Here is a 274,230-nt window from a genome sequence, read left to right as displayed (position 1 = left end):
CCTTAGGAGGGAGGAACTATAGATATCATTTAGTCGACTTTCCTCATTTTTACAGATGTAAATACTATCATACAAGTAAACAATGGCAGAACTAGGATTTTAAAAGCACAGTTTTCCTGACTTTCACCCATCTTTTTCATTCCATTACAGCTAGGAAGGAACAGAGAAAAGTCCCAAACTCTTTCACAATTTTTGGAATAATTAGGTTAAACAAAGTTTTACCTAAGCCAGGAAAACCTATGAATAGGTTTTCAACGTATTCAAAAGCAAAAAGCTCAGTAATTAAATTAGAACCAAGATTTGTGGTATTATGAACTTCTTGCTTAGCTCCTTAATGGGTTAGCTCATAATCACAATTATGTCAGCTTCCTAAGGTGTAAAAGTTATACCCCAAACTAACCAGAAATTCATTTATGGCCCTGGTGTCTAGGCCTGCCTATTTAGAGAGGTAGGCCTTTGTTTTGGCAAGCTGAATGAAGGTTGAATTAGTTAGGAGAGATTTGATTGATTAGCATCAGTGGAAACTTGAGCTAGGGTAGTGGCAGTATGTAATGGTAATTGAAATGGGAAGGTCTTTCCCATTCATTAATAGGCCCATCTGACCTGCTTAAGTCACATGGAAGCCTAAATCACATGAGTTTGAGTCACATAGAACCTGTGGTGGGAGGAGTTTGCTGAATGGGTAGAGCAGAGCTGAGAGGAAATCAGTCACAGCAGTCAGAACTGAGGGAAAGAGAAAGCAGGCAACTGGCTAGTATGAGTAGGAGAGCTTGTTTGTGATTTGTTTAAGGGAGCTGATTGTAGGAAGGCCTTCGCACAGGGAAAGCTTGGGGATAGTGTTCTCCTCTGCATCATTATTGTGTATAGATTTCTTTGTTACTATGATGGATTTGGCTTCTGGTATTGGGATTAGACTTTCTAATGTTTGAATAAATGTTTTGATTCTGTCTTCCATATAGAGAGTCTGTTATATTTTGCAATTCAGAACTGTGCCAGCATATTCATAGCTTCTGTAAGTGCTGTGAATATTATGTTGGTGCTACACTGTGTGAGTGGAGAGATTTTGTGGTGATAGAAATGATGAATGATGCCACAGTTGTGAACCTGGGTGACTGAAAGGATGGTTGTACCTTCAGCAATAATAAGGAATTTCAGAAGGGGAATAGATTGGGGGAAGAGGTAATAAGTTCTGTTTTAGGCATGATGAGTTTGACATGCTTGTGGAACATCTGGATGAAGTTGTCCAATAGCAAGTTGATGATATGGGACTAGAGCTCAGGAGAAACTCCTACAGCTAGATACATAAATCTGGAAATCATCTGCATAGGGATCAGTAATTGAACTCATGGGAGCTGATAGCACCAAGTGCAAGAATATAGAAAGAAAAAGAGAACCTATCCCATGACAGAGCTTTCAGCTATATCCATTTAGTCAGTTTGACATGGCTGGAAGATGGAGCAAAGAAGACAGGATCAGTTGGATAGTAAGAATGGAGAGAGTAGTGCCACACAAACTAAGAGAAGAAAAACATTCAGGAGGAGAAGGTGGTCAGCAGGGTCAAGAAAGATGAAGATTGATGAAGTGATCATTAGATTTAGCAATTAATAGATCATTGGTAACTTTTGAGAGAGCAGTTTCAGTTACAGAAGCCATATTGTAGAGGGTTTAGATACAGGGGTGAGAAACTTGTGGCCTCAAGGCCTCTAAGTGGGGCCCTTTGACTAAATCCAAATTTCATAGAACAAATCCCCTTAAAAGGATTTATTCTGAATGATGGCTAGTGAGAATCATAAGATCTAAAGATACGGAGAGAGTTGAGCATGCTTATAGGCAGCAGAGACTAAGGATTAGAGAGAGAAAGAGGCTATAGTAGATGGGACAATCTTTTAATGAAGATAGGAAGGAATTATATCAAGGATAGGAAGGAAGAGTCAATAATGATTTTTGAGTAGAGTTGAATAATCATAACAGTTCATTAGGTTAACATACATTATCTCAGAAATCTATACCATCCCTTCCAAATATATATACATTACTGTTGTCTAATAGCTCTCCTTTCATTTTCCTTACCCTTCTCCCTCCTTTTAAACTGTCTAACCCCCAGAAAAATACTCTTTCCTGGGTTAACAATTCCCCTTTCAAAGGTCCTTTCCCTTTCAACAACCAAATGATTGATAAATTCTTCATATCCTTGGAACTGATTTTCTAACCATCAAGGTAGATGGATAACAAAGAAGACGCAGACACCACCATTTTTATATCCATAGGACACCATCACCAAAATGAAAGGACATAGGTCTCAAGGACCTAATTTTTTAAGGAAAAGTTATGCAACATCAATTCAGCCAGTATTAATGGGAAATGAGAAAACTAAGTGAGGTAGGATTGTTTGGGTATTCCCCCAACACATAGCCCTATTCTCCAGGAGATGGTAGAAACCTACAGCTCATTATGTTGCACAAAGGGGTCTTGACTCCCTGATGTAAAAACAAAAGGCCTTGAGTAAAATAAAATAATAAAACCTGTTCCTAATGTTATTTTTATTTCTTTTTTTTCCAAATCAAAAACTGATCAAGAAGAAAATCTAACAAGCAAGGAATTGTATACTATTTGTATCACCAAAAAAAAAAATTCTGGGAGTAACTTGAATGTCCTCCCTGTGTTTGCCTGAGTATGTGATATATGACTAATTGAATATTTTTGCACCCTAAGAAATGACAAATATGAATAGAAAGAAACGTGAGAAGCCATGAAACAATACACAATGAAGGAAGTATAGTCTAAATATACGCAGTAGAAACAACAAAATCTGGGGGGAAACCAGAAAAAGCTCAGAAGGGTCCATAGAAGCAAAAGATATTACATTTAAAAAATTAATGTACAAATTTAAAATTTGTTATAAATAATTTGAAGTTTATGAATAAAAACAAGCTTCTACACCATTGCAATTTATCTTCCAGTATTTAATACTTCAATAGATCAATGATCTCATTAATGTGGTCAATTCCTCTAACCAGTACAGATCACAACTCATCCATGCAATCTCGACCTGTACAGTTCTTATCCATATATTTTAATAAACCTACCAGAAAGAATGTAACTAATGGTGGGGAAACTTTCCTCCATTGTTTTCTTATTGTTGCTGTTGTGTTTGTCCTTCATTTTCAAAGAGGGCTATGACATCAGATAAATGATGACATGACTTGCAGTTGACTTTGATTTGAGTGAGGGAGAGCTGTGCAAGATCACCAGCCTCACTTTCTTTTCCAGAGCCATCTGGGTCCAGTGGCCTGATATTCATCAAGACAACTAGAGATGGGTCCAGGATGCAGTGGAAGACCCTGGCCCTTTTGAGTTAAGGCCTTTTCAGGTTCTCAGGTTTTGAGTAAAGTCTCCATTTTTACTGTATTTTGTTTTACTTATTTTCTGTGGCATAACTGCATCATTGAGATTTTTCAGTCTCTTATCCCTGACTCTCACTATGTGCCTGGCCAACCTCCTTTTCTGATTATACCATTGCTGTATAATATTTTTATCCATCTTCTTGCATTTCTCTAATCAATAGTGATTTAGAGCATTTTTTCACATGATTATAGATAGCTCTGATTTCTTTATCTGAAAACTGTCTATTCATATCCTTTGATCATTTATCAATTGGAGAATGACTTGTATTCTTATAAATTTGACTCAGTTCTCTATATGTGTGAGAAATGAGATCTTTATAAAAGATACTTGCTGTAAAAATTATTTCCCAACTTTCTGCTTTCCTTCTAATCTTGGTCTCATTGGTTTTGTTTGTGCAAAACCTTTTAAATTTAATATTAATCAAAATGATCCCTTTTAAATCTCAGAATGTTCTCTATCTCATTTGTTCAAAAATCTTTCCTTCTCCATAGATCAGAGAGGTAAACTATTCCTTTCTCTCCTAATTTGCTTATTTTATTACCCATTATGTACTCATCATGTACCCATTTTGACCTTATCTTGCTATGTGGTGTAAAATGTTGATCTATACCTAATTTCTACCGTACTGTTTTCTAGTTTTCCCAGCATTTTTTGTCAAATAGTGAGCTTTTATCCTAGAAGCTAGAGTCTTTGGGTTTATCAAACACTAGATTATATAGTTGAGTTTTTCAAAAGTAACACAACCTGATTATTTCTTCTTTTTTAATTTTAGGCTTACATGATCTATCTGTAATATCTGTTCTTAGATATAGGTAGTAGTGATGAATTAACTTCATTGACTACCCACCTAACTGTACGTCATGATGTGGACAACAGTCATCCTTTTTGTGTGTGTGTTTTTCTGTATAGATTGTTAGGGTGACCTCTTTCTACAATAACATACCACATTTTTCACAGCATCACAAATGAATGAAAAGTATAGAGAATATGAGGCCCCTGTTTACTTCATTATTTTAAAGAGCATTTGCTGATTGGGAAAAAAAAAATCTTTGCATGGTATAGCCCTGATGAGAGTCTGATATCCAAGATGCTTAAAGACCAAGATCCCCAGTGAATAAGTAGTCAAAGGATATCAACAAACAGTTTTTAAAAGAACAATTACAAACCATAGGAACTATAATAAATACTCTTCCAAATAACTAACAAGAGAAATGCAAATCAAAGAACTTTGTGGATTCACCTCACATCTAGACCTGCACAACTTGGTAGTAAGTAGGGGCCAAAATTAAAATAGGCTAAACTTCAGGTCACAGGTAGGTTTTTAGTGGTTCACTTTCCAAGTAAAGTTATAATTAATGATTAAACTATTTTGCAAATAAACCATATTTTAAAAAGAGAAATTGCAATATCAATGAATTACACTTATTAAGATTTTATCATGAAATCACATTAATGTTAAAAAATTGCTTTGCTAAGTAGTACAAATTTTAATACATTTTTCAGATTTTCTTACTGTTTACATTTAGTTAATGGGACGTATTATATATCTTGTCAGCAATCAGATTATCATACCCCAGAATCATATGTGAAATAGATTTCTTTAGAAATCTTAAAAAAAAAACAACACCTTAATAGCTGCCTCATTTTCTGAGTTATTTTCTTAAAAAACCATTGTTCCACACTGAAATTTTTCAACAATTTGAACGTCTTTATTTGTTTTTCATTAGTGTCTAATTTGCCTAAGTCAGGATGTTTTTATTCAAAATGGCAGCAAGATTGTATTCCTTCAGAACAGCTATTGTCCTGTAAATAAACAAGTATTTGTTTGTCCAGTCTGGATTAAACACTGTGTTCTGATTTGATCTTCTGTTTGTTTTTATCATTTATTTACAAAGTCACCTCCAAAACTTTAATGTTAAAACCAAAACAACTCCTCAACAACTGCTCACCTGCAAAGAAATACTGAACTGAGTGTCAGACCTTGGAAAGAGCACCTGACACTTATATAACTTGGAGAGTGGCTGCAGTGAGAGAGGAAGAAGCCCTCACATTATTGCTCTTCTCATAGCCAGTGTCAGTTGCGTTGGCACGTGGCTGCACTCACTTTGTCCCTGTTCAATGCCAGTAACGACCAAAAACACAGCGAAAAGACATGACTCACTTCTCTCAGACTAGAGACATACTGAGGGTGGTTAGTTGCTGTGGGTCGCTTGACAAACAAGAGAGAGTGCACAATGGCAATCCACCCACCAAGTGACATGACAGGCACAGTAATGACTACTGGAAGGCGCAGAGACAAAGCACTCATGACATCTTTGTTTTCTTTTATATCCTCTACATTTTTCACAAGCTGCCCAAAATCCTTTGGCAAGTCTCAAGTGGCCCACAGGCCATATGTTGTGCAGGTTTGGAGATGACAAAGGTGGCAAAAGGTGGGAATAATCGATACCGGAGAGGCTACAGGAAACAAGGCGTTAGCACTAACCAATGCTGTTAGTGGCTTGAGTTAATCTAAGCTTTCAACAAAACGACTTGAAACGATGAGTGCCTCTTGACTGAGGAATAGCTAAACCAGTTGTGCTACATAAATGGAATATCACTATCCTATGAGAAACAACAAATGTGAAGAATTCAGAGAAATATGGAAAAACATTTAGGATCATATATTTGATCTGCAAGTGTCCTCAGGTTGGTTGGTTAGGTTGTTCTTCTTTGTTCTCAAAGAGGACCAAAATGATATCACTATACTAGAGTCAAGTTTTATTATGTCTGATTGTAGCTGATCAGGTCAATAGAAGCTCAGAATGCTCTACCGCAGGTCTGGTACAAATAGTCCATGTGAACATTTGGGGTGGATACTCCAGATTTGCACATCCTGCATTTCATTTGAGCTGTCTCAATTCTGCTTTGCTCATAGAAAGCAGCACCTTCTCTGATATGAGCATGCCATGCTGAGCGGTCCTGTACCATAATCAATTCCAAAGTTCTTAAGAGAGATGAAAGTGTCCTTGTATTGCTTCTTCTGACTACCACATGAGCCCTTGCCCTGTGTGAGGTCTCCATAAAATAGTCTTTTTGGCAAGTGTACATTTTACATCTGAACAATGTGGCCAGCCCATCAGAGCTGACCTCTCTGAAACAAAGTTTGAATGCTTGGCAGGTTAGTTCAAGTAAGAACCTCAGTGTCTGGTACCTTATCCTACTTGATGATCTTCAGAATCTTCCTAAGACAATTCAAATGGAAGTGATTCAGTTTCCTGGCATGGCACTGGCATACTGTCCAGGTTTCACAAGCATACAACAATGAGGTCAATACAACACCTCTGTAAACCTTCAGTTTGGCAGCCAGTCTAATAGCTCTTCTCTCTCAAACTTTCATTGATAATGAGCTTGATGCACGCCTTGCCTGAGCTAACTCATGTTTGGGAGGGTCCGAAGGAAAGTTCTCAGGTAAAATCTAGCCAATCCCTTCATTTTACAGATGAGGAAATAGAAGTCCAGAAAAGTTAAAAGATTATTAGACATGCAGGAAGTAGCAGGGCTGAGATTCAAAGGTAGGTCTTCTAACTCCAAATGGACCTATCACACTGACTTTCATGAACAAATGTAGTTTGAGGCAAATAGTACCAGTAAAACAATATACACAATGATTACAGCAATGTAAAAGAGAAGAATAATAAAACCAAACTGAACCCTGTGATTATAATAATCAAGTTCCTCCTTAAAAAGAGGTGATATCCTCCTTTATCCATTGCATCATTCCATATTATGGATGTGGGATATTAGCTGTACCAGTGTAGTTTTTGTCTTACTTGTTTTGTTCAACTGTTTTCTCCCTTTTGAAAAAAATCTGCTGTAATCAACAAGCAATTATTGCCAAGGATGGCTTTTCTAGACACCTTGAACTGGATGTCCCATGGACAAAGTACACTCAAAATGGCCAGAACTAAACTTGTTATCTTTCCATATAAACCCTCTTAACTCCCACATTTCCTTATTGCTTTTAAATGGCACCACTGTACTCCCTTTTTCCCAGGTACACAATCTTCTCAGTTTCACACTTTCACTTTCCATATCCAGTCATTGTCAATGCCTACTAATTTCACCTTTGCAACATCTCTTGAATATATCCCCCTCTGACACTGCCCCCACTCTAGTATAGGCCCTCATTACCTCAAGCCTGGATTACTGAAATAGCTTGATGTTGGGTCTGCCTGCCTCTAGTCTCTCCCTATTCAGTCTCTCATCTTCCATTCAGACACAAAAGTGATTTTACTAAAGTGCGGGTCTAACCATCTACCTCAAACTCCAGTGGCTCCCTATTACCCCCAGGATCAAATATAAAATTCCCTGTTAGGCCTTCAAAGCCTTTAATAACCCTCACCCTCACCTTTCCAGTGGTCTTATATCTTTTTACCATATATTCTTCAAAGTCAAATGCCTATTCTTGATGAAGTTATGGTAACTCTTTGTAATTATTACTTCTTTTTCTAGATGTTCACAAACCATCTATTTAATAACACATTTTAGAATTTCCAAGTCGAGATCATTGGACCATAGTTTACAGGCTCTGATTTCTACTCTTTTGAAAATGGAGACATTTGCTCTTTTCTAGTCCTGCAGTATCTCTCTCATGCTCTATGAACTTCAAAAAAATTTTTTATTCACTTTACACTTAAATGCAAAACAAGAAAAAAATTTCCATTTATATAGCAGTAGATTCAATATAAAACAATAAATTTCCATTTCAAACTGTTTACTTTTTTTGGAAAACCTATGTCATAAATACTATACATTGTTTTCAAAGCTACACAGCATTTCTGTGTTTCTTTCTAAGTTTTCTTTTGTTCTCTGCTGTGCGTTTATTTTTTTCTCCCTCCCCCACCCCACCCTAGATAAGGCTACAATTAAACACAAATATATATATATGTATATATACATTCACATCTATATTTATATCCATACATATTTACATATAGACATATATACATACATGTAAGACCATACTGTGCATATTTCTGTTTGTCAGTTCTTTTTCTGGAGGAGGATGGCATCTTCTTTCATAGGTCTACATTTTACCATGTTTTTCTAAAATCAACCAGCTTGTCATTTCTTATATCATAGTACTATTCCATCACAATCTGTGTAGCCATTCCCCAATTGAAGGGTATCTATCACTTTAGCTAATCTGATCAATGTAAGATGATACCTCAAAATTGTTTTAATTTGTATTTCTCTAATCCACAATGATTTAAAGAATTTTTCTATAACTATATATGGTTTGATTTTTTTCTTTGAAAATAAGAACTTTCAGATATGGTCAACCAAGCAGTCACATCCACTAGTTCTTTCAATACTTAGAATATATTTCTTGCAATAACCAAAGACAACTAGGTCCTCTCTTCCATCTTTTATCAGTTCCCTCAGCCATTTTTATTGTCATTTCCAATGCAAAGAGTCATTCCCTTTGGTAGAGAATGTCAACCGTACCAGAACCAGCCTCTAAATTGTGGATGACTGGAACCAAACAAATAGAGCAGGCTAGAGACAGGAGAATCAGGATGCAAACAGTAGTTTAATTAATTTCAGAGTGAGGAAAATGGCATATGAAAAGAGAAGCATCCCCTCCTAAGAAGGAGGACTTAGCATGCTAGACTAAAGGAAGGCCTTATATATATATATATATATATATATATATATATATATATATATATATATATATACATACTGGGCTGGACCATGGCATAATCATTTTTAGGTCTTGAGTTACTGTTCCTGCAGTACTGTTCCCCGTGGGAACAATATTGCCTCAGGTCTTGGGGGTCATGCCCACCTTGCAGAGCACAGAACCAGAATTCTGTAGTTCTATGATGGGAATAGGAGTTCAGTACCTGTCAGTGACAAGGAACAGGGATTATGAATATGTGTTGAATGACCCTGGGAAACAGGGAGAGCTAAATTCCTCAGTGAACACCTGATGCTGGTCCAAGCAATATACTTTGACAGAAGGTGATATCATCCAGAGCGCAAAGGGTTATTATTATGTCAATCTCAGGGCACAGTCTGCTTGCTGGACCTTAGCTCTGGAGAATAGGATATCTCCAAAATATTTTGACAAGAACTTAAAAGAAAAACAGGAATTGAGCAGCTTCTTCCTTTGATCAGGTAACACATCCCATCTCTCCCAAACAGTGGTCCAGTCTCTTCTCCTCCAATATAATTTTTTAAAGAAATTCCTTTCCGTTGTCCTTAGCTTTCCTTGACAGTCTTCCCTTCCTTTCTCTTTCTGCACTCTTTCGGTGACCTCATCAGCTCCTTTAGGTTTAATTATTCCCGATCTCTCTGTCTACCCCTGGACATCTGTCTTGTACCCCCACCTCCCTATTATACATTTCTAGCTGGATGTCTTATAGGCCCTTGAAACTCAATATTTCCAAAACCCACTCCTTTGCATAATTTCCTTATTTCTGTCAATGGTAACAAGAATTTGCCACCCAGGAGTCATCTTTGATTTCTGACTTTCTGCTGTCCTACATCATCAGTTGCCATGTCCTGATGATTCTGCCTTCATATCTTTCACATTTGATCCTTTCTTTCCACTCACATGGTCTCTACCCTGGGTCAAGCCCTTATCACCTTTTGCTTAGACAAATGCAATAGCCTCTTAATTTCTCTTCTTACCTAAATGTCTTCCAGCATAGTGAAGAAGATAGAGTGTTTCACTATTAGTCAGGAAGACCTGAGTTCAAATCCTGCCTCAGACACTAGCTGAGCAACACTGGGGAAGTCACTTGATCTCTCCGTTTCCTTAACTGGAGGAGACTGAACTCAGTGACCTCTCAGGACCCACTCAGCACTATTAACTCCATAATCTCTTGACCCATCCTCTTATGCAGCTACCAGAGTGATCTCTCTAAGAGACAATTCTGATCTTGTCCCATTACATGACTCAATAAAGTCTTGTTACCTATAATAATAGAGACCTGTTACCTCTGGTCTCACATACACACTCCTCTGTTTGACATTTTAAAACCTTCAAAACCTAGCTCCAATCTACCTTTCCAAGGCTTATGAGATACTACCCACCTTCATACATGTTGTGGTCCAGTCAAAATAGTCCATCTCCAGTGTCAGTGTCTTTGCAGAAACTGTCCCTCATATCTGAAAGGCTCTCCTTCCTTACTGCTGCCTCTTAGAAACCCTAGTTTCTATTAATAGCTCAACTAAATATACCACTTCCTACCTGAGGCTTTTCACAATTTCCTCAGCTTCTTCTGACTCCCTCGCCTCTAAATAACCTTATGTTTTTTAAATTTTGCATGTAGTTACATGTCTGTATACCTCCCTGGATGAAATATAAGCCCCTTGAGGACAGGGAACGTTTCATTTTTTTCCTTGAGCAGACAGTTACCTATCGCTTCTACTATATTCTTCTTCCTCCCAATGTTACAGGATTATTTTTCACTTCAGAGCCTCTGTGGCTCTTTTTTATAATTCTTTGGGGGACAAGCAGTGAACTTTCCCCTCAGAGAATGAAGCTCCTTCCTCCTCAGGAGATCTCAGATTTGTTTTTTGAGCTCCAAGGATGTAGTTGACCTTTCCTTTCCTCCTCTATGTACATCAGTCAATCAAAACTATTTATTAAATACTTGCTCTGTCAAAAGCATGGAGGCACAAAGAAGGCTAAAAATAGCTCCTGCCCTCAGTTCACATTCTAATGGAGGAAATAAAATGTAAATAATTAGGTACAGACAAGACAGATTCAGAGTAGGGGGAAGTCATCTCAAAAGGGAAATCTCTAGCAGCTGCAGAGATCAGGAAAGACTCCTTGCCTAAGGTGGAATTTAAGGTGCGACTTGAATCCAGGGACACTAAGTGATAGAGATCAGAAAGGAGAGTGTTCCAGGTATGGAGGGCAGTAAGTACGATGCCATGGAAGTGAGTGATAGGGTGATGTGTTCAAGAAACAGCAAGTAGGCCAATGTAGCTGGATCATAGAGGCCATAGAAGGAAATAAGATTTATAAGACTGGAAAGAAAGGAAGTGTCCAAGTTATAAAGATCTTTAAATGCCAAATACAGAACTTTATATTTGAGGGAAGAGTGGAGAGAGGAATGATATGACTAAACTTTAGTCAAAATAGCTTTGGCAGCTGAATGAAGGATGTATTGGAGTGGGATGAGACTTGAAGTAATGAAACCAATTATGAAGCTATGACAATATCCTAGGTGGGAGGGGATGAAGACCTGTGCCAGGGTGGTGTCTACGTGACTGAAGTGAAGCAGATGTGTCATGAGGGTAGAAACATGATTCAGCAACAACAGATGATCTATGATGAGTGTTTGAGAGTGAAGAGTCCAGCATGACTCTGAGGGTACACATCAAAGCCACCTGCATGACACTAGAGCCCCGGGAAATAACAGAGAAGTTGATAAGATGGGAGAGTTTGTTGGAGAAAATGAGTTCTGTTTTGGACATGTTGCATTAGAGATGACTATAGGATATTCAGTTCGAGATGTTCAAAAGACAGTGATGCAAATTATGACTCAGGAGAGATACTTAGGATGAATATATAGATCTAGGAGTCATTCAATACAATTCAATAAACATTTATTAAGTACCTGCTTTGTGTCAGGCACTGTGCTTAGTGCTAGGGATACTAATGACTCCCTATTGCTTCTAAGACAAAATAGAAAGTTCTCTGTTATAGTACTTAAAGCTCTTCATTACCGAATTTCTTCCTACCCTTCCAGCAGGGTTCTTGCTCATTACTCCCTTCTGTAGATTCTTGTGATCCAGCTACTTCCTATTTGATGTTCTTCAGAAAATACTGTCTCTTGTTTCTATACCTGTGCCCTAGCTGCTTCTTCACCTCCTCCTCTTAGAAATGTTTTTCCTCCTCACCTCACCTCACCTCGTAGAAATCCTAGCTTCCTTCAAAGCTCAGCTCAAGTGGCATCTCCAAGAGGCTTTTCTTGGAGCTAATGTCTTACCTCAAATTGCTAGTATCTTACTCCCTGGGATTACTATCCATCACTCTGTACTCTTCACAGTTCTTAGGGCACAGCAAGTGTTTAGTAAATGCTTGTTGCTTGGTTATTTTGTTCACTATGTGCTAATTTCAATGGATTTAAAAAGGAAGAATAATGCTCAGAGTAGCTTCTCTTTGGTTACAACCTTCACCTATATCAAGTAAGTGGCATGTGGCGGTTTAACATTTAGATCAAACTGGATCAAGTAGGCACCATTAACCCGAACACTGAACATTTGCAGCTCTGGTTTATGCAGTTATCAGAAAGTAAACATATAAACAATATAAGTGGTGAGGGAGAAAAAAAATGGAAGCCTATGTTTGATTTCTGTAAATCTTATCTCCTTAGTATATTCTTTTCTAAGTAGCCAGTTAGTCCATCTGTTTGAAGAGTGGCTTTAATGAGGCTAGGTCATGGGGTTCAGTCCCCATATGGGTCAGTTGTCTTAGCTCCATTCTGTGGTTACAGACTGCACCTTTCACTCTGGCCAGCTGTTTTATAAATGCAAGTTATTAGTCACAAAAGAGATTCATGGCTGTGTCAGTTCAAGTCAAATACACCACTGAAAAAAAGAACTCAAAGCACATATCTTTTGTAGCTAATGAGGACATAAGTGTATCAACAAATTCATATTCCTGTTCTGAAAAGAGTCTTGTTTATTAACAACATAAAAAACCTAAATGTAGCTTGTTTTAAAATCTTCAACACACTATCTAATATTGTTAATAATGCTATCATAAATACAAACAAGGAAGTTTTGTTACTTGCATGTTAAATTTAATATATACTTTTTAAAAGCCTGTGTAACAAAAGTTCACAGTTTCATATTCAATCAACTTTCTCTGTTCTTTTTATTTTAAAATATTCATATTTGGTGATATTCAAGTCCATATGAAAAGAAAACATTAAAAAATAATGTTAACATAATCTGTCTAAACTCTTGGACCTGTCACAACACATTAGATATTGGCATTTTAAAAATGCCAATATCTAATATTTTAAACAGTAGTACTTTTTTTCTCCTGAAGCAGTTAAAAGTCATCAACTCTCACCAAGTCAAGGTTTATGACTTTCAAAGGTGTATGCTGTTTATCGCTGGAAAGATTTCTCCTTAATTTCCATCCTTCTACCTTTTAAAGGTCAGAGGATCATGTATTTAGAGATGGAAGGGGCCACAGAGACCACTGGAAGCAACAAAGTGGGCCAACGGATAGAGTGCTGGACTCTCAAGAAATCCTGAGTTCAGACTCAGTGTCAAGACACTTACTAGCTGTGTGGTGCTGAGCAAATCACATAACCTCTATCTACCTCAGTTTCTTCATCTGCAAAATAGGGATATAATAATAATAATAATAATAATAATATATAATAATAATAATAACATCCACATCCCAGGGTTGTTATGAGGATCAAATGAGATAATATTTGCAAAGTGCTTCACAAACCTTGAAGTGTAATATAAATGCTGAATATGATTATTCCACCTGTCTCATTTTCCAGATGAAAAAACTGAATCTCAGAGAATTTAAGTGAATTGTCTAAAGTTATCCAGCTAGTCAGTCACAGAGCTGGATTTAAACCCAAGTTCTCTATCCCCAAATCTAGCAATAAATATTGACTTGGAAAATTGTGGATTCTCTCTAGGCAATACAAGAGCTCAATAAATTGAGACAATTGATTCTGGTAAGAACATTTCACTTGATAAAATTGTATGCAGGTGCACAGAGATAAATTGCAGTTGATAACATCCTTCACCACATGTTAGCATACTCTATATCGGAGTGGGGAATCTGTGGCCTCACGGTCACTTTTGGCCCTCTAGGTCCTCAAGTGTGGCCCTTTGACTAAATCCAAACTTCACAAAACAAATCCCCTTAATAAAAGAATTTGTTCTATAAAACTTGGACTCATTCAAAAGGCCACACCCATGGACCTAGAAGGTCACATGTGACCTTGGGACACAGGTTCTCCACCCCTGTTCTATATTATCCAAAGTTAAATGGAACTGAGGATATTTTGAAAGATTGACTAATAAAGAACACTAAGAGATAGGGTTTTATTTCTGAGAGAAAAATTTGATGCTATTTTATACTCATAGAAATAATTTAATTTCAATTTAATGTGAGGCACTTGTTTCTGGTCTAGACATTTGCTAGGATATGGTATGATTCCTACATTTTAAACATTCACACATAAACTTTTGGTACCTTTGAGGTCTGAACAAAGACATATTTCAACTCTCAAAATATTTCACTTTTTTTTAGGGGGAGATGTGGGCTGAGTTAGCCTCACTTATTATAAGTGGACACCTGTCAACCTAGTATTTTAGGGACACCAGGAAAGTTGGCTCTTGCTCCCTTTACATCACTCTTATCTCCTCTATGACCTGTGATAAGTGCTTGAAATTCCATTTAGAACTTAAAGAGTTTTGAATATTTAAAAGTCCTTCATAAAAGTGACCGTCCTCAAATATGTGTGCTGAAAACAAACATACATTTAATGCCAATATTCTCTCTGTGATGCTATATGACTTTTAATCAAGTGCCACCACAATCTTGAATCAGAATTACTTATAAATAAAAAAATAAGGGAAAGACATATGGCATATATAAGTAGGCTATAGAATGACTGTCACATGAGGAGTGGTATGTAGAACCTATCATCAAGAACACATAAGGCTAGAAAATAAAATTGTTTACCAGTCATGTAGAAAGAATGTGCAGAATAGTTGGCTAGTTCAAGAGGTGTGTTGGAGCTAGCTCATACCACCAGCCTACAAGACTCAATTGTATTGATAAAAATCCTTTATAATTTTCTGTTTTTTAAAAACAGACCTGTGATTTTGTTGATATTGGGAATTACAAATGAGGAAATTCCTTCTGCCAATTCAGACCAACCCCTGCAAAGTACCATATAGTCTTAGGGAGTACATTTCTAATGAATTAAAAATATAATATTAATATTATTGCTGTTTTGAAAGTTATTTTTTTATTGCAAAGATTCTTAAATCATGCTAGCATTAAAATGAAGTGGGAAGAACCAAGAGAACATTATACCCAGTAACAACACTATTATATGATGAACTGTGAATGACTTAGCTATTCTCAGCAATATAATGATCCAAGACAATCCCAAAGGACTGACGATGAAACATGCTATCTGCCTCCAGAGAAAGAACTGATATTGTCTGAATACAGACTGAAGCATTTTATTTTTCATTTATTTTCTTTCATTCTTTTTTTTTTGTTTATCTTCTTGTACAAAATGACTCATCTAGAAATACATGATTGCATATGTATAACTTTTATACATTGCTTTTATTATAGGATTATAGGATTGCTTACCATTTCAGGGAAGAGGGAGAGAAAGGAGAGAGGAAGGGATAGAATTTGGAATTTAAAACTTTTAAAAAAGTGTTAAAATTGTTTTAACATGTAATTGGGGAAAAATAAAATATAAAAAGCAAGTTAAACCAATTCAAATATTTTTTAAGCCACAAAATATGTCTGAACTGTTTATTATGGGATTTTAGTGATAGTATAAATGTCAACGTGAGAGACTTATATCACCAAAACCTTTAGGTAACTAAGAAATAAAACATTATTATATACCTTAAAAATGCTAGCATTGAAGTTGTTGTTTGCTATTTTTTTCAAACACTAATTGAGACTGATATTCTTCTTTATAACAGATACTCTTATTTTTTCAGAAATTACTCCTGTAACAACTTGAAAAGGTACATATGGTGCTTTACTCATATTTCTTTGTCTGAGGGATTGCCTGTGAAACATAGTGATTGACTTTTCCTGACTCTGTGGCCAGTCATCTTTGAGTTATTTGTCACTAGTGGCCAATCAGGAGTAATTGCATTATATCAAGGTACATGTTGCTCAACAAAGAGATTTATTACACTTCAGAGATTACTACCTTCGTTGTAGTTGCAGTGTACCCAAATTTCATGAGACCACATTTTTTAGCTAGTGCTTCTAGTTCTGCATTTTATCCTTATGGCAGCTGAGCTCCTTTCAACTCCAATACACTTTTCCTGACTTAAGTAATTTTCATTTTTAAAAAAATCAGTCAATAACGTATTGAAATTTTCTCTTGCTGTTAGTATTTTTGCAAAGTAACAGATCTTCCCTAAGATCATTTTCAAAATATTACATATAATCAAATGAACATCTTTAACTACATTGTTGCTTCATCCTTTTACAATACAAAGTAGAAAGATTTTAGTTTCTTAATTAATTGATAAAGAAAGTTCTCAGATATATGAGCAATTAATTCTTCTGACCATATGATCGGCAAGTATAATTTTTTGAAACTTTTTACTATATGATTCAGAAAGCATCAGAAAGCTTCCTTGTGACTTTCATATCACTAGACAGACACCCAAAGTTTCTTACTGAATTCAAGCAATTCTTGTGATGTATTATTTTTGCTTTTTTTTTAAAGTTTTCTTTTAATTATTTAAAGTATCTAATTTGCTTTGGAAAAATTGCCTTGGCAACTTACTTTGTATATACACTTTTAAGATGTCATTTCAATTTATTGGATCTCATGCTTTCCACAGCTAAAGCATTTTTAGTAAGCAAGCACAACAGTTATTTACTTGCAAATGGTACTTGTGAATTTCAGTTATGAATAGATTAGATCTTATTTTCTAGTTTTGAGTTATATGACTGTTATGTTGCCATATTTCCGTTTCTATTATTATTTTATTTTTGCTTATTCTAGTTTCAGTGGCTGCAATGGATTTTTCAAACTTCCTATTTTTCAAACTTATCCATCACAAAAGAATGTTATTAGTCTTTTAGAAAATTAGATACAATAAAAAATTTCAGACCATGCAAATTAATTGATAGATTTTCAGACAGTTGTTTATAGCCATTCTTGAGTTATTTTAATTCTTTAAAAGTTGCTATTTCTTTTTGAAAATTAGCTTCTTACAGTATACTTTGGAAAATGAATGATGTGGGGAAATATAGCTGGCATTTTTGACTTCCACATAAAGACTAACTTCAAATTTATATACTTTGCACTCAAATGTATCATTTGGTGTGCTTATACAACTCATCTCATTTTTACATACTCTGACTGACAGTAATTTGGACAGATTACACACACAAGCTCAAATCTGAGCCCCTTTGGGCATACTATATTAAGTAATTGCTATGTGGCATTCACTTTGTATATAACAAATTTGCTATATTAGTCTCACTTTTATGGGCTTTGATTTGAACTTCATTTTCACTGAAAAAAGATGTGTTTACATAGGTGTTATACTTGAAAGTATCCAATAATTTTGACCATTACTTTGTGGGGAAGATGAGAGGGATTAGGGAATGAGGTGAAAAGAAGGGAGAAGTAGGGCCCTGAAGTTTGGAAATTCTTCACTAAGTAGCTAACATTTGAAGATAATTGACAATTAGTTGACCGTTAGCTAAACAGCAAGGTCTTCTTTTTGAAAGTGGAATGCAAGAGAGGGATCTCCTTTTACTTTTCCTTAGTGGCTCTTATCTGCTTTGATAAGTTTGAAATATGAATAGTCAAGTCTGTCTTTACAACGTCTAAGAAATAAATTTGTTTAGAGATGTAAGATTGTATTTCAACACTTCAGGGATATATGTTTTCATTGGTGTGGCTCCTCAGTTAATTGATATGGATTACAATCCTCCATACAACATTCTTGGGTTGCTGTGACTGGAAAAAAATACCAACTTGATGGCCAAGCTTCCAGGGATGAGCCTCAGCAAGCTTAATTATGTTGATCCTTTAAATGGGCACACAGTTCATCTCTGGGCCCACAAAGTTGGTCCAGTTTGGACCTTCAACTACCCAGAGTTCTGCATCTTGATAGATTTTAAGAGTAAAACATAATGTAGAAGATAAAGTTTGTAGTTTAAACATATTTATAGTTTAGTTTATCGGGTTCTTAGGAAACAATCATGTGAAGAGTTTAAATTCACTCTATTTTCTTATAGCTATAGTCAGATGTGTTCTATGTAGAAGAACATTATTTAAAAATAAGCAAATTATTTTTCTATTTATGATATAGAAAATTCTCTCAAGATGAATCAGGAACTTAAAACAGGGAATCAAGAAACCTGGAGTTTTGTCCTAAATCTTTCATCAACTTGTTGTACAACAATTATTTTCCACTCTTTAGGCTTCAGTTTTCTCATCTGTAGAATGATGGTGTTGGAAGAGATCAGGAACTCTTAGTCTGGGGTATGTGAAGTTGTTTTAAAAATATATTTTGATACCTATATTTTAATATAACTGGTTTCCTTTGTAATCTGTTGTTCTTTGTTCTATGCATTTGAAAACATTATTCTGCGCAGGGTTTTATGATATGGACTGCCAAAGAGAGTCCATGACACAAGAGCCTTGACGCTCCAAGGTCCTTTATAACTCACATTCTACAGTTAAATGGTTCACTTGGATGATCATTCTCTTTGGGAAAAAGCCAGTGATGATGAAAACTGCTACTAAATGATAATTTCTTCACCACGATCTTCATCTGATTTCTCTTCATGATGTGGAGATGAATCTGGTTTCTTGAGGGTTATGTCAATGGAGTAAAAACTCTTGACAGGTGCCATCAAATTGAATAGGCTTCAAATAAAAGCCCACTGATGAATAATAAGTATGTCATCTATATGTGTATCATCTGAGAACCAGCATAGCAAAGTATGGTGAGTTTCCTCACCAAGCTGGCAGTCACTGCAAGTCTGGAAGACCTTTGATTAAGTTGTAGCTAGGCTATAAGGTGCTTCAGTGAAAGGTGAACTCATACTGACTACATTACAGATCCACCATTAAGCATTAAACATTAAGGAGATAATTCTCCAGAGAAAATAAAAGGTTTTAAAAGATCATTTTTTCCATTACAGAATTTAAAAGGCAAATATGTCACATAACATTACACTAAAAATTCCAACTTTTTTCTTTTGTTCATAAAGTAACCCAGGAGATTACATTGTATCTATATGAAAATGTTACTGTTTTATGACACTACTAAACTATCCTTATCATTGTATCATGAAACAATTATGTTATTCTGTCTTTCCAAAAAGAATCAGTTTCAATTTAATGAAAATAACTAAAAGATTCCTGCCATGTGTTTTTGGCTTAATGTTATGTTTTTGTCCAAATAGCATATATGTACAGTGTTGGAAATAGAGAAAAGTCACTTCCAAAATTGCATCAGTCTGAAAACCACACAAATAGTTTAATGGTTACATAGTACATTCCCAGAATAAATAATTTCCATTCCCAAAATTATAATTTATTAAAATTAATAGTTAAAAATCACTTCTTTATCTTTTATGCAGCTCTGAGTAATAGGACTAGCCAGTTTCATGACTGAAGGACTTGCTTCTTAAAGAATTTTTAATATCTTTATGGAAATTTAGAAATTGGAATGTTCATAGAAATTATGTTGATAATTCAGGACCAAATCTTATTATGATGACTCAAATTAAATAATTTTAATGCATTATCTTTCAAGCAAAATTAGGGAATCTCTTAGTAGGTTTTTTATATAGATATACTGAAGAGTTTTCCCATCCAGTTGTACCAGTATTTCACTGGATTTCTGATTTTATCAATGTTGATATTCTCTCCAGTAGCGCAGATCACACAACTTTCCTGTATCTCTTAAACTTATACAGTAATTATCCATGTCCCTATGTGACTTTGAAGGTCATCTAACTTATCTGGTTATATATTTTGATAATCATAGTTCAGTTATCCTCACCTATAAAATGAAAAGAGTGAACTGGTTGATCTATAAGGTTCTTCTAGATTTAAATCTTATGATCTCATGATCTTTGAATGAATTCTCCATGGAGGATCTATGTAACATGGTTTAAGCCTTACTTGTCAGCTGTAGGTTTTTTGTTTTTGCTTTTTAACATTTTGTGAGTACCAATACAAGAGTGTTCATGGTTTTTTTCTTGCTCTTATATGTTTGTCAAACTTTCTTTTGTAATTTTATTTTTTCCTTGAATGGTATCTTTTGCAAAATTTCATGGGCACAAGTCTTTGTTATTCTATCAGCAAGTATTTATGAAGTACCTACTACATGCCAGGCACTGTGCTAGACAATGGGTATACAGATTGTTGTGTTTCTTCTTTCATTTTCAAAGAGGACCATGACATGAGGGAAATGATGACATGACTTGCAGTTGACTTTGATTTGAGTGAGGAAGGGCTATACAAGGTCATCAGACTCACTTTTTCTTCCTGAGTCATCTGGATACAGTGATCAGATATTTATCGGAATGACTGAAGATGGTCCAGGATGCAATGGGAGACCCTTGCCCTTTTAGACTAAAGTCTTTTCAGGTACTCACTTAAAGGGATGTAATGCCCAGTCAGGGAATAGGCCTTGCCTCTATGAATGAAACAACTCTACTCACAAGGAGTTTGGTAGGATGTTGGAGAGCAGTATCTAGTAGCATATATAAAGTCCTCATTGCCTATCCATATGTACCCAAGGGAACCAAGAGATCTTTTTCTTCTTCCATTCCAAAGAGAGGGGAGAACTGAAACCACTCAAGAAGTAAAAAACATGTGCATGTATTGAAGGGGTAGTTGAGAGTAGAGAATTCCCTGCTAATTTAACGAATAAAAATGAAATCATAACTTCAATGCTATGTCGAGGCAGGGAGATTGTTTGTAGCCCTCCTTGCCAGCCACAGGGGCCATTGTAGGCTGAGTAGTGGACAATTTCTTGGCACCATGAAGAAGAGACTCTTCTTTCCACCATGAGGGAGATATCCTGGAGAAACATCTAGGGCTGACCCCCTCCCACTCCTTAAACCCTTAAAAAAAATCAGTCAACAAGCATCACTTAAGGGTTTACTATATCTGTCAGGTAGTGTGCTAAGCATAGGAAATACACAGGAAAGCAAACATAGTCCCTAACCTCAAGGATCTCAAATTATTTTTTTTAATCCAATTTTCTTTTCTTTTTTTTAATCAATTTTGTTTTGGAGAGAGGAAGGCAAGGCAATCGATGTTAAGTGACTTGCCCAAGGTCACACAGCTAATAAACATCAAATGTCTGAGGCTGGATCTGAATTGTGGTTCTCCCCATTCCAGGACCACTGGAGTGCTCTATTCACTGTACCACCTAGCTGCCCCGCTCAATTTTATTTTCAGTTCTAAATTATCTCTCTGCCATGTCCCTTCTCCAATCCTGTGAGAAAGCAGATAAAATGAAGTACATTAAAAATATGTATAGTCATGCAAAACAAATTCCCTCATTAGCCACATTCAAGAAAGAAGGAAATGTAAGAAAAAAGGAAAAGAAAATATGCTTTGATTTGCACGGTGATACCATATTTCATCACGAATCCTTTAGAATTATGGTTGATTTTTTTGTTGATCAGTTTCTAGGTCTTACTAGGATTTAATGACTAGAGTTGATTGTCTTAGGTTATTGTGGTTATCTTATAAATTGTTCTCCTGATTTTGCTTACTTTATTCTCCATCAGCTCATATAAGTCTTCCCAGGTTTTCTGAACTTTCCCCTTCTTAATTAATTAATACAGTAGTATTAATAATTAATACAGTAGTATTTCATAACAGTCATATAACTTGTTCAGTCATTAACCAATTGATGGATGTACCCTCATTTTCCAATTCTTTATTACCACAGTAAGAACTATTATGTAAATATTTTTGTACAAATGAATCCTTTTCCTCTTTTTCTTTGGTTTCTTTAATTTCTTTGACCATAATAGTGGTGGTGTTTGCCTTTTTTCCGAAGAGGACCAATGACATCACAGCATGATGTCTTGACTGGAGCATGAATTGGGTTTAAGTGAGGCAGAGTTGCACAGTCGTTAGCCTCTCTCTTTCAAAGTCATAGAAGTCCAGTTGCAAGACAAAAGTCAGGATGACTGGTGATGGCTCAGGATGCTCAACATTTGACCAAGCTCTAAGCACTCCATAGTGCCTGCTTCAGCTGCTTTGCTGGCCATTGGAACAAATTGTTCTCATCAACCTGTTCTACCAGGGGAAGTCTTCACATGCTTGGGTAGACATCTCCCTAATTCACCTATATGTTTGAGGCCTGTCAGTTCCCCTCAACCTGATTTAACCTGTCTGCTGAGATGATTTTACTGGGATGTGACCACTGTTCATGGTGCAGCTTCTTGAAGCTATAGGTGAGAGTTGGGTAGAGGTAGATACTAAGTGTACCAAAAAGGTACCAAAAGCCTTGAAAAGGGCTCAGTAAGCCCTCACATCAGCAGACATGCTGGTCTTCTCTGAACACCTCATACATCCCTAGTAGTGGTATTGCTAAGTCAAAGGGTATGGAGAGTTTAATACATTTTGTGGTGTAGTTCCAAATTGCTTTTCAGAATGGTTGGACTAGTTCACAGCTCCACCAACAGTGCATAAAAGTACCTGTTTTCCCACTATCTTTCCAGCATTTGTCATTTTCATTGTTTTGGTTAAATTAGCCAATCTAATGGAATTTGCATTTTCTCTAATTATTAGGTGATTTAGATCACCTTTTCTTATGGCCATTGATAGCTTGAATTTCTTCCTCTGAAAACTGCCTGTTTTAATCTTTTGACAACTTATCAATTGAGAAATTAATCTTGACTCAGTCACCTGAATATCTGAGAAGTAAGAACTTCATCAGAGAAATTTTTCTCTAAAGATTTTTTCTTAATTTTCTGCTTTTCTTCTAATTTTAGCTGCATTGATTTTGTTTGTACAAAAACTTAAATTTTGTATGCTCAAAATTGCTCACTTTATCTCCTATGAACCATTCTATTTCTTTTTTGGTCATGAACTTTACTGTTATCCATTTGCGGATCTGCCAGGAGGTTTCTTCTATGCTCCTCTAATTTGCTTATGATGTCATGTCTAAATCATGTATTCATTTGGAGCCTACCTTGGTATTCAGTGTGGATGTTGGTCTATGCCTATTTTCTGCCAAACTGTATTCAAGTTTTCCCAGTAGTTTTTGTCAAATACTGAATTCTTGCCCCAAAAATTGTGATCTTTGGATTTATCAGACACTAGGTCAATGTGCTGATTTTCTTCTACATACTGTGTACCTACTCTATTATACTGACAAACTTCTCTATTTTTTATGCAGTACTAATTGTTTTGATAATTACAGATTTGTGGTGTGGTTTGGGATCAGGAACTGCTGAACTGCCTTCCCAAATTTTTTTCCATTTATTCCCTTAATATTCTTGATGTTTTGTTTCTCCTGATGAACTTTATTATCATTTTTTCCAGCTTTATAAAATAGTCCTTTGGTAGTCTAATTGATGTGGCACTGAATGAGTAAGTTAATTCAGGTAGTTTGTTATTTTTCTTATATTAATTCAACCTACGCATAAGCAGTTACAATTTCTCTATTTAGAGCTGCCTTTATTCATGTGAAGAGTGCTTTGTAATTGAGTTTATGTTTGTGTCTTGGCAGATAGACTCCCAAATATCTCTGTAGTTATTTTAAATGGAATTTCTCTCTCTATTTCTTCTTGTTGGATTTTGTTGGTAATATATAGAAATGTGGATGATTTGTTGGAGTTTATTTTATATTCTGTAACTTTGATGAAGTTGTTAATTGTTGCAATTAGTTCACTCTGTAGAGTCCTCTAAGTAAGACATCATGTCATCTGTAAAAAGTAATAGTTTTGTTTCCTCTTTGCTTATATTTGATCTTTGAAGTTCTTTTTCTTGTCCTATTGCTATAGCTAATACAATATTGAGTTGTAATGGTAATTATGGACATCCATACTTTACTCCTGATCCTATTGGAAAGGTTTCTACCTTAATCTCATTACATATAATCATGGCTTTTGGTTTTAGATAGCTCCCGCTTATCATTTTAAGAAGAGTTCCATTTCTTCCTATGATTTTGAGTGTTTTTAATAGGAATAGATGCATTTTCTCAAAAGCTTCTCTCCATCTATTGAAATTATAATATTCTGAATGATCTTTGTGATATATTGCTATAATCTCCTTGCTCACATTTTGTTTAAAATTTTTGCATTAATATTCTTTAGGAAAATTGGTATGTAGCTTTCTTTTCTGATTTGACTCTCCTTGGTTTAGTTATCAAGATCATATTTGTATCATCGAAGGAATTTGGTAGGGCTCCTTTTGTTTCAATTTTTTCAGATACTTTATGTAGTATTGGAATTAATTGTTCTTTAAATGTTTGATAGAATTTGCTTATAATCTGTCTGGTCCTGGGTTTATTTGCTTTCAGAGTTCATTTATGATTTGTTCAATTTTGCTTTCTACAATATTTTATTTAAGCATTTTGCTTCCTGTCTTGTTAATCTGGTCAGTTTATATTTTTTGTAAACTTCTATCCATTTTATTTATATTATTGGTTGTATTGGCATATAGTTGCATGAGAAAGTTGCTAATGCTTTTATTTCTTCTTCTTTAGTGGTGAAGCCACCTTTTTCCTTTCTGATACTGACAATTTGATTTTCTTCTTCTTAAAAATCAAACTGACTAATGGCTTAGGTATTTTATTGGTTTAAAAACACGGCTCCAAATTTTATTAGTTCAATGTGTTTTTTATTTTCAATTTTGTTCATCTCTCCTTTGATTTTCTGAATTTCAGTATTTAATGGAGGATATTTAATTTGTTGGATTTTTGTAGGTTTTTTAATTACATGCTTGATTCATTGATCTGTTCTTTCTTTTATTAATATAAGTATTTAGATATAAATTTTCTCCTAAGTACTGCTTTGGCTGCATACTACATATTTTAGTATATTATTACCTTTAATGAATTAATGATTCTCTTTGTTCTTTGACCTCTCCATTCTTTAGTATTAAGTAATTTGGTTTCTAATTGATATTTAATCTTTACTTCAAAGGCTTTTTATTTAATATAATTTTTATTGCATTGCAACTAGTAAAAGATGCATTTAATATTTCCACTTTTCTACATTTGTTTTAGGTTTTTATGCCCTAAAACTTGAGCACTTTTTGTGAACATGATAATACTCCTTTGTATTTCTATTCAGTATTCTCCATTGATCTATCTTTTCTAAAAATTGATTCATCTCTTTAATTTCCTTCTTGTGTACTTTACAGTTAGATTTATGTAGATCTGAGAGGGGTAAATTGATCTTATCTACTATTTATAGTTTTATTACCTATTTCTTCCTGTAGCACTTAATTTAAAAAAAGTTTAGATCCTATGCCATTTGGGGCAGATATGTCTAGTTTTGGCATTAATTTGATGTCTTTGTTACCTTTTAGCAAAATGTAGTTTCTCTGTGCATCTCTTTTAATTAGGCTTAACTTTTTCTAAGATCATGATCTCTATCCTAAAGCATGCACATGCACGCATGCGCGCGCACACACACACACACACACACACACATTCTGTTCCATCCTCTTATTTTTAACTCTCTCTATATTTTTCTTTTTCAACTATGTTTCTTGTAAATAACATATTGTTGGATTCTGGTTTCTAATCCAATTTATTCTTCTCTTCTGTTTTATGAGTGAGTTCATCCCATTCAATTCACAGTGATAATAGCCAATTGTGTATTTTCCTCCATCCTATCCTTTATACTTTTCCTTCTTTTTTTCCCCATCTTTTTAAGAGTCTCTTTTGCTTCTGACTACTACTTTCCTTGGGGTATACAAGTATTCAGGGTAGACTTTTTGAGGGATGTTTTCCATGTTTAGTGTCTGCCTGCCACCCAACTCTCACCTCTGGCTTCAAGAATCTGTAGCATGCACCAGAGTCACACCCTGGGAAACCATTTCAGTGTAAACCAGGATGATGGTAACCAAGCCTGTTAGGGGGATATCTATTCAAGCTGTGAAGACTTCCCCTGCCAGAATAGATAGATGAGAACAATTTGTTCCAAAGGCCATGAAGGCAGTAAAAGCAGGTACTGTAGAGCACTTAGAGCTTTGTTAGACATAGAAGATGCCAAGGTCATCCACTGCATCCTGAGCCACTGCCAGTTATCTTGACTTTCGTCTTGCCACTGGACTTCTATGACTCTGGAAGAGAGAATGAGGCTGACAGTTTTGTGCAACTGTGCCTCACTTAAATTCAGTTTATGCATGAGTCAAAAAACATTTACCTTTTTTATCTACCTCAAAGTCTGTGGAGACAGACAAATGATGAAGCATCAGATGTGCATACTTGGGACTGTAGTAACAACCTTGTAAACAGGTGACCCAGAACATAGGATCATCTTCTCATTGGTCTGAAGCAGCTGTGGAATTTGGTAACCCACTGGGCTGTCTGAGCAACCTTTTTTAAGGACTACATAGCTTGCCTCCTGGTGTGAGAAAGGAGCTAGAAAAGGTGTCCTAAAAATTGTCTCCTTCACCTAACTTAAGGTGAAGATCCTACTCTGTGGTCAAAACACAAAGAAAGTTACAAAAACTTTTGCAGCTGAAGTGGAAGAAGAGTTGGTGCACAACTTTTTGTTCAAGATGTGCAAATTTAGAAATATATCTGTTCCAAATATTCATATGGATTATTTATGCCCGATCTGTGGTAGAGCCTTCTGAATTTATATTGATATGATCAACCTACAGACAAAATTATACCTTGACCTCAACATAGTGATGTCATTTTGGTCCTCTTCGAGCATAAAGGAACACAAAAGCTACTTCCCTTAATCTATCTCCCTCTTACTCCTTTTACCTTTTCAATCTTTCCTTAATCCCTTTCCCTCCTACTTTCTTGCTGGGTGACATATATTTCTCTACTCAACTATGTATGTATGTGTATTCTTCCCTTCTTTAACCAGTCCAGATGAAAGTGAGGTTCTGTTGTCATTCATTCCTCCCTACTGTCAACTCCATTGTTTAAATTCTTCCTTACGTATCCCATATATGTGAGATAATTTTCTCTGTTCTTCCTTTTCCTTCTCTTCTCTCTTAATGCATTTCTTTTCCTTATCCTTCTGTTCCTTTTTGGAGATCATCCAAACATAATAGGATAACACCCAGGGCATCTGTCTAATGAGGCTCCTTGGGTCCAGGGGTCTGAGATCCCTAAGGATGATAAAATTCTTGTATCATTTCCTCATGTAAGAATGTAAACAGTTTTATCTTGTTTAGTCTCTATGGTTTCTCATTCATGTTTACCTTTTTATGTTTCTCTTGTATTCTGTGTATTTCCAATTTTGTACTCAGCTCTGATCTTTTCATCATGAATGCTTGGAAGTTTTCTATTCCATTAAAGATCTATTTCTCCTCTTTTGGATTATGCTCACTTTTGCTGGCAGATTATAAACCTAGACCTTTTGCCTTCTGGAATATTGTATTAGATCCTGAAGGCACCCAGAAAGAGAATTTACATACTAAAAAAGGCAAGAGAGATTTCTATACCACATTATCTGTATGTCTAATTTCCCAGTTGCATGTAAAAACAATCCTTAATATTTGTTTTTAAAATTCTGAGTTCCAACTTTTCTCCCTTCCTCCCCACTCATCCCCACTGAGAAGGAACACAGTTCAATATAGGTTATACATGTGTAGTCATGCAAAACACTTCCATAAGAGCCATGATGTGAAAGTTTAACTATATTTCTCTCCATCCTATCCTGCCCCCTATTTATTTTATTCTCTCTTTTGATCCTATCCCTCCTCAAAAGCATTTACTTTTAATTACCCCTCCTTTCATTTGCCCTCCCTTCTATAAACCCCCCAACCACAACTTATCCCCTTTTCCCCTCCTTTCCTGTGTTATAAGATAGATTTTCATACCAAATTGAGTGTGCACGTTATTCCCTCCTTAAGCCAAATCTGATGAGAGTAAGGTTCACTGTTTCTCTCTCACCTTACCCCTCCATTGAAAAAGCTTTTTCTTGTCTCTTTTATGTGAGATAATTTACCCCATTCTATTTCTCCCTTTCTCTTTCTAATATATTCCTCTCCCACCCCTTAATTTTATTGTTTTAGATATCATCCCTTCCAATTCAACTCACCCTGTGCCCTCTGTCTATATGTATATAAACCCTCCAACTACCCTAATACTGAGAAAAGTCTCAAGAGTGACAAATATGATCTTTCCATGTAGGAATATAAATGGTTCAACCTTAGTAAGTCCTTCATGATTCTCTTTCCTGTTTACCTTTTCATGTTTCTCTTGATTCTTGTGTTTGAAAGTCAAATTTTCTGTTCAGCACTGGTCTTTTCATCAAGAATGCTTGAATGAAAGTCCTCTATTTCACTGAATGACCATTTTTCTTCCTGAAGTATTATACTCAGTTTTGTTGGGTGGGTGATTCTTGGTTTTAATCCTAACTCCTTTGACTTCTGGAATATCATATTCCAAGCCCTTCAGTCCCTTAGTGTAGAAGTTGTAAAGTCCTGTGTTATGCTGATTGTGTTTCCAAAATACCTGAATTGTTTCTTTGTGGCTGCTTGCAATATTTTCTCCTTGACCTGGGACCTCTGGAGTTCAAAATTCCTAGGAGTTTTCTTTTTGTGATCTCTTTCAGGAGGCTATTGGTGGATTCTTTCCATTTCTATTTTACCCTCTGGTTCTAGAATTTTGGGGCAATTTTCCTTGATAATTTCTTGAAAGATGATGTCTAGACTCTTTTTATGATCATGCCTTTCAGGTAGTCCAATAATTTTAAATTGTCTCTCGTGGATCTGTTTTCCAGGTCTATTGTTTTTCCATTTAGATATTTCATGTTGTCTGCCATTTTTTCATTACTTTGATTTTGTTTTATAATTTCTTGGTTTTTCATAAAATCATTAGTTTCTCTAGGCACAGACCCATGCCTGACACCATATACAAGAATAATGTCCAAATAGGTACATGATCTAGGTATAACGATTGATACTATAAACAAATTAGTGGAGCAAGGAATAATGCATTTATCAGATTTATGGAGAAGGGAAGAATTTTTGACTAAACAAGAGATAGAAAGCATTATAAAGTGCAAAATGGATAATTTTGATTGCATTAAACTGAAAAGTTTTTGCACAACCAAACGCGATGCAACCAAGATTAGGAGGGAAGCAGAAAACTAGGAAAGAATTTTTGCAACTAGTATCTGTGATAAAGACCTCATTTCTAACATATATAGAGAACTGAGTCAAATTTACAAGAATACAAGTCATTCCCCAATTGATAAATGGTCAAAGGATATGAACAGGCAGTTTTCAGAGGAAGAAATTAAAACTATCTATAGTCATATGAAAAAATGCTCTAAATCACTATTGATTAGAAAGATGCAAATCAAAACAATTCTGGGATACCACATCACATCTATCAGATTGACTAACATGACAAAACAGGAAGATGATGAATGTTGGAAAAGATGTGAGAGAGTTGGAACACTAATTCACTGTTGGTGGAGCTGTGAGCTGATCCAACCATTATGGACAGCAATTTGGAACTATGTCCAAAGGGTTACAAAAATGTACATACCCTTTGACTCAGCAATATCGCTTCTAGGACTATATCCCCAAGATAACATAAAATGGGAAAGGGTACCCCTTGTACAGAAATATTTATAGCAGCTCTCTTTGTGGTGATCAAAAACTGGAAATCAAGGGGATGCCCATCAATTGGGGAATGGCTCAATAAATTGTGGCATATGGGTGTAATGGAATACTACTGTGCTATAAGAAATGATGAACAAGAAGACTTCAGAGAGGCCTGGAAAGACTTATGTGAACTGATGCTGAGTGAAAGGAGCAGAACCAGGAGAACTCTGTACACAGCAACAACCACAGTATGGGAGGATTTTTTCTTGTAGACTTAGTACTTTATTGCAATGCAAGGATGTACATAATTCCCAATGGTCTCTTAAGGCAAAATGCCTTCCACATCCAGGGAAAGAACTATGGAACTTGATTGCAGAATGAAGCAGATCATTTTCTTTTGTATTATGTTTTGGTTTGTTTTGTGATTTCTCCCATTCATTTAAATTCTACGCAACATAACTAAGGTAAAAATGTATTTAATAGGAATTTATGTGTAGAACCTATATAAAATTGTATACCCTCTTAGGGAGGGAGTGGGGAGGGAGGGGGAAGGTGGGGAGGGAGGGGGAAAAACCTAAGATATATGGAAGTGATTATAGAACACTGAAAACAAATAAAATAAATAATAATTATAATAATAAATAAAGTCATTATTTTCTGTCTTCTCCATTCTAATCTTTAAGGAATTATTTTCTTCAGTGAGTTTTGGGACCTCCTTTTCCATTTGGCAAATTCTGCTTTTTAAGGCATTCTTCTCCTCATTGGCTTTTTGGATATCTTTTGCCATTTGGTTTAGTCTATTTTTTTAAGGTGTTATTTTCTTCAACATTTTTTGGGTCCCCTTTAGCAAGCAAATGGCTTATTTTTCATTATTTTCTTGCATCACTCTCATTTTTCTTTCCAATTTTTGCTCTACTTCTCTTATTTGATTTTCAAAATCCTTTTTGAGCTCTTCCATGGCTTGGGACAGATTCATATTTTTCTTAGAGGTTTTGGATGTAGGAGCTTTGACTTTGTTGTCTTCTTCTATTAGTATACTTTGGTCTTTCTTGTCAGCAAAGTAAGATTCTATAGTTTGATTCTTTTTCTGGTATTTGCTCATTTCCCTAGCCATTTACTTGACTTTCAAGCTCTTTGTTAAGGAGCATTGCTTCCAGTGGTGGTGGGGAGGGTGTACTATCACCCGCTCGATTCCCCCACAATCTGTGGGCCTAGAATTCCGGAAACAGCCCTGCCACTGCTACGAGATTCTCCACCCCTTCTGCAACCCTGGAGCTGGGACCTGACTACTCTACTCTCTCACATAGATCTGACAGGCATTTTTTCCACTGACCTTCCAATTTGTCTTTGGTATTTTGGGGTTGTGAAGTCTGGAAACCACCATAGGTGCCAGAGATTCAGTCCCTCACTCCCAGGCCCACTCAGATCCCATCTCTGCCTGGACAGCCCACGCTAGACTATGCTCCACTCCCAGCTTGGCAAGATAGACACTTCCTGTCAACCTTCCAGGCTGTTTTGGGCTGGAGATTTGCTTCACTCTGTCATTCTGTGGGTTCTACAGCTGCAGAATTTAGAGTCATTTTTATAGGTATTTAGCTGAGTTTGGAGGTAGAGCTCTAGCAAATCTCAGCTTCTACTCTGCCATCTTGGCTCTGCCCCAGGAAAATAATTTTTTAAAAGGGAAAAAAAGTAGTAGGATATAAAAGTAGAAGGATGTGAGCTTATCTTCTGTAGCTTTACTGAAAGTATCATCTGTATAACATCAGTGGCAGTAGTAGATAGGAAAGATATGCACTTTATCCTGTTCCCATATGATTTTGATTTTTTCCTTTACTTCTTTGTATTTTGGAAGCTTTTTTTGTTCTACATAGCTAGTATTACATATGTATTTAAAATATTTCTTTATTATATTTAACATATAATTCTGAAATTTTTAAGAATCATTTTTGGAGGGGCAGAGCCAAGATGATGGAGCACAAAGATGTACATACTCTAGCTCTTTCCACACAGCTCATAAAATAGCTATAAAAAATGACTTTAAACTAATTCTTGAGTAGCAGAAGCCATAAAGCAACAGAGTGAAAGAGATTTGCAGCCCAAGGTAGCTTGGATGCCCTACAGGAGGGGTCTATTGCATGGAGTGTGGAGCGGAGCACAGCCCATGGAACCCATCCCAGCCCTGGCTGTGCAGTGCAGCAGGGACAGGACTGGAACATGCCTCTGGGGTGGAATCCTCAGCAGCAGCAACAGTTCTCAGATCCCTCTACACACAAACGCCAAAAACTCTTCAAAGATCAGTGAAAAGGTTTTTTTTCCTGGGTGAGAAGGGAGCAGGGTCCTCCCCTAGCCTTAGCTCCAGGCGGTGGCTGCAGTGGTAGCAGCAGCAGCAGCATCATCCATTTTTGGCCCTCAGACTAAAGCCCCTGTGGGAATTGAGCAGCTGATCTGAGTGGCAGCCCAGGGCTGAGGAAGAGTGCTGACTGCCATGGTGTAATTGGTGGAAGCTCTGGAAAGGGAATTCTACCTGAAGATCCAGGGCAGAAAAGCTTTGGTAGCTCCCAGACCAGAGCACAGAGCACAAGGTGATTGATTGAATCACCTTGGAGGAACTGAGAACTTACAGGTCCCCAGAGTATGCCCTCCTCTTGACAAAGGACTCAGGTCAAGTAACTGTCTGGAAAAAAGCCCAAGAAAGGGAAAAAAAAATAAGACTATAGAAGGTTACTTTCTTGGTGAACAGGTATTTTCTTCCATACTTTCAGATGAGGCCTCTTACCATCAGAGTCCTCTAAAATAAATATGCAATGGTCTCAGGCCATGGAAGAGCTCAAAAAGGATTTTGAAAATCAAGTAAGAGAGATGGAGGAAAAATTGGGAAGAGAAATGAAAGAGATGCAAGAAAACCATGAAAAGCAAGTCAACAGCTTGCTAATGGAGAGCCAAAAAAATGCTGAAGAAAATAACACCTTTAAAAATAGGCTAACTCAATTGGCAAAAGAGGTCCAAAAAGCCAATGAGGAGAAGAATGCTTTAAAAAGCAGAATTAGGTAAATGGATAAAGAGGTTCAAAAGCTCACTGAAGAAAACAGTTCTTTAAAAATTAGATTGGAGCAGATGGAAGCTAATGACTTTATGAGAAACCAAGAAATTACAAAACAAAACCAAAAGAATGAAAAAATAGAAGATAATGTGAAATATCTCACTGGAAAAATAAATGACCTGGAAAATAGATCCAGGAGAGACAATTTAAAAATTATGGGACTACCTGAAAGCCATGATCAAAAAAAGAACCTAGACATCATCTTTCATGAAATTATCAAGGAAAACTGCCTTGATATTCTAGAACCAGAGGGCAAAATAAATATTGAAAGAATCCACTGATCACCTCCTGAAAGAAACTCAAAAAAGAAACTCCTAGGAATATTGTGGCCAAACTGCTAAGAGTTCCCAGGTCAAGGAGAAAATATTGCAAGCAGCTAGAAAGAAACAATTAGATTATTGTGGGAATACAATCAGGATAACACAGCATCTGGCAGCTTCAACATTAAGGGATCAAAGGGCTAGGAATATGATATTCCAGAAGTCAAAGGAACTAGGATTAAAACCAAGAATCATCTACCCAGCAAAACGGAATATTATACTTCAGGAAAAAAAAATGATCATTCAATGATATAGGGGACTTTCAAGCATTCTTGATGAAAAGACCAGAACTGCATAGAAAATTTGATTTTCAAACACAGGAATCAAGAGCAGCATGAAAAGGTAAACAGGAAGGAGAAGTCATAAAGGACTTTCTAAAGTTGAACTATTTACATTCCTACATGGAAAGATAATATTTGTAACCATTGAGACTTTTCTCAGTATTTGGGTAGTTGGAGGGATTATACACACACACACACACACACACACACACACACACACACACACATACACACACTCACATATAGACAGAGAGCACAGGTTGATTTGAATAAGAAGGGGTGATATCTAAAAAATAAAATAAAATCAATGGGTAAGAGAGGAATGTATTCGGAGGAGAAAGGGAGAAATGGAATGGGGCAAATTGTCACTCATAATAGAGTCAAGGAAAAGCTTTTTCAACAGAGGAGAAAAGGGAGGAGGTTAGAAGGAAAAAGTGAAGCTTACTCTCTTCACATTTGGCTTAAGGAAGGAATAACATGCTCACTCAATTTGGTATGAAAATCTATCTTACACTACAGGAAAGTAGGGGAGAAAGGGACAAGTGGGGTGAGGGAGATGATAGAAGGGAGGGCAAATGGGAGAAGGGAATAATTAGAAGTAAACACTTGAAGAGAGGAACAAGGTCAAAAGAGAACAGAATAAATGGGGAGCAGGATAGGATGGAGGGAAATATAGTTAGTCTTATAAAACATGACTATTATGGAAGTCTTTTGCAAAACTACACATATGTAGCCTATATTGAATTGCTTGCCTTCTCAGTGGGGATGGATGGAGAGGGAGGAAGGGAGAGAAGTTAGAATTCAAAGTATTAGAAACGAATGTTGAGAATTGTTTTTACATGTAACTGGAAAATAAGAAATACAGGTAATGGGGTGTAGAAATCTATCTTGCCTTACAAGAAAAGAGAGAAGATGGGGATAAGGGAAGGGAGTGGTGTGATGGAAGGGAGGGCAGATTGAGGGAAGGGGTAATCAGAATGCAAGGTATTATGGGGCTGGGGGAGGGGAGCGAAGAGGAGAAAATTTAGAACTCAAATTTTTGTGGAAATGAATATGGAAAACTAAAAATAAAGGATTGTTAATTAATCAAAAAAATAAAATAAAAATTAGGGAAGCAAAATTAAAAAAATCATTTTTCTGTGATAATGATCCAGTTCTAGTACACTATTAGTTGAATTCTTTAGCATATCTTGAGTGAACTTGTAGATTGAGTATTTGTCATCTATCTGTTCATGAAAATAGTGAGCTTTTGATGTATAATTCTAGCTAACAGGTAAAGTTTTTCTGGGTATTTGTTAGGTACTAAATTTTTATAGCCTGCAGTGACACTTTATACAATTTCTCCCAATTTTTGGATCATCTATATTAGGGACCTTAAAACTTTTTTTGTAGTTTCTGTTATCAATGACCTGGGCCCAAATTATGATCATAAACCCCTCTGTTTCCACAAGCAAATCTGCATGATTCCATCATTTGCTTAATATTTATTTCCTGACATATCATTGGCTAAGTCACCCATGAAGAGCCTCTGATTCCATTCTTGGATCTTAATCATGCCATGGTCTCCATCCATATCACTATCACTGTTATATTTATTGTTATCTTTCAGCTACATAATCATTGGTGACATATAAGCCTTGAAAGGAGGTGATTGTAAGGAATATCCCTGCTGAAATGACAAAAATCCATGTCCTTGTTACATTTGTTTGAATAGGTTAGGTTGGAACTATTTCAGTTGCATGCCAAATCTTTTTCTCATATTTATCTTTGCTTCTGACTTGGTGTTAATTTTTATCTTTTCTCTGATAAGTCAATGATCAGACTCCACACAAACTGCTGACTTGGAAATGATTCTTATGTTGATAACCAGTAATTTCCTGTCTATCAAGATATGGTCGGTTTCATTTTGAGCATAGCCATTTGTAATCATCAAGCCTAGCATTCTCTGATGCTTCTTTTGGTGCTTTCGTAGAGCATTAATGATATACAGGTTTGAGGTTTCCAAGTAACTTTTTCACATTTGGTATCCATTTATTAAAATTCAGTTTAACAGAATAAAATGATCTGAAGGCCCATAAGGGGATGTTTTCTTTTTGTCTTATTGTGTCATAGATCTGTAAATGGAGGAGATTTTAGAGGCCATCTAATCAGGCCAATTCATTTCTATAGATGGAAGAATTTAGGCTTAGAGAAGTTAAGCAACTTGTCTAGTGTTACACAGTATAAGAGACAAGTTTGAACCTTGCTTTTTCTAACTCTAAACTCAACACTTTATCCACTTTGCTACACTGCCTTTGGGACTTTAAAATACATTTTAGTCAATTCCTTTATTGGACTCTCCAAAAACAATCCTTCCATTTCTCTGCCATTTCCTTTTGACTTTTGATTTCATTTACAGTGAGAGTGTAAATACTATTATAATATAGTGATACATCAATTCATGAGATGTTAGACTAGGATCTCAAGTTTCGAGTACCATAAATATATTCAATTCTTCCTCAATCAGTCTCTTTTCATTTATTTATTTATTTATTTATTGTGGGTTTTTTTTTAATTTCTTTTTTTTAAAATTTTTTTTTATTTAACTTTTAACATTCATTTTCACAAAATTTTGGGTTCTAAATTTTCTCCCCATTTGTCCCCCCCACCCCACCCCAAAACACTGAGCATTCTAATTGCTCCTATCACCAATCTACCCTCTCTTCTATCATCCCTCTCTTCCCTTGTCCCCATCTTCTCTTTTGTCCTGTAGGGCCAGATAACTTTCTATACCCCATTGCCTGTATTTCTTATTTCCTAGTTTTGTGCAAGACCAATACTCAACAGTTGTTCCTAAAACTTTGAGTTCCAACTTCTCTTCATCCCTCCCTCCCTACCCATTCCCTTTGGAAGGCAAGCAGTTCAATATAGGCCATATCTGTGTAGTTTTGCAAATGACTTCCATAATAGTAATGTTGTATAAGACTAACTATATTTCCCTCCATCCTATCCTGCCCCCCACTGCTTCTATTCTTTCTTTTGATCCTGTCCTTCCCCAAGAGTGTTGACTACAAATTGCTCCTTCCTCTCATTGCCCTCCCTTCCATCCTCCCCCCCACCCTGCTTATCCCCTTGTCCCCCACTTTCCTGTATTGTAAGATAGGTTTTCATACCAAAATGAGTGTGCATTTTATTCCTCCTTTAGTGGAATGTGATGAGAGTAAACTTCATGTTTTTCTCTCACCTCCCTTCTTTTTCCCTCCACTACAAGTCTTGTGCTTGCCTCTTTTATGAGAGATAATTTGCCCCATTCCATTTCTTCCTTTCTCCTCCCGATATATTTCTCTCTCACCTCTTAATTTCATTTTTTTAAGATATGATCCCATCCTATCCAATACACTCTGTGCTCTCTATCTGTGTGTGTGTGTGTGTGTGTGTGTGTAATCCCACCAACTACCCAGATACTGAAAAGTTTCAAGAGTTACAAATATTGTCTTTCCATGTAGGAATGTAAACAGTTCAACTTTAGTAAGTCCCTTATGACTTCTCTTTGCTCTTTACCTTTTCATGCCTCTCTTCATTCTTGTGTTTGAAAGTCAGATTTTCTTTTCAGCTCTGGTCTTTTCATCAAGAATGCTTGAAAGTCCTCTATTTCATTGAATGACCATTTTTTTCCCCTGAAGTATTATACTCAGTTTTGCTGGGTACGTGATTCTTGATTTTAGTCCCAGTTCCTTTGACCTGTAGAATATCACATTCCACGCCCTTCGATCCCTTAATGTAGAAGCTGCTAGATCTTGTGTTATCCTGATTGTATTTCCACAATACTTGAATTGTTTCTTTCTAGCTGCTTGCAATATTTTCTCCTTGACCTGGGAACTCTGGAACTTGGCCACAATATTCCTAGGAGTTTCTCTTTTTGGATCTCTTTCAGGAGGTGATCAGTGGATTCCTTGAATACTTATTTTGCCCTCTGGTTCTAGAATCTCAGGGCAGTTTTCCTTGATAATTTCATGAAAGATGATGTCTAGGCTCTTTTTTTAATCATGGCTTTCAGGTAGTCCCATAATTTTTAAATTGTCTCTCCTGGATCTATTTTCCAGGTCAGTTGTTTTTCCAATGAGATATTTCACATTATCTTCCATTTTTTCATTCTTTTGGTTTTGTTTTGTGATTTCTTGGTTTCTCACAAAGTCATTAGCCTCCATCTGTTCCATTCTAATTTTGGAAGAACTATTTTCTTCAGTGAGCTTTTTAACCTCCTTTTATGTTTGGCTAACTCTGCTTTTGAAAGCATTCTTCTCCTCATTGGCTTTTTGAACCTCTTTTGCCAATTGAGTTAGTCTATTTTTAAAGGTGTTATTTTCTTCAGCATTTTTTTGGGTCTCCTTTAGCAAGCTATTGACCTGCTTTTCATGCTTTTCTTGCATCTCTCTCATGTCTCTTCCCACTTTTTCCTCCACCTCTCTAACTTGATTTTCAAAATCCTTTTTGAGCTCTTCCATGGCCTGAGCCCATGGAATATTTATTTTGGATGTGTGGGATACAGAAGCCTTGGCTTCTGTGTCTTTCCCTGATGGTAAGCATTGTTCTTCCTCATCAGAAAGGAAGGGAGGAGATATCTGTTCACCAAGAAAGTAACCTTCTATGATCTTATTTTTTTTCCCTTTTCTGGGCATTTTCCCAGCCAGTGACTTGACTTCTGAGCTTCCTCTTCCCACCCACCTTGCCTCCTGATCCTCCCAGCCAGTGCTTGGGGTCTGAGATTCAAATGCTGCTTCCCAGCCTCAGGGCTTTCAGGGCGGGGCTGCTGTTCAGTGTGAGTTTCAGTTCAGGTGCTCAGGTGGGGGCAGGGCCACCACACTGAGCTCAGTTCCCTCAGGGGGTTTATGCAGAGACCTTCAACAATGGATCTGAGCTCCTGCCTGCTTTGGGAGCCCTTGTCTGCTGCTTCCTCTGCTGCTGCCTCCTGAGGGGGCCTGAGTTATGGAGACACCCCGCTCCCCTCCTGGCAAGCCAAAAAGACTCTCTCACTCACCTCTGGTGCCTGTGGGTGGAGGGACCTGCGTGGCTGCTGGAAATTCCATCCCTGAAGCCTGCTTGGATCCGCTCCTCTCTGTGCCGCGCAGCCAAGGCAGGACTGGACTCTGCTCCAAGCCCGGTGTGCTACAGACCTTTTGTGTCAGTTTTTCAGGTCTCTCTGGAACAGAAATCTCCCCTACTCTGTTGTTCTGTGGCTTCTGCTGTTCCAGAATTCGCTGGAAGTTCTTCTTTACAGGTAATTTATAGGCTGTGGTTTTGGAGCTAGCATATATGTATCTTTCTACTCCGCCATCTTGGCTCCTCCCCTGTAATCAGTCTCTTTTAATCAAAAATAATTATAGCGATTTTTTTTGTGATTAGTAATGAACTAGAAACAAAGTTGGAGAGCTGTCAGTTACTTGGGAAATAGCTAAACAAAGTATGGCATATGAGTGAAATAGAATATAATTGTTCTATAAGAAATGATGAAAAGAACAGTTTCAGAGAAACCTTTGAAGATTCAAAAGAACTGATACAGAGTGAAGTAAATTACCATTTTAAGACAGTATAAAAACTATGTGATTAGCACCCTGTGACTCCTTTTCTGTCATTCTGCCACTATCTTTATTAGAAGAAGGATATCACATAGGAATGAGGGTCATGTTTTATTTGTCTGTGCTTAATGGTGTTGCCATGGTTGAAGAATTAATCTCTCAATGGCCAACCTAATGGTAATGAGACTCTCTGTCTCATTAGTCCTCAGAAAGTACAATCCAGTTTTATACCCATACTCACAAAGTACTTTACATATATTATCTTGATCTCACACACAAATTTGCACATATATACATATATATGTAATTGCCCTTCATTTTCTTTTTACAGAAAGTTTTATTGGTACCTTTTATCTCACACAACAGTCATTTCCCCTTAGTCCTCCCCCCATTGATCTCTCCCTTATTAAAAAAAAGTTATTCCAAGCCAACCAACTCAATCACCATATTAGAGAGTGTGTCTTTCTTATTCAACATACCTATTTCTGTCATGGTAATGACCAAGAGGAGGAAGGTATGTTTCAGCATCTATTTCAGGGGTCAATATTTGACCTTTGTTTTTAAAAAATTAAAAAAAAAATTTACTGCTGTTAGTTCTAGGGTACATCAATAAGACACTTCTGTAATTTGTATAATGATCCCTAATGGGAAAAAATGTTTACAGAACATTTTCTCCTTATGAATAAATTATCATCTTTGGGAAATCATACATTTTAAACTATAATAAATTGCTTACCAAAAAAAAGAAATTATGTTTGCATCTTAAGCTTTATCATAAAATTGTCTTAAATAATGAAGTAATGAAAAATGGAGTAACATACCCTCTGTGTCATGTTCACATTTGCACAAAGTTACAGGTGTCCTGGTTGATTTAGACTGTGCAACTTTAGTCTTATCCTTTTTGATATTTCTTTTTTTCTTTTACTTTTTCTTTCTTTCTTTTGCTGTGGCACAACTCTGCTGCTTTATGACTTGCTACAAGCCTGCTTTTGTTCCTAGCAAATCATTTTATCCAATAGTTTTCTTCAAACCTCATTTATCCTGTTGTAACAATGTCAAGCTGTGAGTTTTAAACAGTCTCTCTCAGCAAATGATTATTGTTTCTATCTCGTCATTGCCATCTAGTCTTCCTTTCTAGAACTAAGTGCCAACATTGTTGGAACTCCATACCTATTGGTGGTTACCTAGGTAATTTCACAATGCTATTTTTTTTAGAATGTTAAAAGGTTGGCATTCTTAATACTAGATTCTTTTTTAAAAATACATTTGTCTCTGCATTTTTATAACAAAATATGTCTCCATGCTGATAATAATAATAATAATAGCATTTATATAATTCATTAAGGTTTGCAAAGCACTTTAAATGTTACTTTTTTATATGCAGTAGGTAATAGATTGCACAAATAATTCAGAAGATTGGCTAACCCAGAATATAAAATTATACATAAAATTATTATTTTTGATCCTTTATGATTTCTAGTTATATTTAATCCATTTCAACAAAAAGTTAAGTGTCAAAGTTTTACAAAAATTGATCGTGGGCTAGGGTATAAAGAACTTATAAATAAATGTAGAAAAGCAGAAACACTATGGACCATAACACAAATAGCAATCAGTAAAGGAAACATGAGCAAGAGTTATAAAGCTAAATGGAGACTAAAGGCCAATACCTTATATAATGAGTGATTCAAAGAACAAATCAGTGAAACATGGCATTATATTATTATATATAAAGTTGTAGTCTATAAAATTCTAGCATAGCAAAGATGTTGCCAATAGTAAGTCAACACACCAAATATGTAAGATGCAGATAAAACAGTCGTTAGAGGAAAATATATATCTTTTGAAATTTGTTAAAAGAGAAAACTGCTCTATATAAACTGCTTTAAGTTTGAGTCCATTCTACCCAGGGGCTAAGATGGCATAAGGCAGAGTATGTATGCCCTCAGGTATTGGGGAAGTATTTTTTTTTGTACTTGTATTCCTGCTATATCTCCTCAGTAAATTTCCATTTGTAAAAGCTAATTAATGTTAATTCATAAAATGATCCTGGAGTCACTAATCACTAGTCATTGATATTGAAGAGAATGTATCAGAAAGCTGGCTGCATTCCTCTCCATGCTGCATGGTTGCTTCTCTTCCCAGAATGCCCCAGAAACCTTTCTACCTTGAGGTTTACTCTTGTCCTGAACTTTATACATTGAAAGCGCCCTCCACCCTTGTGGTCCCTTTCTCTGATTGGCTGGTTCTTCCCTGAACCTCTCTTTTAAGGAAGATATCCAGAGTACTCATGTCTTCCTACCTCTCCAGGCCTCACTTCTTCTTCCTCCTGGACTTTCTCTATAATGTGCCCCCTTCTGGTATCTTCATCTCCATCCCCCACCCATCCCATTTCCAGCTTCTTTTTATGTATTATTTTCCCCTGTTAGAATACAAACTCCTTGAGGGCAGAAATTATACTTCTTTCTCCTTGTATTTAAGCACTTGGCACAATACCTGGAACATAATAAGTGCTTAACAAATGCTTGTTTACTTTATTGCCTAGGAAAAGTTTCATGTAGGTGTTGGCAACCGAGTCTCCTCTTAAAGTAAAACAGATTCTGAGAGGCAGAGGTTAGAAGACAGAGTATTCCATGTAGGAGACAGCTATTACAAAGGCACCGAGACAAGAGATGGTGTATTATGTATGAGTTTACGGTAAGCAGACCAGTAAGGCTAAACCATAGTGTGTGTGTGTGTGTGTGTGTGTGTGTGTGTGTGTGTGTGTGTGTGTGTGTGTGTGTGTGTGTGTGTGTGTGTGTTTGTGTGTGTGTGGGGGGGCAAGGGTCAATAATATAAGAAAACTGGAAAGGTAATATGGAGCCAAAAGAGGAATTTATGCCACACATTTTATTTGTTCCTAGAGGTAACAGGGAGCAAGACTGGAGGTAAGCAAACAGGTTAGAGCCATATAGGCAGATTTTATAGAGACAATCACTGAATACATGGAAGCTAATAATATCACGAAGCGAACTAATGTAGAGGGAGAAATGAAGAGAGCTTAGGACAGAAACCTGATAGCTATATTTGTTTTAGCTGGACATAGATCCAGTTAAAGAGACTGAGAATAAATGGTCAGATAGGACATGAGGAGGACAGCCAGTATAGAGAAGTGTACTGAAAACTTAGAAGAGGCTATCAAGGAGAGGAGTGTGATTGACAGTCAAAAGCTACAGAAACATCAAGAGTGATAAGAATTGAGAAAAAAAGGCCATTTGATTTGATAACTAAAAGATCACTGGTAAATGACAAAGGCTGGTGGAACTGTAGGCAAATAGGTATATTAATGCACTCTTTGTAAACTTGTGGACTAGTCCAACCATTCTGGAAAGCAACTGAAACTATGCCCAAAAAGCTATTAAATTCTTCATACTCTTTGACCCAGGAATTCTTCTACCAGGCCTTTACCCTCAAAAAGATCAAAGAAAGAGGGAAAGAACTCATATGTTCAAAAATATTTATAGCAACTCTTTTTGTAGTGGTAAAGAAATGTAAACTGAGTGGATGCCCATCGATTAGGGAATGACTGAACAATTTATGGAATGTGAATATGATGAAAAGGATAGTTTCAGAAAAACCTGGGAAGGCCTTGAATGAACTGCTGCAAAGTGAAGTGAGCAGAACCAGGAGAACAATTTTTATAATAACAATAATTTAAAAGACTTGGTAAGTGATCGTCACAATGACCAACCACAATTCCAAAGGACTCGTGGTGAAATATTCTCAGATAGAGAGCTGATGGACTCAGATTGAAGACTGACATACTTTTTTATCTCTTTGTTTTTGTTTCTTTTTTTTTAGATACAGCTAACATGGGAATTTATTTTGCATGATTGTACATATTTGTTACGGGTTTTGTTTTTCTTGCCTTCTCAATGGAAGGAAGAGGGAAGAGGAAGATAATTCAGAACTTAAAATAAAATTGAATTGTAAAAAAGAGAAATCATTAGTAAGTTTGGAAAGAACAGTTTTGATAGAATTATGAGATCAAAAACCAGATTGTAGAAAGTTAAGCTGAGGGTGAAAAGAAAGGAAGTAGAAGTATTGATTATAGATGGCCTTCTCAAGGAGTTAAGCCACAAAATGGAAGAGAGATATGGAACATTAGCTAGCTGGGATGGATGAAGCAAGTGAGAGTGTTTTTGAGGATCATGGGCGTTTTTGTAGGCAGTAGGGAGGCAGTCAATAGATAGGGAAAGAGTGAAGCTAAATGAGAGGGTAGGGATGACAGAGGGGTAGTCTGCTAGAGAAGACAGGATGGAATGGGATCACTTGCATGTGTAAGGTTTGTCTTGGGAGAAAAAGGGCCACCTCTTCATGTGTGACAGGTGAAGGTAGAAATGGAAGCAGAAGGTCTCTTATGGATGTGACATGAAGAGAAAGGGATAAGAGCAAGATTCTTGGTTGAGAGGATTGAGGGAAGCTTTGAAAGTAAGTTTAAGAAGGGATGAAAAGGTTTGGAAAAGCCACTCTAGTGAGTGAGATAGTTAGGGAGGTATAAAAGGATTTTCTTGCTGCATTGAGGGCCCAGCTGAGATTACATAGCATACATTTGTAGTAGATCTAGCCAGTAGTGTTTTGTGAATTTCTCCAGTTTTGTTTAGCAGCTTGTTAGTGGGAACAATGGTAGTTAATGGCGGGAATGATCCAGGGCTAAAAATTGACAGGGCAAGATCAGTGATAGAATAAGGGGACAAGGAAATTAAGAAAAGAGAACAGAGCAGTATTTAACTGATTCATCATGAAGTCAAGATTGGGAATGGAGGACAGTGTAGACAGTATGAGGCCTGGGAAAGAACTAAAGGGGTTGAATGATAAGAGGTTATAATGAGAATAAAGAAAATATTTTGAGGTTTTAAAGCAGAGGAAGAATTGGAAGGGCAATAAATTGTGATCAGGTAAAGTAATTTCAGAAGTCATGAACATGAAAGTGGTACATTTGTGGGTAATGGTATCCAGGGTATGACCACAGAAGTAGGGTGGAGGAGTAAGTCATGGAAAATGAGTAAGTTGAAGAATTGGGAAGTTTGGATGTTAGAGGTAATATCAATGAATATGTTTATGAATTTTGAAGTTCCTTAAGGGATTTGAAGGGACAGCTAGGTGGTGCAATGGATAAAGCACCAGGCCCAGAGTCAGGAAGACTCATGTTCCTGAGTTCAAATCTGGCCACATCTTTCTAGCTATGTGACACTGGGAAAGTCACTTAACCTTGTTTGCCTCAATTCCTCATCTATAAAATAAGCTGGAGAAGGAAATGGCAAACCACTCCAGTATCTTTGCCAAGAAAACTCCAAATGGGGGTCACAAAGAGTCAGAGACAACTAAAATTGAACAACTACAACAAAGGATTCCTAAGGGCAGTAGTTGGATAGAAGAGAAAAATTACAAACTCATTAAAAAAAGAAGGGAATTCCTGGAGTCATTAGACAAAAGCTACTAGAGTATTGATTTGAATGATAGATATGGAATGAGTGAACCTTAAAGGAGAAGTTGCTGAGTGAGTGTGGTAGAAAGTGAGGTTGGAAGTGTCTTCAACCAGTAATATAGGGGGAAATAGTGAAAGTGCTAACTCTGCTACAAATGGTGGCCAGGGAGGCCATGTCATCAGGAAGGAGAAAAGTGTCCATGGGAGTAGCAAGGAGGAGTGGGTAAGGAAAAGATTTATTATGAAACAAGTTTGTTATCTTTGGAGCAAGCATTCCTGAGAATGGGGTATAGGTTCAGTGGCTTGCAAGTGGGAAAATGGGAAGATTGGAGGGATAGGAATAAGAAAATAGGTAGGGGGACAGGGTATGTGGTTTGAATAATGACAACCAGGAGTGTAAATCACATAGGTGGGTAGGGTATGACTAGGTGGGAGTTTGTTAATTATTGACAAATGACTTCAGGTGGGTTATCAGCATCACTAGAGGGTTGGCCTCAGGATGGAGTTTCCAGGGTGTTAGGCAGTTAGGGGACCAGTTGGGGGAGCTTATAGAATGGAGTTTCTCTCCCTGCAGACAGACCAAGTCAGGAGACAGCAGAGAGATACAGATGCAATGGCACCTCTGTCCCATGAAGATAGGAAAAGACCAGCCTAGGAGACTGACACATGATGGTAAGAGCCAGTTTTCTTTGAGCACTAGAAGATGGAAAGAGATGTAAAGATGATGAGATATAGGAGGAAGGAGAGACTCCCCTTTCCCCTACCTATTCGGAAGGAAGATAATTCACTTTTGGAGCATCATTGCCCTGACCATATCAACCGTACTTTAATTTCTCTAATCAGCAGACTCCAGACTTGTACCTCTTTCTATCCAACCTCAAGCCTAGAGCACTCAAGAGATTAAGTGACTTGCCCAGGGTCTTAAGCCAATATGTGCCAAAGGTGGGATTTGAATCTAGGTCTTCCTGGCACTAAGATAGCTGGGTGGGACAATGTATAGAGCCCTGGGCCTGGAAGACCTGGTTAAGCTCTGGGCTCAGATACTTGTTAGTTATGTGATGCTAGGCAAATCATTTAAAATACTATCTGCTTCAGTTTCCTTAACTGTAAAAAGGCGGTATTAATAGCACCTAACCTCCAGGGTTGTTTTGAGGATCAAATGAGATAATAGTCATAAAGCATTCGGCACCAAGCCTGAAACATAGTATTATACAGTTATACTTAATAAATTTTTATTTCCTTCTTATGGTCAGCTTTTATTCACTATTTTATGCTGCCTCTTTACTATCTTGAAAAATCAAAATAATTACTATAGGGAAAAGAGGTTTCTCTAGTTCATTAAATAATCAATATTTAATAAACTAAAATAGAGACTTGATCCAATTAATTAATTAATGAGAAAGATATTACAATTTTATTAATAAGATATAAACTATACAAACCCACCTCTGAATCATTCTAGAGCTTGGGAGCTAATGAGAGAGACAAATAGTAAGCCAAATACGCAAGCAAGAGTGGTTAACCTATTCATTAAACATTCATTGCATTAACATGGAATAGTTACATCAGCCATTTTCCCAATGGATGAGCATCCACTTTGTTGCCAGTTGTTTGCTACAACAAAGATTACTTCTGTGAGTATGTTAACATAGGAGACCTTGTGCTTCTATTTTTTACATCCTTGGGGTACCAGCTACTGACTTAAAGGTTATGGACAGGTTCATGGGTTTTGGGTATTGGGCTCCATTTGTTTTCAGTATGGGTGGTTCACTTCAGAACTTCAACACCACCACAACCATCCCTCCCCAACTTTGACTATTTCCATATTTTTTTCAACTTCGTCTATTTGCATGGAATAAGGTAAAAACTTAGAGATGTTTTATTTTGCACTTTTCTTACAATTAGCAATACGGAACATGTGTTTTTGTGGTCATTGACAGCTTGTAAATTTTTTGAAAACCATTTGTTCATATCCTTAGAGTCATTCTTCACTCTTGACTCTCACCTTTTCAGAACCCCTTTATTGTCCTTAAAATCATTTAGGAAAAAAAACTTAAAAATCATTTAGGACCCCACAAAAGAATTTTGCTTATGTGGGGTATATATATGTATGTATGTATATGCATATTTATGTATGTATGTATGTGTATGTATGCATGCATGTATATATAAATATGTATATATGTCTACACAATACATATATAGCTATTTACCGTACTAGAACATATTAGAGAGATTAACTTATCTTCATATTATTATAAAAATAGTTTGGAACTCACAGAGCCCGCTGAAAAGGTCTTAGGAACCCCTAGTGACTCTCAGAACACACTTGGAGAAGCTCTGCTCTAACTTCTTTCTTCAAGCTTGTTATACATTATTTCCTCTCCCATACTTTATGTTTCAGGCAAACTGATCCACTTGTCATTCTTCATATACAACACTCTGAGTCCTACCTCCACCCTTCTGTACATCCATGTGATGTACTCACATCTTACTTCCATTTCTTGGAACCCCTCACAGCCTTCAAGGCTCAGCTCATGCTCTCTCCTTCAAGAGAAGATGCTTTCCTGATCCCATTCCCCACCCCTAATTAGTGACTCCCAAATTACTTTGTATTTCTTTTGTATACATCTCATGTTGACATATATGAATATATTGTATGCTCCCAATAGAATGTAAGTACTTAAGGACAGGGGCTTTCTAATTTTCATCTTTATATCCTCAGGGACTAGTACAGCTCTTGACATATAATAGATTCTTAATAAGTGCTTGATTATTAATAGCTAGCAAATGGCAGAGCCAGGGTCCTCTGACCTTAGATGTGTCAGTGTCCTTCCTGCTACATCATGGCTGCCTCTTTTCACATCAGAAACTGGAAGTTTGATTCGTCACATATAAAACTTTGAACCCTCCTCATGATCAAATGCCTCAAAGTGAACTATTTGGTTGGAAATGTTAATATATTAACTAAATGGATGAAATATTTTCAAATAATTTGTAAGTTTTAATTCTTTACTAGATACATAGATGAACAGTGAATTATTTTACAAATTAAAATATATGAAATATATTTTGACAATGGTCAGTAGATGATGTGATATGTTATTGATTTTTTTAGGCTATTTCAACTTACCAATTTTTGGCCTTAATATCCTAATTCATTGCCACTTGGCCCTAAATCAGGTAAGCTTTGTGAAGGAGCCTGCTACAAATGGCTATTATTCCAGTTCTTTTATTCTCTTCCCTTCTTATTTCTATTCCAGTAAGCATGAAGGGAAAACTGGTTTTCAATGTGGCACCTGAATGAGAATCTGAAAAAGAAAAAAATTTATGAAATTTTTAATAAATAAAATAATTTCAGAGTTTCACAAATGTTACCATGAAATAATAGCATGTATTATTGCCATGGAAGCTTTTCTACGTCCTATTGGCCTGAAATTATGATCTTGTATCTAGATACAAAAATGAATGGGATAATTTTGAGAAAGTAGTTTGAGTTCCCTAGAGAAAGATTTGTAATAAAAGCATGTTTGAGGGGATTAATATGGTGGTCAGTCAAATAACTATCCAGAATTCATCCAGATAATTTGGATATTATCATTCTTCCTTTGAGAAGATCAGGAAGTTCAAAATATAGATTGCTCAGAAATGGAATTCTATAGACAAAACTCATGATCTAGATGGTACATGTAGAACAGACCTTTTCTTTAGCAATACTCTTTTTTTGTTACCTTTACTCATTCATTCCATCAGTGTGGAGCCTCTGTTTAGCATGGTCAAAAATTGTTGACTACCACATATACTTGTAGATTGCCTATTCATCCAAACATCCCTTCTCATGGTTCTTGATCAGATGTCTAGGGATAAGTAAATAAGATGATAATTATGGAAGTTTACGTTGTATAACCTAATTCTAACTGGCAGCTCTTCAGAATTTTGCAGGTAGCTTTGGAAGCACAAATTTGGGGGAGAGGGGAACTTGGTAAAAAGAAAAAAATATGTTTCCCTTCCCTTGAAAAAAAATTATAAAATGTTTTTCAATCATCAAAAATCTACTTTCTTACCCTTCTACCTCAGCTCCATCCCTATTTGAGAACAAAAACAAAAAACATCCTATAAAAAATGTAACCCAGACATACCTGGTGTGTCCATTGTGTCTAACTTTGAGGCTTCTGTGTCCCTTACCACTTTAGAGGTGTCTCTTCTTTTGATTGGCTGCCTGTATCTTTAAAACTAGTGAGATAGAACTGATTGCTCTTTTTCTACTTCTCTCTTTTTTGGCCACTCTTATCTTCTGTATCTAGAGGGTGAAGATCACAGTTTACCCACAGCAGGGATGCAGTGAATGAATCTGTGGGAGAGGAAGTATTTCTTTGCCCAGCTCTCCTTCGGGCCTGAAGGGTTTGTTTCTATTTTGTATTGTTTGTCCTTCCCAGGTGTGGGAGGTAATTCCTACTGACTGGAAGTTTAAGCCATGGTGACCTTGCAGGTGGGGTGGTGTAGTCTGATAGTCCAGCATGGAAACCCTGAGAAGCCATGAGAAGATGGAGGTCTTGGACTTGGAACTGGGGCTGTTCTTTAGGAACTGAGCTAAGCTATGAACCCAATCCCCTTCCCTACCCAACACTAAGTTAGCATAGTGGAGGAAGGGAATTATGTATGCCATGTGTAAGGAGTAAGTTTGTATATTTATGTAAAGCGAATTTTAGTGTAAGGTGAATTTTAATGTGTGTAAAGTGAATTTTTGTTATTATTTCTCAGAGTTCAATTTCCCAGGATCCATAGCCAATAACAACAATTCCCAAGTACTAGATATGAGTTCCCACAGTTATGGTTCAAAACATCTCCAGCATGTTTGCACAGAGTTATATAATGGTAAATAATGTAAGCATCCACTGCAGCTGCACAGTAAGACACAGGGATGAGGTGATGTAAACTTGGGAGGCTATTGCTGGCGATGTGCCTTCTTTGTCTGTTGGTGTACAAAACATGTGGTCACTAGACAGTGAATGGGGAACCCTTAGGGTTGAATGCGCAAATGCCATGTGTGCCTCAGCTGGCCTCCGTTGAGGCTTGGGGGGAACCTTAGGGTTGAATGCACAAGTTGAAATGCTGTGCGTGCCTTGATCAGCCCCCATCAAGACTTGGGGGAAGTCTGTGCTTGCCTCAATTGGCCCCCATCGAGGCTTGAGGGGATTTAGGGGAAGCACAAGCTGTGCCTGTCTCGACTGACCCCACTGAGAGTAACCCCATCAAGACATAGGGTAGTTGCCCGGTCTTGAGAAGGGTGATTAAGGAATGCTGTAGGAGTTTGCCCTCCTATTATCAACAATCCTCTTCTGAAAAAACTAGACTAGAATAAAGTAAGATTATTAACCCCTTCTTAGTGTCTTTCCCTTCTGACCAAATCAAGAGTGAACCTGTGCTAGCAGCCCTCAAGTGTGCTGTGTTTATCTGTCTTACAGTATATTTGTGATGATACCTTTGAGTAAATATGTCCTTGTAAAAACTGTTCCAACTGTTAGTGGCTGAATGGAACTAGGGTGCAGGGGCCATGCCCCAGCAATTAAAGGAACTTTAGTGGATACTGGAGCCATTTGAAGAGAGCCTAGACACCCCCAAGTTCCCTTAAGTGTACCAGAGAACCATAGGGGATTAGTGAAATCTAACCCACACGGCCTTCAGGCATTGGGGGTCAGAATAGTCTGTGTTACAAACATGTGTACAGTCAAGCAAAACAAATTTCCGCATTAGCCATGTCCAAAAAAAAAGTCTCATTCTTCACTCTGAGTCAGTCCTTCACCTCTTTCTCAAGATGTGGGTAGCATATTTCATCATTAAGTGTTCTGGAATCACAGTTGGCCATTACGCTGATCAGAGTTACTAATTCTTTCCAAGTTGTTGTTTTTATTATATTGTTGTTTTTGTATAAATTATTCTCCTGGTTCTCTTCACTTGACATCGATTCATGTAAGTCTTCCCATGTTTCATTGAAACTGTCCCCTTCATTATTAGTATTCCATCACATTTATATACTATACCTTTAAATGTCTGAGTACCTCTTAGATTCCCATTCTTTACTACCTCAAAAAGAGCTATTGTAAATATTTTTGTACCTCCTTAGTTATAGTTTATTTTATTTAGGAATAATTCCTCCCTTAATCTACTCTCCCCTAATTTTCCTTCTGCCTTTCTCCCCTTTCCCTTCTAATTCTCTGTTGAGGAAAATGTATTTCTGTATCCAACTCTGTGTGAGTGTATTCTTCTTTCCTGTGACCATTTCAGATGAGAGATTCAAGTGTCATTTGCTCCATCCCAACCCCTCTTCCTTGTTTACATAGATGTCTATTTGCACGTTATTGATTATGTGAGATAATTTTCCCTAACCTTTTTTTCTCTTCTCCCCAGTATATTATTTTTCCCCTCTTTCATTGTTATCTTAAGATCAAGACATAACAAAACCACTTCCTTGTCTAATTAGACTCCCCCTGTCATCCGTGATGATAGAGTTCAAAAAGGTATACATGTATCCTCTTCCCACAATTGAATATAAACAGTTTATTCTTGTTTAGTACCTTATCATTATTGTTAACTCCTGCTTGCTTTTTTATGTTTCTCTTAACTCTTGAGTTTAAAGTTCAGTTTCTCTGCAGCTCTGGTGTTCTCATCAGGAATGCTTGGAAGTCCTCCATTTCATTAGAAGTTCAATTTTTTTCCTCTGTAGCATTATATTCATTTTGTTGGGTTAGTTATTCCTGGCTATAAGCCTATATCCTCTGCCTTCTGGGATGTAATATCCTAAGTTCTCCATACCTTTATGATGGTATCTGCTAACTCATGTGTGATTCTGACCATGGCTTCTTGGTATTTGAATTCTTTCTGGCTGCTTGGATTTTGGGTATGATATTTATGGAAGTTTTCATTTTGGAGTTTCTTTCATAAGTTGTCCAAGAGATTAATTCTATTTCCACTCTGCCTTCTGGTTTTAAGATATCCTAGGCAATTTTATTTTAAGATTTCTTAGAATATGATATGTAGGCTCTCTTTTTGGTTATGGCATTTAGATATTCAATGGAGTCCATCAATATTCTTAGTTCTCCGCTTCTCAATCTGTTTTCCAGTTCAGTTGTTTTTGCTATGAAATACCTTGTGTTTTGTTTTATTTTTAGTCCCTTAGCTTTGTTTTAATATTTCTTGTCATTTCACAGAGTCATTGACTTCTATTTGGTTCACTCTAATTTTCAGGGTATTTGTTGCTTGGACAAAGTTTTGTACCTGTAGTGTCAAGCTCTTATTTTCCTTCTAATTCTTTTATAGTTCTTTTACAATTTTCCTCTCTCATTTAATTTATTCAAAAAAAGTTTAACTCAAAAAAAAAACTTGCTTTATATCTTTTAGGAATCTTAGTTGAATTTGTGCCCAAGCTGTTTTTCTTTGAGGTTTTGCTTGTAGATATTTTAGAGTCATTCTCTTCTGGGTTTATGTCTTCAGTGTCCTGAATCATTATAATAGCTTTTACGGTTCAATTTTTTGTTTGGTTGTTTGTTTCCCTTTCTGCTTTTGGACTTTATGTTAGGGCTGGGCTCTCCACACTTCTGAGAAGGAATGTCTGGGCTGATCTGCTGCTTTCTTGGGCTATTGAGTATTATGTTATTCCAGAATTCAGGTTGGAAACCTTGAAGCTTTCAGTACTCTCAAAATGGTCTGAGACAGGGCAATATCTGATTGCTGCACCCTGCTCCTCCCAACTCAGTCTGAAGTCTGCAAATTCCTTACCTGAGTTTGGGTTTGTGCAATAGCCCTGTTGGCTTGCCCCATTTGGAGTTTTAGTGTACTGCTGTTGGACTCAGCCAGACAGAAAGTTTGTTGGTTCAGAGTGACAGAACTGTAAGCTTCTCTTTGATCTAGGATTACTGCCATGGTTATTCTTCTGAAACATTTGACTGAACTAGGTCTGTAACTGAGACTGTGCTCTCTTTCTGGCATTTGAGTCACAGAATTGCTGCTTGCTTTTGAACTTGCTAAGTCGACAGACTAGGACCCATGACCACACCTCACTCTGGAACATCACCTCTTGGTACATGTCCCCTACTCACTCTGCCAAGTATTTGTGAATTGGAAGTGGTTGACAGACTTGCAAACTGGCACCAATTCCTGAATCTTGCCTAAACCCCTTTGTACTGGAGCTGGGGCTTCTTCCCTGGGCATCTATTTATGTTTCCCAGGCAATTCCCTATAATTACCTATTAAGTACCTACTCAGTACTTACCTATTGAGATCTACACCAGGGAAGAATTTCAAATTCTGATGAAATAAAAAGTCCAATTCCTATGTTCCATAGCTGTTGGCCCAGGGACCTGGGGGTACCCTCTCTCATTAAGAGTGACCTAGCTCTGGGTTCAGTACAAACTTAGTTCATTTGTAGTTTTCTTTTCCTCTTTGGCTCATTACACATTTAATCTGGAGTACAACTCTTGGGACAAGAGTTTTAATTGATTAATTTAAATAACTCTTATCTTTGGTCTATGTCTAAGATCTCCTCAAACAGATTATCAGAGTGCTCAGTGTAAAGAGTATATCAGGTATAGGACAACTATTTTTTCCTCCATTGCAAAAGAAATACTTAAAATATAAAAAACTCATAGGCATGATGCTATAACTCATTATACATTACACTCTCCTGAGAGGCTGATAATTAAATCAGTAAAATATGAAACATTTTGTGGGACTGATGAACAAGCCTTTCACCTTTACCATGATTCTCTACTATCTGAGCAAGTCATTCATTTCTTCTGCTGAGCAAAGGTATAGTTTATATTCCTGTAAGTAGTCATCTTATCCTTTAAGAAACATTAGGAAGCATTTCTTCCTAAACAACTGGCACTCAAGCCCAAGTGTTGCTCACCTTTCTAACTCATAAGGAAATGACCAAGACTACACGCATCTCTGAATCTCTGTACTGTCACCTGTGCTTAGGACAAGAAACAAGAAGCAGAAGAGGAGTTTAAAATCTAGCTGCTAGCTCACTTAGATAAGCACATGCTATTGCTACAGACCATAACTGCCAGAAGGTAGAAAGCCCCTCTCTGCCCTTAAAGGAGATGAAATGGAAAGCTGTCCAAACCCAAGCCAGATATCCTGCAAAAGCAGAACTTGTCTCTACCTTTAAATTCCACTGAGTATATAGTTCTTGCATTTCAGCAACTATCCTACTTCACAGAACCTCAAATGGAGCTTTCCCACCACCCTCCAGGCAGAGGCAGGTGTCAATACATAGGGATCAACCAGAGACTAACCAGAGGCCTCTGATTGCATGTACCTTTTATCAAGATGCCAAAGCACAAACCTCACTAGAGCAGCGAGGCCTGAAAGCTCAGCCCTCTATGGGCAGTGCCCTAGCCAGAACACCTGTGCCACCAATAGCTGACAGGCATATCCCATAGGATGGTCATTTTCACCCCTTTATTCCATATGTTTACATGAAAGAAAGCTCTTGATTTCAGAGTAAAGATCACATCATGTAACTACATCTTAGGGAACTGTTTGTGGCACATAGGTAGATACTAAGTGACTTGCCCAAAGACACAACAAATAAAAAGTCAGAGGCAAGATCTATCCACTACACCAAGTTGAAAAAAATCCATTCATATCAAACTCATTTGCTAATTTGAGGCATCACAAATAGTTAACTACTGAGAAAATCAAACACTAAAAGAACTATTAATTGCAGCCTTTCTTGACAATACTAGTGAATCCCCATCCCCACCCTTGCCACATATTGCCATCCTTGTTATGTGTACATGACATGATGTGCCACTCAGCCTTTTTGGGGGTTACATCATTTAGGGGATAGTTTAGCCCATGAGTCAAAGACCAGGACTATGAAGCTCAGACAACTTGGTTCACCCCAGCTCCAACACCAACTATGCTTTTTAGTTCTTAAAGCCTCAGCACTGTCGTGAAAACCAGGAAGACTAAAATTTATAATTCCACATCTGGCTTTCAGTAGTGGTTTTGACCTCAACCTGTGATTAGTCTTTGGTAGGAATTAGAATGCAATCATTGTGTTGCTATCCTGTTCTGCTGAAATGTGTCTGTAAGTTCTATTTTGTGAAGTGATTATAAATAGGTTTCTCAGACACACACACTTGTGAGGAGAAACCACACCAAAAAACACATCCACCAGCTGGGCCTCTCCAGACAGATCAGAATCAAAACCTCTACTTGGTTGGCACCAAGTACACTGGGTGTTTTTGAAATGAGTCTTATTCCTGCTTGGCAATACACATATACTGGCTACACATAAAAAGGACATGTTATCCTTACTTGGCAATGTATACAAAAGAAGTGGGCTTCCTGGACAATAAAACCTCAACCTTCATTTAAGGCTCCTTTCTCAGTCTTCTACTGAATTAAGGAGAGTGATTGTTGCCTTTACAAATTGTGATAAACAGGGCATCTATAGTGAATATAAAGCTCCCATTTGGTATTAGGTGCAAAGTTAACAATTCATAAATGTGTGGGCCATTTCCTACTAGAAAGCTAATGAGATTCAGGGCTATGACAGTGGCTTTGCTTAAAACTGGATTCATGCACATTCATATTCCTCCGGGAAACAGAGAAGGAAAAAAGCAAGTTATCATTCTGTCACTTTGCCAAAAGCCTATACTGACCTTGGCAAGTGAGTACACTTCAAAACCCCATCCATGGGAAGGAAATTGTTGATAGTGTCTGAAACTGCTTCCAAGTGCACTCATAGCCAATTTATGCAGTTTCAATACGCTAGACCATGCTTTGAGTCTAGTGTGCCCTAGAAACACACGCACACACATATATGCATATACAGCTTTATACTTAAAAAAAAATATGTAGACAAAGAATGGTCACAGGATGTGAATAGTTTTATTTTCCTCCCTTATTATTATTGATAGCCTTTATTTTTTTTTAACATCATTTTAATTTACAAATATATCCCTCCTCCTTCAACTACTCCAAGAGCAGCTAGGTGGCATTGGGATAGGTTGTTGGGTCTGGAGTCAGGAAGACCTGAGTTCAGATTCTGCCTCAGACACCTGCTGTGTGGAAGGAGTGGGAGAGAAATAGGTTTAAGATGAAGGGAAGTTTGTTGTCTGTGGAACAGGCATTCCAGAAGGTACAGTGGAAAGGCTGAATGGAATTAGGACAAAACTTTGGGGTGAGAAGATTGAAAGGCATGGGAATGAGGAATCTGGTGATAGAGGATAAAGGAATGGGGTTTGGATTATGATCTATAAGACTTCCAAGTCACTGGGATGTGAAAGGTATGACCAGGATGAGAATATTCATCACTGAGTGGAGAACACTATTCCTGTATTCTCAAAGGACAGGTACAGCAGGAGATATGAGGCCTAAAGTTGAAGGGAGGATTACTCATCTTTGCTCTAGATGTTCTCTGCATCTGAGTGGGGAGACTGGGCTGGCAGCAGAAGTTAGAAAATGCCTTATGCTGATACAGATGGAAGTGGTTGCTTGGAGGCGGACAGAAGATACCCAGTCTGGTCTCTAGGAGTCTTTCCTTGGGGAACCTGCTGCACTCTGCAGGAAAGAGAAGGCTCAGGGTACTAGCACACTCACAGTCTGAAGTCTTTCTCACCTAAGCAGCAAATTATTGGTTGAAGAATCTGGGTATGTTTAGCCTGAGCAAGAGACTTAAATTGGGCGTGATAACTGTCCCCCCTTTCATCTACTAGCTCTTAACTAAAATCTGGCTTCCCCCAATTTTTTCCCCCCAATCTTTCCCTCTTTTCAATACTTGGATGTACCTTCATTCATCCTCCTCTGCTCACTGGTTGAGGCAGGGGAGTTGAAATGCTCCCTGCTCTTCATCACCATTTCCAAGTTCTCTCCGTTCCTCCACCATTCAGTAACTTCAGCTTCCTCATCTGTAAAATGAGTGAGTTAGACTGGAAAGCCTCTATCTGAAAGTATGTGCAGCTGTTTCCCTCTTCTGGAAAGACAGGATAGAATAAGGTACCTTTTCTCAACTTTTCTCCAAGGCAAAACTTGATCATTATGGTTACGCAGTGTTCAGTTTTTTCCATTTACATTGTTACAGTCTGGTTCTGCTTACTTCACTTTGTATCAGTTGATGTAATTCAGAAGTGGTCTCATGGAAACATGCTCGAAGTTCACTAACAAGAGAAATGGAAGTGAAAAGTCTGCAAGTTTTACATCATTCCATGCAAACTGGCAGAAATAATAAAAGGTAAGAATGAATCTATATTAGAGAGAGATAATTCCTTCCTCCCTCACAAAATTGCACACTTTGACAATGTTTCTATAACAGAGTTATTTGCTCAATTATTATTTTCAACAACAAAATATTTATTAAGCACCTATTTTATGTCTAGCACTATACTAGACACTAGGAATACTCATGTACCCACTAACTCAATCCATACACACTCACATAGAATAATAAACAAAGATTTGTGAAATTAAGAAGAATGTAGAGAATTCTAAAAACACCTCAAAATAACATTAAAAAAAGATCAAACAACTAGAATTTTTAAGTGACAGCCATGGGTCAGGCTCTATACAAGGCCCTGATGATGTAAAAATAAAAATGGAGAGTCCCTGCCCTCATGGAGGATATAGTTTACCAAGGGATACAACTTGTGCCTAGAGAAGTATATAGAGAATATATTTCAAAAAGTGAATACAGGATAATTTGGCAGAGGGCATCAGGAAAATCCCCATGTATAAGGAGTACTTGGGTTGGGTTTTGAAGGAAACTAGGGTTTTTAAGAGGTGGAGGAGGGGAGGAATTACAGACATGGAATGGGCACCAACCATTGCAAAGTTATGATCTCTCCCTGTCTACTCTTTCATTCCCAACTTTCTTCAAACAAATTCATGTTTCCCATATGCTGAAAAAACAAACAAACAAGCAAAAAACCTTACTTGATCCTTCCATCCCTGTTGACACTTGTCCTATCTTTTCTGGCTGTTGCACAAACAAGACCCCCCATCTCTTGGCTCTTGTCAATGTGGAAGGAGTTAGGTATAAAACACATGTGATCATAAAGACAAAAGGCATGAAGAAAATGAGCTTTTTCATTTTTTTGTAGCTCAGAACTTAACATACCAAATAAAATGAGCATGTCCACATACAATGTAGAAGAGAAAAAAAGATTGTAAATGAAACTGTGAATCTATAAAATACTACTTGCTTCTCTTTATAAATGTATATTTATACATTTAATATACATATAAATATACATTTACAAAGAGTAAGTTCGAGATAATGACTTGTGACATTATACTGCTCGTCTGTTTCCTTCTGACCTTTTTCGTTCCTTACTGTGCATTTAAAAAAATGTTTCAATCACCCTCTTTTCTTTCTTTTCTTGTTTTCTCCAACCATGTCACTTTTCCTCCTTTCCCTCCAATTTCTCCCCAATTAAAAGAAAAAAACACTTATAATAAGTGCACATAGGCATGCAAAAACAAATCCCCACATTGGTCATATCTTAAAACATTTGTTTCAGTCTTCATGTTGAGCCTATCATCTTTCTATCAAGAGGTGGGTAACATACTTCATTATCAACCCACTGGAACTGTGGTTGGTAACTGCACTGATCAGAGTTTTTAAATTTTTTAGTTATTTTTCTTTAAAATGTTCTTTATAAATTATTCTCCGAGTTCTGTTCACTTGACTCTGTCTTCCCAGATAGCTCTGCAACCACTGCTTTCATCACCTCTTACAGTATAATGATATTCTACTACATTTGTATACCATAGTTTGTTCAGTCATTCCCCAGCTGATGGATATGTCCTTGTTTTCCATTTCCTTGCTATACCAAAAGGATCACCTCTCTCTGGATACACACACACACACACACACACACACACACACACACACACACACACACATGCATAGACACACACACAGACACACACATATGCATATATATGCATACATATACACACATACATTTATATACATACACATATACATATATATCTACTTATAGGTCCTTTTTCCTCTTTTTTATCTCTTTGAGATATAGTCTTAATAGTGAAATTATTGTATCAGAGGGTATAAAATATAACATATATACATACATATATAAAGAGATGTATATATATGAACATATACATAATTTTCAAGGAAACAAAAATTTTCTTCTTTGTATAAAATTTGATTGGCATATATTCTTTCCCTTCTAAACCTTCCTCATTTTTAATCTCTCTAATTTTCCTTTTTTACAAAGCTAATTGCATTATATTCAGTCCAGTTAAACTTAGTGGACAAAATAGACTCTTTTTGCTGCCACTAAGGTTTAGGGGAGGAAAGCAGTTTGCTAAAAGTCATCATATTCCTGGATAAATCTCAGATACAGTTGGGTTAAATCATTTGTTTAAAGACACAGAAAGTCAGTGGCAATGTTGAAACAGAATACTCATCTTCTGGTTCTTTCTAGAGCTCTATCAGACCACATGATTCCTTTTTTTGCAAGGGGGGAGAAAGAGCGACAACTTTTGTTTCAATAGTTTATTTACTCTATGTATATAATGGACATATGAGTCTATGTTAAATCATTAAGATGCTAATGATTTTGTGTTGTTCAGTTATTTTCAGTCATGATCAGCTCTTCAGAATCCCCATCTGGAATTTTCTTGGAAAAAATACTGGAGTGGTTTGCTATTTCCTTCTCCAGCTAATGATATTAAATAATGTATATATTACAAAGGTTAGAAAGTCCCAGAATATGCTTGTTTTTAGCTATGTTGTCAAATGCTTTCAATGAGGATGAACATGGCATCAAGGTCAACTACTGTACTGATAGTTAAGTTCTTCAATTGGAAAAAGCTACAAGCCAAGACTGAAGTAGAGGGAGTCTTGGTGTGTGATTTTCTGTTTGCAGATGGCTGTGCATTCAATGCAGCCTCTGAAGTTGAGATGCAGCAAAGTTTGAATCAATTCTCTGATGTCTCTGCTAATTTTGGCCTAATAAGACCAAAAAAACACAGGTGCTCCATTAGCCACCACCACACCAACCATATGTGGAACCATTGGTTACAACAAATGGAGAAGTTTTGAATGCTGTGGATAAGTTCACTTACCTTGGTAGTGTACTTTCCAGAGATGTACATATTGACAATGAAGTTGATGCACACATTGTCAGAGCTAGCTCAGCGTTTGGGAGGCTCCAAAGAAATGTTTGGGAGAGAAGACATATTAGACTAACTACCAAACTGAATATCTGTGGAGTTGTTGGGCTGACCTCATTGTTGTATGCCTGTGAAACATGGAGTGTCTACCAGTGCCATGCCAGAAAACTGAATCACTTCCATTTGAACTGTCTTAGGAAGATTCTGAGGATCACCTGGCAGTATAAGGTACTAGACGCTGAGGTCTTTGCTTGAACTAAACTGCCAAGCATTCAAACTATACTTCAGAGAGTGCAACTCTGATGAGTTGGTCACATTGTTCAAATGCAAAATGTATGCTTGCCAAAAAGACAATTTTATGGAGAACTCACATGAGGCAGGCAATTACATTGTGGTCAGGAGAAACGATACGAGGACACTCTCAAGGTCTCTCTCACGAGCTTTGGATTTGACTGTACAACATGAGAGACACTGACACAGGACTGCTCAGCATGGCGTGCCCACATCAGAAAGGGTACTGTGCTTTATGAGCAAAGCAGAATTGAGACAGCACAAGGTAAAGTAAGATGTGAAAATCTGGAGCAACCACCCCAAATATTCACATGGACTATCTGTGCCCAACCTATGGTAGAGCATTCCGAGCTTATATTGGTCTGATCAGTTACAGTCAGACACACTGAAAGTTGACTTTATGATGGTGATGTCATTTTGGTCCTCTTTGAAGACGAAGGACAACAACCAACCAACCTACCCTTCTCTTTCTTCCTACATATTGTTATTGCTGCTTACTTTTTTATTCATCTTGAGTAGACATGTAGGACTATTTTTACTTGGCAATAGTCTGTCACTGACTGAAGTATTTTCAGGGTTCTAGAAATAGTTTTAATAGACTAGTTTGGATAAAAATAGACCTAATCACAAAATCTAAGAGTTAGAAGGAACTTCAGAGGCCACCCAGTCCATTGGTGATTGGGGGAGAGAGAGAGACAGACAGAAGTAGTGAACCATTAATTCCTTAAAGGACTTTGAAACAAAGAACTTGAACTAAAGTCTAATTGGATTAAAGTTATAATATACAAGGACTGACAGGAGTTCTGAAAGGTTTACTCTTTCCTTAACTTTTCTTCCTCCACCTGTATGATAACAGACACTATTATTCAGGATGTCCCAAAAGTCAGGGTACAGTAAAAACTAAGCTGCACTTTAACTTTTGGGATATCCCATAACTTCATGTTTCTTTTTTATCTCTCTTTTTCCTTTATCCTGATTTTGCTTCATATGCCATGGTAGCTCATGAAGGCTTACATTGTGTGCCTGTATGCTTAATTCATATTGAACAGTGGAAAATAGAGGAAGCCAAGAGTTAGCTAGAAATATACAGAATTTAGGGTGCCCAACAATCGGGGAAGGCCTGAACAAATTATGGTCTATGAATGTTATGGAATATTATAAGAAATTATGAATGAGATGGTTTAAGAGCTTGTACAAACTGGGAAAACTTGTACAAACTATTGCAAAGTGAAATGAACAGAACCGAAAGAGCAATTTTTGCTATGGTAACACCATTGTAAAAAATCACTTTGAAAAATTAAACTCTGGTCAAGTCAATGATCAATCATTACTCCAGAGAAGCAAAGAGGAAAAATGCTACCTACCTCTTTGACAGAGGTGATGGACTAAAAATGTAAAATGAGACACATTTTGGACGTGGTCCATGGGAATTTGCTTTGCTTGCTTATGCATATCTATTATGGGGATTTTGTTTTTCTTTTTTCTTTTCTAGTTGGGGAAGGACTGGGACAAAGGAAAAATAAGTACATGACTGTTGAAAAATAAAATTAGGAAGTTTTTTCTGACTCCAAACCTAAATCTGCCTTTCTAAGTAACTCCTGTCCTTTGTTCTTCATTCTCTCTGCTAGGGCTAAAATGAAGTTTAACTGTTCTTAAACAGGACAGACTTTCAAATACTTAAGGTCAGCTATCATGTCCTCTTGCACTCACCCCACCAGTCTTCTTCAAGCTAAATAGTCCCAGTTCCTTTAACTGATCTTCATACATCATAGAGTTAAAGACCTTCATTGTTCTTGTTGCTCTCCTCTGGATACAACACAGTTTGTTATTGCCCTTTTTAAAATGCGATTCCCCAAAGTGAATGCAATAATCCAGATGTGGGATAACCAGGTCAGAGTACAATAGGATTCTCACTTCCCTATTCCCGGAAGTTATATCTCTTTTAGTGTAGTCCTTCCTTTAGTGTAGTGTCTTCCCTTCCCCTTCTCCACCTTGACTCAAGGTGCACCTTATGAACTTTGGAAGGTCATAGGATTTCGAATGTCTTACTCTTATTCGAATCTATTATTTTCCCTGGGAGCCTCCCATTAGCATACTGCTCCCAACAATGCCCCTGGATTACTTAATTGATTGAGTAGGAGAGATGAAGCAATATCTGCGTTGGAAGCCAATAACAAAACAGGGGAATTTCATGAATACCCAATGAAGGGGAAAAAAGAACTCCCAGCATCCAAGAAGTGAGAGTTACCCCTTTGCCAAATGTGTTCTCTAAGCTTGTACTTAAGTCCAATTTTCCTAGACATAGGAAAGTGTGTCTTAGACTTTGGGTAGGGGCAAGAGGAATGCTTTGTACAGTGTTTTTACTCTGCAGCCATGATAAATACCTCTTTCTAAAAGCTAAAGTGTGGCTGAATAATAGATATGAATTGATAGTCATGGGGGAAATTCCGCACGTTGATAGGAGCACGCAAGCAATTGTATTACAAAAGGTACCCTCGAATACCTCAAAGTAACCTAGAACTCCAAGGGGAGGTGTAGTCGTCATAGTCTAGTGAGCAGTCTCCCAGTTACAAGTGGGTGTTAAAAAAGAAAATCTAAAGCATGAACTACTTTTATAAATCACTTTGCAAACTTTAATTCACTACATAAATAGGAACTATTGCTAATTATAAGCTGCTCATTCTCAGAGTATATTAATCAGTAAGTTGAGGCAAATAAATTCAACCCCCTCTCAGGAGATTATCCTCTTTGAAAAAGCCTCTACAACCAAAGCCAAGTAGAGGAATTTAGGGAATTTTTTTGGTTTTTCTTTGTATCCCCAGAGTTTAGCACAAAGTAAGTGCTTCATAAGTGCTGGTTGTTGGATAGATGGATTATTCATAACATTCAGAGAGAAAAAGGAGATCATTGCTTTAATTTTCCTTTTTCCCCTTACTGCAAGAATGTTTGTCCTCTCTGGGGCTCAGAGTTTGTAATTAATATTAAAAAGAGAGAAGGGAAAGCATCCAGTGTTCTTGAGGTTAGTTGGTGCCTTGTGAAAATCTAGATTATTTACTTAAGAGATTAGCTCCCAAATGAAATAACAGATAAAAATAAGAACAAGACATTTAGTATTTCAAAATGCTCTGGGCTTTAAAAAAAAAGTTCTTGAAAATAAAAGTCCATAAAGCCAAGACAAAAACCTTTATGGCATCAAACTTCTGTCTTTCTGTTTCTACTAGATGTTAAAAAAATACTGAAACATGACAAATTCCCAAAGTATGCTTTTCTAACCACCATGATGTTTGCAGGCAGACAGAGTTTATGTCAGTTCCTGGAAAAGAAAAGATTGAGAACAGCACATACAGAGTAAGGTTGATAGGTTGATTTGTCTTTTGTCTTTGACTCTTTTGTGAATATGGTCTAGCTATCTTGACAGTTCAAGACCAGAGATCAGAAGCTGTGGTTTAAATTTCTGCTTTTGTAAATTGTAGGAGGTAGTACTTAAACCAGTCCTTGAAGAGAATTAAGAGTTCCAAGAGGTTGAAGCTATGAGAAAATAAATACCAGGCTTGGGGAAGAGGTGGGAAATAAAATGTTGTGTACAGGGAACACTGAGTAAGACAGTTTGGCTAGAGTGTAAAATATATGAGGGAGATTAACGTGACATTAGTCTAGAAAGAGAATAGTTGGTGGTGGTAGTGGTGGTGGTGGTGAAGGTGGTTGTGATGGTAGTAGTAGTAGTAGTAGTAGTAGTAGTAGTAGTAGTAGTAGTAGTATGTACAATATGGGGCATCTAGGTAGCATAGTAGATCGAGTCCTGAGACTATTATCCTGAGTTCAAATCTGGCCTCAGACACTTACTAACTTTTACTAGTTGTGTAACCCTGAGCAAGGGTTTGCCATTTCTTTCTCCAGTTCATTTTACAGATGAGGAACTGAGGCAAACAGGGATAAGTGACATGCCCAGGGCTACACTGTGAGTGTCTGAGGCAGGATTCAAACTCAGGTTTTCCCATTTGCCTCAGTTTCCTCATTTGTAACAAAGCTGGGAGAAGGAAATGACAAACTTTTGCCAATATCTTTGCCAAGAAAATTCCAAACAGGGTCATGAAGAGTCAGACAAGACTGAAACAATTGAACGACAACAAAAATTTCATAGTATAGCTGCTTATTACAGATACAGATAAGCATAGATCTGATGAAGAGATTCCTCTGAAAATATATAAAAGTGGGGATAGATTTTGACAGTTTATACAGTTATTCAAGTCAGTTGTAGGAGCCTGATAATGTAGCACTTAATTTTTTTAAAGGCCAATCATCTTAGCAACATTGTCATAAAAAGCATATATAGTCTCCATTTTTCTCCATATAACTTTTTGGAGGATTCTTTGACCTCATAGAGAATGGTAGGTATGACCCTGTAGTTTAAGAAACAAAAAAGTAATTCATAGGAGCTAGGTTCCTAAAGCAGTATTTATTGAGGATCACCAGGGTCAGCCTGGAAGTTGAACCGGAGTAAAACAAAGCCAGTTATCAAGGTTCACTCCCTCCTCCCAAGCTACAGCTTTCCCTCCCCTAAGGGGAGTCTCAAAAGATTTAAGTGAAAAGATACAAACTGGCAACTTTCAAAAGACTTCAACTCTGACTAATTGAATGAAAGAATGATCTGTATCATTAAGAAAACAAAAGTAAATTAAAACACCTCTGAAGTTTTACTTTAGCCCATCAGATTGACAAAGATGTCAAAAAATGGTAAATGTTGGAGAGACCGTGAGAAGCAAGGCTTGGAGCTATGAATGGGTCCAGCCATGTTGAAAAGCAGTGTGAAAGAATACCATAAAAGTCATTCAACCATAGATGGCAAAGTGGATAGAGCACTAGACTTGTAGTCAGGAAAGCCTGAGTTTGAATCCTGCCTCAGACACTCAATCTGTAGCCCTGGGCAAGTCACTTGACCCTGTTTGCCTCAGTTCCTTATCTGTAAAATGAGCTGGACAAAGAAATGGCAAAGCACTCCAAGTTCTTTGCAAAGAAAACCCCATTGGAGCTCACAAAGAAACTGAACAGTGACCACAACACTGCCAGGGATTGTGCTATGAGATGAGGATACCAGAAAAAGGATACATTTTGCAATCAATGAGTTTATCGTTTCATAGGGGAAACAACATGCAAATATATACAAAGTAAGCTATGTAGAGGCAAATTCCTGATGTTCAGACAGAAGTTTGGCTCTCTGTCCTAATTCAAATCTTTGTATATCTCCAGCTAACTCCTGGGCTTTCAATGTCTGAGGAAAGATCAGGCATCAGGAAACATATAGGTAAAAGAAACAAGCAAAGTATATTCTATAGTATCTGTTACTGAACAAACACAGGGAGGGGAAGTTGGGAAGACAGAACATTTTTTTCTGGAAACTTCCCTCAGTCCTTGAAGAAGTAGATGTAATAGGCAGCCTCTGCCTTGGGTCCTTTGTATCTACAGAGGCATGATGACTTCCATTACAACTCTGTCCTCATTTCAGTTTTGAGATTTAAGTCGATACAAAATGTTTTGTTTCTTTATGGATGAATTATGGAAAGGAATGGGTATGAAAAGTATTTTGCAGAGCTATCAATGTCCAAATAATAAAACAGAAATATATAATAAAGTTATTTGAGTAGTGAAAAAAAAATCATCTAAATAGAATTTTAAAGGAAGTTAAGGATTCTGCCAGGTGGAGGTAAGGAAAACATTCTAGGCTTGGGAGACAGCTAGTGCAAATGTATGGAGATGGGAGATGAGGCATCACATGAGAAGCAGCAAGCAAGCCAATGTGGCTACACCCTACAGTATGTGAAGACTGGAAAGGGACCAGGTTGTAAAGAGCTTTAAATGCCAGACAGGAATTTATATTTGATCCTAGAGGGAGCTCTTGGCATTTGTTGGTTAGATCTAAACTTTAGGATAATCACTTTGCTAAATGCGTGAAAGATGGATTGGAGTAGGGAGAGAGTTGAGATGGGGAGATCATTAAAAGGATTATTTCAATAGTTCAGATGAGGGAGGATAAGGATGTGAACAAGGGTAGGGGCTATGATAGGAGGATATAACTGAGTGGTGTTGTGTAGATAAAAATGACAAGATTTGGCAACTGAATGAATATGGGGTGAATGAGAATAGGATTTAAGAATGATACTGAGGTTCTGAATGTAAGTTACTTGGAAGGATAATGGTGACACACTGCAGATGAAAAAGGGGTGGGGATAATGGATTGGGGAATAATGAGATCTGCTTTGTACTTGTTGAGTTTGAGATGCCTGTTGGACATCTAGTTCTAAATGTCCAATTGTCAGTTTATGGTGTAGTCGAAATTAGGGAAAAATATTGAGATTTGGAAATAATTAAAGAGAGGGTGTAGAGATAAAAGAGGACACCCATATGCTGATGAATGTTTCACAACTAACTCTCCAGAAAAATAAACTATACATGACATACTTTTAAGTTTCATCTGCATTATTACTATTTCCTCTATCACTCTTTTAAAGTCTAGACAATCAACAAAATAATAAACCAATCCCTAATGTATAGCTTTTGTAAATTTCTAAGGTGTAAATTGTCACACTGAAAATTAATGTTAGTATGAGTTCCAGCACACTACTGCTTGGGGGTCACCCCTAGATAGTGGGTATGATCTGGATAAAGATCTAACAAAGGAGACTTGGGAGTGATCAGACAGAAAGGACAAGAACCAAGAGAGAGCATTGTCATGAAAATCCAAAGAGGACGTAGGGTGGTTAATGTCAAAAGTTGCAGAGAGATCAAAAAGGATAAGGATGGAAGACACCCTTAGATTTGGCAATTACTGGTAATTTTGAAAAGGTCAATTTTGGTTGAATAGTAAAGACCCTGTCAGATATCTTTTGACCTAGCTATACTATTGCTGAGCATCTACCCTAAGGAGGCCAAATGAAAGAGAGGAAGATGCTATGTATGCAAAAATATTTATAGCAGTTCTTTTTATGGTAGCAAAGAACTGAAAACAAAGTATGCTAGCCAGCTAGACAGAAATGACTAATTTTGATAAAGTTTGACTAGTATGCTTTTTTTAAAAAAACCTGCTTTGTCATTCTAGTTTGGACAAAGCTCTTTTGCTATCAGTTTCAATGAAGAAGCTTTGTAGGGATCAGTTCATTAATTATAATGACAATAATCTATGAATAGGAGCATTTGGAGAATCTTAGATCATATGCTTTAGACCTAGAAATGGACTTGTTTTTGTCGTTGAATCATTTCAGCTGTGCCTGATTCTCCATGATCCCATTTGGGGTGTTCTTGGGAGAGACACTGGAGTGGTTTGCCATTTCCTGTTCTAACTCATTTTAAAGATAACAAAACTGAGGAAAACAGGGTGAAGTGACTTGTCCAGGGTCACACAGCTAGTAAGTGTCTGAAGCCAGATTTGAACTCAGATTTTCCTGACTCCAGGCATGGTGCTCTAAGAAAGGAATTTTCTTAAAAGAAAGATCATCTAGCCTAATTATCTCATTTTATAGTTAAGGAAGCATATTATTGTTACTCTGTATAATGTTCTCTTGATTCTGCCCATTTTGTTCTTCATTATTTCATGAAGTCTTTGCATATTTTTCTAAGATCATTGAGTTCATCATTTGTTATAGCACAGTTTTATATGTGCAAACTTCTTGACTGAGGTAAGCCTTCGAGTTTGTATTTTACTCTATGAAATAAGATGCTTTCCTAAAATAAATACAATTATAGCCTATTTGTTATTTTCTTATATATTCATCAATGATGTTATTAATATGTGCTTACACTATTCTCATCAAGAATTTATAGAGATCTTCTCTTTTACTTGTTTTTGGATAAGAATCCATGTACGATCTTTTCCATTCTCTTAAGAGTTTCTCCTTTTTGAGATATAGAAAGGTATCATTTCTCAGTGATTTCACTTTGTTTTTTCCTTTAGCATGGATTTTTTTTTCTGTTTGTATTAATTTGTTCAGGTCCTATTACTCTTTCCAGCGTCGTTATTTATTTTTAATATTCATTTTAAAAAATATTCAGTTCTAAGTTCTCTCTCCCTTATCCACTGAGAAGGCAAGCAATGTGATAACCCAATGCCATTATTTATCTAAGTGATCCATTATTATGTCTTCACTAGTACTTAAGAATAGATTGCTATAGAATACTAACAAACCTATTTCATTTCATTTGTGTTTGCTAGTTTCATCTACAGATGTTCCCAGAATAATCTGCTTCAGTTGGATCTCATACAAAGCTCTCTTTAGGCTCCTTTTCTCCTTAAGCAGCTTTTGTTTGTAATCTCTGAGGGGGACAGTCCACATTCTCATTTTTTCCTTCCCACCAGAAATGGGTGGAGTTGAAATCCTTACCGACTATGTCTCTCCTGAGGCTGCAAGGAGATAGTACTTTCTCCTCCAATCCCTCCTAAATCCCCTTCTGGTGAAGGGATTGTTTTTTCATCCTGTACCAGGGCTTGCTCCTATAGAGACACCATGACTCTAAGTCAGTTTATTCTTTTAATAGAAATACGAGCAAGCTCTGAGAAGCAGCTAGATGATTCAGTGGATAGAGTTCCAGACCTGGAGTCAGAAGGATCTAACTTCAAATCCAACCCCAGACATTCACTAGTAAGTACTTAACCCTGTTTGCCTCAGTTTCCTCATCTGTAAAATAAACTAGAGAAGGAAATGGCAAATCACTCCAGTGTCTTTGCCAAGGTAACTCCAAATGGAGTCATGAAAGTTAGACATTTACTGAGCAAAAAGTGAGCTATGAGTTCAAGTTATTCTTAGGAGAATTACATGATTATTCACAAAACTAAACTGTGACAACCCCTAGGGATTTCTTTTAATTTCATGTCAGAATTTTAGGGACCTAGCACAGATAGCTTGCCTTTTCTGAATTCTCATTCTTCTAAACCTCTCTGCAGTCTTTGACATTGTTGATAATCCTTTCCTTCTTGATATTCTTTTCTCTCTAGGTTTTTGAGGCACTACTTTCTCCTGATTCCCCTACCTTATCTGGATCATGCCTTTTAACCTTAGATGTCCCACAGATTCTATGCTGGGCCCTCTTCTCTACTGTTCTCTCTATACATCTTCATTTAGCAATCTCATCAGCTTCCATGAATTTAATTATCATCTCTAGATAGAAAATTCTCAGATTACCCATCCTGCTAGTCTTTCTGCTGACCTCCAGTCTTACATCCCCAAATTCTTTTCAGACATTTCAAAGTGAAGGTCCAGTAGACATTTTAAATTTAAAATATCCAAAACCAAACTCACTGTCTTTTCCCCTACCTTTCCCTCCCTCCAACCTGGTCCCTGCCTTCCCTATTGCTACAGATACCATCCTCACAGTTTCTGAGGCTCAGAACCTAGGAGTCATCCTCTATTCTCCCCATCATGCTCCTCATATCCAATCTGTGGCCAAGGCCTGTTAATTTCACTTTTGTAACATCTTTTAAATATACCTCCTTCTCTCTTCTGACACTGTCACCATTCAAGTGCAGACCCTTATCACCACATGAGTTAGCTTGATGCTTTAGCTTTAGCCTGTCACTCCCTACTCCAATTGTATGCCTGTGAAATACGGACAGTCTACCAGCGCCATGCCAGGAAACTGAATTGCTTCCATTTGAACTGTCTTAGGAAGATTCTGAGGATCACCTGGTAGGATAAGGTACCAGACACTGAGGTCCTTGCTTGAGCTGAATTGCCAAGCATTCAAACTTGCTTCAGGGAGTGCAACTCTGATGGGCTGGTCACATTGTTTGAATGCAAAATGTATACTTGCCAAAAAGACTATTTTTGGAGAACTCACGTAGGGCAGGCAAACCCATGGTAGTCAGAAGAAGCAATACAAGGACACTCTCAAGGTCTCTCTCAAGAACTTTGGATTTGACTGTGCAACAGGGGAGACACTGCCACAGGACTGCTCAGTGTGGCATGCCCACATCAGAAAGGGTACCATGCTCTATGCGCAAAGCAGAATTGAGTTGGCACAAGGTAAACATAGGATGTGCAAATTTGGAGTATCCACCCCCAAAATTCATAAGGATTATCTGTGCCCAACCTGTGGCAGAGCATTCTGAGCTTGTATTGGTCTGCTCAGCAACAATCAGATATACTGAAACTTCACTTTATCATGGTGATGTCATTTCGGTCCTCTTCAAAGATGAAGGACAACAACCAACCCTATTCCAATCCACCCTCCATTCAGGCACTAACCTGATTTTTCATAAAGCCCAGATCTGATCATGTCACTTCCTCCACTACTTGATAAATTCCAGTGGCTTCCTTTTGCTCCAAGAATCAAATATAAATACTCTCTTTGACATTCAAAGCCCTTTATAACCTAGTTCTCTCCTACTTTTCCAGTCTTCCCCCAACATTGTAGACTGCTTGTTCGTCTCTTGGCTCTGGCCATTTCCTTTGGCTGTCTCCTATGCCTGGAATGCTTCTCTTCCTCCACTTCAACTACTAAACTCCTTGGCTTCCTTTAAGTCCCAACTAAAATACTATCTTTTATAGCAAGTCTCTCTCAACTCTCTCCTTAATTCTAGTTTTATTGTTTAGTCATTTCAGTTGTATCTGACCTTTCATGTTCCCATCTGGGATTTTCTTGGCAGAGATATTGGACTGGTTTGCCATTTCTCCAGTTCATTTTATAGGTGAGGAAACTGAGGCAAAGGTTAAGTGACTTGCCCAGGTCACACAGCTTGAAAGAGTCTGAGGCCAGATTTGAACTCAGAAAGATGAGTCTTTCTGACTCTGGGCCTGGCACTCTAACTACAGTACCACCTAGTTCTACCTTAATTCTAGTCCCTTTCTTCTGTTAATTATTCTCTTTATAGCATGTTTGTATATATTTCTCTGCATGCTGTCTCCTTCATTAGGTTGTGAGCTCTTTAAGGACTATTACTGTCTTTTGCTTCTTTTTCTATCTCCAGTGCTCAGCACAGTGCCTGGTATAGGCAGGCATTTAACAAATGTTTATTGATTGATTGAGATATTCTGTGAAAAACAAAACCCTATCAGGGCAGTCCCCCCCATGCAGATACCATCTCAAGTAATGAATAATGATAGGTATAGACAGTGCATTTATTATGTTACTTACTAGTGCAAAGTATAAACTCATTAATAAAAGTGGAATCAGGCTTATAAGTTATTAGATACAGTAAGTGGTAGAACAAAAGATAATTTTTTTTGGTTTTCTAGTTTTGCCTAAATTGACTAGGGAGGAGAGAGAGGCAGTAATAAAGATGTCCCTCAACTTCTTAGCTTTGCATATGTGGGGAGAGGAAGGAGGGAGGAAATAGAAAGTATAAAAAATCAATAGATTCCAGAAGTAACTCAAGGCAGACACATTCAAACAAATCACAAACTCTTTTCAGGCAGATCACTCCTTAAACAATTAATGAACCATACAAGGGCCCAACTACTTAGGATTATAGTATATCCTATAGTGACTATAATATAGTCCATCTTGGGTAGCAGTGACCTTCACTGGCAATCAGCTCACACTGCTGGAATGCCCATGTGCAGTCTGTGTCGCTCTCCTCACAGCTTCACAGTCCCTGCCTCCCTTCTTTTATGTGGCTTCTGCCTTTCAGCATCCTTCAGTGTCTCCTTCCAGCTGAGAAGATTTCACTTCTCAACAGCCGCCACATAGGACTACATGTTGTTTTGCAATGTCATATTTCTTGTAAATTCCTAGTATCCTCTTCAGTGATGTTTTGAACATGAGCTTGTACCCTAAGCAGCTGTTGGCTTCAGTTACCATGTCTTTTGCTTTGTCTAGGAAATAATATTTACTGGTCAGGCAGTTTCTGCTGTTTTTTGGCAAGGGTAATGTTTTGCCTTGTTAATACTTCTCTAAGAAATGGTGATAGTCAAAGTCATTTTTTTTTGCTTTTGGACATTTCTCATTTTTTTGAGTACACAATTTACTTTGAAACAGATGAGATGAAAGCTACTATTCTATACAGTGTCTTCTTATCTTTTCTTATATTTTGGTGTTTATTTTTAAATCAATAAATATTTAAGAAAAGTCCATTCCCACTATTAGAAAAACAACTCTGAAGGCATGCTGTACTGTCATTTTCATATACAAAGGACAGCATTTTCCATGTTAACAGTGCTGAGTAGTATTATCACTGCAGTGATATTAATGCAGAAGATGAGAGTTTTCTGAAAACTATTTGCGGTTATCCCTCAGGTTATGAATGGGAGAGAGTACTCAAAAGAAGGTTGAAGGACTTTTTCAACTAGAGAATTTCTTCTCTTTTCAATCAGAATACTTGTTATTCAGTAAGAAATTTTAACTACCAGACAGTTTGAACAAAAACACCCTACAATTTAAATCATTTATTCAACGTACCCTCTAATGGTCATCTTTATGGAGGCTCTTACTGGTGTAACTGCAATTACTCTGACTCCCCATGCCTAAGGTCAAGTGGATTACATTTCACCCCTCTCTCACGGTTTTTCTGATACCATTTAGGGACATTGAAGACATCTAAGTTCTCTGCTAGAGTCAATAGCTTAACATCCAGATTAGTTTTTACAAAGGAATATTAACATCAAAAGAATAGCAAGAGTAATCATTAGAAGATTCCCTTAACACTTTGGACATAATTCCCCATTCATTTTACGGCCTCATATTCTAGGGAGCAGAAGGGGATTAGGTTTCCAGTTTAATTCACTTCCGATATGACATAGTCTTAAATTTCAAGTTCAGAGACCCTGTTGGGCTCAAATCCCAGGAACCCTAGCTCCTTAGGGCTTCACTGCTAGACTGGAAACAACACTTAGCCAGGGATCTTCTCTCCAAAGTTGCCATGATAAGCTCCCATTTCCAAGAGAATTCTACCACTAGCACCTAGAACTGAAAAAGACAAATTAAATAGACCAAAAGAAAGTCTCAAGTCTGTTTGGGGAGTGGTGGCGTCATAGGATAGAAGGAGAGAGAAGGGGAAAGTAGCTCTTCTCCTACTCAGTTGGTTCATGATACCATGTTGTGGGTGAACATGACTCTCCTCCTCTATGGATGTTTCAATAGAGAGAGTGTTAGAAGTTTTTTAAGCTAATAGAAAATCTACTGTTACATAGTAACCCAGTTTTTGATAAACCCAAAGATCTCAACTACTAGGGCAAGAACTCACTATTTGACAAAAACTGATGGAAAAAATGAAAAGAAATCTGGCAGAAGCTACACAGAGATCAGCATTCTCACCAGTGACAAGAAATAAGTCAAGATGAAGGAAGCTTTGTTGCAAATTTTTCTGATAAAGGTCTCACTTCTGAAATACATAGGGAACTGAGTCAAATTTAAAAGAATAAAAGTCAGTCTTTAACTGATATATGGTCAAAGGATATGATTTGACAGTTTTAAGAGGAAGAAATCAGAGCTATCAACAGCCATTGAAAAAATGCTTTAAACCACCAATAATTAGAGAAATGCAAATTAGAGCAATTCTGAGGTATGACCTATCAGATTAGCTAAAATGACAAGTAAAATGATAAAACAGGTACACTAAAGTATTATTGGTAGAGCAGTGAAGCAGTCCAACCCTTCTAAAAAGCAATTTGGAACTATTCATACCCTTTGACCCAGAAATACTGCTACTAAGCATATGCCCCAGAGATCAAGGAAAGAGGGGAAGGGCCTGTGTGTACTAATATCTATATCTTTATGGGCATAAATACAGATATAAATGTATGGGTGTGAGTGTGTGTGTGTGTGTGTGCGCGCATGTGTGTGTAATCTCAATCAGCAACTTTTATGGTAGCAAAGAATTAGAAACTGAAGCAACACCCATCAATCGGGGAATAACTGAACAAGTTATGGTATATGAATTCAATGGACTATTATTGTGTTATAAGAAATGATGAAGGGGATGGTTTCAGAAAAACCTAGGAAAACTTTATGGACAAATGGAGAATGAAGGGAGCAGAACCAGGAGAACAATTTATCCAGTAACAGCAGTATTATAAAGATAACTTTTTTTTATTATAAAGAAAACTTTGAAAGACTTAGTAACTCTAAGCAATGCAATGACTAGCTACAATTATATGACTCATGATGAAACATGCTATCCACCTCTAGAAAGAGAACTGATGGACTCAGAGTTCAGACTGAAGCATATTTTCTTTTCTTTCTTTTTTGATTTTTTAAAAAAACATGGCTAACGTGGATATTTGCTTTGTATGACCACATATATTTGTAATGGTTCCTATTTTTCTTGCCTTGTCAATGGGGTTGGGGTGGGAGAAGGTTAGGAAGAGTATTTGGAACTAAAATTTCTTTAAAATTGAGTTAAAAAAGTAATACTACCCACGTGGTAGGAGAATGAAGAATGTCTTCTCCCAAAAGCTGTTCTCTCCATCTTAGTGATCTGGGTATGGTCAAAGCTCAGCAAATTGGTAAAGATGACAAACAATGGGAATTATCAATGTTTGAGAAGTTGTAGAAAGGCAGGCATACCTCATGCACTGTTGATAGTTTTGTAATTTGGTCTAATCATTCTGGAAAACAGTTTGAATTATCCTACAAAACTAACTAAGTATCCATATCCTTTTACCCAAAGGAACCACTGATTGACATATACTCCAAGGAGGTAAGTGATTAAAAAAAAAAGAGAAGAGGAAGAAGGCTCCATATATATCATCATATTTATAGAAACACTTTTTGAAGTAGCAAAGAATGTAAACAAAATATTCATACACTGGAGGATGGCTAAGCAATTCATAGTATATGGGTATATGGAATATTACTTCTATGTAAAAAAAACAATGTGAAGACCATAGAGAAGCGTGAGAAGACATAAACTGATGCAAAGTAAAATGAAAACAGAAAAAAACTGTACAAAATGACCACAACAACGTGGAAAAATAATAACAAAACAACCGAAAATGAATGTTGTGAAATTATAATGACTGAGCTTAACCTCCAAGAGATACATGAGAAAGGAAACTATGAGTGTGGAAAACTGCATGGTTAGTTTTGGTGAACTATCTTCTCTCTGTCTCTGTCTGTCTCTTTAAAATAAGTGATTTTGGGTGGGGAAAGGAATAGGGAGAAGGACATGTAAAGAAATATTGGTGACACAAAGACAAAAAGAATTTAAAAAAATTTAAAGACTGAATGGGTCAAGGATACAACCTTCCCATCCCTGCAATAAGTGAAAGATGTTAGTTAAGAAATTTTACCCTTTCATCCAAGTTTTATATGAGCTAAAACATATACCTCTTAAACAAGGCCTTGGAGCTTCTGAATTCTCTAGACAAAGGATAATGCCAGGTCAGAGCAACCCTCCCCCAAATGCCCTTGACTTTGAAAGAATGATCTGAAAATGATAACATCAGAATGCTCTTCTGTTATGTGCAATGCCTACTCCCACCTGGGTATTTGACTCTCTTGTTAGCTTATGGTTGTATTAGCACTTCCATTATATTGGGGTCTCTGCAAGTTATTATTATTATGTTGTGGTGGTGGTGGTTGTGGTTTTTGTTATCATTTCTCCTCTTCAGTTTTCTACAATCCACTTGTGGTGGGAGCAATATCTGAACTCCTCCCCTCATGTGGTTTAGGTTACTTTTATCTTAAAAGGTTTTGAGAAATTTCCCCAGAGTTGATTGGCTCAGGGGACTAAGCACTCAGACTGCTCACTTCACTTTCTCATCACTTGAGTACAAAAACATCCAATAAGACTTGGAGGTACCAGGTCCTTGGAGATTCAGTTGGAGTACCACAATGAGTAATGCAGGTTATAGGAGTTTGGCTCAGTTGAATCCACTTGAAGTGTTCTCAATGCCTCTTCTTATTTACTATCTTTCTCCTTCTATGACTAAAACTACCAGGGTATTGGCTGAGAAAGGTTCAGCCCAGAACCCTTGGCTTAGTCTTGGAACATAATGAGATTCTTTAAGTGGGAGGCTGGGCTGTTCAGAGGAAGGGATCCTTGTGACTTCTGGCCATAACATTTGGACAGGCTGTAAGAGCAAGCAAGTTGGATCTTTTGTTGTTTTGTTTTAGTATAATCAAGAGGTATAATGCCTCTGTTTGTTCCAGGATCTATGGCATTTAGATTGTAAGGCCAAGGATCCTGGAAGGGTGGAGTGTGATGGTGATCAAATTAGGATCTTTTGCTGCTTTTGTTTTACTAAAAGTGCCTCCCTGATTGAAAAATGTGATTAAAGAATATCTTTCCCATCCATTGATGGGCCTGAGCATTGTGGGAAGCTTGATTAGGGAAGTTATTTTATAGGAGGATCTCTCGTACCTTTTGTTTTTTCTGTTGTGACACTGGGGCAGAGGGTTATGCCTTTTGGTTCTAAAAAGTGTATAAATACGCTGAGGGTGAGGTTTTACTTTGGGGCTTAGTTTTTGTAAGGTTTGAGTGCCAGATGAGAACTCTGGGAAACTGCTTTAAGGAGTGCCCCCCCAACTCCTTTTGAAAACCCAGATGTCAGTGCTTCTCTCTCTGGTAACTGTGGTCAGTTGGGTCCAACTGTCCGTTGAATTTAGGCAGAGGAAACCATGTCTGGTGATCTTTGATTTCTCTGTATTTTCTTTGAAGTTCAGGGTGCTAACCCCCTGATCTAGCTGAATGATATATGTGCTTGGTTAAAGGAACGACACATGTGCTTGATTAAAGTGATTGTTAACGCCTTAAAAGTTGCCTTTCCTTTTATGAGCACAGATCTAAGAAGCTATGATAACAGGCCCCCCTGTGTATTTTGGGGTGCTTACTCGTACAGAGGCCTATAGAAATGGTGGTCCCTTATTATGAGGCATCTCCACTCCTGAGACATTAGAGTAAATTTGCCTGCATTCATTTGTCAAGAAGAGAATACACTGTGTTATTAAAAACTGGACTTGGGAGAGATTATTGTATTTTAGGCCCTCCATCTTTGTTGGGCCTTCCACTTGGAAATTTAAGACTTCTCCAGATTTTCCTAAGTGATCTCCTCAGAACCCAATTTACCTTCAGTAGCAGCTTGTCAGTATTGAATCTGGGGAGGTAAAGAAAGATGTCTATAACTAGACAAGGGCAGACTCAGAAGAACTGCTCCACCCTTGCAGAGAATGGAACTCTTTCTGCTGTTAATGTTATTGCCCAACTACCTGGAGAGGTCTCTTGAAAAAAAGCATCTCCCAGCCTTAAGAGAAGGGAGGGAAAAGGAGCAAACATTGATTAACCTCCTACTAACCTGCAAATAAGCTCTTTTATCATCTCATTTGACCCTCATTTGAGTCACATTAGAGGGAGTTATATTTGTGTAAAATATTTAGCTTCGAATGACTTTTTGGAAATGACAATACAGCTGAACTAACAGTCCTCAGTCCTAAAATTATATATGGACATAGCTAGCTAGCATTAAAGGGTAGCATAAGGGACTCCAACTGTGAGACAATGCAAACCAAAGCTGAACCCTGGAATTTTAGGATTTTCTAACAACTGTGTGTAAGAAATTGAATTCTCTTTGTTTTTTGAACTTGGAATTTGAGACACCAACCACAATTTTGCCACAAGGATTTTGTTCTGAGTCTTTGGTGCTAGCCACTGGGGAAGTGCCTTAAAAGATGGTGCTAAATTCCTCCTAGGAGCCCAGAGACATTTATAAAATTAGGGATATGGCTGCTTGCAATATTTTCTCCTTGACCTGGGAACTCTGAAATTTGGCCACAATGTTCCTAGGAGTTTCGCTTTTTGGATCTCTTTCAGGCGGTGATTGGTGGGTTCCTTGAATACTTGTTTTGCCCTCTGGTTCTAGAATCTCAGGGCAGTTTTCTTTGATAATTTCATGAAAGATGGTGTCTAGGTTCTTTTTTTGATCATGGCTTTCAGGTAGTCCCATAATTTTTAAATTGTCTTTCCTGGATCTATTTTCCAGGTCAGTTGTTTTTCCAATGAGATATTTCACATTATCTTCCATTTTTTCATTCTTTTGGTTTTGCTTTGTGATTTCTTGGTTTCTCATAAAGTCATTAGCCTCCATCTGTTCTATTCTAATTTTGAATGAACTATTTTCTTCAGTGAGCTTTTGAATCTCCTTTTCCATCTGGCTAATTCTGCTTTTGAAAGCATTCTTCTCCTCATTGGCTTTTTGAACCTCTTTTGCCAATTGAGTTAGCCTATTTTTCAAGGTGTTATTTTCTTCAGCATTTTTTTGGGTCTCCTTTAGCAGGGTGTTTAATTGTTTTTCATGCTTTGCTTGCATATCTCTCATTTGTCTTCCCAGTTTTTCCTCCACCTCTCTAACTTGATTTTCAAAATCCTTTTTGAGCCTGAGCCCATTGAGTGGGCTGGGATACAGAAGCCTTGACTTCTGTGCCTTTCCCTGATGGTAAGCATTGTTCTTCCTCATCAGAAAGGAAGGGAGGAAATACCTGTTCACCAAGAAAGTAACCTTCTATGGTCTTATTTTTTTTCCCTTTTCTGGGCATTTTCTCAGCCAGTGACTTGACTTCTGAATATTCTCTTCACACCCACTTTGCCTCCAGATCCTCCCAGTCAGTGCTTGGGGTCTGAGATTCCAATGCTGCTTCCCAGCCTCAGGGCTTTGGGGGGGGGGCAGGGCTGCTATTCAGTGTGAGATTAAGTTCAGGTGCTCAGATGGGGGCAGGGCCACCACACTGGGCTCAGTTCTCTCAGGGGGTTTATGCAGAGACCTTCAACAATGGATCCAAGCTCCTGCCTGCTTGGGGAGACCTTGTCTGCTCCCGCCTCCGCTGCTGCCTCCTGAGGGGGCCTGAGTTATGGGAGCACCCCACTACCCTCTCGGCAAGCCAAGAGGACCCTCTCACCAACCTTTGGGGCCCCTGGGTGGAAGGACCCATGTGGCTGCTGGAGATTCCATCCCTGAAGCCTGCTCAGATCCGTTCCTCTCGGTGCCGCGCAGCCAATGCAGGGCTGGGCTCAGCTCCGGGTCTGCAGCATGAAGGTCCTTTTGCGAGAGGTTTACAGGCTCGCTGGAACAGAAATCTCTCCTCCTCCATTGTTCTGTGGCTTCTGCTGCTCCAGAATTTGTTGGGAGTTCTTTTTTACAGATATTTTATGGGCTGTGGGTTCAGAGCTAGCGTATGTGTGTCTTTCTACTTCGCCATCTTGGCTCCGCCCCCTAAAATTAGGGATATGAACAAATGTGCCAATTGCAACCCCGTTTAATTAGCTAAGGTCAGGCATCAATTTAAAAACTCTTGTTCCTGCACTGTGAACTGTAATTCTCTATTGAGAGGCTTGGACTCAGGTCCCAAGAAACATTTCCCCTATCTTAACATAAAGAGATACTGCTCATGTATTGGTGATAATAGAGCATATGTACTGACCTAGAGGAGTCTGAACACAGGAGGGCAGTGGCAGCTCAGACCCTCCTAGTTACCTTCTTTATAGATTCTGTAGAGTAAAATCAGGTCTGACATACAGAAGTGGCTGGGGAATGTATACATGCCCAGGTCCACCAACAACACTCTATTCCAATATAGAGCAGAAGACCTAGGGTCTTAGTAGTGGTAGTTGTACCAGAGGTGGGGAATCTGTGGTCACACGTGACCTTCTAGATCCTTGGGTTTGGCCTTTTGACTGAGTCTGTGTTTTACAGAACAAATCCTTTTACTAAGTGGATTTATTCCATGAAGTTTGGATTCAGTCAAAGGGTCTCACTTGAGGACCTATAGGGTCATATGTGGCCTCAAGGTGTGGGCTCCCCATCCCTGTAGACCCTGGAAGTGCAGGTTTCAGCTTCTGGCTGGAGGGTATCAGTAGTGAACAAAAGCAGGAAGAGATACGGGCCCTGCCAGTGCCAGGAACAGCCCAGTGGCAAAAGAATAGGCACTGGCATGAACAATAACAAAAGGCAGGCCCATTGCAACTCATCCATTATTGTAAAGTAAAACTAATTAACCATCCACGCTGCTGTCAGTAAAATACCTGGTGATTATGATACACACACATACACACACACACACACACACACACGCATCTCCTCCCCAGGGAGGGCTTAGGAAACAAAGGGGTGGCATTTATTATTGGGAGAGAGATTGACTTATGGCAACAAGGGAGAACTGAAAGTGTCTAAATTGCCCACACCGAAGTAGGACAAATCTTCAGAGGCCTTTTATGGGGCAAAGATTTTATATTTCATCTGGGTGACAGTATAGGGCTATTCTCTAGGATCTATGATGAGGATCAGTAATTCTAAAGGAAGTATCATTGATGTTCCTTCTGCTTCTGCTAAATAGACTCACTATAAACTGCAAAGATTTGGCACCACCCACTATATTTAATTAATCATTTAGCTTGATCCTTCTGGGAACTGTTACGTTGTTTTCTTTTTGTTACGTTTCTGTTTTAGTTTTTCTCTTTGTGCTACCTCTTATCAGGCTTCTTTATACCAGAGGTCAGCGTATACCAGTAACAGACCCTGAATCATTTAAGTGGTAGAAAGTCCACTGGAACACCTCAAGGACTTTACCTTTAAGAAATGGAGTATGGCAGGAGCAGTATATTAACCCACACCCCCATGCATTTTTGGCTATTTTTTTGCTTAAACATTAAGAAATTTCTCCAGATTTGGCTGGCTCAGGGAATAAGGATTCAGACTATTGACTTCTCATGAGTGCAAAGCACCAGCGTGAACCTGAGGGAGGCTGTTCTGTGAGGTTTGGCTGGTAGATCACCATGGGTAATCCAGGAAAGGGAGTCTTGCTTAGCTGGATCAACTTGAGGTGTCCTCAGTGATTATCCTTGTTGAAGATCCACCTATTATGACTAAGTTAGCCTCTATTTTGCTAACTCTTGACTGAGCTGTCTTTCACTTTGTTCCAATACTGAAGCTAAACTACTCAGAAAAGACTCTTCCTGGAAGACCACACAACACTACTGATATGTAGCAGTTAGTTTATTCCCAAAAAAGAGTGGGAGGATGGGGAACTTAGTTTCCCCTAACTTCTCTATAAATGTGAAGTTTTCAGTTCCCATATAAAGGAAAAAGGGTTTCTTTGAAACAGTCACACATTCTTCCTCTATTTGCCTGCTCTTAAAATTCTACTGAAGGCTTTGGACTCTGAAGGGTTAAAGAAATGTGGCTAAATTTACTAAATAATCATAGATTACTGTTACTTCTAATTCTTTAAGAGCGTTGCTTTCTTTTCAGAATGACTAGCAGGTGTCTCTGTGGAAGGCAAAGTTGTCTGCCCATTACTCATTCCTTTCCACTCCCTCTTCCCTTCTGAGAAGGAGCAGAGTTGATTCTCCCAAGACACAGCTATCTCTTCCCATATGACTGGTTTGAGGCATGACTTTTTCTTTGGTCATCAGCCTCTCTTCCCTGTATTGCTCCCTCTCCCTCTTTCATTGCAACAATTTGCTTACTTTTGACCTAGAAGCAATAGAATGACCCTCAGGTCCACTTCCATTTCTCTATTATTTTATTATATTTATATATGATATATATTACATATTATATATATGTATATATAATATTTATTAATCTAATTATGAAAGCTCAGAGCCCCCAGTTAGGAAAAGTCAGAGATTTATATCTCTAGCCTATTTAAATCCTAAGTATTTCTACCTAATTCCTCACTTCCTCCATTCCCTTTTACTTAGTATATAATAAGTACACAGACAAGCAGGATCCTCTCCTACTAACCTGCAAATAAGGTCTTTTATTATCTCTTTTGAGTCACATTAGAGGGAATTATGTTTGTGTAAAATATTTGGTTTTGAGTGGCTTTTTGGAAATGACAATACAGTCCTATAATTATGTATAGACATAGGATTAAGGAGTATTAAGCGTTAAAACTTAGCATTAAGAAGTAGCATCAGGGTCTCCAACTATGAGACAATGCACACCCAGGCATGGAATTTTAGGATTGTTTAACAGTTGTGCTGAAGAAACTGAGGTTTGTTTGTTTTCAGGAAGGGAGAGGGTCCTAGGGGATATATTTGGGGGCAGATATCTATTCTGCAGCTTCCCTCATAACAACCCTGTGATACTTACATACTATAGATATATAAATATTATTCTTCCAATAAAGCCTTTACATCAGGTATCTTTATCTCCTCTTTTTACAGAAGAGTTGGGTCCCTGAGCAAGGCTCCAACCCCTCTGCCCCTCAGGATTCTAGGATCTCAAGAGGTTATAGAGTTATCTTTTGAAAATTTAAAAATTTAAAGTACATTTTTATCTATATCATTAATATTTCATTAAACACTTTCCAATTACATTTAAAAAATTTTTTAACATTCATTTAAAATTTTTTTGAGTTCTAAATTCTCTCCTTCCTTCCTGCCCCTCCTCCACCCCTTAAGAAAGCAAGAAATATGCTATTGATTATCCATGTGAAATCATGCAAAACATATTTCTGTATTAACCATGTTGCAAAAGAAAATGCACATATACAACCAAGAAAATAGTTCTTTTTAAAAAGATATACTTTAATCAGCATTCAGAGTTCACCCGTTCTCTTTCTCTGGAGGTGGATAGTATTTTTCATTATGGATCCTTTGAAATTGTCTTTGGATGCTTGTCTTGATCAGAGTAGATGAGTTTTTCATAACTGGTCATTGTTAAAATATTGCTGTTACTATGTACAATATTCTCCTGGTTCTACTGACTTCATTGTGCATCAGTTTATATCAGACTTCCCAGGTTTTTCTGAAATCATCCTGGTTGTCTTTTCTTATAGCACAATAGTATTCCATTGTAATCATACTTGTTCAGCCATTCCCCAATTAATGGGTAACCCCTCAATGTCCAAGTCTTTGCCCCCCTAAAAGAGCTGTTATATTTTTGTACAAATAGGTCTTTTCTCATAGTTCCAAACTGTTCTTCAGAATGGTTGGAGCAGTTCACAACTTCATTAATAATTTGTTAGTGTTGGGGATATCTTTCTAAGGTCATTGGCTTAAGCCTCTTTTCAGGTGTGTTCTCCCCAATATCAATTACTAGTTACGGTTAACATCTCTCATATTATTGATAACCTTTGATAATTAGTGGCCAATTAATATTATTTAACTTTTATAAAGAGAAATTTACCAAGAAGATATAAGATGGACAAAAGTTACAAAGCTTTTCCACTGAGAACGTTAAGATTGATCCTCCATCATTTTATTATTGATCCTCTTTACAATTAATTGACTTTGTCCTGAAATGTTTAAGTCAAGGTTCTTTGTTTCTGAACTTGTTTCATGATTCAGCTAGCTTATAATGGGCTAAGTTTTAAAATCAAGCTCTCCTGTCCAGGTTGGGGAATGTTTGAGAAAGTAAGGGAGTTTGGGTCACCAAGCTTTCCTTCAAGGATGTCTGGTTTGCGGTACAGAACTCTGGGTCACTCTCTCACACCTGGACTCAAATAATAAGCACTTTTTAGTCTCATGAGAGAAGATGAGCTGGGTGTCCTGGTAGCTCCCATTACCAAATTTCCAACTAATCGTGTTGTCCCCTCTGTCTCAGCTCTGTAACCAATCATGCTGCTCTCAATCTCATGATGTAATCTACCCTGTTCTGTTCTTTGTTCTATACTCCCTAAAATCGATAAAAAAGGAATTTATCTACTCAGGGTCTTTGGCATAAATGGAACCATTGACTCATTTAGTGACATGCAGCATGCTCCTGCTAATAAATGTTATCTTACTTGGATATCTGCCTATTTGCCTATTTGTTAAAATTCAATTACAACACTCCTAAGAGGGGCATTTTCTCCTTTATACTACTTTGGTCCCTGGGGAAAGTGTTGTTTTTCCTTCATACTTGAAGAGGACCAATGACATCATGATGTTGGGGTCAAAATACAGTATGTTTGACTATAGCTGATCAACCCAATATGAGCTCAGAAGGCTCTACAATATGTTGGGCACAGACTATTTGAAAATTTGGGATGGACATGTCTCTTGATTTACACACCTCATATTTCCTTTGTGATACTTTGGTTCTGCTTTGCTTATAGATCATGGCACCTTTTTTGATATCAGCGTACATGCTGGGTAGTTTTGTGCCAGCATATCCCATGTCTCATAATTGATATTAAAGTTCTTCAGAGAGACCTTGAGAGCATCTTTCTCCTGAGCACCATGTGAGTGCTTGCCTTGTGTGAGTTCTCTGTAAAAGAATCTTTTAGGTAAACTCATGTTTAGCTGTGCTCTCTGTAGTAGAGTTTGACTGGTTGGCAGTTTAGCTTAAGAAAGTACCTCAATATCTGGCCAGTACTTTATCTTGCCAGGTAATCTTCAGAATCTTCCTAAGATAACTCAAATAAAAGTAGTTCAATTTTCTGTCATGGTGATGAGAGACTGTCCAAGTTTCAAAAGCATACAACAATGAAGTCAGCAAAATGCCTCTATACACCTCCAGTTGGGTATGCAGCATAATACCTCTTCTCTCCCACACTGTCACAATTTTTTTCGAAGATAATTCCTCTTATCATCAGTACATAGAATGTGCCCATGCTTATGGACCACACAAAATCCAGTACCTGAAAGATGTCTTATTGTGAGAGAACTCAGAGGTGCCAAATCTAAATAGTAGCCCTGAGAGAAACAAGGGAAGGCAAATGAAGGCCAGCTTATAGAAGTTGGAATTGGATTAATGTTTTTTTCTGGAGTAGTCACTGTAATGAAGAGTCCTGGGATGCTAGCATAAGTTACACAATCAGATCTAATCTAGTCAACAAGCTTATGGGCCTCCCCAGAGGAGTGAATGACAGGCTCATGACAGTGTGACTACCATTTGCAGGAAAGTGCTATGCCACCATCATCAGTGCATATGATGAACCTGATGAGGTCAAAGAAAAGTTTTATCAAGACCTAGAGACAGACCTCATCATCAATGTGCCAGAAGAGGACAAGCTTGTAATTCTGGGTGATTTTAATGCCAGAGTAGGCACAGATTATTACATATGGGAGGAAAGGAGTCAAAAACAGCATCTACAATGATCACTTACTACTGAAGACTTGTGCATCTCAGGACCTTCTCATCACCAGTGCTGCCTTACATTTACCTAAATGCAACAAAATGTCATAGATGTACCCTTGAAGCAAGCACTAGCATTTAATAGACTTTGTCATTATAAGGAGAAGAGATAGGCAAGATGTGAAAGTGATGAAGGTGATGTGTGGTGCTGAATGCTAGACCAGTCATAGGCTTATCTTGTTCAAGCTAAACATTTGCATTCAACAAAAGCAGAAGAATCAAGGGAGACTCAGCAGATTAGGCCATTGAGGAAAGAGTGGAAGGTACAAGCTAGGGTTGGGGTGAAGCAGACTTTACAAAGCATTTGTCACAACAAGTTCACTTAATGAGGCAAAGCTAATGGATCAGTTGCTATAACTCCCTCTTGGTTGCCTTAGATCCATTGTTTTGCTAGGTCAGGCAGGTCACTTGGGACTTGGCTCCTCACCGGGCTTAGCTGTCCACAAAATCTGGCATGGACCTACGCTGCTGAACCTGTAGTGGCTAGCTCTACAGGTTGCAGCTGAGTCCGATACTCCTTAAATGCCGAAAAGGACAAATGGAGAGAAGCGAAGAACAGAGATTTGTATTTCCAGGCTACTTATTTGTATTTTATAGGCTATTTGTATTTACAGGTCCTGGTGGAGAGATTAAGGCTTAAAATCTTTCTCCTTACTAAGAGTCCTATAGCATGTCTTCTTTACTTGAAACAGCCAGTCAAGAAAGAAGGAAAACCCTGACTGGTTAGTGCTTCTTAAATACATGCCCCGTTTCAGCTCAGTAACCAACCAAAAAGTCTGTTTCTTTATCACTTGGAGAGTACACCAGAAAAAGTCATAGCTGTGCATCCTCTGAACCCCGACATGGGGATTGCAACAGCTGAATATGCTGAACATTCTGATAAGGACTGGGCTTGACTAATCTCCTTGAGTTTTGCTGAAGAGAAAACTGCCTGAGTTCAGCTCTTTTTCTGCTACACCAGGCTACCTCTTTAAGTTTTAAGTTGAAGACGGTGAGTCCATTTTTAATTCTCTTGAATTTAAGTTTTAAAGGAACATCCAGGAAGTTCAAAATGAGAGATTGAATCTGATGTTCAAGTTATATAGGACTTCTTTTGCTTTTTCTGGCATTATGATGCTTGCACTGAGTGACCTTTTCATCTTATTTTCCACTAGATTTTCAGAATAAAGAAGTTTCTTGCCAAGAAACAGAAGCTAAATTATATTGTCCCTTAGTGGATTTGCATGAAAACTGGGGATAAGATCAGGTACTACTCAGATACCGGAGAAAAACCAAGTTGGGTTTATACAAATGTGATGACATTTATTTTATACTACGTCTAAACACCTTACTATGTCCCCCCGATAAGAAGTAAATGCTAGTACCCTCCCATTTGTAAAGCTGTTTGTTAAGGTACACACATAAAAAACTTGTTGAAGAAACCAACCTTGCCATTTTCTTTTCATACATTGTGTTGATAAGTTCAGTAATAAACAGGTGTGTGATATTAAGAAAAGATATGGTTGGTTGTTGTCCTTCGTCCTTGAAGAGGATCAAAATGACATCACCATTATAAAGTCAAGTTTCAGTGTGTCCGACTGTGACTGATCAGACCAATATGAACCTGGAATTCTCTACCATAGATTGGGCACACAGAGTCCACATGAACATTTGGGGTGGGTACTCCAAATTTGCACATCCTACAGTTTACTTTGTGCTGTTTCAATTCTGCTTTCTCATGGAACACAGCACCCTTTCTAATGTGGGCACACCATGCTGAGCAGTCCTATGCCAGTGTCTCCTATGTCACACAATCAATTCCAAAGTTCTTGAGAAAGACCTTGAGAGTGTCCTTGTATCGCTTCTTCAGGCCACCATGTGATTACCTACCCCATGTGAGTTCTCTATAAAATAGTCTTTTTGGCAAGTGTACATTTTGCATTTGAACAATGTGGCCAGTCCATCACAGTTGCACTCTCTGAAGCATAGTTTGAAAGCTTGGCAGTTTAGTTCAAGCAAAGACCTCAGTGTCTGGTACCTTATGCTGCCAGGTGATCCTCAGAATCTTCCTAAGACAGTTCATATGGAAGCAATTCAGTTTCCTGGCATGGCACTGGCAGACTGTCCATGTTTCACAGGCATACAACAATGAAGTCAGCACAACTGCTCTGCAGACCTTAAGTATGGTGTCAGTCTAATACCTCTTCTCTCCCCAACTTTTCTTCAGAGCCTCCCAAATACTGAGCTAGCTCTGGCAATGTGTGCATCAACCTCATTGTCAACGTGTACATCCCTGGAAAGTACCCTACCAAGGTAAGTTAACTTAACCACAGAGTTCAAAACTTCTCCATTTGTTGTAACCAATGGTTCCACATATGGATGGTGTGGTGGTGGCTGATGGAGCACCTGTGTTTTCTTGATGTTTATTATTAGGCCAAAATTAGCACAGGCACCAGAGAACTGATCTGTGCTTTGTTGCATCTCAGCTTCAGAGGCTCCATTGAGTGCGCAATTATCTGCAAACAGAAAATCATACACCCACACTCCCTCCACTTTGATCTTGGCTTGTTGCCTTTTCAAGTTGAAGAATTTACCATCATTGTGGTAGTTGACCTTGATGCCATGTTTATCCTCTTTGAAAGCATTCGACAACATGGCTGAAAACATCATGCTGAAAAGCATGGGAGCAAGCACACAGCCCTGTTTCACTCCATTGGTGACTGGGAAGGCACGAGAGCATTGTCCGCTATCCAGAACCCTAGCAAGCTTGCCATCATGAAATTGATGTACAATACTGACGAACTTCTCAGGGCAACTGAATTTTGACATAATTTTCCATAACCCCTCACAGCTAGCAGTGTCAAAGACCTTGGTCAGATCTACAAACGTTGTGTACAGACCTCTGTTCTGCTCCTGGCATTTCTGGAATTGTCAGGCAGCAAACACCACATCAACTGTTCCTTTGCCTTTTCTGAAGCCACACTGACTCTCAGGTAGATGAACATCTTCCAGGTGAAGGATCAGCCTATTAAGGAGGACTTTAGTAAGAATCTTACTAGAAGAGAAGATATGCTATAGAAATGTAGATTGAAAGAAAACTACAAAACAATAAAAAATGAATATTCCAAAATGTAAAAAAGAACAAGCTTGGTCCAAAGAAGTGCTAGAAGACACTTCTACCCAATCTTTTGAAGAGGTGAGGTGGGAAGGAAGGTCCATAGATGTGGATCATTGAATATGGAAGATTTTTTTGCTGTATTGATTGCTTTTGTTGAATTCCCCCCCTCATCCCCCCTACCCCACTTCTTACTTTCTTTTCTAAAAAAAAAAAAATTGTTATAAGAGATAGTTCAATAGAAAAGGTTATGGGGAGGGATAATGCGGAGAAATCTAGGTGGTATTTAAAGGAAAGATATCAATTAAAAATCTATTTTAAGAGACACATACGAAATTGACGCAGATACAACTATAAGGTATTCCTCAATAGACATGGTCAAAGAATATAAACAGTTTTCAAAAGAATAAATGTATACTATCAATAACCACATGAAGAAAAATGCTCCATAACACTCTGAGGTATTGTATCACACCTATATTGGTAAAAGTGATGACAGAGGATAACAAGCATTTGGAAAACAGGGAGTAAAGAAGGTGGGGGTCGGGGTAGGAAGTGGTCATTCCATGGCCACCAGCAGTGCAGCCAGTGTCTGCCACATCTGCAACTCCTTTTTTCAAGAACATGAGAGATGTAAATGAACAGGCTTGGAGAGGAGGCAAGCCAGTTTGTCTGAAATAGCAAGGCAGCCTGAGAAAGAGAGGGAGGGAGAAAGAGAGAGAGAGAGAGAGAGAGAGAGAGAGAGAGAGAGAGAGAGAGAGAGAGAGAGAGAGAGAGAGAGAGAAGCAGTATGAATTGAGAAAATCAAACCACCACTACCTTGACCACCATTTCTCCTCAGATGCTGATGAAGAGGGACAAGGACCCTGAACTCAAGAGCCTTGTGAATAGCAGTCCCCCCTCCCCAAACTACCAAACTTGCTGCCAACCCAGCCCCTAAAGCCACCACTGAAGGAAGAAATCTTTATGGAGAAGAGGCCAACCTTTCTCATCACCACTAGCAACAACTGATGACTGATGGTCAATTGTTAACAATAGCTATTGAAGATACAGAAAGGAAGTGATTGTCTTCAAAGTCTTTGGCACTGCCAAATCAACCAATTAGTCAATAAACACTTATTAAGCAACTATTATCCATTATGTGCCAAACCCTGGAAATATAAGGAAAGGTAAAAGAATCCCTGCTCTCAAAAAGTTCATGGTTAAATAGAAAAGCCAACATACAAACAAGTACGTACAAATGAGTTATCTATGGGATGGACACTGGCCTCGGGGATGTCCCTGATGACTGGGGTTTCCACGATGTTGCAGATGACAAACTTCTTGATGGCCTTGTCCTTGGGCATGCAGTGGGTGCAGTTGGTGCAGTGGATGAGCTGCGCGTGGCTGTGGTGCTTTTTGGCACACCAGTTGTTCCTCCTCTTCTTGGTCTTGTTGGAAGCTAAGAACTGAAAAAGGCTAGAACAGTCAATTTTGAAGGTGCTAGGGGATGAAAGACATGTTAGCACCTCATAGGTGGAGTTGCAAATTGGTACAATCATTCTAGATGATTGATCAATGTGGAATTCTTTAAGAAATCATGAAACTGTTCGTTTCTTTTTTCACCTAAGGAATCCCCAATACACAAATCCTGAGCAGGCCTAGGACTAAGGGAAAGGTTACACATATACCAAAATATTCATAGTATCACTTTTTTTTTTTTGTGGTAGTAAAGAATTGGAAACAAAGTGAGAGTTCATGGATTGGAGAAAGGCTGAATGATTTGTGTTATATAAATATAATTGCTTCACTTGCCTTACCTGGTCCACCATTTCTGGCAGATCCCAGCCATGTTTTACTCAATTCTGTATTCTTTTTGAAAACGTTGCCTCCTGAGGACTTTATCCCTTTCATCTCTGGAGATTCTGCTCTGGATTGACACTGTTTTGATGCTTCACTTGTTCTATTTCAAGTAGATCCTAGTCTTCCTTGTTTTCACACCCCTCCCTGTTCTGTCACTCCTTCTAGTAAGGGTGTACTGGTCTACTCCCCTGTAACCCTACTCATCATTCATATGACGTCAAACTAAAGATTCCTGCCTGGCCACCACTCTGTCTGTTTTCTCCTTCTATTAAAATTTAAGCTTCTTGAGGGCAGGAACTATTTTTCTTCTTATTTGTGTTTCTATGACATAGTATTTGCCCCACAAAAAGCACTTAATTAATGTTTCTTTCTTAATTAATTTATAAGAAACTACGAAGGCCTGTATGAACTAAGGAAAATAAGGAAAGTGGATCTAGGAAAACAATATATACAATAACTAGAATGACATGAAAGAAACAAAAAGGTAATTAATCTTGTATTAAATGTAATGAACAGTCATGGTCCCAGAAAACAGATGAGAAAACACAAAGGAGAATAGAGGTGAGGAATGTTATATCCATGTATATTGTCAGCCCCTCTCTGGGTTGCTAGGTTTAGCTTAACTTTTATTTTTTATAAGGGAGAGTTTTCCCAGTGGAGGTGGGGGGGGGGGGGGGGAGGCACGTGGAAATGACTGTGCTGTAGAAAACACATCAAACTTTGAAAAGAAAAAGAAAATGACACAGATTCTTAGGCAAGAGAGCGCAACTTTAACAGTGACTACCCTGGCCTCTGCTGCAGTTTCTGGTAAAGAAAGGGAATTAGATTTTCTGTTTAATTCAATTCCTATAGTATGGTCCTTCTAAGTTCAAATATGACATCAGACACTAGCTGCATGACCCTGGGCAAAATGCCCTGTTTGCCTTTGTTTCCTCATCTGTAAAATGAGCTGGAGAAGGAAATGGCAAGCTACTCTAGTATTTTTACCAAGAAAACCTCAAATGGATGCACAAAGAGTCAGACACTATTGAAAGGACCAAAAAAGTGGATTGGAAGAGAAATAACTCCTCACTATCCAGTAAAAGATCCAGTCTTTTCTACCGAACCCTCAGTATGTCAAAACCCTTTTGGTAGAGCCCCACATACCTTACATTGTCTTTTTGTTATTTGCTTTATTTTCAAGCCAGTCAATTTGACATAAGTGAGTTAGGATGGCTCATCTGGAATGATTTGGTTTTTAAATTTGATCTGAACTGCTTGCCCTGGGGTCACACATACATGGGGAAAGATAATGGTGGTGGTGGTGGTGACTACATGATGCCCAATCCACGCCAAGTGACAAGGTAACTTCCATGCTCATTTCCTCCTGCCTAACTTCTTCCCTCTTTTATATTGTTAACAGTAGAAGTTTGTGAGACTACCCAAGCAACATATAGGTAGAAGAGCAAGCAGTATTTCTTCAAGGGGATTTTTTTTTAACTGTAGTTAACAACTACAGTTAACTGCTTTGGAGAGTTCGGATACTGCGGACTGCAGGATTTTCTTTCTGAAACAGAGATACCCTCCCTTGTCTCCAAACACTCCAAGATGCCACTTGGCTTCTTTTTTGTACCTCCCACAGTGGAAAAGTCTTTCCTTGGATTCCAAAGAGGGTTTCAAAATCCGCTTCGGTGCTTACAGGGAAACGAGTTCCCAGTTATCTTGCTGCTGAGGGTTCGGGGTGGAGGTGACGGGGGAGAAGAAGGCGAGGTCAGTGGAACCAGGAGGTCGAATCTTCAGAAAAATGATCAGTTCCTGATTTTCCTCATGCTCATTTCAGAGATACACTACTACAAATAAATTACATCCATAGACACTCGGCTAGCCCGGACTGCATTGAGAACCCAGGGCGTCATTTCACTGGGGTTGAGTTAGGTTGTCGAGATTTGGGGCAGGGGGGACGAGGAGGCTAGGGGTTTGAACTGCAGCCTGGTTTTGAGTTAGGGTTATCGCTTGCAGCAGCGGAGGTGTCTGAGCTTAGGGTGCCGAGTGGACCCCAGAGGGCGTTCCTGGGAGACGCGCTGAGTTCTGGCTGCTTTCCGGGCTAGTGAGGCTCGTTAGAGTTTAGGGTCCGAGAGCTCGTAGACCCCAAGTCTTGACTGCAGACATGTGATCGTGCGCTGCGGCGGCTGTGGAGGCTGTGGTAGTGGTGGTGGCGGCGCTGGGGCTGGGGCTGGGGCTGCCCAGAATAGCAGCAGCTGGTTTCCGCTCCCTGGTTGGCTAAGAGAGAAAGACAGAGACAGAGACAGAGAGAAAGAGAGAGCGCGCGACCAGTGAAGAGGAGCCGGCGGCGGCGGCGGCGTTGGCTGTGCGGGACACCCGGGGGACTCCTCCCGGAGAATGCAAGCCCCCTGCCCTGCCCCAGCCCCAAGCAGATGATGGCGATACGGGAGCTGAAAGTGTGTCTTCTCGGGGTGAGTCCTGGAGCCAGCGGCCCTTGCCAGGGTAGACGAGCGAAGGGGACCGGCTTTTTCCAGCCGGGAGGGGGCGGCCGTGGCCTCGAGACCCCCGCCCCTATCCCAGAGAGGGTGGGGATGCTCCCGGAGGCATCCCATTAGCCCCCGTAAGCCGGGGGGCTTAGACTCCCTTCTGGTCTTTGTCACCCCCTCTTTCTCTCCCGCCCCAGCTGGGGTCCCGGGACTAAGAGGGCCCAGGGAGCTTTCTGGGCTTCTTGCCCGCCTCTTTTGGCTACCTTCCCTGGACCGGCTTCCTGTAACTGGGCTGCCCCGGGACTGGAGGGTCCCCTCGGGGAAGAGTGCCCCCGGAACCGCTGTCCATCTGCCACCGAGGGTCCCGGGGAGTCCCCTCCATTCCCTCATCCAAGCCTTGCTGGAGGGGCTTTCTCCATTGCCTTTGATAGTTTCCTTCCGGCTGAAAGTAAATTAGTTTTCAGAATAGCCTGAATTCCTTCTCGTCGCCGTGGAAATGATTTCGTTTGTTTATTTACTTTTTTTTAAAAAGCAGGTTAAGCTGTCCATAAGTGTTTTTAAACTCAGAGTACGGCAGTGGTTGGGAGGGTGGGTAAAGAAAGTATGCGGTGGGTCTGGAAGCCTTTTGTGTCGTGGATAAAGCAGCAGGCTAAGAAAGTCTTCGTTCCCTCTCCTCCCCCCCCCCCCCCATAAGTACTACTTCCCCTGTTTCTCAAATCTTCTTTCTTAGCATAAAGAAGAACTCTGTTTAAGCTGCCAGTGATGGAAAAACCAGTGGAATGGCTGGCCTGTGTCATTCACAAGGAGGGCCGCTCCGAAAGTTCCAACAGGACATTCTCCCGGAGTTTAGGATCTAGGGCTTTTCTATTTGATCTCATTCCACCTCGGAACCCATCCTTGCTCCCTACCTCAAAGCTGGTTCTTTAAAAAGAACAGTGTCCTGGCAACCCCCTCAACCTTCCCCCCCAACCCCCCCACCCCCAGCAAAGATGCAGCAGCTTTTGACATCTGTGGACTCCTGCTAGCTTGATCCAACTAATCTTGTCTCCAAGAAACTTGCCCCCCTCCACCAACTAAAGCAGCAGAAGGGAACACTCATTCTTGTTAGCCTCAAAGATATGTTAACTATGAGCTGTCAGTAGATTTCCAAGAAGCGAATAAGAGGAAATGATCTTTTAAGTCTCTATCCACTCTGTGACTTTTGTAGGGAGAAGATTGGGATAGACTTGTGTTTACAAAGCTGTAATGACGTCTGGACTGTTTTGAGGAGGGTTCTGGGACCTCTGACTGGATTGTATGGCTTTACTTAGCCTCTCTTCTCCTTTCATCTTTGCCATATCCTCAGTAACGACCCCCCTCAACCTCTGTCATTCAGTTGTGCAAAGTTATATGTTTCTAGGTTATTCTAGTCTCTCTGGTGGCTTTTATCAAAATTCACGTTGGTAGGTTCTTTTTTTTTTTGGCAAGGGATTCTAATATTGTCCAGACATAAATTCCAGGAATTTTATGTCTCCTTTTGAGGTATCATTTCGGTTTCAGAAAGACCATCAAGGACCTAGAAGGAATGTGGTACCTTAAGTAGTTGAAAGTTTTGGAAGCATACTTAGGTTGTGTGACTAGGGCTGGCCTTAGGGAAAGCTATGAAGTAGGTCAAGTATTCACCACTCGGTTTTGTGACTTCTCTTAGACACAGGATTTAGACTAAGGATTATAGAATTTTAGAGCAAGAAGATATCTTAGATGTAGTTTAATCTAACCCTTTCATTTTACAGAAAGGGAAACTGAGGTCTTGAGATAAAATGACTTGTCTGAAATCAAGTAAGTAGGGGCAGAGCCGAGATTTGAATCCAGGTCTTCTGATTTAAATTTAATGCTTTTTCCAATGCACTGGGTAACTGCCCTCTGAAGGAAAACTAGAATAAATCTGTTTTCCTCCTTCATATAAAAGCTATTCAAGTATTTTATGCCCATCATGATCCTACTTAGGATAAACATCTCCATGTATTCAATTGTTCCTTATGTGACATGATTTCCAAACCCCTTCTATCTTGTTGTTCAATTGTGTCTGACTCTTTATGATCCCATTTGAGGTTTTCTTGGCAAAGATACTTGTGTGGTTTGCCATTTCCTTCTCCAGCTCATTTTACAGATGAGGAAACTGAGGCAAACAGGATTAAGTGCCTTGCCCAGGGTCATACAGCTAGTAGGTGTCTGAGGCCAGATATGAACTCAGGAAGGTGAGTCTTCCTAACTCCAGGCCCTAACTCCACTATGCCACCTAGGTGCTCCATCTGCCCTTCATCACCCTCTTCTAGATACAGTCTGGTTCAAGGGCTCTTAATTTTGCTATGCAGACTCCCAAAGGGTGTGTGGATAGATTTGGGGGTGGGGTCAATGAACTTGGATAGAAGAAAACATCTTTATTTGCATTAGCCTTTAAACGGAACATAGCATTTCCTTCAATTATGAATTTTACAATTTCATTAATTCCAGGAATCTGTAAGTTTCACCAAACTGCCAAAGGGGGGGGGTCCATGACTCACAAAAAGTCAATAACTTCTCCTCTAGGTAGATAATGTTTCCTGCTGTACTAATAGAATTGTAGATCCTCTTGGGGTTAATAGCTTTTTATCTTGCAAAGGATCTCGTTTTCTACTGCTAATTAGAAGGCTTGGGTACTATTCTTCTCCTGTTGTGTGATATTGTTGCTTATCTATAAAATGGGGATAATAATACCTTACCTGAAGAGAGTTGGAGTAGGAAATCTTTTGAAATTCTTACCCATATTACAATCCATAATTCTATCACTTGCAAAGCTATGATTCTAAGATGATTTTTAGTTAATCTGAGAAATTAATTTGTGTAATGGGAGTTCTACTTTGATGTTTCATCAGCATGTGGAAATAATCCTTGGTTCTTGAAGGACATACCAGTGAAGTGTAAACTTTGGTGAGCTTTACTATACTAGAAAGACCCACTTCTAACACAATTGAGTTTGCTTTCCAAGGACAAGCTGAACTAAGGATAAAGAGGCTCATCGCCAGTATGCTGACCATTCATTCAGTGATGGATTCTTTGGTAATGGCAACCCAAGAAGCAAAAGAAAAGTGCAAATTGGCCCTCTGTCAATCCTCAGTGTCTTTCATCAGCTTCTGTAGTTGAAATGACAGGGTAATAGAGAGCAGATAGTACCATGGATCACATAGTTTATAGTTATTTTAAACCTTAACTTCATTGTTGATCCTTTAAATGTGAAGTCCCTGCAGTAAGATCTCAGCCAATAGACTACTGAAGAAACTGACTTGCAGCAATATTGATATTTTTTCCTACAAATGAAACTAGAAGATATAAGGAAATTGTAGCCAAATGTAAGGATGGCTCCCAGGCTCTCCATGTAGAGGCAAATAAAGAAATAGATTTTGTTGTGTTCTCAAAGTCATAAAGAAGGAGGGAGTTTGTTTTACTTGGCTATGCATATTTCTTATAAGAAATTGGCTTTTTCTTTTTTTCCTCCAATGTAGTGAGGACTGGGAGGGAGATAAAATAGATTTCTGTTAATTAAAAAAAAACATTTAAATAAGAGAAGTTGGGGGTATTACAGGTGTGGAATATTGCAAGCACTTTTAGATGAGGTCACTTGTTAGCTTTGCTCTGTTGTTTTACTTTATTACAAGAGAGCTATCTTTGGGGAGGGAAGTCCATAAAGTCCATAAAAAGCAAACACATCAATAAAACTTAAAGCTTAAAAAAAGATTTGCAAAGCATTTTGCAACAACCTCACAAGGTAGATATTACACATGTTTTTATTCCCATTTTTCAGATGAGGAAACGTGAGCTTAGAAAGGTTAAATGACTTGCCCATTGACACACTACTAAGTAAGTGGCAAAGGTAGAATATGAATCCAGGTCTTCCTGACCTCACATCCAACATGCTGTCTCTATATGTATCTCTATAAATTGTGTACAGAAAAAAATGTAGAAGAAATCATAAATAATGGAAAAGTCATGTGGCAAGAGAGTATGATAATGGTTGAATAGCCATTGTTGTACACTGGTACACACATAATGTTAGGAAACTTAAGAGGTAGTCCCCCTGAGTGGTGGGTAGAGCATACCTGTAGGATTTATGGATGGATTGCAATCTCTTTTACTGAGATTATCCACATTGATGAGATCATAAATCCATTGAAATAGTGAAGAATGGAAGGGAATTAAAGGAGATTCCCAGGTTTCATTCTCTTTTTCCAAGCAACATGTGTTTTATGGCCTTCTGTAGATAATGTCTTACCTTTGTTATCTAGTTTATTGGAGGGACTCTAGTGGAGGGAATTTCAGATTGGAGGTGAAGGGTGGTGTCCAAGAAATTTTTTCTAAGGTTGAGCCTTGTAACACCTCTCTAATCATCCCCCTTGGATGATTGCCCACTCTTCCTACTCTAGGTTGGGTTGACCTTACATGTTATTATACCTTTCTCCCTTATTTAGACTGAACACAAATATCATCACCACACTACTTATTTGTTGAACACCATACTATGGTCTTGTAGTCTTGAAGCCTCTTCAGGCACATAGTCTCAGGTTCAAAGGTTTAGAACTCAAAGGCCATTTAGCCAACTATTATTTTTTTATTTTTAAAGTACATTTTCTTAATGCTTTTTGTCTTTACATTGAACTCATTTCCTGTTACCTCTCCAGATAGAATCACTACTTGGGATTCAGTGACAGTGATAAAAGCAAACGAACAAAACACAAACTAACAATTAAGCAAAAGTATCCCAAAGGAAAACCTGTTACTTCTTCCTTTTCCTCTCTGTCCTGCCTCTCTGTCATGAGAAAGAAGGTATGTTTCATTATCTTTTCTCTGGAACTTCCAGTTTTTTTTTTCCATTATTCATAGTTCATTTTTCTTTTAAGTGATATTTTAGTTCGTATTATTGTAGGTAGTCATTGTGTATATTTTTGTTGGTTCTGCTTAGTTTTCTTTGTATCAATTAATATAAATCATCTGAGTTTTCTACGAATTTCTCATATTCTTCCTTGCTTATTATACAATAATGTTACAATGCATTCATTTACCATGATGATTTTTTTTCAGACATTTCCTGTTTAGTGGTCACTCACTTTGTTTATAGATCTTTGCTGTCACAAAGAGTGCTACCATAGATATTTTGTTATCTGCTGGAAATTTGTTTCTGTCTTTGGCTTAGCACAGCACTTGGCACATAGTATGCACTTAGTAAATGCTTGCTTATCAACTGATTTGACTTTCTCAGTGTATATGCTCAGAAATGAGATTCCTGGGCAACAAATGTGGACAGCATAATCACTTTTTTAGTGCCTTAAGGCTGACAAAATACTTCAAATTTTTTTTAAATTCTGAATTTTAGCACCAAAAAAAAGAGAACCATTTTCATATACATAGCCAGAAATACAAAGAGAATACTCTATTATTTATCTGTGAATCTCCATTTTATATCACTTGATACATACACACATGAATTCTACATATGATTTTCCAGAGTACAACCTGTCTGTGTTTCCTCCTGAAATTCCTTTTGTTCTTTTCTGTACATTTTAAAGATAGTTTTAGTGACCCTCTTTTTCCCTTGGCGTTAGTATTGCTAAATTTTTGCCAAATGTCTCCCCACTCCCAATTAACTGAGAAAATAAAGAAAAAAATTTGTTATAAAAAATGAACATAGTCAAGCAAAATGAATCTGTAATGTGATCATGTGCAGAAATACATGCTGCTTTCTGTACTTTGTGTCTTTTGCCTCTCTGTCAGGAGGGAAATAACATGATTCATCATAGGTCTTCTGGATGGTCACTACATTGATTGGATTTCTTGAGGCTTTCAAAATCATTTTTAAAAAAAATCAATATTGCTGTTCTTGTATAAATTTTCCTCCTGGTTCTGCTCCTTCACTGTCAGTTCATATAACCAAAGATTCTCTGAAATCATCTCTTCCATCATTTGTTAGCAGTGCAATAATGTTCAGTTACATTTATGTACCACACTTTGTTCAGCCATATCCCAATTGTCTAAAGTCTATCCAAAACACCCTTCTAAATCTGAATTCTCTCCTCTCCTCATCAGAAAGCTCATTTTGTTTGCTGATATTAATAATCTCTCTCATAACTTCTGCTTCCCCTGTGTCTACCTTTTCCCTGTTATTTGATGTTTTTCTACATCACCTTCTTTGTGTTCATTTATTCAGTTCTCCTTTGTCCATTTTAGATATGAATGAGCTTCATTTAATCCCCATTCCTTCTACACCTGTATACTTTTCTCACACTTTCCAATTATTAGAAAAAGTAAATTCTGTACCCTTCTTCCTCTAATAACAGTAGAATCCTCAATTTCCCCTCTTCAGATCCTCAAAACAAAATCATTTCTGCTCCAGAATCTCTTGTTTTTTTCTTATTTAATTCTCAGTATGCTTTGATAACATTAAGGTTCTCAAGGAGCCCATACAAAAGTGTTAGCCCTACAACAGCTCCTTTCAACTGCTCAAATAGATTTAGCTTTCTAGGATTTTTCTGGATCCTTATGTTTGTATTTCATAATTACTATTTCATCAGGGATACTTGAAAGCCCTCTATTCTATTAAAGATATATTTTTTCCATGTAGAATTATGCTTAACTTTGCAGGGTGAGTTATTTTGATTTTAAGTCTGTATCTTTTGCCTTTTGTAATCTCTTATTGTTTATATTAGAAGCTTCTAAGGCATGTGTGATACTGACTGTAGTCTCTAGGTACTTGAACTGATTCCATCTAGCTACTGGCAGTAATTTTTGTTTGACATGAACACTCTTGATTTTGGCTATGACATTCCTAGTGCTTTTCATTTTGGAGTTCCTTTTAGGAGATAATTGACAGACTCTACCTATCTTTATTTTGCGTTCTCGTTTTAACAGATCTAATCAGTTATCACTGATGATTTCCTAAAATATAATAATGTCCAGGCTTTTTAAAAAAAATCATGTTTCTTGGGAAGACCAGTGATTCTTAAATTATTTCTCCTCTACCTATTTTCTAAGTCATTTGTTTTTGAAATCAAATATCTTACATCTTCACCTATTTTCTCAATCTTTTGATTTTGTTCTAGTATATTTACTGTTTCATAGAGTCATGAGATATGATTTCTGTTTGGATTATTCTAGTTTTCTGGGATGTCATTTCTTGAGTGAAGTTTAAAGGTTACCATGTTCTCTTCTAAGCTCTTTATTTTCCTTCAATTCTTTCCTCAAGAACTTTTATTTCATTTTTTAGCTCTTGCTTCATTTTTTCTTGATATTCATATAGTTTTTATGGAAAGTATTTTTTCTTTGATTCTTTGTAATAGTTATGGAAGTCTCTGTTGGAGATCTTTAGGTCTACAATCTTTTTTCTTTACTATTAATTGGTGTTTTCTTTAATTTACTCATCTTTCCAGCTTTAGTTCCTGAATTGGGGCATTGTGCCAGAGCCATGCTTAATCTCCTACTGTGCTTTTGATGTTGATATTGGTGTTAGCTGGAGGACCATCCCTACTTGGTTTCACCCTCAGTCTTCTTGGTTCTTGGTACTAACCTCTATCCTAATAGTAGTCCCAGGTATGTCTTTGAGATTCAAATCACTACACCTTCAGGGTCCTCTCTGTATTCTCAGGACATAGTACTAGGGATTTCAGCATCCCTGGTCTTGGAGTGTCCTAGTTTAAGCCCTGCTACTTTAAGTTCTGGTCCTTACTGCTGGTTGCTGCCACTCTCTGGCACTTCCAAGGTCCCCAGTCCTAAAGTTTTCTGACCACCCTTGGGCTTTTTCAGGGGAGTCTCTTACTCTTGCTGCTATGCAACAAGGTAGCACAGTAGATGGAGTGCTAGACCTGGAATCAGAAAGACCTGTCTTCAAATCTATCCTCCATACTTAGGTGCACGACCATGAGCAAGTCATTTAGTGTGCATTGGTCTCAGTTACCTCATTTGCAAAATGAGGATTAATATTAGCACCTACCTCCTAGGGTTGATTGGAGGGTCAAATGAGATAGTATTTGTAAAGTGCTTAGCACAGTGCCTACATAAGTAGGTGCTATGTACAATGTTTATTCCTTTCCCCTTCTCTTGTTCATAGTTCCTGGCAAATAATAGGTACTTAATAAATGATTGCTTCCTTCTTTTTGTCTCAACACACAGAGCTTTGGAAGCTTCTTTTCTCTGGCTACCTTTGGTTGAACTGGAAGATCATCTTATACTGTTTGTTGGTAGAACTCATTTCCTATTACTTTAGGGCTTCTGGTTGACCTCTTCTGTCTGAAGTCACTTTAGGTTCTCATTGGGTTTCTTGATCATTATTCTGTCTGGTGCACACTTCAGGGTTTTGTTGGAGTAAGTATTTGGGAGCTGGATGGTCTACCTCTCATTCAGGTGACCATCTTCCATTTTAAATGCTTTCCTTGCATCATTCCAAATTGAAATTCAATACTCATTTTTTTTTCAGATAAAGAAAGAGAAACTCAGAGAAGTTAACTCGTTTAACTCAGAGAACTTGCCCAGGGTCACACTGGTAGTAAGGGTTCAAACCCATGTCCTTTGACTCCAAATCCAGTGCACTTTCCATGCTATCTTTGGTAACCTTACCTTCTACTTAGTCTGTGTGTCAATAACCTCTAACCTCTAACCTACATCTCTCTCGTGACTGGTATTTCTCAATATAACTATAAATAATTGTGGTATCCATTGGACTATTATCTCGAGTCTCATTTATACCTAAAATGAGATAAGCTTCCATGTTATTTCCTAAACACTCAGATACCCCAGTAGATCTAATGATGCTAAAAATGAGAAAAATAGAAAATGCCAAATTGATCTTGGGAATATCAGCTCATGAAACTCTACTAGAGAACTGGCAGAATCACAGTGTTGAAGTGGTTTAATGAAGATTTGGAGCTTTATGCTAGGCTAAAACTCAAGGTAGAGACACAAGAAATCCAAGCAGTTATCCTTAGCTACATATTTATAAGGGTGAAAATAGTAACAAGGGTGTGCTGGAACCAGCTATAACCAGTTAAATTATCAGTGTAAGCATTTATACCTCAGAAATCAGCAAACGTTATAAATCAAGACTTAATTTATTGCCTTGTTGATTCTCTAAACTTATGAAAGTGATATGGAAAATATTGATAATGCAGATTAAGCTTAAAAGTGTGTCTTGCATACATTTTTTTTTAGAAAGCTGTTTGTTAAACATTTACCTGCACATCTCTGCCTAGTAATATCTACCTAGAGGCCTTTATTTCTGGAATTGAGGACATATGTTGCTGCCTGAGGTAGTAACGAGGCATATTGGCACTCTTTGAGCTACCTTTATTTGTCTCACCTAACCTCGGGATACCCGACTACCTAGACCCTTGATTTTCTTGTGTTTTCAGGATTTTACAGTGAGTTGGATTGAGTTCCTGGTATTTCACAGGGATGACTAGAGTGGGATTGCTAGGGAACATTAATGGGCAATTAACTATCCTTGACTTGCTCAGTGGTCTTGGAAATCCAGGGACTCAAGAGCATTATTTGGGTTTACTTAAGTTACCTGTTGAAAAGATTAAACTTCAAATTTTCATCTCTGGAGTTTTCTTGAAAGTAAGTTAAATTGTGGCAGAAGGTTTGATGAACTTGTGAGAGTGCTGTTGACCCCATACTCAATATAAAGAAAATCAGAGGAGTCAGGAGTTAAAAAACAGAAATGTATCTTTAATATGGAACTGCCCAAGGATGAGCACACTGGGACACTGCAGCCATTGAAGTACAAGAGTCCCCATCTGTATAGGATTACAGAGTTGTATTTAAAGACTAAAGCCAAGGAGAACTGGGGGGCTACAAAGGGGCAGTTTGGGGAAGGGGAGTTTTTTGAATGGATGGAACAGGGAAGCGGGATATTGGTTCAGGTCACATCCCCAGGATCAGTTTTAGACTGGTTTGGGGTGGTCCAGGTGGTTCTAGGCACAGGGTTCAGTCAAAGGACAAACCCAGAGGTATTTGGGTAAGAGCAAGACTTTGGTCCATGGTTCTCTTTGGTGATAGGTCAGCTCAGGTCTTCCTCTGGAAATGGGAGTTCTTCCAGAGCTGTAGCGGAATCAAAGCCATTTTTACAGTACTTCCTGAGATGATCATCCAGAAGTGGATATGGTGAGCACAACTTAGATGAAGTGTCTTTGTCAGCATCCACAGTCACAGGGCTCTCATTTCTGCCTGTCACATATAGAAAGTACAGTTATCCCTTCTACATCACATCTTTCCCCATTGTGGTTTTGCTATATCATGGGTTGGCATAAGAAATGAAATGGGAGGGGCAGGTATGTGGTGCAGTGAATAGAGCACCAGTCCTGGAATCAGGAAGATCTGAGTTCAAATGTGGCCATAGACACATGACACTTACTAGCTATGTGACCTTGGGCAAGTCACTTAACCCCAACTGCCTCACCTCCCCCCTCCAAAAAATGAAATGGAAATTTTTGGGGAATTTTGCAGAAGTAGCAGATAACACAGAACCTATAGTCAAATACTCAACTCAAATTTTACAATAAGGTACTGTAAATATCCCATAAAAGGGAAAGTAAAGTTCAGACTTCTGCTCTGATGTAAAGGGAGGGCCAAAAAATTTTATTCAGATTTTCTGGGTCTCTGGGGTACCACAAACCTATCCCCAGAGATGTGGAAGGGATAACTGTAAAATGTTATTGCCTGGGGCAGTGTGGAACTGTAGTCATTGTTATTGGGGAGGCTGAAGCTGGTGGATCTCTTGAACTTGGAAGTACTCAAGGGTATCCAGCCTCACTATGGTAAGTACTTGGAAGGAGGAAGGCCACTAGGTTGCCCAAGGAGGGGCTAACAGGAAAAGGGTAGAAATGGAGCAGGTCAAAGCTCTTGTGTAATCAGTACTGGGATTGAGTCTGTGAGTGGTCATGACACTTCCATGCTTGGTGAGATAGGGAGACCCAGTTAAGGGAAAAAAGAAAGAAAAGAAAAGAAAGTAAAATGTCAAGCACATAGGTTGTTACTTTGTACTAGTACTAGGAAATAGTTTGGATTATAACCATAAAAATAATGAGTTAGGAAAAAGTAACACAGTGGATAGAGCATCAGACCTGGAGTCATGAAGATCTGAATTCACCAGGCCTCAGACCCTTACTAGCTGTGTGACTTTGGGCATGTCACTTAACTTTTGTTTGCCTCAGTTTCCTCATATGTAAAATGAGGATAATAATAGCACCTACCTTCCAAGATTGTTGTGAGAATCACAGCTATTGTTAGCCATTTTATTATTACTATCTTTTAAAAACCCTAAAAAGAGATTTAGGCAGCAGTCTTTCAAATCCCAAAGGTTTCCCAGTGTGCAGTTTTTAATACCCACTACCACATGACATGAAGAAGAAGGAGGTTTAAGGGATTTCCTTCTAGTCTGTTACTTCTTCTGTAGTATGTGAAGAGAGATATGTTTAAAAGCTCCTTCCGGTTGGAATCTTCAAGAGTTTTTTTATATTTGGCCTTTGAGTTGTCTTGACAACTAGTTATGTAGACATTTCTACAGCTTCCAGGCTAATAGGCCCAAATAGAGCAAAAGTTCTCCTCTTCTCCTCTTTTCTTCTCTTTATCAGTAGCTTGTAGAAACATAGCCTTTTGTGCTTTTATTAAAATTCTGTTTTGGCTCACAAAGGAGAAAGTCAGAATCTTGGTTTCTTTCCAGTACCTTTTCTGCATATATACATCTTGTGCTTCAGAAGCCAGCTGTTTTATTAGGACCCATTCAGGAACTCTTCAGCAATATTTGCTTCTGATTGATCACCTTTCCCTGGACTAAGTTGGATGTATTGTGGACCTCGTGGTTGAAAGTTGGTGACCTGTGGGGTGGAATGTTGGATGCCTCTGTCTTCCCTGGTTGGTAGAGTGAACAAACTCTCAACTATTGTCCCCGTTCTGCTGTGAAAATGGTAATGATTCTAATGGAAGAGAGGGATTTTGAGTTAGAAGATGGACACATGGTAGGTTCCCAATATGTGTATAATGGAGTGATGATGATGATGATGATGATATATATATATATTGTAGGACTAGACCTGTGATTTCACTGGTGTAGGACTGTGGGTAATACCTAAGGAGGGAGGAAACTCTCTCCTGTATGCAGATCAGGACTTGCTTTTTATGTTAAGTATATAGCAAATTTAATATGTTACTTTCAAAGCTTTGCTGCTTATCTGTATTTTCTTCTAAATTTCCCTTCAATTCTATGGATCAAAAAATTTGATGACTCTCCTTTCTTCTTTTATGACAATACTATTGCTAGCCCCTTCTTTTACCCTTAACTATTCCCAATCAAAAAAATTAAAACAATTATATATATATATGCATATAAACCTATTATATATGTATAGGTATACATATATTATGTCTGTGTGTATATAAGATACACACATATTACATCTCTCTCTCTTTCTCTCTCTCTCTCTCTATATATATGTATATGGTCATGGAAAACAAATACTTATGTTGGTCATATTCAAAAATTTCTGTCATTTGTGATAGGTACACTATCAGGAAAAAGGAGTAACGTGCTTCGTCACTGGTCCTCTTGAGTCATGGTTGGGCATTTCATTGAACAAATATTTAAAGTGTTTCAAAGTTGCTTTTCTTTTAAATGTTGCTATAATATAAATAGTTCTGGTTCTGCTCATATTATTGTTAATCAGTTCATATAAGTCTTCCGAAGTTTTCCCCAAACTTCCCTTTTCATCATTCCTTCCTTATGGAGCAACAATAGTCCATTACATTCATATTTTATAATTTGTTCAGCTTTTTTCAATTGTGAGATATTCTTTTAGAGCTGTTATTAATATTTTTATAAATATGGTTTTCCCCCTCCTTTTTCTATTAATTCTTTGGAGTGCATGATCAAAAGATACACAGTTTAGTTGCTTTTGGAGTACAATTTCAAATTACTTTCCATAATGGCTGAACCAGTTCATAGTTTCACTAACAGTGTACTATGTACTGTTTTTCCTCAGTCTATCCAAAAACTGACATTTTCTTAAAAAAATTTTTTTTGGAATATGGTGAATGTAAGCTAAAACATAATTTAAAAAATAATTTCTCCAGTAATGATTTGAGACATTTCTTTTCTAAAAAGAATTCTTTTTAAAAATATGACTGTTGATTAATTGAATTTCTTCCTTTGACAACTATCTATTCATGTCCTTTGATCACTTAACTATTGGGGAATAGCTTTTGCTCCTATCTGTTTGAATCAGTTCTTCAATATCTTGGACATGAGACCTTTATCAGAGAAACTATCACAAAGGTTGTTTTTTTCCCCAGGTTACCTGTTTCCCTTCTAATTTTAACTGCATTGATTTTGTTTATGGAAAAACTTTGATTTTATGTAATCAAAACTGTCCATTGATTTTCTGTATTACTTTTTTGGTCACTCATATTTCCCTAGCCATAATCATTCCTTGGACTTCTTTATGATGTGACTTTTTATGCTTAAGTTAAATGTATCCATTTGGGGCTCATCTGCTAAAATACTTTCCAGTTTTCTGAACTTTTGTCAAATAGTGAAACAGGAACACTAAAGACTATACTTAGCTTTAAGAGAGTAGTTTGGAAAGTCCCGTAACATTATTGCTTACCTATAACTTGTATCACTTTCCATTTCAGGATCCTTTGCTATTAAAACCCCAAATGGGGTCATAAAAAATCAGACACAATTAAAATAACTGAACAGCAATTATTAAGACAAAAATTTCAAGATAAGATCATAGACTCCAATCCTCTCGTTTTACTGAGGAAACCGAGGTATAGCGCGGTCTAATGATTTGCCTAAAGTCATAAAGATAAGTAGCAGTTCTAGTAATTGAATCCAGATTCTTGGACTCTCAACCCAGCACCCTTTCCACAATACCATGCTGCCTCCCTACAACAAAAGAATTTTATAGACTTGACTAACATTTAAATTTATTATTACTCCTAGTCACCACCCCTGATGAAAACTGGCAAGGTAAAAGGGGGAAAATCCAGGATATTAAAAAAATAGATTATTGTTTTTGCAAATCTAGTTTTCCCTATATCCATGCTCGTCCCCTCTCCCAGAGGGCCATTCCTTATAACATGGAATTTAAATAAAAGAGAGAAGTGAGAAAAAATTCAGCAAAACTGATCAACACATTAAAAACATCAGTCTTGTATGCAGAGCTTTGTATTTGCAGACTCTCACTTCCGCAAATGAGTGGAGAGGTATATTCTCATATTTCCTTAAGCTTGTTCTTTTCAGAAATCCAGTAGAACTTTACATTCTTAGAGAAGTATATAGTGGAAAAGAAAGGGTAAAAGAGACAGTATTATGCATACTATCCTCATTCTTTTCTTGTCCTTCCTTCCTTCTCGAAGAAGAACCAATGGCTTCATGAGGGCAATGTCTTGACTTGCAAGTGAATTGGATTTAAGGGAAGCACAGCTTTGTAAAGTCACAAGCCGCATTCTTTTCTCCAGTCATCCAAGTTCAGTGGCAAGATATAAATAATAATAACAATAATAATAGATAGCATTCATATAGTACCTACTATGTGCCAGGCTCTATGTTAAGCATTTTTACAAATATTATGTCATATGAGCCTCACAACAACCCTAGGAGGCAGATATTATTATTCCAATTTTATAAATGAGTAAACTGAAGCAGACAGGTTAAGTGACTTGCCCAAAGTCACATAACTAGTGTCTGAGGCTAGATTTCATGTCAAGTTTTCCTGACTCTAGGTCCATGCTCTATCCTCTGTATTATCTAATGAGTGCTGCTTTTGGAATTAGGAGACCCAAGCCCTTATTCTAGTCGACACTATATGACCTGCACAAGTCACTTGACCAATTTAAGCCTTAATTTTCTTAGCTATAAAATGAGTATTATAATCTTGACACTGTTGATTATTTTTTAACAAGCACTTATTTAGCACCAACTAAGTGCCATCCATTGTATGAGACCCAGGGATATAGATGAAAAAAAAAGAAAAAGAGTCTTTACCCTCAAGGAATTCATATTCTAAGGGGGAAGGGCAACTATACACACACATATATATATATAGGTATATACAAAACATATAAAACAGATAGAAGGTCTCTTCGCAGGGGAAGACACTAGCAGCTGGGAAACCAGGGAAGGTCTGATGCAGAATGTGCTACCTTGACCACTGAAGCCAACCAGGAATTCTAAAAAGGTGAAGTAAGGAGGGGTACATTTCAGGCTTATGGCACAGTCAGACAATCCTTCTTAGTCTTCCTCACTGAATCTTTGTTCAGGGCATGCCTACTAATCAAAAGTGTTACTTAAGACCTTGTGCTGGGGAGGACCTCTTCTTTTCTCCCTCTGTGGTGTAGCTGGAGCAGGATACTGTTTCCTTTGGTAATGTCTCATCAGTTCCCAGGGAATCACTTATCATCTCTATGAAGATGATTCTTAGATCTATTTATCCAGCTCTAACAACTCTCTTGAGGTCCACTCTCACATCTCCAACTCTCTACTGGTCATCTGGAATTAGATTTCCTGTAGATATCTTAACATGTCCAAAATGGAATGCCTTATCTTCCCCTCCCCAACCCAACCTTCCCCTTGTCCTAAGTTCCTGATTACTGTTTACATTTTCGCCATCCTCCTGGTCACCCAAGTTTGCAGCAGAAGTGTAATTCTAGATTTTTCACCCTTTTTTGCTCCCTGTCAATAACCAATAAATTATTTTTTGAATATATTTATATTCATTTCATTAAATATTCCCCAATTGCACGTAAAGTATTTTAACGATCATTTTTAAAAACTTACCTAACAATGTCTCCCTCTTTCCCACCCCTCCTCACTTCTTGAGAAGGCAAACAATTCAATAATGGCTATATGTGTAAAGTCATGAAAAAATATTTCCCTACTAGCCATCTTGCAAAAGAAAATACAAACAAAAACCACCAAGAAAAATAAAGTTTAAAAAGCATTCACCAGTTCTCTCTCTGGAGGTGGATAGCATTTTGATCAATTATTTGTTAAGCCCTGTTGCTTCTACCTTTGCAGTATCTCTTGTATATTGATCCTTCTCTCCTCTGACAGTGTCACCCCTCTCATCATCTCATGTCTGGACTATTGCAGGAGTCTTCTGATGGGTCTCCTGACTTGAATCTTTTCCCACTCTAGTTCATCCACCTGTAGTCCTTGCTACTAAAGAAGACTGAGATTGGTGGTGGATTGCTTGAATTTAGACATTCTGAGCTGCAGTAGGGCCAAAGCCTGTTGTACTAAGTACCCCACAAATCTGGTGAGTCCCTGGGAGTGGGGGGGGGGTTGACAGTAAGTGGCACAAGATTTCAAGGGAAGGAATTCATTCTGTTCTAGTGAATAGAAGGAATTTGAAATTGACCTTAAAAGATGGTTAGGGTTAAATAGGTAGATAAGAAAGGGAAGGATGTACATAGAAGTGTAAAGGTTGAGGAGGGTAGATAATGGGGGCAGTAAATAGACTATTTTGGCTGGCTCTTACATGTAGGAAGCAGTGAGAAATGAAGCTGGAGTGAAGGCTGTAGAGGGTCTTGAATACCAAGAGTTTATCCTTTATCCTATCAGGCATGATGTTTCTTATCCATTTATAGTAGAAGGCAAGACCTAGTAGAGATTTGTTCTGATATGCTCACGGTCATCATGACAGACAACATATATTTCCAGTATAGTTGACTGGGTTATGGCTGTAATTTCTAGCCTAGGAGTTGAAACATCATTTCTTTGGTGCTAATAGTAGTCCAAATAAAAGAGTGAATTGTAGACTAATACAATTTAATACTGCACCTCCTTTCTACAACCCATTGGCTGTAGACATTGTATAACTTTTTAGGATAATAGAATTTCATGCTAAGGTAACCTTACAGATTCTATGATACCAACATCTCATTTTGTATCTAATGAAACTTAAACCTAGGGAGGTGAAGCAATTTGCCCAAGATCACATACGTAGTAAATACAGAACAGGAATTCCAATGCACGTCCCCTGACTTCAGATCTAGTACTTTCATTCCGAAGGTGAGTCAGCCCCTGAGCACCAGCAGGTGGATTACAATGGTATGTTTAGAGGTGTATTTACCTTCTGCAGAAGATCAGCCTTTAATACCAAGATGGCAATTCTGTAGTCCTTCTAACATTTGGGGATTTTTTTTGAGGGGCATAGGGAAGGTAAAATTTGTTTGAACAGCAAAACCCAACCCCAAGGCACTGATTTGTATCAAGCTTAAAGTAGCTATATACAGCATATAAATCATGGCTCCATGGTTCCTGGCAGAGTTTCCCAGTGTGGCAGACCATTGCTGGTGAAGTACGAGAAACTGAGGTTCCACAGGCTACTGAGCAAGTGTCAGAGAACCCAGATTCTGGTTTGTATTGCATGATTTTTAAGAAATTGCAGCTTACATTAATTTAGTGCTTTGTTAATTACAGAGAGCTTTCATGCCTTGTTTTATCTGATCATATCAATCTTGTGAGGTAGGGAGTGGATAGATTTATTTTCCTCATCTTGGAGATGAGGAAACTAAGCCTCTAAGGGATGCAATCATTGACCCAAGAGTTCCAAGGCTAGCGTAGGATTGGGACTGTTTCTTAACTTATTTGGATAACAGTTTCCTCATCTGCCAAATGAGGAACCTTAGATGATCTCCAAGGTCTCTTCTAGTTCTAAATTCTGTGAATCAATGGACTAGAATCCTGATTTCATGATTCTAGGTCCAGTGCTGTTTCCCCCTCCATCATGGTCCCCTTTCCATAGACTTCATATAGTTAAATTATCATCTCAAGGTAGCCTATTCACTTTTCTTCCTGATATATATTCTATGTGGTCAGTTATAAAGCCTTACCTTGATTGAGGGGTGGCAGCTCTTATCATAACTGCTATCCAGGGAGCAGAGATTTTTCCTTTTCCCCTCACCCCACAAAAACAAACCAAAGCCAAAACCAAAATTATCAACTCATCCAACCTAATGGATCTTTGATATGGATAATTAATTTTGGAATGCTATAAAATCTTCTTATTTGGGACTAATTGGGAAGAAACTAGTTTGAATTGTAGAATGTTGCAGCATGGTGTAAAGTTTCAGCCACCTGGATTGAAATCTTATCTTTGTAATTTACTAACTATCAGAACTTGGGTAAAACCCTTATCCTATGTAGGCCTCTCTTTCTTATAAAATGAAGGTGTTGTGTTAGATCTCCAAGATACTTCTAGGAACAAATCTTTTGTATTATGAACATAATCATGATCAACATGCAAATATTGCAATAAAAAAGAGAATCAAATATGGTAATATAGGAACTTATAGACTTCTGTTATATGTGGGTTTTAAAAAAAATGTATACAAAATTGATATAGAAGGAGCATGATATATAAATGACAGAAAACTGGTCAACAAGCCAAAAAGACAACTCTTAAAGAGTATAAATTACAGTGAGGTTGAAAATCTTCATCGATGAAGGAAATTTTCTAGTCCAGGAATTCCCTCTATCAATGAAATCACAAGTTCTTTCCATTTTCCATTGGTATTAAACAGGGTGGCAACAAAATTGTTCTATTTGTGCTCCCTTAGAGGCAAGTAGATGGAGCAGTGGATTGAGAACTGGGCCTGCAGTCCCCATAATCTAAGTTTAAATTTGGCCTCAGACACTTACTAGCAGTGTGGCCCAGGACGAGTCACCTAACCTTGTTTGCCTCAGTTTCCTCCACTATAAAAGGTAGATAACAGCACTTACCTCTCAGGGTTGTGAGGATCATATGATATAGTAATCATCAGAAGCACTTAACACAGTTCCTGACACACAGTAGACCCTTTGTAAACAAATGTTTATTCCCTCTGTCTTTTCATTTTTTCCCCCAAATATTCAAAAAATGGCTTAACAATGTTTTCTTTTTCTTTTGTATTTTTTTTCACCTCTGCTAATTCACGGTACTCATCCCTTGTAACAACTAAGTATAGTTAAGCAAAACAAATCAGCCCATGTCACTATTTGTTAAATTGGGTAGCTAGGTGGCACAGTAGGCAGAGTGCCATGTCTGAAGTCAGGAAGACTCATTTTCTTGTGTTCAAATCTGACCTCAGACACTTATTAGTTGTGTGACCCTGGGCAAGTCACTTAAACCTGTTTACCTCAGTACTTCATGTGTAAATGAGCCCGAGAAGGGAGATGGCAAACCACTCCAGTGCCTTTTCCAAGAAAGCCCCACATGGTGTCAGGAAGTCAGATACGACTCAACAACATAATATTTCATTTTGCACCTATAACCTATTGCCTCTCTGCCTAGAGAGAGGAGCCATGCTTTATCATCAGTCTGTTGAAGTCATAATTGTTCACTGCATTGATTTGAGTTCTTAAACTTTTCAGAGCTTTCCCTCACCACAAAAGGAACTTTCTGGATCTAAATATTATAGTTTTGTTAGATTAATAGAATTTTATAAGTGTAAGGGACCTTTGTGGCTGTTCAGTCATTTCTCAGTCATGTCCTATGCTTCGTACTACATGCTAGCTCTACTTGAGGGCCAATCATGCATTGGGATTGTCCATGACTCCTGCTTTTTCAATTCCTTTTCTTTTGCTGCTTCTGACTTTCCAGACACTCTAGGGATCATTTATTTCTCTACCAGGTAAGGGAGAGAGGAGGAAGGGTAAAATGGAAAGCCAAAGAAGACAGTAACAGAAGATAGGATATCCATATGTCATCACTTTTGTTAATAATTAGAAATAGGGATTTTTGTTTCTGGATTTTATTCATCCGTGATTTTTTTGTCACTCCACCAGTTTTAGTAATTAACAACTGATTTAGAATCCATCCTTTTTTGGTGGAAATGTACCAACTGTGACCTGTGTTGTGATCTGGCAAATAGTAAGCTATCATGGATTGTTATGTGAGTTTGGTGATGAAAAGTCCCTCCCCAAAGTGTGCATATTACATGATAATAATAATTTTCCTGTAGATAAAGTTATAAGGTGCAGCTGTAAACATTTAATGTGTTAATGCTGGCCCTGAACAGTGGTGCCAGGGGTTCCATTAGCAGATACCTCTGAAAGGGAGAATCTAAGTGCCTTGAGCATAGGGACCATTTCTTTTTTGTCTTTTGCCTCTCAGGTTCTTGGCACAGTGCCTTGCCACACAGCATGCGTTTGTCACAGGGAGGTAGTGTGGTGTGGTGGAAAGAGTATTAGATCTGAAATCAGAGGATACAAGTTCAAATCTCAGCTTTGACACTATCCATGAGTTCTGGAGCAAAGTTACAACCTCTCAACATTTTAGTTTCCTCATCCACTAAATCAGTGATTAGTTAAATGAAAAAAAAATAGAGATATTTGATAAAAGTTAAAAAAAAAAAGAGCATAGTATTTGCCCAAAGGCAAGCTTTAAAAAATCTTGGAATGAGGGAGAACCCACTAGTGGAATTGGTCTAGGTAGAAAAAACAAGCCTTAGGCTAGAATAATAGAAGCACTGGGAGGAATCTGGGAAGCCATCAATTAGAGTTTGAGTCTTGAAGTTCCAGTCTAAAGCAAAGGTGACATTAGGTCCTCAAAACAAAAAAAGCAACTAGGTATACATGAGAGAAATAATGCTGGCTTTTGCAGGAGTCTGAAAAGACTAACAACTGAGATTGTAGGATTGTGCTGATTCATTTGAAATGTAGAACACTGTTGTTTAGTCATATCCTATTCTACATGACCCCATGGACTTTTTACTGGAGTGGTTTGCCATTTTCTTCTCCAAGTGTGGTCCCATATTACAGGCAAGAAACTGAGGCAGATAGGGGTTAATTGACTTTCCTAGGGTCACACAGCTAGTAAGTGTCTGCGAACGGATTCAAACTAAGATTTTCCTGACTCCAAGCCCAATGTTCTATCCACTACACTATTTAACTGCCCTGAAGATGTCTAATAGCAATCTACTAAGAAGATTATTGGGCTGATTGTTGGGCTAATTTTTGTCAAGGTTAGTCTGCCTTAATCAACATTATAATTGTCTACCAACATTTATTATAGCATTGTATCTTGACCCAGTTCATGATGCTTTCCACATGACAAATTCTGGGCAGGGAGCATTGTGTGGGAACAATCAAGTGATGTGAGAGTTAGGAATGGATACCTCAAGAAGTCATGAGGTGATAGAGATTGAACAGAGAAGAAGGTAAGGTTAGATGAACTCAGTGAAGGCTGGAGAGGGACTTCCCCAGTACCTAGGCTTTAAATTATGATAGGTTTATGAGTTTGCCTCAACTGCTGGAAAAACAAGCAAGTGATGAAAAACCACTTTTCCAACATCTACAGCATTTGTGTATTTTCCATGTTGTAAATCTTTCTTCATTTTTTCCACTTCTATGTGAATGTGATCACTCGCCTTGGATTCTATCCAGAAAATACTAAGTCAGTGGGAGTCTAAAAATGACAAATGAGCTGAGCTTCAGATACAACTAGTCTTCTTAAAAAGGCATTTTCCACTTTGGTAATTAAGAATATCTGATACATAGTGCTCACATGATAGAGTGGTTTGAAATATCCAAGGCATATGCCTGAACATTACAATGAACCAGGGAAACAAAAGAATGAAGCTTTGTGAGAAAATAGAAACGTTTCTCTTAGTGGTGGAACTAAGGTAGAAGCACCTGATAAGTTGAAAACTCCCTGCAAAAGTTACAAAACAAGATGTATTATTGGTGCATTATCTGATCTTTGAAAATTAACTTTATAACCAAGAAGTCTTGATTCAGTGCTTTTTTTCTGTGTCCGAGATACTATTAGAGACGATGTTATTTAAAGGTAGTGTATGGCATGATTCCTGTTCTCAAGGATCTTGAATCTATCAGGGAGATAAAATGAATCTGAAAGAGTTAAATGTAAGAATATATGACTGAATATGAGTGAAATATACAAGAAGTAACTACAAATGGTAAGAAAAAGGGTCTCTCTGTTGGGGGCTAAGGAGAGATCTGTGGTGGAGCTGAGATTTGAGTTAACCTTCATGGAATGGCTCAGAAAAGAAAGGAGAACAGGGAAGAGAATTAGAATTAGAAGAGAAATTAACTATAAAGGACATATGAAGAAAGAAGCTCTCTGTTTCCAGAGAAAGAATATGTTTGTGTCTAATGGTGTCTAATGTGTCTAATCGAGGGGGGGAGGGAGAAGACATTTACATGATTACTACTGTATATTTAAAAGAAATAGCAACTTGTACATAATAGATCTGCAGTTTCATGTGCAATCATCTTTTTGTTGTATTATGAAAACTCTTGCTTAAATCCATAAATTAAAAATAAAATAAATTTTAAAAAGAGAATAGGGCAGATGATGTTTTGAGTGGAGGAAGGTAAAGTAGCAATTACAAAAGTTTATTATGTAAGATTGTACTTTTAGGTCTACTACTTCCCTGTGCTTTACTCTCCATTTCTCCCTGTAAGGGTAGGAGGCAGTTAAGCACAGTGGGCTATGTCCAAGTCCTGGCTTTGGAGATTTGTTGTACTCCCTTTCAGGTTTGGTGATGCCAGGAGCAGGGAGATGACAGAAGGTGTAAAGGGAAAAATGTATCTTTTCTCCTGAACTCAGAATCTTTAGCAAGGTAGCTCTCAGTCTGGCTACCTTAGCTATTTAACCTTAAAGTGGAAGTTGGGGTGAGGCTGGAGCAAAAGGAGGGGAGGAGCTGGTGAGCTTGTTTGCCTGGTATTTCAGCCTCTGTAATGCTGTGCCCTGGCAAGCTTTTTTTTTTTTTTTTTGCTGGAGGGATGGGGAAAGCAGAGGGCAGGGCATTCTTGGCTGAAGGCTGAAATATGTTTGTGAAGCAGTAAGTATCCTCCCCAGCTCAAAGGGCAAAAATGAGTTATTTCTCCTTTTCTTTTTAACCTCTTAGAGGAGCTGGATGACTAGACAATGATAGAAAAGAATAAGCATTTTGGGTAATAACTTGAGAAAATAAATTACCTGAAAGCTTAAAATAATTAAAATAAACATCATTATATCTGGAAACCCTGGTTAATCATTTGAGAGAGTTTGTTCAAAAAAACATGAGGAACACTCTGTGTAACAAATTCTGAGTTGGGGATGGGAAAGACAGTTGGCCCAAATGCTCATTTTAAACAATGAGCCTGTCAGGCCAGAAAACGGTGGAATCAGGGATTTGGCTTGGGAATTTTCTTTCAGTCCTGGTTTTAGTGCTTTCTTGAACTGTTCCCAATCCCTTTCCATTATTACTTTTTTTCCCTCAGATATTTCAGGTGGAATTATTTAGTGACATAAAATAATTGCTTTCTGACACAACTGTCCTTACACAAAAGGTTTGGGAACGCAGTAACAGGCTATTTGTAAACTGTTTACTGTGTTTCCCAAATAACAGTTTCTTAGAAGAATTTTTAAATTAATACTTGGTTTTAAACTGGAAATATAAATCTCACTCACTTTGGCTGCTTTTCAGAACAAGTTTTAAAACTCTGTGGTCTGCATATATTTGAATCACACTTACTTCCCTTTAAAATGACAAATCTTCCTCCAGATGGTATGTAAATATTGTTGCTGCTTATTATGTTACAGCAGTCACTGGATGGAAGATTGGCATAGTGAGTCAAACCAACTCAACCAAACCAAAGCCTTGTTGACCAGAGAAAGCTCTTCTGGTCAGATAAAGGGTGTCAGGTCTTCATCCCTTCCTGGTCAGCAGTATAGCTGGAATAATTGAAGTCAGAGAACAATTCAGGGTCAACAAAGGCAAACTTAAGCCAATCAAAGATGCAGGTAGGTTACAAGGTTACTTAAAAGGTTGGCATGGGAAATATGGAGGTGAAGATGTAAAGTAAATGGAATGTAATAACAAAGTCACATGATTAAACCCAAGTTAGGAATACTGAAGGTGAACCTGAAGGAATTGGAGAAAGTATTATCTCCGACAAAGAGTTGATTATCCACATGATGGATTAACAGCAGAAGGAAAAGAGGAAAAAGGACTTTTTTACACCTGGTCTTGTCTAGGAGAATTTTCATCTTTTTCTAGACCCTGGTTTACAGGTTAACCTACCTACTACCTAGCAGGCTCCCAACAAAGGAAAAGAATTACAGGGTCTACTTCTTAATGAACCTCAAAGCGTCTTTTGTACCAGACTTTCCATCTGAAAGCATAGGTGAAGTCAGACTTAAAAATCATACAATTCAACAAACATTTTCCTAGTAAGAAAACAGTATTTCAGAAGGATTGATAAAACTGTAGATTCTTGGACCAAATGGATTCTGAGGTCTCTTCTAGCTCTAATTCTATGATATTTAGTTTTTTTAGTAGAGGTTCAACAGAAAATGATAAGAAATAATGGGGTAGGGGAATGGAGACCAGTTATAGCGGAGGAAATTAGGGAACCCTTCATGGTGAAATGGACCCAGAGCTGTGGCTTGTAGGAAGAGAAGAATTTGAACAGGTGAAGATGGCAACCAGAGGGAATAGTCAGAGGTCTATTAGGTTAATTTACAGTCTTGATGTAGACTTTATGTAACCAAATGGAAATATCAGCCAAGCGATTATCCTCTTTTAAAGGGGCAGAGGGAGGAAGAAGAACCCACAATATCACCTTGACTATCAATTTACTTAAGGCGAAAGTGAGCAAAACTTATCACTTGGACTGAAGGATGGTTTGCTAAGTCATTCTATGTTGTTTAGCACATCACCCTCTGAATATGGATTAACCATTATTATTTGAGAGCTGTTGCCATGCTTTTTCCTCATTCATTTAGCAGCTCCTTCTCTGGTTGCTGCTGACTCTAATTTGAGCACCATGAAAAATATGGGGATCAGAAGCATAGATTATGTCCCTTCAATTTCTTTGCATCTATTTCCATGTCTAATAATAGCTACATTTATGTAGCGTGGTGCTAAGTGCTCTACAGATATTGACATATAATCCTCACAACAACCTTGAGGAAGATTCTGTTATTATCTCCATTTTACACATGAGGAAGTTAAGTGACTTGCCTAAGCATGAGAAACAGCTAGTAAGTGTTTGAGGCAAGATTCCAACTCAGATCTTCCAGGCTCCAAGTCTAGCACCTTATCCACTGAACAGCCTAGGTCTCCTGGGCACATATGGCCCAGAAACATGGAAGCATTGGCAATGCTTGGTGTGTGGTCAGCTAGTTGCTGCCCTTCATTGGTTTCCAGGTTTGGGTTAAGATAGAAGGATCCAGGAATATTGAGGGTGAGATCCTTCAGTCAGTCCACAAGCATTTATGAAGCCAGGTCCTGTGCTAGAGCTGGGGATGCGGGAAAAGGGATGAACACTCCCTGTCCTTGTATTGGAATGGAGGAGACAACACACAAGCAATTATGTACATAGGAAGTATTACACAGACTAAACTAGGAGTAATCCCAGAGGCAAGGTACTAATGTTAAGTGGAACTGGAGCAAGCTTTTTGTAGAAGGTGGGATTTTTGCTGAGCCTTGAAGGAAGCCAAGAAATCCAGGAGGTGGAGAGAGAGACAAAAGAAAACTCTGTTCCATCAGACAATGAGGAAAGATAGGTGAAAGAAAGCTCTATTCCATTGAACAGTGCTGCTCCTCAGTTCTGCTATACACATTCTTTTCTGTGGATAAGTGAAAAATTGTTTTGGGCAGGGCTCTTTTTAAGAATATACGTCTTGCTTACATCTGCAGCCTGAAATATACAGCTGTTATGATGAATAAATGAATGAAAAAGCCCTATGCTAATAAGCACAAGAGATAAATAGGAAAGTCAGACAGTCACTGCTCTCAAGGAGCTCACCTTCTAAAAGGAAAAGAAACAAATCTAGAGGATTTCAACTTCAAGCCAGATGCAAAAGTTCCATGGTCCTCAGAGTGCAATAGCAACAGAGACGATAATGGTGATGTGTCTTTTTTGTGCAGGGGGAGTGTCATTTCCACTGATATAAGCAGTGGAATCATTTGACAGTGGCAAAGACTTTGGCGACCAGAAATTTCTTTGCTGGATATGCAGCTGATGCAGCTGTGACACCTGCAGAAGCAGGTGCCAGGCTACATGTTTCAGTAGATGTTCAATATCAATTTATGGATGGATAATTGATGAAAAAGGTCTCTCTTGACTACATGTCCTGTCATTTCCAGCTGCCTTCAACTGTCAATTCAAAATGTTTAAATCTTTCTTTGTCCAGTTTTAAGCTTTATGAGAATTTACAGTTACTGAGGACAACTAATGGGGCAGCTAGGTGGTACAGTGAGTAGAGTGCTGGATCTGGAGTCAGGAAGACTAATCTTTCTGAGTTCAAATCTGGCCTCCGACATTTAAGAGCTGTGTGATCCTGGACAAGTCACTTTAATCCTGTTTGCCTTGTTTTCCTCATCTGTAAGATGATATGCAGAAGGAAATTGGCAAACCACTGCAGAATATTTGTGAAGAAAAACCCAAATAGAGTCAGGAGGAGTCAGACTTGACTGCACAGCAACAAAGCAACTACTATAGTATTATTTATCTAACAGGTGCTCAGTTAATATTTCTTGATTGTGCCAATATCATATTTGATAGGCACTTATTCAATGTTAATTAATATTACTGTTTAATAATGATGATGATGGTTTTGAGAAGCATAGAAGTGATAATAAAGAAGTCCCATTTACTAAGTTTCTATATTTCTCTCCAAGTATAGTGGTGAATTTACCCTTAAAATGTCCACAGTTTTATTTCAGATAACTGTTGGCCATTTGTTTCTTTCATATGGAAAATTACTGATTTTTCTTGTAACTTCTGAAATGGTTTTGGTAACTGAATGCTTTAGAAAGTATTTACAAAGGGAAGTGTGAAGATCAATAGGAGCCACCATGGGTTCATTATGCCAGATTAACAGCATTTCCTTTTTTGACAGAGTTATTGGATCAGTAGAATGCTTCAGACATAGTATAGTTTTTGCAAAACATTTTAGAGAGTTTCTCATAATATCTTTGTGGACAAGATGGAGAACATTGGACTGGATAGCCATATAGTTAGGTGGATTTGAAATGCCTGAATGATCAGACATAAAAAGTGGTATTTGATGAAACAATGTCAAGTGGTGAAGATAGACAAAGCCATCACAAGGAATTTTTACATTTGACAAGAAGAGTGTCCTTAGTTTGGGAGGGGTGGGGCAGAAATAAATTCTGGTATACTGACTCTGAGAGGAAGGTAGGAAGAAAGCGTTTACCCTAGCAGGTCATCTGGTAGTCATTGCTGGGATTATCTCATCCCTGCCGTGCATTTATGTATTGAGTCACCTGAACTTTTGCTTATTTATTATATGTTTGTGTGTAGGTACGCATGTGTATATCATGCATAATGTACATATATTGTTCAGTCATCTATCTATCTATCTATCTATCTAATCTACTTTATGTATAGTGATAGGGGCTAGACTTGTGATTTCATTGTTATATGGAACTCTAAGAGGAAAGAACACCTCTATTGCTACAGTTTAGTATCTCCTTTGCAATTTATGGTCATAGAGAATTGTCTGAGACACTGAGAGGTGAAATACCTTGGCCAGGGTCACCCAGCCAGTATGTATTAGAGATGGGACTTGAATTCAAGTCTTCCAGACTCCAAGGACAGCTTTTTATACATTACGCCATACTGCTTCTCATGTTTAAGGTACGTGATATATGTGTATATATACATATGGATATAGATATTTTACATAAAAATTTAAAGAATTGATAGATGGACTTACATGCCCAAAATCTAAGCCAGTTAATTGGTTTTAAATAGCAAGCCAACGTGACACTCATTATTATGACTTTCAACTCATGATAGATTATGGGACATAACAAGGTCAAGAACATTAAAATTCAAACACAATCCTGTGAAAAGTGCAGTTCCATATGTCAATTTAATCATACAACTGCTTTTTGCCAGCATAACTGCTGACTCCATCTGTTTCAATTTAAGATTCACTCCAATCATCCCTTCATAATTGGTTTAAAAAAAACTCAAAACACTTTTTTCCTACAGGCAACACAGATGACAGTTTGTGACTTTTTTGAGGGGGGAGGGTTGGAAGGGCAGAGGAATAGGATGAATGGGTAAGACAGAAATTGTATTCTCAGCTCAATAGATATGGTGCAATGCTGATTTCTCCTTGGGAAACAATTTGCCATCTGACATTCATTTCAGTCTAAGGTAGGCAGTGCTGAAGAATGTTATAGTTCCTCATGACTTCCTAAGCAAGTCACCCTCTGGCTCTTCTATTCCACCAAAATGTAGTCAATGCAGGAAAGGTGTTTACTTTGTCATTCTGGTTATGAGACACTACCAGGTGTCACAGGAAATGAATCTTCTATCAGTAACAATTTGGCAGCAAAAAGTGGAGGCAAGAACAAGTTGTTCTATAGCTATTATGCAGTTTTAAGGGATGATCATTGTTTTCCCTGTGAGTGGTTGAAAATACTACATAACAAGTAAGGATCACTAAATAGGTCAGAGGAACCCAAGAGATCTGGCTTTCCTTTTTTTTTTCTGTGAAATTGAATGGTTATAAATAGTGTTTTGTCTTCCTGAACACTCTAAACAGCAAGACAGGATTACCAACAACTAGGTCTTGGCATGTAGCCAGTGCACCGGCATTTAAGTGATACTTGCTGCTAAGGCAACTTTACTGGGCTTTCCATATGTGAAGAATGGGTGACATCAGGACATCTAAACAGCTGCTTAGGATGGCTGCACATGGATTGGGGGCAAGAGAAACACAACAAAGCCTGAGTTCAAATGAGAGAGTGAAGCTTTGGACTGCTGGGGAAACTGGTAGATGAGCCAGCCTAGGGTGAAATCCCCAAATGTGGCAGTTCTTTCCAAATAAACACAATGAAGAGAATGGGAATTTGAAGAAATTTAGTAGCAACAGCAAGGCTCAGCAAATGGAACTCATGAATTTAAATTTTACTTGTTCAGAGTTTATGCTGATTCAGACAGGATCTAGGCTAAGACTGACCTCTGTATGATCCTTGAAAAAGGATTTGCTGTGCAAATGAATGGTGTAAGCAAGATTATGAAATGATTTTTTTCTCCTAAGTAGTGTTTTCAAGTCTTTTAGAAATAATCACTTTATATAAAAACTGTTGATGCTGCTTTGTTTGAGGTACTGGCTTGAAATGATTGACATGGTGGATAGAAACCTGGGCTTAGAGTCAGGGAGATCTGAGTTCAAATCTGCCTTCAAACACTTACTAGCTATGATAGTATATACTTCCCAGGGTTGTTGTGAGGATCAATGAGGTGATGTTTGTAAAGTACATTGCAGTACATTGGCCCATAGTTGTTTCTATGTAAATACTAGTTAAGTATTATCATTAATTTAGTCCAACATCCATTAGGCAACAATATTAGTATTGTTTGCTTGGCTATATGTACATGAAAGTAATAAAAGGTTATTTCTTTAAAAATATTTTATAATTCAAACTTTAGCCATGACTAATTTTTTGAGTATCCTTTTGAGTGTCAGATGGAAGGGACCTAAAATGTGGCCCTTTTCCTCAAGAAGCTTTCAATTTAATCAAAGAAACTAGACAATGACAGAAAAAGTTAAATTACAAACCAACGTAGTTAGAGTCATAACTAAGAATTATTTGTTCCTAAAGCAAAGGGTGTTGTGCCTATGTGAGGAAGGAGCTTACCTGGAGTGTAGCTGCCAATGGAAGGAAACATTCTCTAGGATACTGTGAGATTTCTGTGATACTGAAGAACTTTCTGCTTTTTGGGAGGTTAAGATATAAAAGATGTAGTAGCCTCAACTGCCAGAAAGAGGAAGCAAACCTCAGGAAAAAGTTGCTGACCCTGAGGATAAGATTGGGCAGAGAGGAATTCACCTGAGATGTGACCACTGAGTGGGAAGAATCTTCCTGGGGTGTGATTCCTTCATTGCCACTGTCCCCAAAAAGTTGATTAGCTTAGATGAACCCCTAAATTATGGGCAGAAACTAACCTAATCAAACTAGTTAGCATCCTCTAGAAGACTCTCAGACTGGCCTCTGCAGGCCTCTTCTGCTGTCCTTCCAGATGGATGGTATTCATTGTTATTCATATTCTCCATTCATTCATTAGAGGCAGCTAGGTGGCCCAGTAGATAGAGTGCCACGCCTGGAGTGAGGATGACTCAAAACCAGCCTCAGACATTGACTACATGTGTGATCCTGGGGCAGGTCATTTAATCTCTGTTTGCCTCAGTTTCCTCATCTGTAAAATGGGAATGCTAGTAGCATCTACTTCCCAGAGTTGTAAGGTTCAAGTGACATAATAATTATAAAACACTTAGCACAATGTCTGGCATGTTGTAGGTACTGTATAAATATTAGCTATCATCATTACAGGCATTCCTTAGAGATTTTGTGGGTTTGGGTCTAGACCACCACAATAAAGTACATATTGTAATAAAGCAGGTAAGATGAATATTTTAGTTTCCCAGTGCATATAAAAGTTATGTTTACATTATACTGTAATCTACTAACAGTATTATGTGTGAAAAAGATGTTCATACCTTAATTAAAAAGTACATTGTTGCTAAAAAAAATGCTGACCATCATCTGAGCCTTCAGTGAGTTATAATCTTTTTGATGGTGGAGGTTCCTAGCTCAGTGTTGATCAGGGTGGTGCTTGCTGAAGGTTGGGATAGCAGTGACAATTTCTTAAAATAAGACAACTATGTATCTTGCCTCATCTTTTGACCCTCTCACTTGAAGACTTAGAAGATATTGTGGAGTTATTAATTGACCTAATTTCAATATTGTTGCATCTCAGGAAAGAGGGAGTCTAAGGGGAGAGAGAGAGGGAGAGTAAGAGAGAGAGAGGGAGGGGGCAAGGGAGGAGGAGAAATGAGGCAACAGCCATCCAGTGGTGTAGTAATCATTTATTGATTCAGTTTACTGTCTTCCATGGGCATAGTTAAGGGCATCCCAAAATAACCACAACCACAATCAAAGATCACTAATCACAGATCACTGTAACACATATAACAATAATGAAAAAGCTTGAAATATTGGGAGAATTACCAAAGTGTGATACAGAGACATGATGTAAGCACGTTATTGGAAAATGCTGCTGATAGACTTGCTTGATGCTGGGTTGCAACAAACCTTCAATTTGTAAAAAACTCAATATCTGTGAAGCACAATGAAATGAGATGTGCCGGTATTTCAGCAAACATTTATCAGACTCCTGTGATGTGAAATGCATTGACATATATCCCACAGTACATTCTGCTTATTTCTTCCATGTGAAAAAACTATAGATTGGTGGACATGAAGCTTGGTGCTGCTGGGCTGTCAGTTCACCACCGTACGCTACACTACGTCCTCCTCTCTCCAGTCCTCATGCATGTATAGTGGGGCTTCTATATGGAGGACCATTTTAGGGTGTAGAAAGCCTTGCTGAAATGTCCTACTATTATTTTTAACCTTCTTTGTTCAACTTGAAGTTTATCTTCCTTTGAGATTGTGTTTCAAATTTCTTTTTACTTCTGTCTCTTCCTCATGCAATCTGAGGGACACAGAACATACTCCATATTTTTTTAATGGCAGCTGGGACAATGAGAATGATGCCTAAATTTACACAGGAGGGCTTTTCTCAGTTCACTGGTTAGTATGCCTTTTGAAAGCTAAGTAAGAGCCTTAGATTTCAGTCAGCACACAGAGTGAAATATCTTTAGGCTTAAAAGTTTTCTTTTTGTCATATTCAGATTAATATAAAGTGATTTCATCTTTCCTTTTAATAATCTCCTTCAATTATTTTTCTCTTTCATTCTATCAGCTCATGTAAATACATTTTATTTCTTCCTACATTTGTCACCTATATGCTTTCTCAGAATGTTAAAAGGACTTATATTTGATTCTGGAGGCAATAGGGAGCCACAGGGGTTTATTGAGTTCAGACAGGTGAAAATCATTTGGCAGCTCCTCTGTACCTGAAATACTCTCCCTCATCACTCCCTGGCTTTCTTCAAGCCTCAGCAAAAATTCCATCATCTGCAGACGGCCTTTACAGTTTCCATAGCCACTATAAACTTCCCCTTTAAAGTTTCCTTGCAACTGCTCTGTGTCTTGTATATACTCATTTATATTCATTCATGTTATCTCCTCCCTTAGAATATAAACACCTTGAGGACAGGAATTGCTTTTGGGTTTTTTTTCCTTTGTATCTCTCATTGAAAGTCTTCAAGAAGAGGCTGGATGTCTACTGGTATGTTATGATGTGGATTCCTTTCAGCTATAGGTTGGACTTTAGATTGTTCCTGAGGACCCTTTCATCTTTAAATTTTTTGGTTTTGTGACTTTCACAAGGTCACACAGTAAGGAAATACCACAGGCAAGAGCCACGTGTAGATCTTCTGAGTCTAAGACCGTTGGGGGATCCTCTTTTAGGGGAGATATCTTGTGATTATCTTTTGGGGCTGTAAATCACATCTTGGAGGCTGCTACCTTTGGGAACCATTGGGATCAATGGCCAATCATTATGGAAATGATTATTATTTGAAGAGAATGGTCAGTTCTATTCAAGTGTTCTCTGCCTAAATGGCTTATGCTTAATGCTCCTGGCTGATGAAAGACATTTTGTATAGCATCTCTTCAATGCTTGCCTATCCCAGGTATACCTTTACATTGATATTGTTAAGCACATTTCTTAGTAATTTACGTACTAGTGCCTAGGGACTTTTTTAAGTTCTTACTTTCTTTCAAATTGGGTGATTTCAGAGAGATGGTGCCTAATTTTCATTATTATTGTACAATGTCACAATCATTACAGTAAATTTCTCATCATTCCCCAAATGCAAAATATTTCCTTTGTTTTTCCAGGGTAGTTGGACAACCAGAAGACTAATATTGTTAGCAGCTTCTTTTGTATCACATTGTTCAAAGAATAGCAAGAAAGGGGCAGAAAGTAGGGATTCTTATAAATTTCTGTTTTCTGACATAGGGTGAGGAAGAAACTTTGAAAAAGCCAGACCTCCAGAAGTGCAATTTATTGCCTTGGAAGCTGGTGGATTCCTCCCACCATAGTTTTTCAAGCAAAAACTGAATGATCATTTGTTAAACATGTCATAATAGGGATTTCTTTTTCCAGTATGGGTTGGACTTGATGTTTGTTGAAGTGCTTTCCAACCCTAAAATTCTGTGAATTTATGAACTATTTAAGTTGTCTTGTGGTAGATCTTTCACTGAGAAAAAGACTAAGGAATAGATCTTGAAGTCAGAATCTTGGTAGGTAATATACATTGCAGTCTAACATTTTTCCCTTAGGGGGTTTTAGAATGATCTATAAATAATTAATATAGTGTGAAATTTCGCATTTCTAGATTCTGAACCATGGCAGGTGATTTCTCAAACCATGTATTCCTTCTGTAGACTGAATGCACTGAGAGGAGAAAGGGAGGGGAACTTAAAAGAATAGGGATAAAAAAGTATTCATCCACCTCACGGTTTTGATAGTCCTTTCTTAGGTCTACCTTGACTATTCTTCACCGTAGGAGGATGATCCAAATGGTATCCTTTCTCACACTGCTCTTGGTAATTGTAATAACCCCTTCCAACTGCCTTGAATGGTAGGAATAGCCACATTGAGGAGATCATATATCCATTGGAATATTGCTTTGTTGTATGCCTACATCAATAGAATCAGAGCATCCTAAAGTTAGAAGAGGTCTCAGAGTAGTATTCCCTTTTTGAAACCTTCCATGATAAGGAACTCACTCTATGAGGAGCCCGTTCTATATTGGGCCAGCTCAAATTCTTAGAAAAAAAGTTTTTGAGAAAGATTTTCTTTTTATTGAATTTACTTATGTTTCCCCAGGAGAGTGGGGGAAAAGAAGGGAAGAAACATTACCTACTATGTGTCAGGCACTGTACACTTTACAAATATTATCTCATTTGATTCTTACAACAACCCTGTGGGGTAGGTGCTATTATTATTCCCATTTTACAATTGAGGCAACTAAGGTAGGCAGTAGGCAGTAGCCTAGGATCATACATCTAGTAAGTATCTAGGACTGGATTTGAACTCGTCTTCCTTACTTCAAACCCTGCAGCTGTTACTCTTTGCTACTAACTCTACCCTTTGAGGCCATGAAAAATAAGTCAAATTTATTTTTGATATGATAACCTTCAAAAATTGAAGATACCTGTCATGAGTCTTCCTTTCTCTTAGTCCCTCACTCCACACATGCACACTTATACTTCTCCTGGTTAAACATTCACTGTTCTTTCAACTGACCATGGCATGACTATCCTGCCTCCTGCTTCTGTAAATTTCCAAGCTAAACAATAAGAAGAGCTTATCATAAGAGGAGACCTCTTATGAATGAGACACAGTAAGGATGTTTCATCTGTTCAGAGTTACCTCAATTTTGACACTATTTTTTCTATTAATGTATCACAGGACCATAAGACTGAAGTTTTGGCTGTCAGATTACACTGGTACCTCATTGCATTTGCAGTCCAGTAAAAACTTTCAGGTTTATTGCACGTGCTGTAGTATAGCCTCTCCTATATAATATTTTTGAAGTTGGTTTTTTGAACTCAGATGTAGGGCTTTGTATTTTATTCCTACTGAATTTCATCTAATTAGGCTGCTCTTTCCATGGGGTAGTAGATCTTCTGAACTTTGTTAATTATTTTTTTCCATGTGAACCATGTTTTTATTTTTTGGAATTTCAAAATTTTTGTTTTTCTGAATCTAACACCTAACATATATGAACATTTCCTTATAAAAGAAACGCAAAGAAGATGCATATGAAACTGCAAATCTCTATTGTGTACAGTGTGCCTTTAAAAAGTACAAAATAAATTCAGCATGTTAATTTTTTTTCTTTTTTGTTTTTTAAAGGTTTTCTTTTTTTTTTCTTTTACAAAAGGATATTTACTTCCCCCTTACCAGTCTCTGAAAGAAAAGGCTCAAAACCCATCTCAGTTCCTATGTAGCATGAGTCTTACCACATTCAAGTCTAGCTATAACATGACTTCTGGATAAGGCCTTGGCTAAGCTTCCACTGGGCTGGTTACCTGAGGGTCCCTTCCAAAGGTTACTCCTTGCTCCTTGGGGCATCGATGCTGCATTGACTGCACAGTCCAGCCTGAATTTTAAGGAAGGGTTTCCACATCAGCCATATTCAATCCTTTACTTGTCTATGAGCACTGTTCCTGACTCTCTGGGCTTCTTTTTCCACTACTTCAAGCTAATTTGATAATCATGTCATCTATGTCTTTATACAGTTTGGCACAACTAAGGTTTGAGAGGGTGCTTGAAACAATTTATTTTCTCAAGTATTTTAAGTGTTCTTCCTCCCTGAAAACTTTGCTTACAGTATCAGTTTTTACTTTGTAAAGAACAGTAAACTTCAAGTCAACTTTTGTCCAGAATGTCATAAACTCTATGAATTACTGTAAATTGCCCTAATACTACTGATGAGACTTTGAGTAAAGAAGACTTGGGTTTCATTTCTTCCTTTCTCATTCCAATATGAGTCAGTTAACTTTTCCCAACTTCAGTTTTCCTCATAGGAAAAAAGATTAGTTATAGAACTTGCACCATCTACTTTATTGAGTTCTGGGGAAATTGTGTTGGAAAGCATAAACTATTATGGACATGTGACCTTTTTGGAAATCATAATGCTGGAGAAGGCCTAATTCATCCTCTTAGTTCAAACCATTACTTTTACAGATGAGGAAACTGAAGTCCAGGCAGGTTCAAGGACTTGTCAAATGAGATATTTGTAAAGTACTCAGCATGGTGCTTGGCATATAGTAGACACTTAATAAATGTACCTTCCTTCTTCCCCCTTCCTTTTGTCCAAAGCCACATAGATAGCAAAGAGTAGAAGAGGGAATTCATTCAGCCCAGGTTGTGTAATAACTAATTTGGTGTTCTTTTCATTATACCAGTAGGGTCAAACTCAAATCATAATGAGTCACTAATTGAAGATCCCAGTGGTAGCATACTGACTTAATTTTAAAATGTAGTGTATCTGTGTTCTCTTGTGTTTTTGTTTATTTTGTCAAGTGTTTCCCAATTACATTTTAATCTGCTTTCAGATGGACTTAGGAGTATTGCGGTATACGATATCACACTCTCTATTTTACAAGTGTGATCACCCTGCTTTTTTTATCTTAAACCCATCAATGCAGCATAAATCACCTAGGTGCTTCATAAAATTCAGCTGAATTACGATTTCCCTTGTTAGAATCTTCTTTCTCGTACTTTTAATGGTATAAGGAAGAAAGATCGATAAGTTTGTTTCCTCTAGATGAATGGCCCTATTTTTATTTTGGCCCAGGTGTGTATTCTCTGTCCTCTACCTGAACCTTGTACTTTAATGTTTGCATTTATTTCCACAGCATAAAGCAATCAGGGCCTACCAGGAATCTAGTCTGGGGACAGTTTTACTTCTACCGTATATACTGTGATACTCTGTGAATTAAATGAAGAATAAAAATTTTTTTTGGACAATTTAACCCTAAGCCATTTTTGCTTAAATATCCAGATTATTGAAGTTGAAGTACTTTATTGAACTTTGTGAGTTTCAGTTCTTCACTTGACTTTCCAACTACATATATATACATACATGTATATGAATGTATATATTCACACACACATATATAGTCATATAATCTAAGAAGTAATGTTATTTTATGAATGCACTACAATTTTATTGTAGTTAAGACTCATATAATAACCAAAGTTTTGTTAGAAAGAATAAAGATGGTAGATTCAATGTCTCTATTACACGTCCCAATCACTTTAACATAGATTAAAATGTTCTTTTCCCTGTAAATTAATACCAATACACCAAAATGTCTTAACTAGATCAAAGTGTTTTAACTTCCTAGATCTCCAACTGAGGCATCAGTTGACAAATGATAATATAGTTAATGGGAAAGGGACCCTTTTTGGTACCCAAAGGAATTAGAAAGCCTCAGGTTATTGCTCGTCTCCTCACCTATTCACGTTGAGTCCAGAGGTAGATAGAAAGATCATGGCATAGATGAGTGGGTGTGGGAAGCTACTGGAGCTAGAAGTTTCTTTCCCTTTTCAGTTATTGGACTGTGAGAAAAACTGCTTACTCAGCCCACATGCAACACCAGCTTTGTGACTCATTCCCTGACGCATTTCAAGTTTGGGAAACAGCAGAGGAGGCTTTGGCAGTGGCTCTGACAGCAGCGCCAGCTGCTGGGGTAGCAGCAAATTTTGTTTTTCTTGTCCACCAGACTTCCTCTCACTCTCCTTGCTTGTGGTCACTTAAACTTTCCTCTCTCTTGCATTTTGAATCTTTTATGCCTACCTATTTTTAAATGTAATTCTGTGGATTAGGGTCTCCCATCGTGTCATTCAGAGCTCATGGTGAGTGCTGGCAGGTTCACTACTGAATTATTTTACATTTCTCCCAGGTAATTAGAGGTCAGCTTCACTCTCTATTTTATTATCTTCAGGTTCGTATAAATAAAGTTAAGTATTTAATACTGTTCCCTGTGTCTTGTTCATGAGCAACATCCCATGTCATTATATGGGCTGCTACTTTCACTTTTAATTTGGTCTTTTATAGAATTGTTGTTGTTTGTTTTTGCTTTGCTGTATTTCCCATGTAACAGCGTATTTCAGTGTCAGCTATTTACATGTAAGGGTGATGTATTAGGTTTAAATAACAGTCAGAAAGACTTAGCTTAGATATATAACGAGGAGCTTAGTTTAAACACATTTTTATTGATATTTTAGAATTTTGGGTCACATTCTTTTCCAAATATGTTCTTCAACCATCCCATAACCAGCGAGTCAGCCCTAATAAAAAAAATAAAAATAACAGGAAAGTAAAGTAGTTCAAGAAAACTAACCACGACATTAACTGAGTCTTGGAGGATGTGAAATAGTTCTCCATGGACCTCTGTTCCTCTAAAGAAGGGAACGAGGTACTTTTTCTTATCTCTTTTCCAGGGTCAAGCTTGGGCATTATGATTGCGTAGTATTCATTTTAGTTTTGTTAGTGTATTCTTAACGTTTATATTGTTGTAGACATTGTATATGTTGTTTTCCTGGTTCTGCTTACTTCATTCTGTATCAGTTCTTTTCATTTTTCTGTCTTCCCATATTCTCTGAATTCTTTGTGTTGGTCCTTTCTTATGGCACAGTAATATTCCACTGCATAGATATATCACAATGTATTGAACTGTTCCCCAGTCCATGGGCATCTGCTTTTGTTTCCAGTTCTTTGATAGGATGAACTTCATTTTAAAGTTTGGAAGACAGTAGGAGCTTCCCTTAAAGTCTTATTGAAGTGTCTCACTGGTTTTGTACTTGAATGGAGGCAGACAGTCTATCTCCCACATGTATCCCCTCCCCCAAAACCTCAGACTGATAACGATCAAGAAATCTAATGAGAAGCTACAATGACTTCATCCATTCCAGAACAAAAAGTCAGCCAGAAGCCCACATGCAATACAAAAAGGGCAAGAAAAAAATGACAGAAAAAATGACAGAATTCAGAGACAACTATAGCCAGTAAGCCTCTGTATCTCAGGAAAGCAAGAACAGAGAAGCTCAAGGTGACTGAAAATTTTCAGTGGACTTTAGAAAATTTAGTGTGGCCCTTGGAAAATCTGAGTGTGTCAGGAGACAGTCTTAGTGTGGCAACACTTAGACCAGGGCACTACAGACTCAGGGGCTCCAAAATATCTTGAACTCTGCCCTGAGATGTCATAGAGAGCTCTTATTATATAAGAGCTCTGCATACAGAAGGGCCTAGAACCTCCCAGTGCTATTAGCTTAGATATATCCTATGAGGTGGAAATCTGCACAGGAGAAGGTGAGGGAATAACCATTTATTAAGTGCCTACTATATATTAGGCACAGTGATAAGCACTTTACAAATGAGATAATAATCTTGTTTGATCTTTACAACAGTTGTTGGAGTAGGGTGCTATTATTACCCCCATTTTAGAAGTGAGGAGATGGACAGACAAAGCTGAAGTGATTTGCTCAGGTTTACACAGCCAGTAAATGTCTGAGGATGGATTTTAACTAAGTTCTTCCCGATTCCCAGCACTCTATCCACTGGGCACCAAACTGTCTCAAAGATTTTGCCACAGAAACTTAGGTGATCTAAATTGAGACTTAGTAGAGTCAACCATCTCCCTCTCTCCCCAATGAACAACAGAGGCAAAAGCCTAAGCCTAGCACAAAGACTCAATTCAGGTGAGATTGAAGATATGAGTAAACAAAAGAAGATATTGACTACTATAAAGATTTATTGTAGATCTAAAAATCTCCAAAAATCCAACCTTGAAGGAGATACTAACTCCATAACAGCTTCAGAGACTCAAAGGACAAAGTAGATTTTGCACAAGGACTACTTGACTTTCTGAAAGAAATGTTGCAAAAGATAAAATACTCTAGAGAATAGAATTAAAAGGATAAACAACTTAGGACAAAAAGTGGCAAAACTTAATCCAATTTATGAATTCTCTGAAAGTTAAAAATAGACCAAATAAACCAAAATCAGTGGCTCTATGAGACAACAAGAAATATTAGAACAAAATAAAAATATTGAAAAAATAGAAGAAAATGTAAAGTATCTCTAAGGTCCTACTGTTACACTTTGGATCTTATGATCTATGATCTAACAATCTTGAAAACATGTCAAGAAGCAATAACTTAAGAGTCATTGGACTCCCTGTAAACTATAATGAACAAAAAAAAAAACTCTGGACATTTTATTTTAAGAAATCATAAATGAAAGTTGCCAAGATATATTAGAACTAGAGGGAAAACCAAAAATATAAAGAATCTACTAGTTACTTTCTGAAAAAAAAAATTCTGTAAGGGAAAACTCCTGGGAATGTCATAGTCCAAATCCAGAGCATCTGGATTAAGGAAAAGACATTGGAAGCAACCAGAGTATTCAGTTGCCAAGGAGTCACAATCAGAATTACACAAGATATGGCAGAGTCTATTATAAATGAGAGGAGATCTTAGAATGTAATATTTCAAAAAAAAACCCCAAAAGATATAGACATATAACCATAAATTACTTATCCTGTCCAACTGAGTACAGCCCTATAGGGAAAAAACAGTATATCTTTCATGAAATAGAAACTTTCAAGAATTTCTAATGAAAAGATAAGAGCTGGGTAGATTCTTTGAAATGAAAACACAAGGATCAAGAGAAACCTAGAAAGGTCAATTTATTTGGGCAATTGAAAGGGATTGTATAGTGATACAGTTCTAAGGATTTCATTGAGGAGAAGAAACAAGTATCTCTTAAAATAATGTCTTAATGTCTTCAAAGGACATCGAAGAAGTTAAATAGGACAAACAGATTATCTGGGGGTGAGACTGGTGAACTGGTTCTATTCTTATAGTTTTACAAATGAAAGAAAATAGAGGATAAAAGAAAAACATTAGTACATCAAGGAGGAAGAATAGGGTGGAACTTATTTTTTGTAATTGGCATGCTCAAAAAGAGATATACAAATAGGGAAGAAAGAATGGAGAGTGGTTAGCATTTTTTCTTACTAAATAATTTTCTTTGCAATTTCTTATTAAAAACAATTTTGTGGCTTTAGCTGGCAAACCAACACATTCAGACAGAATAATTGTACCTTAGATTTTAATGAAAAGTTATATATTTGGAATTTATGTTCTGGTCATTATGAAAAAAGGGCAAAATAAAGAGCAGTGGAGATGCATTACAGACTTGTGCCTACTGGAAATCTGATTGGTCTAGGACTAGAATGACTTGACATGATGTCAAGTTCTCCAGGAAATAGTGATGCAATGGATAGAGCACTAGGCCTGGAGTCGCCTTAGCACTAGCAGTATGACCCTGGGCAAGTCGCTTAACTCTGCCTGAGTTTCCTTATAATGGGAATAAAAATGGTATTTACCTCTCAGGGTTGTTGTGAGAATCAAATAAGATAATAATTGTAAAGCCCTTATTACTATGTACCTGGCATGGTAAGTGCCATGTAAGTCTTAGCTATTATTGTTGTTATTACTTAGCTGCAGGTATTTGCCTCAGTTTCCTCATTTGTAAAATGGGGATGATAGTAGTTAAAAACTGCCTCAGGATTGTTGTCAGGATAAAATTTGTAAAGACTTTTGCAAACTGTAAGATAGTATATAAGTGCTAATTGTTTTTATTATGATTATTTCTATTATTATTGTTATTCCAGTCCTGCTCCAAAGATTTTTCCTTTGATCAGCAGTGGGACAGGATACTGCTGATGACAGTTCCACATTCTGGTTGACCTTGATGTTTCTGGCCTTTTGCCTGTATGTTTTACTATTGATCAATTTAATGCAAAATTGTTCTTATGCAGAAGCATCTTTCCTTGTGGTGCAAATTCAGGTTTGGCAAGTGCAGGAACTCTTAAGAATATCTTTGCTAAATATACTTTAATGTACTTCAGTCTCCTTTCCCTTTTTCTGCTGTCCAAATAGCAAAAAATACCAAATACACAAAAAAGACTCAGAGAATCTCAGGGTATATACAATGTAGCTCACAGACTTGTGGCAAGAAGCTTATATTATTTGCTACTGCCTTCACTATACCCACATGTACTCATGTATATGGGCAGCTAGGTGGCGCAGTAAATAGTGCTGGGCCTCAGGTCAGGAGGACCTGGATTCAAATGTGACCGTAGACATGAACTAGCTTTGTGACCCTGGACAAGTCACTTAATCCTGTTTACCTCAGTTTCTTCATCTGTAAAATGAGCTGCAGAAAGAAATGGTGAACCACTCCAGTATCTTTGCCAAGAACCCCCAAATGACATGGTCATGAAGAGTTGGACGTGATTGAAACAACCAAACAGCAACTCATGTTTATCATCCACTCTGGAAATTCCCTCCAACAAAGCAGTTTTGGAAACACCACTTTTATAATTTCTGATGGGTACCAGATTTATGAGTTGGAAATGAATGCATGGAATTGGCATTGAAGGTCATCAGGGGAGGAGTGTGATATAGTAGAAAACCCACTGGTAAAGTTTGAAACACCTGGATTTGAATTCTATAGACAATACTAGCTGTTGGTTAAGGGCAGATCATTTAATACAGTCTTCCATACCTCTTGAAATTCAACTTCCTTATCTGTAAAATGGAGATAATTAATAACTGTAGTACCTACCTCATAGGATTTTGTGAAGCTCAAATCAAATTATGTGTGTAAAGTGCTTTTATTCTTTAAAGTGATTTGAAATGTCAACAAGTCTTTTTTTTGATGTTGTATAAAGACTTCTTTATTTTTCCCACGTAAAAGTATTTTTTCTAATTATGTATAAAGATAGTTTTGAACATTCACTTTTATAAGATTTTGAGTTCCAAATTTTTTCTCCCTCCCTGCATCCCTCCCCTCTCCCCAAGATGGCAAGCAATCTGATATAGGTTATACATGTACAATCATATTAAATATATTTCCACATTCATCATGTTGTGAAAGAAGAATCAACACAAAAGGGTAAAAACAAGAGAAAGGAAAAACAACAAAAAAGTGAAAATGGTATATTTTTATCAATATTCAGACTTCATAGTTCTTTCTCTAGGTGTGGATAGCATTTTCCATCTTGAATCTTTTGGAATTATCATAGATCATTACATTGCGCAAAACAGCTAAGTCTGTCATAGCTGATATTTGTACAATGTTGTTGTTACTGTGTATAATGTTTTCCTGGTTTTGCTCACTTTACTCAGCATCAGTTCATGTAAGTATATTTCCAGGTTTTTTGAAATCATCATTCCTTATAGCACAATTGTATACCTCTGCATTCATATACCTCATCTTATTCAGCCATTCTCCTTTTGATGGATATCCCCTCAATTTCTAATTCTTTGCCACTGCAAGAAGAGCTGCTATAAATATTTTTTGTACATGTGAATCCTTTTCACTTTATTATGATCTCTTTGGGATGCAGACCTAGTAGTGGTATTGCTGGATCAAAGGATATGCATAGTTTTATAGCCCTTTGTTCATGGTTCCAAATTGCTCCCCAGAATGGTTAGATCAGGTCACAACTCCATCAATAATACATTAGTGTCCCAATTTTCCTACATCTTCTCTAACATCATTTTCCTTTTCTGTCATTTTAGCCAATCTGATAGGTGTGAGATAGTGCCTCAGTTGTTTTAATTTTCATTTCTCTAATTGATAGTGATTTAAAACATTTTTTTGTATCACTCAAATAGCTTTAATTTCTTCATCTGAAAACTACCTGTTCATGTTGTTTGACCATTTACCAATTGGGGAATGACTTGCAGTCTTATAAATTCGACTCAGTTCTCTATATATTTGAGAAATGAGGCCTTTGTCAGAAACACTGGCTATAAAAATTGTTTCCTGGCTTTCAGTTTTCCTTCTAATCTTGGTTTCATTGGTTTTGTTTGCAAAAACTTTCTAATTTAATGTAATCAAATCATCCATTTTGCATTTCGCAATGTTCTCTATCTCTTGTTTGGTCATAAATCTTCCCTTCTTCATAAATCTAACAGGTAAGCTATTCCTTGCTCTCCTAATTTGCTTATAGTACCACTCTTTAGGTCTAAATCATGTACCCATTTTGACCTTATCTTGGTATATGGTGTAAGATGTTGGTCTATATCTAGTTTCTGCCATACTATTATCTAGTTTTTCCAGCAGTTTCTGTCAAATAATTAGCTCTTCTCCCAGAAGCTAGAGTCTCTGAGTTTATCACACAGTAGATTACTATAGTCATTGACTACTGTGTTGTGTTTACCTAACCTATTCCATTGTTCCACTACTCTGTTTCTTAGCCAGTACCAAATAGTTTTGATGTCTGTAATATAGTTTTAGATCTGGTACAGCTAGGTCTTCCTTTGCATTTTTCTTCATTAATTCCCTTTATATTCTTGGCCTTAACTATTTTTATTATAGGGCAAAGTCATGGAAGAGCATAACTTCATGTGGGTGAAAAGTGGTGGATGAACAAACAGTTGAGTTGTGTTTCTTAATGAAGGTGGCTGTGGTTTACACATTTAAAGAAAGTCTATGCCATCTTCCTTGTACTCTGAGTTTGTACAAACCACTAAGTGAAGAAACAAGTTTCTTTATATGCATCTGACTAAATATTATCTTCAAACTTCTGCAACCCCAAAGCCTACTTTTTCTGCTTCTGGGGAACAGAGTACTGCTCCCCAGAGTCAAAGTACAATGAAGGGCAAGGATCCAAGTTGAAAGCAGAAGGATGATTTCACTCATGGAACAAATTATACTGTATATTAAAAAACACATAACGGCACAAAATCCATGAGCTTAATAGAGAGCCATTGTATTATTCAGAGGTTAGAGTGTAATGCTGAAGACATCTTCAGAAAACTTGAATATGAACAGAATCATTGTGGGCACTAATTTCTGTTACTTTTTTTTAAAAAAAATGAATTTATGGGATCTGACTTACATTGACCTTAACCCTTTGTGTAGATTAGATACACTTGAGTATCCCCCTGTTTTTGCTAAAGTTAGGCAGACTGTCCATGTCTGGGGAAGATCTTGACAGAAAAAGACCATAACTTTTTTTTTGTCTTTGTTTTTTGATCTGCTTTCCTAGTGAGAAGGGAAACCTTTATTTGTGAATATTGTGTTTTGTTCTGAGCATCCAGAAGATGGCAACCATGATGGTGAAGGACTCCGAGACCACATTACATGTGGATTGGTTGAAAGAATGAGAGCTGGTTAGTTTTCAGAAGAGAAGACTTGAGGTGGAAGGTATAGTAGGGAGGACATGATAGTGCTCTTCCTAGTATCTTAAAGGAAGCCATATGAAAATGGAACTGGATTTGACCCCAGAGGCCCAAGCCAGGAGCAGTAGATTGAAGTTATAAAGAAGCAAATTCAGGCTTGATGACAGGAAAAATTTCCTAACAGAGCTCTCCCAAAACGGCTGCTTTGGAAGGTAGTAAATTCCTCCTGATTGGAGAGCTTTAAGTAGAAGCCAGGATGACTGCTTGTCCAGTATGTTATACTAGGCATTCATTTTCTAAGTATAGTTTGGACTAGATGGCTGCTGAAGTCTGTTCCAGCTCTAAAATTCTGTAATGTTAAATTACGGATAATTTCTCTAATAGCAATAACATAGCATACTGTATTTTCACAAATGTAGGTATTTCCTTCTACAATGCAGATCCCAACTCATCCATGCCTCCCCATCTTATGTAACTTTTAATTTTTTCCAGTTTATTTTTTGTTTAAAATAGTATTTTATTTTCCTAATTGCATGTAAAGTCAATTCTAAACATTCACTTAAATAATTTTGAGCTCCAAATTTTCTCCTTCCCTTCCTTCCATCCCCCTTCCTTAAGACAAGCCATTTGATATAGGATACATATGTGTATATGTATATGTGTATATATAGTGTGTGTATATATGTATACACACATATATACAATCATGTAAGACATACTTCTCTTATGTGACACCTTTAGAAATGTGTTCAGAAGCTTTCTCATAAAGTTTCTATCTGCGTGATCCTGGGCAAGTCATTCAACCTGTCAGTCTGAGTTTCTTCATTTGTAAAATGTAAATAATAGCACCGACCTCAAATGAGATAATATTTGTTAAGTACTTAGCATACTGCCTGACACATAATAGATATTTAATAAAGGCTTGTTTTCTTCTCCCCTTGTTAGTTCTAGGGTCAATTTGTTGTTCGTTTGCAGTGTCTTTTTTGATCCAGCTCAGAAAAATGTCACCTTAACTCTCTTTTCTCTCAAGTTGTCTGACATATATATACCAAATTATACCATATTCCTTGAAAAATATACTATAGATAATCTTGTTTGACAGTCCTTTAATCGTTAATATCAAGCAAGGCATTAAACAGGATAATATATGTTCACAAAAGGGTTTGTTACTGTCATGGAGGAGATCCAGTGATGAGTTCAAATTGAAAAAAGGATTCCCTATATGTTGTAGTCCTTCAGACCCTTCTTTGTGGGGGGGTACCATTGTACTGGTACCATCAAGCCATGGAATATTGACAAGCCCCTTCGATGAGATCAATAACCCTTCAAAAGAGTTCCACTTAACCATCCACACAAGAAAAAAATAATAGCAGATAACAATTATGTAGTGCTTACTATATGCCAGGGAAAGTTAGGTGGTGTAGTGGATAGAGTGTTGAGCCTAGAGTCTTCCGGAGTTCAAGTTTGGCCTCAGTCACTTACTAGTTGTGTGACCCTGGGCAAGTTACTTAGTACTGTTTGCCTCAGTTTCCTCAGTGGTAAAATGGCAAATCACTCTAGTATCTTTGCCAAGGAAACCCTAAATAGGGTCACCAAGAGTGGGATATGACTGAAACAACTGAACAATCCCACCATGTGCTAAGCATTTTGCAATTATTCTATCCTTTGAGCCTTATAAAAGGAAGGTGCTGTTATTATTGCCATTTTGCAGATGAGGAAACTGAGGTAAACAGAGGTGAAGTGACTTGCCCAGGGTCATACATCTAGTAATTGTATGAGTTCAGATTTGAACTCAAGTTTTTCTCACTTCAGGATCAGTGCTTTATCTACTGCCCCACGGGTGAATGAACAGTGTCTACTATTCAAATTATGTCATGCTGTTAGAATGGTGTAAATGTTTTGGACAGGTGTTGCTGTTGAAGAAGAATATTCTCTTGTCTATATTTTGGACTCAGACTTTCCAGGAATAATTTTATTAGTTAAATTATTCTAATCCTATGCATCTTTGCCTAGAGAGAAATCCCTCATGCCTTTGAAAGTCTCTCATCCCAGCTATTCCCTATCACAATTTGTAGTATTCCCAAAGACAGTATTCCACGAGAAGACATAGCAGTTACAGAGCAGTTACAAAAGCTCAGTCAAGATGTTAATTCATTGAACACAACATGGTCACCTGACTTTCAGCCTACCCTCAGGAATAATTTTCCTAAAAGCATTGAATCCTTCTTTATCCACTCTCTCCAAGGATTCTTCCTTCAGTCTGATCAAAAGTGATTTCAAGAGATACTTCTATTAAGCAAATTAATTAGAAACTTCTTTTTCTTAGTCTGATCCTTTCTGTGATCACTTCAGGAGATCTCGCTGGGCTGCATAGGCCATCAGTGAGAATGATGTTTAAAGATGTCATTGATAGTAAAGAATACGTGGTTAAGGTTTCTCTTTCAGGTGGAGCCAAGGACTTTAGACTTAAGTGTTATCCTAATATTACTTTGTAATGGGTAGCCTAAAGAAGAAATGCTTTCACATTGCAAGTGGTATAGCATATTTACTTTAAATCAAAGATTCTTAACTTGGGATCCACAAATATAGTTTTTAACATTTTTTTAACTTTCAGTGTAATTGGTTTCCTTAAAAACATGATTCTGAGACGGGGTCTCTATTCTTGATCACACTGCCAGTGTTGTGTCACCAGAGATGCAAAAAAGGATTAAGAACTCCTGCACTCATTGAGCAGTTACTAGTAGGTAGAGTGTAGCTGTCCTATTGGTTGAGGGGGAAAGTAGGCCATTTTCTTCCTTTTTACAGAAATAAACTTGTTACTAAAGAAAGATTCTTTCATTTGTATTTTTGGTAATATCTTACAGTAAGTGTTGTTTCACACTGTTGATAGAAGATAGATTTATGCTAATACTAGATGTCTACTTGTTGAAGAGAAAATGCTGTGGAATAAAAATAGCCAGCATTAGTTTGCATAAAGTTGTATATTTGCATGATCACTAATTTAATAGTGAAATACCAACATCCAACTAGAACCCTTCTCCCTCCCCCTACTTCTTTTATCTTCTCTTTCCCTCAGCTCTTGTCTTTTTTCTATAGATAACCCTCTTATGTATCTAGGCTTAGGATGGTTTTCTCTTAGGATTCTGACCTTGAGTACTGAATTTGAGACTATAGTAGGGATGAGGAAAGTGTAGTGTCAAGTCAAGCCAATAAGCCAGGTGCTGTGCTAAGCATTGGAGATACAAAGAAAGGTCCGAAATCCCCCCAAACCAAAAATCCAAACTCCCAAACAGTACCTGTTCTCCAGGAGCTCACAGTCTAGTGGATAAGATAAAATGCAAACAACTTCGTATAAATTAACAAGATAGATAAACTGGAAATAAAGGAAGACAGGAGAAAGGCTCCACCATTGGTTCCAGGGGGTTGTAGAACATGGGTAGCAAGTAAATGGACTATAAGTCTCATTATCTGAGTTCTAGTTTTGCTTTAGCATTTGCTAGCTCTTTGACTTGGGGCAATTATTTTAATGTCTCTGAGCCTCAATGTCCACAGCCCTAAAATGGGGATAAAATGGGGATAGACCTATTCTGGCTACTTCACTGGGTTCTTTTGAAGATCAGATGAGATGATCCATGTTGAAAGGATTTTGATGTTAAGGGAGGGTAAAGAACTGCATTCCTTTGTTCAGTTTCTTCTGAGGTAAAATGATGATGATATTCTTATACAGTCTCATCATGATCAATCTGTTTTTTGAAAGCAGGCCAGATGGAAAGTTTTCACTGTGATCCTTTTTTACAAGGTAAAGACAAAGGTTAGTTAAAATAAAACTACAATATGTGGCAGTTTGTATTGACTTACTGTGTACATGTCATTTCTATCCGTAGAATTTATTTTCCTTAAGGAGAGAAAGTCTTATCTCTGTGCCCCTTGTACATAGTTGGCACTTAATAAATCTTTGTTGAGTGGCTGAATAAATGACATTTGATCAGAACAACTGATTTGGAAAACTAACATTGCTTGGGTGTGACTGAGTTCAAGGAAGCATTTAGATAATCTTTATCTTTTATCATTGGAGAAACAAACAAATCACATATCAAACAATTACTTTGTTGAATTTACACTTAGCTGTAAAATAAAGTTGTTCGCAGGCACTTGTAGCATTGTTTGCAGGCACTTGTAGCATTGTTTGCATGGCACACAGAATTTCTAGCTGCGTGGTAGATAGTATCCTTTTGTTTTTGGACAACCTTAACTAAAATGCCTAAGAACTTCCTATTAGAAATTAGTAGACTAACATGTTAGTCAAGATGATGTTCAGTGGCCACTTGGTCACTTTGTACCATTTGTCCTCTAGGGAAAATCCTGAAGAGATTGTTTTATTTGCTTGTTTTATTTCTAGCATCACAGTGTCACAGAAATAGTATGTGCTCTGTTCCGTAATAACAATATTAAGAAATAGAGGTGATGGTAACATAGTAGATGTGCTCTGGTGGGTCTCACCTCTCTTGAGTTTTTCTGTTTTCAGCAAAATGTGTGTATCTTAATAATTTTATTGATGTCTTTTGTATATTAGTTATTTCCCAATGTATTTCCTGTCCACCATGAACAAAGTCAAGTGACACAGCAAATATCTAATGGACAGCTCATATATCATAATCCCTGTTCCTCCCCCACCTCATCTCCCACTAGTTTTCCAGGAGGGACAAATATGTTTTTGCTTCTGTTATCAGGGATCAGAACTGGTCATTGAAATTTAACTGAATCAAATAGTAACTTACTGTTTTGATAAGTTTATTTTGTTTTAATATAGGATGGGCCTGCACCTTAAGATTAATGGCATGTTGTTTACTACTTAACATGTAGAATATGGCAGTGTGTTACAGTGGCATTGTCATTGGCTCTGGCATTAGAGAACATGGATTCAAATATTACCTGTGATACTACCTGTTTGACCTTGGATAAATTATTTAATCTTCCTGTCTTCAGTTTCCTCATTTGTAAAATAAAAGGATTGGACTAGATGGCTGCTGAAATTCTTTCCAGTTTTAGGTCTGTGACCCTAAGTGTCAAGGGAATATCTAAAAAAGACTTCACCCCACCCTCTTTTGATCTTCAGTTGACCTTGGATGGAATAGATGAGGGTGCTGCTCTCAGAGAATAGCAAGGTCTATTTCTGTGAATTGAATGCTTCCTTTCCATTGAACTAATGATTGAGAGAGGGGTATGAGAGTCTTTGGTCATATTGGCATTTCTCAGCTCTCCTCTGTTTCTTTTTCTCTTTCTCCTTCCCCTGAGCTCTCACAGTTTTTTGCATGCTTGCTTGGGTAAAGGTTTTATAATGAATCATCTTAATTTTTGCTCTGGAAACCTTAGGGGTGATGAGCAGCAGTTGTTATGATGGTTACCATATCATTCTCACCAACATCTACTCAGAGCTTACTTCTGAATGCGTTTTTGTACATATGTTGTTCTCTTTGTTTTTGTTAAAACAAATTAGTCATAGTCAGTGCCGGTACTCTTATTCCGTTGATCTGTCTTTTAATAAGTTTTTCCTTGTCAGAGAATTGAGCTCAGTAGAATAACCCTTGTGTCTTAGGTTCTTCCTGACTCAGAGGGACCTGATTAATTCTTGAACCATTCATATTTAAGAAAACACTTTCAGAAACAAGATGGGGGAGGAAGAGCCCTGATAGTGGTTCCCACTAAAGGTTCCTGGAATATTCAGGCAGAGGAGGAAAGGGGGAAGGAGAGAGAAGCCCCCTCTTTAAAATTTATTATTATTTATTTAGCATTAATTAAAAAGTTTTAGAGATCTGAATTCTCTCCCTCTCTTTTACACCTTGCCCCCCCATTTAGAAGGCAAGAATGTGATATCAATTATACATGTGAAATCATATAAAACATATTTCCATATTAGCCATGTTGCAAAAAAAAGCAAGAAAAATAAAATGAAAAAATTGTACTGCAGTCTGCATTCAGACTCCATCATCAGTTCTTTCTCTGGAGGTGGATAGAATTTTTCATCATGCATCCTTTGGAATCATCTCGGATCATTGTATTGATGAAAATAGCTAAGTTATTCACAATTGACTGTTGTTCAATATTGACATTATTACATACAGTTTTCTCCTGGTTTTACTCACTTCGCTTTGTTCATATAAGTCTTCCCAGGTTTTTCTGAAACCATCCTCCTCATTTTTTATAGCACAGTAGTATTCTATTACATCTATCTATTACGTCTATTACATAGTATTCTATTATAATCATGTACCACAACTTGCTCAGCCATTCTTCAACTGGTGGTCATCCCTTTGATTTCCAGTTCTTGGTCACCACAAAAAGAGCTGCCACAAACATGTCTTTCCTCTTTTTCTTTTATCTCTGTGAGATACACACTTAGAAAGAGTACTCACAGTTTTATATGTTTATGCTTTGGTATATGTTTATCTGGTCCAGATACACTTCATCTTGGAATGTTTGTTATCATTCTGCTGGTGGTAAGGTGGATAAACATTCAATTATTCATTCAACTGATCTGCTTGACATAGGAAAGATTAAGTGATTTCCTAAAGGTCACAGAGAGCAATATGAGTAAGATGTCAATTGAGTGGTTTGGTGTGTTAGGGGATTGGAATTTTAGATTTGGCTCTGTGGCCTTCTAGCTGAGACTTTGGAATGGAATAAGTATTTATTAAATCTCTAGTTTTATAGTTAGTATCAAGTTCCAGGCACTTTACAAATATTATTTCATCTGATTTATACAACCCTGTAAGGTAGGTGCTGCAATGATTTCCATTTTATAGTTGGGGAAGCTGAGGCAGGCAGAGGTTAAGTGACTTACCCAGGGTCACATAGCTTATAAATGTCTGAGGTAAAATTTGAATTCAGATCTTTCTGATTCCAGGTCCAGCACTCTGAACACTGTATCACCTAACTGGGTGCCTTTGAGCAACTTCATTTGCCTGAGACTTAGCTTCCTCATCTGTAAAGTGGGGATAATAATGACCTCAATGCCTGCTATGTTCAAAGCACTGTGCTGCTTATTGGAGATACAAAAATTCAAAAAAGAAACAATCCTTGCCCTCGGGAATCTTATATTCTATGGAGAAGAACAAGGTAGAGAGCAGACGTATTCAACATGTACTTGAGTAAATAAAAACTTTGTAATACTTTGCATGCGCATTGTGATTTCTAAATGGAGAGAGTATTGAATGAGATAATGCCTGTAGAGTGTTTGGCTTTAAGAGTGAGCTATGAAACCTGGAATTAACAGCCTGTGTTTATATATTCGTTCTTATCTCACTGAGTCAGTCTGTATCTGAACTAATGTGGTGATGATATCTTAATGACAGAAAGCTGTAACTGAAACATCAAAAGGCTTTTAATAAAATGACATGATGCTAAAGTAATGACTTCTCAAAGGAACTTAGCATTTGTGAAATAAGATCCAGGAAGCAAATTCTAATATTCTCTTCCTTGTGCTGTGTTATGATCTTGGGTGCTTTGTGCTGTCTTTGAACTTTCATTCTTTTGTGGGAATCATTGTTTTTAATTCCCAGTTCCTTATCAGTGCTCCAACTATTAAAGAAGTTTTCTTCAATTAAAACAATGTGTTTGAAACAGTTTTATTTTTCAGAGGCTAAGTCCGGAATGCCCTTTGTGGATTTAAAGGGCACGTTGTACTTCATGATCTTGGGTGTTGTCTTTGTGTCTCCCTCTTTACCTTAACAATTAAATTCCACGCTGACCATCAATTTCAAGATTATTCACTCCAAGGCTAGAATTAAATGTAGTCAAGGATTAAGCTTGGGATTCATTTTTCCTTAAATAGTATAAGAGAGGTATCTCCAGGAATTTTATAGGCATTCCCTTGATTTTCCTAGTGTTTTGAGGAAAAAAGGAATGAGCATATTTTAAGTTCATTTTACAGACAATTTCTGCATCATTCATGAGCACCAAGCTTGGTAGAGGATGGAATATGTATAAGGGTCTGGTGCCCAGTAGCTCCATTTTTTAAATACAGTAAGCAAATTTTTCATTCAGGGCGTTCAGTATCCTGTGTCTTAACAGTTTGAGTGGCCTGCCCTAGTTGCCTAACAAATTAGTTTGCATATATATATGTTTCATGTGAAGAAATAAAGATTCCGGAGGGACATTGTTTCCTCTGACAGGAAGTGTTTCTTAAGTAAAAAACTGTGCACATTTTTAGACAGGGGATAGCCCCTTCCGAAAGTCATTAAATAAACTAAAAAGTCTGCTTAACCACAGAGAGTTTGTGCTTTGGGGCAACTTGTTCTCTGAAAGATGTCAAGGACCTATAATAAGAAAAGACGAGAAGTTCTGGAACTTTCCTTCCTCTTTTGAAAAAATCTTTTTTTTTTTTTAAATCCCCTCATCCTTTGGTTCCTGAACGGAAATGAAAGGGGAGGAGTAGAGGTGAATGACACAAAGACAGTGTGCATCCAGGGTCCTAAAAGACAAAGAAGCTTCTTTTCTTGGGAGTCACTGGTGCAAAGGGCACAGATGATCTAGCATTTACAGTCTCAATTCATTAATTCATTCAGCTTTCTGTAGGTCACTGTTGCACTTTTATCTACTCACTTAAGAAATTCAATTTGACAATTCTGTGCTGCTGACTCTTCTTTTGTCATTGGCTAGGATTTAGGTTAGCTTGAAACTTTGTGAGTTAGAAACTTTGTGACTGTAAATCTTCTCAAGAATCTGCTCATCTTTAGGGAAAGACTGGCACACTAATTCATCATGGGTAGACCTGTGTATTGGTCCAATTATTTTGGAAAACAATTTTGAATTAATTTTAAAAATTGACTAGGGGTAGCTAGGTGGCACTGCAGTGGACAGAGCACCAGCCCTGGAATCAGGAGGACCTGAGTTCAAATCCAGCCTCAGATATTTGACATTTACTACCTATATGACCCTGGGCAAGTCACTTCACCTTAATTGCCTTGCAAAAAAAGAGAAAGAAATAGATTAAAAATATCCATTTCTATGGAGCAGAGAGTCCTCTGCTAGGCATAAACCCTAAGGAGGTCAATGATAATATATATGAAAATATTTATAGGAGCATTTTTTTTTTTTTGTGATGGCAAAGAACTGGAAACAAAGTTGATATCTGTTGTTTGGGCATGGATACACAAATTGGGATACATGCATGTAATAGTATATTACTGTGCTTTATGAAATGATGAATATGACGAATGCAAAGAAACATGCAAAGATATATAAATGGATGAAATGTGAAATAAGCATCACCAGGAAAATGAATTTTTTAAAACAAAATGGCCTTTACAAATATTACATCATACAATCCTCATAATTTCTCTACAAGGTAGGTACTATTATTATCCCCATTTTACATATGAGGAAACTGAGGCAGGTAGTTTAGTGATTTGCACAGGGTCACATAGCTTATAAGTATTTGAGGCTGGATTTAAACTGAGGTCTTCCTAACTCTAAGTCCTGGGCTCTAACAATAGAAACAACAGCAAACAGTTGAAACTGAATGCTGTGAAATTATAATTGACTCCAAAGAAGAAATATGAGAAGACTCTTCTCTCTTGGGGGACCATGAGTATGGAATATTGTGTATAACATCAAACATTTTTGATATATTGGTTAGTTTTACTGAACTTGTGTTTTCTATTTTTAAATTCTTTATTATAAGAGAGAGCTCTCAGGAAGGAACTAGGGGTAGAGAAAGAATTAGAAATATTGAGCATGTAAAAACAAAATCTATCAATAAAAATTTATTTTAAAATAAAGAATTTCATTACCCAAGAATATATACATTCCCCCCCTCCCAAAGCCTTCATTGGAGGGAAGTATAGTTTATATTTAGATGGCATGACACCCCCACTTTTGAGTGGGAAAATATGCTGGCATACAGAATGAGAGTGGGTCAGGGCATGCCTTTTTAAAGGCAGAATGGTGCAACCAGGGTTGGGGGAGGAACTCTAATAGGCAGTCTAGCATTAGCCTGCTCATTGCCTCTTGCTGTTTGCCTTGTGAATAGTCAGGCAAAACTACCTCATTTTGGAGGAACCCAGTAGTTTATTTCTAGTGATAAAGAGACAGGGTTATACAGAAGCACATGGATCTGATCTCAGGGAGGGGAGAACATGAGCACTAATTAGAGGAATTGCAAGTCAATCAACATCAAAAAATTTCACATGATATTGACAATTTATTGAGAATAAAAACATCCTTGTAAAAACTTTTAGCATTCAATTTAATGTGAATATTTCCACCAGAGGCAGGGTACTGTGGTGGATGGGGAGACTTGGGCTGGAAGCTAGGAAGACCTGGGTTTACTTCTGTCCTCTGACACACATACTGGCTGGGTTTCTCTAGCCAGATTTCTTAATCTCTTAGGGTTCTAAGCAACTTTATAAATTTATAAATTTTGGAGAAGATATGAACCTACTTTGTGAGGGGAAACCCTTTTACCTGGGAGTTCCCTATTTCACTGAAATCACAGGTCCAGTTCCTAACCCCGTTCATAGCAGAGCTAGTTTCAAGATAACATGTTCTGAAGACTTTAATTAAGAATTTAACTTTTCATACATAAATGTCCTATCTCCCAGATAATTTGTAAGCTGCTTGAGGTCAGGGACTTGAAACTCCTAGATGTGTCTCTTTGAACCTCTCACAAAGCCTAGCACACGAGTAAGCACATTCCAAGTGGATTTGTTGAATGAACTAATGAAGGAATAAAACTTGGTTAAAGACAAAAGAAAGTACATATTCTTGATAATTTGTAATCTAGAATGAATAAAAGAATGAATGAATAAAAGGATAAAAAAATTATTAAGCATTTACTCTATGCAAGCACTGTGCTAAGCAATGGGGGTAGCAATATATTCAAACAAGACAGTCCCTACCATCAAAAAGCTTGCATTCTGACAAGAGGAAGAGGACACATAAGGGGGATGGTGGCCAGGAAAGAGTGTTTTGGATGAGGGAATCAGAGGAAATTGGAGCCATTGGGCAAATATTGACATGTTCTTCCCAGTAATGGTAGTGTTGATTTGATTACTTTTCTCAGAGCTAGAGTTGGAAATTCTAGAGTAGAAGGAGGGGAGTTGCATTGGCTTGGAGATGGTTAGGAAGAGTCATGAAGGACCCAAAGCTGGACGAGATAAGATGAATGAATGCTCACCAGGTTGAGCTCAGCATCAGTAGCAAGATCAGGGCTCTGAGTTCTGGTTCACTATGGGGAAAGCCAACAGGGGCCTCGCTAAAACTCTTGCTTCATCTATACCCCTGAAAGAAAATTTTTTTTAATTTCAAATTTTTTAAATTAAAAAAAATGTTTTTTACTTGTTTTTCAAAAGCCTTTCAATTGTTTCATGCTTTTGAGATCACTGATATTTATATAGCTATAGACCATATCATAAATAATAGTTCACATATCTCTAAATAGTACATATTTTTGTCTGACCCTCCAATTTAATCAGCATAGGGAGTTTCTAGTGAGGAAACTCTACCAATACAAATAGCGACTGTTATATTATATTGACAAATATATTATATTATATTGACAAATAGCAATTTAGGGTATTTAGAGAGTTGCCTAAGTCATTGGAAATTTAAGTCACTTGCTTAGTATCACATAGGTAGTAGGAGTCAGAAGGAGGATTTGAATTTTGGTCCTCCTGACTGAAGCTGGCTCTCTCAGACTCCCTCTTGCTCTCCTCTAGATAGATGTATACATCTATGAATGAAAAAGTGCTTAGTAAGTACTTACTCTGTGCAAAGCACTGTCCTAAATGCTGAGGATTCAAATAGTAGACATAATCTCTTAAATAATAAAGGGATACAACATGCACAGGAGGTTTCATCTGCAAGACAGATGGAAAGGCTCAGTAGGTCCTTAGGTCCTTTAGAGAGGTAAAGTAGGTGTAATGCATTACTTCTGCTGTTATTTTCACTGAGAGGGGAAGGGAGAGAAGGACTCTTCTGTTCCTAAGGCTCTTGGACTCAAGGATGGAAGACTCTCTCCATCTAGGTCTGAGGAGAGGTGGTATTTGAAAACAGGTGGTGGTTTGACTTGTCTGGCACATGCACTTCCTGTCTCTCCTTCAGGATGCCCTGCTGCTTTAGGTAGGCTGGCTTGTAGCAGTTGGTGGGATGGCTGACCCCTTCTCTATGGGAGTATGTACATATATGTACAATACACACATATATGCACACATACGTAAAATATAAATTCATGCATGTATGTAATAAACTCAAAATATAAAAAATACCATTATCCATTGGTGGTTAGGTCCTAGGTTAGCCTACAGTTCTTCATACCTAATGTATGATGTAGTAAAGGCATAAAGCTGTTATGCCTTATCACATATGATGGTGACCCTGGGTTTCTGAAGGCATTGTGAGTGGAGCTGAAACTTTGTCAGGAGTGACTGGAAAGTCACACTGTCATTCAGAGACCTCAGCCAAGCTAAATTAAGAGGCTTATTATCAGGTTGGCTAAGGGAAGGTCAACCGTAAAACTTCCTGAAGACTGCTCACTTAGGTATAGGAAAACTTCAATTTGGTTAGGCAGAAGTGCAAAGTCAAAGTCTTGGTAAATAGTATTATACAGATAGTACCAAGGAACCCAACCCATTATGTATATTAATGTTTCAAAAAATGTATTCAGAGTTACAACCTGGAATGACAAAAATACAACTTTTCTCTTGCTGTAATGGGGCTCACTTTTTCTCTCCACCTTTCTTCCCAAATTCCAGGAAGTGGGACAGGGGTTCTCCTAGTTCTAGGCCGTAGATAGGGACTGGGAAGGTGGAGAAGAAGTGGGTGTTCAGGACCGGATGATAGCAGGAAGTGAGAGGCGAGAACTGTAACTGAGAGGGGGAGTGGATGGGAGGTGCACTGAGAGGCCTCTTGCTGGTGAAAGATGCATTGCAGTTTTGGGTTGACTGCCCAGTCAGCCCCTTTATTTGTTTCCCTGGACCTCAGGGATTGACTTGTCTGCTTCCCTTCCCATTGCTACCATCTGTTGTTTTCGACCAGGGTTTCTCCTCTCCTTGGCCGTTGTTGGAAATGTAACTTAACCGCAGACAGGCACACAGCCCATTGTGGAGCAGCGTGCAGTCTCACAGTGTTTTTCCTTGTCCTTTGTCCCCAGGCAAGAAAGCACACAGCAATTTGTAGGTATTTTTTAAAATAGTTTTTCTTTGGTTTGTTTTTCTCTCTAGTGATTGTGAGTAGACAATTTTTAAAGACTTCTTTCTGTGGCAGCCTGCTTTCCTCCTCCTCCACAGTTTTTCCCTCCTTCAGCCCTATAGGGAAAGTTTCATCTGGGCCCTAATAGCATGAACTAATGTTTCAGTTACATTGCAAAGGAAAAGCAAAGATTGTGTACTGAGTTTTCACTTCCTGGAAGGGGCTGAGGGCTGTGAGGTTAGGCAGAAAAAGCCTGAGACTGCTGGTGAGGAGAAGGGATAAACTGAAGGAGGGGTGGAGAGGGATGGGAATGGTTCTTCCTGGGAGTTTACCTTCCTCTGCTCTAGTCTCCTCTCCTCCCTTGCCACCCTAATCCTGCTACCTGAGACTACACCCTGGACCAGCCCTGAAACAGCTGAGAAGTGGGGCAGGGTGGGGCTAGCAGTTTCAGGAGTCAAGAACTCCAGGGAGAAGTGATAGCTGGTAGGAGGGAAAGTCCGCAGGCCTGGGAGGAAGGGTGGGTTGCAGCATATGTAGTCTGGGGACAGTTTGTACCATAGTTTCATTCCATCGCAGAGGAAAGCATGTTAAGAAGGAAAGTGACTGATTAGATCTAGATTCTTAAAGGAGTTTCACTGGCAGTGTTAGGAAAATGATCCAGTTTTCCAGATTCCCAGTCCAAAGTGCTATTCAGGATTTAATTATATGACAGGAACCTTACTACTTCTGACCTCACTCAGTCTTGTGTGTACGACTGAGGCTCCCTAGTGGTGGTTTTGTTATAAACTCAGTCAAGGAAGAGGAACAAATGACTGAGAATTCCGCGGAGGCATCCCTTCTCCCTTCAGAAAAAAAGTTGGCTGGAATGGGGCCTTTTCATCTTAGGTTTCTGTCAGTAGCATCCCTTTGATGCTCTGCAGTGGGGGAAGGGAAAGGATGTGTGAATTGTGCAATTTCCTACCCTATCTTGGAGCGTGATATACCTCCCATGCCATGCTGCCCCACCTTGTGGTGTTTAGGGTCTGGATCTAAATCTTCTTACTGTCATGGATTCCTCTGGCAGCCTTAGGACTCGTTCTCAGATTAATGTTTTTAAACGCACAAAACAAAATACATAAGATTACAAAAGAAACCAATTATGATCACTTATTAAGATATTTAAGGAAACAAATTCATGGACCCCAGGTTTAAGGACTCCTAGTATAGAAGCATGTAATGGTGCTGGGATCACCCTGCAACTGTCTCCCCAAATGATCCTTATCCTGGGGCTATTTCTCTTGTGACAGTGTCCCTGAATGAAAAACCAAATACTCATCTGCACAAGCAGTAGCATACAGGAAGAAGGGCAGTAGATTTGAAATTGGATGACCCCTAATTTCCAATTGAAGATCTGCCAGTAATCACGATAAACTTTTATTAAGCGCCTACTATATACCAGGCAGCATGGTAAGCACTGGGTTTACATAAAAGGGCAAAGACAGTTCCTGCCCTCAAACAGCTTATAGGCTAATGGGAGAAACAAAATGCAAACAAATATACGCAAAGCAAGCTATATGCAAGATAAGTGGGGAGATAGTTAACCGAGTAAAGCCTCAACTTACAAATATGATTGAAAAAGAAGGACAAGACCAGAAATGTCAGTCATTCTTCCACAAATTACAGCGTCTTTAAAGCTGAAATCAGAACTGGATTCTCAGATCTCTTGAGAGTTGGGTCACTTTGGTGCCAGCACTAGTGATATTTCTATTGTACATATGCTTTTCACCTAAACTTTCTAGCTGTGACACATTTTGGTGCTTTGGAATAAAATTCTCATTGACTCTGTATTCCTTGTCCCCTGGCATCTGATAAAACAGTGTCTCATTCAGTGCCATGGATAGAATGAGAGGTGGATCTAATGATCTTCAGTAGCTCATATTTTGTGGGCAGCTTCTGTATGTGTTCTCTGATATTTAAGAACTTAAGGAAATAAAGAGGGTGCTCATAGTATTTCAGGTTTCCAATTTATGTTAAAGATTAAGATAGTAAAACAGTTTGATGTAAGTCCCAGAAAGCTTTGGGACTATATCTCCTCTACAGAATTTTTTATGAGTCTATATTTTAGGATTTCTAAACAGTTATTTTTTAGCCCCAGGAGTATCTCTTTTCACATCTGGGGTCCTCAGAAATGCTACCCTAGGTTTAAGGTGGGTTAGGGGGAAAAGTGAGAAAGTTAGGGGAGATAGCCCAAGTAGTTAGGAGGCCATGGCAGTAGTTCAGCTGTGAGTCAAGTATTTTAGTAATTTTTTTCAAATTGGTGCTGCTTTGAGATTTAAGGAATTCCTTTGGGATGAAGTAACTAGGCAGTGACCTAGAAAGACAAAAGTTGGTGTAGACAGAGGTGGCCCTAATAGGTGCTATAAAAAGATTCAGGCTCAGCATTACTTAGCCACAGTGTGTCCTGGTTCTGTTTATTCATCCATTAGGCTGATGCCTTTTTGTAACTTAGAATTTAAAAAAATTTTTTTATTGCTATCTGCTGTTTTTATATCACCTACATTTTACAATTTATCTTTTCTCCTGCCCTTCCCAAACTAACCCTCATAATAAAGAATAAAATGTTCTGCAAAACTAACCAATATATCAAAAAAAGTTTAATCTTATTATTGTGGTTAGTTGTCAATCAATAAACATTTATTAAGCTCCTACTACGTGCCAGGCTCTGTGCTAAATGCTGAGAGTAAGAAGAAAGGTTAAAAAGCTTGTCCCTGCTGTCAAGGAACTCACAGTCTATTACTGGGTGAGATGTAAAAGCTGGTGTCCATTTCTGGAAAAAAGAAAGGGAGGAGAGGTCTTCTCATATTTCTTCTTTGGGGCCAAGCTTGGTTATTTTAATTTCCCTATGTTCAATTTCAGTTGTTTTGCGGTTCTTTTCACTTACATTTTTGTAGTTTTATATGTATTGTTTTCCTGGTTCTACTTATTTTACGTTGTTTCTGTTTATATAAGTCTTTCTATGCCTCTCTTAATTCATCATGTTTATTTTTTATGGCAATGGTTTTTTTTTTGTTTGTTTTTACTAAATTATATAATCAGTGGATTTCAGGACAAAAATCAAAAGCCAGTCACCAATTATTACCTTATTTCAATCAGTGACTCCCTGATTTGCATATTAAATTAGAGCAACCATAATTTAGGGTGACTGGGATGCAACACTGGCATGCAGAAAAACCCTAGGTTTTTGTCCCCACATTGTAATGTAATCTATTACATTAATGTATGATAATTTGTTTAGCTATTCTCCGTCAGCAGACATTTATTTTGTTTCTATTTCTTTACCACCACAAAAAGTGATGCTATAAGTATTTGGGGGTATTTGGGTCTTTCTTTTTATCACTGATCTCCTTAGGGTTTATGACCTAGCAGTGGGTATCTGGATTAAAGGGTATGGACATTTTAGTCATTTTAAAAAAAATAATTCAAAATTGCTCTCTAGAATAGTTGGACCAGTTCACAATTCCACCCACAGCACATTAATGTACCTGTGTTTCCAAAGTCTGTACATTGGTTATTCCCATCTCTTGTCATCTTTGTGAATTTGCTGGGTGAGAGGTGAAACCTCAGGTAGTTTTAATTTATGTTTTTCTTAGCAATTTAGAGCACTTCTTCATATGGTTGTTAATAGTTTGCATTTCTTTTGAGGAGTGTTTGTTCATATCTTTTGACCACTTATCTTTTGGGGAATGGCACTGTCTTATATTTTTGTTAGTTGTTTACTTTTTGTGACTTTTTAACCACAAAAAACCAACCTGAAGCATTGTTGGCTCCCTTTAGTGTTATTTTACCTGCATAAAACTTCCCAGCATGTCATTAAATTTTTGACTTAGGATTCTATGGCTACCAATTTATATTTTCTGAATAAATGCAAAGAGAAAGAAAAAATGGGAAAGTGAAGTCTTTCAAACCTGAGTACTTGAGTAGTCACAAATTAGTTTTACCAGTGAAGAATGGTAATTTACACTGGGCATAACTGACTATTAGCTGTGTAAACAAAGAAGGAAAAATTTATTACCCCATAAATGATTTTTTTTGTTGTTTTTACTAAATTATATAATCGGTGGATTTCAGAACCAAAATCAAAAGCCACTCACCAATTATAACCTTATTTCAGTCAGTGGCTTCCTGATTTGCATATTTAAATTAGAGCAACCATAATTTAGGGTGATTAGGATGCAACACTGGGCACACAGAAAAGCCCTAGGTTTTTGTCCCTGCTCTGCTTCTTAATGGCTCTGTAATCCTGGGCAAGTCAGTCCCCCTGTTCATGCCTCAGTTCTCTGATCTGTAAAATGAGAGATTTTAGGTTACATTATTTCTAAGGTCCTTTCCAGCTTGGATAATTTGTGAAGCGCAGATACTGTGATTCATTTTCGACAGTGCTACAAAAAGATGTGTAGCCTAAAAATGCATATTTATAACCCTTTTGCACACTGAAAGATTTACATTGGGTTTTCACTATATTTGGAGAGAAATTTAATCTGCCATAGAATCCAATTTGTGCACAAGTTCAGGCGGACAGAGCTGACAGAAATGGTTATTCAGAACCCCTAACTGGGAGTCAGCAGACTTGATTTCTAGTTCCGATTCTGCCATTGTGTGATCTCAGGTTCCTTAGAGGTAAAAGATAGAAGAAGAGTAGCTAGATGATCTCTAAGGTTCATTTCAGTCCTACCAGTGTGTCTAGACCAGTGATTACACTAGTGTGGGGGAACTCCCAGTTAACTCTCTGAAGTCAAGAAGATCTAAACTCAAATCCTTCCTCTGATGCTTACTAGCTGTGTGACCCTAGACAAGCCACTTATTTGCCCTCTGTCGCAGTTTCCTCAACTGATAATAATAGCACCTACTTCCAGGGTCATTATGTGGATCAAAATGAAAGAAAGTTTGTTAAAGCCTTTATAAACCCTAAAATGTTATACAAAACACACACACACACACACACACACACACACACAGAGCTTTATACAAATGCTATTACCCATGCAGGGAAGAAATTTTCTTCAACTTATGGCCTGAGAAAGATGCCTGGCAAGTCTCCTAATTCCCATTTTAGAGGTTCAGTTCTGTTAGGCTGAGCTTGGCATAAATTGAATTCTCTGCTAAATTTCTACTCAAATACAGCGAAAATCCAATGTAAATCTTTCAGTGTGCAAAAAGAATAAATCTGCATTTTTAAGACTTCCCATCTTCACATAACATTGTCTAAAATGCACCATAACATCATAGTTTGAGTGGTTTGCCCAAGGTCACACAGCCAGTGTGTGTCAGGGCCTGGACTTACTCCTAAGGTCTTCTTGACTCCCAGACCCATTCTGAATCCACTCCTTAAGCCTGCCTCTTAGTGTTCTGTGTTTATATGAAATCAGGAAGGGAGGAGGGGAGAAGTTCTTAAATAAGTTGGTGAGATCATCAAAGATGGAGTGGGTTTCAGTGAAGAATGATGATCGGTACACTCCTTTCCTATTGTTTCTGTTTTTTATATACACACTTCCACCTACTAGATTCTGTGACTCTTCTTGCTTTAATCTTTCCTGTTTTCTGCAGATTAGACTCATGAATGAGTCACCTAGGAGTTTTCCTATGTGTCTCAGATGACACTGCAGTGAGAGATGGGGCCGGTTAAGACATCCTAGAAGTAAGAGATTTGAAAACTGATGGGGATGAGGAGGTGCACCCAAACCCACAGTCCAGCATATCTTGTGTAGGGCCTTCCCCTGGTGGCCAGGAGAGGGACAACAGTTCCTTTAGGTAAACTGAGGCTAGTGGTGGAGTCAGTGAGTTTCCTGTATTTCTTGATGGTTTCTCAAAGCAGCTAGCCAAGGTGAGGGGTGGGGGAGGAGATTTGATGCAGATCTGTTGCAGAATCTTTTCCTTCTCTGGAACATTTTCAAATAAATATCAAAACTCAAGGACTGAAAGTTCCCATTTTAGTTAACTTTTTTTTGTTGTGAAAAATATGAGAGAGACAAATAGTAAGTTAAGTTGTGAAAAAAGGAAGCAAGCAAGCTTTGGCTTATTTGAACTGGCAGTTAACTTGTTAAATCCAAATTTAGGCAGGCAGAGCTACTCTAGATATTCATAACACCTACAGTTTGAATTTGGGGGATGGAGAGTAAAAGAAGGGAAAAGGCAGAAGGTCTTAATTGACTTTCCCCCTCCCTCCTTTAACATATACTTACTCTGCTTCTTTCTACCCCTCCAACCCATGTTAACTGATATTCTGTGGTTTGACCTTGCAGAGTCTAGCATATAGCCTTTGGGATTTGATGTGTTGCTTTCAGCTAAGCCCTTGAGTAAAGCAAATTGATCTGACTTGCCTCCAAGGCAGCGCTTTTCTATATTATGGATAAAGCTGTTAAGACAGTATCTTAGTCAAAAGGTATAGACATATATTAAAAATTCAGACAGTATTTATTCCAACACTCTAATTTTATAGATGACAAAACTGAGTCTCAGAGAATGGATTGCTCAGCCACTCATTTGTGGAGATGGAATTCAAACTATATTTTACACAGACTTTGCATTAGGGGAGATCCTTTTAGCTGCAGCTACCCAGCTTCTTCTGAGCTCGCTGTGGGCGTCTTTTTCTTTTAAGGGCATTTAATTTCTTTACCCACCATGTCATTGATAAATATGTTTCTTCAGCTAGGTGATAAGGCAGATGGAACCCTGGACTTGGAATCTGGAAGACTTGAATTTGAATCCTGCCTCAGGTTGTTGTGTAGTCAGTTTACCTGTAAAGTAAGGATGATAATATTAACACCTATCTTATAGGGTTATTGTGAGCATCAAATCAGACACAGTGCTTTGTAAACCTTAAAGATTGATGTAAATGCTGGCTATTTTCATTATTCAATGGTAACTGGGAATAGTCATTCAATTTCTCTAGATGCCTCTTCAAAATGGTACTGGGGCTAAAATATCTCCGTTTCTTAATTTTGATAACTCTGCAAAGTCTGTTTTGTCTATAATGCAACATGAGCTTGTGGGAAAAAAATACACCTAAATTTCAGTTTGTTTTTTGATGTCATGCTTAGGAAGGGAGAAATTTAAAATTTAAAATTTTGATAACCTGGTAATAGATTTGTATTAACCCAGTGATGCTTAGGATTTTGCCTTTTGTCTTATTGGTCAGTAGGGTATCAAAGGAAGGTGATAGCTCATGGAAGAAGAAGCTCCGACCTATCTTTGTCTCTTCTGCATGATATACCAAGTTCTCAGGCTACTGCACCATCTACGTAAAGTGATATAAACAGGAGCATAGATGGTGATCAAGAGATGGGGTGGGGCAGGGCAGAGGGAGGAATCAAAAAGCTGGAGAGAAGAGACAAGGCAAGTTACATCCATGAGGAGCAGCTTCAGGACCAGGAGCTAGGCTGGGGGGACTCAGACAGTTAGTTGAACAGGATTTATTGAGTACCTTCTGTGTGAAAAGCACCATGGTAAGCTCTATAGGGGGATACAGCATTATGGATGGGTTAGTATAAAGTGTAAATATGAGCCTGAGCTGGTGCGCCTGCTCCCCCAAGAAGTTCACAGAGTGATTCAGAGGATAAAACATTATGCCTCTTAAAAGGTAGCTAATAATATTAGGCCACACAAAAATAATATCTACCAACTTATCATTAGAGCAGTAGAGACACTGAATTCTACAGGAGTCTATTGGTTTGAAAAGGAAGGAAATTATTACAGTTTTGGGTAGAGTTTAAGTTGGACTCTGAGGGATGTACAGAATTTAGCTAAGCAGAGAAAAAGGCAGAGGGCAAGGGGAAAGATGGGAATAAAGCCAGTGGATTTCATTCGCCTTCTGGGCCAGAAGGGACTATTAGATGTAATGAATGTAGTCCAAAACCATTCCTAAATGCTCAAGAAAAATAGGTGACTCAGTTAACTTGGACTCTTGCTTCCTATTTTGGGGGGATGGGGAATGACTTCATTCCCAAAATGAACAAAACCCAGGTGAAGCTATTAACCATTTTGGATTGCCAATGAGAATGATCATTCTACTTATCAGAGACAGCATTATGAATGAATTAATATAAAGTATAAATATCATAGAAAAGGGGTCAAGCATGTGGATGGGTTGCTGACTATTTTTCTTCAGTTTAGTAATGGAGATTCTGAGTCATGGCTTGAACCAGAGTACTTTTTACCCTCTTCTCTTGTCCTTTCCTCCATGTTCACTATTTCAGCGACTGAAGGACAAAAAGAAAGGAGTTATAGCTTTCCTTGGCACATCTCTTTTTAAAGAATGACCTCTGAATTTTTCCTTTGTAATTAGTTCATTTATTAACTAGTTCTTTCATCAGTTGTTATTAGGCATCTGCCACAATGCTAAAAGGTGAAATTATAATAATATATAGCACTTATATAGTGCTTTAGGTTTGCAAATACACACACACATATATGTATGTGTATAATTTTCTTTTTATCCTCACAACTATATTATAATGTAGGTGCTATTATTATCCCCATTTTATAGAGGGGCAATTGAGGCTGAGATATATCAAGTGACTTACCTGAGATTATATGGCTAAGGAACTCAGTTCTTTCTGGTTCTAAGTCCAGAACTCTATTCACTGCACCATCCAGCTGCTTAATACAAAGATAAATTAGATAGGAGCCTGCATTTGATGGGTTGAGGAGACATGTACACAAGTAACTATGAAACAAATGAGAATATGGTAAATGCCTAAGAAAAGAGAAAAAAGAGAGAAATGATGACCAGCTGGGGAAATCAGGGAACATACCTTAGAGGATGGTAAAATTTGAGGTTGGCCTCAGATAGGTAAGGTTTAGATAGGCAGAAGTGAGAGCAGAGGACATTTCATTTGTTGATTCATACAAACAGATAGTTGTCTAGTTCCTACTGTGCTTTCTGGGGTTTACCAAGGTGAATAGCATAGTCTTTATTGTCAGGGAACTTATGATCCATAAGAAGGGATGACATATATAGATAATTGCAATGAAAGAAAGAATGTAATACACCTATAAGAAAAAAGAATGATATGAGGATAGATGAAAGATTTCAGGTGGTGAAGTTTAGGGGATGAGGGTAGGCATTCCTATTTGAGAAATTAGATCTGAAACCTAGTCTTTCATTCAGACTGTGTAACCATCAAAAGGATTTCACTTCAGTCTTGTTATGAAATTAAAAAAAGAAAATTAAAACTGAGGACCAGCAAGGCTTTCATGAGCAAAGTACCATTTTATATATTTTTGTTTCATTAATATTTCTCAATTACATGTAAAAAATTTTAACATTAATTTTTAAAAATTTGAGTTTCAAATTCTCTCTCTCCCGTCACACTCCCATTGTTGAGAAGGCAAGCAATTTGATATCAATTTTGCATGTAAAGTTATGCAAAACATTTGCATATTAGCCATCTTGTGAATGAAAACAGAAAAAACAAAGAAACCAAAAAAAATTATGCTTCAGTCTGCATTCAGAATTCATCACTTCTCTCTCTGGAGAGATTTTTCATCACAAGTCCTTTGTAATTATCTTAGATCATTATCTTGATCACAGTAGCGAAGTCTTTCACAGTTAAACATCCTTACAATATTGCCGTTACTGTGTACAATGTTCTTCTGGTTCTACTGACTTCATTTCGTATTGGTTCATATAAGTCTTTCCAGGTTTTTCTGAAACTATCCTGCTCTTCATATCTTTTGACTTCCTGATACATCTATATATCATTCCTAAGTAGCAGCATCCTAGGGCTCTAATGGATCCTTTGATTAGCTAACAACAAATGGGGAACACAATTAGGGAAGGAAGATCTAGGAAGGGAGTGGAAATAGTTGAGTAGATCTAGGGAAAAGTAGCTTCTTCATCTAGCTCATCTTCATCCGGTAAATGTGAACCCAGGGAAGTAAGGATTTGTACAGTCATCGTTGAGGAGGTTGTCCTGGTGACAACTTGCCCCTCCTCCCTTCATTCTCTTTTTTACCCTCTCCATGGGTTTTTGTATTTAAAAACCCTACCTTCCCTGCTGCTAGCTTATCCTGGAACTTCTTTCAGCACCTGGGGTCTCCTAACAACAACACCCTTGTTACCCAGCAGCTGCCTACCATCCCTGTGGCTGGCTCATTCTGACATATTCCTCCACAAGACCTTTTCTTCTACCCCTTTCTTCTACTGGTCAGTTCCCACAGAAGCTTTTATTCTGTGGAAGAGCCCAGGCTGATCTACTTTCATTGTCCTCCTGGACTTGTTCCTGACTGTCTGGACTTCAAAACCAAGCACTGACCCTAATTAATGAGATACTTTCCTCCTCTTCTCTCTGCCTCCCTTCCATCTTTTAAGCCCTCTTTTGTATGATGTCTTCTCCCATTGGAATGTAAACTCCTTAGGGGTGGGAATTAACTTTCTTTTTTACTTACATTTGTATCCCTAGCATTTAACTATACTTGGCATATAGTAATTGTTCAATAAATTCTCCTTTTTTTCTTTCCTTCTTTCCTTTCCCAAACTTGAGCTGAACCAAACAAAATTATCCACCCATAAAATAGTAATTAAACCAAAAACTACCTTTTTTCTTTGGAAGGAGAGATGATAACTAGTTGAGTTCTCAAAGTTCCCAAGAGGTTTCAATCACTTTTTAGCCTTTGAGCTTCCCAGCCCTAATTTAAAAAAAAATCAAAATAGGACAGTTTCACAACTGAGATATAGTTTGAATTTTTAAAAACTTATCAGATGTTTTTTTTTTTTTAAATCCTTTTTGTACGGGGAAAATCTATCTTTTGTGGAATTTTGAGGCAGGTTGAGACCCAGCATCACCTTGCAGCCTTTTAGCCTATATTGAATGATAATTGTTCTTTACCTTCTTACATTTGAGGTCTCCATTGAACTTGAGGGCCAGGTCAAAAGTCCTCCTTGCTCTCTTGGAAGAAGAAACATGATCACGTGGAAAGAACTCTGGATTTAGAATTAAATGGCTTGGGTTTGAAACCTAGTTCCCTTTCTTACTAGCAATGTGACACCTGGTGAGCCACTTATATTTTCTAAGCCTTAATTTCCTTACTGTAAAATCAGGGAAGTGGACATGATGATCTTGAGGTTGTCTTGTAGCTTTAAATCCCGTGATTCCTCTAACTGGCCCTGTTGCCAGCAGGCACATTTTTGCCATTGCTGGTAGCTAGGGGTGGATGGGCCAAGGCTGATGGAAACTAATGCGCATGGTGTTCAGGGTGACATTAGATCGCTGGTGTCACGACTGATTTGGAACCAGCCATGGGAGGCAAGGGCCAGTTTCACAGAGATGAGGTAACATGATTCCTTTGACCTGAACAAAGTCAGTTTCCAGTTTCTATGGACTGGCTTAGAAGAAACTATAGCAAGGATATATGCGCCCACAAACGACTTTAAAAACAGCCACCAAGGAGAGGAAAAAAGAACTGAGCTGTGGTAAAGGAATATTGTACAGTGATATTAGCTGGAATCTGGCCTGACCGAGCTCAGAAATAGCAACAGCATTGATCTGGGACCTTCCAAGCTGTTTGTAAAAACTGTTGTCACCCCCTCTGAGCTCTGTGCATTGATTTTGCACACTGCAGATAAACAGCTTTTTTTTTTAATGGAGTTTTATTAATGGTTCCTGAGCTAGAGGGAAGCTCAAATCCTGATATGGATTTGAAGATTTGTGTTTAATAAGAACCAGGTAGGGAGGATACCTGGGAAAGCCAATCTCTGTAATTCTTCTACAAGTATAATTTTAGAAAATAGTCAGGTCCTCCCAGACTTCCTTATAAGGCTAAAGGCAATATCACTTCTATTCCTTTGTAAGCCCTATATATCCCTTTATATTCCTCTTAGATGAAAAACCTACAGTATATCCATTATGTATCAAGTTGAAAACTTTTGGTTGTGACTTCCCTGGGCCCACAAAAGGGAGCTGCCCTGGAGTAAGCCTGTCCTCTCTTTTGCTTTCCTTATTTCTCCTAATGAATAGCTGGTGTTAACCAGGGGTCAACACAACCACCTTCTATGGTCAGCCCCTACTGTACTCCTCTGTTCCTGTTTCCTCTGTTTAGACCATCTAGATCTACCTTTCTCCCAGAGAAGAGCTAATGGTTAATGTGAAATAATCATCCCTTCCCTTGTTTTACTCCCCACTGGTCTTGGCTTGTTGGCATCAAACTCCCCCTCTCCCTAATACATTGACAGTAAACAGTAATAACAGTTTGCATTCATATAGCGCTTCAAGTTTTCCCCAGTTCTTTCTTTTACAATAAATCTTTGAGGTAGGTAGCTTAAGTATTGTTATCTGCTTTTTGCAAATGAGGAAAAGGAGGCTTGGCATGGTCATAGGGTCATAATTCTAGAGAGGGAAGGAGCCTCAGAAGCCATCTAATCCAGCCCCCTCCTTTACAGATGAGGAAACTGAGGATCAGGAAAGTTCAGTGATTTGCCCACAATCACACAGCTAGTCATTACAGGAGCAGAAATTTGAACACAGGTCCTCTAACCAAACCTGTGTTGTTCTTTCCATAGTGCCATAGTAAGTGGCTTTCTCAGGGTTACATGGTAATGTCAAATCTAAGATTAAAATCCAGGTCTGTTTTTTCCTCTAGCATTTTATCCGTTAACCAGTCAATCAAGAAACATTTTATTAAGCACTGTGCTTAGTACTAGGGATACACAGAAAAAGGCAAAAGACAGCACCTGCCCTCAAGGCACTCACATACTATTAGGGTAGATAACATTCAAACAACTATGTGCAAACAAGCTATATACAGGATAAATGAGAGATAATCAGCTGAGGGAAGGTTTTGGAATGAAAGAGGATTATGAAATTCCACCTGAAGAAGGTGAAATTTTAGTAGGGACTTGAAGGAAGTAAGGAAAATCCAGAGGTAGAGATGAGGAGGGAGATAATTCTAGGCATCATGGGGACAGCCAGTGAAAATGCCCTAAATTGGGGAAATGGAGTGTCTTGTATAGGGAACAGTAAGAAAGTCAGGCTTATTGGTTCACAGAGTACATGGGGAGATATGCCACATTTCCTCTATTTTAAAACAAAATAAAGTCTAATTGTGATGTGTGATTAAATGGGACTACAGTATTGACTATTTAGGGTGGTTAATATCTTGGCCCTTTTTTATTTATCCAGTTGCTGGAGACAGTGCTGCAAGTATTTGGAAATTATGTGAACAAAGTAAACACTTTTCACTGGAGTTATTCAAGCTAAAGCTAACTGATCACTGTTGGGTATGCTCTAGAAATGACTTTTTAATTTTTTTAGCTATGGGGTGATCTAGGTAGCACCTGAAGTCTCTTCCAATTTTGTATGGACACTGGCTACCAAGGATTATCCCACAGAAAGATGCATGGAGAGAATTCTTGTAATATTTTCCCTTCCTTCCTTCCTTCCTTCCTTCCTTCCTTCCTTCCTTCCTTCCTTCCTTCCTTCCTTCCTTCCTTCCTTCCTTCTTTTCATCAGTCGAGGTTAAGTGACTTGCCTAGGGTCACACAGCTAGTAAGTGTCTGAGGCTGGATTTGAACTCAGGTCTTCCTCACTCCAGACCCAGTGCTCTATCCATTTCACCACTTAGCTGCTCCTGAATTTCTTGTAATCTTTAGTTTTGAAGTGATTGCCCAGTAGAGTAAAAAATAGGGAAAACTTATCTGACATGAAAATTTGTAATTAAACAGGACTGAGCTGTAATGGGGCAATCATTAGATGCTAAAGAAAAGAATGTTAGAAATGCAGAAATTTAAACTGGTATGCTCCAGATCTGAAAGTGATTCTTGTATAAATAGCCAGCTTGAGATCATTTTCATTTTGGGAAACCCTCAGTTCAAATCCTGCCTCAGAGGATAACTAGCTGTGTAACTCTGGGCAAGTCACTTAACTTCTCTGTCTCCATTTCCTCCACTTAAAAATTGCTAAAAAAACAAGCTCCTCCCCACCATATGTGACCCAGGCTTCCAGATGATTTAAGCAGATCATATGGACCTTTTAATTAATGAGAAAGATCTTTCCATTTAAATTACAATTGCAATACCCTCTCTCTGAGAAGATCATAGTGGCCAAATTTCTGATCCTTTCCATCTACATTCTAGGATTGTTGTGAAGATAATATTTGGAAAGCACTTAGCAGAGTCACTGCTATTAGGTACTTAATCAATTCCTGTTTCCTTCCTAATCCCCTCTAAAAGCACATTTGCTATGACCATCTGAATTGAAAACTTTCTAGCCCTTGCTTCGGTTCATCAGTGTTTTGACTTTATCTGTGCTCTCGTTAATTTCTAGGATACTGGGGTTGGAAAGTCAAGCATCGTTTGCCGATTTGTGCAGGACCACTTTGATCACAACATCAGTCCTACAATTGGGTAAGTGCTTTAGGATATTATTCTCCTTCTTCTAGAATCAGGACTAGAAGGGCTTTGATGACCTTGATGACTCGTCTTATTCATTTCCTTGATTCCCCCACACTATCATTGCCCTTTAAATCATTGTGCATTTATTTTATAAATATCCTGTATTTACTCATCTGTGAACGTTTTGTATCCTCCTAGGAGAATGTAAGCTTCTTGGAGGACAGGGACTCTCTCATGTTCCTCAGGCACACAGGTTCTTAAAAATGCTTACTTGGTTGCTTATTTGTTCTTACCTGGCCATGAGTTGTAAAATGAGGGAATGAATGAAAATGTACTTATTAAGTACTTTTATTTATTAAGTTCTTATTAAATGCATCTATTAATGTGCCAAGCATTGTGCTGAATTCTGGTACTATACATGTGAGCAAGGACGCCAGTTTCTTCCCTTACATTTTAATAAGGGAAGATGAAAGATAGAGAGGTATGGTGACCAGGGAAGTCCCAGGGAAGTCATATGACAACTGATTGACATGTCCTTGCCAGAAATGCTAGTATTGATTTGATTATGTTCTTAGAGTTGGAAGAAATATGAGGGAGAGAAGGGTGCACGCAAATGGCATAAAAATGAATAGGAAATAGCATGATGGGACTGAGCTATGTGAAATGAATGTTGATTAACCAGAAGCCAAAGATCCTGGGTGGGGGGTGGGTTAAGGAGGAAGGGGTTGCTTGAGTTTTAGATTGGAAGTAGAGGTTGGAATGCAAGAAAGTGAAACCTGCAAGAGGACTGGGAAGAGAATGAACCAGATGAGAATCAATTCCATCTTCAGGTTTCATCGCCCCATATATCCTTCTGTCTAGTCTGTGTCCCTCATGTGCTAGTTTAAGGCCATTTTCTTATTTAGAGATGGATGACTCCATACAGCACACCCTTGTTTTTTCCAGGCAGAACTTGATACCCAGAAAAACAAACAAACAAAAAAACCAACAAACTACCTCCTTAACAAGTCCTGTACTAAGAGCAGACGTGGGTAAACTTATCCATGCATGCCTCAGATTTCTTTGGATATCCTGTGGAGCAGACTGACTCAACCACTTCCTCTCCCTTTCTGGACTAATCCTATGCCAGCAATTCTTCTCTCCTTATATTTGGGTGTGTTCATATACGGAAGGGTGGTGGTGGGTTTATTTTAACTTCCAAGTTACTACTGTTCTTTGAATTCAGTGATCTTATTTTCTTTCCTATATGGTCCTCTGCAGATGTGCCTCCAATATGCTTTCTTTTCAGCATGTTCTTAGGCAAGTAAAATAGGTCATTTTATACAGATATGCATAACATGTACGTATAATACACATAATACATACATAACATACATGCATATTCTATGCACACAATGCATGTATGTGCATACACAAGATAAAGGAAAAAAAGAAATACAGCAGTGGATTTGTACATAATAAGTGCTTTATAAATTCTGTTGAATTGGTTGTTCAGTCATTTCCAACTCTTTGTAACCCCATTTGATATTTTCTTGGCAAAGATACTAGAGTGGTTTGCTATTTCCTTTTGCAACTCATTTTACAGATGAGGAAATTGAGGCAAATAAAGTTAGGTGACTTGCCCAGGGTCGCACAGCTAATAAGCATCTGAGGCCGAGATTTGAACTCAGGAAGAGGAGTGTTCCTGACTCGAGGCCCAGCACTCTACCTACTGTGCCACCTCACTGTTCTTGATGAATTCACTTGACTTGAATTTCCTCCCTGATTTGTGTAATGGGAACTTTGTTTCCACATTGCTGTCTAATTGATAGTTTCATGTATAATTACGTAGTTTACTGCTTTGAATTCCATTGTGGTGCTCTTATAATAGTTTTGCTTTGGGTAGAGACCATATGAACTTCATTATTATCATGATTTTTAAAATTGCTTTGTTTTTAATATTATTTTTCTTTCCTCCATTTCTTCTCTGTCCCCTTCCTCTCCCCTGGCCATTGCCATATTTAGATTACTCTTATATGGGCACAAAAGCCATTTTAGTGACAAGTGTGGCTATTAATTAACTCTTTCAGGACCCTTAAGGTATAATTGCTTTTTTTTTTCACTATCCCTTTAGGTGCTTCTCACTGTGCCTTTCCTCCTCCATGTTTTCTGGACATGTTTAAATCATCTGGTGAACTACACAGCATGACCACAAACCTGCAATTTTCCTGCCTTTTAAAAGACTTCTTGTCAACTGTAGTCTCTTTGCGTGTTGCTCTCACAATTTCTAATCACACAGCCCTGGTCTGTGACACTCTGAGGGTTGCTCCTGACTACACTTCATTCTGGACTCCTTTTTTGCCTCCATCTCACCCCTCTTTGTTTTTATTCACTTCTTTTGCTAGGTCTGTCTATGATCCTGTTGTCCTCCCTCTTTGCTGGAAATCTGGGTGAACCTGAGTTTTTTGGAAGTGCATAGATTATTCCAAAGCTTCACTTTAGCCAGTGCAGGAAGAATTCCCATTACAACAAACCCTATCTTCTTTATTCTTTTTTAGGGGATGTGGGATTTCATTGATATGAGGGTTCCCAGTATAGAAACTTCTTCAGTTGACATAGTTCAATAACTCCTCTGTACATTTTAGTCTTTTAGAGTTGCCTGGGGGCACTGAAAAATGATTAAATGTCTTATTCCTAGTCACAGAGCCAGTGTGTCAAAGGCAGGACTCTTCCCCAGATCTTCCTGTTTCCAGTACTGGCCCTTCCTGCTACTCATTATGCCATACTGCTCCTCAGTCTCATGTTTTATCATTTCAATGCTTCTAGGTCTCAGTTTCCTCTCCTTTGAAATGAGGGGTTTGGAAGTGCCTTTTTAGTTCTAAAGCCTATTGTGCCTAGTTACCTGTCCCCCATAATTTGTTGTGGCTGCCATGCAGTTGTATGACTGTAATTATATCTTTCTTTCTTTCTTTTCTTATTCCTGATATTATATACTGTAGACCACAAAAATACTTTTTAAAGAGTTTATTAATAAGGGAAAGGAATACATACAAATTCAGAAAATTTGTCAGCAAAAAATAATTGGAAGAAGAAAGCTTCCCAGTCCTAGACTTCTTCCTTCCTTCCTTCCTTCCTTCCTTCCTTCCTTCCTTCCTTCCTTCCTTCCTTCCTTCCTTCCTTCCTTCCTTCCTTCCTTCCTTCCTTCCCCCCTTCTTTCTTTTTTGTAATGTAATATGCATGAATTTTTATTGAATTAGAATAACTTTGGAGGGAAAACAATATTAGATGCCTTTTAGCTTTAGATTCTATTTAGAATTTTGTTTACAATACTGAATAAAGGCTAGTGTTATCAGTATGTTTTGTAAGACTGGGGAAAAAAATCTTATCTGAAAGCTGTTATGCTACAAGAAGCTTCCAACTTGTTTTATTTACTTTAGCAGAGTAATTGAAAACACCTGAAATTATAATTAACTTTCTAGAATCCAAGAGATAATGTTCCAGGTTGCAGATTCTTACTTTTCCTTCTAGGCACTCATTACTTTGTTATTTTAACATAAGAAGGCAAGAGGAGATAAAATTCAATTTTGCTTTCTATGAACTCTGACAGAAAGAGGTTGAAATTAAAGCTTAGTTAAAATGAGATTTCTGACCAATCAGACTTTCTAAACTAATTTTAACTAAAATTTCTCCCACTTAGCTTGCCCCTCATTACACTCTTGACAGAGAATTTTCCCCAAGTCATTCTGTTTCCTTTTTGTCATCAAATTAGATGGTTTCTTCAGAGGAAAGGGAATAAGCTTTTATATAGCACCTCCTATGTTCCAGGCATTATGCTAAGCGCTTTACAAATACTGTCGCATTTGAACTTCACAATAATTCTGGGAAGTTGATTCTTTCATTATCCCCATTTTACATTTGAGCAAACTGAGGCAAAGAAAGGTTAATTAACTTGCTCAGGGTCACACAGCTAGTAAGTGCGGCTGAATTTGAATTCAATTCTTCAGGACTCCATGCCTATCTGCTTTCTTCATTCTCAAAATACCCCATGCCAAATTTGGATTGGCATATCTTTATTAGCTACTTCTATATTTCTAGGTTCCTTCTGAACCAATCAGGAAAACTCTTTATTTGCCTGACAGATTTTTGCCCATTCCACACACATTTTTGGCTAATCACTGGCTACCTCACAAAGACAGATTAGATAGATAGACAAGCCCTCAATAAGGAAATTCTGCTAAAGCGGACCTGCTGTTATCTCAAAAATTGTATTTACTGAAGCTTTTCCAACAATCTACAGAGATGAGCTCATCTCTCCTGGGCACAAATGATTCATGAAATGGTAGAAAGTCAGGGAGAAGAATGGGAGCCTTGATAATAGAAACCAGATTGTATGGTGGTATGGCTTTTATCATTTGTACTTTGAAGTCAGTATGATGATAAGCTCTTCTACGGATCTTGGATACATTTCTTCCTGGGTTGTTCAGCTACCTGTGGTTCAGGGCTTTAGATAAGCCTTTGTTTAAAGGATTGAAAGAAGCATTTAATTGCAGTGGAGCAGAAAGGGTCCTGGACATCACTATGTACCAGGCATTGTGCTTATATAGGCATTATAGGGATCCAAAGATAACATGAAATAGTTCTCTGCCCTCAAGGACCTTATATTCGAACTGTCAGTGGAGATTTAGATTGATTCTTGCCTCTGACATTTATTAGCTGTGTGACAGTGGACAATTGACTTAACATCTCTGAACTTTCATTTGTAAAATGTGGGTGCAAATATACAAAATAGACATATAAGGCTCAAGTATGATGATATATACATATATATGTAAAAGATTTACCAAGATTTAGTAAGATTTACCAAGTATTTTATATATACACACACACACACACACACACACACACACACACACACACACACATATATATATATATATATATATATATATATATATATATATATATATATATATATATATACATATATAAAATACTTGGTAAATCTTGAAGCCTTTTACTCTGCAGTGATTGTTATGATCTCTCCATTCTCCCTTCTCCCTTTTCTTTCAAGAGGGGGCACTTTTTATCTGCACAGAGTTTTTCAACAAATTCAATTCAGGAAATATTTATTGAGTACTTAGGTATAATGTTCCCTTTGGGTCCTGAAGGAAATGCAAAGTAAATACATTCCTGTCTCTGCTGTAGAAAACATAAAATGCTTTGAGAGTCACTTTGGGCTCTAGGCAGAATAGAAGAGGGAGACTGCAAACAGAGAAAGCTTCATGGAGAAAATAGCCCTTGAGAGGTAAGACTGGAAGGATACCAGAAATTTTTGTAAAGGAGATGATTGTTTGTATCATTTCTCAAAATTCACAGTGTGCAGTACTCAGTCTTAGTGCTTAAACCAAATGAATGGCCACGTATATTGGTGTGTATTAATTAGTTGTTTATACTCATTTGAGGATAGAAGTGATATTTTAAAATTCTTCTTTTCCCTACCCTTGAAGAATCAGATTGATATTCCTCTCTGCCCTCCCCCCAGCATACATGCATACATACACACTCATATATACGTACAAGGTCTTTTTAACATTTATACTCTTGGACTCTTCTTGGATTTATTTATTATTAAATAAATAATAAGTATTTATTTAATACTTATGAGAGAAGTTAGATAGGGCAGTGGATAGAACACTGAGCCTGGCGTCTGGAAGACTTGAGTTCAGATTTGACCTCAGATACTTGCTAGCTGTGTGATCCTGGGCAAGCTACTTAGCCCTGTTTGCCTCAGTTTTCTCATGTGTAAAATGAGCTGGAGAAAGAAATGGCAAACCCTGTTCAGTGTGATCACAAAGAGTCAGACATGACTGAAAACAACCAAGCAAAATCATGAGTAGCACACAGTAGTAGACACTTGGTCACTTTCACCTCTGCTGTTAAAACTCATTTGTTCAGTTGTTACTAGTTGGTGCTAGTGGCATAAAGTTCATGGTTAAATTTCTGTTTAGATTTGCTTCATTCCGTGGTTGTGGTTTATATACCTTAGTTCATCCATTTTTTTCTTTTTTGGTACAGACTGCTATTAGATATTATTGTTATGGTTTACAAAATGCTTTTATTTACCTAAATAAAAACAGTAGCCAACATTTAAATATCTTCAAAGTTTTTGAAGAACTTTAATATATTATCTCATGTGATCCTTACAACAACCCTGTGAGGCTGGTACTATTATTACCCCGCTTTGCAGATGAGAAAACTTCGGCTGAGAGAGGTCATACTTTGCCGTGTGACCCTCAGCAAAGTGATTTGCTGAAGGTCATACAATAAGAAAGTGTCTGAGAAAGGATTTAAGATATTCTGACTGTAAGTTATGGGCAGCTAGATGGCAAAGTGCATAGAGTGATGGGAGTCAGGAGGCCCCATCTTCCAGAATTCAAATGCAGCCTCAGATACTTACTAGCTATGTGACCCTGGGCAAATCATTTAACTCTTTTTGCCTCAGTTTCCTCATCTGTAAAATGAGCTGGAGAAGGAAATGGCAAAAACCACTCCAGTACCTTTGCCAGGAAAACCCGAAATTGGATCATGAAGATTTGGACATGACTGAAAAACTCAACTGCAAAGTCTGAATGCTTTACTTCCTAATATAACCTAACTGTCAAATTTTAAATCTTTTAAAGAAGACTTTGTCTCTTTCCTGTTGCTTCTGGCTAGTATTTTTGTTTTGTTTTCCAGTGCTAGTATCATAAAAGAAAGATGTAAGGAATAACCTCAAAGCATAAAATCCAGGACTTTTTGCAAATTGTCATCAGCTGTCCTAGGAAACAGACCATCCTACAGGCTAGCAAGTCTTGTTCCATCACTCAAAGGGTTAATGCTACATCTTCAACTAATTGAAAGGAAAAAATCTTAGCTGTGTTAATGAAGCAGATTGCTTTGACATTTTTGCGTATATGTGTGTACATATCTCTCTCACTTGTAGCAAGGAGGACCTGTCACTTGCCTGCCAGATTTTGGCTTCTGCAGAAAATGGAATCATGATGAGCTGTAATGCAAATACTAAATTCCCAGTCCTCCCACTCATCTTCCCACTCCTTTCACAAACACTTTGGAATGAACTTCAACCAGGAGAAAGAAGCCCAAGAACATTTAAGATAAAACTCAGGCTATGCTCCAAATGACCTTTAGTTCATAGTACTTATTACAAATGTGGTTATAACCTTTGTGTGTCAGAGGTGCTTATATGATGTGAAGGACCCAGGTAAACCCTGAGAAATTTCTTACTTCTGTGGCTTATTCTACTGCTGTATGCATTTTACATTCCAGTCAGACTATTTGATTCAATTAAACAAGCATATAGTAAGTGCCTACTATGTGTCAGGCTACTAAATGATAGAGATTGTTGTGGTTTGTCCTTTGTTTTCAAAGAGGACCATGACATCAGGGAGATGGTGCCATGACTTGCAAGTGACGTGGATTTAAGTGAGGAAGAGCTGTGCAGAGTCACCAGCCTCACTGTCTCCTGGGTCTCCTGGGTCCAGTGGCAAAATATACATCAAGATGACTGGAGATTGATTTTTTTGGCTGCGGATAAAAAAAAGGCAAAAGGCAGTTCTTGCCCTCAAGGATCTTACAGTTGAATAGAGGAGACAACTTGCAACAAATACATACAAAGCAAGATGTAGATGGAATAAATAGGAAATGATTAAAGGAGAGAAAACACTGGAGTTAAGACTACCAACTATTTCTTAAATCATATGTGTTTTTCCTGTTTCTAATCACTTGTGCTGGCTGCTGCTCTCTGGGGAATGTCTTCCTTGAAGGCTCAATTCAGGTGCTCCCTCATCCTGAGGTTTTCCCAGATCTCCCCAGCTTGAAGTCTTCTCTTCTTCCTCCAGTTTTCCTAGAGCACTTTGTCTGGATCTCCTTTGTGCCTATTTCATCTTACTTGTATTTTATTGATTTGGATTTATGTCATGACTCCTCTCACTCCCTCCACCCCCATGTAATTTCCTTGAAGGCAGGAGCCATGTCATTTTTTATATTTGCATCCCTAGACCTTTTCATATAGTAAGCACTTCACAAATGTTTATTGAATTGATTGGATTTCACAAATGGTGGTCGATATGCACCTCACAAATTAGCCATAGTTTTATCATGGGACTAAACCATGGTGTAAAATCTAGTGCTGTTTTACCTGAAAAGCAAAGCTGATGCATTTAGAATCATAAAATTTTATACCTGAATAAACTGAAGTCCAGAAAGGCATGGTTAAGTTTACACAACAAATTAATTGTAGGGCTAGAAGCCAGGCCTCCTGACTCTCAATATGATGCTCTTTCTACTAATTACTTATGTTTACTAAGCACTTTAAGGTTCAAAAAGAGCAATCCTCACAACAATGTGAATCAATTGGTACAGATATTATTATTCCCATTTTATAGGAAGCTGAAGCTCAGTGGGGTTGCATATGACTTGCCTGTGGTCACACAAGTAATCCATATCATAGTGGGGCTTTGAGCCAAGAGCTTTGGTTCCAAATCAGAATTCTTTCCTGTACAGCAAAGGCCCCCTCGGTTCTTATATTCCTCTTGTTCATGGAGCATTTCTAGTGTAGGCAGGATTCTAACATTTTCTCTTCCCTAAATGCCACTGGAGGAATACTTAGCTCCATGAATGATTGGATAAATCCCAAACAGTTCCATTCCCTAAAATAGAAAGAGTTAAGGGAGGAAAAAGCCCTGTGGAGTTTGGATCACCCCAATATGGTTGACCACAGAGTGATTTAGGGAAGTTCAGAGTGGAAGGGATAATTCAGTAAAGGGGACAAACCATTGATTTTGCCAAGCCCCTAAACACATGGGAAGTACTCACATGGGCAGGGAAGATATAACTCTAATGTTGGGATGAAGAGGATATCAGATTGAGTAGAACTCTGACAAAATATGATATTGCTGATCACAGATCCAGTCAGAGATATCAGGAACAAATTATCTTTGTGACCCCTAGACGTGCTTCTGTTTAAGGCCAGAGATGGGCAGAACTATGTAGAAACTCTGAGGGCCACCTCATTTGGCATCCAAAGCTGGGGTGCTTAGAGGCCAAGAAAAAGGATAACTGTAGAAGATCTCCAAATAACTATAGGATTGACCTCTGACTGGAACTCTGCCATCATCCACCTTCTGGAGAAGACATCACAATCCATCCATTAACATCTACAGGAAGAAGAGTGCTGAAAGATAGAGGGAAGCAGCCATGGCATTCAGCACCCAGGAATCATTTACAAATCAGAGATTAATTTATTGTTTTGTTGATTGTCTAGACTTCAAAAAGTGATTGAGAAAATGTTGATAATGCAAATTAAACCTCAGAGTATGTTGTTTGTACATCTGATTGTTAAATATTTACCAGTACACCTCTGATCAAAGGCCAAGCAACACATGCAGGAGGAGGAGAAGGACCCAACCCTGTTGGGGAGCTGCAGGCAGAGTTGATGGACAGAGAAAATATAAAGTCCAGTGTAGACAAGAACCACAAAGGGGATGCAGCTCAGGCTCCTAAAAGATGCAGAAAAAGACAGGTCTTGAGGAGCCACATCAGAAGCATCAAATAGGCCTCTGGGTAAGCATTCCCCACAGACAGGCAGCATTACTAATAATATTTGCATTATTCATCAGTCAACAAATATTAAGTGCTTACTATGTTCCAGATACTGTGCCAAGCACTGGAGAGTACGAAGAAAGTAAACAACAGTCCCTGTGCTCACAATCAAATGATGGGGACAACACAAACTATCTATAAACAAGTTATAATTAGAATAAACTGGAGATAATCTCAGAGGGAAGGCATTTATCTTAAGGGAAACCAGTTTTGTTTTCATGGATCTGTAAATAAACTCATTTGTTCTTTCAGTATTGTGATCCACATACAGAGAACTGGTGATAACACCAATTCAATTCAATAAACATTAATAAATAATTCATAGTAATTCATAAATAAACAACTGCTAGGCACGAGGCACTATGTTAAGTGCTATCACATAGTGAAGTTCCTCAGATTATCTAAACTTAATCTAATGATAAAACTATGACTTTTGAATAGGCTATTTGTGGGGTGTGTATTAACCGTCACTTGTAAAATTCATTCAAATTCAATAAAAATTTACTAAGTGCCTACTCTATACAAGGCCCTCAATATATAAAGAGTAAAAATGGCACACTTCCTGCCTTCAGAGAATTTACATTCTTCTAGGGGGATATGACATAAACTCGGGTAAGATGATATGCCAGTAAGGTGAGATGGGGGCAAAGGAGAAATCCAGACAAAATACTCTTAAGAAAATTCGAAGAGGGAAAGAAGACTTTCAGCTGGGAAGATCAAGGAAGGCCCCAGAGATGAGGTGATGAGCCTTCAAGGGAGCAGAAGACATTTCCCACAGTGGGGCAGCCTGCCTGAAAGTTCAGAGACAGGAAACAGCATGTCTGATTTGATGCATAGCTAATAGTCCACTTTGGCTGGAATGTGAAGTACACAGAGGGGAGTAATGTAGGTGGGAACCAGATGATGAAGGGCCTTAAATGTCACGCCCTTTCTTAGTAGCAGTAGAGTCACTGACGGTTTTTAAGCAGGGAAATGACCTGCTTTGACGTTAAGAAGATAATTTTGGCAGCAGTGGGAGGATAGATTGGAGATGGGAGTCCCTGTGATACACTTTCCCAGCTGCAGCTTTGTATTTGTGTGTTTTTTAAATTAGATGGTCATTATTTAAATTTTCCTGGACAAAAAATAACAGAGGGAAACTTATAAAAACAGAGGACATTGCAGCTGAAGCTATTAGTTTAATAATAATAGCTCACATTTCTATATCATTTTAAGTGCCTGTCTGATCAGTTGTCCAGAGTTCCCTTTGTAGAACACAGCTCTGTTTTTTTGGGAAAGTCTTTAGATATGTGTGTGTATGTGTGTGTGTGTGTGTGTGTGTAAGTGTGCACGCATGCGTGCGTGCCTGTGTGTGTACATCAAATCACTCATTAAAAGCTGATGAATGTTCTCAGCATTTATAAGGTACCATGTAATCATGCCCAGTGAAACTCACAAGCTGGAAAGGTGGGGGTACACTTCCACTTCATTTGTCAATTACAGTGAAACAATAATTTTCTGCATTGTTCATGATGTTTCTGTTTCCTTATGAGCTATTCATTGCTTACTGAGAAGTTTATTGTTTAGTTGCTTTCGGTCATGTCTGACTCTTTGTGACCCCATTCAGGATTTTCTTGGCAAAGACAGTGAAGGGATTTGCCACTTCCTTTTCTAGTTCATTTTACAGATGAGAAAACTGAAGCAAACAGGGTTTAGTGACTTGCCTGGGGTTACACAGCTAATAAGTGTCTGAGACTAGATTTGAACTCATGAAAATCAGTCTTCCTGACTCCAGACCCAGCACTCTGTCCACTTCACCATTTAGCTGCCCCATTATTAAGTATGTTCAAGACCAGAAGTATGTATGTAGATTTTTCTTTTTCTTTCTTTTATTTTTTTATATGAATTGTTTATATAAAATAAATTTTATTATATATAATTATATAAATCATTAACAATTTTATTTATTTTTTATTTTGATTGGAGGATGGAAGAGAAAGTCACTCTTACTATAGGGAAGCTTAAGGAGGTGGTAAAGCAAGGAAATAGAAGGTGAAGAAGGATATCTCATTGCCAGGGCACACCATTCAGAGCCATGAGCAGGGGCTGAGCAAGGTTGGATGCGCAGAATAGATATGAGTCATGAGGGATGAGCCCAAACTGGAGTATGCCAGCAAGGTTTAAGAGTCCAGAAAAGCAGGTCAGAGTTGGAATTTAGAGGTGCAGAGGTCCCATATAAAACAACAGCAGGGTATACAGGCAGATTAGTAGGATTCCAATTTAAACAATATATGAAGAAACACACAGGCAATGGAATTTTAATTAGGAGACTTGGAAACAGCATCTCAAAATCTTGAATGGGCAGGTAAGTTCATAGAACAGAACTACTTAGGCATGCTATTGAGGCTAGGACTGAAACTATCATTCTTTTACCCTATTTTTTGTTTGAAATAATTTTGAAATACATGTTATTGATTTCATTTTTTAATACCTACATTTCTTAGCATATCCTCCCCCTTTCCCCACCCAAGAACCATCTCTTGTAACAAAGAAGAAAAAATGCAGCAAAACTAACCAACACATTGAAAAAGTCAGACATTATATTCAGTATTCCACATTCCTAGCCTCCTTACCTCTTCAAAGAAGATGAGGAAATGCCTCCTCATTTCTGTCCTGGTTTTAAACAGCCTTCTTGGTGCTAGGCAGCTCCTGACATGAGGTGGGGTTCTTTGGGCATTGATCATCGGACCAAAGGGGTAGGGCCTCTGGTGTATACTTGAAATTCTAATATTTAATCAATATGATACAAGTAGGAATTGAGAGAGAGGCAAGGAGAGAATGTATTGGCCATTGAGAAGACACACCTTGTAAAAAGGATGTGGAGGGAATTCTTAATTTCTTTTTTTTCCAAGTTATTTATTTATTTTAGTTTTCAACATTCATTCCCACAGGATTTTTAGTTTCAAATTTTCTCCCCATCTCTCCCCTCCCCCACCCCAAGACACCGTGCATTCTGATTAACCCTCCCTCAATCCACCCTCCCTCCTATCACACCCCTCCCTTCCCTTATCCCCATCTTCTCTCTTTTCTTGTAGGGCAAGACAGATTTCTACACCCCATTCCCTGTATTTCTTATTTCCCAGTTACATGTAAAAACAATTCTCCACATTCATTCCTAAAACTTTGAGTTCCAACTTCTCTCCCTTCCTCCCTCCCCACCCAAGCAATTCAATATAGGCTATATATGTGTAGTTTGCTAAAGACTTCCATAATAGTCATGTTGTGACTGTTGTATATATATTTCCCTCCATCCTATCCTGCCCCCCCATTTATTCTATTCTCTCTTTTGACCTTATCCCTCCCCAAAAGCGTTTACTTCTAATTACCCTCCTCCTCTCATTTGCCCTCCCTTCTATCATCCCCCCCACCCCACTTATCCCCTTCTCCCCTACTTTCCTGTAGTGTAAGATAGATTTTCATACCAAATTGAGTGTGCATGTTATTCCCTCCTTAAGCCAAATGTGATGAGAGTAAGCTTTGCTTTTTCCCTCTTATCACCCTCTTTTCCCCTCCACTGAAAAAGTTTTTTCTTGCCTTTTTTATGAGAGATAATTTGCCCCATTCCATTTCTCCCTTTCTCCTCCTTTTATTTATTTAGATATCATCCCTTCCTATTCAACACCCTGTGCCCTCTGTCTATATATATACATATATATGCATATATATGTGTGTGTGTATAATCCCTCTAACTACCCAAATACTGAGAAAAGTTTCAAGAATTACAAATATTATCTTTCCATGGAGGAATGTAAACAGTTCAGTTTTAGTAAGTCCCTTATGATTTCTCTTTCCTATTTACTTTTTCATGCTTCTCTTGATTCCTGTGTTTGAAAGTCAAATTTTCTATTCAGCTCTGGCCTTTTCATCAAGAATGCTATTTCATCGAATGACCATTTTTTCTCCCGTGAAGTATTATTCTCACTTTTGCTGGAAAGGTGATTCTTAGTTTTAGTCCTAGTTCCTCTGACTTCTGAAATATCATATTCCAAGCCCTTTGATCTCTTAATGTAGAAGCTGCCAGATCTTGTGTTATCCTGGTTGTATTTCCACAATACTCGAATTATTTCTTTTTGGCTGCTTGCAATATTTTCCCCTTGACTTGGGCACTCTGGAATTTGGCTATGATATTCCTAGAAGTTTTTCTTTTCAGATCTCTTTCAGGAAGCAATTGGTGAATTCTTTCAATAGTTATTTTACCCTCTGGTTCCAGAGTATCGGGGCAGTTTTCCTTGATAATTCCATGAAAGATGATGTCTAGGCTCTTTTTTTTTTTTATCATGGCTTTCAGGTAGTCTCATAATTTTTAAATTGTCTCTCCTGGATCTATTTTCCAGGTCAGTTGTTTTTCCAATGAGATATTTCACATTGTCTTCTATCTTTTCAGTCTTTTGGTTTTGTTTTGTAGTTTTTTGGTTTCTCATAAGGTCATTAGCTTCCATCTGCTCCATTCTAATTTTTAAAGAACTGTTTTCTTCAGTAAGCTTTTGAACCTCTTTATCCATTTGGCTAATTCTGCTCTTTAAAGCATTCTTCTCCTCATTGGCTTTTTGGGCCTTTTTTGCTATTTGAGTTAATCTATTTTTAAAGGTGTTAATTTCTTCAGCATTTTTTGGGTCTCCTTCAGCAAGATGTTGACTTGCTTTTCATGTTTTTCTTGCATCGCTCTCATTTCTCTTTACAATTTTTTCCTCCACTTCTCTTACTTGATTTTGAAAATCCTTTTTGAGCTCTTCCATGGACTGAGACCATTGCATATTTATTTTGGAAGTTTTGGATGCAGAAGCCTTGACTTTTAGGTCTTCCTCTGATGGTAAGCATTGTTCCTCCTCATCTGAAAGGATGGAAGAAAATACCTGCTCACCATGAAAGTAACCTTCTATTGTCTTATTCTTTTTCCTTTTTTTGGGCATTTTCCCAGCCAGTTACATGACTTTTGAGTTCTTTGTCAAGGGGAGGGTATACTCTAGGGACCTGTAAGTTCTCAGTTCCTCCAAGGTGGCACAATCAAGGGAGAGGAGTTTATTTCTCTCCTGTCCTCTGCTCTGGTCTGTGAACAGGATTCCCTCTCCAGAGCCTCCTGAATTCTTCATTTCTTTTGAAATCTTTCAGTGCTTTAGGGAATTTTCCCCAAATTCATCACCTTGCTATGAATCTCCCCAACTTATCTAGCCCATGGATGGGATGATAGATACAGAGTCTTTCCCTGGACCTGTACTCAGAGATCTCAGCTTGACTAAGACTTCAACAGCATCTTCAATAAAAGAGAACTAGTGTTCCCTTGGCCTTGTCTTCAAGAACCCAGGGTCACACATCAGAGGAGAAACTTAGGATAGGGAAGTCTTTCATATGAAACAGGAAAGAGTTGGTGGTCATGTATGGATGACCACCGTACATGGGGTCATGGAAAAAATGAGGAAGAGGGAAAACCCTCAGTGGCATGTCATCATTTCTAAGGGATCCTACATGTTTATTATTGTGCATGAAATAGAAATATTTGTTATAACATTTGTTATATCCACAATTCACTGGGTACAGAAGTATTATCCAAAGGCTGGAGAAGAGAGATAATGGAATTTTTGCAGGTGCTATTAGCTTTGAATTTATTCACAACTCAGCACATTAAGTATGCCATTTTGCCATTTCTACATGTTGCTATGATAGTGCTGGAATGATATCAACACATCAACCTACTTGGTGAACCAAACTAAAATGCTAGATTTTTTTCCTTTTTAAAAAATCCATGGTTTATTCTTTTTCAAGAACTGAAAAATGTTATGCACACAACATCAGAACTGGTGGAAAGATAATCCATCAAGGTGTATAAAAATTCTTTGCTAGATTTTTTTTTTAACAGGCCATTACATTAGTGTGAAAGGCCCAAGATTTTTTTCAGAGTGATACATGACCCCAACTGTCCTTTTTTTCTTCTCAGGGGTTTGCTTAAGAAACCAGAATCCTGCTGAGGAGTAGAGTGAGCTTGTTTGAAGCATAGTGATTTACAAGACTAACCTAGTGTTGATTCTTAATTACAGTGCCTCTTTCATGACTAAAACTGTGCCTTGTGGAAATGAACTTCATAAGTTCCTCATCTGGGATACAGCTGGTCAGGAACGTGTAAGTACCAGTTCCTATAAGTTTCTTAGTCATTGTTTTTGTTTTTCAAAGACATTTTTAGAGAATAATGTCACGCAAGGAGCTTGTCTCATCATCAGTGGGGGAAAAATTCTAAGAATAAAAAACACCATATGCTATGTGTATCTCTCTGTGTATTTACTATTGAGACATAATTATACTTGCTAGAGGTGGAGAGCAATAACCTGGATAAATAAAACACATACAGACAGATATAATCCATCTTTTAGATAAGGTGAAAATCTTAGCTTTACCTCCACAAAGTGGATCTTATACTACAGAGATAGATACCGTGTGTTGTCATAAAACAAGTACTAGATTTGAAGTCATAAGTCCTGTCTTGTCTGCCACATAAAAATGCTACTTTGGCCAAATCTATTAACTTCTCTGAGCCTTAGTTTATATAAAATGGGGGAAATAATCACTAATTTTTTTCACAAGCCTATTTAGAAGATCAAATGATATATTATATGTGAAACTCTTTGTAATTATGAAATGCATTATAAGTGAGTGATGTAGTCAGTAACCATTTATTTGATGCCTACTCCTACACTAGGGACCAAAAAAGAGACCAAAGACAATCCCCATCCTCAAGAAACTTACAATGGAATAAATGTAAAGAGTTGTTTTCTTTTTAGTACTCAAGGATCTGTGAGTTTGACCTGCTGGTCACTCTTCCACTGATATAGATCCCTGGTCCTTTACAGCTGAGTAGCTGGTCCTTAAGAGTTACTGATGTGATGATGTCTTTCCAAATTTAGATCAGTCCTTGACAGTGGAGATACAGTCCTTTACTAGATCCATATTCAAATACCTTCTAGGTTGTTAGAACCTGTTTGAGCTTATAGCTTCACTGACATAATCTTTGAGAAACCAGTGTCACCTTCACACCCAGACACTCCATTAGTGGAGTGGTTTTCATTATAATAGGAAAAGTGACCTTCCTTCCTTTGTCTTGTTCACATCATGTTGGAAGTGCTAAAATTAGCAATGATAAAGGGATCAGAGTACAAGAAAGGAGAGAGAAGGTAAATTCATAAATTGGACCACCAGTAATTGAATAATTATGTTAATTTGTGTAATTTTAATTTTGGGTAAGATCTATTTTGGACTAAATTTCCTTAGTTTTGTATGTAAGAATATTTTTAAAAAGATATTCTCCTTTTGTTAAAAATAATTAGATTTGCTTTCCATCCTACAAAATGCTAATCATATCACTGTGGAAAAAGAGGAGGAGTCAATAAATCCCAGTATAACCCAGCAAATCTTGGTTCTTATCTTCATTAGCTATGTGATCCTTTAATCTTCCTCATCTTTGAAATGGGGATGATGCTTTCACTGCATGCCTCAAAGGGCTATTTTGAGGAAAGTGTGTTTTAAACCTTAGAAGTGCTATGTTAATGTGGATTATTTCTTTCTGCTAAATTTTTATTGTTATGCATAATTAATGTCAATTTCCTGAAACTCTGGGCACACACATAACCACTTTCTGGGACTACTTTATTTTTTCCTTTTCTTCTGGTTATGCTTTTTTGGGGGAAGAGGGGACAACAAGGTCTTCCTATCTCATGCAGACTGGAAGGGTAATGCTACTCCTAGTTCTGAGCCCAATAATGATCGTCATTGAAGCTCTAATCTGACCTGTTTCCAACCTGGTCCAGTTTACTTCTTAGGCAGTTCACCATATTGGTGACAGACATATTATAGACACCTAATTGGCTTTAACTCTACTGTAACTCAAAATTACCTCAATCAGTCTACCAGTCCTTATTAAGGAGCAAGTATTGCAAGTGTGCTTCATCACATCTGGTCAAATTTATTGTTATTATCTTAAAATACATATTTATTATGAACTTTAACCAATAACAGTGCCAATTGAACTTAAATAATGTTATGGATTTTAAAAACCAAACTGATTTTATTTTAAAAATTAACAAGCATAACCCACATAAAATGATTGGCATTTCTATATATTACTAACAAAGCCCAATAGCAAGAAATAGAAAGAGAAACTCTATTTAAAGTTACTGTAGACATTATAAAACATTTGGGAGTCTACCTGCCAAAACAAACCCAGGAACTATATGAACACAACTACAAAACACTTTTCTCATAAATAAAGTCAGATCTAAATAACTGGAAAAACATCAGTTGCTTGTGGGTAGGCCAAACTAATATACTAAAAATGACAGTTCTACCTAAATTAATTCACTTATTCAGTGCCATGCCAATCAAACTACGAAAAATAATTTTCTAGAGCTAGAAAAAAATAATAACAAAATTCATCTGGAAGAACAAAAGGTTCAGAATTTCAAGGGAATTAATGAAAAGAAATGCTAGGGAAGGTGGCTTAGCCAAACCAGATCTTAAATTGTATCATAAAGCAGCAATTATCAAAACTAATTTGTACTGGCTAACAAATAGAGGAGTAGATCAGCAGAATAGATTAGGTACACAAGACACAGTAGTCAATGATTATAGCAATCAACTGTTTGATAAACCCAAGGACCCCAGCTTCTGGGATAAGAACTCACTATTCAACAAAAATTGTTGGAAAAACTGGGAAATAGTATGGCAGAAATTGGGCATCTGACACCATATGCCAAAATAAAGTCCAAATGGGTACATAATCTAGGTATATAAAGGCTGATACTATAAACAAATCAGGGGAGCAAGGAATAATTCATCTGTCAGATTTATGGAGAATGGAGGAATTTTTGACCAAACAAGAGATAAAAGACATTATGAAATGCAAAATGGATAATTTTAATTACATTAAATTGAAGAGGTTTTGCACAAACAAAGCCAGTGCAACCAAGATTAGGTGGGAAGCAGAAAATTGAGAAAGAATTTTTACAGCTAGCATCTCTGAAAGGTCTCATTTCTAAAATATAGAGAAAACTGAGTCAAATTTACAAGAATAGAAGCCATTTCCCAATTGATAAATGGTGAAAAGATATGGATAAGCAATTTCCAGAGGAAGAAATTAATGACAAAGATAATGACTATCTATAGTCATATGAAAAAATGCTCTAAATCACTTTTAATTAGAGAGATGCAAATCAAAACAGCTCTTAAGTACCACATCATACCTATAAGATTGGCTAACATGACAAAACAGGAAAATGATAAAAGTTGGAGAAGATGTGGGAGAGTTGGGATACTAATTCATTGTTGGTGGAGCTGTGAGCTGATCCAGCCATTCTGGAGAGCATTTTGGAACTGTGCCCAAAGGGCCACAAAAATGTGCATACCCTTTGACCCAGCAGTACCACTTCTAGGGTTGTATCCCAAAGAGATAATAAAAATGGAAAAAGGGCCTACATGTACAAAAATATTTATAGCAGTTCTTTTTGTGGTAGCCGCAACCTGGAAATTGAGGGAATGCCCATCAATTGGGGAATGGCTTAACAAGTTGTGGTATATGAATGTAATGGAATACTATTGTGCTATAAGGAATGACAAATAGGTGGACTTCAGAAAAACCTGGGAAGACTTATATGAACTGATGTTGAGTGAAATGAACAGAACCAGGAGAACATTGTACACAGTAATGGTCACAGTGTACAGTGACTGATTTTGATAGACTTAGCCCTTCTCAGCAATGCAAAGACCTAAAACAACTCATGATCGAAAATGCCATCCACATCTAGAGAAAGAACTATGGAGTCTGAATGCAGAGCAAAACAGACTATTTTATTTTATTTTTTTGTTCTGTTTTGTTTTCTTTCTCATGGTTTCTCCCATTCATTATAATTTTTCTATGCAACATGACTGATATGAAAATTTTTTTTAACAGATTGCATGCCTTCTTGGAGAAAGAGGGGGAGAAAATTTAAAAGTTATGGAAGTAAATGTTGAAAACTAAAACTAAATTAACTAACAAAAAAAATTAACAAGTACTTTTCTCCCCTTCCAATTCTACTCCCTATTGAACAAGTGCTACAATAACAATAGTAAAGAAAACCTTTATGACAAATATGAGTAGGCCAGAAAAACAAATGACCACATATCCAAAAATATGTCTCCACATTTTAAGTCCATCCCCTCTCTTACAGTAGGTGGGGGTAGCATGCCTCAGTATCAGGTCTTTGGAATCATGATTTTTCATTGTAGTGGTCAGAGTTCTGAAGTCTTTCAAAGTTGTTTTTCTTTAAAAAATAGCTTGTTCCTAGTTCTCACTTCACTCTGCATCAGTTAATAGAGATCTTCCTTATTTATTCTGAAGCTGTTCATTTAATCATTTCTTGTAGTTCAGTAAGATCTCATTACAATCATGTTGTCTAGTCATTTTCCAGTAAGTGGGTACCCCTCCTGTTTTCTAGTTTTTGATTTTTGGTGCTATGAAAAGAGCTGCTATAAATATTTTTTTACATATAAGTTCATCTTCTGTTTTCTTTGATTTCTTTGGTGTATAGGTCTTCTAGTGGTATAGCTTGGTACAGATAGGTTAGTGACTTTTGGGATGTAGTTCCAAGCAATTGCACACATGTATATAGCACTTTCCATTTTACAAAATATTTCCCTCACAATAACCCCATGAGATATTTAGGTTAAGTATTATTATCACCCCCCATTTTACTAGATGAGAAAACCAAGGCTCAGAAAGTCTATTATTATTATTTTTGATCAAAGTCACAAAGCTGATAAATTTCAAAGCTAAAATTTGAATCGAAATCTTCTGATTCCAAATATTGGACAAATATTTCAGAGTACAGGTGTCTGCCTTGCAAGGGGAAAATAATGTTGATTTGACTTTTCAACAAAGTGAAATCTCTGTTTGAACTCGACTGCTGGGTCTTTCATGTCTGTTTGTTTCATGACAGCTTTTGGAAGAGTTGGTTTATTTTGATGAAATTTGTCACTAAGCTGACAAAAATTGGTACCATGTTATAGATTTTTATTTGAATTCATCACCTTGAAGCAAAACAGCAACGAATCAAAGTTTCCAAATGAGCTGTATTTGCAACGATTTTTAATGGACTTCAATGAAAATAGGTGTGGAGATGCCACAGAGTCATATGATTACATTGATCAAGGCTTTGTAATTTTTTCCTTAAACTCAGTCAGCTGCAAATGTTGAAAAGGTGTGACTATAAAATAAAGGTAGTTATATATTGTTTACTTAAGGAAATCAGTCTTATGCTTTATAATCACACTATGTATTTTTGGTGGGAGAGTATTCTGATGTAATCAGTTGTGGAATATTAAATTTTTAAAATTAAATGCTATGTGAGAAGCATTTAGTCAGCTTTATGATTCCTCTGATCTACTTAATTCCTCTACAGCAATGATTTAATTATCATTAAGCTTGGCAGAGGGTTTGCCTTGTTTTAGTTTGAAGTCTCTCCAGCAATGAAAATTCCTCAATCTTTTTGGCAGCTTGTTGACTGACTTAATTGTGCTTGTAATGAAGTGGCCTACTGCTTAATCTAAAAATAAATTTCCTGCCGCAGCCCATGTCCATCACTGTTCATTCTCATTAATTAATGAAAGATCCCAGTTCTTTTTAGCATCCCTTTATGTCTGTAAATATTTGTCATTCCTTTTCATGACTCTGGATTGTACTTAGCCACTACGATTTGTGCTAACTTCTTTAAACCACTAAAAAAAATTGTATGGACCTAGACTTCCATCTTCTTCTTCCGTAAATAAAGAATGATAATTCTCGACGCAATTCATTGCACATAGAATGTCATTAATAACATTGAACGATTCATCCAGTCATAGCATTAGAGTTGGAAGGGACGTTAGAAATCTAGTGCAACCCCATCATGTTACAGATCAGAGTATCACACAGCCCAAGGTCACACAGCCCAGTTAATGAAAGAGCTAGAATTTGAACCCAGATCTCCTGACTCCAAAATCAATATGTTCTTTATGCTTCTTTCCCCTCCTCCTTGAACTGTATAAGCTCTGGCTTTTTCACTGGAAATGCTAAAACCAGACTGAACTATGTCAGTAATGTTTAAAACAGCCAGATCCACCCTAAGCATTACTAGTATGGCTCCAGTTCTACTTTCCAGCCTTGATTTGAAATGAACAGATGTATTTTCCACACAGGACAGTTGATGACAGCCTTTTAATATCCAGAATAAAAGACATTTGGCCATTCTGAAATTCCCTGAAGCTGTCTGCTTCACATTTCATCATGCTTGCTGTTGTACCATTTAAATGCTTTTGGAATTAAAACAGGTTGGCTCCTGCTATCAGAAGCATCCCATTATGCTTTTCTAGGAAGTCTGTAGCACCACACTCAGAATATCCAGCAGGAAATGTGATGTCAATGTAATGATAAAAATGACAACTGATAGGAAAACCAGGGGTGAAACAATTTTTTGTATATAGTCTCTTAGTATCATCTTTTACTTTTAATGAGGTACTATTTGACAATGAAAAAAATATTTTAAAAGGACAATCTGATGATATTGAACAGAATGGAACTGTTTGGGTAGAAATCCAAGAATTATCTTTGTTTAAAAAAAAGGTTTCGTGTGTGTGTGTGTGTGTGTGTGTGTGTGTGTGTATTAAAAAATCCTAACTATAGATTGGGAGGGTTCTAGTTTCATTTTTTCTGTTTTGGCTGTTATTGGGGAATTTTCAAAATTGTATTCATCAGAGTAAATTGATATGTATTTTAAAAGTACAAATTCATTTCTATAAGTAATAAAAAAGATATTTTTTCCTGGTTACTTTAGAGATGGCCTACTTCTCTTCACCCTTCTTTGTTGCCAACTGCAGATCTAGGCAGTCATCAGATATAAGTCTAAGCGATAAGAGGCAGTTAACAGCAACAGCTACAACAAAACTGACAAATTAAGTCTGGTGCAAGGAAGGCCCTTTTTTTTCTGGTTCCCTTGTATTAATCATTTCAAACATCTATGGAGCAAGATGAATATGGCATTACAGGTGTTACTATTTTCTTTTATTTTTTTTATTTTTTTATTATTAATGTTCTACAATCACTACCATAAAACTTGGATTTTTACCCCCTCACACACCTACCCCCCCACCCTCCTCCCTCCCCAAGACGGCACACAATTCTATATAGGATCTGCACATACTTTCCTATTGAATACGTTTTCACTATAGTCATGCTGTGTAGATGAACTAAAAGAAATGGAAGAAATCATGTAACAAATCAAAACATAATACACACACACAAATGATCTGCTACATTCTGCGAATGAATTCTATATTTCTTTCTCTTAGTGTGGAAGGCATTTTGCCTTAGAAAACTATTGGGAATTTTTTTTTTTTAAGTTCTTGTGTTCTTACAAAGTTCCAAGTCTACCAGGAAAAAACTCTTGCACACTGTGGTCGTTGCTGTGCACAAAGTTCTCCTGGTTCTGCTCCTTTCACTCAGCATCAGGTCATATAAGTCCTTCCAGGCCTCTCTGAAGTCTTCCTGTTCATCATTTCTTATGGCGCAATAGTATTCCGTTACATTCATATACCATAATTTATTCAGCCATTCCCCAATTGATGGGCATCGCCTTGATTTCCAGTTTTTGGCCACCACAATGAGTGCTGCAATAAATATTTTTGTACATGTGGGATCCTTTCCCATTTTTATGATTTCTTGGGGATACGGTCCTAGAAGCAATATTGCTAGGTCAAAGAGTATGCACATTTTTGTAGCCCTTTGGGCATAGTTCCAAACCACTCTCCAGAATGGTTGGATGAACTCACAGCTCCACCAACAATGAATTAGTGTTCCAACTCTCCCACATCCTCTCCAACATTTATCATTTTCCTGTTCTGTCATCTTTGTCAATCTGATAGGTGTGATGTGGTACCTCAGAGTTGTTTTGATTTGCATCTCTCTAATCAAAAGTGATTAGAGCATTTTTTTATATGACTATAGATAGCTTTAATTCCTTCTTCTGAAAATTGCCTGTTCATATCCTTTGACCATTTATCAGTTGGGGATTGTCTTGTATGGTTGTACATTTGACTCAGTTTTCTATATATTCTAGAAATGAGGCCTTTATCCCCGAGATAAGCTGTAAAAATTCTTTCCCAGTTTACTACATCCCTCCAAATTTTGGTTGCATGGGGTTTGGTTGTGCAAAAACTTTTAAGTTTAATGTAATCAAAATTATCCATCTTGCATTTCATAATGCTTTCTATCTCTTCTTTAGTCAAAAATTCTTGCCTTCTCCATAAATCTGATAAATACACTATTCCTTGCTCCTCCAGTTTGTCCATGGTATCAATCTTTATACCTAGATCATGTACCCATTTGGACTTTATTCTTGTGCATGGTGTCAGGCATTGGTCTAGTTTCCACCACACTGTTATCCAGTCTTCCCAGCAATTTATTTTCTTTTTTAATTTAAATATTTAATTTGGTCATTTTATCATTTTTTTCTTTTCTTGTGCCTCTTCTCTCCCTTAAATACTCATGCTCTGAATTTGAGAGAGATTGATTTTGAGAGATTTTTGACTTACCTTTTTATATATATATACATGGTCAGCTTAGTATTAGCTTCAGTTGTGATTGATTCCTTTCTGTTTCTCATACCTTAGCGGGCCAGCTTTTTTCCAGCTTATATTTTGGTTTCTACATCTCTCCAAATACTTAATCTTCCTTTATTCTTACTGTAACCCATGAAATTTTATCCAATACAAATTCCTAGGTACGCAGGGTCAGTTAGAGGAGCCACCCTTCATACAGGGGGCGGTTGTCTTTGCAAAACTTTTCAATTTGCTTTCAGTTTTCCTTAAGGGATAAGATGCATCCTGCCAGTGGGTTGGAGACTGGATCAAGTGCTAAGTGGTTGTGGTTGTGGAGTTCTGTCTATACCTACTCTGGCAGAAATAGTCTTCCTTTCCCCCTTCCTCAGTCATCCTAGAACCTTAAATCTTTGGTTTTTTGGCCATTTTTTTCCTAATAAACACTGGGAAGGTTGATACTGAAATCTACTTTTAACCTTCCTGGATAATCCATCCTGGAGCTTTCTGAGCTGCGGTTGGCAATTGCATTAACTATAGCTGTCGTCAGCACTTATTTCTTATTCACTATCAGCATGGAGAACACTAAAGCACTTACCTCCTTAACCTCTAGATTGTGTGGCGCCAGTTAGTTGTCTTTCATCTCCTTGAGATTTATTGGTGGCTGGGAAGTGTAGCCTTGACCTCAGGGTTGTGCCCCATCCATCCTTCCTCCCTACCCCTCCTCAAGCTTTCTTCCAATTTAGAAAACACTTTTATTTAAAGTTCTGAGTTCCAAATTCTATCCCTCCCTCCCTCCCCCCCTCTCTGAGACAGCAAGCAATCAGATATAGATTATACATGTACAATTATGTAAAACATTTCCATATTAGTAATTTTGTATAAGAAGACTCAAATAAAGGAAAAAAATAAAAGAAAAGAAATTGAAAAATACCATGCTTCAGTCTGTACTCGGGTCAATATCAGTTTTTTCTCTGGAGGCAGATAGTATGTTTCATCATTAGTCCTTTGGGATTGTCTTGGATCACTGTACGCTGAGAATAGCTAAGTCATTCACAATCCTTCGTCGAACAATATTGCTGTTACTGTGTACATGTTCTTCTGGTTCTGCTCACTTGTACATCAGTTCATGTAAATGTTTCCAGGTTTTTCTGAAATCATCCTGCTTGTCATTTCTTAGAGCATAATAATATCCCATTACAATCATATACCAAAGCTCTTTTAGCCATTCCCCTGTTAATTTTAAGTCTTTAAATGCTGAAATCTTGCCCCTTCAGCTGTCCTTTTTCAGTGAATTCATAAAAAACCATAAACAGGGAGTATTTGTATTTCAAGTTTTGGTGTTTGCAAGTCACCAGAGTGAGCAGTTTGTAAGCAGAAGAAATGATCTAACCATAATTAGATTAAAATGGATAGATTTGTGACTTTTGGCACTTTCTCTTAAGCTAAAATATTTCCAGAGAATGATAATGATATAATTTAATAATATATATTTTATATATTTATATATGAATATAATGTGTTAACTATATACATAATATAATATAATTTAATAATATATTTCATATATTAATATATTAATTATATAAACAATATAATTAATAATAAATATAATTTAATATAGTATAATTAAAATGATATAATTCTCAAATGATTATTTCAGCAATGTTTTCCTTCTTCATGTAGGTGTTGGTTGACTAAATAAATATTAATCAAGTATAAAAATAGGATTATAGTCTAAGTTCTTGGGGTAGTCCCCTGTTTTTCCTTTCTCAAGTTTCTCCCTACTCCAGTCCATCTTCTGTGTCATTACCCTGCTCCCTATTATCTCTAGTATCAAATATAACTTCCTTTGTCATTTAAAGCCCTTCACAATCTGACCATAGCCTACTTTTCCATCTTTATTGTGTGCTACTTCCTTCCCACATTCTACAATCCAATCGAACTGGCTTTCTTGCTGTTTCTCATATGTAGTGTTAGCTACATACTAATCTCCTCTTCTTAAAATACACTCTTTCATTGACTTAGAATTCTCAGCTTTCTTCCAGACCAGCAGAGGCACCACCTTTTACATGAATGCTTTTCCATTTTCCCCAGTTGCTAGTGCATTTCCTTCTCCCTCCAAATTACCTCATAACCATCTTCAGTATAACTATGTGCATATTATCCTCCAGGGTAAGAATGAGCAGAGACTTTTTCCCCTTTTCTCTTTGAATCCCCAACACTTAGTGTGATGTCCAGAATGTAATGAATGCTTAATAATTTCTTATTGATTGATTGATAATGTGATAACATTAGGGTAACTGAAAAGAAAAAAAAAACATTCAAATGTCATCAAACTCAGATTAATTTCAGTGATCTATCTTGATCCCACACAGAAAAGAGGAGAAAACCTATCTTCCTTTTCTAAACTGAAAAGTGGGGGATGAAGGAGGGTAGAGTCTGGGTATGGAATGGTACATATACCATTGAACAGGGTTGCTTTGTTGGTTGACTTTTACTTCAGTCTTTCTTGGTTTCAATGAATGATGTATAATGAAAATGAATTGATTTTCTGGTTTAAAAAAGGGCAGAAATAAAAATAATGCATTGGAATGGGACAGTAATTCCTCACTCTTTCCTTTACCTATTTTAGCCCTCCAAAAAATTACCCCAATATCTCCCCTCCCTCCCCGACTCAATTGGAAATCTCAAGATTTCTTTTAAAATCCCTGAAATAGTTTCTGTAGCTAATCCACTTTGAGCTGCAAAATTTGTGTCTTATGAACCTTGAATACCTAATGTTTTTTGATAAATCTGCCTGTCGACTGTTTTAGGACTTATTTTGAGAACAGAAGCCAATTTTTAGGAGTCCCCAAAGGTTAGATTCCTTGAAGGGATTGTGTGCTATGGAAGTCCCATTTGGCAAAATGGTGTCTGGTGTGGTGCTGTGACTGAATAGGCTTTTTCAAAACCAGAGTAAGCCAGAAGTTTTTGTTCTAAGTGAACATGTCTGGAGTGGAGGTCAGGTCCTGGAAGCATCAAAAGAAGTTCAGAAGTAAAGCAGGGCTGACCTTTTTGTTTTTCTTTCTTCTGAATAATGGGAGTGTGGTCTGTGGTCCAGTTCTTTACTCTTCACAGACACCATCCAATGTCAGGGGAAATTTGGAGTTAATCAGGTACATGAGGGCCTCTTATACAGAGTGCGTTAGAAAACATAGAATCTATCATTAGACTCCTAAATGAATTAATTTTTTCTTTCTCCTTGGCCTGTTCTGAAAATACTGACTAGCAAGTAGAACAGAGTTTGCTGATTTCACTTAAAACAAACCAAACACAAGCGTGCTGCTATTGCTACTTCTAGGTTTCTGCCAGAAAGGAACTACTCCACCCATCTCTGCCCTATTGCATAGGCCTACCAGTCTCAAGATGAATAACACAAGAACAGTTTTGATAAGAATTTCAAAGCCTGCCCTTGAAAGGGGTAAAATCCATGTGGTGCAGTGAGTGGGAGTATAGAGGGAAATTCATTAATTTGGGTTTTTTTCCCTTTTATGAAAGATAACAAGTTATGGGACAGTAGGGAAGGATGGAGCCAGTAAGGTACTGAGAATCTGAAAAGAAAATTTTTTAAAATGCTTAAAAGTAGGTATAGAATATGCAACAAGATCTGTATTAGGGGTGAGTGATAGGGATGAGAGTGGGAAATGTTAACTTTTTTTAAAAATCAAACTAATAACTTGATAAACCAGACAACTAGATGGTGAAGTGGGTAGAGTGCTGGGCTTGTGTTCAGGAATGCCTGAGTTCAAAGCTGATCTCAGATACTAATTAGCTGTGTGATATTGGGAAAGTCATTTAACCTCTGCCTCAGTTTCCTCAATTGTAAAATGGGGATAATAATAGTACTTACCACCCATGGTTGTTGTAAGGATGAAATGAGATAATAGCTATAATGTGCTTAGTACAGTGCTTGGTATATAATAATAGTTGCTTAATAAATATGAGCTAGTATTATTAATAGGAAATTGATGAAGCACTTTAAACTATTAATTACTATTGGTACTAGTATCATTATTACAGTTAATAGTATTATTGGTACTACTACTAACAGTAAATTCATTGGCATCATCATTTTTGGGGAACTGTCTTAGGATTAGGCCTCTTTGTTGCATAGGTAACCCAATTCCTTTGTATACTGCCCAAGATAGACATTTTTTATGCTGAATCTGCTCTGTAGCTGAATAATTTCCTACATATAGATGTTTTCATCCCCTAATGAAACATTTATGATAGAAGAAGATAGAAGAAATTATGTTAGAGGAGAGAAACTGTTTCTCAAGAGCCAAAGAAGTGAATGTGGGGTAAATCCTAGGATGGGTGTGTGGGAGGAAGAAGGGGAAGGTATTTTGCTGTGTGATGATGGCTAGTATTTTGCTAGCTGCAGAATTTAGTGATTGGGTGGAAGGAGGACAGTGATGGAGTGGAAAGAAATGGACATGCTCTCTATATTGCAGTGAATGTCAGAAATCCTAAGGGAAACTCTTAATGAAATAGAAGGAGACAGAGTAGAGGTAGTAGTGATAATGGACAGGGAGACAGATGAGGAATAGGAGAGAAACTGATCAGAGTTCTTTACAAAACTATGTTTGGTGCATTGTCGTGTTTAGTAACTGATCTCAGCCTTCTGGTCCTTCTGCATTACCTCCCTGTCAAACCAGCCCACTTTTAATCTTTCTCTTTCCAGAGGATGGTGAACTGCTCTTGCTTATCTCTTGTTTGTTCCTAGTGCTCCATCTGCCCTGATTCAGGGCTCTCCAGCACTGCTTGCCTATACCCATGTCCTGGGGAAGAATATTGGAGGGGAGGCTCTTGGTAAAACTTCTTCACAACTGGGCTAATGACATTTTATTAGTGTGTTTTGTCCAGGCTTCCATAAGCAGCTTCTAATTACAAGGCTCTGCCTGTGTTCCTTGCACTGCTGCCAGATTTCCATTTTGCCACCTTGGAGAATGCTGTGACCAAGTTGACAGACAACAGCAGAAGCCTGAGAGCAGCTTTCAAGATCAAAGAATTTGTGTGGCTTGTTTTCGTCTTCCATTATGACACTGGAGAATAGAATTTTTCAGATTTTTGAGGGAAATGAGGGCAGTCAGTTCTGTAGAACAAGCTAAATTGTAGATGGAAGGGCAGAGTCTCAGTGAAGGTCTGTTCTGGGGTTTGGGAATCTTACTCAAATTGCAATTTAAAGTGAACAGACTTGCTTTAGCCCACCAAGATTCTGTTCTTTGGGTGTTTAAGCTTAATAACTAGAGAGAGCCAAAGGAAGGCTGAAACAGGCTTAACTGTTGGAAATTATTCCTTTCCTATTTTATGAGCATTCTGTTTGCAGGGGCACACTTTTCTGATGGCTAGGGTCCAGTTCCTGTCTTGTCCTGGTGAGTATTTTAGTCTCATACTTGGTTGACGTCAGGATGTATTCAGATGTTGAACCCTGCCAATTTTGAAGGTATAGAAGCTAGAGATAGTCCCTTGAAGTTTTTACATATACTAGAAGTTTATTGACATTTGCCTCATGAATGATATAGGTGTGTATTTTTCTACCCACTCTCTGATAGAGTGTAAGCTTCTTGAGTGGGCAAAGTTTCCTTTTTGTATTCCCATTGACATGCAGGGATGGTAAGTGCTTAGTAAATTCTTATTAATTGATTGTAACACAAATGTCTACTAGTACATTTAACATAATATTGCTTACCTGACATACCTAATTTTTAAAATAGTTACTAGACATATTTCATTTCTTTTTGATAGGGTGATTGGGCCAGGATAGTGCTATAAATATAATTTATCTGGATTCAAGAAAGCATTTGAGAAAGTCTCATGTTATTTTTCTGGACAAGAAAGATAAATGTGGGTTAAACAACAGGACAGGTGTATGAATTCATTATTAGTTCAACAGCAGTACCCAAAGAGTAGCCATTACTGGTCTACTACTAAGTGGGAAAGAGGACTCTAATGAGGAACTCTAGAGAGCTAAGGTTTTCCCATGGCAATTTAACATTTTTATCAGTCACCTGGAAAAAAATTAGAGGATGGCATCTTTATCAAATTTACAGATGTTACAAAGTTGAAAGGGACATCTGACATAACAGATGATGGAGTTAGGTTCTAACAAGGTCCTCATAGGTGATATTGACTTATAGTAAAATGAAATGATAGGTTTTCTCTCACTGGAGGATTTTGGCAAAGGTTGAATGACTACTTTCTGGGAATGTCATGGGAGGGATTTTTGTTCAGGTATCACTTGGAATAGTTGGCTTCTGAAGTACTTTCTCTATCTGAGATTTAGATGCATTTTCATATTAGGCATCTTGTTTATGTCCTTCTGTAACTTCTCGACATGGAGACCAATCAACATATTGGGTTACTCTCTGTCTCTTGATGTCCTATGGGTATGGAAGCAGTATGTTGGTTGTTTGTATGTTATCCTTTACTTCTGCTGTCTGAGAAGCACACTTCCATTCTGGTCATGTCTCTTTGGTGGTATCTTTTATATTACTTTTTGCATGCAATTTTGCATTGGTAGTAAGGTACCATACATTTTTAGCATGATGTTTTCATCCATGTTGTCAAATGCTTTCAAAGAGGATGAACATGGCATCAAGGTCAACCACTGTACTGATGGCAAGTTCTTCAGTTTGAAAAGGCTACAAGCCAAGACCAAAGTGGAGGGAGTGTTGGGGCATCATTTTCTGTTTGCAGATGATTGTACAATCAATGGAGCCTCTGAAGCTGAGATGCAACAATGTATGGATCAATTCTCTACTGCCTGTGCTAATTAACAACAAAAAAACAGGTGTTCCATCAGTCACCACCAGACCATCTATACATGGAACCATCGGTTACAACAAATGGAGAAGTTTTGAATGCTGTGGATAAGTTCACTTACTTTGGTAGTGTACTTTCCAGGGATGTACATATTGACAATGAGGTTAATGCACACATTGCCAGAGCTAGCTTAGTATTTGGGAGGCTCTGAAGAAAAGTTTGGGAGAGAAGAGGTATTAGATTGACTACCAAACTTAAGTTCTACGGAGCTGTTGTGCTGACTTCATTGCTGCTTGCCTGTGAAACATGGACAGTCTACCAGCACCATGCCAGGAAACTGAATCACTTCCATTTGAACTATCTTAGGAAGATTCTGAAGATCACCTGGCAGTATAAGGTACCAGACATTGAGGTCCTTGCTTGAACTAAACTGCCAAGCATTCAAACTATGCTTCTGATGGACTGACCACATTGTTCAAATGCAAAATGTATGCTTGCCAAAAAAGACTATTTTATGGAGAACTCACACGGGGCAGGTGAACACATGGTGGTCAGAAGAAGTGATACAAGGACACTCTCAAGGTCTCTCTCAAGAACTTTGGAATTGTGTGACATGGGAGACACTGGCGTAGGATCCCACAGCATAGCATGCCCACATCAGAAAAAGTATTGTGCTCTATGAGCAAAGCAGAATTGAAATAGCACAAATTAAACTGTAGGATGTGCAAATTTGGAGTATCCACTCCAAATGTTCACACATGTGAGCATGTGCCCAATCTGTGGTAGAGCATTCTGAGCTCGCATTGGTCTGATCAGTCACAGTTGGACACATGGAAACTTGAGTTTATCATGGTGATGTCATTTTGGTCCTCTTTGAGAACAAAGGACAACAACCAATTTAGACCCTAAAGCATAGATCCAACTATGTCACATCCCCCTCAGTAAACTCCAGTGGGTCCCTGTCACTTCTGAGATCAAATACAAAATGTGATGTTTGGCATTCAAAACCCTTCATAACCTAGCCCTGTCCTATCTTTCTAGTCTTTTTATACCTTACTCTCCCTCATGTACCCTTTGATCTAGTGACACTGTCCTCCTTAATATTCATTCCATGAACAAAACACTCCATTGAGGTCATTTTCTCTGGCTGTCCCCAGTGCCTACAATACTGTCTCTCCTTAACTTCCCTTGGCTTCTTTTAAGTATGACTGAAATCCCATCTTTTATGGGAAGCCTTTCCCAACCCCTCTTCATTCTAGTGCCTCTCTTTTGTTATGTTTTCCTATTTCTACAGCTCGCTGTGTAGATATTTGTTTGATGTTCCCTCCCCCGTTAGGTTGTAAGCTCCTTGAGGGCTTGCTTCTTCTTATATTCCCCAGTGTTTTGCACAGTGCCTGGCACATAGTAGGTGCCACAGTGTCTATTAATTGATTCGTTGACCCACCATACATATCTTCATTGTTTTTTTGGGTGATGTATGTATGTATGTATGTACACACATATACAAACACACATACACTTGCATATGTGTATGTATATATGTTTTCTGTATATGAGTTCTCTATTATATACATATTTCCAAGTTCTTTTATATATATATTATATATATATATATATGTTCTCTATATATGCATGTAGAATAACTAGAAGAATACTGGAGCTGAAAGGGTGGGGCTTTTGTGTTTCAGGCAGAAGTTTGTGATGATTGAAAATACTGCAGACATTGCAGTCTACCGTTGCAACCCAAATGCAGTCAAGCCTGTTATTTTCCTCCTTTTTAATTCTGAGACAATTTGAGTCTATCTACTATGTCTATCTCAGGTTTTCATGCAAGCGCATCTCTTATACTGGTAATTGCCATTGTTTATCTACTTTTTTTTTGCTGTGTGAATAACTATTTTGAGTGTATTACCAAGTGCCTATCAATGACTTCTAACTGCCTTGATGTTCTTTAGGTACCTTAAACACAACATGTCCAATATGTAACATCTTTCATGCTAAGTGTACCTTTTCTTCATATTTCTCTCTTTTGATTAAAGGCACACCTTCTCCAGGGAACCTTGATTACTGCCTCTCCCCACAGTTGTTAGTGGATTTTCCCTCCTCATATTTTGTTCTTGTGTTTATGTGTCTGTGTACTAATTGTATTCCTCTTTCTTTGAAGGCAGGGGCTGTTTCATCTTTTTTTGTTGTGTCTCTAGCACAGCAACACGCATATTGTAGGTACCTACTAAATGTTGGCTGAATTGAATCAAATACAGGTTCTTGCATTTCATGGCTATGAAGGAATACTACCCATATGCCTTATTACTTAGGTTCCCACAAAATACGGGGAAAATGGGAGCCCATTCTTTGGCTCCTAGCCTATATTTTCTATTTTTAGGGCACATCATATTTCCTTTATCCTTCAGTTATTTTTTAGTCCCTCAGTTCAGTAGTCCTTGATAACATTTTTAACTTAATTATAATGATTGTTTTGGAAGAAGTTTGATGTAAATGTGGAAAATGAGAAAAGGAGCTAACATAAATATTGATGTAACAGTGTAGGAGAGAGTATGATAGATTTTTTGTCACTTAGGATTATGTTATTTTTTTCAAATATGAAGAACTATGATCATGTCTGGTAGAAAAAGAAAATGACCTAGGCTGTGTGTACATGGATTTTAAACTTTTAGATAATTGTGATTTATATGCCAACTCAGAGAAGCAACAAGGTAGAATGCAGTTCAGTGTCTCCATGATTTCTGAGCAATCAGTAGCCTCAATTTCTTCATTTGTAAAGTGACAGGAGTGAATCAAAAATGTCCCTTTCAGTTTTAATTTTCTATGATTATAACCAAATTTTTAAAAAATTAGCATTTTAGAGATGGCGTGAGATTCTATTGGGAGCACTGAACTTGGAGCCTGAAGACATGATTTTGAGTTCCAGCTCTGACAATTACTGTTCTTTTAACTGTGAGCACATCATAATCATTCTTAGATTCAGTTTTTCTCATCTGTAAAAATGGAGATAATAAATGTGTGTGTGTGTGTGTGTGTGTGTGTGTGTGTGTGTGTATGAAGGGATAGTTTATGTGTGTGTGTATAATTAGAGAAAGTGTCTGTATTTATATTTTATCATTTATTTCTTTGAGAGGAGGGCAGAAGTTTGGATGTAACTTCAGGAAACAAAGATTATCAGCTCTATCCTGCCCCTCCAGTATTGCTAATTGAAGTCCCAAAATAATATTTATGGCTTTGGTGTTCTCTCATCCTGGGGCAAGTTGGGAGTTAAAAGGAATTTACTCATCTCATCAATCAAGTTTGTGGGGTGAGGTTCTTATTAAGGAAGAAGTGTAGTATTCAAAAAGTCAGACTAGAATTCAAAGACTCTGCTATGCTGACTAGGTATGACTGTAGGGCTGACTCACAAAAGAGACAAAATTGTTCTGAGGCTTGCTCATAGAAAAGTTGACTCACAATACTACCCTCTGAGGAATAAACCATGTACTAGATACAATTCAGTAGGGAAGCAGCAGATGGCAATAACATTTCAGTGGTGAGGCAGCCTAATAGCAAATTCATCAAGAAAGAGCAGATGGCAATGAACTCTCAGTGGAGAAGCAGCAGATGGCAGCTCAGTAGAGAAAGCAACACAGTAGATGACATCATTAATTATGTGAGGAAGCAGCAAGGGGCAGAGAGGTGTTTCATCTGGAATGCAGCCCTAGAAGTATGAGTTGTCTGGGTTATGAATATCCTCATTCTCACCAGTAATATGAAGTCTGTGGGAGGCAGAATCTCTGATTGTATTCCCTTTCTTATTTCTCTTGCTATTCTGTGCCCTCTAGTTTGGTTTAATTAAAAAAAAAAACCCATTGGGATTTGTAAGATGTGGCTTTGCTTAGATACTGATGCAGAGAGACCTGGAACCTGAATGTAGTATTCAGGAGGCCTCTATATAGAGGGGGTACCTAGACTAAATTATTTGTATTATACCTTCTAAAAGAGTAAAAGGAAGAAGGAGGGGAAAAAAGGTCAGGTTGCCTCTGAATCAAGGAGACTTTTTAATAAAATTTTTAGACTCTCTGTATCTGGAATCCAGAGACAGCCAAACAAATGATCCTGGAAGGTAGTTTGTACTGAATTTTAATATACCTTTGTGCAATCTAGATATCATGGTTTTTGTTCAGAGTTAGATTTCTGCAGTTTTGTGCCTAGAGAGTGGGTCCAAATAAAACTTGCAAAGCATTTGCTGAATGGTACTGAAAGAACCCTAAGACATAAAACTTTCCATTCACACCCTGCCAGCTGAGAATGTTGAGAATGTCAAGAATTTTCTTTTTTACCACTTCCCCTTTCTCATAAACCCAATAGTAGCCTGGCCTTGTTTTGATTTCCTGCTCTTGCCTCTTTTTCATAGTCTAGGGTTTGAGGGTTGTTGCAAGGTTTCTGATGAAGTTCACAGGACAGGAGGCAACCCTGAGAGTGGACCATAGGGACCTGTCCAAGCCAAGAAAACTTAGAAGGCAAGGTTTCAGTCTCAGTGTAAGTGGGTCTCCAGGGACAGACTATTCTCTGAAAAGTGAAACACATAGCTAAGTTCCAAAGCACATTGCCAGAAAATTCTAGCTTGATTCTTTCTCATTTGTAAAGGTCCAGCCCAGCTGGAGCCAGATGTTCATTCTAAGCTATCATTTATTTTCCACCACTGCTCATTATTAACATGGAATGTCAATATGTGGAATTTTGCTCTCCTAGAATTTATGACACCACAAATTTGCATTTAAGGAATTTCTCTTGAGGCTCTTTGGGTGGTCTGAATGGCTTATGCTTGGGGCAATGTGGGGTCTTGGCTCCCCCTGACCCCCAACACATGTAAACTCTCCCTGGAGTTGTTGTGTTCGTTCTTCATTTTCAAAGGGGACCATGACATCAGAAAAATGATGATATGTCTTGAATTTGTTTTGAGTGAGGGAGGGCTGTGCAAGGTCATCAGCCTCACTTTCTCCTCCTGAGCCATCTGGATCCAGTGACCAGATATTTATCAGAATGACTGGAGACAGCGTAGGATGCAATGGGAGACTTTGGCCTTTTAGGCTAGTTAAGGCCTTTTCAGGTACTCACCTAAAGTGAGGTAATGCCCATTCAGTGAACAGACCTCTTTTAAAAGTAGTCAGGGGATGGCCCCTTTAAATAGAAATGAAAAAATAAATAAATAAATCAAGCTGGGAGGGACAGGAACCTCACCTCAGGATTGTTGAAAAACCCTAACTGTTGAGAAACTGTTAGTTACTATTGACATTCACTCTAAGCCAAGAGGGTCCCCAAAACAGCCATTGAGTGGAGCTTGGGAAGGGACCCATTGTTGTTCAGTCTATGGGCTTCAGAGTGCACTGGGTCTAAGGATTTAGGGAAGAGAAAGAAGGAAGGGAGAGAGGGAGGAAGGGAGGGAGGGAGGAAGGAAGGAAATATAGCCAATAAACCTCAAGTTAACTGGGCAGCTTCTGGCCATCAACATTTACCTTCTTTTGGAGAGGAGAAGGAAGGGGACAGGGAGTGGTTGAGAGAGAAGATGAGCTGAGTATATCTCCCTGGAGTGAAGCTTGGGCTAATATAGGATGCCATTGCACCATCATTTATTTGGAGCTTACTTTATGCCCTGCATGGTGCTAGACTCTGTCAGTCAGTCAACAAACATTTATGTAGGCCCTACTATGTGCCAGCCACAGTGCTGAGCACTGGGGATACAAAAAAGAGTCAAAAGAGAGTCCTGCTCTGGGGAAAAAAAGAGCAAAAGAACAAAAGTTCCTGCCTTCTAGGAGTTTTCATCATTTTGCTGGATGTAGAACAGGAGTTATTAATGGATTGTCAAAGAGTTTGAGGATGGATTTCAGGGAGTCCATGACCTTCCATGGGAAAAACATATTACATATTTGTTTTCCCTAAACTGAACTGAAATTTAGCACTTCCTTCGATTATGAATTAAAAAACCCCCCAAAACAAACAAAAAAAACCCCATTACTTTGAGAAAGAATCCATGGGTTTTACCAGACTGCTGCCAAAGGGGTCCAGGACAGAAAAAAAAGTTAAGAACCTCTGATTTGGAGAATGGAAGGAGAAAGTGGGAGTTCTGTAATAGATAATAACTAGCTAGAGAAGGGAGAATATAGGACTGGGGTAAAAGCAAATTCCCACCGTCATTAGGCCAGAGCTTCTCTTTTGTGTGAAAGGCTTTCTGTGATTACAGAACAAGTCATGGAATTATAGACCTGAAAGCTTGGGAAATCATATAGTCCAGCCACCAAAACCTACAGCTGAGGAAGCTGAGAGGAAATCTAGAGAGGATGCAGAGACAGCTGGTGATGGGACTGGGACAAGAATCCAGATTTTCTGACGTATTTTAGGGCTCATTTCATCTACAACCCACCATCCCATCCCGCTGTGGTAGGTCAGAGACCTGGAACAAATGAGCCAGGTGCCAAGGAGGGACACATTGGGACAAGTTAGAAGAGAGGGAAGGACAAAATCTTAGTACCCCTACTCTAATTTATTGGCTATGGGAATGAATATTTTTTTTCCTTTTAAGTGTTAATAATAAAGCAGTTAGAAACAGCATTTAATACTCATAAATTTGCTTCAGATAACTTTAAAATGACTTAGCCCTTATTTGAATACTAGGATATCTATAATTGTAAGGTCATAGACTGAGTCAGAAGGGACATTTTTAGACTGTGCTTTAAATAAATTTTTATTTTATTTTTTCAGTTACCACAAATTTATTTTCTCTCCCTCCCCCTTTGACCTCCTAAATGAAAAAGAAAAATCTCTTGTGACAGATATGCATAATCAAGCAAAATAAATTCATACATTGGCCATCTCAAAAATATACATCTAAATCTGCACCCTGAGTCTTTCATCTCTCTTGTCTAGACAATGATTTTCAAACCCTCATTCCATTTCTAAGACATTGTGATTGGAAGGGAGTGAGTAATGATAAACAGGCAGGTCATTTATTCATTTTTAGAAAGAACACTAAGGAAGAAACCCAAAATATTTGTTTAGGGAAAAAGGTTAGCATTTCAAGATTCCCTGTGGGGTTGTTTCTGAATGATTAGAAGGCGTCTGAAAATTATCTGGACGCGCAGTTTACTAGGCCTTTGGGCTGTTCTGTTGTATAGCTGGGGAAGAAAAGCTGCCAATTGGCATCTCTTGTTTTACTCCTGAGATAGTCGCCCTTCCAAGGACAGGTTTTTTACATGCTCATGATTCTGTTTTACCTCCAAATGGTTTTTTAATTTGATTGCTCTCACTCCTCTCTTTTCCCTAAATACATTAAATCATTTTGTATATTTACAGTACTTGTGGACTTTACTTAATATTTGTGTTAGATGAGAAATGATTTTGTTTTCCAGCCTGCACTAAAACTATCCTTTGGTCACAGCTGTGGGTTTTAGTGGTGGAACTCTTTAACTTTTCACTCTTTATTAAATAGTACAAGTCCCCAGCAAAGAAAAATTTTTTTGAGGAGGCTCCCCAGCAGATTTATTTAAAAATTATTCCATTTCCAGGAATAAGCTGAAGAACAATGCATTATAAACAGAGCATTCTTCAATAATTCACAAGACAGGTCCACCAATGGCCATTTAAGGGTCAGTTTGTGGCTTAACCATTGGAAATGAGCTCTCTCTTTAAAAAAAAATCTATCCTTTGCTGTTCTTTCCATTTGAGCTTCAATCATGGTAGCTTCCTGAAAAGTCTACTTTGTACAGTCTCTTGTGCTTTGGGTGCCCGGACAGAATATTGCTATGAATGGCTGCTTTTAAAAAATAGACCTTGTTTGTGACATTAGCTTAGCCAGGTTGTTTCATGTGAATCTTCTGTATTGAGTTTAATGAGAAGTGGGTTGCATAAAAATGAAATTTCATTTTCCCACTTAAAAAACAACTCTTCTAATTTTGCTTTTACATCACTAAACACTAATTATCATTATTATTATTTTTAACACTTTCTGACATTTGCATTTACTGTATATAGACTTTGTATCTTCTTACCTGTTTGTTATTCTTTCCCTTTTCCTCTCCACCCCTCCACTAGAATATCAATTCCTTGAAGGCAGAGGCTATATAAGTATTTCAGCACTTTATATTTTTACTTTCTCTGGGATGAACTCAGTCTGATTCTCCCTCTATCCATGAGGGGAATAAGCTGGCCCAAGACAGATACCCAGGGATACTGGTTCAGTGGATAGAAGGCTGGCCCTGGAGTCAGGAAAACTGACTTCCAATATGACTTCACCTACTTCACTTACTAGTGGTGTGCCATGCAGAATCCAATGAGATAATTATAAAGTGCTTAGCAGAGTGCCTGGTATACAGCAGGCATTATATAAATGCTAGCTATTCTCATGACTATTATCCTCACTCATTCAACAAATTCATGTTTATTGAGCACCTAACATGTTCCCTGAAGTGCAGGGGACTGAGAACAGACAAAGGACAAAGCATAAGTGTGCTAAACAAATTAATCCCTCTGCCAGGTCATAGCCCTTAAGATACTTCAAGAAAACTATCATGTCATAGGATTGTAGGATTATTGATTTTGATCTGGAAGGGACCTCTGAGGTCACTGAGTCTAAACCCCTACCCCTCATTTTACAGATGAGGAAATTGAGTCTGATAGAAGTGAAGGGACTTGCTTAGGCTTACATAGTGATCTAGATACTCTAAAGGGTATATTTCATGAAACTATAAGAATGGAACAAGCAAACTTTAAAAACTGATTGTCTATAGCAGACCACATCTTTGTAGTTGTGTCATGGACTGAAAAGAGCTGAGAACATGAGATTTTACTGGATACTAGCAAAATAGAAACTTGTATGTTCTCCTCCAACAAGGGATCTCTCATACATGATAATACCTCATGGATGTGCAATATTCTTTGACAAATGTAATCACAGCGATCATTCTATGATCATCTCATTATTAACTTCAAGCAAAGCATAAAACATAAAGTATTCACCACAGTCAGGAAAGATGTCTTGGGCAGGGTCCAAATGGAAGAGGGAGTCCTTCTAGAAGGTGAATTAGATCCTCCAGGTCCTTCATTGCCTGTGTATGATTTTGCGCTGGTTACATAAAGTCACCCATCCCAATGTTACAGAACCTGGTCCTCAGTGAAATCCAAGTGCTCAGAAGAGATTAGCTTAATAATCCATGTAGAAAAAATGCATCACAAAGACCCTTAGATAGACTGTGCCATGCAGCTGGATAGCTGATTCACTGAGTACATATAATGTACTCAGTACATACATTCATCTAGGATAGGTAACACTGATGGACAAAGAGTGAGACTCAGAATAAAATGGGAGAAAAGAGTAGGGTGGTTCACATTTGAAAAATTGTGCAGATCTTTTAATGATCCCAAGTGACTCCCCAGTGCAAAGACCCATCTTTTCAACATAGATGTTCTCTTGTTAATGCTCTATCATTGTGAATCTTGGAGTAACACAAAAGCTAAGTGATTAAAGTTGCAGATAACCCAGAGAGAAAGGGAGATTCACATGATGAATGAAAATTTGGAATGCACACATGTGATGAGTTGTGCTTGCAAAATGTTGTAAGGGATTTTCTTTTTCAGGAAAAGTATGATTTAGAGAAATTGGTCATGTGGAATGAGAAAGGCATGACAGGCAGTGCCCCACTGGTATGCTTCAGTGTCAAAAAGACCAAGAGGAAGGTCTTCAGTACATTGGTGGGTTGATCCTGAAACTGGACTGAGACCTCCCAGTGTTTTCTGTGATTTCACAGAGAAGTGACTGGATCAGGTCAGAGATATCTCAGGTTGATCTTCTTTGGTCAGATTATATTGGAATATTATAATCAGTTTTAGGTAATACCTTTTAAGGAATGCATTGATAAGATAGAAAGTGTCCTGAGAGAGAGCAGTGAGGATGATGAAGGGGCTACGTACAATTCATGCTGTATGAGGGTCAGTTGAGGAAATGGGGATGAAGAGAAGACATAAAAGTGTACATAATAGCTATTTTCAAATGTTTGATTAATTGTCTTATGGAGGCAATAGATGTATTCTTCTTGGTTCCACGGGGCAAGGCTAAGAGCAATGAGTGGCAATTGCAAAAAGTTAATTCAAAGTTAAGGAAATTAGATCTGATTTCTATAAAACTTCTTAATTATTGGAGGTAGGCAAAAGTGGAACAGAGTGCCTCAAGGGCTAACAATTCTCCTTACTTGTCCTATAGGTCACAGAGAGATTCTTTTTCAGATACAGGCTGATTTCTGACTGCTCAGATTTCTGTAATTCTGTGACACCAGTCATGATCTAATCTGTTCTGGTCTGGTCTTTGGAATGCACCCCGTGACATTTTCTCATGGTATTTGATTATTCTGAGCTTGCATACTATGGCCTCTTGTTCTAAGAAACAGATGATTGGAAAAAGTCAAGCAATTATCATTTATTAATGCTTCCTCTATGATTAAACTTAAATGACTCTTAATTTTTCAAGGAGTGTAGTGTATGATGGATACAACATGACTTTTGGGACCTTGAAAAGAAAAATATATTTTTTTGAGCTGCTGCCTTCATCTTCCTTTTGAAACCAAGGATAGAAAATACATTTTAATTTGAACCATCAGGAAACATATTTTACAAAATCGTAAGAACTTTTCTTCAGTGTATAGTATCTTTCACACTGATTGACTAGGATGACTTCAAGTAGAGTGAATTCTTTAAATATTACAGCACTAATTATTCCCCAGAGCTTATTTCAGTATTTTGTCTGCAGATCATCAAACATGCAAACAAATCAAATTAGAATGCACAAACAGGTGTGTGTTGTTAAACTCTAGAACATTATTCTTTTCTCTGCAAATAAGAAAAACTGTGATAGACCTTGAATCTCTCCCAGAACTGTAGACAAATATCAGTAATTGGAATGATGGAGTTTCTGGCTTATGAAATAGTGATTAATAAAATTGAGGCGCACTTTTTCTCTCTCTCTCCCCTCTTCTCTCCCTTCTCTCTGTCTCCCTTTTTCTTTCTCTTATTCTCTTTCTCCACAATATGTGATATTAATGTACTTAATATATCACTATAATATATTATTTTAATATCATATATATGTATATAATAGGATCTTTCTTTCCATGAGGAAGTCAGACAACTAAGAGAAATTATTCATTTCAACGACTAACTCTCTTTGCAATGTGTCTGCTATGTAACTTGGACAAATTACGTAACCTTTCTGTTTCTTATTCTGTAACACCAGCAATGTGATTTTTGACCTTTCTGGAGCCTGTGGGGAGTAGAAGAAGGAAGTGATTTTTAAATGTTTACTGTTTTATAGAGCTTTGTACCCTTGCTTCAGGAACATGTGCTCTTGAATCAGCAGCTTGGTTGATTCCTTTCATAAACTTTCTTCTGCTGACTGGTGGCACTACACTTTGGCCCCAGACTGACTTTGGGTTGTTGGCTTTTTATCTAATTCCTCTTTTGCTTTTGACAACTCCCCCCACCCTTCCTCCCATGAGCCCCTCAGAGCTTTTGTGGAAGTAGCTGCTCTGAATTGGGCTGAAAAAAGTTGTCAAAATAGAGGCTACATTTAGGGAATTATAACCTGTAAATAATACTTCTAGTCTGTCTAGGGCATTGCAACTATACCATGGGAAATTTCAGAACTTGTGGGCAGGAAGGCTATCACTGTTGTCTACTTGTAATCCTCTTGCCTGACACATAGTAGGTACTTAATAAATGCTTGTAAATTGGTTTATTCCCATGGAGCATAGTGACCTCCTACTGATATGTAGGAATTTTTTTCTAGGAGGAAATTTTAAGATTCTTGCTTCTTCATATTTTCAGTTTTTATGGTTATTTTGAGGAATGGAAAATGGTATCCACCTCCAGAGAAAGAACTGATAGAGTCTGAATGCCTATCAAAGTATACTTTTAAAAAAACTTTCTTCTTCTTTTTTTTGTCTGTATTTTCTTTTGCAATATGACTAATATGGATATACTATGCATGTATAATCTATATGTAATTGCGTGCTCCCTTTCAGGGACTGGAGAAAGGAGGCAGGGATGGAGGTAATTTGGAATTCAAAATTTTCAAAAACAAAAGTTGAAAATTATTTTTATATGCAATTTGAAAGAAATATTTAAAATTTTCACATTAAAAAAGAAAGGTATTCATATATTGTTTACTAAAGGAGGGTGATTTGAACCAGTGTTCTGACAGCCACTCTGTTAAACATTGTAGGATTTTAAGATCATGTTTTATCTCTTGTAGCCACAAAACAAAAGTAAACTACCATTTCTCTCTGTATAGATTCAATGGTCACTCCTATTTTTTTTAAAAAAAATTTTATTGATGTCTTTTGCCTTAATATTACAATCATTTCCACATTGGTGCTGCTAGGTGGAGCAGTAGATAAAGTCTGGGTCTGGAGGCAGGGAGATCTGAGTATAAATCCCACTTCAGACTTTATTACTTGTGTGACCATGGACAAGTCACTTAATGTCTGCTTCAGTTTCCTTAGCTGTAAAATGGGTATCATAATAGCACCTACCTCCCAGGGATGTTGTGAGGATTAAATGAAATAAAATTTGTAAAGTGCTTTGCAAACCTTAAATCGCTGTATAAATGCTGGTTTTTATCATCATCATCATCATCAAAAAGAACCGCCTCTTTTTCCAGGTTGATCACTGCTGTCTTTAAATAGCCACTGTAAGATATGTAACGCTAACAGATTTGCAAATGAAATACCTTTTCTGGACCCAATCATGTTTTTTTAAATGAGGCTAAGGAATCTCAACAACCTCCAGAGAAATTTTGTTTCATTCAGAGCTACAGAATTGGCCCATATTGTGCTTGAAAATGCATTTTTATGAATTTATAACTGATCTCTTTGCTTTCCAAGCTGGATTCAACAGTCTTTCTAGAACTGGGACTTTGTATACAAATCTGCCAAGTAAAAAAATGACCGTTTGTATTAGGCGTAGTTGTTCCCCTCTTTCTTTTAATATTTAAGTGAATTTCTTCTTGCTTCATAGATATTTGGTATTTAAAACTGCAGGGAAAGAAAATAGATTTGGAGGTCTTCTCTAGTAAAAGTAGAATGAATTTCCCCAGTTGAAGAGTTCTAGTAATCCAAAAGAAATAAGAGGAAGGTGACAGTCATTTAATCAATAGATAGATATGTTGAATATTCATCAGGTTCATAGCTCACTACTAAATCCTCAGGATGATGTCCTTATAATAAAAATCTCTGGGCCTCTATGCTTCCTTGCTCTGCCCTGCCCTGCTCTCCCCTCCCTTCCTTTTCCCTTTTCCTTCCTTTTTCTCTTTTTTCCCTACCTTCTTTTCTCCCTCCCTCTATCTTTTCTTTCCTTCCTTCTTTCCTTCCTAATAAGAATCTTTATCACCAGTGATATTCTTTTTGTTAAGTCTTTTAAACGAAGTACTTTCTATTCTATGTTTTTTTAGGGTTCTTAAGATAGTCCAGTGTTGTGCAGAGTCAGACTGGCCTAGGAGTGTTTTTAAGGTCTCTAATTTCTGCATTCTCAGTAGTTCTTCAGCAAAGGTCTGGTGATCCTTGGCATTCTTCTGCCACTTTATCCTAGACACTTTATCTTTTTCCTTGCTATAATATAATTCTCTTGTCAGTGATACAGGAAAGTAAAGTAGATGGAAAAAGAGCAATAAAAAAAGAAAAATCTTTCAGAAAAACAGGATTTAACATGAAATTGAAGTTTAGCAGTCACCAAAGAGGAGACCACAGGGTTTTGTAGGTATATGCAGAACACTGGGAAATATTCAGTGAAGAGAATTTTTAAATTATTTAATATAACTCTTGGGGAAATACCAGTGGAAACTACTGTTTCAGAGAGATTTGACTAGAATCTTGCCTTTTGTCTGAAACTACATTAAATGTATTATTTAGTTTAATTTTATTCATTCTTCTTTAAACAGTTCCATTCATTGGCTCCCATGTACTATCGGGGATCTGCGGCAGCTGTTATAGTATATGATATCACTAAACAGGTAAGATTGGCCAAACTGAGAAATAAGGTTGTATTTTCCCTAACTTAGTATGGTAGGAAGGGGACTCACTCCCTACTTGGGTTTCTCCAATGTACAGCAGCGTAGTTTATTAGTACACAGCCTTGCATCGGCAGGAAGTAATGATCCTCAGGAGTCCAAGTGGGCTTTTCCATATTGCTTTTATTTCCCAAAGGTCTCAGTCAGGTAGATACATATCCTATCCGGAAATAAATGAGCAAACCAAACCTCATAGACAGCGGCTGCTTATTAACTTTAAGAAAATATTTTACTTTGAACATTTATTTGTAGATAGAACTTTGACTGTCTTCTTGACCAAATTCTTACTTTTGAAGGCAGAAAAGAATTTGTTTTGCAAAGGTTTGCACATGGTTATAAAATTCCTGTTTTCTGTCAATATTCCTATGGACAGTTCTACAGGAAATTTATGATCTTTAAACCCAGAGATAATATTTGTGTGTATATACACACATATGTGTATGTATATAAATTTATATGTATATAAATAGGACAAAGTGAGGTTATAGGATGTGCATTAATGGATCCTTGTGGCAATTTGCTGACATTTTGTTTCTCTCCTACAAATTGAATTATTTTCTTCTAGTTTGGAAAAGCTGACTCAGAACACTAAGGCATTAGTTTAATGAACCATCACTGCTACCATTTATGAATTTGTGCCACTTTTTGCTTCTGTGTTCTGTGTTTTTTGGCTCAAGGACTGGGAGGGGGCTGTGTGAGTGAAGGACAAAAAAGGAAGACAGACTTTAGAGCACATAAGCTGTTCTTCCTATTCAAGCAAACATGAAAGCAGCCCTCCATCCCAAGCAAGATACCATCAGCCCTGTTATCTGTATTTTTACAGTGTAAAGGATACAACTTTCAAGAAATATTAAATTACAGAGAAAAGTGTTAGTAGAAAACCTTTTCACTTTTATCAGAGGTTTAATTTTATTCTGTGAATGAGTTTCATATTTTAAAAGCATTATTGAAGGTTTTGTTTTTTATATCATGCTCATTTTTCAATTGCCTCCTCCCCTCCTTGACCTTAACATAAAACCCTGTCTTATCATAACAACAAAATCCCAGTAACACAAAACTAGCCAATACAGTAACCATTTTTAATAACATTTTTTGCCATAGTCCCCTACTTTTCTGTTGAGAAGAGGGAAGTGTGTTGAATGTTTTGGATTTTGTGAAAGAATGAATTATATTTTCAATGATTGTTTTATATTTATACAATATGGAGAAGTAGCGCTAGACACATTATTCAAGAGAACCACATGAAAACTCTTTCTTCATCAAACTGTGGTGTACTTGTAATGGCAAGAGAATGTTGGGTTTTAAAAAGATCCCAAGAAAGGTTCTGAATAATTTGCTTGTACTTTTAATTTAGGATTCTTTTAATACCTTGAAGAAATGGGTAAAAGAATTAAAAGAACATGGTCCAGAAAACATTGTAATGGCCATCGCTGGAAACAAATGTGATCTCTCGGATATTAGGTAATGTATGTGCATATGTTTACTTATATGAGTGCAATTATGAATTATCCCATTAACACATACCAATTGAGAAGTTTGTGCCAGTTTTGTTACTTCTTAATCTAATCACTTATTTGACTGATGTCTGATCTTTTCATTCTGGAACTTTAGTCCAACCTATTTATTTTAGAGATGAGGAGACTGTCTATAGACATCAAGTGACTTGTCTAAGGCCACATGGCTACTTTACACGAGGAGCTAAGTTTCCAGACTCTTAGTTCAGTGGTCTTTCTTCTATTAATCTATCTTGAATAAACAACTATCAATTTGAGAATGAGTTTATCAGTGGAAAAATCACATCTGCTAAATATTGGTTGACATGAGCTATGACATATAACAGTGACTCGGTTATCTGAGAGTCAGATTTAGAACATCTTCAGATTTCCCAAAACAGCCAGGTTCTTTGCAGTAAGACCCTGATCCAAAATATAATTGTGTAATTAGAAGGAAGGGACAAAGTCTTTGAAGGATGAAAAAATATTTCTATGGACATTTTATTCATTCTGTGTATATATGTATATATATACGTATATATGTATGCTTATTCCCTTCCCTTATGGGTTGTCAAGTCTGCTGATCCTACCTCGATAATGTACCCCAAATCTGTTCTTCCTCCTCTTCCTCCTCCTCCTCCTCCTCCTCCTTCTCCTCCTCTTCCTCCTCCTCCTCCTCCTCCTCCTCCTCCTCCTCCTTCTTCTTCTTCTTCTTCTTCTTCTTCTTCTTCTTCTTCTTCTTCTTCTTCTTCTTCTACTTCTTCTTTTCTCTCTCTCTCTCTCTCTCTCTCTCTCTCTCTCTCTCTCTCTCATCACATAGCCCCCACCCTAGTTCAGGTCTTCATCATCTCTTGTTTCAACAATAACCACTAAGGAGCCACTAAGGACAGTTTACTCCCCTGCCTAAGAAACCCTACTGGCTCCTTTTTGCATTGAGGATAACATGTAAATGCCTTTTTTTGACTTTTAAAGGTCTGTATGGTCTGTTTCCAGCCTACTTTTCCAGGTTTATTACATATTACTCTCCTTCACAAACTGTTTATTTCAGCCAAGTTGGGCCATGGTTTATTCCACATGAGATGACAGTATATCTTTTCTCCATACCTTTGTATAGACTGTCTGAAATATGCTCCTTTCTCTTCTCCACATCTTAGAATCCTTTGTTTCTTTCAAACTCAGCTCAAGCGCCATTTCATATGGGAAGACTATAACCTCGGTTACTAGTGCGTTCTCATGAGAAATTATTTTGTATATTTTGTATATGAATTATTCTTACCCCTTCTGCCTTCCATAGAATGTAAATTTCTTGAGATCATACACTATTTTATTATTTTTTCTTTGTATCTCCAGTATCTAGCAAAGTGCCTGGTCGAAAGTAAGAACTTAGTAAATGATTGCTGAATTTGAAATTCAGTGAAGTGATAAGGTTTATCAGCGGTCAGCAGCACTGCTATATGTCTCCCTGACTTTCATCTGCTCATCCAGCCTTTTAAAGGCTCAGACTAATTGATGGTAGACAGTCTATTCCTTGAGGGTGTCAGGGTCAGCATCAGACCTTAGGCTTGATTTTTTTTCCATTTTCTTCAGAGTCAGAGAAGCAGAAAAGGCTTTCCAACTTTGTTATGTAAATGAGGTTGGGGAAAACCTAACCTAGAGTCACATATGTGGAGGCAAAACAATCAAATGAGGAATATAAATTGTGACAGGTGGAGGTATCCAATAAAGAAACATAGGGGATGTATGTGCATGTATACATATGTGTGTGTTCACATACATACATAAAGCAAAAGAAGAACTCAAGTTATTCTTTTTGTTAAACTTGAATAGTAACACAGGCATTTGCCTCATGTTTAGGGGCGAAATACAGCAAACTTTGTGTGGCAGGTATGTTGTAATATAAACAAACCTAATATATGGAAAAATCCAGATTTCTATCTAGGATAGTTAGAAGGGTCTCTTTGCTTTATAAAAAAGGTTTGAGATGCATTGTAGTATAGTGGAAAGAGCATGACACTTGGAGGCAAACACCCCAAATTCAAGTATCTGTTCTGCTTTTTACTACCTTTGTGACCTTGGCCAAGTCACTACCTCTCTCTGGGCTTAAGTTTTCTAATCTATTACAATGAGAGGGTTGAGCAAATTAATCTCTTCAGGCCCCTTCCAGCATTAAATCTAAGATTCATGATAAGATTTTTTTAAATAGCAAGATCTTAATATATTTAAAATATTTCAATTTATACAAAACTATGTAATCTTGAGTTTTGTGGGGTTTTTTGCATTTGATATGTCCCTCAGAATTGTACGTATGGACAACATATATCTAACCCTTGACCCTCCAACACCCTAAGGAGATGGTAGCTCTTAAACTTCTCTGTCAGTGCCTCACTGGCCACCTGTAATTTCATTGTAATGGGGGTTCTCTCCCCTGACTCAGGTTATAGACCTTTTGTAAGTTAGTAGATGAAATCTGAGAGCTAATGAGGCTGGAACAATTCATCATCTTGAGGCTAGTTCAGTGATAAACTTTTTAAATTTAACCTTTGGGGGGAAAAACATACAGTCTATAAGTTGATCCAGCAATTAGTAAATTGACTAATTAGGATCATGTTTACATATCTATGATCTATTATAATCACCCTTGAATTGTGATGTCCACAATTTATCGTTATTGACATATACATAATAGTAATATTAACCATAATAATAGCTGCATTTATATTGTATTTTAAGGTTTGTAGAATGCTTTACAAATATTATTCTAATTTGATCCTGATGACAACCCTGAGAAGTAGGCCCTATTGTTATCATTATATGAGGACTAGGAAACTGAGACAGAAAGAGATTAAATTACTTGCCCAAGGTCACACAACCACCAAATTCTTGAACTTTCTTTCCTAACAACAACTCCAGCACTCTATCTCCTCTGGCACCTAACTATACATATATTTCATTGTGTTGCATAAGAGAACAACTGTGTCAGAAGTAACCTAGGGTATAGTTATTTCCTCATTAAATTTGTGAAGTTTTGAATCCTCTTAACTCTTTCTCTAAGTAATTAGTTGATTTGTCTGCTAAATGGTTTGAATTCAACTAATGTCATTTGTGAAGTATAATAAAATGTCTATTTTGTATTTCCCCTTCTCGATGTAAGCTCCATGAACTTTTCATTTCCATGTCTTTTTCTTTTCATGAAAGATGATGTCTAGGATCTTTTTTTGATCATGGCTTTCAGGTAGGCCCATAATTTTTAAATTGTCTCTCCTGGATCTATTTTCCAGGTCAGTTGTTTTTCCAGTGAGATATTTCACATTATCTTCCATTATTTCATTCTTTTGGTTTTGTTTGTGATTTCTTGGTTTCTCATAAAGTCATTGGCCTCCATCTGTTCCATTCTAATTTTGAAAGAACTATTTTCTTCAGTGAGCTTTTGAACCTCCTTTTCCATTTGGCTAATTCTGCTTTTGAAAGCATTCTTCTCCTCATTGGCTTTTTGAACCTCTTTTGCCAATTGAGTTAGCCTATTTTTCAAGGTGTTATTTTCTTCAGCATTTTTTTGGGTCTCCTTTAGCAGGGTGTTTACTTGGTTTTCATGATTTGCTTGCATGTCTCTCATTTCTCTTCCCAGTTTTTCCTCCACCTGTCTAACTTGATTTTCAAAATCCTTTTTGAGCTCTTCCATGGCCTTAGCCCATTGGGTAGGCTGGGATACAGAAACCTTGACTTCTGTGTCTTTCCCTGATGGTAAGCATTGCTCTTCCTCATCAGAAAGGAAGGGAGGAAATACCTGTTCACCAAGAAAGTAACCTATAGTCTTATTTTTTTTCCCTTTTCTGGGCATTTTCCCAGCCAGTGACTTGACTTCTGAATATTCTCTTCACACCCACTTTGCCTCCAGATCCTCCCAGCCAGAGCTTGGGGTCTGAGATTCAAATGCTGCTTCCCAGCCTCAGGGCTTTTAGGGCGGGGTTGCTATTCAGTGTGAGATTAAGTTCAGGGGCTCAGGTGGGGGCAGAGCCACCTCACAGGGCTCAGTTCCCTCAGGGGGTTTATGCAGAGACCTTCAGCAATGGATCTGGGCTCCTGCCTGCTTGGGAAGCTCCTGTCTGCTCCTGCCTCCTGAGGGGGCCTGAGTTATGGGGGCACCCCACTCCCCTCTCAGCAAGCCGAGAAGACCCTCTCACTAATCTTTGGGGCCGTGGGTGGAGGAACCCGCGTGGCTGCTGGAGATTACGTCCCTGAAGCCTGCTCAGATCTGCTCCTCTCGGCGCCCCGCGGCCAAGGCAGGGTTGGGCTCGGCTCTGGGTCCACAGCACGATGGACCTTTGGTGTCTGTTTTCAGGGCTCTCTGGAACAGAAATCTCATCTGCTCTGTTGTTCTGTGGCTTCTGCTGCTCCAGAATTTGTTGGTAGTTCTTTTTTACAGATATTTTATGGGCTGTGGGTTCGGAGCTAGAGTATGTGTGTCTTTCTACTCTCCATGTCTTTTTCTTATCTTCATAGATTTTCTAGTCCTTAGTTCTATGCATAGCATGTGCTTAATAAATTAAATTAATTCATTAATATTAATATTATTGTATAAGGCCATATAGAGAAAATAAGGATAATTTAGACATAGTCATATCCTCAAACAGCTTCCAGTATGGTAAGGGAGATAACACTTGGACACAGATAGATATATTGGAAGGTAAGTTATAATCAGTACTGCAACACAGATGTAAATAAAAATGCTTTGACAGTATAAAAAAGGGAGAAATAGAGTTTTGTTAAGGGGATTAATGAAACTTCATAGACGAGATAGCATTTGAAGTATGTGTAGGATTTCCACAGGTGGAGATAAAGGTTGGGGAAGACATTTAGGGAGAGGTAAAGACAGAGTCAGGGAAAGTATAAAGGACAATTTTTGAGAAAGGTGATCCTAAGCTATCAAATAATCATTCTTCAAAATAGAATAAGACCCTTTTTAATTGTTGAGTTGTCATTCCCAGAATCCCAAGGATAGTAACTCTCTTGAGATTATATTTAAATCATATACTCATAATTTTGCCTTTACAGATGAGGTTAGTACATATACCAGAATTATCCCTTTTCTTTTTCCATCACTCCATAGGAGAATGTGTTCTATTTTGATATTTAATTTTTTTTACTGATATGGTCCTGGATAGAGTTCTGGGGAATTTTTTATTACACAAAACTGTCAACTATGACCCTCCTGGATTCCAATATGACTTAGGCCATTACTGGATATGCCAACTGTCCCCCTTGTTGCTCAGAGATTCATGAAAATGTGTGACATGACACAGAGAGATTTCTACCTACATAGTGTTGATTGATCAGGAGCAGGAATTAACATCAACATCCTTCTCTGCAGGAAGGGAGAATGGATTACAGACTCACCTGACCATGTAATAATGCATTTTAAAACTAAGTTTTCCTTTCACCTATGGCATAGTGCTGCCCAATTTAACCAGCCCAACAAGCATATGTAAAATGCCTACTATGTGTAATGTTCCAAGCTAGGCACTGGGGAATAGAATGGCAAAAAGAAAAAAAACAATCCTTGCCCCCTAGAAGTTTAAATTTTACTTGGGCTATGCCAGATATAAATGAACTGCTAGATATGTGAGTATTTGAGGCTAGAAAGAGCACTGCCATGTATTTATTTGGCATTGTTGTTATTTCTGCCACCAGCACTATTTGAGGTGATCTCTTTGATTGGACAAAATGAATTCTTCTTGTTCTGCATGGCATACTTGTCTAGTTAAATCAAGCATTCCAAGTGAAGTAAAACTCCAACCTGTAACTCAATATTAGAGTTAGGCCTAGATCATCTCTTAAGACTTGAGACATGATGTATATTGTCAAAATGTGTGCACTGGCTTATCCCTGAAGAGGAGCTTATGGGAGCTTCGATAGAAGTTTGAGGATGCCTTTATCCAGTGTCATAGGCTAACTGCCTCACTAAATATATATGTAATAAAGAAGCAAATAATGAATTAGCATCGCCTCTATTCCCTTGGTTATTTTGGCTCTCAGGAATGTTGGAATCCAATTCCATAAATACCACCCAGTGCTTCAGATTTTGATAATCCATATATGATTAAACTAAAATTAAATAAACACTGAAGAATGGGTCTCTCACACACGCTTTGCACCATTGGACAAATTGATCTGTTTCTTTGGGATTTCAAAAACCTCGTGTCGAATTGTGAAGTGTTGGTTTTTAATAACAAGTAGAGATACCATGTAATAGTTTATATAGCCTTGGGTCTTAGCCAGATCTTAGCCAGATTTAGGTTTCATTCAGAGTACTGCTATGAAAATCAGCCTACCACTGCAGTGATGGGGCTTAAGTTAAAGAAGTGGGTGGCAGTAGAGATGCCCCTATAAAAGAGCTAATATAATTCTTATGCTGGCAGCTCATAGAAGATAGTGTCTATATACAAAGGCTAGGCAGGTCAGAGACATTTTGTTACTCAAAATAATGAAGACTGGTTTAGGAAAAGGAGCGAAGGTACTAATGTGAATGAGTATGGTATGTGCGTGAGATATTAAGGAGATTAGTCTGTCTAAAGGTTTGTGTGGAGAAGTATAAAATAATACAGTTAGGTTTGGGAAAAGTAGTTGAAAGACAGGTGGAAGAATTTGGACTTCAGTAGGTTAGGGAGCCATTTTAAATTCTTGAGCCAGAAAGTGAAAAATAGAAGTGGTAAGTAGAAGAGATCAGAGAGAGGAGAGACTAGAGGCAGCAACTCTGGATTAAAAAATCAACAATTAACAAATATTTATTGTGATTTAGGTTGTACTACAGTGACCTGACAAGTCAGAAGGAGAGCATAGAGACATTACACAACAAATCTTTTGTAATTTATGTTCACTACATCCCTGTGAAGTAGGTAGAGGTAGAGATTATCTCCATCGTCCAGAAAAGAGGCAGCTAGTTGGCACAATGGATAGGAGCCAGAAAGACCTGAGTTCAAATCCAGCCTCAGACACTTCCAAAACTATATGACCCTGGGAAAGTCATTTAATCTCAGTCTGCCTCAGTTTCATCAACTGTAAAATGAGGATAATAAGAGTATCCACCTTCCAGGGTTATTTTGAGGATCTAAGAATAATAGCTAATATTTATGTAACATCTACTCTGTGCCAGCTATGGTACTAAGTGCTTTAAAAATATCTCACCATAATATTTGTAAAGCATATCATGAACCTTAAAGCATTATATAAAGGATAGCTAAAATAAAATAAAAAACCAACTCTAGATTATGCCACTTTGGAACCCAGATGTTAAAATTTTCCTGTGCAGTTTGGACATGGGAACTAGAGGAAGGGGAAAAGGAGAATTATCAGGATTTGGGAATTTATAATCCAAACATTGTTTTGAATCCAGTAACTCCGTTGCCTCTAGGACAAAATGTAAGTTCCCGTCTGGTACCAAAGCCCTTTACAATCTAGCTTCTGCCTACCTATTCAGACTTATTGGGAGTTATTCCCCTTAAGTGCAGTCTGCATTCTAGCCAGACTGTTTGATTGGCTTTTCTTCAGGCACAAGGTACCATCCTACCATACCTACCATCATATCCTGTGCCTGGAATGCACCTGGTCTTCCTTTTTGATGCCTCTTAGAATCCCTTGTTCTCTTCCAAGCCCAGTTCAAGTTCTTCCTAAAGGAAGCTTCCTCTGATCCCTTGAGCAGCTAGTAGTCATCAGAAATTACTGTATATTTACTTATTATTTTTAACTTTAATTAATTTAGACTTTCCTGTTTGTTTTTACTTGCTATATTTTGTGTTTTCTCATATGTAAAAATGCTGTCCTCTTAGTCGTTTCATTTCATTTTTTCCTTTGTATTCTCAGAACAGAGCGCAGTTCCTGGCACATTAGAGATACCTAATAAATTCTTGTTGCTTAATTCTTGCTACAGATGAAGACTAAAGTTAGGATTGTTAGGTACCTCATTAAGTCTGTAATTTCTAGTCAGACTTTGAGAAGTGCAATGGAGCCTATTCAGTAGTAAATTTTTCTGCACTGATTATGAATATCGTGTATCCAACATTCAAACCAATCTCGGAAGGGATCATTAGGAACGTTAATACTTTTTGGTGTCCTACAAACTTTTAGAATTGGAGATAAGTATGTTCTTCCTTTGTTGCCAAAGAAGACCATGCCATCAGAGAAATGATGACATGACTTGCACTTGACTTTGTTTTGAGTGAGTGAGGGCTCTGCAGGTCACCAGCCTCACTTTCTCCTCCTGAGCCATCAGGATCCAGTGACCAGATATTCATCAGGATGAGTGGAGATGACCCAGGATGAGGCAATTGGGTTAAGAGACTTGCCTAAGGTCACACAGCTAGTGAGTGTCAAGAGTCTGAGGTGAGATTTGAACTCAGGTCCTCCTGACTCCTGCACTGGTGCTCTATCCACTGCACCAGCTAGCTGTCCTAGTATTGGAGATGCAGGATGGTAAAAGACCAAGATGGATCCAGATCAAATGTCTATAAACCCTCAAGTATAACAAACAAATGCTAAGACTGTTAAAATCAGCAAAATTATTATTGAAATATCAAATTATTGAGGAATCAGAATCAAATACTGACATTTTTCTAAGGTCCTTTCTTAAGAGTATCACAGACTCCATCCATGGAATGAACTCTAGACACCACTCATACCATGCACTCCCTCTTTACCTCTGTTGCATATAATATCTAGTTTCATCAAAGCTCAATTAAAATGCCACTCCTTACATCCTTTTCTATTGCTTCCCTTCTAAAAAGTATCTTTATTTATTTGGTATGTATTTTGCATACACTAATATGTGTATTTGTTATCTCCCCCAATAGAATATGAACTCCTTGAAGGCAAGGACTGTTTAATTTTTGTATTCTCTCCTAGAACAATGCTGGACCACTAATAGATGCTTATTGCTTTATTGATAGATACTAATTTTTGCTGACATGTCTTGCATGGACAGGCAGTTTACATGAGGTCATTTGGCGACACTTGGTAGCATGTTGGACTACAAGGAGATTATCTTTTGTTGATAGTGAAGCCAGGAGACTGAAGTTGGATAACCACACATTCTGTTGGTTAATCATGAAAGCAGAGGGAGCAAAAAGGAAGGCTGAGGTCCCTTAAGAGGACTGAATCTCTTCCTCAACCAGGTCTCACAGATGGCAGATCATTAGTGTCATAGGCTTTCAGTTTTAGAAGGCACTTGAGAGATCATCTGGCCCAAAACTTCTTACTGAGGAGACTGAAGAAACCCATAGAGGTTAAATGATTTGCACAGGGTCACACAGAGAGTTAAGTAGCCAAGGCAGCATTTGAACTCAGGTGAGGCCAACCCCTATCTAATCCTTTGGCAGCCAAAATGTGACTTTCAAAAGTGTCAGTTAACATATTATTACTGAGGATCAGCTTTAGATACAGGAAGTTTTGCCAGAAGAGAAAGTATTCATTTTCTTTTTAATCTGTATGCTGCTCTGAGTTTTCCTGGAGTTTTTGTTACAAATTCCAGGGATCGTTTTCAAGCACTGCATTTTTCCAGATGTTTGGACTCCCAGCTGAGAGTCTAACTGTCAGAGATTGGGCTGAAATAGGGAGAGGAGCCATAAGAAAGCTCTATGAGGGATGAGCCCCAACGAGTGAGGGAGAAAAGGTCCAGCTGTCAATTCCTGAAATCTGGACCTGAGCCATTCTTCCTAAGCTACCCTCCCTCCCACTTTCCTAGGTGATTCCTTCACTTTCCTTAATAAAAAATAATTTAAGGGGCAGCTATGTGGTGCAGTGAATAGAGCACTGAGAGGATCTGAGTTCAAATGTGGCCTCAGATACTTGACACTTAATAGCTGTGTGACCTTGGGCAAGTCATGTAACCTCAATTACCCTGCCTTCCCCGCTCCAAAAAATAATTTAAAAAACCTTTTTATTGATGACTTTTGTCTTTACAGTCATCTGGCCTTCCCCTTCCCAGATCAAACCCTTACTTGTGACAAAGAAAAACAATTTAACCAAAACATCTGGTACAAAAACTTCATCTGACAATGCATACAATCTTTTGCCCTAGTAATCCCCCACCCCTCTGCTGCGAGGAATGGGGCATATTTAGTTGTCTCTTCTTTACAGGACCTTCTTTGGTTATCTTCATTTTCTGCCCAGAGATAAGGTATGAATCCTATTATTAAAAGCAATGCTGAGAGACCTTGTGCCTTAAGAACTTTTCTTTATGTCAATTCCTTGGGGGAAGGGATTGTTTTGCCCTTCATATTCCCAAGCCTAGTGTAATGCTTTATTCCTCATAGATACTTAATTACTATTTGTTGAATTGAAGAAAAAAAATAAAAATATTTTCTTTTCTGGGAACTAGGGTCTGTTTTCAAACCTGGAGTGTTTTTCCATGAGAAAACCCTCAGTTTAAGTGTATAGTGTGAACTTGACACTGCCTGCTTAAACTTGACACTGGGGCTTTGGCTGCAGGTAAATAGGAGCTCTGGATCCACATGATTAAGCAGGCAGGGTCTCATGGGAACAGCTTCTCACTCCCATGATAGGGATGTTGAGTGGATTAGCTACAGGGTTCTATATATAGGCTAAGTATGATTGGGTCTTTTGGTATAAATGTGGTAATTATTTACTAGCTAAAAAAGTTCTTTCTGGTCTTTATTCTTCCTTACAGGTAAATTGCATCTAGCATCAGTAAAAGTTTATTTTTAAACATACACGTTACTGCTTCAAAACTCTCTTTAAAGAGTTGCTTCATCTGTGTTACACAAAGATCTTGGATATTTAGAGAAAATAGAAGAGGTAATGGGAGCATAACAAACTCTAATTATTCACTTCAGTGGCTGTCCTTGGTATCGGGGAAGGCTACAAGAATCTGCTTCATCACACACAACAGCCTTCACACGTATCCCACAGCTTGCCTCTGCAGGATTTTGATGGAATGTTATGAATATTTCCCATCATTTTTGGCCCAGTTACTTTAAACACATGGGATGATAGTGACAAAAACTATTCCACCAGACATTTAACTATCATGTACTGCTCACTGTTGCCATGCTACAGCATTGCCAGCTTACTTGCCATTTTAAACTTGACCTTGGATAGGGACCATGACAGTGGGAAGAGAGTAAAGAGGGAGGAAAACTTTTTCTTTTTTTTTTGAATGGTAAATGTCAGCTTCCCAGAGTTTGGCCAATTTTGAAATTTCTGTATGTTATTTATTTATCAGGGATTTTTAGAAACATAATATGCTTAATACAATGCATGTGTGAAAAAGTATCTTCCTTTGTTTTGGGGTGATGGGGGAGGAATCCAAAAGACCACATTGGCTTTGTTGCTGTAAAAATGCCCCCTGACATATGTTTATTTCATCCTGCCCTAGACGTAGCAGACCTTTCTGAGGTGTTATTTCATACGCGTAAAATTATAAAGCAGTCACAGGGAGGTTCTAGGTGACATGCCGGTTTCATTATCAGAATCATTCTATGATTCTAAGTGTAGTGATATTCAGTTCCCCACTTTTTAACCTGAATCTTAAGAAAAGTATGACCTGTGTTGCTAATTAGGGGAGCCTCGGAGGACATCTTGAATAGTTCTGTTTTAATGGTTAAGCTGGGAAAGGACTTGGAATGTAACCTCCTTCTGAAAAGGGTACCTTAATCGTCAGAACTCCCATTCTCATATACAACTTACAGGATTATAGGATTTAATATTAACTCACATGTATACGGTGTTTTAAAGTGTACAAAGCACTTTACATACACTATCTCATTAGTTCCTGAAAACAATCCTGTTAGGAAAGTACTGCAGATGTTTTTGTCTTTATTTTAGCACTTGAAGGTGCCTTAGAGATAATCTAATACAAATGACAGCTAATATTTATATAGCACTTTAAAACTTGCAAAACACTTATACATTGTATCATTTAATCCTTCTAAATCTCTGAGTTAAGTGCCATTATTTTCCTCATTTTACCAATGAGGAAACTGAGGTAAGAGAAGTTAAATGACTTGCCTATGGTCACATAATTAATAAGTGTAAGAGTCAGGATGGAAGCCTAGTATTTGCCACTACACCATGTTGACTTTCTAGTATGACTCCTACTTTTTGCAGATGAGGAAACTGAGTCCTAGAGAGGGGAAGTAACATGCCTAAAATCTCATGGAGAGTGAGTAATAAAGCCTGGATTTGAATAAAGGTCATAGGATCAATTACAGATTTACACCTGGAAGGGGCCTTAGAAAATGGGCTCATCATATGGCAAGGGTAAAGAATGACAGGTGGACAACCAAAGTGCCTCGCTCATCCCTTCACAATGACAAGAGAAAGTGAAGAAGGCTTACAACAAGTTCAGTGGACTCCCTATAATGGACCTAGAGTTGGATGTGGGTAACAATCAATCAATAAGCATTTTCCAGGTTTTATTGTTGGAATAATTCTATGATTGTAAGCTCCCCACTTTTTATGCTGAATCTTAAGAACAGTATGGCTGTGTTACTAATTAGGGAAGTCTCAGAAGATGTCTAGAGTAGTTCTGTTTTTTAGCACCTACGATGTACTGAGTACTGTGCCAAGTGTGGGAATACAAGGAAATATAAAAACATGGTCTCTACTTTCAAGGAGCTCACATTCTGATAGGGCAGACAATATGCAAACAACTATGCACAAATAAGATATGTACAGAGTAGATGGAAGGTAATCTCAGAGGGAGTCACTCCCACTTGATGGGACCAGGAAACGCCTCCTACATAGGATAAGATTTGAATTGAGTCTTGAGTTGCAGAAGATGGACAGGCATAGATGAGCTGCAATCCACATTATTAGAAGAAAGACTCAGTTGAAGAGATCCCAGATCCATTTGAGTATCTGAATATCATAACTGAATGAGTCAGGGTCATTGATCTGAATGACAACACTTAAACTGTGAGTCTTTTATGTAATCCAGGATCATCATAACATCTAGTGCTAGAAGATTCTAAAGACCAGCCAACTCTCATTTTAGAGAAGAGGAAGCTGAAACTGAAAGAGTTTATTTGATTTAACTAAAGACATGTTGAGTTCTCTTGAATAACAGAGAAATGGAGCCATTATTCAAACCCAGATTTCCTGACTTTAAATTTTATGTTCTTTTTACTCTACCACAAATGCTTTGGAGGTAGAAAAATTCCTTGCCTTAGAGCAGGAATTCTTGACCTGTTGTCTGTGAACTTGGGTTTTAAAAATATGTATCTTTTGTATCTTTATTTCTATGTAATTGATTCCTTTTGTATTCTGTATTTTAATTTAAGCCTTTAAAGATGTTATTCTGAGGAGGGGTCCATGTTGCTCACACAAGATTAAGAACTACCTCTCTAGAGTTATTTTTTTTTTGTTTCCAGCTGCTTGCTAGATATTACCATCTAAATGTGTCACCAGCATCTCAAACTCACTATGACCAAAACTGAACCTGCCATCTTACCTTCAACACTTGACCCTGCCCCTAATATTGCTCTTTTTATCCAGGGCATGATCATCCTCCTTGGGACCAATTCTCATATTCTCAAAGTCATCTTTTGACTTTTCCCTTTCTTTTATTTCCCATATCCAATTCAGCTTTGGCTATTTTTTAATCCATGCCTTCCTTTCCATTTTTGCTATACTAGGTCTACTTTTGTCTTTCATAACATCTTGCCTTAAATATTGCCTTAATGACTGGTCTTAATGCCTCCAACCTATTCCCTCTCTAATGTATGCTTCCTTCACATCACTGCTGGTATAATCTTTCTAACATTTTGGATCATGTCAATCTTCTGCTCAAAAAACTTTATTGACCCTCTATTAACTACAAAATAAAGAGACAACTAAGTGGTGCAATGGATAGAGAGCTGGGCCTGGAGTCGGGAAGACCTGAGTCAAAATCTGACCTTAGACTTTTACTTAGCTGTATGATCCTGAGAAAGCCACGTAACCATTCTCTACCTCAGTTTTCTTAACTGTAATATTAAGCATAAACTCCTAATCTTGATATCTGAAACTTTTTGTAATCTGGCTTCAACTGATTTTTCTAGTCTTTTATCATATTAGCCTTTTCACACTCTCCATGTTCCATCCTCTCTTGGCTATTCTCTGACTCTTGTTCTTTTCCTTTTCTGTGCTGATTCTACACCTTTGCTCATGCCTGTCTGCCCCCATTTCTTTATAACTTTCCCTTCCATAGCCTTCATCAGGGCCATCTGTTGGAATCTCCTTTTCTTCAAGGTCTCACTCAGCTGTCACCTCCTCTGTGAACCCATCCCAGATCGCAACCCATTTCCAGTTGAAAGTTACCCCTTCCATCTTAAATTCCTTAGGCCTTTACTTAGGACTCCCTAAATATAAGGTAAGGTCTTTGAGAGCAGGGACTGTTTCCTTTTTTTCTTTGTATCACCAGTGTCTAGAAAAAGCGTAATAGATGGTCGGTGATTCATTGTATTCTGTTCTGGGTGCCACATGTTAGGAAGGGCATTGTCAAACAAAAGCTCACCCAGAAGAGTTCGACCAGACAGCTCTTTTCATATGTTTCCTCCCTTGAATTTCCCATCATTAGTTGTCATTCAGATATGTCTGATTCTTGGTGACTCTGCAAACCACTGCAGTGTCTTTTCCAGGAAAACCCCCAATGAGGTCACAAAGAGTTGGACACAAGTGAAAATGACTGAACAACAACAATAAGAAGAAACATTTCCTACAAACATATTCTTTATATAAACATGTGCTTTAGTTTGTTTAGGAATGCTGTCCTCCAGAGGAAGTTAAGAAATAGCTGTAATTCTGTATATTTATCTTTTCCCTCCAATCAACCAATAAGCACTTTAAGTGTCTGCTACGTGCTAGGCAAAGTGGTAGGAACTGGATTCTACTAGAATCTTCTGGAGAGCAGGGACCAGGTCATTGATTTCCACTTTGAACATCTCAGCATTTGCCATTGTACTATCTACACCTATACTTGCTAAACAGAGAGGCCGCTTCTACCACACCGAGATTAGATGGGACGAGAGTGGTTTTCCTAAATACTAAATTCTTTACAAATTGTTTCTATATGTGTTTTACCTCTTTTCCAGGGAGGTTCCCATGAAGGATGCTAAGGAATATGCTGAATCCATAGGTGCGGTTGTAGTTGAAACCAGTGCGAAATGTGCTATTAACATTGAGGAACTCTTTCAAGGAATCAGTAAGTAAATCAACTTGTTTTTTTCTCCTCTATGTGTGTGTGTATGTGCGTGTGTGTGTTGTGTGTGCGTGTATTTTCACATCTATCTTAGATTAGATCATTAGCCATCAAATGGAACCTGTGCCCTGGTGGATAAAGAGCTCAAGCTGTAGCCTTATGATCTTTAAGATTACTCCAGCTCTAAAACTGCTATTCTGTATTCTCACCCATTGATCTATATAAATAAACAATGCAAAGAAGAAAGAAAGGGAAAAAAGGAAGGAAGGAAAGAAGGAAGGAAGGAAGGAAGGAGAAAAGAAAGAAGAAAAAAGTCAATGGGATCTTAGGTTGCCTTAATGGTCACATTTCCAGATGAAGGCAATGGTAATCCCTCCATCCTTGGTTCTGGTCGTACCATGTCTGGAGTATTATGTTGGGTTCTGGCATTGCCACACTGGAGTAGCCTTGAGGTTAGTGACCAGGATGGTGAGGGGACTTGAGACCCCACAATATGAAGATTAATTTAGGGAACTGGGGATATTTAGCTTGGAGAGGAGAACACTTGGTAAGCATATCATAGCTGTCAGTAAGGATGAGTAGAAGGAGAATGGTAGATTTAGCACAGTGTATAGAGTGCTGGACCTGGAGTCAGGAAGACTCATCTTTACAAATTGAAATCTGGCCTCAGATACTTACTAGCTGAGTAGTCCTGGGTCAGAACTTAACCTGTTTGCCTCAGTTTCCTCATCTGTAAAATGAGCTGAAAAAGGAAATGGCAAACCACTCCAGTATCTTTGCCAAGAAAACCCCAAGTGGGGTCACAGAGAGTCAGACATGATTAAAATGACTGAATAACAAGAAGATTTAGATTAAGTATGAGGATAAACCTTCTAATAACTGGAGCTGAGCATGGAATGGAGTTTCCCAAGAAGGTTTCCATTCCTGAAGATCTTTAACATTCAGCTTAAATGAACGTGTATCAGGGATATTGTAGAGAGAATTCTAGTTCAGGCTGAATGAAATGACCTCTGAGGTCTCTCTCAGTTCAGTGACTCTTTGATCCTTTCACTTCATCATAGAAGAGGGAAGTTGTGAGTAAGTGGAAAGCAAATTGAATTTGGAGTTCGGAGAGATTTGCATTTTACTTCTAGTTCTGGCAGCCACGTAACCTCTCTCAGCCTCTACCTACTTCATTATCTATAAAATGGGGATAATAATGCTTACAATAACAGCTAGCATTTACGTAGTGCTTTAAGGTTTGCAAAGCACTTTAAAAACATTATTTCACTTCATCTTGAAATTGTCTGTTAATAGTCATTTATTAAATATCTGCTATGTAAGCACTGGGGATGCAAAGAAAGACAAAAGATATGCCTGCCCTTGAGGAGCTCACCATCTAATGGGGAAACAAAAGGCAAACACATATGTACAGACAAGTTGTATACATAATGAATAAGAAATAAATAACAGAAGGAAGGTGATAGAATCAAGAGATATTGGGAAAGGCTTTCTGTAAATGGTGGGATTTTAGTTCAGACTGATAGATAGTCAGTGAAATCAGGAGGTAGAGAGATGAGGAGGGAGAGCATTCTAGGCTTGGGAGATAGTCAGAAAAAGTACCTGGAGCAGAAAGCTGGGAGTGTCCTGTTCATGGCTGTTCATTAGATTAAAGAGTACGTGGGGAGGAGAGGATGAGATGTAGAAAGACTGGGGAGGTGGGGCAGTCAGCTAAAATACTCCCCAGGGTTGTGAGGAAAGTTTGTGAATCTTAAAGGACTAAGTAAATCTCATTATTATCCCAAGATGTCACAAAAAATACTAAAATCGAAGAAAATCCTCAAATACAATAATTTTAATTTGCCTGAATTACTTTTTTAAATCATCTCAAATTTTAAAGCTTATTTTATATGCCATACAGAACTTTCTGTATTTAGGGATCTCAGAGGCCATTTTTTTGGTAGCACTTAATAGGGAGGCTAAGAGTCAGATGCCAAGAATCCAGTCATGATAAGATAAATAAACAAAGCAAAAATGCCTAAAACCTCTAGTAACTACTATTACCTGATTGAACAATGACAGAAAATCCTGTCTCTTCCCCAAAACAAACTGAAAACTAGGTGGAAAATAAAAGACGCATCACTACTGAGCAGCTAATTAAAAATCTTCAATTTCCTTCTCCATCTCCTGCCTAGTATCTTGTTAACCTTATAGTTGCTTTTTAATATTTCTGTTTCACTATAAATGGCATTTGTCAGAGGGTAAAGTTCTGGGATGGACAGCCTCTTAAGTATGTTCACTGGTAGCAAGCGAGCTCTCCTGAAATACCTAGTTACCATCTTGACCATCTCTGCCCATAAAGGTTCTCTATTCTGGTGGAAGGTACTTTTTGAACAATAGCCTTGGGAGCTTCTCCAAGGAGTTCTTTACACACGTATGTGTATATATGTGCATATGTACATATATGTATGCATGTAGGTATATTTATTTGTAGTTAATATATACATGTGTGTATCTATAAAATATGTTTGTGTATATGCATATGCACGTATACATACACACATATTTTAAATATTTCCCAATTTAAAAAGTTTTAAACATTAATTTAAAAAAATTGAGTTCCAAATTCTCTCCCTTCCTCTGCCCCTCCCCTACCTCTTGAGAAGGTAAGTAATATAACAGAGATTATATACAAAGTCATGTAAAATATATTTCAGTATTAGCCATGTTGCAAAAGAAAACACACACGTACACAAATGAGAAAAATAAGGAAAGTAAAAAAAAAAAAAGTAGATAACATTTTTCTTCATGAGTTCTAAAGAAACCTCATTCAGTTATAATTGACTTACCCAAGGTTACTGGTGAAAGTAGAAGTGGCTGGGTGAGTCTTGGACTGAAGACAATTGGGTATCCTCCTCAGGGGAAGGCTTAAAGCTTAGTGAGCAGTTGTTTTTAAATTGACTGGAACCTGACAACCCCAGAAGGGAAACTTTTTGGTTTGATATTTGCGGCTGAGATCATTGTTGGCCACCCCCAGAAAGGCACAGGGGGAGATTGGGTTTCCATTGAACTAGTTTTTTCTTCATTACTTTAGACACAAAGATCAGGACCCACAAAAGGGAGTCTTTTGTTTGCTTGCTTTGGCCTTAACAAGAACTTGCTGGAGTTACAGAACCGTGACCTAGAATATGCTATACAGAGAATTAAAAAGGAATGTTGCTAAGACCTCTCTATCCCCTTGTGTTCTTTAGTTCCTTGCAGTCAATTCCATCTTCCCTTCAACTCTAGCTGCTCAAAGCCAACATAGTATGAATAATTCTGCAAAAGGATTCCTTTCCTGTTCTCACTTCATACTCTCCATAGTACAGGAATTTTGCAGGGCTTGTTGACTTTGGCTGTTGAATTCCAGGATGATGAATTATTGGAAAAATCCCTAATCTCCACATCACTGTTTCCTTTCTAATAAAGGACTATGGATTTGATGTCTGGGTTTGAAGAATTAATTAAGGTCTTCTTCAGCTGTATAATTGCAGCTTGTTTTAGTTATCAAGCAATTGTAAGTTGAATTATAAGTTACAGTAACTCTCCTGCTCCCTAGAGGACTAATTTATATTCTTGGTAGGTGGGACATAGACCACATGGGCAGATACTGAATGATTTCATTCATTCTAGGCAGTTTTATGCAGGTGACTAGTAGCTGCCTAATGCAATGATCAGATGATATAATTAATGTAAAGAACTAAAAGTTTAAATTTTACCAGATAATTTTTGTGGTTGTTGTCATTACCAGCAAATTATTGTAATGGCTTTGTATACATTAAATGCTATAAATATATTTAAATGTTTTTAATGACATTCCTCCTTTAGTTCTGAGAGACCTCCTAAGACAGGGAGCACCTATCATTAAAATAAATAATTAAATAAGGACCTCAAAAGAGAGGAATACTGTTTCTCCTAGCCCATGTACTATGAATTTATTGGAAAACATTAAGTGGTTTCACTGTGCCAGGCCATACAGATTCAAAAGTGAGACCATTTCTGGGTCTGAATGAGTTTACATTCTACTAGAGTATTAGTTTGCATTTATGCAGCAATTTAAGGCTTGCAAAATGCTTTGCATAGATTAATCTTATTTAATCCTCACAACAGCCCTCTGTGGGAGGCACTATTATTATCCCCATTTTATAGATGATGAAACTGAGAATCAGATTTCATCTTAACTCCACCCAGCCCTTCCACTGTGCGCTCTGGAATGCCTGTTTGATAGAGGACAAACTTTCCTTCATCTTAAAACTCTTCCTCTCCCATTCTTTCTGTCTACTAATTCTTACTTTAACCTGGCTTTCCTCTGATGGCGCAGCCTCCCTTTCCCGTACTGGCTGCCCCTTCACTCATTCTCCTCTACTCACTGGTCAAGGCAGGAAAATTGGAATACTCCTTGTTCCCTTTTGTCACTTCCAGGTTCTCCACCTTCCTCCTTCACTTTGCCACCTCTCTCCGTTTGAGGTTCATGTTATTTGTATCTTTCATCCAATCAGAATCCTGGTAGCTGTTGTGTACAGATTTCCTTCCTCAATGAATTTAATACTTGGGTTACAATTTTTCTCTCTTTCCCAACTCCTGCCCTTATACTAAGAGACTTCAATATACATATTGTTTCTCCCTCAAATAGCCTAACTTCTCAGTTCCTTTACCTTCCATGAGTCCCTCCACCCCATCACAGAATTGCCATCACCCATAAATGTATCACCTTCAAGTTCAAGAATTCCAAAATCTCCTTATTGTACCATAATCTATTGGCTTTTCACCACTCCCTCTGCCTTCCCTTGCATAATCCTACTTTTCATCCTCACTATTATCTCCAGTCCCTTGACGTCTCAGTTCTTTCCCAGGCCATCTCCCCCTGAACTAGCTACTCTCTCTTCTTTTCATCTTGACTACTTGGTCAACCAATTCAACTCTACATTGGCCTTCTCTCTTGAATCCCTAGAGTCCTGACTATACCCAACCAACCTTCAGCCTCAGATTACTCCCAGCATTTGTCGCCTTCATGCCTACACATTGCTGCTGAACAAAGGTGGAGAAATCACCCAACCATTCTGGCCGGGTCCACTACAAATTTATGTTATATAACCTCAGCTGGGCCTTCACTGCTGCTCGGCACTGCTACTGTACATCCCCTATCAACTTGCTATGCCATTCCCCACAATAGCTCTTCCAAACCTCTATCCCTTCTCACACTTCCCAAGGCTTCCCCTCACTGCATTCTTCAGCTGAGAATCTTACTGTATTTTATAGGAAAAAATTGAGTCCATTCACCATCAATGCCCTCTTCTCCTCTCTTCCCCATCTCCTCTCAGTCAGATGCTTTCTATTACTTTCTCCTCCTTCACCCCTGTTTCATACGATGAAGTCACCTTACTCCTTACCCAAGTTAACCCCTCTGCTTGTTTAGATGATCTCATCTCCTCCAACAGATTGCCCTCTCTGTCATCCCTATTTTTTCACTTATCTTTAATCTCTCCCTCTCTAGTGGCTCATTTTCTCCTACCTATAACATGCCCATGTCTCCCCTATCCCCTATGGCAAAATTCACTTGATCCTTCTGTCCCTGCTCTCATTCTATATCTCTTTTGTCCTTCATAGCTAAACTCAAAAAGGTGGTCTGCAATAGGTGCCTCTACTTTCTCTCCTCTCTTACTTCTTAAACCTTTGCAATCTGGCTTCTGACTTTATCATTTCCCAAAGTTACCAGTGGTCTCTTCATTGTGAAATCCTGTGGCCTTTTCTCAATTCTCATCTCCTTGACTTCTCTGTAGCCTTTGACACTGTTGCCCACTGTCTTCTCTGTGATACTCTTTTCTCTCTGAGTTTTCAGGACACTACTTCCTCCTTTTATCAGACCGCTCCTTGGTCTGCTTTGTTAGATTCTCCTCCATGTCACACCCTCTAACCTTAGGTGCCCCCCAGGGTTCTGGGGCCTTTTCTCTTCTCCTTCTCTACTTCTTTATTTATTGATTTCATCAGCTCTCATGGATTTAATTACCATCCTTATGTTGATGAGGCAGCTAGGTGGCACAGTGGATAGAGTGCTTGGGCCTACAGCAGGGAAGACCTGAGTTCAGATACTTACTAACCTTGTGACCCTGGGCAAGTCACTTAATCTGCTTGCCAGTGGAGAAGGAAATGGCAAACTACTTTGGCAAAAATGTTTGCCAAGAAAACTTCAGATGGGGTCACGTAGAGTCAAATACAACTGAACAACAAAATTCTGATGATTCTCAAATCTACCTTTCTTGCCCCAGTGTCATTGCTGGCCTGTAATTTTTCATCTCCAGCTGCCTCTCAGACATCTCATACCCGATATCTAGTGGCCATCTTAAACTCAGTATGTCCTAAATAGAACCCATTATCTTTCCCCCTAGACCCTCCCTGCCATCCCTATCTTCCCTATCACTGTAAAATACAACACTATTCTCAAACTCACAACCTAGGAGTCATCCTGGGTTCCTTACCATCTTTTACCCCTCCATATCCATTCTGTTGCCAAGGCTTGTTGATTTCACCTCTCCAGTCTCTCCAGAATATGCCCCCTTCTCTCCTATGACACTGCCAGCCCTCTAGTGCAGGCCCTTATCACCTCACACCTGCAATCGTTGCCACAGCCTGCTGGAGGGTCTGCTTGACTCACTCTAATCCATCCTCCATTCAGCCACTAAAGTGATTTTCCTAAAATGCAGTTGATTATGTAACACCTCCCCACCAAGTAAATTCCAGTGGCTTCCTATTGCCTCTAGGATCAAATAAAACATGCTTTGTTTGACATTCAAAGCCCTTCATAACCTAGTCCCTTCCTACCTTTGTGGTCCGTTTTCTTCCCAACACATGTTCTTTGATCCAGTGACACTGGCCTCCTTGCTGTTCCACAAACAAGATGCTCCATTTCTTGGCTCTGGGCATTTCTGTATTTGTCACTTATGCCTGGAACACTGTCCCTACTCTCCTCTAACTAGAAACTTTCCTGGATTATTTTAAGCCCAACTAAAATCTCACCTTCTACTCCTTAATTCCATTTCTTTCCTTCTTTTAATCCCCTCTACCATTTTGTGTGTGGGGGCATATATATATATATATATATATATATATATATATATATAATGTATTTGTTTGCATATTGTCTATCCATTAGATTTAAAGCACCCAGAGGACTTTGGCTGTAGTTGTTGAAGGGCTTCCAGTTTCTCTTGACACTATTTGGGGTTTTCTTTGCAAAGATCCTGCAGTGAATCCTATTTCTTTCTCCAGCTCATTTTACAGATGAGGAAATGGAGGCAAACAGGGTTAAGTGACTTGCCCAGGGGCATATAGCTAGCAAGTATCTGAGGCCAGTTTGGAACTCGGGTCTTCCTGAATCCAGACCCAGAATGCTGTGCCACCTAGCTGCCCCAATTCTGAACACAGAATAGAGACTTTTTTTGCCCCTTTTTGTATCCGCAGCACTTAGCCCAGTGTCTGATACATAGTAGGTACTTAATAAATATATATTGAATGAACAAATGAAAGGTTAAGTAACTTGCCTAGTATCAGAGGCAGAATTCTAGCCCACATCTTCCTGCCTCCAAGTATAGTGCTTTATTCACTATACCACAGTGCTTAAATTATTTCTTATTTGCTTACTTTAGCATAATCTAGACAACCAACTTTGAAAGTTTATTATTGCATTCATTTATTCGTCCAGAACATATTAAGTGCCCACTATGTGCCTAGCTCTGGGATAGGTGTTGGGGAGTTTTAGTAAGACAGAGTCTCTGCCTGGTGATGCTTACATTCCAGTAGGAAGGTGGATATGCCACATATATAAGTAACTATATTTGAAAATATTATATGACAAATGCATTACAAAGGTGCAGAACCAAGTGCTGTGTTAAGGTGATGCTTGTTAGCAATCAGTAAAAGCTTCACAAAGGAGGTGATATTTGAGTTGGGCTTCAGGAATCCAGCAGGCCTGCTGTCAGGCTAAATAACACCAGAAGACAAGTATTAAGTCTGTCGGGGCTGGGCTTCTGCAGGACAAAGTGAATGAACTAATAAAATCTTTAAACCTTGTTTTCCCTTAGATATCTATGTATTTCAAGAAAACATGTACTTTTGCCTATCTTGCCTGAGTAATTATACCTTTTCTGAATGGATAGTAGATGCATGATTTTGCCCATCTTCTGTCTCAATTAAGCAACATTTTTTTATTTATCCCACTTTGTCTTACATTTGTCATATGAATATTAAAATATATCTTTGAGCTATGTATCCTTTAATGTAATTTCTATCTATACACACACCTCTCTCTTCCTTCCCTCATCTGAATCTCCACAGAATGAACCCTGACTTTCCAGGTACTTTAAACTAAAGTTACAGGTATCTCTAAGTTCACAGTCACCAGCATTTTCAAGTACTTTCCTACTTGCATTACATATGTTCCATGCTTGGTCTTAAAATAGAACTAGACACTGCTGACACCTGTGTTCCCAGAAGCAGTGTCCCAAAGAGAAAAATGCTTGAAATAAAAGGTACAAAAAACCCCCAACATTTAAGAATGAGTGGAAAAGAAAAAAAAAACCTAACATCTTCTGAAAGTGTGCTGTGTTAAAAATAAAGTCATATTGATTGAGATGAAGAAACACATGTCTCTCTGTTGCATTTCAGAAGTATTTGTAAACCAGAAATGAGGCCACTGTCTGTTCTAACTATGAGCTAATCTATTTGCTAACTGAAAACGGCTCACCAGCATATATTTTTAAAAAGTCTCAGGCTACAAGTACATAACAACGACTTGAAAAACTGCTTGGTTATTCTAGTGTCAGATTCCAGTAAAGGTACTTAATACTCTACGTGTTCAACTTACGTGGTCTATTATTGTCCTTGGAATCTGTGGACCTGATTGGGCTCTGACTGCTAAGGCTGCCAGGCATTCTGGAATAGAGGTTTTTCTCCAAGACAGATTTCAAAATCACTTCTTTTTTCTCATCATTTTTCTCCCAGTGCATATAATTTGTTTTCTCCTTTGTATTCTTAATCCTGGGTTGGTTTTTTTTTGTTTGCTTGGGCTCTTGACATTAACCTTGGCAAGCCCTGGAAAGATTTTCTGCCCTTGATTTGGGTGTTAAGGAATGTATGTATTTATCCCTTTAGATTAAAAAAGAAACAGATCTTTGGTTTAAAAATCAACCGTTAACTGAATATTTTTCCTTTTTGGTCTGGTAGATGAAAATGTGGGCTGCTGATGACATGTGGCTGTGAGTCATGGAATACCACAGTTTCTGATGAATGAGAATTGAGGGTTCCCTGAAGGACATTAGGGATGCATGATCAGTGGGAGCACACTGCAATATTCCACTAATAGAAAGAATTGCATAAAAGAAGCAGTTTAAGAGATAGCATCAAGGAGTTCTAGGGCCAGGAAAGGAGGTAGATTAATCATATAATAGGGAGGGGGTAAGTGATGAAAAGCCTTTGTGCTCCATTGGTTTCCATAATGTCAAGAGACTCGGAGGACAGCCCCCAGCTCTTTGAATGGATCTACTGTGAGGATTTATGGGAAGGCACCAACAACTTGTAGAGGGTGAGAAATTGTGGTTGGGCTCTGACCAGATAAGAGAGTACCCACGTGGATAGAATCACAGATCTAGTGACATAGTGAACCATACGAGAAGACAAATAACGTCCTATTTCATTTTTGCTAGCCTGTTACAGAAAGTCTTTGAAATTCCTTGAAAGGAATTTAAATTTCCTTAAAATTGCTTCTCTTTCCCAACCTATCACCTGCTTGCATAAAGGGGTTTGGTTGCAGTGTTTATATAGTAGAAGGTGCCATTCTTATTCCCAATTTTCTGGTTTTGCTCCTGCTTTTCCTCTAGCCAGGAGTGCCCATCCCTTCCTTCTCAGATACAAGACTCCCATCTACGCTTCAGGACCCAGGTCAAACCTCAACTCTGACTTTCTGTCTGCCTTCCCTTGCTACTCTGACCCACAGTAATCTCTCCCTGCTTAAACCTATCCTACATTTTATCTGCATCTATTATTGGGATACTTAATTGTCATTGCTTAATGTTGCTGTCTAATAGTTTCCTATGAATGTGATGTTTAAGGTTTGAAGAACTAATTAAGATCCTCTTGAGTTATATAAGCCTGCAGTTTGTTTTAGTTATTTTCTAAGCAACTGGGAGTTCAACTTGTTGCAGTTGTTTCCTGTGTCTGTCTTGTCTCCCAGAGAAATTTTAGACTCCCTGATTCAGAAACTTGTCATACACTTCTCTTGTAATTCCCATAACCCTGAGCTGCCTCCTAGGTGATTGACATAGTAGTTGCTCAACAAACGCTTGCCTTTACAGAAATATTCAAAAAGATCTAATAAGTGGGAGGTACGGAGTGAAAAAGGTAGCCATCATTGGGGTTCAGACATTCACATAATTAGGGCGCAGTGTGGCCAATATAACAAGGAACCTGCTGGTGCCCTATTTCCCTGCTAATTACTAAGCTTGTTCCCAATAACAGGCCAGCAAAAGAAAAATCTCTCCCTGACTCATGTGAAGTCGTAAGGTTCCTAGGCGATCCCTAGGCTTGGGAAATGTTGGCTCAGGACAGACTAAAATGGGAATTTATAAGAAACATAAATAAATCTTGCATTAAATATTCTATTGGGTCCCTGTGTTCATGGTGGCAACATGGTATGGTGAAATGAGTGCTGCTCTTAGAGTCACAGCACTTGGATTTGGGTCTTGGATTTTCTATTTTTAAGCTTTGTAACTTTAGGCAAGATGCTCAACTTCTGAAAACCTTGATTTCATAATTTACACAATGTTGCGAATGGTGATATGTGTGCTAGATATCTCACATAGATATTGTGAGGATGAAATGAGACGATTATAGTGAAAATTGTCTCCAAAAACTGTAAGTCCCTATACAAGTTTTTTTATTTAGCTCTATACAAGCATGTTTTTATTCTCATCAATTTAGGAAACATTAAGCACCTACTATGACATTGGGTTAGTTGCTAGGAATTAAAAAAAAATGTACATACACAGGCCCTATGTTGAGGGATCTTAGAATCTAAGAAGAGGCAATAAAACATGTAACCAAGAATGTTAGAAGGCAGAATGAGATCAGTGCAGAAAAGTGACAAAAGCAAGACGTCAGTCAGCTAGCAAACATTTATGAAGTGCTTGTTATGTGTCAAGCATTGTGCTAAGTGCCGAGGCTACAATGAAGGGCAAAAACATTGTCACTCACTTTAAGGTGCTTGCATTTTAATGGGAGGGGTGATCTGTCAATAACTAGGTACATGCAAGATATCTATACCTGTACGTTCATAGACAGAAAGAGGAAGCCATTGGCAGCTGGAAGGACTGGGAAATGCTTCTTGTATACATATATATATGCACACACACGTATGGAGAGAGAGAGAGACAGAGAAAGAGAGAGAGAGGGAAAGAGAGGGAGAGGGGGAGGGAGAGAGAGAGAGAGAGACAGAGAGAGAGACAGAGAGAGACAGAGAGACAGAGAGACAGAGAGAGACAGAGAGAGACAGAGAGACAGAGTGAGAGAGGTGGCATTGAGCTGAGTATTGGAGGAATCCACAGAAACCAAGAGAGAGAGATGAGGGGGTGGGGTTTTAAAGACATAGGCAGAGATATGTCAGAGGAGGTACAGGTATGTCACATCCAGGTGTGCTGGATCATAAGAATACGTGGAGGGGAGTAAGGTGTAAGAAACTTAGAATGGTAGGAGGAGATCAGGTTATTAAGAAGACTTCATAGTTGATTCTAGACGTACCAGGGAGCCACTGGAGTTCCATGAGCAGGGAGGTGATAACATTAGATTTAGAAAAAAGCATTTTAGTGGCTGATTGGAGAATGACTTGGAGTGGGGAGACAATTGACGTGGGAAGACATTCCAGTTAGAAGGCTGTTCCAGCAGCCTAGGCAAGAGGTAATGAGAGCCTGAACTAGGATTGTGTCTGAGTGAGTGGAACGAAGGAGATGTGTATAAGAGGTGTTGTAAAGGTGAAAGTAAGTCAATTACTCAACAAGCCTTTATTAAGCACCTCATTAGTGCCAGGCACTGTCCTAAAGTGCTGGGGATATAAAGAAATGTAAAAAAAAAATAATGCCTGCTCTCAAGGCACTCACAGTCTGGTAGGGGAGACAACAGGAAAACAGCTGTTTAAATAAGAGAGATACAGGATAAATGGAAGAGAATCTAAGAGGGAAAGAACCAAGACTGAGGAGTGGGAAAGGAATCTTACATAAAATGGGATTTAGTTGAGGAAGGAAGCCAGATAAACCAGGAAATGGAGATGAGAGAAATAATCCTGGAAGGGGACCGACAGTGCAGATGCCTGGAGTGCCTTCTTCAAGATACTGCAAGGAGCTCAGTGCCACTGAGTCTTAGAATATGTGTGTGTGTGATGGGGGTCGGGGCTGGGGGGGAGGGTATACAAGAATGGGGGTAGGGAAGGAGAGGTTTGCAATAAAGTATAAGAATGGAAAAGCAGAAAAATCTGAAAATACTGGCTTGAACTGGTACAAATTGAAGCAAACAGAACCAGGAGAACATTGTGCATAATATTGTATGATGAACTGTGAATGACTTAGCTATTCTCAGCCACACAACAGTCCCAAAGGACGAATGATGAAGCGTACTATGTGCTTCCAGAGAAGGAACTGTTATTGCTTTAATACAGACTGAAGCATGCTATTTTTTACTTTCTTTCATTCTTTTTCTTTTACTTGAGGCTTGTCGTACAAAATGACTAATATAGAAATGTTTTGTATGATTGCGCATGTGTAACCTGTATCTAATTGCTTACCATCTCAGGGAGGAGGGAAGAGGAGTGAAGGGGGGGATAGAATTTGGAACTCAAACCTTAAAAAAAAACCCAAATGTTAAAAATTGTTTTAACATGTAATTGGGGGGAAAATAAAATATATTAAATAAGAAAACTGAAAAGGTAGGAAGAAACCAGGTTAAGAAAAAACTTAAAAGCCAAACAAAGGAATTCATATTTGGTCCTGGAAATAAGGAGCATCTAGAGTTTATTGAATATGGGGCAACATGGTTGGACATGAGCTTAAAAAATATCAATTTGATAGTTAAATGGAAGATGGACTTGAGTGGGGAGAGATTTAACACAAGGAGACCAACCAGCAGGTTGTTGCAATAATCAGGTCTGAGACGATGGGGGCCTGTACCAGTGTTAGAGGAGAGAAAAGGGATGAATATGAAGGGTAGAAAGGAACAACATGGATTTGATATGTCAGGAGAGTGAAGGTAAATCGTTGTGAATGACACAGGTTATAAGCCTGAATGACTGGGAAGATGTCACCAGAAGAGGATATCAGAGAAAGCTTTGGAGATTTAACCAACCCGAATGTGGTTTTGAAGGAGGGGAGGGATTGCAAGAGATAGGTGGGTGGTGGGATCTCAGTTTTAAGAGCAGGGGCTAAAGTGAGCAAAGCCATGGCCACAGATGAGAATGGGGAATATGTGATAAGGTAAACCACAGACCATGAAAGGTATTGTGAGAGAATGGCATTATTGTAGCAGAATGTGTGATGAAAAAAACGATTTGATGTCCAGTGGCGCCAGCATGATAAACCAATGTGCTTTGTTGTCAGTTAGTGCCATGGAGAAATTGCCAATTTAGACAGGTCAAATTTAAACAATTTCTGAGGACGTGCAGGTGTAGAGAAGGGTGTTGTGGAGGCAGCATTGATGCAGGCTTGTCAAGCAATTGAGTATGGATATTAAGATAGAGAGAAAAGAACAAGGCCATGGTTTTGAACCTGAGTGACTGGCAAGAAGGTGGTGCTCTCAACAGAAATAGAGAAGACATTTATATCCATCTGCATAAATATCCTTTCTCACCTCAAAGAAAGCCCTTATACACCTATTAAGATAAAGGGGAATTTTCTTTAAGCAAGGGAGGGAATTACAAAACAATGACCATGTCTGATGTTGATTTGGTGATTCAAGGCCCACAAAGTTTGTCCATGCTCTGTCAGATAATTGGCTCTCATACTATATAATGAAGAGGTGAAGGCAGCAGATGCAAAACTGTCAACCCTCCAAAGACATTATCCTTTTAAATTTCCAAACCTCTATCCTAATGTGGATTGGACTAGGTGCTGCACTTGATACCCAGACAGCTGGTCCACTCCTTTCCATTCGGCTTGGCTTTTACTCCTTAGCAGCACACTGCAAGTCTAGCATTCATAGCTCAGTCCCTATTAACACACACAAATCTCACAGCAAAACACAATAAATTTGGAAAGTGGGACCAGCTTGCAAATGTTTAAACTACAATTATGATTCAAATTTATGTTGTAGTTACATCTAGAATGTCTCTAAATACCTCAGCTGCATTCTTACCTTGGAATATTCTTCTACCTGATCAGCCCCCTTCTCCCAGACATTTATTCTGAGGCTTCCATATGGAGAGGGCCATCCTTCATTCACCTAGGTGGTGCAGTAGATAATGCACTGGCCCAGGAAGGCCTGAGTTCAAATCCGGCCTGAGACACTTACTAACTGGGCAAGTCACTGTTTGCCTCAATTTCCTTATCTGTAACATGAGCTGGAGAAGGAAATATCAAACCACTCCAGTATCTTTGCCAAGAAAACCCCAAATGTGGTCATGAAGAGTTGTATACAATTGAAATGACTGAACAACAATGAACAACAATCCTTCATTCCCCTCCTAGTTTTGCTTCTGACTCTGAACTTCAACATTATTTCCTTCTTCCCCTCCCTGTGTGCTTTTTTCTTCCTTCTTGCTTTTTAGCTCTCTTCTTGTGTCCCATTAGAATATAAATTCCCTGAGATTAGGGTCTGTCTTTCTTTTTGCTTGCTAAGTGGCTCAGTGGGTAAAGACTGGGCCTAGAGTAAGAAGACCTAAGTTCAAATGGGACCTCAGTTACTTATTAGCTGTGTGACCCTGGGCAAGTCATTTGTATTGGTATAAATTTTCTCAACTGTAAAGTAAGGATTATATTAGCACCCACCTTCCAGAGTTGTTGTGATATGTGAGATAATATTTGTAAAAAGTGCTTAGCACAATGCCGGGCACGTGGTAGGTTCTTTATAAATTCATTCCCCCTCCAAGACCCCCTTACCAGTTTACTGTAATGCTTAATATATTGTAAGTTTAATGAAAACCTGAAGATTGTGCCATAAAGGTTACAACTCCATTCACCAATAGGCTCTATCAATTAATTTTTTTCATCCGATTTTACATATGTGTGTATATGTATATGTATATAATTCCTACCTCCTCCCAATTACATGTTAAAACAATTTTTAACATTTGTGGGTTTTTTTTAAGTTTTGTGTTCCAAATTCTATCCTCCCTTCCTTCCCCCCTCTCTGATATGGTAAGCAATCAGACATAGGTTTTACATATACAATTATGTAAAACATTTCCATATTAGTCATTTTCTACAAGAAGACTTGAATAAAAGAAAAAGAAAAAAGTGAAAAATTAGCATGCTTCAGTGAGCAACTGATATTAAATACAAAAACTACTTTCCCAACTGGTTCACTCTTTATCTTATCTCCTAGCAAATATTGTATGGGACGTTGACATGTGCTACTTTTGCTTCACCCTAAAGAAAAGCTAAGCTCTAGCCCAGGGGTGAGGAGCCTGTGGCCTCGAGGACACAGGAAATATCAACCAACATCTTTAGCAGATCCCTGTCCCTTATCCTAAAGGCAGAGGAGCCAGACCACTGGGACTCCTCCCAGTTTGGACTCCAGCAATTTCAGGAATGAAGGAGAAAAGTCAGGTTTTCACTTTGACTCTTGGCATTTATGATCCTTGGATATCTAAGACTGACAGCAACAACCAAACTAATCCATAATCTTTAAAACTACATTGTTTTCTTATTAGACCATTTTTAGGAATGTCAATTCAGTGAATTGTTCATCATCTGATCAGGCGATCTCAACTCCACTTTTCTTTTAAAGAGAAAGAGCACCACCTTGTCCTCTTGACCACTTTTTCTTTCCATGTTTTCCATGACTTTATGCTCTTTTGGTTACCTTACCAGCTGCTAAACTGTTTCTTCCCAGTCTCCTTTGCTAGATCATCATCCCTCTCTGACTCAGTCTATGGGTATCCTCCCAACCCCACCTAAGTTTTATCCTGGGTTCTTTTCTGTGTCTTCACATTCTCCTTTGGTAATCTCAGTAATCTTTTTAGTTCTGTGTGGGATCAATTGTCTTCTCAAAGCTGATGAAACCTGATTCTAGGGGGTCAGCCCTAATCCATTTCCTGAACAGTTAGATTGTTTGCTAGATATCTATCTCTGGGTGTCCCACTAATCCCCATCTCAAACTCACATGTTCAAAGTGAAACTCACACACTGATCCTTGTTTCAAACTTCCCCATGTCTATTGAGATACCACCCTGTCAATAAGCTCTTGTGGCTCCTTATGAAGTCCACTGTTTGGTTTTTTAAAAAATAATTTTTATTGATATTGATATATTTTGTTTTTACATCACCTAAATGTCCCTCTATATTCTTCCTCCCTTTTCTACTCTCCACTCCCAGAGAGCTATCTCAGAAATAACAGAGAATATCTATTTGGTTTATAAAACCCTTTACAACTTGGACGTTTCTCACCTTTCCAGTCTTTATAATCCCCCTCTATGTACTTCTTGCACAAGACACTCCATTTCTTGACTTTGTACCTTTTCACTGGCCATCCCCCATGCCTTCTTCATCCACCTCTGGCTCATGGCCTCTCTGACTTCCTTCAAGACTCAGCCAATGGGTCACTCCCACTGTTAGCGCCTTCCCTCTGAGATTACTTTTCACCTACTCTCTATATATCTTGTATGTACTTCCCCCGCTGCATATTAACTTCTGTATTAAACTTAAGCTTCTTGAGAGTAGGGATCATATTTCTTTGTGCTTTTCTACATATTTCTAGGACTTAGCACAGTCCCTGGGCTCATAGTAAGTGCTTAGTAAATGCTTGTTGACTGACACTGCCGGTCACTGCGTGTTCACAGCCTTGGAGACATCCTTAATTCTTCCTTTCCCTTCACTCCTCACATTTATTTAGTTACTAAATTTTGTTGATTTCATCTCTTGAACACATTTAAGTTTGTTTCTTTCTCTCTACTCATTCAATCTCTTCCCCAGTTCAGATTTTTCTCATCTTTCTCCTGGATTAGTGCAACAGTGTCCTGGTTGGTCTTGCTGCATCCAGTCTCTCCCCTCTCCAATTCAGCTTCGAAACAACTGCCAAATTAACATTCCTAAAATGAAGATCTGATCCTGTCATTCTCCTCCTCACAAATCTTTGTAGCTTGCCGTTGCTTCTAGTACAAAATACCAACTACTCAGCCTGTTATTTAAAGCTCCCTATAATGTAACTCTCACCCACCTTTCCAATCACTCTGATTTCACACACATTCCATTCTAGTCCAGCTGACCTGCCCTCTGTTCCCCATGCATAACATGCCTTCTCACTTCCATGTCTTTGCTCTGGCTATCTCTCAGGGACAGTTCAACTATTTCACCTCTCAAGGTTCAGAGTACCCTGAAGGGTTTGTGGTTATCTTTTCCACTCCAACCAGTGACTCAAGCTCCTCACTAACTATCCCCCATCTTCTAACTCCTATCATTGTTATAGTTCTGTAACTAGTGCCTCAGTTCCATTTTACCATTTAACTCCTACCAAGGGTTTACTTCAAAGATGTAACAAGAACAAACATATACACATTTTCCTTAGTATTTCTGGTGCATACTCTTTACCTGTACCACTTTGGTCTCTGGGGAAATAGGCATAGTGCTTAGCTCATTGCATACTTAGCATTGGTCCCATCAAATTCATGTTCAAAAGTGGCATCACTGCTGAATGAGTCCTCATTTCAGGTTTTGCTGTCATACTTCCAGAAGTTCTCTATTGAAGTTTGCTCCTTGTTCCTCTGGACATAAGTAATGGGTTGGTTAAAATACCCAGCCTGGATTCAGACTCCTAAATTCCTGACACTCACTCTCTTATGGTTAGAGACTCTACTTTCTGCACCTAGAATAGAAAAGAATAAATGAAAAAACAGGAATATAGGTCCATTTCTTATGGGCTGTATGGCCAAAGGGGTTCAAGAACGGGTCCCGTAATGCCTCTGCATGTGTCTTCCTGGATACCATTAAAGCTCTCAGATGTTAATTGAGCAAAGAAGTTGCTAAAGCTGATTAAAGTCTTTTGGAAGACACCAACAGTTATGACTATGAAGTCAATCAAAAAAAGCCCCTCTTAACCATGAGATTAATCAACTGGAACCAGTTAAGGCATAGCCATACATGTTCCACAATCTTTCCAAGGCACTTCTTTATGTGTTACCTTAATTCTTCCAGAAGTCATTTCCTCAATGCCCTCCACATGGAGAGATTGCATCAGGCAAACAAATTGATGGAGTCTGTGCATGCAATAGACCTTCATTACATCTCTAATTAATCAAATGGCCCTGTCATCCAAGAGAATCTGCCTACAGGGAAGTTGGGACAGAGGGTTCTAGAAAGGGGAACAAGAACTGAAGTTCCAAAAAGAAGACAGAGATTTGTAAATGGGGATCTCTCATAGTATTATTCAGGACACTGTGCCTATTAATACCAAGGGCCTAATTTGCATGCCTAGAATGTCATGTTATTCGTGCTGTCACAGTTATGGAGGTAGGGAGATGATCTAGGAGAAAAGAAGGCAGCAGCTGTTACCAAGAGCCACAACTAGGGCACTAACCTTTATTGCACTCTGAGGTATCTGTAAGCATTATGCAAATTCAGGGAAATCCTGAACATCTAGGCTGGTTTAGGGGATTGGTTGGTTGTATTGCAGTGGCAGAACAGTATAGATTGAAAGGAGGGAGAGCAAAGAAAGCAGGTAAGACATCTATGTGGCTGGTTGGTGCAGAGCTTTGGTTAAGAAGGACAGTATTAAGCGAGAAATTCCAGGAAGGCAAATGGAATGTTGAAGGACTTCCAAATCATGCTCTTTAAGGATCATTTAAAGGAAATAAATAATGTTTAAATAAGAGAAAGCATGGTAGGGTGGGGTTATAGTTGGCATTAATTATGTGAAAGGCTAACTTATTGAAGAGGGGTTTACCTTGTACTACATGCTTCAAAAGAGCACAATCAGGAATGATAAGTTTAAGCTACAAGAAAAGTGATTTCTTCTTGGTGTAACAAAAATCTTTCTAACAGTTAGTGGCATCTAAACCTGTATGTTTAGAAGGCTTCAGGCAGAGACTGGATGGGCATTTACTGGAACTACAGTAAAGGGAATTCTTGGCCAGGTAAGGGTTGAACTCCATGGTCTTTGATGTCCCTTCCAAATCACAAGATTCTGAAATTTTGGCTTTCTGGGTGGTTTCCCCAGTTTTTGTGTATGTATTTTCCTGTGTTGTCTATGTGTCTTCTGAAATTTTGTCCATTAGACAGTGCTGCAAACTGCCTGAGGTCTTAGGCATAGAGATCACTGAGGGCTGGGTTATGCTGAGTCTTTGTCACAAGATAGTGATAGTTATGTCCTTGAGGATACCATCTGAGCCTTTCCCTATCCTCTCAACTGCTCTTGGATCACAAATCACTGCTTCCTAACATTAGGGATACTTTTGATCAAGCAATAAGTCCAGCATCTGCGTAGGCAGTGAAGTTTGGGCTGGACAGCTAAGATCTACCTATTTCCATTTCCCCAATAACCCTCAGAAACTTTAAAAAGCAAATACAACTATAAAGGATGCTCTCTGAATCATATATAGGGGGAATATGTGCAAATTGAATAAGGAGGAAGCCTAATGATAGAAAAATCTGAGTATCCTTGTGTGGGAACTATTTAGAATTTTGAATTACTTGGTAGGTGCCCTTAGGGAGTCCTCTCTTCCTTTTCCTCCAATTCTCTCTTCTTCTCCCCTCCTCTCTTTGCCCCTCATCCTGTCCCTACCTCCTCTCCTCTCCTCTAGACCTGATTGAACTTTGATAGACATTACTTTGACAGATGTTACCTAGCCAGTACTACAGTTCTTGTACATTTCAATTCAGTTAAGTTCAAGAGGCATTTATTAAGCACCTGTTATGTGCAAAAACAAAATCAGATTACTTCTCTTTTTTTATCCCCAGTGATCAGCAGAATCAAAATGAATTACAAGCAATCATCAAGAGTATTAATGATTCTGTGCAGTCAGTGAAATGAATTGCAACTTGGCAAAGATGAATTGTATGTCTCCTTTAGTCATTATATTCGATATGCAGTGCTTTAAGTTTGTCCATAGTGAATACTAGAAGTCAACCATCTAAGCTGTATTGACCATGGTGGAAGCCATCTTTCTGACTGTGCTTAGTCACTATGTATGGGTATGTGGATAGGCTATGTAAGGGAAGAGAAGAGAGGGCAGAGAAATTGAGGGGGAGAGGAACGAATAAGAGAGAAGAGTAAGAGAGATGGTGCTTGAAATAGGCACTTGATGGCAGTGAAAGTAAGGAAGCCCCAGAGGGAGAGATCCATTTATATTTCTCTTTAAAGAGAGAAAGAAAAGCCTTAGTAGCTTGTATAGAGTGACAAATCCACTTTATAAAGCTTGCGCAGTATTGGAATTCTTGTTTCTATCAAGTCCTAGTCTTCAGTGTTAATGTGAGACCAAATAATAATCCTGATTCTTATATGACAAAACCTCCTTTGGCTGGAGACAGGACTACATAACACACAGTTTATTTGATTCTCTAATGAAATAAAAATTCCTCTAAGTGTGCATTTCTGTAGAGATCCTTATTAGGCTACATCGTTCCTAAATGCCAGCCTCACGCATGCAGGTATTGAGTTCCCACTCATTGCTGGTTTAATTTTAGTTCTGTTGTCATGTCTTCTTTGCTGGCCGTATCAAACTTCACCCAGGAATCCTCACTCTTATAATGTCCATTCTCTTCAGAGGAAATGAACTCATATGTAAAAATAGCAGGAGCAAGAATAATCTCCTAATTGCCATGTAGAAAAATGTCAAAGCTGATTCACCATTAGATTGTTTTGAAGGTCTGGGGCCTGTCCTTTTAGTGGGATTGGTTGATTTAATCTCCTGAGAATACTTCAGTTTCTCCACTGCTGACTTCTTGCATTTATCAAGGGAGCAATAGTGACCTGTGTTGGGGAAGTTTACAGTATAAATGAGGCCACTTATTTATTGTTTCCAGTGTCTTCCTGACTTCCAGATTTTCTTTATTTCTGGAGCAGTGTTCTTCCTTTACTCTGCATGGACTATGAGCTTAGGTGGTCAGGCCTGTTTTCAAAAGTAAAATATTGCTCAGTACTAGAAGAGTTGGTTGATTTAATAAACACAACAGACCTATCAAATCAGAGAAGAGAAATGGGATCTAGAAAACCAACACTGGTCTTTAAAATAAATAGATAGGTAGAGCTGACTACTGAAAAGTGTCAATACTACAAAAACTTCCTCAGAAACAATGGGGAATGATCAGTGAAATAAAGAAAGTGAAGAAGGAATGGGTAATATGACAAAGGAAATATATGAACTTTGTAAATGGGAGACCTGCCTCCCAAATTCAATGGAAGTGAAGAATACGAATGGAAAAATGAAGATAAGGCAAAGCACAAAAAGGAAATGTTTCTATTCCACCACATATGGCAAAAATCTAGCTACAAATAAAAATGCTGCTTAGTTTTTATTCAGTATCATCATAGTCTAGCCACCCTGGTCATACTTGTGCTGAAATTCTACGAGCTTAGATCTTGTTTATGTGCATTAAATTTCTGAAGAAACCCTTAAAGGCTTGAGTTTTTTTCAAGCCTGTTCTTAACTTCCCAGAAACCTGAACTTGTAAAATCTTTTAACTTTTCCCAGACAGATTCTTACCCAATCCAAATCTCATTTTTAAAAGTACCCTCGGGCTTTTTCACAAGTATGTCTTGTTATTAAGGTGGAGTACTTAAAAGGCATTTTTATAAGAATAGAAGCATACAGATGATGTTCTGAACCTCTTCAGACTTCCTTAGCCTGCCCTTCCCATGTGTAAACAATATTGATTTAATGCTGTTCTATGGTGATTAGTTGAATGAGTATATCCGAATCAATCAATCAACAAGCATTCATTAAGCACTTAATGTATGTGAGGCACTTAGAAAAGTGGTGATTAACATCAGCTTGAACAGAGTTCATTTTCCTAATGGCTATCACTGGACATGATTCTTGATCTTGTCCAATCCAACATTTTGTCAGTTGTTAAGGGAGGACAAAGAAGGCATGATTATTAAATAGTGGATGGCACAAAGCTGGGAGGGATAGTTAGGAATCAATATTCAGAAAGGGACGAGATGACTCTAACAAGGATAAATGTAAAGTCTTGTGCTTAAAAAATCCATACAAGTACAGGATGGAGGAAACATTGGCTTAATAGCAGTTGCTGTGGAAAACAACAACAACCCACAGAGGTTTGAGATGTCTTCAGGCAGCTGGCTCAGTATGAGTCAGCAGTATCACATGTCTGATCAAAAAACTAATGCCATCTTAAGCTGTGTTAATAGAATTATAATGTCTGGGAAGCAAAGGTGAAAATCCTACTATACTCTGTGAAAGTTAAATTATGGGGTTCTGTGTTTAATTCTGGGCAACACATTTTAAGAGCAAAATTGGCAAATGAAATTATTCAGTGGCCAGAATAGCTAGAAGTCTTGGAAACAGGTCATATATAAGGATTGCTTGAAGGAACTGAGGATGTTTGTCCCAAAGAGAAAAAGCTTTAGGGACGACTTGGTAACTATCTTTAAATGTCTGAAAATTTATTATTTAGATTAGGTATACAAGACTAAGAAGCAGAAGAATATAATAACATAGTAGTTTATAAATCCAAGGACATCAAATACAGGAATAAGGACTTACCATCTGACAAAAATTGCTGTGAAAATTAGAAATCAATTTGGGAAAATTTAAGCTGAGACTAACATTTTACACCATATGTGATAATAGTTTCAAGTTGATATATATCCATATTTTAAAAGATCATATTTACAGGAGAAAGGGAGATACATTTCATGACCAAAGGACAGAGAAGGTCACAAAATATAAAATAAACAATTTTGATTCCATACAATTGAAAGGTTTAATGTGGTTACAGTTGGAAGGAAAGGGATTAACAAGGGGAAAATGCATCAAATGTTTCTGTTTAAAGCCTGAAATCTAAGATACAGAGAGTCCCAAAAGACTTAGTGCCTAGGGATACCCTGTATCCATATAAGGAATTGATACAAACATATAAGAACAAGAACCATTCCCTAACTGATATGGTCACAGCATATGTCCATACAATTTTCAGAAGAAAAAATGAAAGTGATCGACGACCATATGAAAATTATCCAAAAAATCCTGGAAAGATTTATGTGAAGTGATCAGAATCAGGAGAACAGAGTAGCAGCAATATTGTATGATGATCAACTGCAAATGATTTAGCTTTACTCAGCAATACAATGAGCCAAGCCAGTTCTGAAGGATTTATGATGAAAAATGCTGTCTACCTCCAGAGAAAGAACTAATAGAATATGAATGCAGATCAAAGCATACTTTTTATTCTTATCTATCTATCTATATATCTACTTGCTTTATGTTTTCTTTTTCAATGTAGCTAATATGGAAATATGTTTTGCTTGACTGCACATGTATAATCTATATCACATGGCTTGCCTTTTCAAGGAAGAGGAGTAGAGGGGCAGAGAAAGAGGGAGACAATTTGGAACTCAACATTTTTAAAAAAAAAAGAATGTTAAAAATGTTACTACATGTAATTGGGCAAGGATAAAATATAAATTAAAAATCCTCCATCACTAATAATAAGAGAAATGCAAATTTAAACAATTCTTTTCTACCTTATAATCATCAGATTGATAAAAATGACCAAAAAAATGAAAATAACAATTGATATAAGTGGTAGAACTATTATCCAAATCAATTTGGAATGATTGGGTGGGGGAAGTTCCAAAAACTGAGCTGAGAATATCAATTATATTGAACTAAGGTGTGTGAAGTCATGCTTTGTGTTACATAGAGTAGGTATTCATCTCCCACCACCCAAAGCAACATGTTTAGAGCAGTGTGTACACATTAGTGTAAAGTGGTTCTAAAAGGACCTGAAGGTTGAGTGTGAAGAATGTTCTATATTTTTCTTTAAAAAATCAAACACAAAAACTACCAACAACAAACTTCTTTTTTTTTTCTATTTGTATGCTTTAAGATGTTTTAGGGGGAAAAAATCCCAAAAATCTGTTCACATTTCTATTTCTAGACCTAGATCCTGTTCAACTTCAAATCCTGCTTCTTAACTTGTATGGGCATTCACTAGGACATGGGAGCCTACCTAATGCAGGCATCTTGCCATCAACCTGCCCTCCCTTTCCACCTCTTGCTTTGGCTCTGGGAATAATATTTAAATCAATACTACCATTATTATTGGAAAGGTCATGATAATCTAGTGCTTTGTAGGTTCACTCACAATCCCTCAGCAGGGATTCATAGCCTTTATGTGTCGTGGAACCTTTGAGAGTTTGGTGAAGCCAATGCACCCCTTCTCAGAATGACATTTTTAAATTAATAAAATATAGCATACAGGATTACAAAGAAAACCAATTACACTGAAATAGTTATTAAAACATTTTTAAAAAGTTCACATACGTTAAGTTAAGAAGTCCTAGCCTAGACCAAGTGTTGCTTACTTGGGCATCACTTTTTTTTTTTTTATAAGTGATGTATTCCCCTATTAAGATGTAATATCTTAAGGGCAGGTACCATCTTACTTTTTTTTTTTTATTTGTGTCTTTAGACTCTAGTATCTGATAAATGCTTATGCTTTTTAAGAAACCAGATTCTGAAAATGTTAGAAATCTATAGAGGTTACAAAGGAAGGGTTAGTGAATATATTTAACCAATATTGTAAAGACATCATTTTCCTTTCCTTGTTCTCTTTCTGCTCATCTATAAGAAGAATAAGTAGAAAAAGCTGAAGGGGCATTTTAAAACCAAGACACATGAAACAGAAAGCTAATTTTCTTTCCTTGTGAAAAAGGGCAGAGAGGACTCTGACAAATAAAAGGATTGCTCAGAGAGATAAGTGGGCATATTAAAGAGGCAAATTTATGCATTAATTTGTTCGACAAATATTGAGTGCCCACTATGTGCAAGCCACTGTGCAGAATACAGAATTACGTAAGACCTGGTCTCTGTCCTCAAGGGGCATCCTTACTGATGAATTAAATGCATACTTGTGCCCTGGGAAGACAATTCTAAGAGAAAATTCAAATGAAGTTTTCTGCTTAGGTCTGATATTGTTCAAAATTCAAGTTTTGGAAGGAAGCTGCCCAATTGTAGGTATTTTTTTTTTAATATTGCACTAAATGGTAGGTAATGTTGTTTATCTTTAGTGATTAGTTCTTATTTGTGTTTTTTAACTAAAGATCTTATTTTTAATAGGAAAAGTATAATTGACAACGTGATTTTGGGCCTCAGTTTCCTCATTGATAAAATAAACATGCTGAGCTGAGTAATTACCAAGATTTAAAGCTGAGTCGTTTGCTGTTGCCTATGCCCTTTGTTGTTTTCCATGCCTAGGAAGGGTTTAGCTGGCTGGTCCATGAAGTCATAAGCTAGGCACCATTATTCACTTGGGGGTAGCTGCAGCCATTGTGATTAAGGATAACAAATCTAAAGTACAGAAGGATAGGCTGATTACAGGGCTGGAGCAAAGATATAGCCTCCCCAAAATGATAAGGAATTGGAAAGTTAATAGTGTTTTTATTATATGATTTTTTAAAATGAAAATCATATAGGACAGTACAGTTAACTCAGTTATTTGAGGGCTGATTATTTAGTTTATTGATTTCTTAAGTTAGGACCCTAGGTAAAAATGGTTATGTAGTTGCTTAGTTTTGATACAAGGTTCTATCCTATATCCTTGTCAAGTTTCCCTTTTTCTTTTTCTTCATTCTACCTCCTACTTCCTTCCCATCTTTATTTTAGGATCAAGGTAGTATAAAAATAATTATGTATGTTCTCAATCAATCAGTAAACATTTATTAAATTCCTACTATATGTCAGACTCTATGTCAAGCATTGCGGAAACTAAAGAAAGCAAAAGACAGTCCCTGCCCTCGAGGAGCTTACAACCTAATAGGGGAAACAACGTGCAAATTAAAATGTGTGTGTGTGTGTGTACACACACATTATACATACATACATACACACACATATAGACTGTTATGTGTTAGACCACAAGAATGAATATTTACATATTCAACAAGGGAAAAGAGAATTTGCAAAATCAGAAATAGTAACAGCTCACATTTATGAAGTATTCTACCATCTACAGAGAGCTTTCCTGTGAGACAAATAGTATAGCTATTGAAATTTCCATTTTAGAGACAAAACCTGAAGCTCAGAGATTGGGTGACTTACCTAGGGTCACAGGACTATTAAATGACTGAGCCAAGACTTAAACCACCAACGTTCTTACCACTATACTATATTGCTTGATGCCACGATAAAGTAACAGTGAAAACTACCAAGTGCCAGACTGGGTTATACTTAAATTTCAGTGATTATACTCTCCTCAGGTTACTTGGACTTAGCTTGTCCCCATGATCTCTCTACCCTGACTCTCTCCTGGTTCCCCCAAAAGAACAGTTTTTCATCCCAGGATACCCCATGCTGAATAGGATTATATCCACAGAGGTTATCCAGGTTATGCACACTCACTCATCCATTCAATAATCCCAGCTTCATTACAAGAAAGTCTCCTGATTGCTTGGTCAGGGAATTGTAAATTTAGAATTGGATGGATAGTGGGGTTTGAGGACCCAATGTTCGCATTCCTTCCCTTCTTCCCTTGCTAACTTCCACCTCAGCTTTTTTTTTTAATGGGACATATTGTTTCAACAGGGTAGTTCCTAAATTAATTTCTCCTACCATTTCAGATTAGCAGTTCTCTTCAATCTAGAGTCTTAGAAAGTTGCCCAGGGCCACTTGGTCAATATGCGTCCTCTGTCTTACTGAAGAAAAAAATAAGAAATACAAATAAGTATGATATTGGTCTCACCATCTAAAAAAATCAGAATAATACAACTGGACACTTTATCCATTCCCAGACTTTTAAAAAAGACCATCCAGTTTCTTATTCTCCCTTCCATTTTAAAAATTTCCCCATATATATTTTCCATTTTTTGTTTTCTTTCTTTTCTGGAGATTCTTTCTTTTTTCTTGAGTTCTCTCCTACCTCCACATTTGTGCTTGGTGGTCTTTTGATTCTCTGTGCCTCCTGCTACTGCCATCAAGGTGTTGGTAACTGAGTAGGAAGGTTAGTCTTTAAATATATTGATAGCTTTTGTATTCACATGGTCTTTATTTCTAAATATGTCAGCCTGTCCACATAGCCAACAATCTATTATGACAGAGAATAAACAAGAAAACAATTCAGTGAAATTAACCAAATATATTAACTTAATGTATGCAATATGCCTTGCCCATAGTCCCCCATCTTTTCAAAGAAGGAAGGAATGGAGGTACATTTTCTCATTTCTTCTCAGGGAAGCAAACTTGGTCATTTTTATTACACAGAATTTGGTTTATCAGTTTATGTTCTTTCTATTTTTTTAAACTACTGACAGAGATATTCCTTAAGAGGAATTTGGCTTATTTTATTTAGCCCCAGAACACTAAGTTAGGAGCAGTGAGAGAAAGTTGAAAAGAGGCAGATGTAGGCTTGATGAAAGAGAAAACTTCCTTACTACTAGAGCTGTTAAAAAAACTAAGGAGTGGGGTGGGGTGGTGGGATAGGCTGCCTCAGGCTGGAATTGGTTAACCCATAGGAGATCTCTTCAAGGAAAGGTTGAATGACCACTGCCTCAAGCATGTTGAAAGACAAGGTTGCATAGTACATGGAATCCTGGCCTCAATCTCAGGAAGACTTTGATTCTACTAGCTATGGGACCATGGTCATGCTTGAGCCTCAATTTCCTAATTTTCAGATTGCAGATAATAATACTAGAGTACCATATGAGTTGTTATGAGGCTCAATAGAGGTAATGTCTGTGAAACACTTTGTAAACCACCCAAAAAAGGGCCATAAGAATGTCACATTATTATTAAACTTCTTGAAAGAAGGATTTTTTTGTCTTTAAATCCCTTGTACCCAGTTGTAGTGCCTTATACATATAGTAGGTGTTTAATAAATTCTTGATGGATTGAATTGGATTCTCTAGGGGATTCTTGTTCAATTCAAATTGGAGATGGTCAACATGGCCTCTACAAATCCTTCTAACTCTGAGGTTCTGTGGTACTGTGATTCTGTTTCTATGATTTTAAGTAGAAGGCTAATTTTGATTAATGAACCATTCAAGTCCATACCCCCAATTTAGCAATGAATTCTGTAATATTTGTATTGCATTCTAGTGGTTTCATGTGGTTTCTCTAGGCAGTAGGTGCTATTCTTAATCTCCAATTTATAGTTGAGGAAACTGAGGTAGATAGAAGTCAAATGACTTGCTCAGAGTCAGCTAGCAAGCTTTTAGCAGCTTAAACTTGCACTAAGACTTGCACTAAGACATAGTAATGACTCATATCTATATAGCCCCAAACCACATATTTTGAGGAAGAACACACCCTGTTAAGCATCTGGAATTCTTTAGTGACTTCGTATGGCAAGAGGAGGAGAAGGAAGTGACCCCTCCAAATTATGCTTTAAAAGTCTCAAGACGCATATACAATCAACAAATAACTCTTTTCTCCTTCCCCATCCTCCCCAATATATATCTCTGCTTTCATCATTACTGAGTCATCATATGTGTGACTGGCTCTGCTTACCTAGGAATAATCTCCCTGTCCCCCAGGCCACATGTTGCTTTTTGCTGAAATACTTCTAATGTTCTTGCTGCACCTAATGGTTACCCTCTTAGTTCGGCTGACCAGGGTTAACTCTGAAATTCATCACAAGATTTCACTATTATAAAAGTGGTTCTAGAAGAGATGAAAGGACGGGGTGGAGAGAAACATTGCCTCAGATCTCATACCTCACTAAGGCTGTCTTTGGACTTGAATAACAGGACATTTTGAAAGATATACAGTTGTGAGGCAATGTGGTGCAGTAGAAAGAACACTCATTTTGGAAGGAGACATGCATTTATTAAATATGTATTATGTGCCAGGCAAACACTTTACAAATATTATCTCAGCTGATCCTCATACCTACCTGGGGAGGTAGGTAGTATTATAAACCCTCATTTTATAGTTGAGGAAACTGAGATAGACAGAAGTTAAGTGACTTACCCACACAGCTGGCCAAGTGACTGAGGCTGGATTTGAACTCGGATTCAAATCCCTGACTTAGGTCCACTTAGCTGACTCTGGTTTGGAATCAGAGGATGTGGATTGGAATCCCAGCTCTGTTAGAACCTCCTTGTGTTTTAGGAAGGTGAAAGCATTGGATTAGATTGTCTCTGAGGTGTCTTCAAACTCAGAATCTGTGATTGTCACTTTCAAGTACATAGTAAACTCTGCCTTTAGGAAAAGGGAGAGTTTGTTCATTATTATTGATAAACAACAAGGATCACTTATGATTAGCAAATTCATGAACATTTATTAGTTGTGTAAAGTAATTGTAACCATACCAGTGGGCAAAATTTTTTGACAGAATAATGTTCTGTCTATGACAGAAAAAAAAAAAGGATTCTTTTGACAGACCTTTGTCTGAGGGGAAGAATATAGATAGAGGCTTCCTGATGGAAAGCTAAAGGAAATATAATGCTGTACTTACGGCACATTTCTTCTTTGCTCACATTTTGTTCTCCTTCCTCTCCTTTCCCCTCCTCCTCCTTCTAGTTTTGAAAAGGAAATACAATTTTTTTCTCCACATAATTTTCCCTTTGGCATGCTGCCATCAAACAGCCTGATCTCTGAAGGCCTAGTATAATTTAGTGGTTGCAGCTCCAAGATAGGATTCTTAGCATTTAACATAACACATTTTGAAGGGAGAGGCAGATTTCTGACTCATGGGGATTTCACGACAACAGTTGACACGAAAGGCCTTTGCACTGCTGACTTTCTGGGCACAATTGGAATTCATGGAAATAGCATATTTGTGGGACTTTTATCTGTGTTGCACTGTGTTTGGTGAGGCCAAACTGGGGCAAAAGCAAAAGTGGGATTTATGTGTTTGAGTTCTCTCACTTCTGGAATGGAATTTCTTTTTTCCTCTTTGCTAAAGAAAAGAAAAGAAAATCTGAAAAATCCTACTTGTGTCTGATAAGCATTAGAAGCTCTTATAACCTAAATACTTTACCCATTATAGCTGAAGATAACATAGTAAAATCTGCTCTGAGCAACTGAAAAAAAATACTTCCATTTACATAGCACTCTTCCATTTGTAGGGAGATTAGCTGAATAGATACGTTTATTCTGAGGTAGACTTTTGGTACTTGGGACCAAAGACCACATAATTTCCTTTTGGAGGTCTGATTTTTTGAGAGGCCATCTTCATGTCTTACAAGACTAAATATCTCTTTCTAAATATTTTACTTTCTCCCAAGGAATGTAATTTTCATTAGTTTTCTGTTTTAAACATACTTTTGCTTCCTAGACTCTGTCTTCTCCCGCCGTTTTCTCCATCCAGTTTTCACTCTTAGCACTTTCTTTTTTAATCAATAAGTACAACTAAGCTAAACAAACCAACACATTGCCTGTATTTGAAAATGTATGTCTTATTCTGCACCTATAGCCTACCAGCTCTTTGCTGATAGAAAGGAAGCATGTCTCTCCATCTTAAACAACCACATTCTCCAGGAGAACAAAACATTTATAGTTATCAGAGACACTCTCAAGAGACACATTTCATATTCTCCTCACTAGATTTATTGATTTGCCAGACATTTGCAGGAATAGCTCACCTTAATTAAAGGTCTGTGATTTAATCTTTACTTGAATTTAAGAAAACACAAGGAACACTGATTTTTTTTAAAAAAAGAAAGAACTGGTATGAATGACATGACAGTAGAGTTCTCAGCCTTAGAGTTGGGCTTGGTTATTATGTATATATGCCAGTCTGTCAACAAACATTTATTACATGCTTACTATGCATCAGAAATTATGAGGAGTGCTGAGGATATAAAGAAAGAATTTAAAGAAAGGATATAAAGGATATAAAAAAAATGATACCTACCCTAGAGGATCCCACCTTCTAATGAAGGAAGCAACATGCAAATAAACTACACGTGATCCAGTGTTTGTACATAGTCGTTTTCAAGTTGTCTTCTCCATAAACACACACTCACACACCCACACACTCACACACATTACATATGTAAATTAAAAGTAATCTCAGAGGGACGGGTGGAGAATGGAGAGAGGAATTTAAAAAGGCCTTTTACAGAAGATAGAATTTAAATTGAATTGTGAAGGAAACCAGGGAAGCTATGGGGTTAGAGATAAGGAAGAGGATTCCAGATATAAGGAACAGCCGGTGAAAAGTCATGAAGACTGTTGTGTTCAAGGAACAATAGAGTCAGGACAGCTAGATTGTAGAGTATGTGGTAAGGGATAAGGTCTAGTAAGAATAGAAAGGTAGGATGGGTGCAAGTTTTAAAGTGTTTTCATTGCCAAAAGGAGCATTTTATATTTGATCCTGGGGGTACTAGGGAGCCACTAGAGTTTATGGAGTGGGGGCAGGGGTTGAGGAGGGAGGTCACATGATCAGGTTTGTATTTTAGGAAAATCATTTAAACAGTAGAATGGAGGCTGGGTTGGTTTGGGAGAAACTTGATACGGGAAAACCAACCTGAAAGTTATTGCAACAGTCTAGGTATGAGTGACAAGGGCCAGAATCAGTATGGTAGCAATGTGAATAGAGAGAAGGGGATGCATACAAGAGGAGTTCTCAAGGTATAAAACACCACACTTGATAGCAGATTGGATATGTTGGGTGAATGAGAGTGAGGAGTTAAGGATGACACTGAAGTTGCCAGCTGGGGGCCATTCAAGAATTGTGGTGCCCTTAAAAATAATTTTAAAAAGTTGTTTTGGGGAGAAAACTGGAGGAGGAGAGAGATAATAAGTTTTGTTTTGGACTTTTTGAGTTTGATATGTCTTCAGCATATCTTGTTTGAGATATCCCAAAGGCAGTTGGCAGTACAGACTGGAGGAAAGGCTAAGGCAATAGGCAGGCTGACAGACAGACAGATAGATAGGTCAATCAATCTGGAATCATTTGCTTAGAAATGACAGTTGAAAGCATGGGAACTGATGAGACCACCAAGTGAGATAGTATATGTAGAGAGAAGAGAACCCAAGACAAAACATTTGGGGAATACCCATAGTTAATGGGTATGCCTTGGATGAAAATCCATCAAAGGAGTCTGTGAAAGAGTAATCAGTCGGGTAGGAGGAAAATTAGGAGAAGGCATTGTCATGGAAACCTGAAATAGAGCATTTGCATGGAGAGCATGGTCCACAGTGTCTGATGCTACAGATGGATTAGTAAGGATAAGAACTGACAAAAAGTCATTAGATTTGGCCTTTAAGAGGTCATTGCTAACTTTGGAGAAAGAAGTTTTAGTTGAATGATAAGGTCAGAAGACAGATTGCAGAGGGTTTAGGAGTGAGAGGAAAGAAAGTGCAAGCATCTGATATAGATGACTTTCTCAAAGAATTCAGCTGAGGAGAAGAGAAGTAGTGGAATGTAGCTAGCAGGACTGGCAAGATCAAGTGAAGATTTTTTTTTTTTTATTTAACTTTTAACATTTATTTTCACAACATTTTGGGTTACAAATTTTCTCCCCTTTTATCCCCTCCCCCCCCCCCAAACCCAAGCATTCTAATTGCCCCTGTGACCAATCTGCTCTCTCTTCTATCCTCCCTCTCTGCCCTTGTCTCCGTCTTCTCTTTTGTCCTGTAGGGCCAGATAGCTTTCTTGACCCCTTAACCTGTATTTCTTATTTCCCAGTGGTAAGAACATTACATTTGATCCTAACACTTTGAGTTCCCACTTCTTTAGCTCCCTCCCTCCCCACCCCTTCCCTTTGGAAGGCAAGCAATTCAATATAGGCCAAATCTGTGTAGTTTTGCAAAAGATTTCCATACTAGTTGTGTTGTATAGGACTAATTATATTTCTCTCCATCCTATCCTGACCCCCATTACTTCTATTCTCTTATGATCCTTTCCCTCCCCATGAGTGTCAACCTCGGATTGCATTCTCCTCCCCATGCCCTCCCCTCCATCTTCCCCCCCACCCTGCTTGTGCCCCTGTCCCCCACTCTCCTGTATTATGAGATAGGTTTTCCTATCAAAATGAGTGTGCATTTTATTCTTTCCTTTAGTGGAATGTGATGAGAGTAGACCTCATGTTTTTCTCTTGCCTCCCCTCTTTATCCCTCCATTAATAAGTCTTTTGCTTGCCTCTTTTATGAGAGATAATTTGGCCCATTCAGCTTCTCCCTTTCTCCTCCCAATATTTCTCTCTCACTGCTTGATTTCATTTTTTTTTTTTAAGATATGATCCCATCCTCTTCAATTCACTCTGTGCACTCTGTCTCTATGTATGTGTGTGTGTGTGCATGTGTGTGTGTGTGTACTCCCACCCAGTACCCAGATACTGAAATGTTTCAAGAGTTACAAATATTGTCTTTCCATGTAGGAATGTAAACAGTTCAACTTTAGTAATTCCCTTATGACTTCTCTTTGCTGTTCCCCTTTTCATGGTTCTCTTCATTCTTGTGTTAGAAAGTCAAATTTTCTTTTCAGCTCTGGTCTTTTCATCAAGAAAATTTGAAAATCCTCTATTTCATTGAAAGACCATTTTTTCTCCTGAAGTATTATACTCAGTTTTGCTAGATAGGTGATTCTTGGTTTTAGTCCTAGTTCCTTTGACTTCTGGAATATCCTATTCCATTCCCTTCGATCCCTTAATGTAGAGGGTGCTAGATCTTGTGTTATCCTGATTGTATTTCCACAATACTTGAATTGTTTCTTTCTAGCTGCTTGCAATATTTTCTCTTTCACCTGGAAGTTCTGGAATTTGGCCACAATGTTCCTAGGAGTTTCTCTTTTTGGATCTCTTTCATGCGGTGTTCTGCGGATTCCTTGAATATTTATTTTGCCCTCTGGTTCTAGAATCTCAGGGCAGTTTTCCTTGATAATTTCATGGAAGATAATGTCTAGGCTCTTCTCTTGATCATGGTTTTCAGGTAGTCCCAGAATTTTTACATTGTCTCTCCTGATTCTATTTTCCAGGTCAGTTGTTTTTCCAATAAGATATTTCACATTATCTTCCATTTTTCGAATCTTCACGCTACGTTCTGTGATATCTGTCTTTCTCATAAAGTCCTTAGCATCCATCTGTACCATTCCAGTTTTGAAAGATCTATTTTCTTCAGTGAGCTTTTGAATCTCCTTTTCCATTTGGCTAATTCTGCTTTTGAAAGCATTCTTCTCCTCATTGGCCTTTTGAACCTCTTTTGCCAATTGAGTTAGGCTAGTTTTCAAGGTGTTAATTTCTTCAACTTTTTTTGGTTCTCCTTTAGCAGGGAGCTGATCTGCCTTTCATGCTTCTCTTTCATCCCTCTCATTTCTCTTCCCAGTTTTTCCTCCACCTCTCCAACTTGACTTTCAAAATTCTTTTTGAGTTCTTCCATGGCCTGAGTCCATTGGGTGGGCTGGGACACAGAATCCTCGATTTCTGTGTCTTTGCCTGATGGTAAGCATTGTTCTTCCTCGTCAGAAAGGAAGGGAGGAGGTGTCTTTTCTCCGAGAAAGTACCCTTCAATAGTTTTATTTCTTTTTCCTTTTCTGGGCATTCTCCCCAGCCAGTGGCTTGACCTCTGAATATTCTCCTCACACCCACCTCGCCTCCTGGTCCTCCCAGCCAGCGTTTGGGGACTGAGATTCAAATGCTGCTTCCCACCTTAGGGCTTTTGGCGGGGGCAGGGCTGCTATTCAGTGTGAGAATTAAGTTCAGATGGTCAGGTCGGGGCAGGGCCGCCTCTCAGGCCCAGTTCCCTCAGGGGGTTTATGCACAGACCTTCCACAATGGATCCAGGCTCCCGCCCGCTTGGGGAGCCCCTGTCTGCAGCCGCCTCTCAGCTTCTATCTCCCGGGGGGACCCGAGCCATGGGGGCACCCCACTCCCCTCTCGACCCGCCAAAGAGAGTCTCTCACCAACTCTCGTCGCCTGTGGGGGGGGGGGGGCTTGTGCCGCCGCTGGAGATCCCGTCCCTAAAGCCTGCTCGGATCTGTACCTCTCGGAGCCGCGGCCGCCGCAGGTCCGGGCTGGGCTCCGCGTCTGCAGCACGGCGGACCTTTTGCGAGAGGTTTGCAGGTCCCTCTGTGGGTGGAGGGACCCTCGTGGCCGCAGGATATCTCGTCCCCGTAGCCCGTACGGATCTCCTCCTCACGGTGTCGCGGCCGCTGCAGGGCTGCACTCAGCTCCCAGTCCCGGCGCCCAGTCCACAGCGCGAAGGACACCCTGCGAGAGGTTTGCAGGTCTCTCTGGAACAGAAATCTCCCTCGCTCCAATATTCCGTGGCGTCTGGGTGCAGAATTTACCGTGGGTTGGTCCCCTCTAGCCATTCTGTGGGTTGTGGGTTCGGAGCTATGTGTATGTGCGTCTTTGTACTCCGCCATCTTGGCTCCGCCCCCCCCAAGTGAAGATTTTTTTTTTTAAGGATGGGAGGCCATGGGTGTGTTTGCATGAAGTAGGGAAGAAGCAAATAGAAGGGGAGATATTGAAGATTAGAGAAAGAATGAAGATGACAGAGGGGTCAATTTGCTGGAGAAGACATGTTGGGATGGGATCAGTGGTACATGTTTCTGAGTTAGCAAGGAGAAAAGTTATCTGTTATGTGAAATGGGGCAAGAGGAGGAGATAATGGAAAGAATGTATCTGAGTAATATGAGATGAGGAGGAGAGAAGAGGGAACTCTTAGCAAATAGTCTTGAATTTTTTTAGTGAAATACGAGGTGAAGTCCTCAGTTGAGGGGGTTGGTGGATGAAGTGCTGTGAGAGTCTTGAGGAGAAACAGGAATATTTAGAACAGTTGCTGTGGTGTGGAATTGATTAGGGAGGTGTAAAAGGACTGCCTTGTTGAAGACCCACTTGAAATTATGTAACATAAATTTATAGTGGACTCAACATGATTTCATGATTTCCTTCCACTCCACTCAGCAACTCATGAATTGAAATGAAGGAGGTAAATCCAACATGTGAGGCTAGGCAAAACACAATCTGTGATAGGACAAGGGGAAAAGGAGTTCCAATGTAGAAGATATTATAGAGTTGAATTAATTCACAAAGGGCTCAAAACAAGGAAGGGAGAAGTATAGACCATACAGGGGCTAATGGCCTATGGAAAAACTAAGAGGCAGAAAGATTGGAGATCACGATGAGAATGAAAAGATTGTGATACATAGGGAAAGACGGAAGCCATTGCAAAGTGCATGAACATGGAAGCAGAAAACTTGTGGGTAATGGCAAAATCCAGGGATTGACCCATCTCTATGTGTAGCCTAGCTGGAGTGGAGGAATATTTCATGAGTATTTGATGGGGCATTGATATGAGTATTGAAGTCTCCTAGTATGAAGGCATGAGAAAGACTGAGCCAGGCAGCTATGAATGAACTAAATATGTATATAACTAGATGATGGGTATAACTTTTTTCAACAACATTGTAAAATAAAATTGGTTATCTGAAGACATCTCATAGACACTCATAGGCACTGGACTTCTGTTTAGACTTTCTGTTTGGCAGAATTAGGAACTAGATGATGAAAGGAGGCAGATTTAGGCTTCTTAAAAGATCTCCCTAACAATACAGCCTAAAAGCTAAATGTGCTGCCTCAGAAATAGTAAATTTTTGTTTATTGGAGGTCTTCAAGCCAAGGCTACATAACTATTATGTCAGTCAATCAATAAATATTTATTAAATTAAAACTAAGCCCTGGGAATACAAAAAGAGGCAAAAGATAGTCCCTGCCTTCAGGTAACTTACAGTCTAGTGGGGGAGACAGCATGCAAACAGATATATATACAGGAAAAGAATACAGGAAAAATAGAAAATAATAGAAGAAAGCCACTAGATTCAAGAGGAGTTAGGAAAAGCTTCCAGTAAAAGATGGAATTTCAGTTTGGAGTTAAAGGAAGCCAGGGAGGTCAGAAGGCCAAGTGGAGGAGGGAGAGTATTCCCAGCATGGAGGACAGCAGAAGAGAATGCCTGGAGCCTAAAGATGGTGTATCTTTTTCCAGGAACAACCAGGAAGCCAGTGTCACTACATCAAAGAGTATGTGTCAGGGAATAAGGTGTAAGAAGTCTGGAAATCTAGGAGAGGGAGAGATTATAAAGGGCTTTGAATGCAAAATCGAGCATTTTGTATTTGATCCTGGTGGGAATAGGGAACTGCTGGAGTTCTTTGGTGGTTAGGTAGGGGGGGATGAGGTATGAATATGGTTGGACCTTCATTTTAGTAAAATCACTTAAGTGGCTGAATGGAGCATGGATTGGAGTGGGGAGAGACTTGAGGCAGGCAGACCCACCAGCAGGACCTGGATTAGAGGGATGGCAGTGTCAGAAGAAAAAATGAAGAAAATTCAAGAGATGTTGCAAAAGTGAATTGCAGATCTTGGCAACAGATTAGATGTAAGAAATAGTGAGGAATCCAGGATGACTCCCAGGTTATGAGCCTGAGGGACTGGGAAGATAGTGCTGCCTTCTACAGTAATAGGGAAGGTAGGAGTAGGGAGAGGATTTAATGGAAAGATACTGAGTTTGGTTTTGGACATATTAAGTGAAAGATGTCTATTGGATGTCCAGTTCGAGCTGTGTGAAAGGCAATTGAAGATGTCAGGGATGTTATAGAGATGTTCCTGTTCAGATTCAGGTTGGACTAACTAGATAGCTTCTGAGGTTCCTTTTAACTCAAGATTCTGTGATTTTTACTAGTCAATTTTATATGATGTATTCCCGCATTTCTTTCTATCATAAGGAAAAACATAAAATCTAAGAAATTAGATCTACTATGGATAGGGACCTTACAATAATCAGAATAAGGGAAGTCTTTCCTGATTCTGCCTAGTTATTAGCACTCTCAAATTATATTGTATTTACTAATCTGTATAAATGTTTTAAATGTGGTGAACCCAAGACTTTCTTCCGGTGCCCTCTTCTTTCCCTACCCACTTACCCTTAATAATCTCATCAGTTCAAATTAATTCAGTTATCTCTTTGCTGAAGGCTCTGAAATCTATATACCCATGCCTCAATCTCTCTCCTAAATTCCATTCTCATGTCACTAACTGCCTGCTAGATATATCTACCTGTATGTCCCATAGACACCTCAACATCCCCTATATGTAATTTATTACATTTTTTCCTTCAAACTCCTCTTTTCTCTAGACCTTCCCATTTCTGCTGAGGATACCACTATACTTTCAGTCATAAAGGTTCACAATCTTAGCATTATCCTTCATCTTCTCCTTATCTCACCACACTCCCCACCTCACTGTGTGTTCTCTCATTTGCTGAGTCTTTTCAGTTCTACTTTTTTTAACATCTTTGTTCTGTCTTCCCTTTTCTCTACTCCCATAGTTTGAATCCTTGTCATCTCTTTCCTGGACCATTATAATAGCTTCTTAGTTTCCCTACTTTTAATCTCTCTCCTTTCTAATCCTTGTTGCCCTCCTCTGCACATTTCAGTTTTTCAATCTCTTACACTGTGGTGCCCAGAAATGAACATAAAATTCCAAATATGATCTGACAAGGGTAGAGTACAGAAGGACTGTTGCCTCCTTATTTCTGAATTCTATGCCTCTCTTATAATTTAGCCCAGCATCACAGTAGCTTTCATGGCAGTTAATAATGATGTTTTAATTGCCAGATCTAATGACCTTTTCTCATTTGTCATCCTTATTGATTTCTCTGCAGCATTTGACACAGTTGATCACCTTCTCCTCTTGGACATTTTCTCCTCTCTAGGTTTTCATGACATTGCTCTCTTCCCTTTCTCTAACTTTTCCTTCTCAATTTACTTTACTAGCTCTTTATTTAATTATCTTTCATGATCTTCATTATGCCTACCAACCAAGAGTGTTCCCCCAAGTCTATGTTCTGGATCTTCTCTTTTTGCTCTATACCAGCTCACATATTTATCTTATCAACTCTAGTTTCATTTATCCTCTCTGTGAAGATTATCTTCATGTCTGTGTGCCCAGCCCTAGTCTCTCTCCTGAGCTCCAGCCCTATGTTAACATATGTTTCTTAGGTATCTCAAATTGGATGTCCTATAGGTGTCTCAAATAAAACATGTCCAAAATGGAATTCACTGTCATTTCCTCCGAATCCTCCCCTCTTCTGAACTTCCCTATTACTTGTCCAGAGTAGGTATCACCATCCTTCCAACTGGCCACACCTGCAACCTTAGGATCATCCTTGACTCCTCACTTCCACCCTACATATATATCTAACCTTTTGCCAAATCCTCATTCTACATTCAGAGCATCACTCATCTGTGTCTTCTCTCTACTAAGTTGTAACCCTAGTTCACATCTCTCCTAGACTATTAGAATGACATCTTAGCTGGTCTCCCCATTGCTAGTCTTTCCCTATTCAAATTCCTTGCTGCTCAACTGCCAAGGTGGTATTTATTTTTCTTTTTAAAATTTCTCTTTTTAACGCTCTATTTTTAGAGTTCCAAATTCTCTCCCTCCCTACACTGAGAAAACAAGCAATATATGATATCAAATATATATGTGAAATCGTGTAAAAAAATATTTCCTTATCTTCCATGTTGCAAAAAAAGCAAGTGAAATAATAAAAGTGAGAAAATTATACTTCAGTTTTCACTCAGTTCACCAGTTCTCTCTTTTGAGTTGGATAGCATTTTTCATCATGAGTCCTTTGAAATTGCGTTGGATCATTTTATTGATCTTAGTAGCTAAGTCTTTCAAAGTTGATCATAATTGCAACATTCCTGTTACTGTGTACAATGATCTCCTGGTTCTGCTTACTTCACTTTGCATCAATTCAGAGAGGTCTTACTAGGTTTTTCTGCAAGGTGATTTTTCTAAAGCGCAGATCTGACCACCTTCCCAGTAGGTTCTAGCAGCTCCCTGTTACCTCCAGGGTCAACATTAGAGTCCAGTGTTTGGCATTTAAAGCTCTTCATAACCTGGCCTCTTTCTACCTTTCCAGTCTTCTAATACTTCATTCACATTCAGCTCTACAGGCCTACTTGCAATTCTTCAAACATTATATACTATCCCCCATCTCCGTGCAAAGGCGTGTCCCTCATGCTCGAAAAGTTCTGCCTCCTTCACTTTGTCCTCTTGCTTTTCCCAGTTTCCTTCAGGACTTTTTCTACAAGAGACCATTCCTGGTTCTCACCAACTGCCTTTTCTAATCAGATTACTTTCCATCTTCTCTGTGTATACCATGTATTTACCTAGTTATCTACATGCTGTTTCTCCCATTACAATACATACTTCTCCGGGACAGGGATTGTCTTTTTGCTTCTCTTTGTATCCCCAGCACTTAGTGTAGCACCTGGCACCCTTAATAAAACCCCAGAGAATAATAATAGCTGACATTTAGATTGTACTTATTATGTGGTAGGGACTGTGCTAAATGCTTTACAATTATTATGTCATTTGGTCCTTACACCAAGATACACATCCTGTTTTACAGCTGAGGAAACTGAGGCAATCTGGGGTTTAATGATTTGCCCAGGGTCACACAGCTGGTAAGAGTCTGAGGCCAGATTTGATTTCTGTTATTCCTAACTTTGGGCTCAGTGCTTTATCTACTGTGCCACCTAGCTTTTTAGTTAAACTGCTGTGGCCTCCCATATTGTACTTATTAAGTTGATTTTTAGAATCCGAGTGTAATCAAGTTATTCCCTTTTCAGTTTAATCACAATACAAAGGGCATGGGATTTAGAGTCATAGTACCTGGATATTTTGGCATGGAATCTTAGCAAAATTATTTCACCTCCTCTCTGGGACTATTTAATGGAGTATAAAGTAAGGGGTGGATTTTATAACCTCTAAGCTCCCTTCCAATTCAAAATATAAGATCTTATGACTATTGGGCAGGATCATTCAACTCATTTTGAATCTACCAGCAAAATTCACTAGCATCCTATTCTATCTTCTATGCAGAAATCCCAGTGAGAAAGTGACATAGGTCTAGGGTGGATAAGAGAGTAGGAAAGATTGGACATGGGAAATGTGGGAAGATGGGATTAGAGTCTAAAATTTTTCACTCTTGACCTTAGGAATGGTGCAATTCTGAATGATTGTGAGGTCTAGGTGTGGTTGCCCCAGTGAGTGGGATGAAGTGGGATGGATCTCCTTGAAATCAAGAAAGATAATGGTTATTAGAATGAATTTGGTAATCTTGGAGGATGGTGGCTGGGTGGAGATGACTATGAGTATAGTCCTAAAGTCATTGAGGGAGGTGAAAGAGTGACTCTCACGTTTTTAGAAAACAGCAACATGGCAGAAATGCAATCAGATCTTCTTCTCTTTGTGGAAGTGCGAATGTCCCAGCCTTTTCTGTCTTTATGGGTCTACTAAGTTGTTCTCCTCTACTAATTCACTGAAGTGCAAATCATAAAAATCTCTCCCCTTGAGCCATTGTTTTAAATGGAAGAGAAATATTTGGCTTTTCTAGAATTTTCTTTCATCCTTATTACTATTTTATGCTCCATATAAAAACTCTAGGATAAGTGTTAGTTTAAAAAAAATCATGAAGCAAACCAAGAACTTTGCTTTCATTTGGAATGAAAATATAATTGAATTTGAATACTTCTTGTATGGTTTTGCGATAAATGATTTCTATATTTTGATAGCCATTCTAGGAATGGTGGACTAAGAGCTAACAAATCCTACAAAATCCAATTGAAATCCTACAAATATCCAATTGATTCCTTTATTGGGGGGAAAAAAGCAATTGGGATCACTTCTGAAAATTTCTAATAAAGATCACAGCACATTTGAATCTTTAACTATTTTTTAAAGTGAGCTAGGCAGAGGGTGGGAAGAGCTAGGGAAAGAATGAAAATGAGTAGGAGAGGTATGTGGCATGAAGATGGAAGGGAGAAGCAGAAGGTAAGTAGGAAAGTGATAAACACTCTATTAGGGTTACTAGAGGATCATTAAGATGGTTTTATAAGGATCTGTGTGACGGGATTCTGATAGGAGAAAAATTCAAAAACCCAGCCTTGACTTTCTTTGATGTTCTAGGTCGTCAGATCCCACCCTTGGATCCTCATGAAAATGGGAACAGTGGAGCGATCAAGCTTGGGAAGCAAGCACCACAAGCAAGCAGGAGATGTTGCTGACCCCTTATGTATCATCTGATGTACTTGAAGAACTCAAATCCCATTTTCTTGTGCACTGACTGAAGGACTTCCCACTCTTGATGACTTGGTGCCTTTAAAAAAAACTCCCAGCTCTACATATGAGAAATATGCAGGCATCGCAGCCAGAAAGTTTTCCTGGGAAAGGATTTTGCAGAAATTATTGAAAAATCCTTAGTCATACTATTTATATTGATGGATTGGATTATACCAAATTCATCATGCCCCTCCTCCTTCCCTTTCTCTCTCAGTCTTCTTAAAACAGTGGTTTTTACTGAGAGGGTGAAGGAAGGGAGTGGGTGAATGACAAGTATATACCAAGTTCTCTGTTAAACCTTCCCGATACTTAAGTTTTGTAAGAAAGAGGATGTATTCTTGTTAGCTTAGTTAGTGTGGGGATTCTGGGATGGGTCATTCCTCTCTGACTTCCCAGTTGACCTGGGCACACTGCAGTAATCTTTTCAGTGCCGTTGACTTTGTAGATGACCTAATCAGTCATCTGTGAAAGTTAACTAGTGAGGAGATAACTTTTTATATAGTTTTAGAACTGAGCCTATTTTTATTTTTAAATTTTAAATCTGCTCTAAAAAATTTTTTTAAAGGAAGGAAATGGAATTTAGCCCATAATTCCCACATCTTCTGTAGAAAACAGAGGAGTACTATCCAACAATCCCCCAAACTACAGGTTTGAGCAATTCACTGAAAAAGAGAAGAGGGGAAGATTTATTTGAAAGAAAGAGAAGGAAAGGGAATGGAAGGAAGAAAAGAAAGGAGGAAGGAAGAAAAGGAGGAATAGAAATCTTTTTTAGATTCCTGCTTTTTTCCTTCATTGTTTAGCATGGCACACATTTTGAGTTTCAGGTACATGTAGAGTGATAAACCTGAGAAAATTGCTGCAAGTGACTTGGAGGTTGAGAAGACCTCTTTTCTGAAAAAGAGACAGAAGGCATTTTTATGTAAAAATACATATGAGCAGACTAAGGTAGAATGGAGACTTTTCTTTTAAAGAGGTACCACCTACTGCATGTTGTCTTGATGGGCAGGGAGCTCAAGGCACAGACTATTTCCTTACTAATAGAATCTGTCAAGGTTTCCTAATCAAGGATGAAAATTGAAGTAAAAGAATCTGCAGACTAAACTATAGGATAAGCTTCTGATGAGGGAAGATTGGTTAGATTATTGAGCCAGAGTAAGTGGCACAGGCCTTAGGCTTTTAGACACTTTAAAACTACTAGACAATAAAAAGGCATAAAAAAGGAGATATCCTGTGGACTACACTTTGTCAATGTAGTGCTCCATTGTATCTGCACAGAGGACAGGCCTTGGTATGGCCTTCCTTGGCTTCTTCTGTACTATAAAAGGATTTGAATATCTTTTGTCTGTTTAGCCTTGAAGAGTACTTGGATCCAGTGGAGAGAAGAAGTGAAGACTGAGAGGGATAAGGAGAAAAGCTAATTTTCCCCTAAGTCCAAATCTTTTTTACATTCCAAGTTTCTTACCAGTCTAGGATCAAATAGTGATTGACCTCTCACCAAGGCTCAGACTGGGATGGGACTTTTAGAACCTCTCAGGTACAGTACCCTTGGTAGGAGATCGTGATTAAAGTTGGATATGACTTTAGAGACAAACACCCCTCATTTTTTGGGGGGGGAATGAGATCAAATTAAGTAATTCACCCAAGGTCAAATAGATAGTAAGTAGGAGAGTTGGGCTTTGAACCTTAAGCCGTTTAAACCTTTAAATCCAGCTGTCTTTTTACCATACTGTGAGAAGAAATCCTACCCGCCCCAAAATATTTAGTCAGGCACCATGAACTCAAGGGAAACTTGATCCCATTTTTACCCTTTCATAAGCACCTTAACTGTGGTCTGGGAAACAGTCATATCACTCACAGAACTAAAGAATGGAAGGGACCTTAGGGAGAATCTACTCCAACCACTTTATTTTGGAAAGGAGGAAGCAAAGGCTCAGAAAGGGTAAATGGTTTGTCCGAGATTATATAATTAGTTCATTCAGAACTAGGAGAGAAATTAAATCTTGGCTAAACACCTGGAGGTTTCAAGTCTGAGGGAACAAACATTACCGTACCCATAACCGTTTAGTCTCTGATACACTCTGATCCTTTTTTTCCTGGGTTGATGAAATGAGTTATGTCAATGGCCCAAAGAAGCATTTACTGAGGTTTCAACATGGATGTCACAGCCATTCTTCTTTTGTGGTAAAAAAAAAAATGTATAAAACAACAATCCAGAGGTACAGGAAGGCAAGATGATGATAAAAGATCTTTTGAAATAAAAAAAAATTTACATACAAAACGATAACAAATAAAATACAAAAGATTATAAATTGCAAAATGATTGCAAATGATAACAAATAAAAGAGATTTTATTTTTGTTTTTGTTTACCGTGCACACAGCCAGTTTGATTCTCCAGTTGCATTTCTGGAATTGGTAGAGCTGGTTTGTTAGTTCTTGCATTTTAGTGGCTGGAAAGGACTCCATCCATTCCACTTGTCTTGGTACAGATTTGAATCTCAGTTATTTCAGACAGAAGCAGATCTGTCCCAAATAGTAAAGAGGGATTCTGGCTGTCTGGGCAAAAACTTTATGGGATTTCTTATATTGTCCATAGTCTACAGTCTGCACTGAATTTGCTTGTAGGCCTGACATAGGACTGCACATCCTTCTGGAAGTAAATACTTTGATATTAGAAACTGAAGTCAGTTCTTTCTGGGTGACATATAAATCTATGTTGAGCCTTACCTCTTTCAATACAGCAACTGAGTTAGTGTCTGAACTATGCAAGGACTAGAGCAGAAAAAGTAAGGAATTGTAGTCTATCACATAGCTAGGGAATTACACTGGACAAATTCTAACATAAAGGAGGCTAATTCTGATGACAGGACATGAATATTCCCCTCCTTTCCCCAAATGAATGGAATCAGGGCTCTCTTCAGAAGGGAATAGGTTTCAGAGTGATTGTCTTTACTGTTTCTTTCTATCAGAAGTAGTATGGGGGGAGAAAAGCCTTAATTATCACTTAAGAAATCAGGAAGGCGATGATAGGCCATGGCCAGGCACACACATTTACATGTCTATTGAACCTTCTTAGGAAAGTACCTAGACCCTTTTGAAGAGTCAGGATTTTTCATGAGAGCCATTAAAAAAAAACAAAAACCCAGGGTAGCCTGAGTAAACACATGAACAGTATATTACAAGGTGACCTTATAGAACACTGTGCCTCCAAACTCTGGCCAGAGCATTATAGGTGGCATAACACCATTTTAATCATTCCCCAAACTTTCTTCTGCCCCCCTTCCTTTTTTTTCATTTTTTCCTTCCCTCCTTCCTTCCCTCTCTCTCTCCTTCCCTCTCTCCTTCCTTTCTTCCATTTTTCTCTCCCTGTCCCTTCTCTATCTCTTCTTGTGTACATATATACATATATAAATATGATTTTACATTTCTTAAGCTAACATATTATACCTTTCATTGGCTGAATCTGGCTTACAGATGTCTATTGTATATTGTAAATATGAATTTTTATAGTGCCCATTTCACATTTAAGAACAGAAAGGCCAAAGATAGAAAGTAGTGACATGCAAAAGGTTGATATAGATCCCTTGTTGACTTGTCACTTTTTAAACTGTAAAATAGCACATTAACGATACTAAGCATGCATTTTCCATTCAGGTTGCAAGATTTTGAGGGCCCTAAATGAGGCTTTCTCTCATAGTCAGCAAGTACTGTGCCCCAAATTGTGCCCCAAAGAGAATGAATTTCATTCCTTAGAGGGGATATGCTCAAGTGTTAGTAAAATAGCATGTATTAAGTGCCTAATATCTGCCCAGGACTGTGCTAAGTGCTGGTGGTGTGAGTGTGAAATGCTTCCTCCAGACATAGCACTATAACATGTGACAGCTGACAGCAAGCATCTGTTGATAGATTCCCCACTTTACATTGCTATCCAAGGAGTAGGGCAAGTTGAGCAATAGGTTAGAAAGTTGTGACATGTATGCAGACATATGAAGTGTATCAGTAACATATGTTTACTATTTTAACCATCTTTTAAACCAGATCCAGTGTTCCAATGTCAGCATTCTGTTTTGCCGTGAATATATTGCTTTTTCTCTTGTGTTTTTGCAAAAGGCTTTGACTGGGCTGGACCCAGTTCTTGCATATGGGGAATGCTTTTACAATGTCAGGACTTTTCTCCCTTTCATTAAATAGCAGTGCATTCCCAACCTCTTCTCACAAAAATCACTAAATTCCAACAACAATGGAACTGTACCTGTTATTTTGTTTTTAACATACACTGATTCATACTAATAAATATTTTAAGTATTAACAAATGTCGTCATCTTTTAGAACTCTGGTTAGTTTTAAGCACTTGACTACAGCTGTCAAAATGAAGACTGCAAAACCAATTTAATGCCATCAATTCAGCAAATATTTATTAAGTTTATTGACTTATGACTATGTGCAAGTCATTGATCACTGTGCTGCTAGGTGGATATATGAGAGCAGGGAAGGCAAAGGTTAGGATATATAGCAAGTGGGCACAGAATTTCAGTTTTCAGATTTATTAGTAGAAATCAAGTAAGATGCTTCATGAGTGCTAATTTACTCAACTTATATAGATACTCATTATACCTATATGTGTTTTTTTTTTTTAGTGCTGTTGTTACTGTTGGTCCATGACTACACATGGAAGATAGAGTTACAGCATGGAGGAGATGGCAGATAAACCATAATTCAACACATCTAACTTGTACAAAGCCCAGTCATGCTAGATTGCAGAGAAGATATAAAACCTAGATAGTACATAGCCCCTGATGTCAAAGTTAAAGTCCAATAAACATGACTTGTGCTATGAAGTATCATAAAGTATAATTCATGATGAGTGCACAAAAAGAGTACAAAGTTCTGCTGGAGATACACAGAGAGAAAGGTCATTGGTAAATGGGGTAATCAGAGAAGGATTCCTGAAGAAAGTAACGTTTGGATTAGGCTTTAAAGGTAGGAATTAAATAGGTAAGAATGGGACTGGGAAGAGTATTTCAGACGTAAAGAAGAGCATGAACAAAGGTAAGAGAATGGGAAACTTTGGGGTATACATACTCAGGTTTGTGTGCTGGAGCCAGCTTGAACCAAAAGAGCCAATTGTCAAATTTGTGAGCATTTACACCTTAGAAAT

General features: G+C 38.0%; 1 protein-coding gene and 1 long non-coding RNA gene across 3 annotated transcripts; both read left to right on the top strand.

Annotated features, from left to right (window-relative positions):
• The first annotated feature begins 85,933 nt into the window (after positions 1-85,933).
• LOC140501048 (uncharacterized) lies at positions 85,934-90,307 on the top strand. Of its 2 annotated transcripts, XR_011966038.1 has the most exons (4): positions 85,979-86,065; positions 86,229-86,320; positions 87,281-87,366; positions 89,010-90,307. It is a non-coding gene; the product is annotated as an uncharacterized lncRNA (long non-coding RNA). The 2 variants fall into 2 exon arrangements; XR_011966037.1 differs by lacking the exon at positions 86,229-86,320 and having other exon boundaries at positions 85,934-86,065.
• A 2,057-nt stretch (positions 90,308-92,364) lies between these two features.
• RAB31 (RAB31, member RAS oncogene family) lies at positions 92,365-271,089 on the top strand. Its single transcript, XM_072604231.1, has 7 exons — positions 92,365-92,463; positions 164,698-164,777; positions 180,476-180,557; positions 209,806-209,877; positions 211,289-211,395; positions 226,511-226,620; positions 268,922-271,089. Exons 1-7 carry the CDS (start codon positions 92,425-92,427, stop codon positions 269,017-269,019), a joined length of 588 nt encoding a protein of 195 aa, XP_072460332.1. The 5' UTR covers positions 92,365-92,424; the 3' UTR covers positions 269,020-271,089.
• Positions 271,090-274,230: the final 3,141 nt, after the last annotated feature.

Source organism: Notamacropus eugenii, chromosome 4 (assembly GCF_028372415.1).
Source record: "Notamacropus eugenii isolate mMacEug1 chromosome 4, mMacEug1.pri_v2, whole genome shotgun sequence".
Classification (NCBI taxonomy): Eukaryota; Metazoa; Chordata; class Mammalia; order Diprotodontia; family Macropodidae; genus Notamacropus; species Notamacropus eugenii.
Note: the sequence above shows the minus strand (reverse complement) of the source record. Positions and strands in the feature narration are given on the sequence as shown.

Excerpts from the sequence above, each read along its gene's own strand:
- RAB31 (XM_072604231.1), top strand. The coding sequence starts at position 92,425 with ATGATGGCGATACGGGAGCTGAAAGTGTGTCTTCTCGGG. Across the intron at positions 180,558-209,805 it reads ATACAGCTGGTCAGGAACGT|TTCCATTCATTGGCTCCCAT; the intron begins GTAAGTACCAGT and ends TTCTTTAAACAG. Across the intron at positions 211,396-226,510 it reads TGTGATCTCTCGGATATTAG|GGAGGTTCCCATGAAGGATG; the intron begins GTAATGTATGTG and ends CCTCTTTTCCAG.